The 288,358-nt window shown below is 42.8% G+C and overlaps 4 protein-coding genes and 1 non-coding gene across 11 annotated transcripts; 2 read left to right on the forward strand and 3 right to left on the reverse strand.

The window, feature by feature from the left end:
- Positions 1-1,073: 1,073 nt before the first annotated feature.
- On the reverse strand, positions 1,074-111,457 carry APLN (apelin). Of its 7 annotated transcripts, XR_008377552.1 has the most exons (6): positions 111,260-111,383; positions 111,036-111,162; positions 85,317-85,415; positions 63,109-63,209; positions 54,421-62,605; positions 48,466-50,139 (listed from the first exon to the last, which is right to left on the reverse strand). XR_008377552.1 is itself a non-coding variant. In XM_053579478.1 (3 exons), exons 1-2 carry the CDS (start codon positions 10,826-10,828, stop codon positions 4,321-4,323), a joined length of 234 nt encoding a protein of 77 aa, XP_053435453.1. In that variant the 5' UTR covers positions 10,829-11,157; the 3' UTR covers positions 1,074-3,677; positions 4,316-4,320. The 7 variants fall into 7 exon arrangements, 1 of the variants encoding a protein (XP_053435453.1); XR_008377550.1 differs by lacking the exons at positions 48,466-50,139; positions 54,421-62,605; positions 63,109-63,209; positions 111,260-111,383 and adding exons at positions 1,074-3,677; positions 4,316-4,487; positions 111,391-111,457; XR_008377548.1 differs by lacking the exons at positions 48,466-50,139; positions 54,421-62,605; positions 63,109-63,209 and adding exons at positions 1,074-3,677; positions 4,316-4,487.
- XPNPEP2 (X-prolyl aminopeptidase 2) lies at positions 99,384-127,868 on the forward strand. Its single transcript, XM_053579477.1, has 21 exons — positions 99,384-99,836; positions 102,383-102,456; positions 103,848-103,958; positions 105,151-105,214; positions 106,225-106,329; positions 106,589-106,675; positions 107,550-107,696; positions 111,063-111,164; positions 111,790-111,871; positions 112,178-112,373; positions 113,192-113,281; positions 114,951-115,060; positions 115,714-115,791; positions 117,235-117,306; positions 118,998-119,058; positions 120,967-121,036; positions 121,608-121,712; positions 122,126-122,185; positions 122,750-122,826; positions 125,295-125,384; positions 125,915-127,868. Exons 1-21 carry the CDS (start codon positions 99,788-99,790, stop codon positions 126,107-126,109), a joined length of 2,025 nt encoding a protein of 674 aa, XP_053435452.1. The 5' UTR covers positions 99,384-99,787; the 3' UTR covers positions 126,110-127,868.
- Positions 127,869-134,827: 6,959 nt separating this feature from the next.
- SASH3 (SAM and SH3 domain containing 3) lies at positions 134,828-149,232 on the forward strand. The gene is made up of 8 exons (XM_053579240.1): positions 134,828-135,104; positions 142,745-142,840; positions 143,201-143,347; positions 145,385-145,526; positions 146,398-146,516; positions 146,649-146,858; positions 147,013-147,163; positions 147,696-149,232. The coding sequence occupies exons 1-8, from the start codon at positions 135,048-135,050 to the stop codon at positions 147,884-147,886; spliced, it is 1,113 nt and encodes a 370-aa protein (XP_053435215.1). The 5' UTR covers positions 134,828-135,047; the 3' UTR covers positions 147,887-149,232.
- A 7,822-nt stretch (positions 149,233-157,054) lies between these two features.
- On the reverse strand, positions 157,055-194,388 carry ZDHHC9 (zinc finger DHHC-type palmitoyltransferase 9). The gene is made up of 9 exons (XM_053579241.1): positions 194,152-194,388; positions 182,551-182,711; positions 177,079-177,237; positions 166,483-166,620; positions 165,548-165,596; positions 164,540-164,642; positions 163,156-163,259; positions 162,659-162,755; positions 157,055-158,619 (listed from the first exon to the last, which is right to left on the reverse strand). The coding sequence occupies exons 1-9, from the start codon at positions 194,316-194,318 to the stop codon at positions 158,503-158,505; spliced, it is 1,095 nt and encodes a 364-aa protein (XP_053435216.1). The 5' UTR covers positions 194,319-194,388; the 3' UTR covers positions 157,055-158,502.
- A 10,502-nt stretch (positions 194,389-204,890) lies between these two features.
- Positions 204,891-205,006, reverse strand: LOC128578611 (U5 spliceosomal RNA). Its single transcript, XR_008377751.1, has one exon. It is a non-coding gene; the product is annotated as a U5 spliceosomal RNA (small nuclear RNA).
- Positions 205,007-288,358: the final 83,352 nt, after the last annotated feature.

A 288,358-nucleotide genomic window follows, 5' to 3' on the forward strand; every position in this document is an offset into this window, starting at 1 on the left:
CTACCCACTAGTATCCACTTGATGGCATTCTCCCTGTCCCCTGATGACTATTGTCCCACTATTCTCCTGCCACTTATCCAAAAGCTATTGGGCCTTCTAGGGCCAGTTTTACATGCTGAGCTTCCACTAGCCTTCCCTGATCCCACTAGTTCACACCATACCATCTTGTACTCCAAATTTTCATTGCACTTACTGAAAAACATCAAACGTATTTTGTACTTATTTAATAATTCTTTTCTTTGGTCAGGGAAGCCTCTGTAGTACTGCAGAGTTTGTATTCTAGAATTTGAAGACCAGATTCTAGAAGCACTACTAGCAAAGATTTGGGGCACATCACTTCACTTTTCTAAGCCTGTTATCTCATTTAAAATGGGAACAGTGGTCTGTGTGACCCACTTGTTATTAATAGAATGATAAACCGAGTTAATGTTTTTAGAGAGCCCTGTAAACAGTTAAAGGGCTGCTCATTTATGGGTATCAAGTTTTCCTGCCCCTCTCATGCACTTCTCCTTGGCTTTATCTGAAATTAGAACTTTGGGGGTGATCAGGGAGGTAACAGACCAAATCAGCATAAAGCCAGCTTGCCCCAAACCACTGCCTAAAACCAGTTCCTCTGATGACCAGCTTGCTAAAAGTCAAACTAGTAATTTTAAAATAAGGCATTTTGCACCAATTTTCCTAAGTTTCCAATGTAACATTGTGTTTTTAGATCACTATGTCCCAATTTACAGCATTTTGTCAATGATGAGATTGTTTTCTATGCTTGTGGATGACTTTTCCTATTTTATCTCCTGTGGAGCAGTTGACTTTTTAGCAAGTTTGTCTGAAAAACGCTTTGTTTAAAATGGCCTATTTCTGCACTAAATACATGTCAAACCTATAGAATTTCCCACAGGATTTGTCAAATTCATCCATTTTGATCACTCCTGTCTCTTTGCTGGCTTTTGCTCTGCATTGGGTATGCCTGTGTGCACCTAATGGGTTTATTAGCCAAATTAGCATGTAGCCAATGTTCTGTTCTGCAAGATATTGGCATTTTGACAACAAGCATTAAGTGAGACAGATGGGGCAGAATTGTACTCCTTCAGTTTTATTTTTCAGGTGATCTCATTTATCAAGCAACTCTACTTTGTGAAACATAAAATAATACATACAAAGTCATTACCAAATGTATTTATTGCTGAAAACATAACATTTCTTAGGAAAGGCAAACTGGCTAAAAAGTCCCAAAAGTATTCAAAAATAAAGTAGAAGAAGACACCCACCAAGGATACAAAACAATTTTTAGTAGAAATCCATTTAATCAGAGTGTTTTTAAATAAATTGCTTTTTAAAAAGTCCTTTAAATGACAAAAATTAGGACACCCAAACAGATGCCAGAAAACTTAAAAGCGGGCTGGATTTTATGTGAACAGGTCCTTAAACATAAGGATTCCTTTTGTGAGTTCATGGCAAATTGATTTGAAGCCAGTTGACTTACAACCGATTTGGGATGCAGGCACTTACCTCACTACATGTGCAATATGTGGGCATGGGGACAACTGTGGCCCTCAGGGAAAAGGAACACCCCTTCTGAGCTTGACCTCCAAGAGTAAGGGCAAATTGACAGCTTTTAACTGTTTATTAATAAAGACATATTTACACAGAACAATCTTTACAAACACAATGAACAATTATGGGAAAGAACAATTTCTTAATGAAAAAGGCCTTAATATATTTGTATAAATTAGTATAAGAATCATACACAACCACTTTAAATAAGACAGCCCCCCTGGCCCCACTACCCTCCTTTGCCCCATATCTTCCATTTTCTCAGCCACCCTATTTTCTCCTCCTCATGGGGTTGTGTTTGGCTGTAGTTCACAGCCACAGCAGGCTGATGAGAAAGGAGACACAGAAAGGAGGAGGAAGAAGGCCTGGTCCCTGGTAGGGGCATCAATGGCAGAAGACTTTCTGGACCCTGACCAGTCCTCACTCCAAGCCTGAGGGGTGTTGGAGAGTCTGGCGGGTGTCCAGCCCGGCTCCCCAAGGTGAGCCTTGAAGCAGCAGCAGCAGCAGCAACAGCAGCAGTGTTAGCAGCAGCAGAGGGAAAGGACTTGGGGAGAGGCAGACAGGCAAACATTAGGATTTCTGTGGGACTTGGGGGGCCTTGACTCCCCTTGTCCCCCCTTGATACATAGTGGGGGTATCAGGCTCTTTTACTCTTCTTTTCTCCCTCCTAGAAGGCCTCTAAGAAGGAAATCATCTCAGGCAAAATGTGAGAGAGCCCCTCACCCAGGGAAGGGCTGGTAAAGGCCCCTCATGGAAGCTGGGGGCTCCTAAGGGCTGCTATCCCACCTGCACTTCCTCCCATCTTTCCTTCCTTCCTTCCCTTCCCTCTTCTCCACACTCCACCCTCCCCCACAAGGAAAGGCCTGGGGAAGAAAGTTCCAGTCAATGCAAAGGGAAGGAAGGCTATTAGTTAAGGCTACCTCTGGCTCCTGAAAACCACTGTTGGGGTTTGAATGACAGTCTCAGTGCCTGAGCGCTCCTATTACAGTACCCCAGGCCTGGGAATGCTGCTGGAATGGGCACAGCCGGGCAGTTATGGCAACTTTTGGCCATCTGGGGAAGCAGGGAGGTGGGAGCAGCTCCATCCTCCCACAGGGCAGTTCATAGCCAGCTTGCCTCTCCCTCCCCTTCCCAGCTGCCCTGCAGCCCCAACCTCAGGAAAAGGCACTTCATTTGCTTTCAAAGGACATCATCCAGAGGGGAGAGGGTATCATAAAGTGGGAATCAGAGACCTGGTCCCCATCCTGGCTCTGCAGTAACCCTGAGCAGGTCACTTCCCTCAGCAGGCCTCTGTTTTTGCAGGTATTTCCATAAGGTGGCTGAGCAAAGTGATCTCTAAGGGTCTTTTCAGCTCTGATAGTCTGTAATTCTTGGCAAAAACAACTTTCCTGCTTAGCTTTTAGTCCTGTAGGGTATAGAGTCATTGTCAAGCCAGCACTCTCCCCTTCTGGACCTTGACCTAGCTGGGGAGGGCAGCATGGGGAGGAGGGAGTGTTGGGAGACACTGTAAGATGAGAGAAATGACAAAAGTACTTCGTGGGCCCATTTCCTTCACCTCCTCTGTAGCCAAGCCAAACACCAGGATGAGGAAGAGCCCAAGCTAAGTGGCACTTCAACCCTCCTCTCCAGAGTGCCACCCCCTTGCTTCAATTCCCCCAGGGCACCCTGCCTGGATCCCAACACCCAGCCCTTCTAGCTACAGCCCCTCTCCCTGTACATCTCTGTATTCTCTGGCAGCCAAGTGAGGGGTCCAACTGACAAGAAAACTGGGATCTGCTGGAGCCCACTGAAGAAGGGAGGATTTCCACTGGTCCCCAGGGCAGACATGAGGTTGGGACATTAGATGGGAAAGGCAGGGGCCAGAGGGCAGGTTGGGGAAAAAGAAAGCAGGCCTTCCAGGGCTGGGTCTTGCAAGTCGGTCCAGGGAGGAGCCAGGAAGATGGATCCCAGTGAAAGGGAATTGTGGGCACCATCTGGGGAGCTGGTGGGTGAGATGAGCCAGGACCGTCAGCAGCTAGGACAGGTGTGAGACAAAAGCTGAATGGATGTGAGGGCTCCAGAGAAGCAGGCCAAGGTATGGAGTACAGAGAACCGCAGGGTGTGGGTACTCTGGGGCCCCTTCAATCCTAAAGAGACAAAAAACAAGAGAGAAGTCATTGACGTGTCCTAGGTCGAAGGAACCCTCCAGGAAACGAGAGGATACAGTCTTCATCTCCCCACACCCATCCCTAAATCTAAAGCCTGAGTCCCTGGGTTGGTGCCGCCCTGTCCCTGCTGCAGTTGTAGAGACAGGCGGTCAGGCCTGCCTTCATTCTGCCCTCCTTCCATGGCTTTGGGCAACCTCAGCCACAACTCTCCTCCTGCCCTTCACCCCATACCCTCCAAGGCTCTCTGCCTTCTTACCCCCCTCTGGTGACAACTCACACTGGACACATGTAGGCTTGCCCTGGGTACACCTCCCTCATCAACAGGACCCTGCAGGACACCTAGAATTCTCCAAGCAGACCAGCCTGCCAAATCCCAGGTAGCAGGGTGGAGAGGAGCCAGCACTTAACTCTTGGGAAGTCAAGATATTGGTCCCAAGCATGAAGCCCCTCTCTGGGCCTCAGTCTCCTCCTCTGTAAAATGAAGGGCTAGACTGCACTCCAGAAGCTCCAGCCAGCTCTCAGCCCCTATGTGGGTATGGTGCTGGGATTGCTTGATAGATACAGGCTGTCCCTCCTCCTTCCCTTCTGCTCCGACACCTGACCAGAGGCTCAAGCACCTGCTTCAGAAAGGCATGGGGCCCTTATGGGAGAGGCGGGGTCGCTGGCGACGTAATTTCCTACGACCTCCCTGCCAGGGCCCTGGTCCATTCCTCGAGGCTCTGGGCTGCACCAGGTGGCGAACTTTGCATTCCTCCAGCCCCTTTCCCTCAGGAGGCTGCATCAGGGGCCCTGCAGGAAAGAGAAAACCTGTGAGTGAGGAAGGCAGGGAGGGAACAGGCAAGGGCTGCAGATCACAGGCCCCTGGGAGGGGGAATCTCGCCATGAGATGGCGCTCCTCATAGCTTTTCTTCCCTTTTTCTTATCCATCTGGAGGAAAAATTTGCAATTTGTACACTGTCCTGAACCAAACAGAACTCACTACTTACATCTTGCTATTGATGTAGCTGATTCTAAATCTTTTAGAAAGTTAAATCATGCTTCTAACAGGCACAAATGAGTTCTTTCTTTGGAATGTCACGGAGGGGTTGCACTTTGGGACATCATGCCTGCACTTGGCTGGGATGCAGGAAGCAGGAGCCCTCACGGCACCCCTGCAAATGGTACATTTCAAACATTTCCAACATATGACATTATAATGACCACCCCCCAATATACCCATCATCCAGATTCAACAGTTATCCAGATGGAGTCACATATGCTTTACTTATCTGTTCTTTTTTTCTTGGCTGCAGTATTTTAAAGCAAATGATGAACATCATGTCATTGTACTCCTCCATCCTTCAACATGAAGAGTGACCTACTTTTGAGTACTAGAGATCTCATGTCTCATCCCTGGACATCTCATAGGTGGTTAGTCATGATGGGTTAGGTTCCTGAGTTCTCCCCAGAGATGTTGCTAGGCAGGAGTGGGGGTGTTTCTCACTTAGTGTGCCTTATGCTGGGCTCTACTCAGCCTGTGACCAGATTTAGAAGCCAGAAAGTACTACATGAATGAATGAATAAACGAATGAATGGACGAATGAGAGAATGGTCACTGTGTACCAGGAGGTGGCTGGGCTGCTGTAGTTGCCACCTCCCCACCAATGCCCTACCTCTTGTCATTCCCACATCACAACCCCCATCCTGTGTCTTGTGTAAATTCATCCCATTCCAAACCTGACTAGCTTCAATTCTGCACTCTGGTGCTCCTTTCTGCATATGTCCATATCTGGATTTAGAGAAGAAGCCTCCTGATGCCAGACAGAGCCCTGACAATAAAATCCAAGTGGTTCTGGGTGGTTTAGGTGCAGTGAGGGGGAAGGCATGTGGGCTGGAATGCCTTGGTCCAGTCAGAGGCCAAGCTGGCACTCCTGAGATAAGCCTGGCCACTGGCGGCAGGCAGTGTGGGGAGAGGAGATGGTGCTGGGGAAGAGGTGGCCGGATGGGGTGCTTGTGCTAGCCTGCACGAATACGGTGTCTGAGGCCAGTTATAATGAATACCAGTCTCTCCCACACACACACCATCCAGTTGGCCTTCAGCATATCCCTGTCCCTTGAGCCCCATTGCCATCCATCCAGGAACCCCCACCACTAGCTCACAGTTTCCATATAGCCTCCTGTTGGCTGCTTGCCCCCCAGTCATACTCTTGGCAGCTCCTCCTCCTCCCACCCCCTGCTTCCAACATCACCATGCTCTGGTTCCCGACTCTGCTGAGTCCTCCTCCACTTGCACACAATTTCCAGGCATTTAGCCTCTTCTTGGGCCAAAGGTGGGTGGGGTTTGTCCTTAGGGCCCTCTTTACCCAGGCTCAGGGCCTGCAGTTCTCTCTACTCACACCCAGACACACACATCCACCCGGCACAGGCATCAATCCTCTCTAACCCTCCACCCTCCTTTTCTTCTCCAAGAAAAATCACCAGGCCCATGCAGGCACTGCTGTTAACTAGGGTCATTTGCTTCACTTGCCCCATTTCCATGCTAATAATGGTCAGGGTGGGTTAATATGTCCATTTATCCCTACACCCATAACCTATCAGAATTAAAAGACCAAGGCCGGGCACAGTAGCTCACACCTGTAATTCTAGCACTCTGGGAGGTTTGACCTTACAGGTTTGAGACCAGCCTGAGCCAGAGCAAGACCTTGTCTCTAAAAAATAGCAGGCGTCATGGTGGGAGCCTATAGTGCCAGCTACTTGGGAAGCTGAGGCAAGAGGATCGCTTGAGCCCAAGAGCTTGAGGTTGCTGTGAGCTATGATGCCATAGCACTCTACCGAGGGTGACAAAGTGAGACTATGTCTCAAAAAAAAAAAAAAGAAAAGAAAAGAATTAAAAGACCAATTAGGGTGGTGCCTGTGGCTCAGTGAGTAGGGTGCCAGCCCCATATACCAAGGGTGGCAGGTTTGAACCCAGCCCCAGCTGAACTGCAACAAAAAATAGCCAGGCGGTTGTGGTGGGTGCCTGTACTCCCAGCTACTTGGGAGGCTAAGGCAAGAGAATTGCCTAAGCCCAAGAGCTGGAGGTTGCTGTGAGCTGTGATGCCACAGCACTCTACCAAGGGCAACAAAGTGAGACTCTGTCTCCAAAAAAAAAACAAAGAAATAAAAAAATAAATAAAAGACCAATTGTTTTAGCACTTTGGAGCAGTAGGTATGGATGGAGCAAGGGGGCTGCTTTTTTTCTGACTGTCATAGAGTCAGACTGTCTTGGTGTCATCTGTGAGGGTGCTGGGACTGGGAGGGAAAGACTCTCGTTAAGCCCCCCACCTCAGCTGCTTCAGCTTTTACCCTGAGTCTCGGGATCCCCTCAAGGCTGACCCTTCCCACTGAGGGTAGATATGAATGAGGCTGAAGAGTCAGCACTGAGATACCCTGGGGGCAGTAAGGTCTGTGCTGAGGGTGTGGCCAGGCCAAGGGGCCTTGTAAAGTGAACCAAGTAAAGCCTGGCATTTCACTTCCATGCCTTCAACTACTGGGAGTGGGGAAGGGGAAGAACTGAACGCCACAGGCCATTGTGTCCCAGGGACTCAGATGGCATAGAGCAGAGAGGAACAGTGCCAGGAGGAGGAGGGTGTCACCTCCAAGTGCTCAGCACCTCAGGAAGGGAGGGCTGGAGTAAAGGGCCCTTAGGGGCAGGAAGCCTAGAGCTAGGGTGGGAAGCTGGGATGGTTGCTCTGACTCTGGCCAGGAAGATGTCTAGACCCTAGACCTGCAGAAAAGAACCACCCTGAGCTGAATGAGCATTCAGCCAGGCCCTGGAGAGCAACCTCCAAGCAGCCCCTGGTCTCTTGCATCCCTTCCATTGGGTGTGGGGCTCATTGTCCTCCATGTTGCCAGATATCTGCAGACTCCTCCCACACTCAGAGCCCATCACCCACCTGTTTCCTACTTTTGATACTGAGTCTGGCTCACCGTCAGATAAGCTGACACTTGAAACCTTGGCTTTATCCTGTCCAAAGGAACAAATTAGAGGCTATTGATTCTCATCACTGCAGAGGTCCTGACTAAACAAAAGAATTCCCATTTAGACATGGGGGCCACCCCCAATGCACTTCAATATCATCTTCCAACCCATTTGCTTCCTAAAGGGAAGCTGGAGCAATCCCCCAAAGAATCTCAAACCTATAGGGATTGGAGCCATTGCTCACTGAGTGCCTTCAGCAGTGAAGCTACAGTATCCCCACCCTGAGAACTGCAGTCAGGGGGAGAACAGAATTGGACTTTCATGCCACCTGAATGCCAACTCTGCCAATGCACAAAGAGGTACGTGTGACTCTTCAGGAATGTGCCAGCCTCACCAGGAATGAAACACCTGTTTTTCTTCTCATGGACTGGCTTGTCTTGTGATTGCTTCACAAGCCCATGCGTGTGGTCTGGTAGGGACCCTGCTGGCAGTGCCCTCCCACATGCTCTGTGGTCCTGCACGTATCTCTTTGCCCAGCCTCCCACTCCAGTAGGCTTGTCCAGTGTCCTGTGCTATCTCCCAGTGCCAGCTCTGTTGCCCTCAGACACATGCTCTGGCAGCCTGGCCCTCTGCTTCACTTGCACTAGTGAAGACCTGGATCAGGCTGCGTGGGTGCTTAGCACTTAGGATTGGGGATGGAGAGGAAATGCCCTCTCCCTGAGCAAGAAGGCTACAGTAAACTGTCCTCACACTAACACTGTCACTGCCCTGCTGCTTGGAGCTAGGGTTGAGGAGGAGGTGGAGGATGGAAGAAAAAGAGGTGCTTAGACAAAGACCAAGGGATACTTGGCCCTGGCCCAGCTCTCAGACCCAGAAGAGCAAAGTGTATCCCAGGTCAGGAAGCAGTGGAGGAATGTGTGTGGTGGCGGGGATGGGAGTACATTCCAAGTCAGGACAGAGTGTGGAGAGGAGGAAGCCTGTTTTTCAGCCCTGGAACTTTGGGGACTCTGGCTGGGAACAGCATGAAAGTCTGAGCCAAGGACAAGGTGGTTCTGGGATCCACGTTTCTAACCCAGGACAGAAAGCAAGAGGACCAGGACATGTGTACCTGGACGCTTGGCTGGTGGTACCTACAGGGAGGTGCCCCATCTTGACTCCAGGAGAGGTCAGGGGATGGAAGAGGCAATAGGGGGCTCAGAAATTTCCAGTACTAGGTTTAAGCAAAATATGAGAGCAATGAATTTACCCAAACCAGGTGTGCAGATGACCTAATGAAGAAGGGTGAATTAAAGCAGAAAGTGGCAGGCTCTGGCATACATCTTGTTCTAGCAGCCTGTCCAACTTCTCTTCCCTTGAAATTGGTTCTCTTCTTTACCAGTACTGCCCCCAAAAGCTGGACCCAGGAGGGTTCAAGTGGCCCAGGATCTCCCCATAGCTTCTGGGAGACAGATACAGAGCCCCACCTTCCCCTGGGACACTCTCTGCATCCACTCTTTCTTCCCTGAAGGCACCATCTTGGAATATTTTACCTGTAGTGGTCTCATGTGAATGTTGTGTCTTGCCAACTACACTGTTGTCTTTCATTCATATCTTTTTGCTCCCTTCCCTCCCTTGCCTGCCTGACAGGAGTTTCTGGAAGAGCCTGCTTCCTTCTCACCTAGGGAGTGTTGATGAGGGAGACCACTGGCCAGCTACCTAGAGGCAGGAGGTACCAGACCCAACCAATGTGCCTTCTGAGAAGCCAGGCAGTGTGCTCCCAAGGCCAGTTCAGGCCTTAAAGCAAAAAGGTGGCCTACAAAGAGGCAGGTAGAGCTGGGAAGGCCCCTTGGAGGCTCCTGCGCTATATGCCATCCTCCTGTGCTGGAGGGTTTGGAACCAACTAGGACCCTATGCCCTTCCTCTAGGATACATGCTGCTGTGCCCCCTCCTTCTCTCTGCTCTCACCTCCCTGTGACTCCAGCCCTGGCACTGGCATTAGTCCACCTGGTCTCAGCCTTCCCCTTCTATGGTGCCAGGCAGGCAGTAGTGACAGCCAGATCACAGGACTGTGGCAGCTGGAGGTGGGAGCTGGCAGTCCCAAGAGACACTGACCCATGGAGGACAGGCAGCCTGGGAGGGGGCCGCTGGGGTGTGGATGAGCACCAGACTTGGGAGAAGCAAGTGAGCAGTGGTGCCAAGCATAGCCAGGTGGGAAGTGTGGTGCAAGTGGGGCAAAAAGATTCCCCTTCCCTGAACTGCATGGAGAGCTCAAGTCAGGTGCTGTTTCTTCCTTTGGCGACTGAGGACAGGGGGAGTAAGGTGAAGCTGCCTGGGACAGAGGGGAAGCTGGAAACAGGACATGGGATGAACCAGGTCCCTAAGAAGGGATGGAGGCAATAGGGAGGGCATCCTGTGCAGGGAAGGAGACCAAGCCAGGACTTTGGGGTAAGGGGAGGAGAAGACCAGCCCAGCCCAGCCCAGCCCAGCCCAGCTTGGCCCAGCCAGCCCTGCCCAGGGAAGGCTGCCTCTGCTCTGCTCACACGCAAGCTGAAAGGAGCAACAGCTAGCTGGGTTGCACGCTGCTGCCTCTGTCTCCGCTGCGCACTCCTGCCTATGCAACAAGTGTCACGTCTGCATGTTGGCACATCATCCTGAGTGGCCTGCGCTCCGGTACTAGCCGGCAGTCCCTAACCTCCAGGGGCCAGAAGACCTTCAACGTGGGAGCCCAGCCCACCCTGCTCTGGTCAGTTCTCTCCATCGACCCACGAGCGGAGCAGGCTTGTCCCCCTCCACACACCCCACCACGTGGGATGCGGGATGCAAGACTCGGGATGCACGCTGTGTCTCGGAGCTCCACAGACTGCGCGGGAGGCAGTCGGGAGGGGCAAGGCCGGGAAAGTGATGCTAGAGGCGGTGCTGAGCACCCCAGAGGAAATGGTCCCAGCGACCAGCCGCCCACTGGCCCAGGGCGCCCTGTCAATCAGATGCATGGCGCGACGGCGCGTGGCTGCTGATGCGCCGCTCGCGCCGGGCCCCCGGGAGGCGGGCTGAGCGTGAGTGGGGCGGAGCGCTGGGAGTGCGCCGGCTGCAGCAGGGAGAGCCGCGAGGGAGCGCGGGCGAGCGGGAGGGAGAACGCGCACTCACCTCCACATACCGCGGTCAAGGAGAGCCAGAGCAGCAGTAGCGCCCGCATGCAGAGTCGCAGATTCATGCTGCTCCTGAGGCCACCGCGGCCACGGCGAGCCAGCGAGAGGGCGGAGTGGCCGGGCGCCCGGGGGCAAAGAAAGGCGCGAGCGCAGCCGGCGCGTGCGGGCGCAGAGCTCGCGTGGCTCCCAGACCGCGTGACTGTGCACGCCCGAGCCTTGCCGCAGGCTGTCGGCCGCCGCGCCCGCTCGCCGCCTCCGCTCTCCTGCAGCCTCCCTCTCCTGCCGCGGGGCAGTGCCGCGAAGCTAGCCTCGGAGACTCCGGGGGTGGCTGCGGCGAGCTCTTTCCCAGCGTTTGGCTGGCTACTCGGCCGCGGCTCCAACTGCCCGTGGCCCCGGCTGCCAGTGGGAATGCTCCCCGCTCACCCCAGGGGCTGCATTTTGTAGCTTGTGGTTTGGCCGCGAGCCCACTTGGTCATGTGGTCATCGGGAGGGCTGGGGGGGGGCAGGAAGAGGGAGAGGGAGAGAGCCTCCCGCACCGCCCACCTCCCGGCACGCACTCTGCAACCCAGGCCAGGGCGCGAGAGGGAACCCCGAGGTGGCCCCACAACAAAGGCTGCGCGGCCTCTTGGACAACCCACAACTGCTCCTCGGACAATGCCCGCCTGGCCAGGGGCCAGAGGGTTTGCAGAGACCTGGAGGATTTCAAACACAGGAAGCTTTTGGGGCGGTGGAGGGGCACACTTAACCCTTTTTCACCTCACTTCCTAAACAGCTATCAGGAAACCTGGGCGCTCAGGGAATGACCCAGTTCAGGATGCCCCCTTTCACTCCCTCCACCTCTGACCCTGACCCTGGTATTCCCCTTGCCGCTTCCCAAGCGCAAGGATTTGGTCAATACCCTGGCACACAGGCCCTCCTCTCTCCTCTGCATCTTCGGCTGGATGTGAGTTGGGGGTGACTACCTCGGCTTGTGCCCACCGCTTGATTAATAGCCCAGCATCCTCATTTCTCCTACCATCCCCCAGGAGGCACCACCTACCAGGAATGCCCCCACTCCACCCCACCCTTCCAAGGGCTGTTGACTTTGGAGCAGCATCTCAAATCCCATCCAGGATAACAGTAATTGAGGAGGAACCCCTAACCTCCACCTCCCTGTTGTGACATACCACAGGTCCTATGGTGTCTGTTCCTCTTCAAGTTCCCTAGCATTGGTTTACCTAACTTTACACTGTCTAGGCTAGATTCATTTTGCATGTACTTGGGATTCCCTTTTGCAAGCAGGTTCTGGAGCCTGCTTTACAAACTTGACAGTTAGCTCCGTCCTAGGAGCTTGCAAGGAATGCAACTGCCCCCTGCATCTAACTGGGAATCCCCTAAAATAATGGACACTGTCTTCTCAATCTGGTTCTCTCCAGAGTCCCCAATATCATGCTCTGCATATAGGTGGCACTCAACACATGTTGAAAGACTAAATCAAAAGGTGTTTCTACCTTTCAGCAAACCAGACAGTTTGCTTGAAGTGCAAGTCCAAATCTACACAAAAGATACATTGAACAGTGAGAGACAATGGAATATTTGAAATATCTTGAACTCTTATAAAAATTCAATATATATGCAATACATGTATTAGTCGCTCTCCACCACCATTGTCATCTCCACAAGAGAGGGATCTTTGCTTTGTTCAAGGCTGTGTCCTCAGACCTAGAACAGTGCCTAGGACATTACTGGAGCTCAATACAGAATTTTGAATAAATGAAAAAAAATTCAAAAGCATCCCTACTGCCTAGATCAAGGTAGCAGGAAGGAAAAAAATATAGGGTTCTCATTAATAGTTTATAGCCACATTAGCCACAGCCAAGCAGGAAAAGGCATATGAAGCAAAGCACCTCTCTTCATGCACAAGACCCAGACTGAGTGGCAGGCAAGGATAGCATGAGTTGAGTTTCCCTTGGCTGTTTCCCTAGAAAGAGTGTTTCAACCAAGAGGAGAAACACTTAGCCTCTAGATTCCACTATCACCTACCTTGCCATTGTCACCTAAATTTAGCGGATCTCATGGAGATGATAATCTCTGCTGTACCTTCTTTGAGGTTATCACGGGGTTAAATGAGATAATGTATCTGAAGGAACTGTGCAAATTGGGGATACGTTCTTGCAGGGTCATTTTTAGGAAGCTTGGTGCTCCAACCCCTGATTGGGCAAGCCCATGCACACCCATGTAAGTGTTCCCCTAGTTCCTTTCTGTTAACTAGGTTAACAGAAGCCTTCATATTTAATTGCACCTTTCTTAGGCTGTGTATGAACTCTTGCTAAGTGGTTATAGCTCTTAGTAGTTTTTGACTGCATTTCAAATGAAGTTTAAAATTCAGTTCTTCAGGGTGGCGCCTGTGGCTCAGTAAGTAGGGAGCTGGTCCCATATGCCGAGGGTGGTGGGTTCAAACCAGCCCTGGCCAAACTGCAACGAAAAAATAGCCGGGCGTTGTGGCGGGTGCCTGTAATCCCAGCTGCTCCGGAGGCTGAGGCAAGAGAATCGCGTAAGCCCAAAGAGGTTGCTGTGAGCCGTGTGACGCCACGGCACTCTACCCGAGGGCGGTACAGTGAGACTCTGTCTCTACAAAAAAAAAAAAAAAAAATTCAGTTCTTCAATCACACTGGCCACATTTCGATTGCCTAGTAGCCACATGTGGGTAGTGGCTACTGTATTGGGAAGAACAGAATAGAACCTTTCAATCACTGCAGAAAGTTCTGTTGGCTAGAGCACTCACTCATTCTTCCTTTTTCTATAACCGTTTTTTCCCACCTTACCAAGCCTTCAAAATGCGCAAGGTAGGAGAAAAAAACACCAAAGCAAACTAATTCAGATTTAAGCCAAGCAGCAAAAATAAATTGAAAGCATGCATTTAAGGCAAGATTTAAAAAACAGAACACTTTTTTTTTTTTGCAGTTTTTGGCAGGGGCTGGGTTTGAACCCGCCACCTCCAGCATATGGAGCTGGTGCCCTACTCCTTTGAGCCACAGGCACCACCTCCCAAAAACAGAACACTTTTTAAAATCTAGTCCTCCACTTAACCAAATTGCATCCACTTTTCTAGTCCCAGATCTAAGATTTCATCCTTCTTTCTCACACTGCTCTCCCCCGTGGTGACTTTGCCCTCTCCATAATAGCCATGGCTATACCATTTTGTTAAGCAGGCTAGGCCTGGGTTTGAACCCACTACCCCTGGTGCATGGGGCTGGCCCTCTAACCACTGAGCTATGGGCACCCAGCCTGGCTATACCTTTCATTGATAGTTACTCTCATGGTGCATTGAGAACACCTTTGCATTTGCACGCTGTGCTCTATGGGCCTGCTGTCATTCTGCAGAGAAGTCCACAACTGTATTCATTCTGGAATCAAGTCTCATAAGGCAAGGAATACAACTCTGGCTGCTCACTCTGAACCCTTTATAGGCTCCTATATATCTCAATATCATATGGAAATGACCTGTTTTCATATCTGTCTCCACCTGCTAGACTTTAAGGTCATAGGGACAATATATTCCATAACTGCTTGTCAAATAAATAACTGTTGGAAAAACTCTGTACTATATTTTGTTTAGAAAGATACTATTGAATTAATATCAGCAGAATAAATGCTTTAAGATATTTCTCTGGTGGTGGGGAGGTGATACATGAAAGCCTCCATACTCTCCTGCCCTGAGGCATCAAGCAGCTGTGAAGTTGCTTGAAGCATTGCTGCACTTGGGGCTCAGACCTGTTGTCAGGGGCAAAACTCAGTTTTCAGTCAAGGTAAAGGACAATCCTGGGGCCAGTGGTAAGACTCATTGTATTGTTGCTGACAGAAATGAGATAGCTGACTTACGTGATGGCAGTCTGTAACTTGTCTCCTTCATTAGTGCTATGCACAAGCTATTAAGTTCTGCTTAGTGTCCTATGTCATTATCACCAGCCACTGCTGTTCAATTGACTTGTTGACCTTTCTGTCCTATAGGTTTGTTTAAATGAGCAGTGTAGTATATTTAAAAAACTCAACTTCATGAGTTCCACATAACTGGATTCAAATCCTGCCCCTCAATCCCATTCATTAGCTGTGTGACCTTGGGAAAGTTACTTGGCTTCTCTGAGGTTTGGTTTCTTCATCTACTATTAATAAATGAAGATAACAATGGGACCTACCTTATTGTGTGCTAAGATTTGAATGTATATGTCCTTCCGAAATCCATAAGTTGGAATTAAAATCCCAAAGTGATATTAAGTGGTATTAAGAGGAAGGGAATTAAGTGGATATTAAGTGGTATTAAGAGGAAGGGCCTTTGGGAATTAATTAAGTCATGAATGGATTAGTGTTATTTTTTGTTTGTTTGTTTGAGACAGAATTTCACTATGTCACCCTCGGCAGAGTGCTATGGTCTCACAGCTCACAGCAACCTCAAACTCTTGGGCTTAAGTGATTCTCTTGCCTCAGCCTCCCAAGTAGCTGGGACTACAGGTGCCCACCACAATGCCTGGCTATTTTTTGGTTGCAGTTGTCATCGTTGTTTTTAGCAGGCCCAGGCTGGGCTCAAACCCGCCAGCCTTGGTGTATGTGGCTGGCGCCCTACTCAGAGCTATGGGCGCCAAGCCAAGGATTAGTGTTCTTATAAAAGAGATCGAAGGGAATGCCCTTGTGCCTTTTTGCCCTTCCATCCCTTCTGCCATGTGAGGACATAGTGTTTGTCACTCCAAAGGAAACAGCATTCAAGGTGCCACCTTGGAAGCAGAGAACAGTCCTTCACCAGATACAGAAACTGCCAGCACCTTGGTCTTGGACTTCTCTTTTTCCCCCAAGGACCAATCTCTGCTAGGGCTAATCTGATGAATGCACTTGATCCAGGAAGTGAATGCATGATAGTGGTTTGAGGTGATGCCTCTCAGGTATTGTATTCATTCAAAGGAGGCATTTGGGAGACAATGTCCTGCGCCAAGGAAATATCAAACTCCACCCTTCTATGCAAGGACTCACTTCAGTAACTTCCATTTGACTTGTCTACACAGAGCCCAGCTTGCTCCAAAATTGACTGCAAAAGAGATTATCTCTGTCAATTTACAACCCAACTTTCAAACTGCAGGTCCAGCTACTGAAACCTCAGAGTACAATCCTGTCGCACAGATGATGATGATGGTGGTGGTGATGATGATGATGAAGCACCTAAAATTTCTTGTGCACATGCTATGTGTCAAGCATTGTTCTCAATGCTTTAGATGTATTAACTCATTTAATTTTCACACCTATGAGGTAGGTTCTATTCCTTAGCATCCCTATTTTACAGATGAGGCAACTGAGGCTAACAGAGAATAAGTAATTTTTCTGGTCTGCCTAACCTCAAAGCCCACACTGTTCCCTCACTGAGCATCACAAAGTTGTTTCTCACTTTATGGACCTACATATCCCTTTATTTGAATTTCTAACAACTAACTCATACTGTCCTTGAATTACAAATCAGTGAAGTATAGTGGCTAAGAACATGGGTTCTAGAATAAAGCAGTTCTGTCACTTAATACTTGGATGACTTTGGGCGAATTATTGACACTCTTTTAGCTTTAGGTGCCTCATTTGAAAAAACAGACTAGTACCTAGCTTCCTGTGTTATTGGGAGGATTAAATGAATCAACACCTATAAAGTTCTTGACACAGTGTTTGGTTCTCACAGAGCACTATATAAATGTTATGTATTCTCATAGGTATTTGTGTATATGTCTTACCAACATGAAATAGTAAGACTATATCTTATTCATTTTCATATTCTCACCAGCAGTGCTACCACCCAAAGCAAATACTCAATGAATGTATATTGAATTTTTTTTTCTTTTTTTTTTGTAGAGACAGAGTCTCACTGTACCGCCCTCGGGTAGAGTGCCGTGGCGTCACACGGCTCACAACAACCTCTAACTCTTGGGCTTACGCGATTCTCTTGCCTCAGCCTCCTGAGTAGCTGGGACTACAGGCGCCCGCCACAACGCCCGGCTATTTTTTTTTGTTGCAGTTTGGCCGGGGCTGGGTTTGAACCCGCCACCCTCGGCATATGGGGCCGGCGCCCCACTCACTGAGCCACAGGCACCGCCCTGAATTTTTTTTTATTTTTTTACATGTACATATGTTTATTTGGTTTCCACTTTTTGCCTTCACAAAGTTAAAGAGGCTTAAAATTTAATAACAATAACAATGTTTAAGATAAGGACTAGAAAGAAAAACCTCGCAAAGAATGAATGAAGATAAATACATTCGGAAAAGAAATCAGATGATTGCTGCAACGAAATATTGAGCAGCAATAATAATAATAATAATAATGCAAAAAAAGTAACGCTCACATTGTCAGATAAAAGTATGTCTATCACAGAATGCTTTGACTCCAAGATTCAGTATGGACCTCAATGAATGTATGTTGAATTAAAGAAGGAATTGTATACTCACTAATAATCACTGTAGGTTTATGATACATATCGTGTCTTTATTTGGGCAAAATTATCACAACTTGTCCAAAAGGCTGTTTTATTGGGAGGATTAGAGCCGGGCACGGTGGCTCATACACGTAATCCTAGCACTCTGAGGGGCCCAGGTGGGTGGATTACCTGAGCTCACAAGTTTGAGACCAGCCTGAGCCGGATCGAGACCTCGTCTCTAAAATTAGCCAGGTGTTGTGGGCGCCTGTATTCCCAGCTACTCAGGAAGCTGAGGCAAGAGGACTGCTTGAGCCTGAGAGTTTGAGGTTGCTGTGAGCTATGATGCCATGGCACTCTACCGAGGGCAACAAAGTGAGACTGTCTCAAGAAAAATGGGGGGGGTTCTTAGATGGCTCAACACCAACAGTTAACAGAAACACACAAAGGTGTAACCTTCTCCCCACTCCCATTGTGCAGTGATTGTTTTTACTTGAGTAATGCAAAAACTGGAGTGGGGAGAGGACATCTGGAGAATTATCTAGATGGAGAGACTGAAGTCCAGAAAGGGAAAGTGACTTGCCTAAAATTCCACAGAAAAGTTGGTGGCCAAGTCAGGACTTGGATCCAGGTCTAACTCCCACCTTCTGTTCTTCCCTCTGTACCTTCCCAGCATAGAAGTAATGCTCACTGGCCCAAGCAGTTCCTCAGCTCGCTGCAAAGGCACTTGAAATGGCTGTGGTTAGGCACAGGGCCCTCATTCCACAGCCCCTCTGGAGCATCTCAGAATGAGTCTTTTCAATTTCACAATGTCAGTCATCCAATTTGTTCACTAAGACATAAACTAAATTAATAAGCCAAGTAGTTCAGTAGCAGCAACATTGGTTAAAAGTATTTAAGAAGACGGGCGGCGCCTGTGGCTCAAGAAGTAGGGCGCTGGCCCCATATACTAGAGGTGGTGGGTTCAAACCCGCCCCGGCCAAAAACTGCAAAGAAAGAAAAAAAGAGTATTTAAGAAGAGCCTCAAAGCTTGCCCTTATACCTGGAACTACTTAACAGGAACTTGAGGTGGCGGGGGGAGCATCTGAGCAAGAGGCCAGCTGCTAGTTGATGCCTCATTAATTAGATTCATGATAAACTATCTTTCCTCGGTTAAGCACCATCAGAGAACATGAATGTTCACTGTCTCGTTACTAAGTATTTGTAATTCTGAGTCTATTGGCTAGAGTTGAGCTTTCTAACTCATCTATGTCCACCAGAGCAGCCAAAACAATACTTTCCACAGAGCAGTAGATACTTAAGCCATATTCACAAATTAACTTTCCTATGTTGGGTATGAGAATATTTTAATCAGAGAATGTGATGTTAATTATGTGAAATCTAGCCTGGAACGTACTCTGTGAATCAAAAGACCCTAATGACCATTTGGAGAAAATAACCTTCATTGTGGGGATTTGTTGAACTTTGCTAGGGTTTCTTCTTCAACTAGCTATATGATTCTCCCCTTGCCTTGGTGTCCAGTGCCTCCTAATCCTGATCCTCAACCTGGGCCTAACCCTGACTACAGACTGAGATCTTGTCTTTTTACACTTGTCCTTTTCCCAAACATACAGAGTCAAATGCAGTAGTAACCATCATAGGGTATCAGGTTTGCAAAATTTAAAGTTGCCATTTTATAGCATAACCACACCACCTCTGTAGTTACTAAATTTCAGTTGCTGCTGTTACTAGATCTCAGTTGCTGCATGCTAAGTCCTTCCATGGAGCACCTTTCAGTCACCTCCAATGGGCTACATCTGCCCTGGAAATGGTTTTTGACTTCTGTTTCTTCTAACCTCTTTGAAAACTACATACCTCCTCAGGTTGTCTGATGTGTTTAAGAGGTGTCAGAGGTCCCCATGGATATGCCTCCCTCGACACAACTGTGTTCCTAAAACATGTCACATGGAATTCAGATAGTCAGCTATATTTTTGATGTCTTTGAAGGGTTCACTGTTCACTAGCTGGAAAGGTCCTAAGAGGGATCCTCCAAAAAGGTGAAGACCTACTCCTCCTCCTCTGCCCCAGCCCAGCCAAGCCCCACAGGGTTGCCCCTTTTTCTCTGCATCCTGTCTAATTCCTTCTGATCCTTTGGACCCTCCCAGAGCCACACAGGTCCCTGTTCCTCCCGTTTGTCTTTCAGAGCAGTTTCATTTCCTCTGCACATCCTCTATGACGTCTCCCAGGAGCCTCCATCCTTCCTCCGCCCTAGGATCTATAAATACCCTGGTCTCCCAGGGGAGGCATACAAATTCCTTCCTCAGGCAGCAAGGCCCTGTGAGTTAGGAGAGCCACTCCCAAAAGAGCAGGTTTGTCTCCAAGGTCCAGTGGACCATTGAACCTTTCTTCCTCTTGCTTTGCTGGCTGATAGTATCTGGGTTTACATTAAGTACGATATAATATAATCTCAAACCTGGCACCCTATGTGTGCTGAGCCAGAACAAAGACTATTGGTAACTAGAGGTTGAGTCTATGACCAATTTGGTTATAGGCTTAGAGCTCTGAGATAATGAGATCAGCATTGCTCTATCCCAAATCCAAGTTTGTACCCCTAAAGAAATAAGAGATTGGCACCAACCACCACTTTGATCCTAACCCTGGCCACAGAGTGAGATCTTCTGGGATTCTTATTTTTTCATCATTCATGTGTTTCCTGTACACATAGAGTCAAATATTGCACTAATCTTAAAAAGGTAAAACTTTAGGGGAAAGGAAATAAAAAGAAAAATAACCATTTTTACAACAAAAGCCCATGTATTAGTTTCCCAGAGCTATCATAACAAATTACCACAAACATGGTAGCTTAAAGCAACAGAAATTTATTCTTTCTCACTTCTGGAGGCCAGAAACTTAAAAAGAAGAAAGATCTAAGGTGGAAAAAGTATGATAAGTTAGTGAGATGATAAATATGTTAATTAGCTTGATTGAATCTTTGTACAATGTATACAATGCTCAACACCTCACATTGTGCCCCATGTATGTATATGTAATTATTATTTGTTAGAAATAAAGAAAATTAATTAATTAATTAATTAAATTTAATAAGAAACAAAAGAAAGTTCTAGGGAAAATCCTTCCTTGACTCTTACAGCTTCTGGGAGCTCCAGGCATTCTTTGGCTTAGGGCTACAGCACTCCAACCTCTGGCTTCATCTTCACATGAACTTCTCTTGTCTGTGTGACATCCTTCTGCCTCACTCTTAGGAAGACCTTCGTCATTGGATTTATAGCCCCTCCCCCATATAATACAGGATGATCTCATCTCAAGATCCTTAATTTAGTTACATCTGCAAAGACTATTTTCAAATAAGGGTGTCATTGTCACAGGTAAAGGGGTTAGAACATGGACATATCATTTGGGGCCCTATCATTCAAACCACCACACCTCACTACCTCCATTTACATCCGGCATGCTGGAATAAAAAAATCATGAATTTTCTGTCAATTTACCCTCCAAATAACTATAAAATCTACACATCTCTGCTGCCCTGTTCTGGTTCAAGCCCTGTTATTCTTCACATGTCATTCTCCATAGCAACTAGAATGGTCATGACAGTCCCACTTTGCTTGAAAACCTCTGTAGCTCTGCCTGTTTTTTAGGATCAAGAGCAACCTCTTGGCCATAGTTGTTGATCTCATGAAAAATCTAGCTCTCCCCCACCTCATCAGCCTTTCTTTTACCCTTTTTAAAGGGCAGAGTCTCACTGTGTCATCCAGGCTGGAGTGCAGTGACAAGATCATAGCTCGCTGCAGCCTCGAACTCCTGGGCCCAAGCAATCCTCCTGCCTCAGCCTCCTCAGTAACTGGGACTACAGGTGTATGCCAAATAGCCCAGCTAATTTTTTATGTTTTGTAAAGACAGGATCTATGTTACCCAGGCTGGTCTGGAACTCCTAGCCTCAAGTGATCCTCCTGCCTCAGCCTCCCAAAGTGCTGAGATTACAGACATGAGCCACATGCCTGGCCTCCTTGACTTGCCAGTCTTTTCTCTTGCCTCTCCATCCTTTCTGTCAGCAATGTTTCTCCTGTCACCATACCTTCTCAATATTCTTCCCTTCTACTGGAGAACTCTGTGGCCAACACCATTTTCTCCTGGCTAATACCTGTCATCCATTAGCTCCTCTCTAAGGTAAAATAACTCCTTCTCAAAAGGTGCTTTTCCTAACCCTCAGACTGGCTGAGATTCCCTGTAATGCCTTCTCTCATAGTTTGCACTTTGATTTGGGTTGAATTAGTGTCTGGCTCCTTACTCCCAACTAGACTGAACTATGAAAGGGCAGTGACTCTGGCTGTCTGCTTTCATGACTATGTCCTCAGCATCTAGCCAGTTTCTGACACATTGTAGGTGTTTAATCATTATCCAAAGGAATATATAAATGAATGAATGGATAGATATTAACATCTATATTCTGCTTCCAAAAACTGGGGGAATAAAAACCAATGCCTATCTTACAGGATTGAGTAAGAATCAAAATGAGAAAATGGAAGAGAAGGGGCTTTATAAACTGTAGAATACCTTACTAATTGAAGGACTCATCATAATACCAGTTGATGTAATCAGACTTTGGGGGGGTGCACTGCAGACAGCTTAGGGGCAGCAGAAGAAATGGAGGTGGAGTGGGGGAAGAATACTTGAGGTCTACATGCCTCTGGATAAGAAGAGTTTCTGTGCCCCTGCTATGAAGGATAAAATTACAGAAGCACTCAATTCCCTTGTTTCAAGCCTAAAGCTTATAACTTATCACCTTTTGGGATCAAGAAGAAAATGCCATTCTACTCAGGTGTAAATATTGCCTGGAGTCACCTCAGGTATTTCGGATTTTGATTGTCTTCCCTTAAAGCATCTGATCCAGGTACAGGCTGAGGATAGGATGACAGCCTCCTGGGCTGGGACAGCTGGGTCCCTCTCAGCCAATACTTCCCATTAAGTGATCCATCAGCGGCGGCACTGGCTTAAGGCACTGTCCAGCTGACAAATTACTTTGAAGCGTGTGTTTTGGCTTTACCCTCTTCCACTTCCTTGCCCTTTTGGCTTTCACTGTTAGCAGGTGGGGAGGGTATCACCTCCTTCCTCTTGTTCCTCTAGCACGTCCATCCAAAAGACATCCCAGGAGGCTTGACATTCCATGTCTTTAGTTTCTTACATTTGATTTCCCCAAACCCTATCAAGTCATAATCTCCTTTCCTGCAGGGAAGGGACACTTCCACCTCTTCCTCCATATCCTCTCAGTTCCTTGCATTTGGGTCAAGAGACCTAAAAAGGCCATTTCTCATTTCCATCTTGACTTCCATTGTTTTCTCCCCTGGGATGTCTATGCATTCATGGCCCTGAGATGCCTCACAAGTCTGGAATGTTCATGGCAAGCTGATCCTCTGAATCATAGACTTAAAGAAATTAGAAAAAGCAGAGCTCATTAGGCTGTCATTTTCCTAGTTTCCTCCTTTGACCTGGATGTCTTCCCACTAGCTGGATGGTGCACTTCTCTGCTCTGTCCCATTGGCTTTTGAGGCTCTGTCTACACGATCTCAGAGAGGTGAATAATATGTCACTGCATAATCCAAGCAAAATCCCCAGTTTTGTCCCAGTTATTTGGACATCCCAATACAAAGCACCATTTCAGTAGAAAGCTTTGGGCACCTCCGAACTGGAGCTAGAGAGAATCTTGCAGTTCATCTGTTCAAAAACCTCTTTTTTTTGTTTGTTTATAGCACTATGGAGATATAATTACATATAATAACTTACATGTTTTGCATTCAGTGTACAAAAAAGTGTACAGTTTACTGAGTTTGACATATATGTACTCTCATGAAACCATCACCATCACCGAGTTTCCATCACTGCCTGAAGTTTCCTCCCTCCTTTAGTATTCCCTCCTTCCAGCCGCTTCCCCCCTCCCCTATCCCCAGCAATCACTGATCATTTCTCTATTAATGTTTAGTTTTCATTTTTTAGAATTTTACATAAATGGAATAACACAAAATGTACTCTTTTTTGATGGCTTCTTTCAAGCAGAAAAGTTATTTTGAGATTCGTTTGTGTTATCATATTATTAACAGTGTTGTACATATCAGTATGTCATTACATCTTAATTGCTGAGTAATATTCCACTATATTTTGTTTATCCACTCACTGGTTGATGGACAGTCATGGGCTTTTTCCTAGTTATTGGCTATTACAAATAAAACTGCTATGAAAATTTGTGTGCAAGTTTCAGTGTAGACAAAGACTTTTATCTCCCTTGGGTGAATAGCTAGGAATGGAATGTTGAGTCATGTGGTAGATGTGTGTTTACCTTTTTAAGAACTACCAAACTATTTTTCAAAATGGTTTTATGTTACCATGAGTAGTGTATGAAAATTCCAGTTCCTCCATATCCTCACCAACATTTATATGATCAGTCATTTTAATTTTAGCCATTCTAATAGGTCTATAGTGCTATTATAGTGCTATTTCACTGTGGTTTCAATTTTTATTTCCCTAATGACTAATGAGTTTCAGTATCTTTATATGTAATTTATTTGTCACCCAAATATCTTCTTTGGTGAATTGTTTGTTTAAATATTTAGTCCATTTTTAATTGGTTGGTTTTCTTGTAATTGAGTTATTTTAACAACTTTATTGAAATATAATTCACATACCATATAATTCACCAATTTAAAGTGCAAACTTATTGGGTTTTTGTATATTTACAAAGTTGTGCAGCCATCATCATAATCTAATATTAGAATATTTTCATCATTCCAAAAATAAACTTCATATCCATTACTAGTTACTCCCCATTCCCCTATTCCCTCCATCTTCTGGTAACCACTAATCTATTCACCATCATTATAGATTTGCCTCTTCTGAACATTTCATATGAATAGAGCCATATAATATTATCCTTTTGTGTATGCCTTTTTCCACTAGCATAACATCCTCAAGGTCCATCCATGTTGTAGCATGTACTAGTAATTCATTCCCTTTTATTGACAAATAATACTCCATTGTTTGTTTATACCACATTTTATTTATCTATTCAGTTAATGAACATTTGGGTTGTTTTTATTTTTGGCTATTATGAACCATGCTACTATGAACATGTGTACAAATTTTTGTGTGGATGAATGTCTTTAATTCTTTCAGGAATATACCTACAACTATTTACCTAGGTTACCTGCTAATTCTATGTTTAACTTTTTTTTTAATTTGAGACAGAGTCTCAAGCTGTCACCCTGGGTAGAGTGCCGTGGCGTCATAGCAACCTCCAATTCAGGCTCGAGTGATCCTCTTGCCTCAGTTCTTCTATTTTTAGTAGAGACAGGGGTCTCGCTTTTTTGCTCAGGCTGGTCTCGAACTCGGGAGCTCAAACAATCCACCCATCTTGGCCTCCCAGAGTGCTAAAAAGGCGTGAGCCACCATGCCCAGCCACTATGTTTAACTTTTTGAGCAACTACCAAACTGTTTTCCACCGTAACTGCACCACTTTACATTTCCATCAGCAATTTGTGAGTGTTCCTATTTCTCCACATCCTACCCAAACACTTGTTATTTCTGTTTGTTTGGTTTTTTTTGATTATAGCAATCCTAGTGGTTATGAAGTGGTATCTCATTGTGGTTTTGATTTGCATTTCCCTAATGACTAATTGGCATTTCATATGTTTGTCTACTATTTGTTTCTCTTCTTTAGAGAAATGTCTATTCAAATCCTTTGTCCATTTTTTTTTTTGCAGTTTTTGGCTGGGGCTGGGTTTGAACCCGCCACCTCCGGCATATGGGGCTGGCACCTTACTCCTTTGAGACACAGGTATCACCCCCCTTTGTCCATTTATAAGTTGAGTTATTTGTCTTCTTATTGTTGAGTTGTAAGAGTTCTTTATATATATTCGGATACTAGACCCTTATCAGATATATGATATGCAAATATTTTCTCCTATTTCATGGACTGTGTTTTCACTTTCTCAATAGTTTCCTTTGATACACAAAGTTCTTCCTTTTGATGAAGTTGATTTTATCTTATTTTCTTTATCTGTATTGTTGCTTGTAGTTTTAGTGTCATTTCTAAGAAAAAGTTGCCTAATCCAAGGGCACACAGGTTTATAGCAATATTTTATTCTAAGAGTTTTATAGCTTTACCTCTTACATTTGGATCTATACTCTATTTTTGGCTGATTTTTACGTATGATATAAGGAAGGAGGCCAACTTAATTTTTTAAAAATACATTAGCAGTTTATTTGCAATGACATTCAATGAAGTATTGTTGTTTAGTATTAAAAACTGAAAATGACTAGCAAGAGCCTAATAACTGAGTGAATAACATTTTTTAAAAAACAGTCTCACTTTGTAACCAACTTCATTCTTTTGCATGTAGATGTCCATTTGTCCTAGCACTGTTTGTTGAACATAGTATTCTTTCCTCTATTGAAATATCATTTTAAAATTTCAGTTTCCAGGAAGGCTATGTTAACCATTGTGATGAAAATGTGTCAAACGGTCTATGAAGCTAGTGTATGATGCCCCATGATCATATCAATGTACACAGCTATGATTTAATAAAAAAATAAATAAAAATAAATAAATAAATAAAATTTCAGTTTCCAATTCTTTGTTGCTAGTATATAAAAATAAAATTGATCGATGTATCTTGTATGTATGATGTTGTATCCAAAAATCTTGCTAAAGTCAGTTATTATTTCTAGTAGATTTCTTATAGATTCTCTTGGATTTTCTACACACATGATCATGTTATCTGTAAATCGGTTGTTTTACTTCTTCCTTTCTTATCTATATGCCATATATATATATTATATATATATTTTTTTTTTTTTTTTTTTTTTTGAGACAGAGTCTCACTTTGTCGCCCTCTGTGAGCTATGGAGTCATAGCTCACAGCAACTTCAAACTCTTGGCCTCAAGATATTCTTTTTTTTTTTTTCTTTTTTTTTTTTTTATTAAATCATAACTGTATACAATGATATGATTATGGGGCATCATACACTCACTTCATAAACCATTTGACACATTTTTATCACAGTGGTTAACATAGCCTTTCCGGCGTTATCTCAGTTACTGTGCCAAAACATTTACATTCTACATTTACCAAGTTTCGCAAATACCCCTGTAAGATGCACCACAGGTGTGATCCCACCGATTCCCCTCCCTCTACCCACCCCCCCTCAAGATATTCTCTTGCTTCAGCCTCCCAAGTAGCTGGGACTACAGGCACCTGCCACAATGCCTGGCTAGTTATTTTAGACACAGGGTCTTATTCTTGCTCAGGCTTGTTTTGAACTTCTGAACTCAAGCTATCCACCCACCTTGCCCTCTCAGAGTGTTAGGATTACAGGTATGAGCCACCATGCCTGGCCTTTCTATATGTTTTTTATTTTTTCTCTCCTTACCCCTCTGCCTCCTCCCTCTCCTTCTCCTTCTCCTTCTTCTTTTCTTCTTCTTATTCCTTTTTTTTTTTTTTTTGCCTTATTGCTCTGGCTAAAATTTCTAGTAAAACATTGAATAAGAGCAGTCATTCTTGTCTAATTCCTGAGTACAGAATTAAGTAGTTGACCAGTAAGTGTTATGTTAACAACCCTCTTCAAGTTGAGGATGTTTCCTTCTTTTCCTGGATGTTTTCCTTTTACTAAGATAATCATATAACTTCTCCCTCTTTTTGTTTATTAATATGAATAAATTACATTGCTTCATTTTCAAATTTTAAGCTAACCTCACCTTGATGGGATAAATTCCACTTGATGATGATGTATTCTCCTTTTTATATATTGTTAGATTTAATTTGCTAAAATTTTTGCATCTCTATTTATAAAGGATATTAGTCTGTAGCTTTCTCACAACATGTTTTCCTGCTTTTAAAAATAATTAATGTGGTTAATAACAAATATAAACAGAATGAAAAGGGAAATATAACTTCATTTTCAATTTTCCGTAAGTCTTTGTACAGAATTGGTATTACTTCTTCAAATGTTTTGTAGAATTACCAATGAAGAGTTTTAACTACAAAGTTAATTATTTTCTTTTTTTTTCAAATTCAAGTTTTTGATAAAGGGATACTCATAGTACCTATTTCTTTCTGACTGAGTTTATATATTTTGTGTCTTTCAAAAAAAATTGTCCATATCATCTAATTTGTCAAATTATTTGACAAAAAGTTGTTCATAACATTCCCTTCGTATTCCTTTAATATTTGTAGAATCTGTAGTTATACCATTACTGTCATTCTTCATACCGATCGATAACTTATTTCTTCTTTCTCTTCTCAATTAGTCTGGTTAGAGATTTATCAATTTTATTAGTCTTCTCTAAGAACCAGATTTTGGCTTCATTTATTTTTTCTATTTTTTGTTTTCCATTTTCTTGATTTCTGCTTTGATCTTTATGATTACTTTTCTTCTGCTTTGGGTTTAATGTGTTCATCTTTTTCTAGTATCTTATGGTGGAAACTGGGATAATTTATTTAAAAACTGTGATGATTAATTTTATGTGTCAACTTGACTGGGCTAAGGGGTACCCAGATAGCTGGTAAAACATTATTTCTGGGTGTGTCTGTGAGGGCGTTTCCAGAAGAAATTGGCATTTGAATCAATAGACTGAGTAAGAAGATCGTCCTCACTACACAAGTAGTCATGATTAATCTATTAAGGATCTAAATAGAACAAAAAGATGGAGTAAGGGTGAGAGAGCTCAAGCTCTCTCTACTTGAGCTAGGACATTTACCTTCACCTGCCCTTGAACGTGTGTGCTTCTGGCTCTCAGACCTTTGAAATGGAACTTACACCACAGGCTCTTCTGGTTCTCAGACCTTTGGGTTTGGACTGGAACTACATCACTGGGCCTCTAGCTTGTAGATAGCAGATGATGGGATTTCTCAACCTCCATAATAATGTGAGCCAATCCCTCATAATAAATCCTTTTCTCTATCTCTATCTTTATATCTGTATCTATACCTATATCTATCCAGGTCTGATTCTCTGGAAAACCTTGACTAATTCAAGATTCTTCTTATTTTCCAGTATAGGCATTTAGTGGCATCCCACAATTCTGTTATCTTGTGCTTTCATTTTCATTCATTTAAAAATACTTTCTAATTTTCTTTTTGATTTCTTCTTTGACCTATGGATTATTTAAAAGTGTGTTATTACATTTCCAGATACTTAGGTATTTTCCAGAGATCTTTCTTGTTATTGATTTGTAATTTAAATTCAATATAGTCAGGTAATATTCTTTATATATAGGTTGTACATGTATAGCTTCCTTTAAATTTATTGAGACTTGTTTTATGGTCCATAAAATGGTTGATATTGGTAAATGTGCTCTATTTCTCTTGGGGAAAAGGTGTATTCTGCTTTTGTTGAGTGGATTGCTCTATACATGTCAATTAAGTAACACTGATTGATAATGTCATTCATATCTCCTATATTCTTGATTTTCTGCCTACTTGTTCTATCAATTATTGAGAAACGAGTGTTGAAATCTCCAATATAATTGTAGATTTTTCTTTTTCTACTTGAAGTTCTGTCAGTTTTTGAAGCTTTATTATTAGACGCATAAACATTCAGGAATGTTATGTCCTCTTAATGAATTGATCCTTTTATCACTATTAAATGATCTTCCTTACCTCTGATAACAAATTTTGCCTTGAAATCTACTTTATCTCCTATTAATATATACATTCCATATTTCTTTTAATTAGTGTTAGTATGGCATATCTTTCTTCCATACTTATACTTTTAACTTTGTAAAGTGGTTTTCTTATAGGCAGCATATAATTGGCTCTTGCTTTTATATGTGATTTGACAATCTTGGCCCTTTATTGGGGTATTTAAACCATTTGGATCAATGGATTATTGATATAGTTAGGTTTAAATCTGTCATTTTGTTATTTGTTTCTATTTGTCCCATCTATTTCTTATTTCCTTTTTTCTATCTTATTTGAGATTAGTTATTTTTTATGATTCCATTTTACCTCATTTGTTGGTTTATTAACTATGACTCTTTAGTGGTTACTTTTGGGTTTATCATAAGCATATTTTACTTATAACAGTCTACCTTCAAGTTATATATCCATCACATATGAGTATACTATAGAGACATATACCATAATATATGTCCATTTTTCCACTCTCAACCTCTACGCTGTTGTTGTTATGCATTTACATTTACATATGTTATAAACCCCACACTGCATTATTATATTTTTTTTTGCTTAGACAATCTGCCATCTTCTAAAAATATTTAAATACTTTTAAAAAATATTGGCCTAGGCACTGTGCCTCATGCCTGAAGTAGGAGGATTGCTTTTGAAGGCAGGAGTTCCAGACCAATCTGGGTAACAAAGCAAGACCTCACCTTCTACAAAAACAAATTCAAAACTAGCTGGCCATAGTGGTACATGTCTATGGTACCAGATACTTGGAAGGCTGAGGTGGAAGGATTGTTTAAGCCCAGGAGGTCAAGCTAAAGCGAGCTGTGATTGGGCCAGTGCACTCTAGCCTGAGAGACAAAGCAAGACCCTGTCTCAAAAATATTCTTATATGCAATTACTATTTCCCGTGCCTTTCCTTTCTTTATGTAGATACATATTTTCATATCTTATCTTTCTTCTTCCATTTCTTGTAATGTAGGTCTGGTAGTGATGAATTCTTTGAGCTTTTGTATAACTGAGAAGTCTTTATTTGGGCTCCATTTTTAAAAGATATTTGCCTGATACAGTGTCCCTGGTTGGTGTTTTTCTTTTTTCTTTCAGTGTTTTAAAAATTGTGCTCCATTGTCTTCTCACCTGAATTGATTATAATGAGAAATCTCAGCCTTGTCTCTTTGTGTATAATGTGTCTTTTTTCTCTGGCTATATTTAAGATATTCTGTTTATCACTGGTTTTAAGCAATTTGATTACAATGTGCCTCAATGTAATTTTCTTTGTGCTTGTAACTCACTGGGTTCCTTGGATCCATAGGTTTCTAACTTTCATCAAATTAAAAAAAAAAAAGTGTTGATTATTATTTCATCAACCATTTTTTTTTTGGTTCCCTTTCTTCTCTTTTTTAATCTTTCAGGGACTCCAATTACATGTATATTAGATCACTTGAATTTTTCCTACAACTTACTAATGCTCTATTCTTTTTTTTTTGCAGTTTTTGGTGGGGCTGTGTTTGAACCCGCCACCTCCGGCACATGGGGATAGCGCCCTACTCCTTTGAGCCACAGGCGCCACCCTTAATTCGCTTTTCTATATGGGTTTCATCTTGAATAAATTCTATTACTATGTATTCAAGTTCAATAATCTTTTCTTCTAACAAATCAGGAGGTATCACATTACCAGACTTCAGGCTATACTATAAATCTATAGTGATCAAAACAGCATGGTACTGGCACAAAAACAGAGCGGTAGATTTATGGAACAGAATAGAGAACAAAGAGATGAACTCAGCTAGTTATCATTTGATCTTCAACAAGCCTATCAAAAATATTCAGTGGGGGAAAGACTCCTTCTTTAACAAATGGTGCTGGGTGAACTGGCTTGTGACCTGTAGAAGACTGAAACTGGACCCCCACCTTTCACCATTAACAAAAATTGATTCACACTGGATAAAAGATTTAAACTTAAGACATGAAACTATAAAAATACTAGAAGAGCATGCAAGGAAAACACTTGAAGAAATTGGCCTGGGAGAATATTTTATGAGGAGGACCCCCTGGGCAATTGAAGCAACACCAAAAATACATTACTGGGAGCTGATCAAACTAAGAAGCTCTTACACAGCCAAGAGCATAGTAAGTAAAGCAAACAGACAGCCTTCAGAATGGGAGAAGATTTTTGCAGGTTATGCTTCCAACAAAGGTCTGATAACTAGAATCTACAGAGAACTCAAACTAATCAATAAGCAAATAATAAATAACCCCATTTCTATGTGGGCAAGAGACTTGAACAGAAACTTCTCTGATGAAGACAGGCTCATGGCCTACAAACACATGTAAAAATGCTCATCATCCTTAATCATCAGAGAAATGAAAATCAAAACCACTTTGAGATATCATCTAACTCCAGTAAGATTAGCCCACATCACAAAATCCCAAAACTACAGATGTTGGCATGGATGTGGAGAGAAGGGAATGCTTCTACACTGCTGGTGGGTATGCAAGCTACTATGACCTTTTTGGAAAGAAGTTTGGAGAACACTCAAGGAACTAAAAGTAGACCTACTGTTCGATCCTGCAATTCCTCTACTAGGTATATACCCAGATGATCAAAAATTGTTTTACAACAAAGACATTTGCACCAGAATGTTTATTGAAGCACAATTCATAATAGCCAAGACATGGAAACAGCCCAAGTGCCCAATGACCCATAAATGGATTAACAAATTGTGGTATATGTACACCATGGAATACTATGCAGCCATAAAAAGGATGGAGACTTCACATCTTTTATGTTTACCTGGATGGAGCTGGAACATATTCTTCTTAGTAAAGTATCTCAAGAATGGGGGAAAAAGCATCCAGTGTACTCCATACTACCATGAAATCAATATATAATCACCTACAAACTCACATGAATGGCAAAACATAACTATAGTCCGGAAAGTAGAAGGGAAGAGGAGAGAGGGGGAGGGGAGGGGGGGGGATATGGCAGGAGGGAGGGTATTTGGGGGGACCTCACCTAATGTGCATGATGCAATGGTACATTTCAAAACTGTTAAGAAATGAGTATAATTGTGATGGATGTGTTACTTAGTTCAGTGTAAGCATTTCACATTGTATATCAAAGCAGTACCCTGAATCCCATAAATGCATCAATGTACAAAGTTATGATTTAATAAAAAAATAAAATCTTTTCTTCTGCAATTTTTAATCTTCTATTAATCCCATCCAATGTAATTTTTAACATGTTGTAGTTTTCATCTCTATAAGTTTAAGTACTTTTCTTTTTTTTTTTTTTTTGAGACTGAGTCTCAGTCATCCTGGGGTTGAGTTCCATGACTCATAGCTCAAAGCAACCTCAAACTCTTGAGCTCAAGCGATCCTCTTGTCTCAGCCTCCCAAGTAGATAGTACTACAGGTGCCCACCACAATGTCTGGCTAGTTTTTCTATTTATAGAGATGGGGTCTCACTCTTGCTTGGGCAGGTATCAAACTCCTGAGCTCAGGCAATCCACCCACTTTGGCCTCCCAAAGTGCTAGGATTATAGGTGTGAGCCAGCACACCTGGCCTTATAAGTTTAAGTACTTAAAAAAAAATTTCCATGGGCGGCGCCTGTGGCTCAGTGAGTAGGGCGCCAGCCCCATATGCCGAGGGTGGCGGGTTCGGACCCAGCCCCGGCCAAACTGCAACAAAAAAATAGCCGGGTGTTGTGGCGGGCACCTGTAGTCCCAGCTACTCGGGAGGCTGAGGCAAGAGAATCGCGTAAGCCCAGGAGTTGGAGGTTGCTGTGAGCTGTGTGATGCCACGGCACTCTACCGAGGGCGGTACAGTGAGACTCTGTCTCTACAAAAAAAAAAAAAAAAAAACAATTCCATGTCTCTATTCAGCTTTTTTGAACATAGAGAATATAGTTATAACTTTTTTTTTTTTTGTAGAGACAGAGTTTCACTTTATTGCCCTCGGTAAAGTGCCGTGGCATCACACAGCTCACTCAACTTCCAACTCCAGGGCTTAGGCAATTCTCCTGCCTCAGCCTCCCGAGTAGCTGGGACTACAGGTGCCCGCCACAACGCCGGCCTATTTTTTTGTTGCAGTTTGGCCGGGGCTGGGTTTGAACCCGCCACCCTTGGCATATGGGGCCGGCGCCCTGCTCACTGAGCCACAGGCGCCGCCCAGTTATAACTTTTTAATAACCTTGTTGGATAATTCTAACAACTGTATAAGTTCTGGCTTGATTTCAATAAATTGATTTATTTCCTCTTTATTAGTCACAGTTTCCTGCTCTGTCCACATTATGTAATTTTTTACTGGATGCCAGACATTGTATACCTACCTTATTGGGTTCTTTATATGTCTGTATTTCTACAATCAGTGGTAGTTTCAACTGTCTGGAAACATTCCTGTTTGTTACAATTAGAGGGTGTTATTTGTATCCATTGGTAGAGGCCAGGTATGATGGTACATGTCCTGCAATGCACATGACAGGCCCTACAGTAAAGAATTACCAAGATTCAAATGTCAATTGTATTGAAGTTGAGAAACCCTCCTATAAATATTCTGAGACTCAGTTAAATTTGTTGGAAATTGTTTGATCCTTTTGGGTCTTGCTGGTAACTTTACTAAATGACACTAGAGCAGTGCTAAGTGTAGGGCTAATTATTCCACCATATGGAGGCAAGACCCTTCTGTGTACTCTGCTTGTCTTAGTCTGTTCAGGCTGCTATCAGAAAATGCCAAAACTGGGTAGTTCATAAGCAACAAAAATTTATCTTTCTCTCACAGTTCTGGAAGCTGGAGGCCCAGTGCCAGGGCATCATAATCGTTCAGTTCTTAGTGAGGGCTTACCTTTTGGTTTACAGATAGTCATCTTGTTGTACCCTCACATCGTGGGTGTGAGGAGAGAGAAAGAGAGATCTCCCATCTCTATTTCTAAAGATGCTAATCCCATTGTGAAGCCTCTACCCTCATGACCACCTTCCAAAGGCCCCACTTTCTAATACCATCCCTTGGGGGTTAGAATTTCACTATATGAACTCAGGGAATATTTCAACGTTCAGACCATAGCACTACCCAAGACCCCAATATTAGCTGGTTGGGAGAAGGCAGTATTTCCAGCCCTACCTAAGTTCTGAGCACTCTTTCCCCTCACCATTTGAGATAATTCTTTTTCTTTTATTTCTTTCTTTTTATTTATTTATTTATTTTTTTTTTTGAGACAGATTCTCAAGCTGTTGCCCTGGGTAGAATGCCGTGGCATCACAGCTCACAGCAACCTCCAACTCCTGGGCTCAAGTGATTCTCCTGCCTCTGCCTCCCAAGTAGCTGGGACTACAGGCACCCACCACAACGCCCAGCTATTTTTTGGTTGCAGCCGTCATTGTTGTTTGGCAGGCCCGGGCTGGATTCGAACCCACCAGCTCAGGTGTATGTGGCTGGCACCTTAGCTGCTTGAGCCACAGGCGCCAAGCCAAGATAATTATTTTGCAAACCTCAGATACTTTCCCCACTTGTGCTCATGGATCTACATTAAGTTTGTTTGAGTCCCACCTTACTTCCAGCACCCACCCTACCTCCTCAGGATGTCCTGAAAATACCACATATGCATTATTTCTACTCTCACTCCTACCCCACACTTATTCCTCCTCCTGTATCTCAGTGAATGGTGCCTAGCCCCTAAGTTAGAAATTCAGGAGTCACCCTCTACTCCTTCCTCCTCATCCCCTCACCATTCAATCATCACCAACTTTTGTCAATTTAGTCTTGCTAATGTCTTCTGCATCCTCTCCTTACTTCCCCCCCCCAATCCTTGCCTTAGCTTAGACCAGTGGTTCTCAACGTTTCTAACACCTCCTAATGCCGTGACCCTTTAATACAGTTCCTCATGTTGTGGTGACCCCCAACCATAAAATTATTTTTGTTGCTACTTCATAACTGTAACTTTGCTACTGTTATGAATCATAATGTAAATATCTGATTTGCAGGATGTATTTTCATTGTTACAAAGGGGTCGCGACCCACAGGTTGAGAACTACTGGCTTAGACCATCGTTTGTCATGTCCTGCTTGGACCCTTCATAGGATGACGCCAACTTGCATCTCCATCATCCCCTGCCCCTTCCCCTATACACCCTCACCTCCAATGAGAACTTTTAATTGCTTACCAAGCAGTCCATGCCCTCTTACAACTTTACACCCTTGCACACACTATTCCCTTTGCCTGAAATATATTAATAGTTCTTCTGTTTTATGTATTGCAAATTTCTTCTTATGCCTCACATGTCACTTCCTCTATCAAACCATCCTTGATTTTTTGAGGCACCTATTCACCCCTGCCCCTCCATATTCCTGTTACACAGATAGATATGAGCGGAGTAGATGACAGATATGATTAGTCTATTTTGGATTGGTTTGGGTCAAGCTGACCAAACAGGCTAACTATTACGGGAATGAGGCTGATTAAGATATTGCAGGTGGGTTGTTATCCAGATCTTGAAGGTGGGTTGCTTTTAGGACCTTCCAGGTGGGTTGTTTTGAGAACAGATTTAATCAAGGCCCTGGAAGACTTTCAAGAAGCAGCTAATACTACTCAAAGTTGTGTATAAAACTCAAAACTGCACTTTCCACGGAACCTGAAGTCACTAGAATGGTGCCTAGCTTGCAGTGCAAGTTGTTAATAAACTTTCTTTTTCTTGCGAAAACTTTACTTGCTCTTTTCAATTATTTTGGTGACAACCTTGAGCCATCACACTCCTCTAACACTCCTACTGTATTCTTTTCAGACTTTGTTAATAACACTGGTGACATCTATTTACCCCACTACTGTCCTCCTCACTACTATAGCTCCTAGGGATCTAGCAAATCTTGTAGGGGCTTGCTATGAACTGAATTGCATCCCATTCGCCCTCACTCCAGCAAAATAAATAAATAAATAAATAAATAAATAAATAAAATAAAAAAAAAATCCCTATACTGAAGCCCTAACCACCAATGTGACTATTTCTGGAGATAGGAGGAGCCCTCATCAGAACTTGGCCATGCTGGCACCCTGATCTTGAAATTCTAGCCTACAGAACTATAAGAAAACTAATTTTGGTTGTTGAAGCCACCCAGTCTATGATATTTTGATATGGCATTGAAGCTGACTACTTCAGCGTTTAATGCATGATGAATGGAGAGAGAGGATAAAGAAAGCTGAAGACGAGAGGAATAAGTGAAACTAAAGAAATGGAAGGAAGAAGGTAGAGGATGGGAGTGAGCTCACCAGGAAGCCAATATTTCAGTGGAGACCATGCCTATGTTAAGAAGGAGGTGGATGGGTACAAGCTTCAGGGCCAGTGCTGGGTATCCAAGTACAAGATATATGTATATTTTTTTCTTTACTCCCTAAAGGGGCCACCTCGTGCTTTCATCAGAACCTATGTGTCCTTCAATAAAGGACCCAATACCTGGGGCTTTTGGAAAGTGGCAGGTTGGCTCGTTGGCCAGACAACAGCTGGGTGCCCTTGTGTCCCAGGCCAAAGGCAGCCGCCATCCACACCCAGATGCCTGAGGGAGAAGGAGGGTGTTTACCCAATGGCCTGAGTGTCCTCAAAGGACTCTGCTCTCAGTTACACAGTCAACAGCTGGCTCCGAAGGAGCCTTGTCCTGAGCGCTGCAACTCAGCGGCTCCTGGGCGGGGGCAGGGAAGTTGGGGTGGGGACAGCAATTACGAGCTAAGACCTGACAGGTGACTTTTAAAAAAATACTCACTCTGAGAGAACAGTTCCCAAAACAAACACAAGGCTTTCTGTCGCCCAGAGTTTGTGCAAATTGGTTTCAGACACTGCCACCCGCTGTAGCAGACAGCGGCGGTCTTTCCAGTAAGACAACGTTTCCTGGCAGGGAACCAGGACAGACCGGCGGCGGCACAGGACTGTCAGTGCCAACGGGGCCCAGGAAGTGAAGGGGCTCTGTAGGCGAGGAGTGCGTCGCCCGCCCTGAAGGGGGCAGTGCAGCGCCCAACGCAGGCCTTCGCGGGTCCCTTGGCACTGCTGCCCTGCTCAGGGCCAAGAGAGGACATGGGCCGCAGACCCACAGCTGGTGGCACTGGAGACCCCAACCCTGACGTGGGTTCACGCACTTGCTGAGCCCCAGTGCCCTGGGACATGAGGGTCCCGGCTCCCCCCACCCAGCCCAGCCATATAGAGCAGGGCTCCTGGCCAAAACCAGGCCAACATTTGGAAACCAAACCAATAATAGAATTGGAACACTTTTGATCACTTTTTCTTTTTTTGGAGGAGGGATTTGGTGTGGGCCTGGGGAGGGAATTTGAGGGCTGCTTCCCTGAGCAAGCAGCAGTGCCTGCAGATAGAGCAGTCCAGGCTAGGCCCAGCCGGTGGTCAGTGGGTGCAGGGCCGTGACAGGACCGCAAAGGCTGGGTCTTTATTCTATTGTTCCCATTTGTCAGAAAGGGCTCCTAGCAAACATTCTTCTTGTCCTGGCTTTCCTGGTGGAATGGAGCCCCTTGCTTTGCTTTGCCCTAGCTATTCGGGCTGGGTTAACTCATTTGGGAAGCCTTTATTTACAGTATCTACACTGGGCTTCTGGCCCACCAGCCTGGCAAAATGCTGAGCCAGCCGTTAGGTTGGGACTTGTAGAGGAGAGGAGATTTGCTTCCACCCAAGCAGCCTCATGCTTCCCTGGAAGCTTAGACGAGCCCCCCTAAGTCCACATTCTCCTGCCTGGTTCCTTGGCAGCACTTCTCAAACACTATCACATGGACAAATCACCAAACTTCCTGGTTAAAACTCTGATTTAGAAGAGCTGGGCCTGAGACTCTGCATTTTTAACAAGCTCCGAGCTACTGCCATGTGCTGCACTTTGAAGAGCAAGGCCACATTGCTGTCAACTGCAGTTGCACATTAAAAATCACCTTGGGGAGATTTAAGGACAAATTAGGCCAGGCCCCACCCCCAGATACTCTGATTTAATTGGTCTAGGGTACAATCGAGTGTTTTCTTAATTAAGCTTTTCCGGTGATTATAATGGGAAGCAGGATTCAGAGTCACTGGGACAAGCAGCTGTGTGGAGTGATTCAGGCTGTAGCCAGGGGGATATTGATTTCATACTGGGCCCAACTGTAGGATTCAGTTTATGACCAAGATTAGGAATTCAGTTTGTGATCTAAGAAGATAATTAGTCCACATGGTTTCAAACACTCTATCTTACCTTATATTCATTCAGTCATCAAATATTTATTGATCCATTATATTGTGTTGGGCACTGTGCTAGCTGAGGATTCGGCAGCAAACAAGGCAGACATGAGAAGTCATTGACATGTTTAAGCAAGAGGTGACATGACCAGATTTGCATTTTAAAAAGATCAGTCTGAATACAGAGTGAACATATTGGAGGGGGGCCAAGAGGATGTGCAGATAAGCTCTTGCATTAGAACAGGTGAGAGATAAAGGTGGAGTGGGCTCAGGTGATGTCAGGGAGGAGTGGAGGAATTCATGAGCTACCGAGGAGGTGGAATCAATAGGACTTGATAATAGATTGGACATGGGAAATTTTGAGAGGGAACTGTCATGGATAATTTCTAAGTTTCTGACTTAGGCAACTGAATGAAAGAAGTACCGCAGAGATAGAGAAGCCTGGAAAAGGGCCACGTCTGGAGGGAAAGTCATATGTTGGGTCCAAGCAGACCTGTCAACTATGCAGTTAGATAGGCTGCCTGAAACTCAGAGGAGAGATCTGACCTAGAGATATAAATTTGGGAGCCAACAGGATAGATATTTAAATCTGAGTGTAAATTGACCACTTGGGTAAAGATTATATTCTAGAATGACAAGAGAAGAACTGAGATAGGCCTTTGAAGATCTCTAACATTTATTGGCTTGTTCTTCCAAGGTCCATACTACTGGATGATGCTAACCTTTCCCCTTCCTAATCACTCTCATCACCCTCTCTCATTCATTAAAGACTGTTGGTAAAATAGCTTGCAGTTTTCCCCTCTTCCAGAAGTCCCATCCCATTATCATGGCTAACTTTCACTTTGATACAGACATCCCTTCCGATGCCATGGCCTCTCTATTCCTGACTTCCTTGTCTTTATCTTCTGCACTCCTCATGCTACATTCTGGCACTGTCACATTTTGGACCTTGACATTGTTTTGAGCCATCCTACTTCAAAAATCACTCTTTCTATCCTTACCTCTCTGCTACCTCCTCATCTTCCAGTTTGCATGTGTAACTGTTCCCATGAGAAGAGTTATTCAACTTCATTGGGATGTACAGTCCACTGACCCTTCTACTTTCCCCCACTTCATTGGCCTTCTGCTTTCTTCAATTCATCATTATCCAGCTTGGAGTCTATAACCTGTCACTTCAATATCAAAGATTGTCAGTGGCAGCCGTGCTCCTAACAAACCCTGGATAAAGAGGGGCTAAGGCTGAGCTCTTTGGTGAGTGTGCAGAGGAAAGGTTTCTGTGCGGTCTATTAACATTCAGATCTGGATGCTCTGCATACCAGAAATGGTGATGCAGGTAAAGCACAACCATTTTGTCTTGAAAATGGACACGCCTGCCTTTCATTGTTGCCTGGACAGGTCACTGCCCCCCTCAAGTTTCTAAAATGCTTGGGGGCCAGGAGCAACATGTTCCTTAAAGAAACAGCTGTGGATCAGCTCCAGTGTTTGGGCAAGTATTCAGATGGAGTGCCAGAATATTGGGTCTTGGAGCATGAGAATATGAGGTTAGCCTAGACCATTGGAAGGGTAGGTATCCCTGGTCATTTACCTTTAGCAACCATCAATCTTATGTTTAAGTAGCATGTACTTGGGGCTAGAGCTAGAGTGGGGTCCACATTTCAGCCAGAGATAATGGAAGAGGCCAAGGTAAGGAAGTGCTATGTGTGTAGCACTCCTAGGAAAGAGTAAACAATCTAGTTTGTCTGGTATGGGCTGTCGGGGAAAGAGTTTACGATGCTGCTGGCTGTCCTAATCTCATATTAGTGTATGAATTAGTTCACCATTTGATGAACAAATTAATAGATAGTCAGAGTGATAGAGCGTGAAACTGGCAGGGGGAGGAGGCTCCCCACACAGGAATGATGAGAAAGGATCTGTGTTTGCCAAATTAGGCTGTGCTTGGAGGAAGTCACTATCTAGAAGGCCTGTGGCCAATTGCAATTAGATGCATAGGCTCTTGGCCTTTTTTATGTGCCATGGACCCCTTAGCAGTCTGTTGACACCTAGGGTTCGCTTTTCAGAATAACATTTTTAAATGCATAAAATAAAATACAGAGGATTATAATGGAAACCAATTATACTGAAATCAAGCCATCAACATAGTTTTAAAATTTGTGATATTGTGCCTCATTTTTAGCACATAAAGTAACAAAATCTAGCGGTAATTTTTATAACTATCACAATTCAAAGCAGTGATGAACATATTGCTATTTCAAGAGATCTGCTTCATTCTAATATGATATGAAAATGTGTGCAATTTATATTGGTGGCCAAATCACAGGTGCTCTAATACTACAATCGTTTGTCACCTGCATTCATTATTTGAAAGAAATGCTAAAATATAGAAATTAAGATGTAAGTTTCCCATCATGAACTTTCCCATAAAATTCATGAGCCCTCTGAATTCTAGTCACAGAACTCTTAGAGCAGTGGTTCTCAACTTTCCTAATACCATGACCCTTTAGTACAGTTCCTCATGTTGTGGTGACCCCCAACCATAAAATAGCAATGAAAATAATTTTATGGTTGGGGGTCACCACAAGGAAGGTTGAGAACCACTGCCTTAGAGGAATAGGGCCCAAGTTTTGTTTGTTTCTTTGTTTTGTTTTGTTTTGTTTGTTTTTTGAGACAGTGTCTCACTCTGTTGCCAGAGCTGCAGTGCAGTGGTATCATCATAGCTCACTGCATTTTCAAACTCCTGGGCTCATGTGATTCTTCTGCCTCAGTCTTCCGAGTAGCTGGGACCACAGGCATGGGCCACCACATCCAGCTAATTTATTTGTTTATTTTTAATTTTTTGTAGAGATGGGAGCTTGTATAGTTATTTAGGCTAGCTTCAAACTCCTGGCCTCAAGAAATCCTCCCACCTCGGCCTCCCAAAGTGCTAGAATTACATGTGTGAGCCACCAGATCCAACTTTAGGGGCCCCAGATTAAGCATCCACGTAGCCTTTCTGGTGTTCTTCTGTGGAAACTGTCCTTTTTGTAGTCCATATGGGCTGTGAAAACAAAATGCTATAAATTGGGTGGCTTGTAAACTAGAGAAATTTATTGCTCACAGTTCTAGAGGCTGAGAAGTCCACGATCAAGTTGCTAGCAGATTCAGTGTCCAGAGAGAACCCACTTCTTTCACAACTGGCACCTTCTTGCTGCATTCTTACATGGTAGAAAGAGCAAAGGTGATCTCTCAGACCTCTTTTATAAGGGCATAAATCTTATTCATGAGGGCTCCACTCCTATGACCTAATCACTTCCCAAAGACCCCACCTCCTGTTAAAATCAACTTGGGGATTAGAATTTCAACATATGAATTTGGGGGGGAATGTAATCATTCAGATGGTAGTACCCTTTGTTCCAAGCATCCTTACTAAGAGCAAGGGTAGGGATTTGGTTTTTAAAAACAGCATGAGGTCCTGCCTTCCTACCACTGCATTCTTAAAGCCTGTGTTATTTGGGTTTCTCTTGTGGCAGGTAGTACTTTCCACCTCAGGTGGGGGTGTTCCCTTTCAGCTCATGTCAGCTGAGCATCTGCTAAATGCAGGGCTCTATGCTCAGCTAGGCTTAGTAAGTGGGGCATAAGATAGTTCTCAGTAATAACTCCCATTTGCTAAACACTTTCTACATGCTAGAAATGCATTCATTCATCCATTCAACAAAGATTTACTGAGTGTCTACTATGTGCCAGGCACTGTTCTAAGACCTGTGGGTAGAGCAGTGAATAAGTCAGATAAACTCCCAGCTATTGAGGAGCTTACACTTTAGTAGGGAAGAAAACTGATATACAAGATAAATAATTGACATAGCATGCCAAGCTGGAATAAGTGCTAAGGAAAAAAAGCAAAGCAGGGAAGGGGAACAGGGAATGCCCAGAAAGATGGATGCAATGTAAGAGAGGTCTCCCTGAGAAAGTGGAGATTTGAGACTGGACCTGAAGGAAGTGAGACACTAAGGCTTTGCACATATTTGGAGGACGAGCATTGCCGGCAGAGAGAATAGCTAGGCACAGACCCTGAGGCCGGAATGTGCTTAGCTGTTTGAGGAATGTGGAGGAGGCCAGGAGGGCTTGAGAAGAGCAAGTGAGAGGAAGATTGGCAGATGAAGAGGGAAGAGAGGAAGTGGTAGGAGGGGGTGCAAGATCATGCAGGGCCTTGGAGGACATTGTAATGACTTTGGTTTTTACCCAGGGGGAGGTTAAAAGCTATTGGAGAGATTGAGCAGAGTCCCCAAAATCGCCCTACTAGGTGATAGTATATTATTCCCATTTTCAAATGAGGGAACTACAATTCACAAAGTGGAGTGACTTCATTAGTGAGTGGTGGAGCTGAAACATGATCAGAGGCCTCTCTGGAGGCCCCAGGCTCAAGAGGGGGTCAGCATATTCTTTACTCCCTTCTGCTACTTCCAGTCTGTTTTCCTTTGTCATTTCCCAAGGACCATATAGCACTCTCTGTCTACCATCCTTGCTATATCCACCAACCTTTGCAACTACACTGTGAACCTTTTACTTGCTGAGCACCTGCTTTGTGCCAGGTACTACGTTAGATACTGAGAATGAAATGATGGATGAGAGAAGTAGGCTCCTTGCTCTCCTGGAGCTTTTATTGTAGTAGACAGGGAAGACAAGTAGGTATAAAAATAAAAAAGAAAATATTCTTTGGTAATAATAGTCATGCAGAGAAAAGAGAGTGGCTACTTTATATCGCTTGGGTAGGGAAGGCCTCTCTAAGGAGGCCTTAGAGATCCAGATCAGATGAAGGAGCCATCCACAGGGAGCACTTTCCAGGCAGAGGAAGATACGTGACCAAAGTCTCAAAGGTGGGCACAAGCTTGGCCTGTTAAAGGAACAGAAGGCAGAAAGGGGTGGGAGACACGTAGGAAGAGAAAGGAAGGCAGCAGTAGGTTGAGGTGGAAACACAGGGGCCAGATCAGCCAGCGCCTTATAGGACATGAGCACATGAGAAGCTATTGGAATATTTCAAGCACAAGAAGGAAGTGATCTAATTGATTTTTTTTAAATCATGCTGATTTCCTATGTAGAATGGATTGGTGGGGAGTGTGGAGAAAAATGAAAAGATGTAAGATATGTTTGGAGATAAAGTCAACCAAACAGGCTGATTAGATATAGATTAGATGTAGAAGATGAAGGAAAGAGAAGAATCAAGGATGGCCTCTATGTGGTGGCTTGAGCAACTTCATGGATGGTGTCTTAGCAGCAACTCGGGCTACTATAACAAAAAACCCTAGACGGAGTGACTCATAAACAATAGCAATTTATTTCTTATAGTTCTAAAATCTGAATCCAAGATCAAGGGACCAGCAGAGTCAGTGTCTGATGAGGGCTCACCCTCTGCTTTATAGTTGATGCCTTCTCAATGCATCCACATGCAGCTGAAGGGGCAAACACGCTCCCCCAGGCCTCTTTTTTAAGGGCACTAATCCTATTGACAAAGGCTCCGCCCTACTGACTCAATCACCTCCTACGGGCCCCACCTCTTAACACTAGTGCCTTGGGAATTAGATTTCAACATATGATTTGGGGAGGGGACACCAATATTCAGGCCATAGCAAATGGGGTTGCCAATTACATAACTGAGGAAGGCATTAGTGTAGTGAATTTGAAGGAAATATTGAGTTGTTTTGAACATGGCAGTAATAGGCATTTGGATTTATGAGTCTGCAGTTCTAGAGAGTAGTCTAATCTGAAGAGATAGAGTTGGAAATATTGTCCTTGCCTTTACTTACCTGTGCTGAGCACAGTGCCTGGCATAAAGCAGACAGTTTATAAAATATTGTTTGGTTGGAGCTTCAGAATCGGATAGACTTAGGTTTAAATTATTAAATCTCCCAGATCTCTAGTTTCCTTGCCTGTAAAATCCAAAATGTGGAAACAGCCTAAATGCCCACCAACCCAGGAATGGATTAACAAGCTGTGGTATATGTACACCATGGAATACTATTCAGCCATTAAAAAAAATGGAGACTTTACATCCTTCGTATTAACCTGGATGGAAGTGGAAGACATTATTCTTAGTAAAGCATCACAAGAATGGAGAAGCATGAATCCTATGTACTCAATTTTGATATGAGGACAATTAATGACAATTAAGGTTATGGGGGAGAAGCAGAAAGAGGGACGGAGGGAGGGGGGTGGGGCCTTGGTGTGTGTCACACTTTATTGGGGCAAGACATGATTGCAAGAGGGACTTTACCTAACAATTGCAATCAGTGTAACCTGGCTTATTGTACCCTCAATGAATCCCCAACAATAAAAAAAAAAAAATTTGAGTAGTGGCAATACCTGTTCCATAGGGCCATTGTGAGGTTTAGACTAAATAAACCATATAAACCACGTAAAATGCTTAGCACACAATCCCTGGTGAATGGAAAGGACTCAGTAAATTGGTGGCCATTATAATATAATATTCAAAGCATGAGGTAGGCCCTATGAAAGCAAGACTTGGAGAACCACTGCAGAAGCAAGCCCCAGAGCATGAGAAAACATATGTAGCCGGGCTACATGTGAGAGGCAGTGCTGGCTAGTGGTTAGGTTTTGGCCTCTTAACCAAACTGTGCATTCATAATTCTGGCTCACAGCTTACTAGCTCACTTAACCTCTATGTGCCTCAGGGAGCTTTAACATTAGTGTTATTTAATCTCTAAAATAGGAATAATAATAGACCTACCTCATAGGGCTATTGTGAAGGATTAAATGAGATAATCTATGAAAAAGGCTGAGAGCAGTGCTTGGCTCATACTAAGGGCTCAATAAATGTTAGGAGCTATTATCACTGGGATGTAGGAAGGAGGGGGCTGCAAATAGGCCTCAGCTGTGCCCTTGACCTCCCTCCAGGGAAGACAGCATTCAGCCCTGCCAGGCAGCACAGCCAGTTTCAAGCTGCTCTTCTCTCCCAGCAGTCTCCTTCCTACTCCTCCCCAGCTGTGGCCTCTCAGGTTTTGCAACTCTCTGAATAGCTTGTGAGCCTTTGCCAGGATTGGTGTGGAAAAGGCCAACTCCTCCAGAAACTCAGCCTCCCTTCACACGGGGGAAGTGTTAGCCACAAGCTGTAGGCAGAGGGAATCCAATCCCTGAGCTGCCCAAGTTATCTAGGAGCAGAGAGAAATAACCAATTGAGCCAGTCCCAGAGGGACCCTGGCTTTTTTCCATTCAAATGCTCCCTTTGTTGCTAAGAAGCAAATCTACTTCATCCCCACTGGCACCAGCCTACCCATTGTTTTCCTAAGAGACCATCCCAAGCCAAGAGCTGGGGCTACCTCTCCCTTAAAACAATGGCAGCCTGGAGGTTCCTTTGCAATGGGGATGTTATGATTACTGATCTGAGGGCCCCTGACATGTAAGCAATGGGCATAAGCTAGAGTCTAATCTTAGCTACATTTGAGCACAATAGTGGGATTTATGGGTTTGTTCCTGACGTGAGAAAGCATAAAGCATCCCACTGGAAAGACAAAACAGAGAGATTGCATAAGGAGATTGTTCTTGAGGTGGGAGAAGATAAATGGGTGTGAGGTGAGAAAGGGTAAGTAGAGCCCTTTCTCCAAACAGGAGGGGCCTCTTTGGTACTTTTGCTGGTTTTGGCTCTGAATGTGGTAAGCAGACTGTCTGCCTCTGACAGTCCCAACCCTTCCCTCTCATTTGTATCTCCTTGGGGGTTGTTCAGCTCCTTGGTGCTTATTTTCCACTCGGCTGAGAAAGGGGAAAGAGGATTTGCCAACTCTATCTTCATCTATATGTTCTTATCTCTAGAACTCTTTCAGCACATCATCTTCTGCTCATTGATGAACTTCAAATTCCTCTGAGACATAACACTACAAAAGAATTTTTACAACTAGAAAGGCTTTCTAAATTATCTAATCCTCTTATTTTTACAAATAGTGCAATTGAAGCCCAAAGAGAATTGTCCTGCCCAAGTTCATATGGCAAGTTGCTGGGAGGGCTAGGTCAAAAACCCAGTTCTTTGACTTCCAAATCAGTGTTCTTTCCACAATACCATTTTGCTTTTACCAAGCTCATTCATTTATTTTGATGTACAAATCATCCCAAACCTTAGTGGCTTAAGACATCAGCAAGCAATCGTATTACCTTTCATGGTTTCTACAGGTCAAGAATTTGGGAAGGGCTCAGCTGGTTGGTTCTAGCTCAGGGTTCCTTGTAAGGTTGTAGTTAGTAACTGGAGATGAAACAGTATGGGATGAGGAAAATGGGGTTGGAGCAGCTGGGGACAGGCCAGGTACTTCTCTCATCATGTGTCTCAGAGGTCTTCATGTGAGTTAGTTTGGGCTTCCTCACAACATGGTGGCAAAGTAACCACAGGGTGGCCCATGGTTTCAAGTGTGAGTATTCCAGCAAGCAGGTGGAAATTGTATCTTCTTTTTGACCTCACCTGAAAAGTCACATAGCTTCACTTTTGCCATAGTCATAAACCTTCCCAGCTTTAGGGGAGAAAACAGAGGCCCTATATCTCAATGAAGGAGTGTCAATGTCATATTGTAATAGGGGCATATGGGACAGGAGATATTTTCACAGTCATCATGGGAAAATATTCCCTACCGCAGCAATATTATTTCTCGCTGTTCCCTCGCATGAACCTTCAGACAAGCCTGCTTTCTTGCTTTAGTAGTTTGGCTGCCATCCTTCCCCCTACTCTGGGTGCCCTTCTCTCTTCTCCAGTGCCTTCAGGCCCCAGTTGGAATGCTACCTTTTTCTTAAAGTTTACCTAAAGGATCTCATGAACACCAGAAGTAACAGTTGTCCCTCATTCAAAGTATGCAGACACTTGCACATGCAATGAGTCAAAGAGGTGTTCCACACTTGGTCAAGGCCAGTCTTAACACCTGGCCAGGTGAGTCATCTGGATCATGTAGGCTTAAATGCCCTCCTTATTCTACCAGGGTCACAGAATCTCAGGGTGATGTGGCTTCTGGCCATAAAGGGCAGGACAGAGCGGGGTTTGTAGTGTAGTGTCTCTTCCAAGGTGGGCACTTGAGCAGACAGGGCTCTGAACACAAGGCTCTGGCAGTCAGATGAAAGATGGAAGTAAAATGTGTTGGCAAGGGCCTTTGGCTGATAAACAGGAAGTCAGGGCCCCTGAACCAACTCTCTGACTTACCCAATCTCCCACTTCTTCCCTTTGGCTAATTTGATGCATGCAAGATCCAAGGCAAAATCATCACTTATTGGGCCTCAGTTTCCCTACCTCTCCAGTATAAAACCTAGAGCTTGCCCTTCCTACCTCTGTGCTAACTGGATTAGAAGAGATATGGGAAGAACTCCCTGAGAACAGAAAGTCCTTTTAAAGTGTTAATAATTCTTGCACTGTATTTGTTTCTTCTCTCAACTGCCATTTCCTTCCTCTACAAGTAGGCTCCAAGGTACTGGGTGAGCTGGCGGGTGCATGATTATGGAACTAGGATTGGCCAAAAGCCTTTCCTTATATACATATGGTAGGATTCAGGCAGACAGGCCTTGACAATGAGACCATTTCCGGGTAGATGAAGGGCTCACCCCAGGCAGGAGCTGAGGCTGAACAAATGGTTAGGTTCACAGGTAACCCTTCCCTGCTACAACACCACTTAGTTGGAAAGTTCTTTATTAGGCTATGAATTAGCTGTGTGTGGCCTTGGGTGAATTACTTCCCTTCTCTGGGCCTTAGTTTCCTTAGAAGAAAATAGACTTATTACTATTCCTGCGGCTGGAGAGGAGCTTGATTATTTCTTGGCCCTGTCATATCTGTTGTATAAGAGTGGCATGTGATCTCTCAAGGGTTGGGAAGCATTAAATCAGAACAGCCATCAGCCATCATCGAAACTATGCATGGCTTGCCCAAAGCAAAGGGGATTCCCTTAGGCATTTACATTTCTTGGAACCTAAGCAACTGAGGCAAAGCTTGGGCCTGGGACTTAGCAGATCAGAGAAGCAAATCTGGTTGTGTGAAGTGACCTTGGCTAGATAGGAGAATCCCAAACCCTCAGAGTGCGAAGACACTGCCAAAACCCCCAAAGGATATGGGGGGGGGAATCCTACGTCTCAATGGAGATGTCATCCTCCAGCATGAATATGTCCTAGATGGCATTCACATGGGGACTCACTGCCACGCCAGAATTTGAGACAATTCTCTCTCACCTAGACCTTCATTCCTCTTCCTCTCATTCTAAAAAGCATATCACTTTTCTTGACTTCTAAGAAATCTTGCATAAATGCACAAAGGCTGGCCATTATACATTGTTTGTAACAAGGAAAAACTCAAAACAATCTAAATGTCCCCCACCAGGGGAGTGATTAAATAAATTATGGAATAGCCATATTACAGAAAGCTATGCAGGAATTTTTTTAAATGTATTTGACATAAATGTGTGGATATAGAAAGTTATCCAAGTCATCCTTTCATTTTATTTTTAATTAACAAGTAATAGTTGTATACATTAGGTCATTAAATATTAAATGTCTGTTTTTTTTTTTTGTTTTGAGACAGTCTCACTTTGTCACCCTCAGTAGAGTGCTGTGATGTCACAGCTCACAGCAACTTCAAACTCTTCTTAAGAGATTCTCTTGCCTCAGCCTCCCAAGTAGCTGGGACTATAGGCACCCACCACAACGCCCAGCTATTTTGTTGTTGTTGTTGTTGTTGTTGTTATTGTTATTGTTGTTTGGCAGGCCCAGGCCATGTTTGAACCCACCAGCCCTGGTGTATGTGGCCAGTGCTCTAGTTACTGAGCTACAGGTGCCAAGCCGAAATGTCTGATTTTGAATCAAAATTTTAGTTAATTATATCTCAAACAAGAAACAAGACAATTAATTAATGTGCCTAAACTATCAATACAGTTTTGCCATCTTAATGGTAGCTTGTTATGCCAGCAAAGAAGAAGCCTAGAGAGTGAGTGGCAATGAAATTACAAAAGGCATTTCCATAGCTTGTTGAGAATTAAATATTTTTCCTTGCAAGAAATGGTACAAAGCCTGAAAGAAGTGGTAGTCAGTTGGTGCAAGATCTAGTGAACATGTTGGATGACAGAGAGTTTCCAAGCGCAGCTTCTGTAGTTTGAGCAGCATTGTTTGCGTGACATGTGGTCAACATGTTGTCTTGCAAGAGGACTGACCTGTATCTATTGACCAATCTCAGTTGCTTAATCACAAACATCCTCACCATGTCATCCATTTGGTTGCAGTAGACATCCACTGTGATTGACTAGGTTTCACAAAGCCATAGTGGATAATACCAGAGCTAGACCACCAAACAGACACCATTAGCTTTTTTTGATAAATATTCAGTTTTGGATTGTTTCAGCATTTCATCTTTATCCAATCATTGTGCTGAACACTTGCAATTCTCAAGAATCCATTTCTCATCAAACTTAACAATAAGGGGTAGAAAAGGCTTGCCTTTATGTCTTGAGAAAAGAAAGGCAAGCTTCCAGATGCTGTCTCTTCTGATGCTTGTTTAATTCATGCAGAACCCATCTATCCAGCTTCTTTATCTTGTGAATTTGTTTCAAATGGTCCAAGACTGTTGGAATAGTAACTTCAAACTATGCTGCTAATTCACATGTAGGTTAAGATAGATTCTCTTCCATTGCAGCTTTCAGTTCATCATTAGCCACCTTGGGCTCAGGTCACCCATGTGGCTCATTTTCAAGATTAAAATGACTAGAATTTAACTTCTCAAACCATTAACATACTGTACATTCACTAGCCACATCCTTCCCAAACATTTTGTTGATGTTTTTAGCTGTCTGTGCTGCATTGGTTCCACAGTGTAACTCATATTAACTTATCCATGGTTTCTCACAAATTGTTCTAAAAATTTTGGAAGATAATTGCAAGCCAAAATGTGTATTTGAAAGAATGAGAATGTACTTTCACACACACACACACACACACAAAAATGAAAAGTGTCAAAGTGAAAAGTCAGAGATATCCACTGTCAAACTTAGTGCATAAGGAAATCGGACATTTAATACTTAATAACCGAATATTTATGGAGTACAATGTGGTATCTTGATGCTGTCAGGCCTCCTTATCTGTGAGTTCTGTGTCTGTGAATTCAAGCAACCTAGGGTGAAAAATATTTGAGAAAACAGTGAATGGTTATGTCTGTAATGAACACATACAGATGTTTTTTTCTTGTCATTATTCCCTAAACAATACAGTAAAACAACTATTTACACAGCATTTACATTGTATTAGGTATATATATATATTTTTTTGAGACAGAGCCTCAAGCTGTCACCCTGGGTAGAGTGCTGTGGCATCACAGCTCACAGCAACCTCCAACTCCTGGGCTCAAGCGATTCTCCTGCCTTGGCCTCCCAAGTAGCTGGGACTACAGGAGCCCACCACAATGCCCAGCTATTTTTTGGTTGCAGCTGTCATTGTTGTTTGGCGAGTCCAGGCTGGATTTGAACCCGCCAGCTCAGGTGCATGTGGCTGGTGCCTTAGCTGCTTGAGCCACAGGCGCCGAGCCTGTATTAGGTATTATAAGTAATCTAGAGATAATTTCAAGTATGCAGGAGGATGTACATAGGTCATATGTGAATACTACATCATTTTTTGAATAAGAGATATGAGCATCCTTAGATTTTGGTACCTAAAGGTGGTTCTGGAACCAGTCCCCCATGGATACTGTGGAACCACTGAATGTATATATTATGTAATTATTAAATCAAGGTAATAAACATGTCTATTACCTCACCCACTTAGCAAATTTTTGTGATCAAAGGCATATTGGTAAGTGAAAGAAAACCAAGCTGCAGGAAAATATGTAACATTTATGATACCATATATGTTAAAAACATATACACAACTATATATTTCTGTAAGTATCATACATATGCATGTAATGCATATACTGTATGCAACTGTAAAGGCAAAGGTTAGTATACCCCAAACCCTAACAGTGATTACCTTCAGTAAAAGAACTGGAATGAGATAGGAGTCTCAAGGAGTTATCTCAAAGAATAGTTTAAAATTTTCCTCCAGTGTGAATTTATTCATCAATTTATTTTCTAATTAAAAGTGCACTCCTCAATAAAGCATGTGAAAAGGGGCACAGAAAGAGATTGGGGGTTGCCAAAGGTTAGGGATGGCTGGAGGGAGGAGGTGAGCGCAAGAAGGAAAGAGTAGTGGTAGGGAGTTTCTAGACAGTGGTGGTTATGCAAAAGTATACATGTGATGAAATTGCATGGAACTGTGCGCAAAAGCATGCACACATAAATGAATGCGTGGATAAATGTGCAAAATTTCGATCGGTCTGGAGTCCTGGTATTGTTCCAATCTCATGTCCCTGCTTTTGATATTTTCCCGTAGTTACGTAAGATGTTATCTGTGGGGAAAGCTGCATGAAGGGTACTGAGACCTCTCTATAATATTTTTGGAATTTCTTTTGAGTCTATAGTTATATGAAAATAAGTTTATATATTAGCCGGGTGTTGTGGCGGGCACCTGTAGTCCCAGCTGCTTGGGAGGCTGAGGCAAGAGAATCATGTAAGCCCAAGAGTTAGAGGTTGCTGTGAACCATGAGACGTCATGGCACTCTACCCGAGGGTGGTACAGTGAGACTCTGCCTCTACAAAAAAAAAAGAAAAGAATTTTATAAAAGAAGGGATGCAGAAAACTTTTTTTGAACTTTTATGATTAATGGAAATGTTTTGTATCTTGGACGTGGTGGTGGTTATAGGACTCTATACATTTGTTAAAACTTATTGAATGTGTACACATGAAAGGGTCAATTTTAGTATGTAAATTATGCCTTCATAGATCTGCCTTAAAAAATAAAAACTCAGACCAGAGGACAAATGAGAGCGATCCTACTGTAGGAAGAACTGCTCTGATTTATTAAGACAAGAGAATCATTCGCAAAATTTTTAGCTTTGTTGTTAATTAAAAATTACATGTGGGCTGGGGGCCGTGGCTCATGCCTATAATCTCAGCATTCTGGGAGGCCAAAGGAGGTGGATTGCTCAAGCTCAGGAGTTCGACACTAGCCTGAGCAAGAGCAAGACCTCATCTCTAAAAATAACTGGGTATTGTGGTGGGCACCTGTAGTCCCAGGTACTTGGGAGGCTGAGGCAAGAGGATCACTTGAGCCCAAGAGTTTGAGGTTGCTGTGAGTTATGAGGCCACGGCACTCTACCAAGGGTGAAAGTGAGACTCTGTCTCAAAAAATAAATAAAAATAAAATTTAAAATTACATGAAACACACCACAGTGGCTAGAAAGACCTGTACCCAGTGCAGAGTCCCCATTAGATGCTCAATCCTCTCCAGTGACAAGAAGCCCCTCACTTAATACCCCAGCCCATTCTATCATGGGGAGAACTGTAATAGAAAGTTCTTTATTAGGCTACTAATGACCTGTGTAGTCTTGGGTGGATTACTTTCTCTCTCTGGGCTGCAGTTTTCTTAGGAAAAAAGATGACCTCTGAGATCCCTTCTGACTCTAATACTGAGTCATGAAAACTCTGAATTTACCTTCTTGCAAGTTTTGATTTGGTTCTCCCTTCTGGAGCCACACAGAACTTAGCCCTGTGTGATGGTGACACCAGCCCCCTTTTGCACTAGAAGTCAGCTTGGCTCCCCAGGCCAAACATCCCCTGGCCTTTTCCATTGTCCTTGTAAGACATGAAGTTGCAAGATTGGGTAGTGGTTAAGACCACAACATCTAGAGTCAGGCAGCCTGGAGTCTGACTCTGTACTCTGTCACTTCCCGCTGTGTGATCTTAAGCAGATCACCTCTGTGAGCCTCAGTGTCCTATCTGGAAAGAGGGAATAATAGTACCAACCTCCTAGGGAGAGAGCATAGGGATCAAAGGTAATGTATGTAAACCAGGATGTGTGGTAGGCAGAATAATAGGCTCCCATAGATGCACACATCCTAATCCTCAGAACCTGAAAATATGTTACGTCGTGTGACAAACAGGAATTAAGGCTACTTATCACCTGACTTTAAAATAGGGAGATTAAGGAATGATCCAGGACTATCCAAATGGGCCCAATATAATCATGAGGGTCCTTATAAGTGAAAGACAGAGAGGCAGGAGAGTGAGATTCAGAGTGATGCAACCTGAGAATGTTTGCACTGGCCATTGCTGGCTTTGAAGATGCAAAGGCATCATGAGCCAAGGAATGTGGGCAGCTTCTAGAAGCTGGAAAACACAAGGAAACAGATTCTCCCCTAGTGCCTCCAGAAAGGAACACAGCCCTGCTGACGCCTTGATTTTAGCCTAGTGAGACCCATTTTAGATTTCTGACCTCCAGATCTGTAAGAAAATACATTTATGTTGTTCTAAGCCACAGATACGTGGTCATCTGTTGCAGCAACAATAAGAAACTAATGCAGGACTGCTGCACCCCCTCCTGTCTGATCTCCCCGCATCCACTCTTGCTACTCCCCAATCCACCCCTCACAACACAGCCTAAGCCATGTTTCCAGGACCCTAGTGTAACCAAGTCACATCCCTTAATACAACTCTTCTCCCCGTTCCTCAGAAGTGCACTGGGGCCTTTGAATCAGCTAGTCCCTTTGTTTAAAAGGTGCCATGGTCCCCTAAGTAAGACTTGGTCAGCCTTCATAAATTAGCTCCAAGATGAATACACTGCTTCCTCAAGGAAGCCTGCCTTAATCTCTAATCTGAGTCAGGTTCTCTCGGTAATAGCACCCTGTACCCCTGTGCAGCACTGGTAGGTTTTTAAATAAATACAATTTATCTGTTTGGGGGGTTATTGTCTGCCTTTTATAAACAGACTTATAAGCTTCCTTACAAGGGCAAGGATAGTGTCTGTCTTACTTCGCTTTAGCCCAGTCGCTGGCACACAGGAAGCACTCAATAAAATGATAGCTGTTATCATTGTTTGATTTCTGGGTCCTCACCATTCTGGTCATCCCCCCAAACACTCCCTAGTTCACAGTGTTCTCTTTGAAAAATGGTACCTCTACCTTGATGAAGTTCTCCAGTGGTGGCAGGAGCAGCACAAAGTAGAAGCTGAGAATGCTGTCCCCAATTATTAGAGGCATACCACTTTTTTAATGTCACTGAAGGTTATGTGCCTTTATCACCAACTGCATTGCACTCTCAGCTCCAGGCAGAGCTGGAGATCACTTAAATCTACGCACCCAGCTGCTCCAATTTTTTTTTTTTTCTCATCAAGACACCCGTCAAGCCCCATCCTGTTTCTGTGTGGCTATCTTTATAACCTAGGTGTTGAGTTGTACTCTCATCCCTGTTCAGTTCCATCATTTGGTTGGGTCATTGTTCTAACCTGTCCAAATCTTCTCAAGTCCAAGTTCAACCATCCATTATATTAGCCAACCCGCCCAGCCTCGTGTCATATACACACCTGACCAAAGTGTCCCTTTGTCTGCCTCCAAATCCTAGGCAGCAGTATGAAGCAGGACACGGCTAAGAATGGGGCTCTGGAAATGCTGCTGTAGAGTCCCTGAGGCCCTTCACGGGTGTTTCATCAGCAATAATAACAGTTCCGAGGCCAAGTCCTGGCTTTGTCACTTATGCATTGTGAAATTGAGAATTATAGTATGTTCGTTTCCTAGGGATGCCATAACAAAGTACCACAAACTGGGTGGCTTAAAACAACCAAAATGTGTTCTTCAGTTTTGGAGGCTAGAAGTCTGCAGTCAAGGTGTCAGCAAGGCCACACTCCCTCCAAAGGCTCTAGTGTAGGATTTTTCTTTGCCTCTTCTAGCTCCTGGTGGCCGGTGTTCTTTCCCTTCTGGCAGCACAGCTCCAATCTCTGTCGCATGGCCTTCTCTGTGTGTGTCCTGTCTTCGTCTTATAAGGACATTGGTCATTGAATTTAGGGCCCGACCTGCTCTTACTTTAACAAATTGCATCTGCAAAGACCCTATGTCTAAATAAGTTCATGTTGAAGTTTTGGCTGGACATGAATTTGGGGGAACACTACAAATACCTACAAATACCAATACCTTCTCATAGGGCCTCAGCAAGGGCCGGGTAGGTCATGTAGCTTCTCAACCTATAACACATGAAACACCCGGGGATTTTGTTAAAATGCAGATTTGGATCCAACCAGCCTGGGGTGGATCTGCGTTTCTCACAAGCTCCCAGGTGATGCCCTTGCTGCTTGTCCTGCTTTGAATAATAAGGACCTAGGTGAAAGAAAGTGCTTTGAAAACAGAAGTCAATGGGGTGATTACATTTCTTTTGTAAAGAGATTTTCTCAAGCTCCTCTTTCCCCACACCTGTATCTTGACTGAATTAGAAAAAAGAAAAAGTGTTTTCATTTGGGACACCCCCCCACTCCCACCCCTCACCCCTGCCAAAGCAGACCTAAAGACAAGGACTTGGGTTCAGGTAGTTTATTAGGGAGGTGACCCTGAGACTCACAGAAGGGGGAAGTAGAAAAAGTGAGAAAAGGGGGAGAAGCCAGTGAGTGGCCATATGTATTAAAGGGTGGGTCACCATAGTGTCCTCCCAGTTTCTCAGTGTCCCCCACCAACTAGGGCTCCATCCTGCTGGGAGATACTGAGAAACTATGGGGGCACTCTTCAGAATTGTCCTGCAGGAGGGCTAGGGCATTTGCTCACCAATTCCCATCCCCCATCACTTGCAGGTTACCCTGGAGGTATCAACTCCTCCACGGTTCTGGAATCTAGTGCTACAGAAAGCCCCTACTTCAGCAGAGAAAATGCAGGCTCTGGAGGTAGGGAGCAGTGGATAGGCTGGAAACAGCCTTCTCCTGCAGCTGTAGGTGACCTCAACTAGGCCCAGGAGATGGGGGAGGGAGGAAAACTGTCATCATCTGCTACAGAAAGCTTCTAGGATTTGCATGTCATCTGTGTCTCCACTGTTCTATTTTGAGTGCATGAGCTACCCAAACAAGCTCTTGCTTATAGTTATGATTATGACTGCCACCCAGCTCTGGTGGACACCTTGCCCATAGGGGTGTCATCGAAGAATCTGTCAATAGTCTGCTAAAATTCACATGCAGCTTGGTCCCCACTCTCAAGCCTACCTTCACATTAGTAAAATAGTTTACACTGTGGGTGGATGGTAGGAAAAAGTGCCCCCTAGACTAATGTAACTTGTGCTTTAGGGTTACCTCTGGAAGGAAATACTTCCCTCTCTAACTGTCACTACCTTCACCTAGTTCAGTCTATTTACACTCCTGACATTTAGTGTCACCTTTCAACCACATAATGATCTTATGAGGAAGTGGCTATGGTTATCCCCATTTTAGAACCAAAAAATACTGAGGGCAAGAAAAGCTGTGTCCCTTATCCCAGTTTCACACAGAAAGTGGCAGACATGGGTTTCAAGCAGTCTATCTGATTCACTAGGCTCTATTGATTCCATAGGAGAAACCACGTAGTAAGTCCCAATGAGATTTAAATGAAAGCCTTAACTATACTTCTGAACAATCTGTTAAATGAGAGCAGCGAGAACTGCTTTCATCTGTACACAGCTTCTCATCCTCTTATGACACAGTGGGTCCATTAGGGGATGAGATGATTCTTCACTTTAAAAAAGAATTTACTGCAAATAAAATACATGTATTCATTTTTAAAAGTCAGTGTATATTTACTCTGTGTGAGTATTTACGGCAATGGATGAATTTATTGAGATGAATGGATTTTTCCTGGATAATTGATAAATGAATAGATATCAACTCCAATAAGAAAAAGATGCCATGGGGAAATGAAATAAACAAAGTAAATGATTCAATATCCTTAGTTTTCAAAGTGTCACCGTAGGAGTTCCTTGACTAGTGATTTTTCCCAGCACATCAACTATAGGATTCCACTCCCACACACATTTCAAGAAGACACTTATACACAAAATAAGAAAGATCTATTCCTCTGCTATATTTTGAGTCATTTTTGTTTCTTTTCCAGGCAGTAAATTCCCCCAGGGGGAAGGAGTAGTGTAGATTCTTTACCACAGTGATTTTTCTGCAGAGGTGTGTACTCAGAGAGGGTTGGACTTACTAAATTCAAAAAAAGCCACACCTTAAAAAATGAATCCACAAGGCTACTAGAAAAGGAGGGAAAAGCAAGGTTTTTATGTGTTTTTAATTCTTGCTCTTTTTTTTTTTTGTGCACTCATTGCTCATTTAAAGAATATGGAAAAGAAGCAGCCCCAGTCTCTGCTTTGAAGAAGCTTATAGTCCAATTGGAAAGACAAGCAGAACACATTGGAAACAACCCGTGTGTAATACAAGAGAGCTAGGAAATAAGTGTGAGAGCAAGTGGCTCTGAATGTAAGTGCTGAAAAGGCTCCAGGGAGGGAGAGATCGATGTGGACTGAGAGGAGCCTAGGTAGAAGTGAAAAGAGCATTGGACTGCAAGTCAGGAGACCTGGGTTCTAGACCAGTTCTTTGCCTGACCCTCTGTGTCATCTGATGTACTCACTTCTCTCCCACAGACCCGCTCTTGACTATCATGCAATCTAGCAAGACAGCCAGATCTACAGATACACGTGAGCCCCTGGGAGCAAGGAGGTGCATTAGTTCACCCAGTGTCTCCTGGGTAGCAGCTGCGGAACAGGCCCCATGCTACACACTGGGAGGAAAAAGGCAAATAGCTATACTGAAAGAGTTAGGCTCCCACCTGGCCACTCTTACTTTCCCACTTTTGCTTGCATTGCTTCATTGCCCTGCATTGTCGACCTTATTTAGTCCTTCTGAGGAAACTATTAACCCTTCAAATCCCTGGCTAGGAATTACCTAGTTTGTGAGGCCTTCTGTCTTAACCTGTTCAGTCTAAACAGAATGCCATAGACTGGGTGGTTTTAAGCAAATATTTTATTTTTAAAAGTTCTGGGGGCTGAAAATCCAAGGTCAGGCATCATTATGGTCCAGTTCTTGGTGAGGGCCTGTTTCCTGGTTTAAAGATGGCTATCTTCTTGTCATATCTCCACACGGCAAAGGAGAGAAAGAGAGGTGGGAGAAATAGACACAGAGAGAAAAATCTCTTCCATCTCTTCTTATAAGAGCTCTAATACCACCTTGAGGGCTCCATCCTCATGACCTAATCATCCCCTAGAGCAGCAGTTCTCAACCTGTAGGTCGAGACCCCTTTTTTAACAATGAAAATACATTGCAGCATTAGGAAGGTTGAGAATGCCCTAGAGGCTCATGCCCTAGAATGCTCCACTGCCCTAGAGGCTCCACCTCCTAATACCATCACCCTGGTTAGGACTTCAACACATGAATTTTGGAGAGATACAAATATTCAGACCATAATAACTTCCCTGAACTGTCTTTCCACACACTCCAGCAAAGTTACTTTCTTTCGCTTCGGGGCTCCGGTCAGTGGGCTTCCATTAGTGCCCCTACTATGCAGGACTGAGATGGTCTCTGTATCTCGTACCTATCTCTCAAACTCAAATGTAAGCCCCCTGAGGACAGGAACCACGATGTATTTTCGTGCCTACTGCTGGCATAAGGTCTGGCCCACAGCAGTGTCTCCTTCAGTGAATGTTTGTTAAATCACACAGAACTAAATCAAATGAGAATGTGATCAGATTTCGATTCAATTTGCTTTACAGTCAGTTGCCTTTGGTAAGGAGGGAGTTTAGAAGCATGACCAGCTTGTGAGTTTTGCTTACTGTGATAGACAGGATGCTGAGAGAGGTGCTGGAAGACGTTTGGCCAAATAGAACATTAGAGAAGGGTCTATAATGGAGACCAGTGCTTTGCTGCCACCCCTACCTTGGGTCTGCTTGACAACCAGAGGGCCCCATTTCATGAAGTGGGACCAGGCAGGGTTAGTGTGGCAGCTGCAAAGACCCCCTGGGCTGGGGATGCCCACTGTGCTGCACATGGCTTTCCTCTTATCCCCCAGAGTTGTGCAATGCAGCAGTCTTGCACCACAGGGGAACAGAGGAGGAAGCTGATTGGCCCACGGTGGGATGACCCTTGGCCTCCACTGTCTGTCTCCCTTATACTCAGCAGAGGGTCAAGGTAGAGAAAAATAATACATAGAAAAGAAGGCAGAGTCTACATACTTGCAAAGGCTGCAATATATGTATGTGCCTGTGTGCATGCGTGTGTGTGTGTGTGTGTGTATACAGTAGAACCTCCATAGCTGACCATCTCCCTACAATGACCACCCCTTAAATTAACTTAATTTTCATAGACCAAACATGCACCATATGTATATATCAGTACAGTAGACATAGTTTCTTATGTTGACCACCTCTTTATGTTGACCAGTTTGTTACAGTCCCTTGGGTGATTAACTTATAGAGGTTCTACTGTGCATATATAAAACATCCCAGAACTCGGGGGCCCTTTGATTGGTTAAGGGAGAACTCTAGACTAATGAGGGCAGCAGTGTGGACCTAGCCCTCAGCCACCCAATGTGATTTCTACTGTTTTCCAGCTACAAGCTTCACCCTTAAAGTCCTTGTAAATTGTCACATAGGGCCCAGGGGAGAACATGTGACAGCTCAGTGTCAGCCAGTCATTTTAACCACTAGAACAGAGAGAACTGGGGCAATGTCCTGGGGCACAGAGAGCAACACAGTCCCCATGTTTTGGTCCCACTTTTCTGTGCTATCTTGGAAATGAGGCAAATGTGACCCTTTGCAACCAGAGCAGCCATAAATGCTACAGGTAGGCCATTGGTATTCTTTCTGGGGCCAGCCGGGGTCAGTTCTACTGGGAAAGAGGGAAGGAGCAGAGAAGAGAGCCCCAGTGGAGGCCTGGTGGCAAAGACCAAGTCCCTCCATGAAGACATCATAACACTGTAGCCAGAGACCAGAGGCCAGCAAAGGGGCAGAGAGAGGAGTCCATACAAGTACCCTACTGCACATGGTCACTATTCCATTTTTTCAACACGAGAAGTCCCAGGCGTTTGTTAAAAGCCTGGGATGAGGATGGCAGGGAGGTGAGTGAGGAGCAGACATCTGGGACAAACTTCTAAGCCAGAGTCGTTGTGAGAACTCAGCTCATTTACAAGTATGACATTCCATGCCCACTGTCACCCCACAATTAAGACCCCAGAGTAGACCTGTGGATTGATTCCTGTTAAATCTGAAAGGAAGCCCGGGCTCAGCCTCAGTCTGTGGCTGGTAGCCCAGCCCAGCTCACTGGGCCCCATGTGGCCTGGGATCAACATGCTTGGCTTCAATAGCACCACGCTCTGACCAACCCGAGAGACCAACCCAGGTTCAGTCTCCAGGAACGTCTTCATTTAAGGCTTTGTAAGGTGCCTGTAAACAGCACATAATGAAATCCACAGATAAGCTAAAACCAACTGTTCAGAATCAATCAGCCAAGACTGAGATGATTGATCTCAGGGGGCCCAGGAGGCAGAAATATGGTGAGGAAATAACCATGTGAAATTCTGCCTGGACAAGGACCAGCTAACTTCATGTGTGTTCTGCCTAATTCTACACTTAGCAGGAGACAGGAGGGCTTTGGGGAGCACCAGGGCTAAGGGAAACAGAGGGGTGGGATACAGCAGGGGATTGGGGGGTAGCCCCAGCCTAACCATTTGAAGATGAGTCAATAGAGACAACACACAGACCAAGGAGCAAGCTCCTGTCCATGTGGGCCCAAGGAAACTCCAAGGGGCCCATCAGGACCAAGGAATTGAGGAGGATCAGAGAGTTCAGTGCACTGGACAGAAAGGGTGTTATGGATGAGTCACACTTGGGATAGTTTTGCATCAGAGGCACCATGACCTCTGGTGTCTACCTGTCTCCTAGGAAATCCCCCCAGCAAGCCCAGGAAAAGCTAGTGTCAGCAAAACATGGCATTGATAAACTCTCTGGAGTCAGACACCTAGGTTCAACTCCTATCTCTGTTCTGAAGCTTTAAGTCAGTAATCTAACTCCCTTTAGCCTCAGTTTCTTCATCTGTCCATGTGGGCCCAAGGAAACTCCAAGGAGGCCCATCAGGACTAAGGAGTTGAGGGGAATCAGAGCATATCAAGATGACATATTAGTCTTTCCTCACAGGTTGTCCTGAGGACAAAATAAGATAATGTTTGTGAAGCAATAAGGAAGAGGAGGAGGAGGAAGCCAATACTGTGCTGCTGGAGCCCCCTCCCTGTCTTCCTCCCATCGCTCTACCTCACAGTCTGCCCTCTTTGGGGCTATGGACCAATCCATTCGCTCCTCAGCTGGCAAATAACTACCCACTCCAAACACTGCTGTCTGCTAAGCCTCAGTTGTTAAAAGAATAGGCATTGCTGAATTAATGGCCAATCATGGTTGAATCTTGTGCTCCATTCACAACTCCTGCATTAATGGATATGGCCACACCTATAGCTAGAGTTAAAATTTTTAACTTTGATCTTTTTCTCAAAGACTTAATAAGACAAATTTTAGTATGTCATTTGTGAGTAACAGATTATATCTAAATGTCTAGGCTGATTAACTTTGGTTGTTGTAGCCCAGTAGAGGCTAACACTGTGGGTTCCATCCTAGTATGGACCACTTTCTTTCATTCTAGCCTTCACCATGGCCTAAACCCTGATTGAACCCAGCCATCTCACTGTGGGGAGAACAACCTAAAGACACCTTCTTGGAATGCCACTGGTTTATTAGTTCCTTCTCTCTCAGTTATGAGCATTCACACTCAATTTGAAGCTGCACACAACAGTCTCCCCCAAGGAATGACAGACCCTTGGAATCTGCCCTCTTGGTAACTGCCCTCTCCAGCTAGGAATCCACGGGAAATTGAGGAATGGATAAGATGTTCTCTCCTGTTGAATCAAGACTAAAGGACCTGGAGGGGCATGATGCCATCCATGGTGGAGGAGCCTGTGGGGGTGCCCAGGCTGAGCTGACTGAAGAGAGTAGGCTGCTGGTCTCTCATAGGCCCAAGAAGTGTTTGAGCAGCAAGTCTTTATCCTTGGGCATAAAGGGTTGAACTAGCCCAACCTCTAGGAAGAAATCGACCCACTAGAAAGACCTATTATCTGGGAACTTAGCCCAGACCTCAGCAGAGAAACTGGCCTCCATCTGGACTGTTTCTTACCATGAGCAATTCCAGCCTGAGACTTGGAAGCATCCTGTCAGATTTTCTAGGCCAGCCCCACTTTCCCACATCTAGCGCCTTGGTCAGGCTTTGTGTCCTGAGTTCTGGTTCAGAACATATGTTCCTCATAACTAGGGAGCCTAGAAAGGAAATGTGTAGCCGGCTCTTGTCACCTCCATCATTCCAACGTCCTCCTCAATGCGGAGGCTTTCTCCAGCCAGCTGCAGCCAGCTATGTTTTTGCTCATAGCTTTCTTTTACAGGGGCCCCATGGCAAGCTACTTCACAGAGTAAGTCTTAGTCCCCCATCTGGGGCCTAAGGGGCTGTGTCTCCTCATCAGGCTGGGAGGTCTTGTGGGCAGGGCCTACCTTTTCCACCTTCTGTGTTCCTGTGAATAGGGCTCTTGCACCCAAAGGATGCTTATTCATTCATCCATCCAACAAATATTTGCTGAGAGCTACTATGTGCTAGGCTCTGGGTGAGGACATGGAAGTGAAGAGGATGTTGCATCCAGTCTTCGTGAACCTGAGATTTTAGTGGAAGGCAAAGGGGAACCCTAGGAGGGGAAACAAAGAGAAGGCACTTGTTCAACCATCAACTTCAACAAGTGGTATCAGACAGAGGCACAATACCAAAACAGAGCTAGTACTTTGCCAGGAGGAACCACCAGCAAGGCCAGTGTTGTGGTCATCCTTCCAGAGGAAATATTTACTCCCAGAATCCTGACAGGAAGTGGCTCTACTGGCCCTGGCCATCTGCCCACTATCCACCCCCATGTATTCCCCCTTTTCCCCACCACAAGCAGCCCAGGTTGGCTGAGAGTTTACAAAGAGGCACTTATCTATACGTCCACAAGGAACCACACTTATGTTTCTTTGAAGGGCCAAGGGAAAGAGGAGGTAGTTTCCAGATCAACCTCAGAGCAGAGGGAGCATACCAGGAAAAGAAGCAACAGCATCCTTCCTATGGAAGCTGTTGTTAACATCTTCACCGCCTGCACTAACCAACTGATCAGTGGGGGAATCAAAGCCCATAGCTCCTCCCAGCCTTCCCCCATACCTGCCTGCTCCAAGGGGACACTCTAGTAAGGCAGGTCTCTGGGATCCAGGGCCCTACTGCAGAGCTTGATGAGGCCCAGAGCTTGATGATGGTTGTCTTCCCTGTGGTTTAGCGGGAAGGGGAAAGAGAAATAATTGCCTTGAGAACCAAGCACCAGACCTGAGGACTGGCCCCAGGCAAAGAGGGAAGGTAAAGATCCCAGAGGGCTGCAGGGATGGTGAGGTGGGCATGGAGATACACTGCTCAGGTCTCCTTCAAGAGAACCTTTTGCAGGGAACAGAGTTAACTGACAGCCCCAGCTGCTACACTTCGGGATCTCTGGTTCCGTTCACATAAGGCTGCTGCCAGCCAATGACTAAGCCTGGCAGGGATGCTAGTCCCAGCCCATTCCTGCCTGACACGGGAGTCCTCAATAGAAAACCCTTGCCCAGGGATCTCCCGGGAGTCTGGCCAGACTTCCTCAGACCTGTGACGTGGCACAAGCCACTTCTTGTTCCAGCCTCCTCCTTGCCCCTCTCCTTTCTTAGGTGTCAGTCCAGCACCAGAACCTGAAGGCACTCCTGCTTCCACCTTTACAGCCTTCATGGGTTTCCCTGCATAAATTTCCTGCACATGTAGCCCCATCTTGATGTCTGCTTCTCAGAGGACTGAAGCGGACCTAAAAAGCGTGTGGGTCACGAGGAACAGCCTAATGGGTATGTATGCCCTCTGCAGCCCTGAGGGGCCACTACCCACAGGAAAGAGAGCATCGTTTTTTCCAGATCTGTGGGAGGGGCTGAGCACAGACTCCCTTCCAATAGCCTAGAAAAGGTCCCAGCTTCACACGGCTCCATTCCTGCTGAGGAGAACTTGCACAAACTCTCCCCTCAACTCAGGGGTCTCCATTTCCTTCAAGCACAAGTCTTGGAAAATTCTCCCTCAACATGTCCAAATATTTGTTCATTTTAATTCAAAAAAAGAAATCCAGATGTACCTCGCTTTACCCAAAACCGTGTCCTTGAGAAGCTAAGTGCAAATTAAATTACAATCAACTTCCTATTGACCCTGTTGAACATGCTCCAGGGGTCTCACAAGTAAAGGGAACTCTATACATCTGAGGTCAGTCGTATGCCACATATCTGAGCTGGTAGAAAAACTGACACCTATGGGTATACTGCAGCAAAGTCAAACAAACAGCAATTGTGGCAGGTTCCTGGCCTTGGGGATCTCCCAGCCAGCCCACTGGGAAGACAGACAGGATCCACTTGGAGGGCAATATGCCATAGGGAATGAATTTGAGTCTGACCTGTGTGATGACATCATTGCTAATTCACTAGTTCTGAGAAGCAGGAGAGTTCAGGCAAGAATGGTGAGGAGTTCCACCAAGGGCAGGTATCCCGGCCTGAGCCCCAGGCTTCCCTATCCACCACTAAACAACACTATCTCCTTCCTGCCTTTCCCTGTCTATCCCAGTTGCTCCAAGTTCCTCCTACACTGCTCCCTGGGCCTGGCCACATAGTTGGCTGCCTGAGGAGGACCTGGCTTGGTTCCCAGTACCAGACATGGGGGTGAAGATGTGTGGGCTGTTTGGAGTGTGGCCAGCCTTCAAGGCCCAGCTGCAGGGCACAGGGCCAAGCTGACAATGCCAGCCACTGGAGACAGGGTGGCAACTGCTGCTGTCGCCTCCAAAATACCAGTTGAGGTTTTCTTTTACTTTGGGGTTTAGGAACTATTTCCATTTCTATTATGCCTTTGTTTTTCCCTACTTTCCCTTTTCTTTTTAATAGTGTTGATGCTTGTGCCTGGAGGTGAGACAGGGAGGGCAAGGAAAGAAAACAGTGAAGTCAACAGAGGTGCCCTAGTGCCTTGTGGCTACTTTTCCAGCACCGCCCACTCCCACCCAAGAGCTTGAGCCTCCATGGTGGTCCCTCCCAGGGCCTACCCTCCATAGACAAAAACCAGCATAGCTCCTACTCTGCCCTATTTTTCCCCCATTGCAACTTCCCTATATGGATGCCATTTTTCAGTATCCACCTCTCTGCTGATAAGTGAGGACATTCACTCTGTCTTGAGCCACCTTCTCCTCTCATTAGACATCCTCTCTCTGGACAGTCTCACTCACACCCAGGGCTTCAGTTATTTATATGTCCAAAATTCCACATTCATTTCTTTGGTCCAACCTCTACTATGAACCCCATACTTACATATCCACCTGCCCTCTCTGTCCAAATGGATCACAGGCATCTCAAATTCCACATGTCCATAACCAATCTCATCATCTCTGCTCTACCCATCCACCAAATAAACACATCCCTCAAAAAAAAAAAAGAAGAAGAAGAAGAAGAAGAAAAAGTCTTCTCCTGCCCCAGTCTTCTCTGTCTCATTGAATTGCACTACCATCCCTTTAGTTGTTCAAGCTGGAAAACTGGGGGTCATCCTGAACTCTGCCCTTTATTTCACCTACCACCCAAATCCAATCTATTAGCAAATCTTTTCAATCTCATCTCTTATATAGCTCTCAAATGCTTTCACATCTCTCCAATCCCACTGCCTCTCCTTTAGTGAAGACTACAATCGATTCATTTATAAACAACTTAAATAACATCCTCATTTGTCCTTCACAGTATTTACCTCCTATCCATTTAAGAGATCATCAGGTGTCCACTAGCTTTTTCTTAAAAACAAATATGATCTGTCTTTCCCCTGTTTAAAAGCCCTTACTACAACTTCTGCCTTTAACCACATTGGAATAAGTTAGATCAAACTTTTTCTTCTGCCATGAAAAAAAAAAAAAAAAAAAAAAAAAAAAAACAGAAAACTGACCAAAATAAATGAAACAGCTATTTTTGGGCATCGGGCAACAGGTAGGACTGTGATTTCTGAGAGAAGAGGAACAAACGAGGTGAGGTCTATTAGGACCTTGGTTTCTACCTGGAGTCATATTCTGGAGCATGGTGTGGGAAGAGGAAACCCCAGAATCACATAGTGATCTCCTTGAGTTAGTGAGAAAGACATTGGAGTTTAGGGGACTGAGGTGGTTAAAATTTAAAGAGCAGAGTTCTGGAAAAGATGGAGCAACACACACACACATACACACACACACAAAAGAGTTACAGATATCAGCATAGGAATCCTCTTGATTGCACTGTTGAATAATAAGCTACACATCCATAAAATGAAACTGTAAGTCCAGGCAAGAACTATCGAAAAATCATAAGCTGAAATTCCCAAAGTCCTCACAAGTATGAGACACATGCAATTTCCCACCAGCCAGACTAGAGAAAACTTGTGTGAAATCCAGGGCATTCAATAGAGCCTCCAAGAAAGGTCACACCTCAGCAGCAGGAATAAACTAGCCCTAGAATAAATGGTACTCTAGACCTTCTCCAATGAACTTTAAAAACAAGCCTTGAAAGACATAGGTTGATGTGCAAGAAACATAACTGCCTTCCCAGAGTTCAAGACACCTTAAGGAAAGACATAAATCCAGACACTCAATGATGAAGCATCTGCAATGGCTAAGATCCAGTAAACAATTATTAGATATGTAAGGAAATAGGGAAAATGTGCTGCTTCCATAGCCAGGAAAAAGAAGGCAGTCAATAGAAACAGAGCTGGAAATGGCAAAGATGATATAATTAACAAACAATGAATCTTAAAACAGATATTATAAATATGCTCAAGGATTTATAGAAAAACATGAATAGAGTGAGGAAAGAAATTTTAAAAAAAGTTAATAGTCAAATAGAATCTTGAAAGTGAAAAAAGCAATATTTGAAATAAAAAAATCTACTAGATGGGCAGAACAGTAGATTAGACACTGCAGAAGAAAAGATCAACAAACTATAAGAAATAGCAAGAGGAACTATCCAAAATGAAGCAGACAGGGAAAATAAAAGCTGATAAAAAGAGCTGAGACAAGAGGATGATTGCTCAATCCCAAGAGTTTGAAGTTGCTGTGAGCTATGATGCCATGGCATTCTACCCAGGGTGACAGAATGCAGACAAAATGTGGTGTATTCATACAATGGAATACTATTTGTCCACAAAAAAGGAAAGCACTGATACATGCTAAGATTCATGTAGATGAACCTTAAAAATATGCTATGTGAGGGCGGCGCCTGTGGCTCAAAGGAGTGGGGCGCTGGCTCCATATGCCGGAGGTGGTGGGTTCAGACCCGGCCCTGGCCAAAAACTGCAAAAAAAAATAAATAAATAAAATGCTATGTGAAAGAAGCTGTCCACAAAAGACCTCAATTTCTATGAGGTCTTTTTATATGAAATGGTCAAAATAGACAAAACCATAAAGACAGAAACTAGATTAATGGTTCCTTAGGGATAGGGAATGAGAGGGATGAGGGATAGTTTAAGGGTATGGAGTTTCTTTGGAGGCAATGAAAGTGTTACAAAATTGACTGTGGTGGTGGTTGCACATATCTATAACTGTGTTACAAGCCAATGAACTGTACTCTTTAAATGGGTAAATTGTATGGTATGTGAATTATATATCAGTAAAGCTGTGATTTAAAAAATATTAACAGAGCCTCACTTGATTGTGTGATATTGAATCACACAATCTAACATATGTATAATAAGTGTTCCAGAAGGAGCTGGAGGCAGAAAAACATTTGAATAAATATTGGCTGAAAATTTGGCAAACCCAACGAAAACCATAAACTATAGATCTAAGAAGTTCAATAAAACCCAAGAAGGCTAAAAATAAGGAAAATCTAACAAAAACACATCATAAGCAAATTGCTGGAACCCATTAATAAAGAGAAAATGCTAAAAACAGCATTCATGTTATGTATACAGAAGTACCAAGTAAAGATAACTGCAGAGTTCTTAACCAAAATATTGCAAGCCAGAAGACAATGATATCTTTAAACTATCCAAAGACTTAAACTGTAAGAAATGTTAAAGGAAGTTCTTCAGATGGAAAGGAAATGAACCAGTTGCAAGCATAGATTTATAAAAAGTAATGATGAGTGCCAGAAATGGCAAATATATGGGTAAATATGAAAAGACTTGCTTTCTTCCATTTTTAAATTTTCCTTTACAAGATAATTGACTGCTACTGTCAATGAATTATTCACTTTAAAATGGTTAATTTTATGTCATATGAATTTCACTTAAATAAATTATTTTGAAATATATGAATGACTGTTTAATGCAATAATAACATAATATAGGGTTATATATAGAAGCAAAATGTATTACAACAATAGCACAACATATAGGAGGCATAAAAATATGCTGTTATAAGGTTCTTACTTGCACTAGAAGTTATATAATAGTATCTAAAGGTAAATTGTGATGAGTTTAAAATGCTTTTTATAACCCCCAAAACAACTGTAAAACAAAGCTATAGCTAATAAGCCAATGGTGCAGATATAAAATAGAAAATTAAAAGATTTAAAATATTCCTTGATATTCATTCCTCCAAGAGATGGAGCTTAATTCCCATGCCTGTTGAGTGTAAGCTGAATTTAGGGACTTGCATATAGTGAACAGAATGTCAAAAGGTAAAAGTACTAGATTTACAGTGGAGAAACTTGACAGACACCACACGACTTTAACCAAGTGATCAAGGTTAACATCACCAGTAAATAATGTTGACATCATGTACCCCCTGATATGATAGAATGGTGAAGGCACATCACCTGAATGATGTTCTTTCCCAAAATCCATAACCACAAACCAATCACAAGAAAACATCTGACAAACCCAAATTGAGAGACATTCTACAAAATACCTGATCCTGACTTCAATACTGTCCAGGTCATTAACAAAAAAAGAAAAAAGAAAGGAAAGGAGGGAGAGAGGGAGGGAGGGAGAGAGGGAGGGAGAGAGGGAGAGAGAGAAGGAAGGAAGGAAGGAAAGAAGGAAAGAAGGAAGAAAGGAAGAATTTGTGACAGATCTGAGAAACTGTCACAAATAGGAGGAAGCTCAAAAGATATGAGGACTAATTGAAATATAATATCCTTCATGGGGTCCTGAAACAGAAAATACATTAATGGGAAGACTAGGAAAATGCAAATGAAATCCATAGTATAGTTAATAGTATTGTAATAATGTTAATTTCTTAGAGTTGAGAAATATATCTTGTTTATGTAAAGTGTTAATATTAGAAAAGGTTGGGTGAAAGGTCTATGGGAATTCTCTGCACTGTTTGCATCCCTTCTGTAAATCTAAAATTATTTAAAATAGAAAGTTTTGAAGAAAATAATCCAAAAGAAAGCAGAAAAACAGGAAAAAGTTAACAAAGAATAGATGGGAAGAATGGAAAACAGGTACATGGATGACCTAAATTCAACTATATCAATAACTACATTAAATGTAAACAAACACTGCAAAGTACAAATAAAAGTTAGAGATTATCCTGCTGTATTAAAAAGAGAATTGGACTCAATTTTTTTGTTGTCTATAAGAAATATGTTTAAAGTATAAACTCACAGATAGATTAAAACTAAAAAGATTGATAAATACATACCGGGGTAGCTGTATTAATTTCCAAGTAAGTTTTATGACCATGGAACAATGGAGTCTAGGCATGATGGCTCACTCCTGTAATTCTAGCCCTCTTGGAGCCCAGCTGAGTCAGAAGGATTGCTTGAGGCCAAGAGTTGGAGATCAGCATGAGCAAGGATATCATATTTCAATCAGCACAAAAAAATAGAAAAATCAGCCAGGCATGGTGGCAAGCACCTATAGTCTCAGCTACTCAGAAGGCTGAGTCAGGAGAATCACTTAAGCCCAGGAGTTTGAGGTTGCAGTGAGCTATGATGACTCCACTGCACTCAGCCAAGGCAACAGAGTGATACTGTCTCAAAAAAAAAATATATATATATAAAGACACAGAATATTACCAAGAGTAAAGACACTTATAGTGATAAAAGGATCACTTCATCAGGACAATATAACAATCATAAATGTGTATATACATAATAATAAGTTTCAAAAGCCAAAACCGACAGAACTGAAATAAGAAACAGATAAATATATAATTATAGTTGGACAGTTCAACAGTACTTCTCAGTAACTGATAAATCAAGTAAACAGAAAACCAGTAGGGGTGTAGAAGACTTGAACAACACCATCAATCAACTTGACCTAATTGACATTAACAAATCACTACACCCAGTATCTGTAGAATGCACATTCTTCTCAAGTGCACATGGAACATTCCCCAGGATACCAAATAATGGGTCATCAAACAAGTCTCAATATATTTAAAAGGACTAAAATCATGCATAGTATTTTATCTTATCTCAACAGAATCAAATTAGAAATAATAACAATAAGATACATAGAAAATCCTTAAATATTTGGAAATTAAATGATAGACTTCTAAATTATCCATGGGTCAAACATAAGTCAAAAGGGAAATGGAATTTTTTTCTCTTTTTCTTTTATTATTTTTTAAAATTGAAAATATTAAGACAGTGCAAATAGTTTAGGTTACATGGATCACTTTTGTAGTGCTTGAGTCCCAGCTATAGGTGTGCCCATCACCCAAATAGTGTTCATTTCACCCTTTAGGTAAGTTTTTGCCCTTCCCCTCTTCCCTCCTCCCCCTGGTTGATTTCCACTGAGTTTTACTTCCCTTTGTGCTCCTGAGTGCTGATCAGTTAGTTCCAATTTAATAGTGAATACATGTGGTGTTTGTTTTTCCATTCTTGAGATATTTCACTTAGGACAGCAGTTCTCAACCTGTGGGTTGCAACCCACAGGAACTGTATTAAAGGGTCACGGCATTAGGAAGGTTGAGAACCACTGACTTAGGAGAATGGTCTCCAGTTCCATCCAGATTGTTGCAAAAGGTATTAATTCATCTTTTTGTATGGCTGAATAGTACTCTATGGTATACATATAACACATTTTAGAAAGGCTGGACATTTTTTTTGTTTGTTTTTTTGAGACAGAGTTTCACTATGTCTCCCTCAGTAGAGTGCCGTGGCCTTACAGCTCACAGCAACCTCAAACTCTTGGGCTTAAGCAATTCTCTTGCCTCAACCTCCCAAGTAGCTGGGACTGCAGGTACCCACCACAATGCCCGGCCATTTTTTTGTTGTTTAGCAGGCCTGGGCCAGGTTCAAACCTGCCAGCCCGGTGTATGTGGCTGGCACCCTAACCACTGAACTACAGGCGCCAAGCCAGCTGGACGTTTATAAAAATAACAATAGTAAGTGGAGATAAAGCAATGGGAACTCTTTTTTTTTTTTTTTTTTTTTGACACAGAGCCTCAAACTGTTGCCCTGGGTAGAGTGCTGTGGTATCACAGCTCACAGCAACCTCCAACTCCTGGGCTCAAGTGATTCTCCTGCCTTTGCCTCCCAGGTAGCTGGGACTACAGGTGCCTGCCACAATGCCTGGCTATTTTTTGGTTGCAGCCATCATTGTTATTTTGGCGGGCTCTGGCTGGATTTGAACCCGCCAGCTCAGGTATATGTGGCTGGTGCCTTAGCCGCTTGAGCCACAGGCACTGAGCAAGCAATGAGAATTCTTATATTGCTGGTTAAAGTATAAAATGGTACAATTGTTGTGGAAATCAGTCTGGCAGTTTCTCATAAAATTAAATATAAGTGAATGATTTGGTCCAGTAATTTCACTCCTAAGTATTTACCCAAAAGAAATAAAAACATGTGCCCAGAAGACAGGCACACGGCCTGCAGACACATAAAAAAATGCGCATCATCCTTAATCATCAGAGAAATGCAAATCAAAACTACTTTGAGATATCATCTACCTCCAGTAAGATTAGCCCATATCACAAAATCCCAAAACCAGAGATGTTGGCGTTGATGTGGAGAAAAAGGGAACACTTCTACATTGCTGGTGGGAATGCAAACTAATACGTTCCTTTTGGAAAGATGTTTGGAGAACACTTAGAGATCTAAAAATAGACCTGCCATTCGATCCTACAATTCCTCTACTAGGTATATATCCAGAAGACCAAAAATCACATTATAACAAAGATATTTGTACCAGAATGTTGATTGCAGCCCAATTCATAATTGCTAAGTCATGGAAGAAGCCCAAGTGCCCATCGACCCACGAATGGATTAATAAACTGTGGTATATGTACACCATGGAATATTATGCAGCCTTAAAACATATGGACACTGTACCTGACTTCCCCCCTCCCTTCCCCTCCCTTGGCCCTTTCCCCATATTCTTGTGCTATAGTTAGGTTATAGCCTTCATATGAAAGCTATAAATTAGCTTCATAGTAGGGCTGAATACCTTGGATAATTTTTATTCCATTCTTGAGATACTTTGCTAAGAAGAATATGTTCCAGCTCCATCCATATAAGCATGAAAGAGGTAAAGTCTCCATCTTTCTTTAAGGATGCATAATATTCCATGGTATGCATGTACCACAATTTGCTAGTCCATTTGTGGGTCAATGGGTACTTGGGCTTCTTCCATGACTTAGCAATTATGAATTGGGCTGCAATGAACATTCTGGTACAGATGTCTTTGTTATATTGTGATTTTTGGTCTTCTGGGTATATACCTAGCAAAGGAATTACAGGATTGGATGGCAGGTCTATTTTTAGATCTCTAAGTATTCTCCAAACATCCTTCCAAAAGGAACGTATTAGTGTGCATTCCCACCAGCAGTTAGAAGTGTACCCTTTTCTCCGCATCCACACCAACATCTCTGGATTTGGGATTTTTTGATGTGGGCTACTCTTACTGGGGTTAGGTGATATCTCAAAGCAGTTTTGATTTGCATGTCTCTGATGATTAAGGATGATGAGCTTTTTTTCATGTGTTTGTAGATCGTGCATCTATCTTCTTTAGAGAAGTTTCTCTTCAAGTCCTTTGCCCACCCTGAGATGGGATCGCTTGTTCTTTTCTTGCTAATACGTTTGAGTTCTCTGTGGATTCTGGTTATTAAACCTTTATCGGAGGTATAATCTGCAAATATTTTCTCCCATTCTGAGGGCTGTCTGCTTGCTTTACTTACTATGTTCTTGGCTGTGCAGAAGCTTTTTAGTTTGATCAGGTCCCAGTAATGTATTTTTGATACTGCTTCAATTGCCTGGGGAGTCCTCCTCATAAAATATTCACCCAGGCCGATTCCTTCAAGAGTTTTCCCTGCACTTTCTTCAAGTATTTTTATAGTTTCATGTCTTAAGTTTAAATCTTTTACCCAGTGAAAGTCTATCTTAGTTAATGGTGAAAGGTGTGGGTCCAGTTTCAGTCTTTTACAGATTGCCAGCCAGTTCACCCAGCACCATTTGTTAAATAGGGAATCTTTTCCCCACTGAATGTTTTTAATTGGCTTGCCAAAGATCAAATAATGGTAAGTAACTGGATTCATCTCTTGGTTCTCTATTCTGTTCTAGTCATCTACTTCTCTGTTTTTGTGCCAGTACCATGCTGTTTTGATCACTGTCGATTTATAGTACAGTCTCAAGTCTGGTAGTATGATTCCTCCTGCTTTGTTTTTATTTCTGAGTAATGTTTTGGCTATTCGAGGTTTTTTCTGATACCATATAAAACGAAGTATTATTTTTTCAAGATCTTTAAAATATGACAATGGAGCTTTGATAGGAATTGCATTAAATTATATATTCCTTTGGGTAGTATAGACATTTTAACGATGTTGATTCTTCCCAGCCATGACCATGGTATGTTTTTCCATTTGTTAATATCTTCAGCTATTTCTTTTCTTAAAGTTTCATAGTTCTCTTTATAGAAATCTTTCACGTCCTTTGTTAGATAAACTCCCAAATATTTCATCTTCTTTGGCACTACTGTGAAAGGAATAGAGTCCTTGACTGTTTTTTCAGCTTGGCTATTGTTGGTATATATAAAGGCTACAGATTTATGGGTGCTGATTTTGTAACCTGAGACATTGCTGTATTCTTTGATCACTTCTAAAAGTTTTGTAGTTGAATCCCTTGTGTTTTCCAGATATACGATCATGTCATCTGTGAAGAGTGAAAGTTTGATCTCTTCTGACCCTATGTGGATACCCTTGATTGCCTTTTCTTCCCTAATTGCAATGGCTAAAACTTCCATTACAATGTTAAAAAGCAATGGAGACAATGGGCACCCTTGCCTGGTTCCTGATCTGAGTGGAAATGATTTCAATTTAACTCCATTCAATACAAGATTGGCTGTGGGTTTGTTGTAGGTGGCTTCTATTAGTTTAAGAAATGTCCCTTCTATCCCAATTTTCTTAAGTGTTCTGATCATGAAGGGATGTTGGATATTATCAAAAGCTTTTTCTGCATGAATTGAGAGAATCATATGGTCTTTATTTTTTAGTTTGTTTATGTGCTAGATTTACGTATATTGAACCAGCCTTGAGACCCTTGGATAAATCCCACTTGGTCATGGTGTATAAGTTTTTTGATGTGTTGTTGGATTCTGTTTGTTAGGATCTTATTGAGTATTTTTGCATGAATATTCATTATTGATATTGGTCTATAATTTTCTTTCCTTGTTGGGTCTTTCCCTGGTTTAGGAATCAAGGTGATGTTTGCTTCGTAGAATGTGTTGGGTAGTATTCCTTCTTTTTCTATATTTTGGAAGAGGTTTAGTAATATAGGTACTAGTTCTTGTTTAAAGGTTTGGTAGAATTCTGACGTAAAGCCATCTGGTCCTGGGCTTTTCTTTTTAGGGAGATTTTGTATAGCTGATGCTATTTCAGAACTTGATATAGGCCTGTTCAACATTTCCACTTCGTTCTGGCTAAATCTTGGTAGGTGGCGTACTTCCAGGTATTGGTCGATTTCTTTCAGATTTTCATATTTCTGAGAGTAAAGTTTCTTGTAATATTCGTTAAGGATTTTTTGAATTTCTGAGAGGCCTGCTGTTATTTCATCTTTGTCGTTTCTGATTGATGAAATTAGAGATTTTACTTTTTTTCCTGGTTAGGTTGGCCAAAGGTTTATCTATTTTATTGACCTTTTCAAAAAACCAACTTTTGAATTTATTGATCTGTTGTATAATTCTTTTGTTTTCAATTTCATTTAATTCGGCTCTGATTTTGGTTATTTCTTTTCTTCTGCTGGGTTTGGGGTTGGAGTGTTCTTCCTTCTCCAGTTGCTTGAGATGTCCTATTAAGTTATTAACTTCCTCTCTTTCCGTTTTCTTGAGGAAGGCTTGCAGTGCTATAAATTTCCCTCTTAGGACTGCCTTTGCAGTATTCCAGAGGTTCTGGTAATTCGTGTCTTGATTGTTTTGTTCCCAAAATTTGGTGATTTCCTTCTTAATCTCATCTATAACCCATCTATCCTTCAGCATAAGGTTATTTAGCATCCATGTTCTTGTATGGGTATGCAGATTCATGTTGTTATTGAGTTCAACTTTTATCCCATGGTGGTCTGAGAAGATGCAAGGGATAATTTCTATTTTTTTAAATTTGCTGAGATTAGATTAGTGGCCCAGGATGTGGTCGATTTTGGAGTATGTTCCGTGGGCTGATGAGAAGAATGTATATTCAGTTTTGTTGGGATGAAATGTTCTGTAAATGTCTGTTAAGTCCAGATGTTGAATGGTTAAGTTTAAATCTAAGGTTTCTTTGCTTAGCTTCTTTTTGGAGGATCTATCCAGCACTGCTAAAGGGGTGTTAAAATCTCCAACTACCCTGTTTCCTTGAAAATAAGACAGTGTCTTATTTTAAGGTGTACTCCCAAAGACGCACTAGGTCTGATTTTCAGGGGATGTCTTATCTTTCCTGTAAGTAGGTCTTATTTTCAGAGGATGTCTTATTTTCGGGGAAACAGGGTACTATGGAACTGGAGGAAATCAAGTTCCTCATGTCTGAGAGTTTCTCTTATAAATTGAGGTGCCTTCTGGTTGGGTGCATATATATTAATAATTGAAATCTCATCATATTGAGTATTACCTTTAACAAATATGAAGTGTCCATCCTTATCCTTCCTTATTTAGGTTGGTTTAAAGCCTATCACGTCTGCAAATAGGATAGCAACGCCTGATTTTTTCTCCTTTCCATTTGCCTGGAGTATAGATGACTATCCCTTCACCTTGAGTCTATATTTGTCTTTTAATGTAAGATGAGATTCTTGTATGCAGCAGATATGTGGCTTGAGTTTTTGTATCCAGTCAGCCAACCTGTGCCTCTTTAGAGGACAATTTAAACCATTCACATTAGTTGAGAATATTGATAAGTCTTTTGAGAGTCCGGTGGACATTTTTAATCCTTTTGCGACTGTGGAAGTTAGAATTTCATCAAAATTTTCTGGGTGGGTTTAGTTTTGTGGTGGAGGATTATGCTTTTCTTTATGGAGGATAGGTCTGAGAATATCATGGAGAGCTGGTTTAGTTGTGGCAAATTTCTTCAACATGTGAATGTTGTTAAAGTATTTAATTTCTCCATCATAAATGAAACTCAGTTTAGCTGGGTACAGAATCCTGGGTTGAAAGTTATTTTGTTTTAGGAGATTAAAAGTCGATGACCATCCTCTTCTAGCTTGAAAGGTTTCAGCAGAGAGATCTGCAGTTATTCTAATATTCTTCCCCTTGTAGGTGATGGTTTTCTTTCATCTGGCAGCTTTCAGAATTTTCTCCTTCATATTAAATTTAGTGAAGTTAATTATGTTGTGTCTGGGGAATGTCTTATTTGGGTTGAGTTGTGCTGGAGTTCTCAAACTGTCTGCTATATGAATTTCAGAATCTCTTGGCATGTATGTAAAGTTCTCATTCATAATCTCACTTCATCACTTTTGGGGGTCCCTATAAGACAAATACTGGTTTTCTTCGAATTATCCCAGAGCTCTCTAAGAGAGTGATCTGTTTTTGCCTTCCGTTTCTCTTCCTCTCTGAGAGTCTGGGAGCATTCAAAAGCTTTGTCTTCAATGTCAGAAATCCTTTCTTCTGCTTGCTCCATTCTGTTACTGAGGGATTCTACTGTGTTTCTCAGATCTTTGAGGGCTGCAACTTCTTGTCTCAATGTGTCAAAATCTTGGTCATTTGGTCTTTGAATTCGTTGAATCTTGAGACATCTTTTGGGTTACTTCTTGGAATTTTAATTCAATCTTATTTGCTATCCAGATTCTGAATTCGATTTCTGACATCTCAGCTATTTGTTTGTGCATGGGATCTTGTGCTGTGTCTGCCCCATTGATCCTTGGGGGAGTTGATCTACTCTGATTATTCATATTGCCAGAGTATTTCCTTTGATTTCATCTCATGATTGTTTTTCACCGTTGCCTCTGGCCATCCCCAGAGTTGGGGTGGTGTCTCTCTGAGATTAGACCTGGGGAGATCACTCTATTGTTACTGGGTCTTTGTAGGGAGTGACCTTGTGTAGCTCTTCTGGGGCTGCCCCAGCCAGGGAGTTCTGGTCGTGGGAGCAGCTCCAGAGTGTGACACCCCCGGATCCAGTGACAGAGTAGGGGTTGGTGCACCCGGTTCTGGGAGTGCCTGGTGCCAGTGACTTTGGCACAGAGGGCCCAATGCTCCAGCAGTCTCTGGCCAGGAGAAGGGCTCTGCGCAGAGGCAGGGAGGGCTCCAGAGGGCACGTGGCTACCAGAGTCCCTGTCCAGATGAGCAGGTGGTGTGGATGCAGAGAGGGTACAGGAGGGAGGACGTGGGGTTGCCCAGCTCCCAGAGTTCCTGGTCAGGGCATGAGGAGGACTGGCGGGCGGGGTACCATGTACCTGTGCAGCTCTTGCTGGGGTCCGGGAGGGCACAGCTCTTACTGGGGTCCGAGAGTGTGCTGATCATGGGTCCCGGCGCAGCTCTTCCAGAGGTCTGGGAGGGTGCTGATTGCTGGTCCCTGAGCAGCTCTTCCGGAGGTGGGAGGGTGCCAATCACAGGTCCTTCTGAAACGTCACTTTTTCTGGGTAGCCTTCCCTGACCACTAAACAGAGTTATGAAGGAGAGAGAGGGTGGTAGGATGATCCTTCGTTGCTGACCCCACAAGTCTTAGGACACACTTTTTATGACCATGACACTTGTCAAACCTGGACTGTTGGTACCTGTCTGGGGATTTTCTACCATACCAAATTGCAAGTTCCTCCAAGATAGGGACTTCTTGCTTCTTCTTCTTGCTTCTTCTTGCTTCTTATGTTGCAGAACCAGCAACATAATAGGCTCTTGATACATTCATTCATTGAGTGAATGAATCAATGAATTTGTTTCCTTTTTGGGACTCTTAAATTGGAAGCTTTGTTGGTGGGTGGTTTCACCAGAGTGACCTATAAACAAAAAGTCTTAAGAGCTAAGACATACCAGAGAGGGGGGTATTTGATCAGGAGAACATTTTAACTCCTACCAAGTTATTTCAGCCTATTTGGGACATGTGTTTGTGAAATGGCCAGGGTCAGGGCTCATTCTGTGGCCTGCATTAGTGTTAGATACTGCATTATCATTACCATGATCATTGCTATCCTTTATTGGGCACTTATTATGTGTAAGGTGCTGATATAAAACATTTCTGTATATTATCTCGCTTAATCTGCACAATAAACCTGGGAGGAAGATGCTATTGGGTTGAATTATATGAAATTGGCAATATTTGCTCTTTTTTGACCTATAAAATAGCATTTTCATATGGTACAACCTAATATTGCTAAATCCTTTTTAGAGCTGAGGAAACTAAGGTTCAAGGAGGTAAATCCTTTGCCCAGATTTGAATGTTTATCCTCTCCAGAGATAAACTTTTGTTATTTCCAGAACCCTTTTGTTATTTCCCCAACACTGCCGGCTTCCATCAGCTGTGAAATTATTTCTATAAGCCAATCCATAGAGGCCAAGAGATTGGACAGAGGCAGGTTTGGCTGGGATTTCAAATGCTCTTTTGCAGGGGAGTTGAGCTGGGTTAGCCTGAAAATGTTATTTTTTCAGTGGTCATGTTTCCAATTTCTTTTTAGCCTCTCACTCATCCAGAATTCACATCCCTCACCACACACACACACACTCACAGAGAGGAAGAGCCAAGAAGCTGACTCACACACCACAGCACAGTTGCCTTGACTTTGTTCACGTAGGCCCAGCAGCTTAAGACTCCTGCCCCAGCATCAGTGGTGTCCTCAGTTGGCACCCATCGGAGCCACTGCATTCTTAGTCCACTGTGGAAATGGCTGGAGTCAGTGTTCTTGCCCTGGGGAAAGACAGCCATCAGAGGCTGGCAGAGGCTCAAGTCCAAAGTCAATGATTATGCCTGATATCTGAAAGGGCATAGGCAGCAGTGGGGAGTCCTGCCAACTAGATCTTTGAGCCTCAGACAGAACCAGCAGCAGGTAGAGCAGACCCTGACCCCAACGGCCTGTCCCCTCCCTGCCTACCAAACCCTGTGTGTGAGCTGCTTGCCAGGGTAAGAGGCCTGGCAGTATTGGAGGCTGGGAAGAGAGACATGGTATAGGATGCAATGACCCCTCAGGAGAGGCTCACAGTGATCATCATTCATACCATGAGGGCAATGACAAAGCACTGCCTGGATAGGGGGTAGGCAGAGGATAGAGGCCAGGGGACTGCAGATGGGTGTAAGGTGGGCCTGAGACACCTGGTTGAGAAATGGAGAGGTAGGCTGAAAGTTCAGACAGACCCCCCACCGGGTGTTCCACTTTTTGATGAGTGCGGTTGGAGGATGAGTCAGACTGGCTGTGAGGTTGGTCTGAGGCTACACGTTCTGGGCCACAGAAGAGAGGAACCGGAAAGGCTTCCTCCAAGAACCCCAGAAGCCCCTGGCATTTCCGGGCATAACTAGAAAGAAGCAGACAACTCCAGGATCTTACAAAAGACAGCTCAAAATCTTGTCTTCCTGTTTCCTCTCTCAGGAGGGGGCAGCCTGAGATACCACAAAGCACCCTGGGCTGAAAGTTAGGAAGACTGGGTGCTAGTCTCATCCCTGCCTGCTGGAGCCCTCATCTCCCTCTGGGTCTCAGTGTTCTCCATCTGCACCAATGATGATGCAGGATTGGTAGAGTGCAGAAGGCAAGCTGGTTAGAATCGTGGTTTTCAAACTTGTGTGGTGTGGAGCATTTTCTTTAAATAAAATTTAATGTAGCAGCTCAACATGAAAGTAGAGCTGCTTTTGGCTCCCCCCCACCAAGAGGTTCCCTCAGAACCTCTATTCCAGCCCAGAGCCCCTTTTAAAGATCACTGTGTGAGAACAGTGGCCCTCATACTTGTGTCCACGTTAGCGTCACCTGGAGGGTTTGTTAAAACACACTGTTAGGCCTGCCCCTTTAGTTTCTGATTAAGTGTATAAAGGATGGGATCAAGAATCTGCATTTCTGGGCAGAGCCTATGGCTCAACGGAGTAGGATGCCAGTCCCATATGCTGGAGGTGGTGAGTTCAAACCCAGCCCCTGCCAAAAAAATAAGAATCTGCATTTCTAACAAGTTTCCAGGTGATGCTGATGTTGCTGGTCCAGGGACCACACTTTGAGAACCACTGGCTTATATTACACCAGAGGGCCCTTCTAAGATTCATGTACAATCATATTTACATTAATCCACTGCAGATAGATTTTCTATAATATGGAAGCACAGGAAAGTATCCAGCATTTTTCCCGGTACATTTTAGGTACTTAGTCAAAGCTGGGAGGATCTAATTCTAAATGTTCTGCCTGTAAGTCTCTTTAAGGTGTAAAGTCATGCTAGCTACTGGTCAAGGGAGTGACAGAGGCAGAAACCTTTTCTTTAATGACTTTACAGTCTGCCACAGCCTTTCCACCCCCCTAGGAAATAACACCCCCGCTAATCCCACCATTAGAGGTTATTCCATGCTAAGCATTATCCTTTCCAGATGATTTCTTTTTTTCCAGGTAAACCCCCCGGGAAGGGGTAGCTGTTCAGTCCTTGACCCCTCAGCATATCTCAGATGTTTTCCCCATGTGTAGGGCACACGGCCCTGATCCTCTGGGGGTTGCTGCAGCACAAGGGCCTTACCTGTGTCATTTTTCCCAGAATGCCCATGGCTCCTAGCCCAGTGCCAGGCACAGAGTGGGCATTCCATACAGGTTTGCAGAATAGAATAAATGAAGCATCTGAGAGCCAGCTCAATCTTGTCCACATGGGCCACTAGCCCCCCATAATAATCAAGGCTGCTCACTTGGGAATTTTAGAAGGGTACGCAAGGAGGTCAGGTCTCCAGCCACATTCACCTGAGATTGCTGCCCGGGAGGTTTTGCAAACTGGCTCCAGAAATGTTCAGGGCCTCCCATTCCCCCACATCCTCCTTTTCAGCCTGGCCACTTTCTTAAACAAATTGGCACCGATCCTGGTGACAGACTTGATCATTTCCCTTTGCTTCGTGATGGTGTTAAGTGATTGCCAAAGGCCTGTTCCTGAAAAGTCAGCACATTCCTCAGGCCTGCGAGTGGGAGCCCATCTGCTCCCGGAGTGCTTCCTTTCTTTTATTGTGCTATTTTGGCTTTAATTTCCCATTTGGACAGAAGCATCTTCCAGCTGGTGAAGAAGGGGAGAAGCTGGAGAGGAACACCACAGCCTTCCTTCATTTCTCACTCATCTCCCTGATTTGTCTGGAATTAGCAAATGTTAAACTACGTGCCAGATACTGACTGCTCTTAGCTCTTTTCATGTGTCACATAGTTATTCCTTACAACACCAATGTGAAGATGACACAAATATGATCCCCATTTTCCAGATGACAAAACTGAGACTGAGAGAAGTGAAGTGACTTGCTCAAGGTCACACAGTATATGATAGGGCTGGTATTTGAACTCAGGCAGATCTGGCTCTGGAGATTGAGTTCTTAACCCATTGCCTCTACCACCTAGAAGGGCTTAAATTCTTCAGTCTAGATGTGAGCCCAGTGGTATCTGAGTCCGTGGTCCTTTCCCTCCTCACCATCTGTCACCAGGACTTAAGGTCACTTACATTAAAAAAGGGAGTTTTTTGGGCGGCCCTGTGGCTCAAAGGAGTAGGGCGCCAGTGCCATATGCTGGAGATGGTGGGTTCAAACCCTGCCCTGGCCAAAAACTGCAAAAAATTAAAAAAGGAGTTTTTCCAGGTGGTGCCTGTAGCTCAGTGGGTAGGGCGTTGGCCACATACACCACCGAGGCTGGCGGGTTTGAACCCAGCCTGGGCCAGCTAAACAACAATGACAACTGCAAGAAAAAAATAGCTGGGCGTTGTGGTGGGCACCTGTAGTCCCAGCTACTTGGGAGACCAAGGCAAGAGAATCGCTTAAGCCCAAGAGTTGGAAGTTGCTGTGAGCTGTGACACCACAGTACTTTACCAAGGGTGACATAGTGAGACTCTATCTCAAAAAAAAAAAAAAAAAGGATTTTTTCCACAAGAAAAGATTTTCTCCAACTCTTGCCACCAACCCGAACATTCAATGCAATATTTCAACTCACAGATCCTAGACCAATGTGGACTTTACCCTTGGGTTAGTTGTAAGGGGTTGATGTAATAATGTAAAACAGATGCTGGGAATCTAGTGTTCATTGCGTGTATTTTTCTTCATGCCTTGCCTCATGTATGTCTCACATTAACCCTAAAGTAGGTTGTAAGAGGAAGTGAGGCTCAAAGAGCTCCCAGCCAACCACAGACCCAGCTCTTGGGCACTTCACTGCTACACTCCATGTTAAACTGCAAGGTAGCCTTCACTACATGTCAGGTGCTATGCAAACACTCTCCTTTATTAATGCATTCAATCCTCCCACAAACTCCAGGAAGTTTTATCCTATTATTATCCTTCTAGCCCTACTTCACAGATGAGGAAGCTGAGGCATGGAGAGGTCAAAGAACTAGCTCAAGGTCACACAGCTAGAAAATGGGATCCCTGGCACTTGAACTTAAGCTGTTGGCTTAGACCAGCAGTTCTCAACCTATGGGTCATGACCCACAGAACTGTATTAAAGGGCCACGGCATTAGGAAGGTTGAGAACCACTGGCTTAGACTGGTGTATTACCGGGTTTAAACCAGTACAGACTCTTTTTTTTTGTGTGTGTGTGTGGTTTTGGGCCGGGGTTGGGTTTGAACCCACCACCTCTGGCATATGGGACCGGCGTCCTACTCACTGAGCCACAGGCGCCGCCCCCAGTACAGACTCTTAACCAGTACACTGTGTTGCCTCTTGGCAGTGAGGCCACCTCAGGGCACTTGTTTTCTCCTCCTTGTCTCCCTGCTATTCCAAATTGACTTGATCTTCACAATAACCATAATTCTTGGAGGCTATGGAGTTCAAATTACATCTCTGCAACTCATTAGTAGTGACCTCCACTTCTCTCTGTGCCTCGGCTTCCTAATCTGTAAAGTGAAGATGATACAGTAATGAGCTCATAGGGTGATTGTGAACATGAAGGCCAGGCGGGGTGGATTCCCCCATCACCACCACCACCTCGTGTTGCCTTTTCTCCAGCCCAGCCCTGACATCCTGTGGGAGGGGGAAGTGGTGCTTCACGCCCTTTCACTTATCAGTCTCACCCTCCGTGTTTGTCCCTTCCTGTCCCAAATGAAAAGCAGCCCTCAGTTACAGATTCTCTAGACTTTTTAAAACTTGGTGATTACAATTCCTCCCAGGAGATCAGAGAAACCCATTTCCCTAGCATTTTAAGCAGGAATTCTATTGTCATTTGGTAACTCAAACATGCCCAAGGTGGCCCAACCCATCTCCTTTCTTCTCCACCCTTAGTAGAGATAGAGAACAGACAGTTTGACTGGAACACACCCCGGCAGCACCACATGACCAGAGACACTGAGAGAAATTTTCACAGCAAGGAAAGGCACTCATTTCAAATACTTATTTGGATTCTAAGAATTCCTTGCTATACTAGTGACTATAGAAGTGACCTTCTTCTTGTCTTCTTTATATAAAGTGCTAAGGTATTGGGCAAGAAATATAAATTATCCAGTATCTTTCACATCTTCCTAAGTGTCTTTCTCCTATAATTCCAGTCTTCTCCAGTTGCTACTGGTATCTTGTGTCTTAAGTTCAGTGGGGTAGCACATAGGGCTACCTCTCAGCAGGCAGTCAGGATTAGGAAAGGAAGGCCTCTTCTCAATTCTTCATTTGCAGATCATGCTCTAACCCTGGCCACTGCCAGAGCCCTAACCCCAGTCTAGATTTTCCCTAACCCTGTTCACATACTGAGCCTAGAACCTGATAATTGGCTGCTCTTAATCTCATTCACAGGCTGAGCACATAATTACAGAATGAAGGCACTCTACCCTACAGAGGTAAAGCCACTTGGCCAGCATCACAAAGAACCAATCCTCCATCCCAGCTATATACTGACCCTGAACTTCAGCTAAAGTTTGTAGCCACTAAGGACAAGACTTCAAACATGTGGATGTATCAGTGTAAAAGGGTCCCTATTACAAAGGTTCCAACTCAAAGTCTGGGTGAGTGGACACCAAATCTTTGTCTCTGAGGGAGAGCCTACTGTTCCAGACTTCATGGAGTACTGGGGCTATTAAAAAGAATTCTTGCCTAGGGAGAGTGACTTCTACGATGAAAGAAATCAATAAATTGCTATTGAATACAGTCCAACCTCATTTACTCAAACTAATTGGAGGTAGCCTTTCAAATTAGTGAGCCATTTGTATTGTAGGTTACTTGTAAGGAAATGAAGCTTTATTGCTTTGAACAATTCACAGTTGTACTAAGCAGGCTAACAAATTGGAGACCTGATGGAGGTCTTAGGAGATTTGCCTTAACAAAATGAAAAGAATCTCCAGCATCAATCATTTGTATGCAAATGACCCTGCCAAAGAAATGACAAAGTTTGCTGCCTTAAAGTATGAAAACCCAGCATAGAGTCCATTTATTCAATTCATTTACTACTTTCGTGAGCGTAGACAAAGAAAGGCCAGTTTAGGCTGAAGCCATTCCAATTTGGTTCTCATGGAGTGTCTTCTAACAAGATTTTACTGTAAAAGGACGCAACTGGAGAGTGGCTTAGAAGTAGCAGGTGCAATCCATCCACTGATGGAATAAAAGATGGTTTTGGAATACTGTCACTTCCTTTAATTTTTTTTTTTCCTAAGAAGACATTAGGAAAAAAAAACGTTACCAACACAAGTGAAGTACCTCAGCGTTTTGTCAAAACCCGGAACAAACATTAAGGGGAAAAAAATGTGAAGGTCGAGGAAGGAAATAAACAAGAAGGGTAAGTAAAGCATGAATCATCCATTACCACCTGATGGCTCCTTAAAAAATAAAAATAAAACCATGGAAGGAAATAGAGTCTGTGCCACAGTTTGGCATCGTGATAGGGAACCCGGCACAGGCTCTGTGTCTTTTTATTTCACAAAAGGAACTGACCTTTGGCTTCTGATTTCGATTGCCTTTTCCTCAGAGCCTCACAGAGCACAAGGTTAGATGATGCTTCCCCAGCACCAGTGCCCCCTTCTGTCCTGGACACTGTGAGTGGAGACAGGAAAATCGCATTTTATTTGCATGTATTTAATTACCCCCACCTTGTTTACCAAAGACTTAGAGATGGTTTACAATAAAAAGTAATGGCAAAATAGAAACAGAGACTCATGGTGGCGCCTGTGGCTCAGTGAGCAGGGAGCCAGCCCCATATACCGAGGGTGGCGGGTTCGAACCCTGCCCCAGCCAAACTGCAAAAAACAGCCGGGCGTTGTGGTGGGCGCCTGTAGTCCCAGCTGCTTGGGAGGCTGAGACAAGAGAATCATGTAAGCCCAAGAGCTGGAGGTTGCTATGAGCTGTGACACCACAGCACTCTACCTAGGATGACAAGGTGAAACTCTGTCTCTAAAGAAAAAGAAAAAAAAAAAAAGAAAGAAACAGAGACTCAACACCAGACAAAATATCAATAGAAAAATTAAAAAATAAATAAATAAAAATTAAAAAATTTAAAAATTTAAAAAAATTTAAAAAAAGAAAAGAAAAAACTTAAAATCAAGTGTTGAATAGCACAAAGACCATATAGAGTTACACTACGGGTTGCTAAAAAGAGATGGAGTTGGGATTCAAACCAGCTCAGTCCAGTGGACTACCTCCTAAAGGAACACATACTATCCAGATGAACCTATCTGAAGAGATAAATGTGATCTTGGGTAAGATACTCAACTTCCCTGAGCCTGTTTCCTCATCTGAATGATGGGCCTAATAAATATTATCTATTTCATAGGCTATTATGAGGACTCAATGTGATGATATTTGTAAATCACTGAGCCCCACTATCTGACGGAGAACAATAAATGGTAGATGTGAGAACAGATAAAAAGGCAGCCTCCCATGATGCAATACAAAGCATTTGCCCATCATGGCACCTGGTTTGATCTTCACACCAGCCAGATCTTGGATCCAGGATCACAAAGAAGGGAGAGAAGAGGAAGGGGGAATCCTTGGGGAAGCTTCCTGCAAGAGGCGTTACTCCAGTTAGAGCTTTTGAAGAACATGTAAGATTTGGGAAGATTAAACTAAAGTTGAGGAATGATCTGGCAGTGTATGGGAACATTAAAAAGACCTGGAGCAGAGGGACAGGTAGGAAACAAGAATGGAGAGGGGAGGGTGAGGCAGGATTGGCTCATGAACTTGCTTGAATCTGGCCAGATGGTGAAGGAATGTGGATGCCATCTGACAGGAAATGGAGAGTCACTGAAGAATTCTGAGCAGGTTGAGTAGGGGAAGGACGTGACATGTTGAAAGGGATGTTTTCAAAGGCAGAGTCTGTCTGCTGTTGTCTGCTGTGTGCAGGCTGTTGGGGGGGGTGTTGGGAGGAGTGGAGACTGGCAGACCAGCTGCAGTGATCCAAGGAAAAGACACATGATGAAAGCTCAGGCTAAGGCAACAGGGATAGAGAAGACAGATGGTTCCCAATCCCAGTTAGGGGTATCTGAGAGGGATGATTTGACATACTTCCCTTCTAGACTCGAAATTTCATGAGGGCAGGGACTGTTCACTGCTTGATTCCTCACCATATCTCCAGGACCTAACATGGTACTTGGCACATAGTAGATGCTCAGCACGAGTTTTTTCTTTCTTTCTTTCTTTCAACAACACTCAGCTATTTGTTGTTGTTGTTGTTATTGTTTAGCAGGCCTGGGCCGGGTTTGAACCCTCCAGCCCCAGTGTACGTGGCTGGCACCCTAACCACTGAGCTATGGGTGGCTCATCAGCACAAGTTTTATTAATGAATGGATGAGTGAATGCCTTCATGCAGACAGACACTGCATAAGAAAAAGTTAATCAACAACAAGCAATAAGGCAAGGGAAAAAAATAGAGGATCATCAAAAAAAAAAAAAAATCCCATCACTTTAACTGATTTTCTTTCACTGTCACTGGACTAAGCTGACAATATGGTGTAGAAAGGCAGCCCTAAAGAAAGCTGGAGCTGGCTGGGAAAGAAGCCATCTAAAGCAGAACAAGTATCTGAAGCAATGCTCTGTAGGAAGCATACCAAGTATACATCCCCTGGACAGTTCACTCATTGTAGGAACATCACAAAGCAGGTAAATTACAGAGGGTAGAAGAATAAGAATGGCATTGTTTACCTCACAAAAGGATTAATTGAGGATCCATTTAAAATAGCAAAATGTCTTTCTGTTATACTTAGTTTGAGACTAGAACTTCACTTAGTAAAATCGGATTCCCATTTAGAGTAATGGTAAAAGCCTTGATTTGGGAGTCCAGAGAACTTAGCCTAGGCAAGTAGCACAGGCTCTCCAGCCTGGTCAACATAACAAGATCCCATCTCTGCAAAAACTTATTTAAATTAGCCGGGTGTTGTGGTGGGTGCCTATTGTCCCAGCTACTCAGGATCTGAGGCAGGAGGATCACCGGAGCCCAGGAGTTTGAAGTTGCAGTGAGCTATAATCACACCACTACACTCCAGCCTGGGTGACGGAGTGAGATTCCCTCTAAAAAACAAAAACAAAATTAAAAAAAAAAAAAAACATACAGGCTCTGCTAACCTGAATCTACATCCTGTATCCTGGATATAACACTGACTGGCTGTACAGCCTTGGGCAAATGGCTTAGCCTTTCTGACCTTCAGTTTCTTTATCAGTAAAATGTGATAATACAACACCTGATTCTGCCTCATGAGATTAAACAGGGAATGTACATCATGTGTTCAGCAGTATCTATAAGGTCTCAGTAGGTATTGGCTTTCACTCTTAATTTGAACTATATGACTTTAGGCAAGTCATTTTCTTTCTCTGGGCCTAGGTTTCTTCATGAACCTGAGGCTTCTTTTATCCATACCTTGTAGATGTAGATGTGGTCCCTTCCTGTCCTAAAAATTCATCATCTATCACACTTAAAACTGTCTCTGCTCTCTGGAGTCCCCAACTGAGAGCTCTGTCCTTAGAAGGACCACTGGGACTCCTAGAAGAGAGAAAAGGCCAAATAGACATAAAATGGATACGTGCATTTACCTTAATATGTTTTGTAAAAATCCCAAATCACCGGGTTTCTACCCCTAAATTTTAGCCTCTTCCTCCCTCCCCAAGCTGCCCTATTTTCTTTCCTTTTTTTCTAATCTTTTTTTTTTTTTTTTATTGTTGGGGATTCATTGAGGGTACAATAAGCCAGGTTACACTGATTGCAATAGTTAGGCAAAGTCCCTCTTGCAATCATGTCTTGCCCCCATAAACTGTGACACACACCAAGGCCCCACCCCCCTCCCTCCGTCCCTCCTTCTGCTTTTCCTCCTCCCCATAACCTTAATTGTCATTAATTGTCCTCATATCAAAATTGAGTACATAGGATTCATGCTTCTCCATTCTTGTGATGCTTTACTAAGAATGTCTTCCACTTCCATCCAGGTTAATACGAAGGATGTAAAGTCTCCATTTTTTTTAATAGCTGAATAGTATTCCATGGTATACATATACCACAGCTTGTTAATCCATTCCTGGGTTGGTGGGCATTTAGGCTGTTTCCACATTTTGGCAATTGTAAATTGAGCTACAATAAACAGTCTAGTACAAGTGTCCTTATGTTAAAAGGATTTTTTTCCTTCTGGGTAGATGCCCAGTAATGGGATTGCAGGATCAAATGGGAGGTCTAGCTTGAGTGCTTTGAGGTTTCTCCATACTTCCTCCCAGAAAGGTTGTACTAGTTTGCAGTCCCACCAGCAGTGTAAAAGTGCTCCCTTCTCTCCACATCCACGCCAGCATCTGCAGTTTTGAGATTTTGTGATGTGGGCCATTCTCACTGCGGTTAGATGATATCTCAGGGTTGTTTTGATTTGCATTTCTCTAATATATAGAGATGATGAACATTTTTTCATATGTTTGTTAGCCATTCATCTGTCATCTTTAGAGAAGGTTCTATTCATGTCTCTTGCCCATTGATATATGGGATTGTTGGCTTTTTTCATGTGGATTAATTTGAGTTCTCTATAGATCCTAGTTATCAAGCTTTTGTCTGATTGAAAATATGCAAATATCCTTTCCCATTGTGTAGGTTGTCTCTTTGCTTTGGTTGTTGTCTCCTTAGCTGTACAGAAGCTTTTCAGTTTAATGAAGTCCCATTTGTTTATTTTTGTTGTTGTTGCAATTGCCATGGCAGTCTTCTTCATGAAGTCTTTTCCCAGGCCAATATCTTCCAGTGTTTTTCCTATGCTTTCTTGGAGGATTTTTATTGTTTCATGCCTTAAATTTAAGTCCTTTGTCCATTTTGAATCAATTTTTGTGAATGGGGAAAGGTGTGGGTCCAGTTTCAGTCTTTTACATGTAGACATCCAGTTCTCCCAATACCATTTATTGAATAGGGGGTCTTTCCCCCAAGGTATGTTCTTGTTTGGTTTATTGAAGATTGCTGCCCTATTTTCTTAACCATCTTTATCCCAGGCCCTAAGAGAGGAAGAGCCGAAGAGCACGGCTATTCTCTGGACAGCACCCCTAGCCAATCCCCCACAGGGCATTTGGACTTCAAGTTCTTCCTTTAGATCCTTCCCACCCTCCTCCCTACAACCTGGGAAACTGTGAATCACATCAACCTTTGCTGCCCTCTGCTGTCTGGCTCCAGATGTGCTAGCTCCAGTTGGGCTGATTTAAGTCAGTTTCCAAGGACCTGTCAGTTTCCTAGGCCCTAGCTGCCCCTGATGCCAGGAATATAACTTGATGTCTTCCATAATATCCATGCTCCCCCTTAATCTACACAAATAAGCAGTTCTCCCTATTCATATCCAACATAGCCAAGCCACATCACAGTTGATGTGGTCCATGAGTTTGGAGCTGTTATCTTCAGCAAAGGTGAACTGCTAGAGCCATGCATAATTGCATCTAAACACCCTTCTCAAACATTCCACAATCATCTACTGAATGTTTTCTGTGTGTTGGGCACTGTGAAAAATGTTGCTCATGCATTATCTTATTAAATCCTGGCACCAACCTTGAAAGTAAGTAAAATTATTATTATCCTCATTTTACAGATGAAGAAATTGAGACTCTGAAAAGTGAATGTCTTATGCAAGGTCACAGAGCCAGTAAATGGCAAAGATGCGACATTCAAAAATTATCTATAGCCCAACACAGTGGCTCACGCCTGCAATCCTAGCATTCTGGGAGGCTGAGGCAGGTGGATCTCTTGAGCTCAGGAGTTCAAGACCAGCCTGAGCAAGAGCAAGACCCCATCTCTAAAAATAGCCAGGCATTGTAGTGGGTGCCTGTAGTCCCAGCTACTCGGGAGGCTGAGGCAAGAGAATATCCTAAGCCCAGGAGTTGGAGGTTGTTGTGAGCTGTGACACCATAGCACTTTACCAAGGGCAACATAGTGAGACTCTGTCTCAAAAAAAAAAAAAAAAAAAAAGAAGGGAATAGTTCTCCTAGGTCAACGACCACAAAGAGGTCAGTGCCCTTAAAACAGTTCTCTAGAATAGATTGTTCTAGTTATCTACTGCTATGTAATAAAAAAAAAAGCACCCTAAAATTTGGCAATTTACAAAAACAAAAATCATTGTATTAGTTCTTTTTGTGTTTGGCAGAATTCAGCAGTGAATCCATCAGGTCATGGGCTTTTCTTTGTTAAGAGACTTTTTATTATGTTATGGCTTTGATCTTGTTACTTGTTACCTGCTTATGAAGTTTTCTACTTCTTCATGGTTAAATCTTTGTAGGTTATATGTATCTAGGAATTTATTTATTTATTCTCGGTTTTTCAGTTTGTTGGCATATAGTTGTTCATAATTCATAATGCTCATAACAGTCATTAATAATATTTTGTATTTCTGTGCTCTCAGTTATGTCTTATTTTTAATTTCCGATGTTATTTATTTTGGTCTTCTCTCTTTTTTCTTAGTCCAAAGGTTTGTTGATTTTGTTTATCATTTTTAAAAAATCAACTTTTCATTTTATTGATCTCATGTATTTTTTGTCTCAATTTCATTCATTTCTTTTCTGATTTTTATTATTTCTTTCCTTCTACTAATTTTGGATTTGGTTTGTTCTTGCTCTTCTAGTTCTTTGAGGTGCATCGTTAGGTTGTTTATCTAAAGTCTTTCTTACTTTTTTTGATGGAGGCATTTATAGTTTTGGGTATGTTATGTTTCCATTTTCATTTGTTTAAAGAGATTTTTTAAATTTTCTTAGTTTCTTCATTGACCCATTGTTCCTTCAGGAGCATGTTATTTAATTTCCATGAGTTTGGGAAGTTTCCAAGGTTCCTCTTGTTATTGATTTTTAGTTTTATTCCTATTGTGGTCAGAAAAGATACTTGATACAATTTCTACGTTTTTAATTTATTCACACTTGTTTTGTGGCCTAAGACATTGTATATTCTGAAGAATGTTCCACACGCTAAAGAAAAGAATGTGTATTCTGTAGCAGTTGTGTGAAATGTCCTGAAAATGTCAGTTAGGTCTATTTGGTCTAGTATGTAATTTAACTATGATCTTTCTGTGTTGATTTTCTATCTGCATGATGGCTCATTAGTGAGAATGGGGTATTATAGTCCCCTACTATTACTGTATTGCATCTATCTCTTTCTTTAGATTTATTAATGTTTACTTTGCATACTTGGGAGCTCCAGTGTTAGGTGCATAGATATTTAGAATTGTTACATTCTCTTGCTGAATTGACCCTTTTATCATTATATGTATAATGACATCTTGTTTCTTCTTACAGTCTTTGATTTATAGTCTATTTTATTTGGTATAAGTAAAGCTATTCCTGTTCTTTTTGGTTTCCCGTCACATGTAAAAACTTTTTTCATCCCTCCACTTTCAGCATATGTGTATCTTTATAGGTGATGCGGGTTCCTTATAGGCAGCATATAGTTGGGTCTTATTTTTTTTTTTAATTCATTCAGCCACTCTGTTTTTAAATAGAGAATTTAATTCATTTATATTCAATGTTATTATTGACAGGTAAGGACTTACTGCTGCCATGTTGTTATTTGATTTCCGGATTTTTTTGTTGTTGTTATTGCTGTGGTCCTTTCTTCCTTCCCTTCTTTGTATAAAAGTGATTTTCTCTGTTAGTGTGTTTTAACTTCTTATTTTTCATTTTTTGTGTATCTATTGTAGTTTTTTTTTATTTAAACTTACTAGGAGGCTTGCAAAAAATTAAACAATTGTTTTAAACAGATCATAGTTTAACTCTGCTTACAAAAAACAAACAAATAAGCAAAGAGAAAGCTAAAAGAAACTCTACACTTTAACTCCATCCCTGTTCCACTTTTTGACTTTTTGTTTTTTCCATTAATATCTTTTTATACTATTTAGCTCTTAAAAAGTTGTTGTAGTTATTATTTTTGATCATATTTTATTTTAGTATTCTTATTCAAGTTATAAATGGTTTATACGCCACGATTACAGTGATAGGGTATTCCATATTTGTGTACTTGCTGTTACCAGTAAGTTTTATACATTCAGGTGATTTCTTATTGTTTCTCACTGTCCTTTTCTTTCAGATTGAAAGACTTGCTTTAGCATTTCTGGTCTGGGCAGAAAACCAGGGCAGGTCTGGTTTTGACAAAATCCCTAAGCTTTGTCTTGGAAAGTCTTTATTTCTCCTTCATGTTTGAAGGATATTTTTGTACGATATAACATTCTATGATTAAAATTTTTTCCTTTAGCACTTTGAATATGTCATGCCACTCTCTCCTGACCTGTAAGGTTTGCATACCCTGTTGGTAGGAGTGTGAAGTCTTATAGCTTTTCTTGGCAGGAGATTTGGAAAATCTATTGAAATGAAAAAAGTACACATTTCTACTTCTAGATATGGATCATCCGAAGAAATCCTTCAACATGTGCATGTATTTTCATTGCTCTTGTTTATAATAATGTAAATTCAGAAACAACCCATATGTCTACTGGTTATAAAATCCAAGCAGGATAGGGAATTGAGGACAAGCATAAAGGTTTGGAATCACCTACAAGAGCAATGGGAAAGCTGACTCAGAACAAGAAAAATGATGGCCAAGCAGCATAAAGAGGCCTTCTGAGGTTGGATATCATGCATTTGGAGTGACCTCAACCCATAGAATTGAGATATATTCTCCTATGGAGAAGGCAGATAGATCAAATGCCCCGGCTCACATTCGACAAATATTTATGAGTACTAAGCTCTAGGCAGTATTCTAAGCCCTAGGATACAGCAGTGGACAAAAATAAATAGATATATAATATAATGTTAAGTAGGCCAGGCGCAGTAGCTCACATATATAATCTTAGCACTCTGGGAGGCTGAGGTGGGTGGATTACTTGAGCTCAGGAGTTCAAGACTAGCCTGAGCAAAAGTACCTTGTCTGTACTAAAAATAGAAAAACTAGACAAGTGTAGTAGCGTGTGTCTGTAGTCCCAGCTACTTGGGAGTTCAAGACTAGCCTGAGCAAAAGTACCTTGTCTGTACTAAAAATAGAAAAACTAGAGAAGTGTAGTAGCGTGTGTCTGTAGTCCCAGCTACTTGGGAGGCTGCCGCAAGAGGATCACTTGAGCCTAAGAGATTGTGGTTGCAGTGAGCTATGATGACGCCACAGCACTGTACCTAAGGCAACAGAGTGAAACTCTGTCTCAAAAAAAAAAAATCAGGCAAATGTTCTGAAGGATAACTAAAACAGAATAAGGGCTAAAGAATGATGAGGGCTCTATTTATTTTATTTTATTTTATTTTATTTTATTTTTTTATTGTTGGGGATTCATTGAGGGTACAATAAGCCAGTTACACTGATTGCAATTGTTAGGTAAAGTCCCTCTTGCAATCATGTCTTGCCCCCATAAAGTGTGACACACACCAAGGATGAGGGCTCTATTTAAACAATGAGATCAGGGAAGGCCTCTCTGCAGAGGTAAAATTTGAACAGACATCTGAATGAAGTGCAGGAATGAACTATACTGACATCTGGGGGGGAAAGCACTTGGGAATGGTATGTGCAAAGGCCCTGGGGTGGGAGCATGCTTTCTTGGAGATGGAGATTGGCAGCATCGGTGGAATAGAAGGAAAAGGAAATGAGAGTGTTAAATGTGCTAGTAAAAGGGAGGTTGCCATGGTAGGTTATGTAGTTTGTACCAATAGGGAATATCAGGGGTTGATGATAAATGGAGAGAAAGAGCATAGGAACAGGAAGATTCAATAAAGTGGAAAGTCAAGTGCAGTAAGAGTGAGCAACAGAAAGATAAAAGGATGTAGTCAGAGAATGGAGGTTGGATCTCTGTGTCAGAGGACAGACATCCCCAGCAAGAACAAGGCCCAAGATGTTGCTTTGGGTGTGGGAGGCTGAGGAGGTGTGGAGGAGAAGGAACTTAGAACTGAGGAGCTTTGGATTTGAAAAACTAGAATGGACATTAGATGGGTCATTGACAAGAACCTTTATATCACCTGGGCTAATGGCAGCCATGAGGTAGGTCCTTTCCATGACTGAGGAAGAGGGTAGATCATGGGAACTGTGACAAAGGCAATAAGAGGACTAATATGGGGAGTCAGAAGATCAGGGAAACCTTCCAGACCAAGTGGCAGTCATGGCAAGACGGGAAGGAGGAGTTCACAGGGCAAAAAGAAGAAAGAAGGGTGGGCATTCCAGGCAGAAAAATATAGGCAAAGGCCATGTGCTAGAGGGGGACATGGAAAGAGGGACTAAAGAAAGGCAGTGTGGCTGGAGTGGAGATGGTGTGAAAGGGGCATAAGATGGCTGAGAAGTAATGAGATCAGTCTCCTGAAGAAGACGAATGGTTGGGAGAGTTCCCAAAGACCACCAAACAGAGGCTTAAGTAGAATCAACAGGAACCTTGGTGAGCCCCACTGGTGCCCTAGCCACACATCCACAGTGCAAGGTCCCTGAGGAAGCAGCACAGGTTTGTGACACACCTGGCTGGGCTTTGGATGTCACTCAGTCTGTGACCACAAAAGCGAACCAAGCTAACTGGCCCGTGTGGGGCTCCAGCCAATCCCAATGAGTCTTGCTAACGAAGTTCCTAGACCATAATTACCTATTGATTCCATGAGGAGAAAGAGAAGCTGTGGACAACTGGGAGCTTCTTGAAAGGAACTGGCCCCTAGATCCACCAACCATAGCAAAGGGGCACCCAATCCTCTCCCTGAGGGAAGACAGCCCCTTCCCTGATGCCTGGATGTCTGGGCAGAGAGGTCCTGGGACATCTAGCACCAAAGATCAGCTTCCATGCAACAAGCTCTTGCCCCTCCCCTGTGACCACCCACACAGGGCAACTTTCTATCAAAGCAGGGCAAGTGTGACAGAAGAGGCACCCAGCAGTACCACATCAGATTTCTCAGAGCTGGAAAATCTGCCCCCCATTCAGAGAATTCCCTTCAGGTTAAGGGTGGAGTGGCTGGGCCACACATTGCTGGGGTTTGACATCAACTCAACAAGCTTGTGTTGAGCCCACTTTCTGCTGGGCTGTGTCCTGGATGCTTCGATGGATACAAACACTTACAAAAGCAAGATTTTGCCCTTAGTGATTGGTATCCCAAGAAAGGAGTCAATAAAGCAAAAGGTCAATGTGAGACTTTGAAAACAGAAGCTCAAATAAAATGTTATAGGAGCCCTCAGGGATGGAAGGATGAATTGAGGTGTTCGGAACTTGGTGGATGAGGTGACTTTCAAGCTGGACTTTAATAGATGGGGAGAATGTGGACAAGAAGTATGAGTAATGGGATGTGTCCAGGGTGAAAGGCCTTGGCCATTGGGCTAATGAGATTGAATTCTATCCTGAAGACAGTGGGATCAGACAGGGGTGTGAGTGAGGCACAGTGGAAGGAGTACAGGTTTTGAAATTCCCCAGACACAGGTTTGAGTCTCAGCCAGGCCAGATTAACTTGGACCCGACAAAGTATGTTTCCTCTCCTGCCAGTGAGGATCTTACCTGACCCCCACCTGCATGGGATGGTGGAACCTGATGGGAGCGCGTGAAGGGCTTTGGAAGTGGTGGTCACATACTGTGCCCACAAGGCCAAGCAAGGGTCTGCAATCCCTCAGCCTCTGAGGTCATATCAACACCTAGATCTAAAATGTACTAGTCCACAAGTCTCCTCACCTGCAGAACTGAAAAATCTTAGGTGTCCTTTCACAGCTTCATCCTCAGTATCTTGGGACATTCTCAGGGGGTGCTTTGCAGTACTCACAGCCCCCTCAGGTCTCTGAAATTCTCATTGCCATGGACTATTCTAGGCCACGAGGCTGCTTGTTTGTGCTCCCTCAGGCTGCTCTTTATACCATCACCACGAATCTACCTCCCACCTACTGGCCTTCCCTGTGACTAGTGCCATCTCTATGCCTCTCCTGCCAAGGATCACCCCACTGCTTGCCCTCACCTCCCTTGTCCTGGCTTTTCTCCGAGTTCCACCCTTCTCAGAGGCTCTTACAGCAGAGCCACTTGTGGCCCTGGTGCTAGAGCTCCTTGCATTCTTGTAACTTTATATGTATTTTCTCATTCACACACATGAAATGGGTTGTTATTACGATCTGGGCTGTGATTCAGGGCTCCTGGCGGTTGTCATCTGACTGGAGAACATGCATGTTGGATAGGTACATTCTGACGGAAGCTAAGCAGGCACTGGTGCCCAAAGAGGGCAGATCCAGGGAGGGTTCAGAGTGTCAAGCCTGGGGTGGGATGAGAGTGCAAAAAAAGAGGCATGGACAGGAGGGATCCTGAAGAAGAACTCCAATTTCAGAATGTGGCCTTTATGCTTGCTTTGGACCAAAAACTCAAAGGAGCAGAAGTCAGCCACCCAAGCAGACCACAGTGAGACTCTGGTATCTCACGAGTCCTCCAAACAACTCTGATGCAAGGACTCTTGGCCATTCAACTCTCCCTGTCCTGAGTCATCTCTTTCCACTTCAGGTTTATTGCCAACAAGTTCCAGTCTCTCAACTGATGAGAATAAATATAGTGGTTTCAAGATAAGAAGGAATCTGAGGGCAAAGGCAGGTGAAGTCATCTTTGCCACCAAGGGCAAGGCAGGGACCTGGGGGATGAAACCAGAGGGCTGAATGCCACATGGGGACCATCCCAGGGCAGAGTCTAGAATATGGGGGAGGGATCCCATTCAGTTTGTTTGTTTCTGAGGCTGGCCCGTCAGCCTGGCTGATCTTTGCTATAACATTAACTGCCACTTCAGCAGTGTTGGGTGCCAGGGACAGAAAGAGACTGGCTTTAGTTCTAGTACATATTTGACTTAACTAATAGTTGTATAGCGTTTATTCTTTACTCTCTGTGAGGAATGTTCTGGGATCATCACAAACAATTAAACCCATTTAATCCTCATCATGCCCCTAAGAAGTTAGTATTATTATTACCTCTGTCACAGGCAGGGAAACTGATTGAAAGATGTGAAGTCACTTGCCCAGGCACATAGCTAGTGGGTGACAGAGCTGGGATTAAAACCCAGCCTGACTGGCTCCTGAGTTGATGTGTTCCTAGGTTTGCTGCTGAAGAGGCAAGACTGTGTCCTCAAAGGTTGTCTTCAGAGGCTCTCTCCTGCCTAATCCTACTTGACCTTCAGGACAGCTGATACAGTGTACAGAGGAGGCGAGGATCTTTGAGGGGGCACTTCCCAGGCCTCTGGTCTCAGGGAGTAACTTCATCACCAGTTCTGGAAAAGGGGAGAGCAAGAAGACAGAGAAAAAGAGAACAGGACCTTCAACAGTCATAGAATGACTCTTCACAGTCCTTGTCTCTGGCTGTCCTTTGAGGCTGTGGGATTCCACCCTCTGCTTTTATTCCTGACAATGGAGTTCACTGAGCCTCCTCACTCATTCTGACTCCACCTCTTCAGGAAGTCCCATGGAGGTCTTCTTTTCCTCTTCAAAACAACCTATTTTTTTTTCATTCTTGAATGGATTATTGAAATCTGCTCTTTCTTTTTATTTTTTTGAGACTGAGTCTCACTTTGTCACCCTCAGTAGAGTGCCATGTGTCATAGCTCACAGCAACTTCCAACCCTTGGGCTCAAGTAATTCTCTTGACTCAACCTCCCGAGTAGCTCCTGTAGGAGCCCACCACAACACCCAGCTAGTTTTTCTATCTTTAGTAGAGATGTGGTCTCGCTCTTGCTCAGACTGATCTCGCACCCTTTAGCTCAAGCAATGTACCCACCTCGGCCTCCCAGAGTGCTGGGATTACAGGCATAAGCCACTGCGCCCATGCAAAAGCTGCTATCTTTCACCTTGTGGACATAAACAGAATTTAAATGCATTAAAAATAAAATCCAAAGGAATGGACACTTTGCCTCTGAGATCCTCCAGGCTAAGTGAGAGGACCTATGTCCATGGGTTCCATTTGTCTTTTAAAGACATTCCTCTCTGGGACATTGCCTTCCTTAAACCCAAAGAGCTAGGGTTCTAAAGAGCATTTACTGGGAGCTGCCTTGGTGCTGGTGCCATATGCTGCCTCTGACGTGGTTAGGGGTGAAGGCAGGCTGGCTTCAGCTTCTTCGCTTCCCTCATAGGCGGTCATGCTGTTTAGGAGTGACCCAAACTTCAGTGTAAACAAATCTAGAAGCTGCAGCAGAAAGGGCATTTCCAGTTAACCAAATTCGTCTTCTCAGAGCACCCTAACTCCCCTTTCTGAGTCTTTTTCTCTCTTCAGTGACATCTCCTGACCCTTTCGAATAGGGGCATCTTTGAACCTTCCGTCCGTTCTGGGTGTGAATGGCCCTAATAACTCAGATTTCCCGGAGTGTAGAGTGTACAGCTCAATGAAACTCCCAGGATCCCAAGGGAAGAGCTGTTGGCATTTTTACAGTATGGACTCTCCCGAAGGGACTCACCCCAGCTCAAGAAAATAACTCTCCAGCTGCAACCAACTTCCCCAAGGGGTATGGTGGGGCTTCCCAGGCATACAGAGAAAGAGAGGATGCTGGCTTTGTCTGAGACAGGCTACCTCCAAGCAGGAGAGAAGGGGTGCAAGTAACCATCCAAAAGCAAAAGCAGAGCTATAGCCAGAGCCCAGGATTGGGGAGCTAATGGGAAACAGCTTGCTGGAGTGAGGGGGTCAGAATCTGTAAATGGCTAGGGCTGAACTGCTGAAGGGGAAGCTAGGAAAAACAGGCTGATTGAGACCAGCTGTTAAGCCTCTGTCTCAGAGATCTTTGGACTCTGCCCGGGGCGGGCTGACACCCTATTCTAGAAGACCAGGAGCCTGCACAGTCTTCCTGGGGCAGTTCAAGGCTCTGCCCACCCTGGCTCACAGAGCTCTCGGAAACAAAACACCAGAGGGGCCGGACATCTCCTTCTCATCACCAGCCCCCTCCCTCTGTCTGCTGCTACGCAGGAAAGGCCTAGAGGAAGAGGCGAGGGAAACAGCCTTCCCTCTCTCCCCAATCCCTTCATCCTCCCAGCACTGGCATCTGGAGACCCCATGGCCCGGACTCACTGGGGCTGCTGCCCCTGGCTGGTCCTCCTCTGTGGTATGTGCATCCAGGCCTGTCCTGGAGAGCCGCTCTGCCTCAACTTCTGGGCTCAGAAAGGGTTGGAGTAGGGCTGGGGCCTAGATGTCTTGTTTTCTTGGTCTCCCTGTCTGTCTTGGAAAAGATAAACCTCAGGGCCAGTCTTTGGGGCTTTTGCCACTTGGGTTGGGCCTGGTTTGACAGCTTTCCATTTCCTGCTGTTAAAGAAAAAAATTATTATAGCACTTGTTAAAATGATACAGAAAACTTTATTCACGATTACTCCAATAGGGCATTGCAATAGGGGAGGGGTGTGGGGTTCAATTCCCCAGGCAGCAAAGATCTCTGGGGATTTATACCCAATGAGTAGAGTGAATGGGTTAGTGAGTGGAAAATTACTAAGAGGAGACAACAAGGGCAAGGGGGAATTCTGGCTAAACCAACTTAATAGGATTCTTGCTGAAAGCAGGCCAGCATGACCAGATATCAAGGACAGAGTGTTCTCTAAACTAACTTAGCAAGATTCTGCCACTGCAGACCCAGCAAGGGCAGGACAGACCCAGAAGGCCAAGGTCAAGATGGAGAAGAGAGTTAGGGGAAATCTAATTAAAATTTGATCAGTGAAGGAGTCTTTCACCCCTACAGTGCCCCATTTGTCCTCAACTAGGTGCCCAGCTCAGTGCCTCCATCCCAGCCTCCCTTATTTGCTGTCAGCAGGACCCTGCTCAATCACTCAGTGCTCACTTCCTGAGCACCACCCCCATGCCAGGCCCTGTGCAGATCCTAGTGTCCAGAAGGACATGAGTTGGCTATGTCCTGCTTCTTATGTGGACATCTTAGTGCCACCATTTTGCCAGCGAGCCATTCCTACAGAAATGTATATTCCTTTTCTTAAATGAACAATATGGGTCACATCTGCTCCTTAAGTTTATGAGACCAAGACAAAGCCAAGCATTCATGGTGTTAGACCCCAGCCACCCTCCTTCCATCTGTGGTTCAACCCACTCAGAAAGTTAAAGTGTATTATCTTCCCTAGACTCAAGCCCCCATTTCACTCTAGGGAAATTCCCCCTAAAAGGCAGGGCTGTCGGAGGCCAGGACTATCAGAGACCACTGAACTGTCAAGGAAGGGACTTCATATATAATCTAATCTCTCTTATCCAGAGGCTTATAACCTGAGGGACCTAGCTCAGTACCTGACACATACTACATATGCACTTGGGAAATGTTTGCTCAGGCCGACGCAATGGCTCATGGCTGTAATCCTAGCATTCTAGGAAACCAAGGTGGGTGGATTGCTTAAGTTCAGGAGTTAGAGACCAGTCTGAGCAAGAGCAAGACCCTATCTCTATTAAAAATATAAAAACTAGCTGGGCATTGTGGTGGGCACCTGTAGTCCCAGCTTCTCAGGAGGCTGAGGCACAAGGACAGCGTAAGCCTGAGAGTTTGAGGTTGTTGTGAGTTATGTTGCCACAGCACTCTAGCCCAGGGCAACAGAGTAAGACTTTGTCTCAAAAAAAAAAAAAAAGGAAAAAAGAAAAGAATGGCAAAATAATAAAAATTTTAACAAAAAAGAAATGCTTGCTCAATAAATATTGGGTAGCTGTCCTTGAGTCACACCAGATTTCAGATTTGGGGCAGAGCCTAAATTGGAAACTAGATGTTTATTGGAAACTAGATGTTTATATACTCTGTTTCTTATACGGCCACCACCCTTTCCAGGCCCACCTCCCGTGCTAGGAAGGATGGGAGTACAGAAAGGACATCCCACTGTTTTGTATTAAAAAGGCCTGGATTCAAAACCCTCTTCTACTATTGACTTATGGTGGCAAAATTTGGGCAAGTTACCAAACCTGTCTGGGCCTTGGCTTCCCCCTCTGCAGGAAGTGAACAGTAATACTCGCCTCATAGGACTGTCGCAGTATCAAATGAGATTCTATAGATAAATTGCTGAGTTCAGTACCTGACACATAGTAAGAGCTCTTTAAATGCTAAGTAATCTACCTTTTTTCTACCAGGTGACGATGTCAGACTGAGAGTTTTGTCTTATATACTATTGAAAATGAGACTGGAATGATAGACAGAGATTTAGATTGTAAGAAATGGTACAAGTAGACTTTGAATTTAAGTAAACTTAAAGTTATATTTCTAGGAAACTAAAACAAAAGTGGGAGTGACTATTTAATGAGATCCTCTAGAGCATTTCAAAGAAAATTTGGTTACAAAAATTTAATTTACACACAACTTTTCCACTTCAGTAGACCCTGAAAGGACCCAATTAGATTAGACAAAAACTTGATTTAATGAGCACTAAAACCATCCAAAAGTGGCAATCATTTGTCTATGAAACTAATTTCTTTGATTGTGACCCGGGGTGACATCCAATTCAGCCTGATTTCCTATGAAATGTGATTATTTTTATCCTCAAGTGGAGTTGGCCAGCACTGAGTGTTTCAAAGGATGGAGGCCCTGCGGAGTGGAGGAGGAAAGCTGAGGGAAGATGTCCCTGGACTCTCTAAGAACTATCTGGTCTCTGAATGATCACAGACTTTTCTCCCGGCTTCTAGCTTGTGCCTGGGGCTACCCAAAGCCAGCAGACCTTGGAGAAGAGGATGTGAGAAACTGTTCCATCAGCCCCCCGGTGAGGTCCTGCTCCCGCCCTGCCTCGTCATCCTCCCCATCCCCCATTGACTAAGTTGCTGGCCTCTCCCTTCACCAGGCTTTCTCCTAATTTGTGGACTCAGCAGCTACTTTTTATTAACTTCTGTCAGGGTGGGCAACACCCTCTCAGGTGTCTAACACCTTCCCCCTTCCTGTCTCCTTCCCACGCCCCTCCCCCCTCAGTGCCCTCCCTTCCTGACCACTCATTCCCACAGCAGGTTATTTGCTTCTGCCCCTCCTGGGCCTGGACAGCAGGGAGGAGGGAGGAGGGAAGTGGGAAGAGGGAGGAGGGTCAGAGCCCCCTAGCTGGCTTTTGGTTGAGGCTAGGCAGAGGCAGGAGGAGGATGGGAGGAAAAAAAAGACAATGGTAACAGCAGAGAGAGCTATGCTAAAGAGAGGAGGGAAAAAGACAGGGCCAGAAAAGCACACGGAAGGGAAAGAGAGGGAGGCCTAGGGTGTGAAGACTGGTAAGTTGGAGCCAGAAGGAATCGGGTGACAAGCTCCTAGGTAGAGACCAGACTGGTTCTTTCCACAGCCAGAGCAGGGCCAAAGATCCTGTCCAGGCAGGGCCTGGCATGCCAGCAGTACCCTGAGCCACAGAGAAACACAGTTTCTGTTAGCAGGCAGGTGGGTGGGCAAAACACATGACTTTTACATTAAAACGAATGGATATGTCATTGAGTAGAAGGCAAAGCAAAACACACGAAAACATGCTTTTCATTTTAAACATAGAACAGGCTTTAAAGAAATGTCTGGCTTGGAGACGATCTTTCTGGGCAATGTCTCAAAATGCTGGGGGTATTCATTCCCTCTCTTTTGCCATCTGGGACCGTGGGTGGCAACCTAGAAAAGTCCCCAAGGTAGGTTGCCAGATCAAATACAGGATACTTGTTACATCTGAATTTCAGGTAATAAATAATATTTTAGTACAAGTATGCCCCAAATAGTGCATGAGATATACTTAAATTAGGACATTATTCATTGTTCATCTGAAATTCAAATGTAACTGGGTGGGCATTCTGTGTTTTTAGCCTCTAAATATGGCAACTCTACTATAATATATCTGAAGAGGGATCATCCCTGTGGCCTAGCCCAGGGCTAGAGCTCAGGCCCCATTACTGTCACAAAAGGTCCTCCTCCAAGCCCTTCAACACCTCTACCTCCACTCAGTTCAGGCATCTTAATCTAGATGAACCACTAACATCACTTGTTGCCCCATCCCTTCCCAGGCCAAGCCAGCCTAATTACCCGCAAACCCTGCCTCAGGAGAGGCTGGTGGCTCCTCTGGGGCTGGGGACCCAGGTGTCATTTTCTCTAAGAAATGTGTGTATCTGTCTGTGTGTGTCTTGGTGTCTTCCCGTCATTTGTCAGTACCTTCCAGTTACTGTGGTCAATACCACAGTGCGGCTCACAGCCCTCCGCCAGCAGTTGCAGACCCAGAATCTCTCTGCCTACATCATCCCAGACACAGATGCCCACATGGTAAGTAAGGGGTAGCCCACCTCTCCCTGACTTTGGGTGGGCCTGTGAACACAGACCACAGTTAGGAGCTGTTAAGACTCAGAAGATGAAGGCAGAAAGGGGAGTTTTGTTTTGTTTTGTTTTGTTTTTCAGAGAAAGGATTTAACAGGCAAAAGAAAGGAAGTGGAGAGCTTGGGTACAGTAGTTTGGGAGCAACTGAAAAAATGCATCCCTTTACATAGGAGGTGGGACATTGCCAAATGTCCTTGACCTCAAGGAATAAAACTATCAACAACCTTAGAATCAATTTTGATCAATTCCTAGATGGCAGCTCCAGAATGAATGTTTAGAACATCCCTGTCCTAGGAGGTTGGAAGAACTCCATGCTTCCTTCCAGCCCAGTCCTCCCCATAACTTGTAGAATAGAGCAGTGGAATGATCCAGTCTTGGACTATGCTAGCATGGGGTATAGGTTATGGGGGAGAGCAAACAGGAAATAAGATGGTCTGAACAAGAAGTGCTTTTCCCAAAGCAGCTCCCCTGTCTACCATCACATACTTTCCCATCATTGGCTCTACCTCCACCCACTCCCTCTCCCCATCCTCCTTTCCAACACCAGCCCAGTTGGAAGAGAAGGCATTTTCAGTATCAATGAGCTTGCTTGAATTTTCACATTCCTGCTGGTAAGGGCTAAGATCGTTAGGTAAGTATCTGAACTTCTCAGAGCTTTAGTCTTCTCTTCTGCAAAATGGGAATAATGAGATTTGTCTCTAAGAATTATAGGGATAAAAATACAATGGTGTGTAAAGCCCTCTGCAGAAGTTATGTACGATGTACCCAGCGTACTGTGCTAGATGGTGGAGGGGGAGTGTAAAGGAGAACCCAAAGGAACCAACAGACACAATCCTAGACTGCATGGAATTTGCATTCTGGTTGGGGTGACGTGACTGCTTTGCAAAAGAGTCCATTGTACCAGCTGAGTCTAGTGCTAGACAGTGGAGTTTAGACTCCAAGAAATATAGTTGTTCAAAGTAAGGGAAGACACTGAGGGCTGGGGTGGGAGAGTTACAGAGGGCTTCCTGGAAGAGGTGCCCGGTGGGGTTGGTCTTGTAGGACTGGCTGGAGCTGACAGAAAGAACTGGGATGTGGTTGGGGTTCTTTTATGCAAGGTCTGACTCCACAAAAAAGACTAATGATGGTGTTTATTTCCTAGAACGAGTACCTTGGCACACCTGACAAGAGACGTGAATGGATTACAGGCTTTACTGGGTCTGCAGGTGACAGCCATTAATTACCCAGCCTTATCGCTTCTGTTAGTAGACCCAGAGCTGGTCACAGAGGACATAGCATGGAGAGTTCCTCAGCAGCCAGGACCCCAGAACCTACAGTCCAAAGGCCCCTTCTACTCTCTCTCTCTGCTTCCCCTACACCATCTCAAAACCATCAGGGCAAACATCCTGTAGCCCACTGGCCACATTTCTGTGCAGAAACAAGACAAATGAGGCCCCTGGCTTCCTTCCCATGCTCACTGCCAATGCCACAGCCAGGCCCAGCCCAGCAATCCTTGGGCTCCATTTCTGAGATAGTTGCTACTTCCACATCTAGCCACTAAAGGGTCCTCTGATTCCCATCATGTGATGGCTCATTTGGGCACAAAGTTTTACTTTGATGGTCCTTTTATGAGCAACATCACTTGCATGACCAGGGAAATACAGACACAGAGGACCTTGATGATGTCACAGTTGCTGAGGACGCCTCCCATCCTGATCTTGACACCTTGAATAAAATCCATGCTTCTCTCACTGATCTTCAAACCTTCCTCCTTAGGCTTGAAACTGCCCTGTGTCGCCTATCACAGGCCCTTCTCCTTGTCAAAGTCGGTGGTTTCTTTGTCCCCACCAATCCTCAACTAAGCCTTTGACTTAGCATCCCTATCAGCCACCAAGTCTTGACACTGAGTCCCATCTTTCCTGAAAGCACATGCATGCAATATTAGCTCTTTTGGAATAATAAAAGCAGATCCCACTTCTGCTGAAAGTCCTCATAGCCCCCTCAAGAGGCCCTCTACACAAAGCGGAGCTGCCCGATTCAGGATGCTCTTTCTCCCAGCTTCCCCTCAAGGCTCTTTTAAACATCTCCTGACTTACTTCTTTCCCATGGAGGAGAGAAACGCTTTCCAGAGGCCCCTTGTGACACTGTCAAAACTAGCACCATATTGCCCATCCACCAGTTAAGGCTGTATTTCTAACTTTCACCCTCACCTCCGAGATTCTCTGTTCTGCCTCAGGAACTGCAGTGGTGACCATGGGGAAAGCAGCTCTCTGGACTGACAGTCGCTACTGGATTCAGGCTGAGCGGCAGATGGACTGCAATTGGGAACTCCATAAGGAAGGTAGAAGGGCCACATAGATTTGTTCTCCAAGCCCTGGAACCCAGACTAGATTCAGGAAGGTATAGGTGAGGGGGTGTATGCAAAGGCCCTGCTGGTCCCCTCTGGGAAGCTTGGGAAATTTGATGCCATCCCTGACCTTAGAGGCTGATATCAAGGAAAATACACATGGCAGGACTGTCATGATCAAAGCCCTGGCTGGAGAGCCTTAGGAGGCTGGCTCTAGAGGTGATCTCTGTGTTCTTTCCTATCTTTCTCTTAGTTGGCACCAGTCCCATTGTTACTTGGCTCCTCACTGAGATTTCTGCTGGAGGACGTGTGGGCTTTGACCCCTTCCTCTTGTCTATCGGTATGTTCTTCCCTCAGTCTCTGGATTTGTCCATGTAAAGAAATGGACCTTGGTAAAAGGGGTGGTAGGACTAGAAAGAGTGTCTAAAGTTGTGGTTGCAGAAGGTTTTGCAACAAGAATGTATTTATGGATTGTGTAATTAAAATATATTTCACCATAAAGTGAGACTCTGTCTCTACAAAAAAAAAGATAAAATATATTTCAAAGAACAAGTACAAATATTTCTAAATTTATGAGTGCAGAAACCTGACCTAGAAGACAGAGAATCATTAAAATCTAGTAAATGAATAACCCCGAACCCTCCCCTGTGCTCTGAAAGTCTACTAATTATGGTGCTAGAATCAGTTGGTAGCCCTCTTCTGGAAAGTAGCTTAGAAGAGTCAGAGGAGCTGCGAGGGCTTCTGAGTAAAAAAGCACCCCTGAGAATATAGCTCCCTGAGCTCCAGGGCCTCAAATAGTTGGCCAGCCCACACCCCCAAAGACAGAGTCCTCATGAATATATACTAAAAGAACTGGCTTCTTTGCCAGCCTGTCCAATGGCCTAAACATCACCATTTCTCTGGACTGTGATATTGAAGCCCTATTAAAATGGTTAATACTGGAAAGAAGGACCAATCACAGCCACTGGCATTGAAAAAGACAAGCTAAGCATATTAGTGGTGGCCAGCATTGGGGTGGGCTCAGGGCAGTTCTGAGGGGTACACCCCGGCATGGGGTATACTTTCCAGGAGGGCTGGGATGCTGGGCAGGCTCAGTGCAGCTGGGCTGCCAGGAAGAATGGGAGGCAGAGGGAACCAGCATTTCACTTAAATCTCAATTTTTTTCCTGAGGTGTAAATGGGCAGGGAACAAGTGACTCCTTCCTGTCTCTGCAGACTCCTGGGAAAGTTATGACCTGGCCCTCCGAGACTCTAACAGACAGCTGATGTCCATCACGGTCAACCTTGTGGACCTGGTGTGGGGGTCAGAGAGGCCCCTGTTTCCAAGCCAGCCCATTTATGCCCTGCAGGAGGTGTTCACAGGTGATTCCACCAGCCAGTTCTCTTTCCTAACTCACAGCAACACAGGTCTGGCTGTTGCTCTTTAGGCTGAAAAATTCATCATCAGCGGTATCAAAGCAATGGTTTGCACACCTAACCAAGGCACCATGGATGCTTGTTTAAAAGGCATGCCTATTTCTAGGCCCCCTCCCCTTAGGGAATCTGAGTCCAAAGGTCCTCAGACCATAATTAGAAAATGCTGGATTAAAGAGTGTTAGAGTTAGAAGCAAGATGGAACAGGAAAGGAAGAAACAAAGGAGCCAGAGAAAGATGGGGGGGGGGGGACATGTCTTGTCTAGTAGTGGAGACTGGTTTATACTGAAATCTCTTAAACTTCTGGGTACCCTGTAATGAGGAATTTGGATTAGTGAGATGGCTGGGGTCAGGTGGGCCTGGGATAAAGGAAATAACTAAGTTTGAGGTCAATCTATGGCACAGATTAGGGCTCAGGTTTTGTTTGTTTTAGAGACAGAGTCTCACTCCATTGCACAGGCTAGAATGCCATGGCATCAGCCTAGTTCACAGCAACATCAGACTCCTGGGTTCAAGAGATCCTCCTGCCTCAGCTTCCCAGATAATTTTTTCTATTTTTAATAGAGACAGGATCTTGCTTTGTTTGGCTCAGGCTGGTTTCAAACTCCTGACCTCAAGAAATCCTCCTGCCTAGCCTCTCAGAGTGGTAGGATTACAGGTGTGAGGCGCTACACCCAGCCTGGGGCTCGGGTTTTGCTAGACCACAAAGGAAAATTAACTGATCCAGAAAAATCTAACATCAATAATCTTAACCTTATTGACATCTTCTAAATATGTCATCAAAGGACAGTATGCCATACGATTTTTGTAAGTCACAACTGAAATCCTGATCAGGACTAGTCACTGATTATGAATCAGTGTCTTGGCCATTAACCACCTCATCTCCCCCAGAAATTCTGAATGAGCCAGTAGGCTGGATTCCTAGTGCTATTGGGCAACCAAGAAGTCCCTTTCCATATGCGAGTGCACACACGTTTCTTATTTGGAAAGGAATCAAAAAAACAGGAGGGAAATTTCAAAATAGCAGGTATGATGAAATAAGTGAAAATTGTGTTCAGTTGTCTTTATCTGTTCTGAAGTAACTTATAAAATCATTCTTTCTTCATCTTGAAACCATTTTTAAAGAAACTTGCTATCTAAGATTGTTAAATCATAAATAAAACTCATTCAGATAAAGAAGGTCATAGTTACACCAGGACAGGGAGACAATAAAAGGGAAAAACCTTCCTGGGACTGGGAGACAATGCATGGGTTTTGTCACTTCCCGTAAGTGAGAGGATACCAAGTCATCACAGGCTGCTAGTCTTCAAGAAAAAGCCATCTGGAGTTTGGACTTGGAAGTCCAAGAACAGAGTTCAGCTTCAGTAAGCTTGTAGAGATGAGGGAGATTTCCTCCCCAGCCACTTGTAGGTTTTAAAGGGGAAGGGAGAAGTGCAAAGGACAGAACATGAAAAGTTAGCTACTCAAAGATACCTGTATGCATCAGATCATCTACATTTGGTTTCATTTGTTTTCTCAAAAGTTTTTCATATTCATGAACCTTGAAAACATAATTCCAGGCTCAGTGCCCGTAGCACAATGGTTATGGCACCAGCCACAAACACCGAGGGTGGTGGTTCGAACCTGGCCTGGACCAGCTAAACAACAATGACAACAACAACAAAAAATAGCCAGGCGTTGTGGTGGGCACCTGTAGTCCCAGCTACTTGGGAGGCCGAGGCAAGAGAATCACTTAAGCCCAAGAGTTTGAGGTTGCTGTGAGCTGTGATGCCACTGCACTCTATCAAGGGCGACATAGTGAGCCTCTGTCTCAAAAAAAAAAAGAAAAGAAAGAAAGAAAAAACATAATACCAAGTAAAAGAAGCCAATGAGAGAAGTCCATATAGTGTACAATTCCATTTATATGAAATATCCAGCCTTGGCAAATCTATAGAGATTAGTGATTTCCTAGGGCTGGGGGGAGGGTGAAATGGGAGTGACTCCTTAATGAGTACAAGATTTCCTTTTGGATTGATGAAAATGTTCTAGAATTAGATAGTGGTGATGGTTGCACAACATTATGAATGTACTTAAAACCACTGAATTGTACACTCTAAAAAGGTTAAAGTGATATATTTTATCTTACGTGTATTTTACCACAATAAAATAAAGCTTAAAAATGTATCATACCCTAATTTTTGCTTCACATTGAATAGGTTCACTTGTTTATGTAAAGTTTTCTAATGCCATTATTTATACTCATATCTGGACCCAAGTAGGACCCTTAATGCTTATGGCCTTCTTCCAGCAAATTCCTAGTCTTGCCTAAGAGCAGGCTTTTAGGCACATCCCACATTTAGTGGCACTTTTGCTACAATGGATGGGCCAACATTGACACATTGCTGTGTTTATTTTCTGTGTTGAACAGTTTGATGGGAATGTTTCAGATTGTATATGAAACCAGCACATTGTACCCCTTGATTGCACTAATGTACACAGCTATGATTTAACAATAAAAAAATAAATAATTAATTAAAAAAAAAAGAAGATGAAAGCTAAAGTCCTGGAACCCAGATACAAGCATCCTTGAAATGACAGGTTTGGAGACTGACAATGGTAGCAAAACAGGGCAGTGCCTGTGTGAATTAACAGTGTGGGCTATGCAGTCAGACAGACCTGGTTTCAAATCCCAGCTCCACCCCTTATATCTATGAAACTCTAGACAAGTCACTTTACCTCTCTGAAGCCATAGATTCCTTATCTGTAGAATGGAGCAAGTAAGAATGAAAACAATGTTCACGAAGTGCTTAGCCTAGTACCCATGGCTTAGTAAGTACTGAGACTACTGCAGGAGAGAGGCTTGAACCTGGCCCCAACCCTATCCCTTTGCCCTTCAACTAGGACTGCTCTCCTGATCTCTGCTTTGCCTGCTTAGTTATCTATCAGAAAGTTACATAAAACTTAACAATTTACCAAGATACCACTCTGTGTGCTTTACAAATATTAAATATTTGTTTGATCCTCACAACAATCCTGTTGAGGTAGATACTATTATACTCCATCCCCATTTTACAGATGCACAAAGTGAGACACAGAGGGGTTAAGTAATTTACCCAAGGTCACCCAGCTAGTAATGTCAAAGTAAGGATTTGGGCCCCATCTGAGTCCAGAGCCCATGAAATTAATGACTACACAAGTAAGAGTTTGTTTAAAGAAGGGGTTCTACTGATTTCTTTTCCTAACGGAAAACTGTTACCCTAGGGGAGCCCTTCCAGGACCTAAGTACCAAAGGCAAGGTGTGTCACTTACGTTTTCTTTTGTCTCCTTCACTTTTAGGGAGCACTTGGCAGGACAAGGTATCCGACATCCGAAGCCAGATGCAGAAACATAGCAAGGCCCCGACTGCTGTCCTCCTGTCGGCGCTTGATGAGACAGCCTGTAAGTGTGGATTTGCAGACATGGGTGGGCCCCTGGGTCTCCCCAACCCCTCAAACCTCCTGGGCCCTGCAGCACAAAGCTCTCTCCCAAACTACCATGAACCTGCCAGTTCCTGAGAGCTCCATGGTCACGGCCTATAGGAAGGATAAGGGGACAGAAGCTCTTGTCTAAGGGAGCCATGAGCAATCTGGGGCCAGTCCACAGGCCACAGGAGGAATGGACTAACCATGCTGGCAAAGCATTCCTGTCTCGTTAAAGAGACGAGAACCAGCAAACACCTCCCAGCAACCTGGTCACTATCCGAGGGCACTCCCACACCCAGCTTTAGCAAATAGTGTGACCTTACTTTGTTCCAACATGGCTCAAGGCTTCTTGCATAATCCCTATGACGAGGCTAGATATTCTGGGAACCCAGGAAAGTGTGTGCATTTTTAGGGGGGAGTAGGGTCCATAGCTCTCACTGGCATCTCAAAGATCTGAGAAACATGCAGAGGTAGATGGTGCTCTACCCCTGCATGATTGCACTGCTCGTAATCTTTTGGGGTCAAATAGTGAGGCAAGGATGTCAGAAACGCTTGCTTCTTGCAGATCAGCCTCAGATAGTCCCCATCAATTCTTTTCCCAGGGCTCTTCAACCTTCGCAGCAATGACATCCCCTATAATCCCTTCTTCTATTCCTACACACTGCTCACAGACTCCTCCATCAGGTACAGCTCTTCCTTGGCTTGCTGTCATGAACTTCTACCAAATTACACCCTCTCACTGCCCCACCACCAACCCTGCCTTAACATACAGTCTTGAGGCTCCCCGTGGGCTTGGTGCCTGCCCTTGTAGGATGTGTTAGCTTTTCCTGACCCCTCAACCTCTGTTCCCATTGAATCCCAAATCTGTCTGTTTGGACGCCTGGTGCTGGCTTCCTTTCACCTCCAGGAGCAAAGAGACTGTCTGTCTCTACTCCTTTCTGTTGCTCTTAACAGATGCTTAGGCCCTCCTGCTCTTCCCTCCCCACCCAGGTTATTTGCAAACAAGAGTCGTTTTAGCTCTGAGACCCTGAGGTACCTGAACTCCAGTTGCACAGGCCCCATGTGTGTGCAACTTGAGGATTACAGCCAAGTTCGTGACAGCATCCAGGCCTATGCCTCAGGAGATGTGAGGATCTGGATTGGGACCAGCTATACCACATATGGGCTCTATGAAGTGATACCCAAGGTGGGTTTGCCGGGCCGCAGCCCATGCCAGACACAAAACCTTCTCCAGGCCAGATAAGTCTCAACCAAAACTGGGGTCTGAAGGCCCTCAGCCATTCAGTCACCTGATCAGTCAACAATTGTACAGTGACTTTCCTTCTAGGCCTCAATGGGAATAGATGAAAGAAGAGGAAACAGGTTTATCTGTCCATAGAGAGCTTATAAAATTGTTGAGGAGGCTAGAGAGAGTACAGGCCTGGTTTAACAGAGGCCTCAGAGTCAGCCGCCCTGACACTGAATCCTAGCTCTGCCCCTAAATGGCTGTGCAATGGCCTTGGACAAGTAACTTAGCCCGTCTAGACCCGTTTCCTCACCTGTAAAATAGCAATAAGTCCCAAACTTACTGGAGTTGCTCTGTAGATATTTAAAGGAGATAATGCACATAAATCCCAGTGACTGACACACAGCTGGCACTCAAAAAATGGTAGCTATTATGATGTCTATAGGTAACTTGCACTGTCAGACTGGCCCATCAATTAATGCAGGCCAGACTCTGATGGCTCCCAGAGCACTGGTGGCATCCAGAGGCAGGGAGTGAGCTGCCATGCAGAGCAGTATTAATTAAGGAGGCTTCCTGGAGGAAGGGAGGATTAAGTAGTACATGGAAGACTAGGAAAGACCTGCTAGCCAGAAAGCACACCAAGGAGAGGGCAGCACCACAATAGGGTGGTGAGTCTCACCTCAGCTGGGGCTTCCTGTCAGGCCTTTGAAAACACCACTGTGCCCTGGTGGGTGCTCCCAGACCCCTCTTTTCCTCCTCCTACTCCCTATCCCCAACAGGAGAAACTTGTGACAGACACCTACTCCCCAGTGATGACAACCAAGGCAGTGAAGAACAGCAAGGAGCAGGCCCTCCTCAAGGCCAGCCACGTAAGTCCATGTTCAGGCAGATGTGGCCTTGAGGGAACTCCTAATCTGATGAGTTAGAAAGGAAAAGCTTTCCAGAGAAGTCTGAAGAAGACCCTCAATAAAGCAAAGAAGCAGACACCTGCGCTTTACTCCTCTCTCCCAGTATACTACAGTGGTTTGGAGTGTGGGCCCTGAAGCTAAAGTGTCTTAAGTTCAAATCCCAGCTCCACCCACTTCCTAGCTAGGTGACCTTGAGCAAGTCACTTCATATCTCTCTCTTTTTTTCTTTTTTTTTGAGACAGAGTCTCACTTTATCGCCCTCTGTAGAGAGCTATGGCATTATAGCTCACAGCAACCTCAAACTCTTGGGCTCAAGCGATCCTCTTGCCTCAGCCTCCCAAGTAGCTGGGACTATGGGTGCCCAACAACCACTATTTTGTTGTTGGTGGTGATGGTGGTGGTTTGTCAGGCTCAGGCCAGGTTCAAACCCACCAGCCCTGGTGCAGGTGGCTGGCACCCTAACCACTGAGGTATGGATGCCAGGCCTCTTTTTTTTTTTTTTTTTGAGACAAAGTCTCAAGCTGTTGCCCTGGGTAGAGTGCTATGGCATCATAGCTCACAGCAACCTCCAACTCTTGGGCTTAAGCGATCCTCTTGCCTCAGTTTTTTCTATTTTTAGTAGAAAATTTACAATTTTCTGTAAATTCACTTTTGCTCAGGCTGGTCTCCAACTCACGAGCTCAAGCAGAGTGCTAGGATTACAGGCATGAGCCACCATGCCCAGCCTTCATCTCTCTTAACGTCAGTTACCTCATCTGTAAAATGAGGATCACACCAGTAATCCTACAGCCTAGGTTATAAGGATTTGTGAGTGTGCGTGTGTGTGTGTGTGTGTGTGTGTGTGTGTGTATTTCCAGCAATGCCTGGTACATTCTAAGTATCAAATAAGTGTTGGCTGTAATGATTTCCTCACACTGGCAAAAGGATGGTTCGCTTTTGGGGGTGGGAGATATTCTTGTTAAATGTGGGTTAAACTGTCTCATTTAAAAAAGAAAAACTTCTTTCTTGTGGAAAATTTTAAACATACACAAGGGTAGAGAAAATAGTATAACGACCTCCTGTGTCCCTGTCAACCATTTTCAATAGTCATCAACTCCTGGGCAATCTTACTTCATCTACAACCCCACATTCATACCTCTCCCGACCCTCTGTTGCTGGATTATTTTAAAGCAAATCCCAGGTAGCATATCATTTCTGCCATCAACTCTTCCATAAGTATCTCATGGCTGTTCTCAACCTGTGGGATATGACCCACAGGAACTGTATTAAAGGGTCACAGCATTAGGAAGGTTGAGAACCACTGTTCTATAAGATAAGAACTCTTTAAAAACAGGAGCATGCCATGATCACATATAGACACTAATGACTCCTTTGATATCAGATACCGAATGGGTCTTTTTCCCTCTTTTTTAAACTTTCAGAATATTACCAGGATACAAATGTTTCAGTTACATACATTGTTTTGTACCCATCAGCCAGATACTGTGCATTGTACCCATTAGGTGTGAATTTACCCATCCCACTGGAGTGCTTTTAAAGCTCTAGATTCCAGAGCCACTATCTGATCTTGATCCCAGAGACCGTGGCTATGACCATACGTCAGCCTACTTCTCTGCTTTCTCCACTCCAGGTGCGAGATGCTATAGCCGTGATCCGGTACTTGGTCTGGCTAGAGAAGAATGTGCCCAAAGGCACAGTGGACGAGTTCTCAGGGGCAGAGATGGTGAACAAGTTCCGAGGGTGAAGAACCATCCTTTTTGGCTGATTATCTTTTAGCAGGGAGGTTGAGGGCAGGCAGGGGAAATTGGTCTCCTTACTTAGGAAGAAGGAAAATCCTCCTTGTATGGGGGGAGCTTTCTGAAACAAAAAGTGACAGGTTCTTGGGTGGTCAGAGTGCTAGGCAGGGGATGTTGGATGACATTCCCCAGCCCAGCCGAAAGCAGGACAACTTGAAGGGTCACAAACCAACAGTACCCCCTAGTGTCTGCTTCAGGCATGGGCTCACTCTCCCAGGGGAACACTGGCTCAGGCCAAGTCTGCCCCTGGACCCCTTGAGAATATCATGGGGAGGAGGGTTCCTGAAGGCACACGAGGCCCAAGCCAGGGCCAGACTGTGGGTGTGAGGTACAGTTGTCAGGCACAGGAAGCTAGGTTTCTTCTATCCGCAAAATGAAGGTGGGTGGGAAATAACTGGTGTCTACATTCCGCCCTTCTCTGAACTTCAGTGCTTTATAAGTGACAGGACAGAGCTTGGGTAGATGGAACCAGGAGGTGTGGCTGGAAGAACCAAATGGAGTCTGTGGGGTCGAGTCCGGTGGATCTGGTTAGATATCCTGAGCCCAGCCTACCCCCTGGGCCCATTCATTGCCCATTTCTTGCCTTGTAATTTCTAGAGAAGAAGAGTTCTCCTCTGGACCCAGTTTTGAAACCATCTCTGCTAGTGGCCTGAATGCTGCCTTAGCCCACTACAGGTACTTCAGTGGAAAGAATTTTCTAGGATCTTATGGGGGGATTCCAGGGCCTTGCAAAGGGACAGGGTAGGGGGAAATACTCTGGGGCTTGAGTATTGAAGACTTGAGGCCCTTAGGACTGTGGAAGCTGGTGGAAGATCTCAGTCTGGGGTCAGGAGTCTCAAAATTCAAAGGCCTGAGAGAGGCTGGGTGCAGTGGCTCACACCTGTAATTCTAACACACTGGGAGGCCAAGTGGGTGGATCACTTGAGCTCAGGAGTTTGAGATCATCCTCAGCAAGAGCGAGACCCTGTCTCTACTAAAAATAGAAAAATTAGCCAGGCATGGTATGCACTGTAGTCCCAGCTACTTGGGAGGCTGAGACAGGAGGATCACTTGAGCCCAGGAGTTTGAGCTTGCTGTGAGCTACTCTGATGCCATTGCACTAAAGCCTGGGCAATAGAGTGAGACTCAGTCTCTAGATAGATGGATAGATAGATAGATAGATAGATAGACAGACAGACAGGTGGCATGAATGATTTTCCCCCCAAGGGTCTGGGACTTCGTGAGTGCTCAGAGCTGAGGGATTTGGAAGGGAAGTATTGATGCTGATGGACACATTTTCTTGGCTTCCTGTGAGTTATTTCTGTTAGGTAATTCTCAAAGCTCAGGAGCTCACATGGAGAAAGCCCTGTACACTCAGCACGAACCAGCGAAAGTGGGTCCAAGATGTAGACTAACCAGATGTTTGGCCCCATAGAAAACAAATCCCTGCAGGCCTGCCTAATGAAATTTAGGAGGCGGAGCTGACCAGATGCCCCAGCCCAGTCAGGCAGGGAGAGGTTGATGCCTTCCAAGGAAGAGCCTGGCAAATCCTAGAATTCACTCTGGTGTCCTCTGGTGTTTCTCATCCCCACCAGGCCAAGAATGTGGCAGAGTGGGTACTCCTCAGTTTTTCCACCTCTTGCTCTCCAGCCCCACCCTCAAGGTACCCTCCCTTCCTATGTTCTGGCTTCTGGGGCCCTCTACTCTCAGAGGCAACAGGAAGCTAGAGACAGAGCTGGATAGAGCATCAGCTCCTTAATGCTTTACTGTGTGGCTTCATGTAAGCCCCTTGCTCTCCGTAGACCTGTTTCTCCTTAAGTAAAAAGAAATGGCATGACCAGGTAGTCTCTGGGGCTCTCCCAGCTCCCACATTCTAGGCTCTTCCCTTTCTCCCCTCCCTGGGGACCAATGCCTGGCCTTGCCAGGTGCAGGATAAACAGATGTGTGCTTTGGACAGTAGCAGTGCAAGCTGAGTACCCTTCTAGGGCCCTTTAGGAGATAATGACTTTTGAAGAAGAATCAGCCTGAAAGCCCTGCCCCCAGGGGTGGGGGACGTTCCTTTGCTTTCATTCATGACCCTCACTAACTACCAAGTGCACATTAGGCTACTCCACTCTCAGCATTTTCTCCCCTTCTCAGCCCAACCAAGGAACTGAACCGCAAGCTGTCCTCAGATGAGATGTACCTGTTGGATTCTGGGGGTCAATACTGGTATGTACCCCCCACTTTGCCCTGGCCTGGTGGTCTCAGCTCAGACATCTTGAGCCAATCAAGAGCCTGTCAAAGCTTTCCCTTCCTGGGCCATGAATTCTTCATCTGAGAAAAGAGAGGCTTGGATTGAATGACCCCTGAGTATCCTTCCCATTTTCACATGTGGGGGTCCCTGCACACTGGGAAACATACAGAGGCTACAATAGTGGGGTGCCCAGGCAGCATCTCTGTAAGAAATAGCAAAAAAACTCCCCTTGCTGAAGTAAAACATTTTTTTAAGTCCATGTATCATTGCAGTCTGAACAGCTATAATCAGACTGTGCCTGGCCCCACAAACACACCCATATTCTCACCTACTCGTGCATACCCTGGACACAGTCCACATACCACCTAAACAACCCTTTAGATGTGTTAACCTTGCACAGTGCACAACCTGAACACTCGGGCATGACAGCCATGCAGAATAGGCTAAACCCAATCCTTCCATAATGTGTGACCGATCATTTACACTGGACCTGAACTAGGATGAGCTAACCTGAAAGATTTTCCCTTCTCATTTAGGAAGCAAGTAGACTGTGGGTAGCTTGGGATGGAGAAAAAAGGAGGGGTGTGATGAACTGATGGGGGAACAAGGACTGGTTTAGAATAGTTTCTCAGTCTCTATGCTGTGGAAATAGTGAACATGCTGACAACAGAGGCTTTTAGCTTGTTCTTAGCACAGCTCTCAGCCAGCATAGCAGGAGCTCAGCTTAGCAGCCTTTGCTAGTTGCCAGTTTGATGCTGCGAGTACTTGAGATGGCCAGTGTGCAAAGAGGAAGTGAATGTGTGGGGGTGTTACTGGATTGGGGTGTGTTCAGAGTAGGGTGAGGCCCGGGAAATGGTCACCTCACTTCCTTTTCTCTCCTTCTGAAGAAGGTCACCACACCCCATGATGTGCTCCCAAGGAGGATCCCTCAAGGCCTTAGGACCATTTCTCCCCTTTCATCCCCCCAGGGGTGACCTCAAGGTCCATCCTGAGGTGGTCAGAAGTCAGCTGCAGCTGGTGGTTAGAGGTTGGACCCCCTGGCTTTACCTCACTGGAACTCTGAGCAAATCCCTGGGTCTGATCCATGTTTACAATGGAGAGAACTGTGTGGAGAGTCAGTGTTTGCTCCCAGCCTGGCTTCAGTGAGGCTCAGAAAGAGAAACAGTCTCATGGCCTTATCTGTGAAATGGGGATAATGAGGCCTGCTCTGTCCAGGGAACACCAAACATGTCCTATAAATGGTAAATAACTATCTGAATGTAAGAGTGTTATGATAATGTAATCTCTCTGGACCTCAGTCTCCCCATCTGTAAAAAGGGAACAATCCCCTCCTGCCTTCCAGGAAGCCTGGAAGAAGCTTGCTTTTAGAACTAGGCTGACCCAAGGAATCCAAGATGTACAAAGTAGCCAAAACGGGGAGGGGAATCACAATTGTCAGAGAACATAATGACTTTTAGCTTGGTAGTTTTGCAAAGCCCCTTCCTGCACAGCTTCTGAGGATGGGATTTTGATGATGGTAGCTCTATTCTTCCTTGTATCTCCCACCTGCCCCTATCCAAGTCCTGCCACTTAAACCCCAGTAGAAAGTACACAGGACCATCATGGCCCTGGTCCCTGCCCCCAAGTGTTCAGCAGAGCTGGACATATTTGTTTCCTTTCTCCACAGGGATGGGACCACAGACATCACCAGAACAGTCCACTGGGGCATCCCCTCTGCTTTCCAAAAGGTAATCATGGGCCCAGATTTGCCCTCCTCACTCTCCCATCAAGGGCACCCAAGCAGTCAGCCCACCAAAAGCCAGCTCATTTTAGAGGCTCAAACTCAGGCCCATAGAGGTTAAGTAGTTTACCCAAAGGCACCCAAGTTAGTGCCAGAAAACCAGTGTTCCTTGCTGCTTTCCCAGAGATATTTCAGGCTACTAACTCGGCCTCAGCCCAAACTTACCCTCATCCTATGTCAGTAAATCAATGCACACACATTTTTTTTTGTTGTTGCTGATGCTCATGTGCCTGGCTCTGTGCTCAGCAGAGGAGGAATAGAGGCATTCTGAGTGGAAGAAACACAGCACAAGCCAAGTCTCAGCGGTGGAAAGGAACCAGAGTTGTTCAGGAACCAGTAAGGGCTGGTCATCTAAACAGCTATAATCAGTGGCCTAGCCTGGCCCCACAAATACACCCATATTCTCACCCACTCATGCACACCCTGGACACAGTCCATACACCACCTAAACAACCCTTTGTATGTGTTACCCTTGCACAGTGCACAACCTGAACACTTGGGGATGACAGCCATGCAGAGTAGGCTAAACCCATTCCTTCCAAAATGTGTGGCCAATCATTCACACTGGAACTGAACTAAGATGAGCTAACCTGAAAGATTTTCCCTTCTCATTTAGGAAGCAAGTGAACCGTAGGTAGCTTGGGATGGGGCAAAAGAAGGGGTGTGCTGGGACGCTGTCTCTGCATTATAGACCTCCTGGGCTGGAGCAGGGAGCTGCATGTATGCATTCAGCAAGCTGACTGTGGATCAGATATCATACCGGAAACAGAGAAGTGGGGACTGCTGTCCGGGCCTCCAGGAGCTCATAGTTCAGGGGGCAGAGTCTGCTGCCTCAGGCTTTCATGCACAAGATGACAAGCCTGTGTGCGTTTGCGGTGAAAGGGACTGACTACATCACCTCTGGGAGGGACCAGAACAGACCTCCATCAGCCCACCTACCTTCCCAGACAGAGGGAGGCTGATGTGGCAAATTATCAGACCCTGACCCAAACTTTAGGCCTTAAGAAAACTAAAGGATGGCTGGGCACGGTGGCTTACGCCTGTAATCCTAGCACTTTGGGAGGCCGAGGCAGGTGGATTGCCTGAGCTTACAGGTTCAAAACCAGCCTGAGCCAGAGCAAGACTTTGTCTCTAAAAATAGTCAGGCGTTGTTGCAGGCACCTGTAGTCCCAGCTATTTGGGAGGCTGAGGCAAGAGAATCGCTTGAGTCCAAGAGTTTGAGGTTGCTGTGAGCTATAACACCACAGTACTCTACTGGGGACAACAAAGTTAGACACTGTCTCAAAAAATAAATAAATAAATAAATGAAAGAAAGAAAAAAGAAAACTAAAGGATGATCATAATCACAGTAATGAGCACTACCCTTTACTGGAGCATTTAATCTACTTGCAGCACCTTAGTCTACCTATCCCTCCCAACAGCCTTAGGGGCCGAGTCCTAGCATCCTCCTATTACAGATGAGGAAACCAAGAAACAGAGCCATTAAAGCCACTTGCCCAAGGTTTCAGTGTGCGTAAGTGACCAAATCAGTATTCTATGCCAGGGAGTCCACCTGCCACCCCTACTGTCACAGCCACAGCTCATCACTATCTACAAGTGTCTTCCACACATTATAATGACCCCTATACACCAACTAAAGGGGACCACATGACTGAGCCCCAACTTTAAGAAGGGCCCCCTCAGACTCCTTTGGCCATTTTCTAGAACTCAGGTGACCACACATGAGAATGCAGTACTTGCCCACCAGCCACACCCAGACCTGGGCCCCCATACCGTGTACCCACAGGCCAAGTAGCCAGATATTCCCCCGGCTCCCCCTCTTGTCCTTTACGTCAGCATTTCCTCTCCCCATCAGGAGGCATATACCCGCGTGTTGATAGGAAATATTGACCTGTCCAGTCTCATCTTTCCTGCTGCTACATCAGGTGGGTTTCAGAGACCAGGCTGGATCCAGACCCTCAAACCTAATTTCATAGGACTCAAACTACCACCCTGAGAGGCCTACCCCTTGTATAGATAAGAAAATCTAGCCTAGAGAGAGAAGGTGACTTGCCTGCCCAAGGTCACACAGAGGATTAATGTCAGGAAAGTCAGGCCTTGAACCTAGGTCTCCTGCCTCCTAATCTAACACCGTCACTCAGAGGTGGGAGAGATCATTGTGGGCTGCAGCAGTCATGGGAAGATTCCTAAAAGAAGTAGGTGGCAAAATGCTAAGCCTCAGTAGATGAGCAGAAATTCTAGTAGTGTCATCAGTCCAGGTAATAGGTACTCTGTATAGTATCCCAGATATAGTGGGGGGCTGGTCTGGCCAGGGAGCCACTAAGTCCATCCATTAGCCCCTCTCCATCTCAACTCAACATCATTGTGTCATTGCATGCTTAGTGACCTCTCAAGGGCCCTCTCCTTAGATACCACCCTGGTAGTTGAGCAAGAAGGGGCAAGGTGGACAGCCTGGGTACAGTCAACTGACTAGAGGTGATCTCTCTTCACTTACAGGGCGGGTGATGGAGGCCTTTGCCCGCAGAGCCCTGTGGAAGGTTGGGCTCAATTATGGTCATGGGACAGGACATGGCATCGGCAACTTCCTGTGTGTACATGAGTGTATGTATTGTCTCAGCACTCTCCTGGGGTCTCCCCTTGTATGACATCCCGTATGAAGGAGGTAGAACACTTCACAGGTATGGAAATGACTGAGACCCAGAGAGGTACCCTGACCCACACAAGGTCACCCAGCTCCAGAGGGTAAGTGAGGAATGCTGGCAATTGGCCAATCCTGTTGGCCACCTGGCATCCAAAGAGGACCAACACCTGCTGACAGACTTATACAGACCCCAAAGAAATAAAGGCCCAAACCATTCTAGTGTGTACCAGCCCCAGGTGGATAATTATATGGTGAATAAGTGCTACCAGACATGACCAGGGAGCACCAGCTACCTGATCTTGCCTGGAGCCTGCTCATTTCCAAGCTGATGAGTACATGAGAGCTGACACCATGCCTATATCTTCTTTTCCAGGGCCAGTGGGATTCCAATCCAGTAACATTGCTATGGCCAAGGGCATGTTTACTTCCATTGGTATGCTTCTCAGGCCTCTGTACCCCCACCACCCCTTCCCAGAGCAGGGCCATCCCAAGACTGCAGTCTAGGGCACACCAGCCTTCAGGGAGCAAACCAGGTGTAGGTACAGCCCTGGGCTCTACCACTGCACTCACTTTTCTCCCCACTTCTACCCCCGTGCCCATCCCCAAATGGCTTGTCCTACCCCAACCCCAAACCCCACCAGCCCAGACCCTCTTTTTGCTCTTGGGAGTTGGTTCCCAGCTGTACATATAGACTCTAGACTTCCCAAACACTTGGGTAACAGGACAGCGGTACCCACAATCCAAGTGGGCTCTTAGGTCTTCCTTGCTGGGCTACAGGGGAGAGAGGGTCAGAGGCACAGCTGTGGGGGACCTGATGACCAACAGGGAGGAGTTGCCTTTGCTTAGCCAACAAGCATCTAACAAGTCATGGGGCTGCCACAGTCAACAGCCAGGGGGCAGCCAAGTAGCTGGGCCCTACAGCTACTCATCAGTTGGTATAGGAAGCCTGGGCTTGGGTTCTCCCCTTGCTTAATGCCACCATCTCTATATCTCCCAGAACCTGGTTACTATAAGGATGGAGAATTTGGGATCCGTCTTGAAGATATAGCCCTTGTAGTAGAAGCAAAAACCAAGGTAAAGTGCTACTGAGATGGGCTGCAGGTGTGGACAGAATGACAGTAATCTTGGGCTGCATGGTGAGTGTGGAAGGTCCAAGGAGAAGGGCATTTAATGCACAGGCAGGAATTTACTGGTAGTCTTCCTTAGCACTGTAGGAATTTCATAAACCAGAGATTCTCAAGCCTGTTTGCACATTACAATCATCTGGAGAACATGTTAGTTTTTTAAATGTCAATGCCCAGGCTCCCCTCCACACCAAGTGAATCAGTAACCTGCCCTAAATCATTGGTTCTCAATGCACATAATAATCGCTGGGGGAGCTTGTTAGAAATAAAAATTATGTATAATAGCAGCCAACAAGATAAAATACCTAGATATAAACTTAAAAAGACTTACATGGAGAAACTCTCTTCTAAGGGACATAAAAAAAGATTTAAGTAAATGGTGCTCTCTGGAGAGAAGTCTCAGTATTAAGATGTCATTTCTCCCTAAATTAAGCTATAAATTCAAGACAACCTGAATTTCAATGCTAACTTCAAAAATGATAGTAAAGTTCATTTGTAAAAATAAACATACAAAGATAGCTAGGTAGCTAGAAAAATTCTGAAAAGGAGAGCAATAAGGAAGATTAGCCCTATCAGATTTAAACAGAAACTGCCATAACTAAAGCATTATGACACTGGAGAGGAAATAGATACCAATAACAAGAAAATAGGCTAGTTAGTCCAGAAATAAACCCTCTAATTCCCATAAAAAACATGGGAACTTAGTTTACAAAAAAGATGATGTTTTGAAACACTAAGAAAGATTATTCTTGAGAGTGGTCAGGAGGAATAAATGGCTGGTCAGTTGTGAGAATTAAATTGAATAACCTCCAAAATAAAATTCCAGATGGACCAAAGTTTTAAGGCAATCAATGAAACCAGAAAAGATCTAGAGAAAAAAAAAAAAAAAACCTGTATAAATTCATGTATAATCCCAGGGTAGAAAGGGCCTTCCTATGCAAGACATAGAAGCCATGAAGGAGAAGATTAATACCTTTGACCACATTAAATAGAAGCATCTACAAGGAAACCATACCATAAACAAAGCCAAAAGATGTGTGACAAGTACAGCACGTATCACAGAGAAAGGATGAATGTCCTTATTTTGCCATGAGCTTTTACAAATCAGTAAGACATAAATAGACAAAACAGAAAAAAAAAACATACCAAAAAAATGAGCAGGCATTTCACTATAATGGTCTGCACACATGTGAAAAGATGCCTAACTTCATCCTTAGAGAAATACAAATCAAAACAAGGACCAAATGCCATGTTTCCTATCAGATTGACAAAAATTAGAGACTTTGATGATACCCAGTGCTGGTGAGTATGTAGAGAAATGGGCACTGTCATACACCACTGGGGGTATGGGTACCAGTGGTGCAACCTTTCTGAAGGGTAGTCTGACAGTATCTATCAAGATACTATTTAAAATGCCTATAACTTTTATTTTGGTAATCCCTGGACCAGTGATGTATCTTCTGGCTACCGTCCTAAAATTTACCAAGTTGTTTATACAAGGATATTGATCTGTAGCATTGATAAAAATAGTAAAAAAAAAAAAAAAAAGTGAAAACAACCTAAATATCCGCAGCTGGTTGAATAAATCACAGGATAGCCATGTACTAGACTCTTGCATAGCCCTTAAGAACAATGAGGTAGATCTTCTGGCACTACCATGGAGCACTCTCCTGGGTTAACTAGTAAGTAAGTGGGGAGGAGAGTGTGCAAAAATGTATAAGGTAGGATCCATTTGCATGAATTTTTAAAATATATATGTATATAGATACATATGCTTCATATACCTAAAATGTTTTCAGGAAGGAAACTGGGCAAGGGAGAAACCTTTTATCTGTATTGTGTATCTTTGTGTAGTTTGAGTCTCCTAACCACATAAGTGCAAGGGCTTTCTAGGAGATGAGAATTATAAGCGACTTTTTTCTTCTCTATACTTACATATATAGATAGATCAATAGATACATAGATATATGGATGATCTATCCATGATGAATAGATAGACAGGCAGACAGATAGATAGAAAAAACTAATAACTTATTTTAAAATTATTTAAATGTAGCTTCCTGGGCCCTGCCCTAGAAATTTTGCTTCCAAGAGGTTTGGGGAGGTGGGCCTGGGAAACTACAGATTTAACTTGCTCCCTAAGCATTGTTGAAGCACATACTTTGAAAAACACAGACCTAAGCTGAACGTTCAGGCATCAGGAAAAAAGCACCAAATACGGGCACTAAGTGGTAGACAAGAGGGCCGGATAAGAGAAGGGTCTCTGGAAGGCTTGTGCCTACCCAGAGTGTTCGTGGTTGACGAGGGCCAACTCCCTGTACCTGCAGCTTCTGCGTGGAGTGCTCTCCCCCTCCCTTCAGCCTGGCTCCTCCTCCCCCCTCACTGTCTTACTCATCTGCCTTCCCTGTGGGCTCTTAGTACCCAGGGACCTACCTGACCTTTGAAGTGGTGTCCTTGGTGCCCTATGACCGGAACCTCATCGATGTCAGTCTGCTGTCCCCTGAGCATGTAAGTGCCCCTCAGTACTGTTCCTCTGCCCCTGCCCCTCCCCCAGGAGGTTCCACACTGGTGGTACCTGTAGGCATGCCCTGGGGCATCCCTCTCCAGCTCACTAGAGACCCCAGAGCTTCTAGAACTTTCCAGTTAGACCAGCCTGCCCAACTTCAGGTAATGAACACCTGAAGAGTCCAGGACTGGGCCACTGAGCTCTGCCAGTACAAGGCCTAGAACTAGCAACCCCTTCCCCTCTCTAGGCCTCAGTCTCTGCTTTTGTAAAATGGGGGTAATAATGCCTGCCCTGCTGACTCTCATTCCTGGGCCTGGAAGGGCCTTAAAGTCACTATGACATTAAATAGCCACCATACACACAGCCTCTGGAAAGCCCCAGAGAATGCCTGAGGCCTGATAGTGGCGGCGACCTATGGGTACCTAAACCAAGGTGGATGGTTAGAATACCACAGCAGGAGGCTGGATGACACCAAGACCTCATCTCTTGGTAGCTTGGCTTGGGAGGCTCTCACCACTTTTACCCTTTGCAGCTCCAGTACCTGAATCGCTACTACCAGACCATCCGTGAGAAGGTGGGCCCGGAGCTGCAACGGCGCCAGCTGCTGGACGAGTATGCATGGCTACAGCAGCACACAGAGCCCCTGTCTGCCAGGGCCCCGGGCACCACCTCCTTGGCTTCTGTGTTGGCTGCCTCAGCTCTTGCTACCCTCGGCTGGAGTGTCTAGAGGCTCCAAACTCTCCTGCTGACCCTCCACTAGATGTGAGGCCCACCTGCTCAGTTCCCTTAACCCTGCACCATACATGCCCCCAAGGACCCCTGCCTGCACTTCGCCTGGAAACCATTGCTCTCAGCCTTCTTCCCCAGGACCAGGCCTCAAGGACTCAGGGCTTCTTGGCCCCAGGCAGCACCTCGCCCCCACGTCAGGCTATACCTCACCTTGGCTTCCAACCGCAGCCCCCCAGATAGGAGAGCTAACTAGTCCCTTCCATCAAAACAAAAGATCAATAGGACAGTGTCCCTAACCCCAGGGACACAACCTGACACAATCACCACCTGCTGGACATAGCCAGAGCTGTTCCCACCCACACTCGCTCTTGACTTTTTGGTTTTCCCATGCCCTTGAGACTGACCCTGACTGCCTCCACCTGCTAGCAGCACTGCAGTGGGGCTCCCTGCCTGCTGTGCCTACAGAGGGAAAGGAAGGGAGGCTTGCTGAGTCCTCTGCTTGCAGACTGTTGCCCCAAAGTCGACCAGACCAGCATAGTGGGGGCTGAATGAACCTGGAGCTGGAGACCAGCCAAGGGCACATACTAGCTTCCCACACACACGAGCCCATCTCTCCTTAACCCTGGGTGGATTCCAAGCCAAGTGACAGCAGAGGAGTTAAGCCACGGGAATCTGCCCATGGGGAAGGAAGGAAAGTGAAGAGGCACTCTGGAATATGCCGTGGAATATGACCCCACCAGAGGCTGGGCAACAACCGAGGCAGCTGCACTAAGTCACTATCCTGCTTCCCTGGCATTCTGGGAGCCCTTTGAACTTTCCAAAGTGCAGCCGCAGTGACAGTGCTATTAAATCCTCCCACATCCTTGGATGGCCCTTAACCTTGTGTGCACAGATCATAGTTTCACCATTTTACAGACAGGAAAAACAGCTCCAGACAGAGGGTGGCTCCTGCCCAAGGAGATGGTGGGGCCAGATAGGAGGACAGTGCATTTCTTTTGCCCTTCAGCACCATGCAGTCCCTCAGGCTACCTCCCAGCCCCCTCCTCATTCTCTGAGTCTTCTGTGGTGAGAAGAGTTTGCTCTGGCCAAACCGGCCGTTAGCCACCTGGGTTCACATCCTGCTAAGATGCTTAAAACAGCCTGGCAAAGACGCCTGCCTCTGGTTTTTGCATCGTGTCTGCTGTGTTGCCAATGAGTGCTGTTACCTGTGGCTTTTGTGGTGCCAGAGAAAAAAGAGAGGGTGAGGCGGGGGCGGGGATGTGAGGCTCCCAGAAGCTCGATGGGGGGTGCACATGGGCTTGAGACTGTGCGTGTGAGCATGCATGTGCATGTGCGAAGACACTCAAGCATGCCTGCCACGCCCAGCCAGCCACCTGCGGACTGTTCTAAAGTTGGTGTAACCTGTGGAGGGAAAAAAGGGAGCCCCATGCTGGGGAACCTGTCAATATGGTCCAGAAAAGTTGGAGCCAGAACCTTTGCCCGGCATAGCACAGTTGGCTAGAAGGACAGAACCAAGCGCTGGATGCAGGATGCTTGGGCAAAGGCACCAAGTGCCCCTGGTCTGGGACCATCGGCCTAATTCTGACAGTTACCGCCACCGATGCCTGCGTACAAAGGCCCCAGGCCTGACCCACTCTCACTAGAGAGCCTGTAGCACTCTAGTGGACCTTTTTGCTGAGTTACTTGCTTCTTCACCTGCTAGCCCCACAAAGCTATTAATAACAAAATTAAAGTCACCATCATGATTATTATCACTACCACTTCTGAATGGTATTATGTACCACTGTGCAAAAAGCTTGACATGCATTTTCTTATTTAGTCCTCACAACCTAGGAAAAGGTACTTTTATTATTCCCATTTTACAATTGAAGGAACTGAGTGAGGCCCATATAGATTAATCAACTGGGTCAAGGACATTTTTTAAATCAGGTAAATTTAAAAAACCAAGATTCAAGCCACTCAGATGACTCAAGAATCCATTGTTTCAGAAAATGGTAAGTGGTATGGCTCTTATCATTTAACAGATGAGAAAACTAAAACTTGAGCAGGATCACACAGCTGGTGAGAAGTAGAGTCCACACCATACTGCCTGCCCAAGGCCTGCCAGGCCTTTGCTTTTGTACCCTGACACTTGCTCCTGGGGTCCTGGTAGGTCATGGGCAATAAGAGGGCACTGGACACCTCTCCCACTTGGACTTTTCATCCCGAGACAGCTGACGTGCTCTGCTCTCATCTCCTCAGTCCAAGACCTAGAACTCCACCTCATGTCCTCCCTGTAATATATAATTGCCCTTCCAACACACCATTCTGGAATTAAGAACCTCAGCCCTGGAATGTGACTGCAGAGGGGTTACAGCCACCTCAGCCCCTCTGCTTCCTAGTGCCCAGACAGCTGGCACCGACTGATCCGGTTTTAAGGGGTTTGCTCTGGATCAGGCAGGGAGACATTCAGGACACACACAGCAGACTGATACATGCAGGGCTTTTGTGGCATTATTAGGAACAGAAGATAAATAACTGTCCTCTTGGACTCTGGCCCTTTGTTTTTATGCTGGAGGATGGGGCTTACCACCAAGTCTCTCCTCACCAGCTCATTGCTGCTATAGAGCAGGCCATGTGGAAAAACCATTTCCCCAGGAGTTAGGATTCTGAGGTTCTAGTCCCAATTGTGCCAACTGTGTGGCCTTGGGTAAGACCCTTCATCTCTCTGGTCCTCATTCTGCAAACTACCCATTCTGCCTTCCTGGTGAGGTTATGTTGAGAGGCCCATAAGACCCGGATGTGGCAGCACTTCTAAACCAGGAAGCCGCACAGACAAAAGAAGATAACATTGTTATTTGCCCAGCATGAGTTCAGCTCTTGCTTGGCCTTCAGAAGTAGGTAAGAAAAATGTTTGAGGACTCAAATTTTACATATAAATAGTCAAAACTAGAAAGGCTTTGGAGCAAGTATCTAATTTGTGTTTTTCTAACTATGCTCCCTGGAGCCTGAGGTCCCTCAGAAACACCACAGGGACTGTCACCAAAACAGAGCACCAACACAAAGCAGCCCTGATGGGCTTCCCATAAAATTGTACTTGAAGTAGTTGCAGGCCCAACTTCATGAGTGTAGTTGAAGGTCACACAGCTGTGATAACAATGATGATAGTGGTATTAAGCTACATTTCTTGACACTTAAAATCCTTTTTGGAATAGAAAAGGGCAAGAGTAAGATGGTAGGTAAAATACATATACAAATAGTCTAAATAGTTCATTTTTAAAATGATAACAAAGTCATTTCTCACTCATTTGCCAGCCAGCTGGCTCCAGCTGTTCATGAGTTGGAACCTCAGAAGGGGCTGGGCTGGCCACTCTTTGCCCAGCTAAACCACGTCAGCAATGAATTTTACCAACTCACTGGACACTTCCTCAAATCAGTGGTTGGGCACTGTTGGTACCAAAAAAAAAAAAAATAGAAATATGAAAGATTCAATAGCAACTGTTTCCTCACAGTTCATCCTACCACTCCCCTCAGCACATCACATGTGGGAGTGGGAGGTGCTTCTCAAAAGCCCTACCCAGCCAGCCTTTGCCCTGAGACCGGCTCATCTCTTCACTTCCTTGTTTCTTTGTGAAACAGGAACTGAGCAAGTGGCCCAAGTAGGGTAGGATGGGTGGTTGGTTGAGAAAGCCCCTGTGGTCCATGGCAAGGCCATGAAGCTGAAAAGCAATTTTCCCACCAGTGGGGCCCAAGGAGCTTCGAGCCCTATGGCTTGTCACACCTCTCCTGTGTTCTAGAATAGCGTGGGCGGGGGGATGTGCCCTTGACAAGTAGAGATATACCGGATATGGGCCACAGGATCACGTGGCAGAGATTCAGATGTGGTCCAGAAAGAGATGCAGAAGCAGGTGCCAAGAGGGTGCCAGAGAGAGACGGCAGCAGTCCCCAATGGTCACCAATGATTTCCTGGCTTCAGCAAGAGAAAAAACTCCCAATAGAGCCTGAAGAGAACTAATGTAGGTCACCCCCCAACCCCCGCCCAAGTACCTAACACTTTCCACTAGCAGGGCACTGAGCTGACAGCACTCCATCTATGCATGTTGTCCAGGTAGGCTAGGAACCCTAGTCTGCATCTCTCTCTCTCTCTCTCTCTCTCTCTCTCTCTCTCTCTCTCTCTCTCTCTCTCTCTCTCACACACACACACACACACACACACACACACACAAGCAAGGCCCACATCTTGCCCAGGGTCATGCTGCCCATAGGTGATCAGAGGACAATTTGAATCCAGTCAGACAACCTGACTCCATTTCTGGGAGGAATTCTCTTGCTCCTCATCTTCTCTAGAGCCTTAGACAACTCTCTCCATGTGGCCAAGGGCCCAATGCTCAAAGGCCTTTGTCCCTATAACCTTGCGACAGAGTTGTAGGCAGAGTAGCCCAGCCACCCCCATAGAAAGGCCCTCCAGTGAGTCATGAGTGTTTTGATCTTAGCATCAAAGTACAGCCTCCTCTTCGTATGATAATTGACACAGCTGCCTGCAGTTGTTTTTTGTTTTTAAACCAAGACCTTACCCTGAGTTCAGAGACCCAGGGGACACCCTTCTCTTTCCCTTCCCATCAGCCCTTGCTACCAATGTTCCCAAAGTTGCCCACTGTGTGCATGTTGTGTGTGTGCATGAGGAACGGGTGCAAGAACCCCTTGCCCCTTGTCTTGTTGCTCTCCTCTGCTCTCGTTCTCCCCCATTCAATTTTGCTCTTCCTTCCCTCCCTGCCTAAGATAACCCCCATTACATTTGTTAATGGCAGGGATACTGAGGTGAACTTCACCTTAGAAATGTATTTTCAGGGACTATGTGGTCTCTGCTTGGACATTTCTGCACATGGGGAGATAACTACTTACCAGGGCTGAACTAGTATCATCTGAATATCCAAATTTTTTCCTTGGAATGAACCCAGACCTTCCATTTATCTGTTCTCCATCATTCCTAGTTCTCTCACCCCAGTGCTCTGGGCTAAATGTGACAGGTGTTTAGGGCTTCACACATTGACAAGGGCTTGCCTACATATTTCATTTCCACTTGAATGGCCCACCTATTGCAACTATTACGCATAGGAAGTGACTTCCAGATTTCCCGCCCCACAACCCCACCTCCTTCCTGGTGGCCCTATGGCACCATTATCAAGTGCCAAGAGAGGGTTGTGAGCAGAGGGCCCCACAATTCTCTCACCTCCCCATTCAGGAACTCTGCATCAGACACACTTTAGCAAAGTGGTTAGTAGTGTGGGCCCTGAACAAAGACCAGACCTGTGTTTAATTAAGACTCCGTTTCACCACTTACTAGCTGTATGATCTTGGGAAATTCACTTAATCCCTGTGGACCTCAGGTTCCTCTCTGGAAAATGGATTAAAAACTGTGTCTGACTTATCAGGTTGTTGTAAAGCCCACCACCGGCCACACAGTATTACACTTTTCAGCTGGATGTGGGTGTTTGGGGGAGAAGGAAATGTAAATAGAATCTTTGGGGGCATTTTTACAAATATAGGTATCCCTCACTATCCAAATTCTTACTATCTTAAATCAAGAATTTATCTATTCAGAGAGTGGACATAATCTGGATCCCACTTGCCCCAAATATCCCACTCTTGATCATCTACCAAATGAGAGTGTCTTGGGGTGTGGAGCTGGGGGGCTGGTCTAGGCAAATACAGCCTGCAATGGCCTTTGTGTCTTTGGCAGTCCACCTCTGAGGGTTAAGATCAATCTATCAATAGAACCCCAAACAAACATACACATGCACACATGTATCCTGCAACATTGACACTAAGTCAAGGTCCTCCTGACCCTCATTTATATTTCTGGGCCAAGGTATTATCTTCAAGGTATTTATCTCAGTTTAAACTACCTGCCTTGGGGGCTTGTAATAGGATTAAATAACATTTGTGAAGTGCCTGATGTAGTGCTTGGCAAAGAACAGTGCCGGGCAAGTGTAAGCTTGCCACTCCACCACGGTTGTTGGCTCCCAGCTGCCAGGGACCTTGATGACTACTGATTTCATACCTCTGCCAAGTGCCTAGTGCAAGGCCGTGCCCACAGCAAGCTCCTAGCTAGGTCCTGCCTGCCAGCCCATTATCAAGTTTAAGATGGCCTTGTTCACTGAACTACTGACCCGGAACAATTCTTTAGCTGACGGCTCTGTGTACCTGGAACATGACGCAACCTATAAAATGCAAAACGTGTTGTTGGAAAGGGGAAACCTATCGAACAAGCATTTAGGGCCCATTGGCCAGCTGGGGCCTGACCTACTGGGATTCGTGCAGGGCAATCTGTCGGAATGGAAAAGCTGAGGGCAGGCAAGTCATAATGGGGAATTCTGGACAACCCCTTCCAGAGCGGGAGTTGACGGGGCACTGCACACATCAGAAAAGGAGAAAGAAGAGCGGGGCTAAAAGCGCAGGCTCCCTTCTGTGCAGAGGGCGGGGTGGGGCCCGGCTCTGTATTTCTGTCCGGACGCCCCCTCCCCCACCTTTTCCCAGGCCTCCGCGGCAGCCCAGCGCGCTCATTTGCTGGCGGCCTTTGAAGGCGCTGTGGTTGGTGTGTGAGCTCGGTCGTTGCTCAGCAAACAGGAAGCGGGCACTTCCTGCGCGCCCAGGGACGCCACCGCTGCGCAGGCCCAGAAGGTTCTTCAAGATGCTCTCTCAAGCGCTTGGCTCCACAGGCGTCCCGGGCACCTGCGGAGGCTGCCCTCCTGCCCTTGACGGTGCCAAGCCATAAAGGTCCAATGGGTTCCTACACCCGTGTCAAGCTCAAGCCTTAGCCAGTTACTCGACTTTCTCATGCCCCTGGGTGGCCTGGGAGGGACTTTCAGGATGGAAAGCACAGGCCAGTGGTGAAACCATCTTGGGCATGGAATCTTTTCACGGGTCTGTCCTGGCAGGCTGAGTGGCCTGGAACCAAAGAAAGTATAATTTCAGCTTGTGGGGAAGGACCTTGTTGCCCAGAGCTCACCCCAACAGGTGAATGGGCCAAGGGCATGCAGCACAGTCAGGGAAGGAAGCACGAGGACATCTTGGGAACAGGAGTGGACCAGCCCTGCATGTCACAAGTGCAACAGATTTGAAAGCCTTAAAAAGATCCTTACTTTTACCCCCTGGAGAAAATCTAAGTGTTCAGTATGAAAAGTAGACACCAACAACTTGTGAAATATGACCTTTTCTTTCTTTTTTTTTTTTTTTTGAGACAGCCTCAAGCTGTCGCCCTGGGTAGAGTGCTGTGGCATCACAGCTCACAGCAACCTCCAACTCCTGGGCTCAAGCGATTCTCCTGCCTCTGCCTCCCAAGTAGCTGGGACTACAGGCACCCGCCACAACACCTGGCCATTTTTTTTTTTTTTTTTTTTGGTTGTAGCCATCATTGTTGTGTGGCTGCCCAGGCTGGATTCGAACCTGCCAGCTCAGGTGTGTGTGGCTGGCACCTTAGCCGCTTGAGCCATAGATGCTGAGCCAAGCTGCACATTTTTAGAGTGTACAATCTGACACGTTTTGACATATGTAAACACCCATGAAACCATCACCACAATCAAGATGGTGAACACATCCATAGCCCCCAAAAGTTTGCTGGTGCCGTTCGTGATCTCTCTTCCTATCTCCTCAAACCAGTGATCTGCTTTCTGTGCAGTAGGACTTCCTGTAAAAAAAAAAAAAATGTGTATGGACAGAGAGTATAGATCTAAGCAGTATGGAAAACAATATGGAGAATTCTTGAAAATTCTTCTTTTTGTTTATCTTTATGTGTTCAATTGTGTAAGATGAAGTTAATAAAATTTGCTACAGATAATCCATGAAGTAAACATACTGCCTAGGCATTAGATAAATGCCTGTGGAATGGGACATTTGCTGGTGGAGTTGTGCCTGCAAGTGATTTTCAGCCGTGGTGAAGATAAATATAATGGCTGAGGGGTGTTGACTAGAGAAGTGACTGATCTAGTGACGATGACTGTAGGTGTGCAGATGGCAATGGGGTTCCCATAGGACTGATTTTCGCAGAGGTGATGACTACAGGATGTGATGATGGTTGTAAGGGCAACAACTATAAGGATGATGGTTGCAGGGGTGAGAAGGTCATAGGGATGGCTGACTGTAATGTCTAGGAGGGTGACAGCTGTAAAGATGATGGCTGGAAGGGTGATAGTACCAATTGTGATGCTGTAGAGCAGCAGTTTGCAACCCACAGGAACTGTATTAAAGGGTCATGGCATTAGGAAGGTTGAGAACCACTGCTGTAGAGGTAATAATGACTGAGGGATGTCAACTGTAGAGGTAATTACTGTAGTGATGATAGCTGTAGGTATGCTGATAGCAATGAGGATGGCTACAGGGCTGATGACTGTAGGGCTGATGGCCAAAGGTAATGATTGTGGTAGTGATGGCAGTGATGCCCTTGGAGATGCAAGTTGATCAGAATCATTGACCCAACAGAGTTGAAATAGAAGAGAGATGGTTGAAGTTTTGGTTTCTGTATTTTGGTCAGTGAGATAAAGGGCTCAGGGTAGGCCATATAATGTTGAGTTGATTGGCCACCTTTGGGGAGATGGAGCAGAAGAACTGGTGATGGCTGACATGAGATACCAAGGTAGGGACTTTTCTCTGACTATTCAACCCCAGAGCCGTCTACATCAGAATCTCTGGAGACTGAAGCTGGGACTTCCTTCCTCCCAAGGGGCCAGCAGGGGCTGCGATTGCTGTAAGAGCGAGTCACGTGGCGGGACTTCCTGTAAGCTGCTGCTGCCGGGTGTCCATGGCCTGCACCCCCAAGCTGCCACTGCAGCAGTCAGAGAGGTAGCGGGAGGTCCGGTCCATGCCGTGACCCCTGGACAGTGCTGGTGAGACTGAGCAAGTGGCCTCCACATCTTGACGCCTGGGAGAGCAGGGACAGAATCTCCCTGGGGTGGAGGACCATGCTGCGCCGCAAGCCCTCCAATGCCAGCGAGAAGGAGCCCACTCAAAAGAAAAAGGTGAGGAGCATCTTTGGGAACTCACATCTTCCTTCTCTCCTCTGCTCTCCAAGACTCTTAGAAGTGGGAAGACCTAAAGGCTACATATTGAGTCTGTAGGTGCAGGCCATTCACCCAGAGGGCAACAGGACAGGGATGCAGAGGTTACCAAAGTAACCGAGGTACAGCAAAGACCTTTAAAATTGTGGAGCAACAGAGTTGCGGAATAGACTCTTAGAAGTCTAGAGTTACAGAATTCAGCCATACAAGGATGGGCTGAATTATAAAAATCTAAATTTAGGGGTCAGAGTCCTAGACCAGAATTTGAGAATGACAAAATACAATGCTCAAGTTGAATCTTAAGACTGTACTTAATTCTCTCTCCCCTGTGCTGGTGCTGCCACCACTTTTGTCTGACTATGGCCTCTCAGGAGCCACCACCTCATTCAAAGGGCTCCATTGGCTGCCCAGCTTGGAGCCATGATGCTCCCAGGGCCCCCGCCCTTTGGCCATGGCCCAGGACCTGCCCACTTGAGTCAGGTCTATTGCGGCTCCTTAGGCCCACTGGAGATGGGGACAATCTGAGGATGAGGACAACCTGGAGATGGGACCTGAGAAGATTTTCAAAATTGGAGAAAGGGCTTCCACAAAAGGGTAGTAGGATGCAACAGTTTTCTTCCTAGGAAGGGAGACATTGTGAGGAGTAAGAAATGAAGCTGGTGAGATGGTAAGTAGGAATAAGAGGTGAAGAGGAAAAATTCATCAGATTCTAAAGTCCAGGAGGAAAAACATTTGTCATAGATGGCTGAGGTGTTCATCTTCTGAGAGGCAAAAGGGGGACTAGAAGAGTCTTCCACGCCTCTGCCAGATCTAAGTTTCTCTGATTGGATTGAGGATTTCTAGACTTAATTCTTTGATTTGGTTGTAGGCTTCTCCTAGATAATCTGAAGTTAACATCCTGCACATCCATTGAGATCCTAGGACCACCCCAAAGCAGGCTTGAGCCAGGTCTAAGGGGTTCAGGCTGTACCCTGCCAGTTTTCCCTGGAGCTCAGCCCAGGTTCCCTATGGTGGATTCCCCTTGTCATGGAAGTAGCTCCCAGGCAGAGGCCCAGGCACCTGAAAGACTGAGCCTTGGGGCGCTGGTGTGTGTATCCTGCCCCATCTCTCAGGTTCAGGGGTGGCCGCCACTTCCGGCTCTACTCTCCCCATCCCAGCTGTGTCTCTAAGGTTGCAGTGGTGGTGGGCGGGGGAGGGGGAGAGTCGTGAATCTTCACACCGGCTCTGTCACCCTCGTTTAAACCCTTCACAGCACGAGGCCCAGCTGGCCTGTTATTGGCTGCCACTCCTGGACAAGGGGGGCCACTTCCCCTTGTTCTCTGGCTGGTAGGGGTGGGAAGCAGAGACTGTTCTACAGATGCTACGAGGCCCCAAACCACAGGGGCACTGAGCTGGAGGAAAGAGTCTGAGAAAGAGCTGACACTTTGACACTGGGACTCTGTGCCGCTTCAGGTGGAGGTGTCCAGAAGTACACAGAAGCCAGGAGTCCCTTTCTTCTTTCCAAGCTTTAATTACCCAGATTTTTTTCTTGGCAAGCAGATGGGTCTCTGGGATTTTCCCCAGGCCTCTCCCAAAGGAAGCAAGGCTCATGTAGCACTCTGAGGTCCACAACCTTTAGTGGAGGGGAGTCCAGGCAAACCCCACTCACCCTTGCCAGAGCCTTGCCAGCCTCCAGGGCTGGGATGAGCTTGCCTTCACACACTCTTCCTAGCCCCAGAGCATGGATGTGCCTTAGAAAAGCCAAGCTTCTGGAATGTAAAGACAGCACCTTCCCCGGGCCCAGAGGCCACACCTGGCTCCATCACTGCTAGTCCCTTTCTCCCAGAGTCTGGGGTGATGTGGTGGAGGGAAAGCACAAAGGCAGGGAAGGCCTCTCTCTCCTGTCCCTGTTCCTCCTGCTGGGCCCTGCTGATAGAGGATGTACCAGGCAGGGGACAAGAAAACCGAGTTGGAATCCTCCGATGTTCTAGCTGTAGGACTTTAGACAGTTCTTTGATTTTCTTTGGGCCTATATCCTCATCTTGGAAAAGGGGGGTAACCCCTGATCTGACCCCCTCAGTAGGCTATACAGACGGATGGCCTGAAACTATAGATGTGATAGCACTCTGTCACTTGTGTGTACATACACATGGGGGTTGTGTACTGTAGGCACAGGCAGAGGTAGGGACATATTACAAAGAAGAATAAGCCATGGTCTCATCCCCAAAACAGGGAAAACAAGACTTAAATAGCACAAAGAGCCCCACAGCTCAGCAGAGGCCAGGCACTGTGCGATACATCTCAGCTCATGTTGACTACTCACGCAATCTTGTGAGCTAGGGACAGATACTGTTATTATCCCCATATGGTACTCGAGGCTCAGAGAGGTGAAGTGACTTACTGGAGGTCACACAACTAGTAAGCTATAGAACAGGATTCCAAGGCAAGATATATCTGACTCCAGAGTCTTTAACCTCTTCTCTCTCCACTTCCCTGTCTCAAAGGCAGTAGAAAAGTCTGAGGAGTGTAAAAGACTCAACCTGTCAGTAGGAGAGCTCTGTGGGGCAGACCCAATAGCTGCAGGGAGTGAGTGACCTTCTAGGCAATAGAGCAGAGGAGGGAGCAGAACTACAAGATGGTGGGGCCAGGACATGTCACATACTAGGAATCATCCCCAAAGACTGGAGAAGCCTGGAGGTTGGGGGACACATCTTTTAGATGCCCTCTGGAGACTTTCACCTCCTCCTTTTTTTTTTTTTTTTGAGAGAGAGAGTCTCACTTTGTCACCCTCAGTAGAGTGCTATAGTGTCATAGCTCGCAGCAACGTCCAACTCTTGGGCTCAAGTAATTCTTTTGCCTCAGCCTCCCAAGTAGCTGGGACTACAGGCACCTGCCACAATGCCTGGCTATTTTTTTTTTTAGAGACAAAGTCTCGCTCTTACTTAAGTTGGTCTTGAGCCTGTGAGCTCAGGGCAATCCACCCGCCTTGGCCTCCCGGAGTGCTAGGATTACAGGCATGAGCCACTGCGCCTGGCCTAACTTTCACCTTCTTTTAAGTTCTTGCTGTGCACTCCCATTCATCCCATTTCACCCAGAGGCCAATGTTGCAGTGTAGGAAGTGGGAAGGGGTTTGTGCTGGACTTGACTTCCCTAAGGGTGGTCTCACCTCACCATATCCCCACTTTCCACTATCCTTCAGATCTCCTACCAGAGACAATGGAGAGGAATATAGGCTCCTGTCCAAGAGCCCAATTTTCAGTCTCTTCCTGTCCCTGTCTGCCTGTCCTGACACACTGCTCTACCAATGGCTCCCTCCCTGCAGCATACCTCTAGCATGACCCCCTCACCAGCATGACCCCCTCACCAGCATGACCCCCTTACCAGCATGCACTCGATATTTTCAGTAGCTCCTCACCACCCACAGTACACTGCCCAAATTCCTTGGTATGACTGACAAGGCCTCCATGGCCTTTTCTAATGCACCTCCCACCACAGCCACTGGCATTCCCACCATCCCATCACCATACTCACAATATCCCTAAATTTCCCTCTTGTTCAAATCCTCCTGAGCTCTACCTGGAGAAATCTTGGCTTCCCTATGTGGCCCAGCTCAAATATGCCCCTTCCATAAAGCCCTCCTGAAACCTTCACTCTTCCACCTGCCCTCCTGGGAGCTATGTTCAAACACCACCCACATCAGCACTTCACTTGATCCACCTCTACATGGTGAGGGAACAGCATGAGCTCTGATGGCCACAAGCACAACATGCATGGGCTTTCAGAGTCACAGATCTGGGTTTTTTGATGCCTGGTTTTTTTACCACTAGCTATGTAACTCTGCCTAGAGAGTACTTCATTTTGCAGTGCCTCAAGCTTCCTCTGCTGTGAGGTGGAGCTGTGACGCAGGGCTAAAGTGAGGCTGGAGGGAGCTAGCACATCTGAAGCACTTGGCAGGTAGCCGGGCACATGGGAGGTGTTTAGCCTCTTCTTGGTGTATTCCCATGCATAGAGACCAGGGCTGGGGCTCACAAGGTGCTCAGTATATGCCAGGTACACTGAAGGAGCAGAGTGTGTGGTTCAGGAGACCCCTATGGAAAGCCAAGTTTGTTTAGGAATCAGGGGAAGAGGATGCCACCCGGGGCAGTGTGATGCTTTGAGGCAGCAATCAGAGGAGGTTTTCTGCAAGGGTGCTGCCTTTTATACTGGAGTTGGAAAACCTTTTTATCAAATATAAGATCCATAGAAAAGTGCATAAATCATAAATGCATAAATCGTAACATGAACATCCCCATGTAGGTAGTACCCAGATCAAGAAACAAATCAGTGCCAGAAGTCCAGAAGCTTCCTTGCCAGTCACTACATGCTCCCTTTCCCCAAGGGAAAGTATTGTCCTGACTTCCAGTTACCTAGATAAGCTCTGCCCAGCTTTGAACATTACACAGGTGGAAGTATATTGTATATACTCAGCGGTACATTTGTGAGGCTCATCCATATTGTTGGAGACAATAATATTATCTCCTTGCTGGATACTAGTCTTGATGACTCTGCCACAATTAATTTATCTGTTCCTACAGTTCATGGGCATTTGAGTAGTTTCCACTTAAACTGGAATTTGAGGGAGTGGAGAAGCTACAGTTGACAGAAGGACAGTATTCTGGGTGGGGAAATGTCCAGGGTAAGTGTCTGGAGGTGGGTCATCTGAAAGGCTAAGTGTGAACCAACATCTGCTGACAGACTGCTGTGTCCAATCCCATCTGCTGTTTCAATCCCTGTTCTCACTCATTTCATCCTCATGACAGTACAATAAGGTAGGTGCTTTTGTCTTCATTTTACTGATGAGGAAACAGAAGCCTAGAGAAGTTAAGTAACTGACCCAGCTTTACACAGCTGGTCAGAGGCAGAATCAAGGTATGAACCCTTGGCCCTCTGATGCCAAGTGAAGGTGCTCAGGTACAAAGAAGTAAAATAGGCCAGGTGCAATGGCTCACACCTATAATCCTAGCATTCTGGGAGGCCAAGGCAGATGGATTTCTTGAGCTCAAGAGTTCAACCTTGTCTCTACTAAAAATAGAAAAAAAGTAAAACTAGCCAGGCATTGTAGTGGACACCTATAGTCCTATTTACTTGGGAGGCTAAGGCAAGAGGATTTCTCAAGCCCAAGAATTTAAAGTTGCTGTTATCTATGATGACACTACAACACTCTACCCAGGGCAACAGAGTGAGACTCTGTCTCAAAAAAATTAAAAAAAAAAAAAAAAAACAAGAGGTGAAATAACTCACCTGTGGTCACACATCTCAGAGTTGAACTAAGCAATGTCTGAGTTCAAAGAGAAAAATGTAGCTCTTTCTGAGAGGCTCATACCATCCCTTAGACATAAAAAAGGGGCCAACTGTGTATGTTCCCACCTCCCTTGACAGGCATGACTCCCAGGAAATCCTCACCCCAAAGGAAGTCCAGGCAGAAACCTCAGCTGGGCTCAAGGATTTCAAGTCACCCGTATGTGGGGTTCACCTCTCACTCAAAGGCAGGATATATGGGGCTACCCTGAGGTTGGAGGTAGGGTTGGCAATAGGCTACCTTGGCCAGCTCTTATCCTTGGTCACACATAGAACATGTGTTAGTTCTTTCCATCTCTCTGGGCTGAGTGCAGCCAACTGGGCCCAAGCTCCATTGCCATCTCCGGGGTCCTTTGTGATTGTCTCTTCCCACTTTGGGCTAAAGCTGGGACAAGGGGCCTTCACACAAGGGCTTGGAGCCAAAGGCCCTTCCTTCCAGCCCCCAGACTGCAGATTAATGACAGGAAAAGGCTTTGGGAAAGAGCTGCGATTAGAGAGCAGCGGGAGGTGAGTTTACCCTTCCCCAACAAAGCCGACTTCCGGCCCCACGCCTGCCCTTCTTCTTGCTTTCCAGCCTTGCCAGTCCCTGGGGTTTTAGGGGCGACTCTCAGCCTCCTGATCTGCAGAGCAGGCTGAGGGTTGCTGGAGAGAAGGCTGTAATAGCCCCCATCAGCCTATAAATAGCAGACCAGTGCCCACCCTCTCTCTGTTCCCTCTTTTCCATGCATTAGGAGGAGGAAGTTATCCAGGCAGCTGCATCCTAGCCATACAAGAGGAGGAAATAAATGGAAGGTGGAGGAGAGCAGGGGAAAGAAAGGGAGAAAAAAGAGGAAACGATAGTGGGAAGGGAGATGGATGAAAAGCATGGGAACCAGAGTGGTCACCCCACGGTCATGCTTTCCCCTCCCTATGCCCACCTGTGATCCCCTTTTCCAGCTCTCCAGCACAGCACAGAGGCTTTCTGACTGAGGCTGCAGACACTCCACCCATGAGGCCCAGACACTGCTAGTGTCTGGTTGACCTGACCGCTGACCTAGTTTCTGGTCACTACCTTGCTGTGACCTTTAAGAGTGTGTGACCTCTGACCCACAATTGCTGAGTTGCCTTTTGCCAAGACCCACCAAGAGTGCTAAACTGCTCCACTACAGTCCTCAGGAGGTGGAGCCAATAATGTGTATGTTGGGGGGCAGGTGATATTGCCCCTGCCCTAGGAGTTTGTCACTGGACATACACACCCCCTTTAGTAGGAAAGAGGATATGAAACCTTCAGCTTTGTGTGGGTTTGGGGCTTCGGTTCCTCAAGCCTTTATCTCTGGTGTATGTAGTTTATCCCACTCTATCTGTCTGGCCATCTGTGAACCCTGGTTCCTGTGCGTATCTTCTGGTCTTGACTGTTTATCTTAATATGAACTCAGCCTCAACTTCTTGTGTCTACAGCCTTCCTCCCCTTACCTGCCTTGCCCTGGTTTCTGTCTGCTATCTTGGCATGTGCATGTGTATGCAGTTAAGAAAGCTCATTTCCTGAAACTAGTCTCATTAACACAAACAAATGTCATGCCTAAAAGTCCAAACACCAGCAAATGTCACAGTTGCCAGTTCATCATATTAGTGACTAAGGTTAAAAACCAAGATGAAAAAAAGAGAAACTGAGGTCTTTCTTTTGCTAAATTTGTCCCAATCGTTTGTGTCCCAAATCCATGGGCCCCCTTCTGTAAGCCTCTACAATGGTTTTCCAGAAAGTGTAATGCTGAGTCTTGCTAGCTTCTGACCAAATTGTCTTGCTTTTCTTGGGACACAAATCATCTGGCTGGAGGCGCTAATGTTTCCCCCTATCCCTATGACCAACTGGAGACCTTGTTCAGGGCCAGCATGAAGGTAGAGCCACAGGGTTTGAGACCGATTTTCTTTCAGTTATGTGGTGATGCTCTCATATATGCTGTATATATGTTTACTCTGAATCATTTAGTCTTTCACTCCAGGGTTCGGGGACCAAACTTGAGATACTGGTGGAAATTCAGGCTAAGTCTGAGTCCTGAGGTGTGAGGCTCCAGGCTCCTGAGGTTAGGAGGTTGGTCTGTGGCCAGGGTTAGGGTGAAGAACAGGGTGAAGCCAGCAGCTCCAAGGACATCTAGGTACTTCACCCCATTAGTTTGGGACCCTCAGGATGACTCCGCCCAGCCCTGACAGGTGTGCACGCACATGTGTGTAGCAGGGAGTGGGGGAAGCAGATCTGTCTTCGGGCAGCCATTTTAGCCCACTGATGGCAACATCCGTGCCTCTTCCAGCTTTCCCTTCAGCGCTCCAGCAGCTTCAAGGATTTTGCCAAATCCAAACCCAGCTCTCCAGTGGTGAGCGAGAAGGAATTTAATCTGGATGATAACGTGAGTTTCAGAGACTTCTGAGGGAACCTGACTGCAGGCCCTGGGCTGACGAGTTAGCATTGGGGTGGGGGGAAGAGGAGATGTTTGAATTGTTGGGGCAAAGCCTCCTTTACCATAGAGGGCCTTTCTCTCCCCTCACCAAGCATTCATCTGCATTCTTTTCAACTACAAAATAAATCGCAAATTATTTATAAAGTAATAGAGCTGAGGACAGTGTTGGGGTCAAGGGGGGAGGAAATTAGGGCCTCTCCATTCCACCCCTTCCAACCTCTACTGCGACCCAGAGGCCTCCTGGTGCTCCAAGTCCTGGACCTAAGCAGGGTCACCAGGGTCTCTAAACCTCCACTTTTGTTGTCCCAGATTCCAGAAGATGACTCAGGCACCCCCACTCCAGAGGATACTGGGAAAAGTGGCAAGAAGCTGGGGAAGAAGTGGAGGGCAGTGATTTCCCGAACTATGAACAGGAAGATGGGCAAGATGATGGTGAAGGCCCTGTCAGAGGAGATGGTGAGGCCTGGGGATCCAGGAAGTAGGGGCACCACTCTGTCAGGGTGTGAGCATGACTGCAGGACAGCCACTGCTCAGGCCTGAAGATCCTATTCAATGCAAGAAGAAAGGTCACGTGGGAGGGGGATCTCACCATCGACCAGGGACAGACACCCAGGCACAGTTCTGAGGGCACAGGAGGCCAGCTGGGAAAGGGATGGGATTTGAGAAAAGTGGAAGTCTGAGCAACAGAGGCTTCCTTGGAAGGCAGGCCTGTGGGGAGGGGCAGCTGTAAGGGAGATGAGATGACCTGAGGCAAATCCACCCACTTCAAAGCTTTGCTTGGAGCTAGCCCCTGGGTTTAGAAAGGCCTGTTTTCCCTCATGGGATCCCCAAGAGAGAAAATAGAGAAGACTGGCCTAGGGAAGCAGGGTGGCACAACAGCTATGAGGCATGCACAGCCAAAGTGTCTTGAATCACACGGAGTCTGGTGTGCTTGTGGCTCTTACAGGAGGCAGGGAGGCAGTGGATTACTGGAGTTGGTTCGTATTGGCTCATACTCATTCATATAAGCTCGTGAGAGCAGCTGGTCAAATTGTCAGAAATTTTGTGAGCCAGTGGTTAAACACAACCATTATTAAAAATCAAATTATTTAAACTGATAATCAAATAAATTCTATTAAAAACAAAGGTAAGTCAAGTGCAATGATCTGTAGACCCAGCTACTTGGGTGGTTTAAGTGGGTGAATTGCTTGAGACAAGGGACCCAAGGCCATCCCGAGCAACAGAGCAAGGCTCTGTCTTGGAAGAAGAAAAGGTAATATAATAAATCTTATTCACGCTTAATTCCTGAACGACATTTTACTTTTATCTGTGTTGTTGAGATTTGGGCCTATATTATCTGACTGGTGGAAATAGCATAGCTGTTTCCTCTGACAATGCACCCAACCACATCCCAATGGTAGCTTGACATTGGCCATGGTGGGGTGTCCTGAGAACACAGGAATTTGCCATTAATCAGGGACAGCTGTTAAACAGTTACCACTGCACTGAGGTGTGGTGAGGTGGTAAGAGCGCTGGAGTCTGGCCAACTTGGTTGTGGGTTCCCATGGGCCTTGGGAATGTTACTCTGCATCTGTAAACTCAGGCCAACCATACCACTACCTGTGTCACTGGGAGGATTAAATGAGATGGCAGGCAAGCTTGCCGCATACTAGGTCACTACAAAAGTTTTAAGACAGATTGTTAGGTTCCATTATTTCACTTCCAAGAAAAACTATCAACAGTGTCCTTTCTGATTCAACTTGCTGGGCTTATTGGTGTTTCTGGGAGGGCTTCATGCAGATTTTACATTTCTTGATTTTTGTGTATCTCGAAACTTTCATAATGACCAACATAGAAGCACAGGCAAAAGTAATTTCTTCCCCAGTGCCACTGCTTGTATTTTTTTTTGAGACAGAGTCTCACTTTGTCATCCTTGTTAGAGTGCTGTGGCATCATAGCTCACAGCAACCTCAAACTCTTGCGTTCAAGCGATTCTCTTGTCTCAAGACTCCCAAGTAGTTGGGACTACAGGTGCCCGTCACAATGCCCAGTTATTTTTAGAGACAGGGTCTCACTCTTGCTCAGGTTGGTCTTGAACCCATAAGCTCAGGCAATCCACTGGCCTCGGCCTCCCAGAGTACTAGGATTACAGGCATGAGCCACCATACCCGGCCTTACCACTGCCTTTTTGACTGCAACAAAGCAATGGCTGAGTCTGGGCTCTGCCACCGAAGCCTTTTCTGCATGTACATCAGCATTCAAAGCTGACAAAGGCACATTCACATGGCACTCCGTATGAGCCTCATTCTGTGAGGTAGGCAGAGCAAGGATGGTCATTTTCATTTTTACAAAAGAGGAAACTAGGGATCAGAGAATGTCTGTCATTCAGCCTGTAAGTGGCAGAGCTGGAGTTTGAGCCAGGCCTTGGCTCTTCACCAAGCCCAGGCCCATTTCCTCTGCACCATGTGTACCCCAGTGAGGCTGCTCAGGGCTTCCTGCCTACCCTCCCTGCAGGGAGACACTCTGGAGGAGGGCTCAGCCTCCCCAACATCTCCAGACTGCAGTCTGGACAGCCCTGGCCCTGAGAAGATGGCGCTGGCCTTTTCGGAGCAAGAGGAGCATGAACTTCCTGTACTTAGTCGCCAGGCATCGACAGGTGAGTAAAAGATGTGGGGGGACATCTGCTGAATCTGGAGGAAAAGACTGGGTCAGGGCTGTGCCAATGGGCTGTCTGGGAGGTGGGTAAGAGGAATGAATGTTTACTGTTTTCCTGCTGGGAACTTTCCCAGCCTTCTTCATGTTAAATCCTCACAGCCACCTCATGGGGCCAGTACTATTATCATCATTTTACTGAGGTGGAAACTGAGTCTTAAGGAGGTTAAGTGACTTGCCCAAGGTGACCCAGTATTCAACTCAGATCTATCCTGGGGGAGCTTCCACTTGCTGTCCCCAGGACCTGGAGAGGCTCAAGAGCAGAGCAAGAGCCTCATTGCCCTCTTGGACCAGCCCTTCTAAGGGGAGCTAGAGGCTTCATCTCCCTGGGCCTCTGATACCCCAGGCTGGGGAGGGAGTATAGAGTCTCCAGCTATGGAAAGTCAGCCTCTTGGGCCCCAGACCTTGGTTTTCTGGGCTTAAGGTGTCACTTGGCATCTTCTAGAAGTCCATGGGGCTAGACAAGAGGTTTCCTGCCTAGAGGAGGGGCTGTGGCCTCTGGGCTGCAGGCCCACTCAGCACGACCTTTATCACCCCTCAGGTACATTTTTGAGTTTTCTACTCTTTCTCTAGCTCCACAGACACCTCCCTTCCCTCCCACCCCACCACAGAAAGCCATTTAAAATGCCCATCCTTTCCTTCCCAGGGAGAAAGAGCCCATGTGAGTTTCCATGTGATATTATAATTAAACATTGAGTCTTATTAAGCAAGAACAGGGAAGAAATTCTAAACATGCCCTTTGGAAGGCAGTTGCTAGGCACTGCCTTAGCTGTCCTGGGACAATGGTGAGCCTCTTCCCTGCCCATCTCCTGCAGGCAGTGAGCTCTGCAGCTTTGGGGAGGAACCCCAGTACACAGGGCCTTTCTGTGGCCGGGCACGAGTCCACACCGACTTCACTCCCAGCCCCTATGACCATGACTCGCTGAAACTGCAGGTAAGGACAGCATCCGGACCTGGAAGGCTACACCCATAAAGGAGGCTGGACTGAGGTAGGAGAAAAGTATCAGTGGAGGCCAAGAGTCCATCCCTCATCTCTCCCCTGCACTCTTCTCCTCTCCCGACACAGAAAGGAGATGTGATCCAGATCATTGAAAAGCCACCTGTGGGTACATGGCTGGGCCTGCTCAATGGCAAACTGGGCTCTTTCAAATTTATCTATGTGGATGTGCTGCCTGAGGAGGCCACAGGGCCTGCCCGTCCCAGCCGCCGACAGAGCAAGGGCAAGAGGCCCAAGCCCAAGACTCTGCATGAGCTGCTGGAGCGCATCGGCCTGGAGGTTTGATCTGGGACCAGCTCTAGTATCTAGTCTCGGGTGGAGGCACACTTGCCCCAGGGATGGGGACATGGGGAAACAGCTATGTGTAGGGGGTTAGGGCTTAGGTAGGGGTGGCTTGTAAGCAGCTGTGCCAGTGGCTTTCCTCTGCCAACAGGAGCACACGTCCACCCTGCTGCTCAATGGCTACCAGACGCTGGAGGATTTCAAAGAGCTGAGAGAAACACACCTCAATGAGCTGAACATCATGGACCCACAGCACCGGGCCAAGCTGCTCACGGCCGCCGAGCTGCTGCTGGACTATGACAGTGAGTGGCTTTAGGAGCAGAGTGGAGGGGGTGTGCCCGCTGGCATCCCGCAGCAGGGAGGCTTGCCCTGGCCCTGCCCCCGACCACACTCTGCACTGGGGCCCCTCGGCAGTGGGAAGGCACTTTCCACATGAATTGGAATCTCAGGGAAAGTTTGCGGGAGAAAGCGGGTGTTGGTTGGGCCCAAACCCTCTTCAGATCAAAGGTCATACTTAAAGCCAAAGAAGGTAAGGCTTTGACTTACTCGAGGCCTCAAAGTGAGATAGTAACAGAGCTGGGATTCAAGATCAGGTTGCCTGGCTTCAGCTTAGTACTGAAGAAGTTTGAGCTCGTGGGCCATGGAACTGGCCTGGAAACAACTCCTACCTGCTTCCAAGCTAGAAGTAGGGTGAGTGGCAGGGTGATGGAAAGTGCTCAGAGGGAGAGACCGCCTATAGTGGAGTTCCCAAGGTCCCTACCCCCTCAAGGCTTCGGATGCCCCTAGCTAAGGACCAACCCCCCATATTCTGTCTCCCTCCCTCACCCTTGGAAGCCGGCAGTGAGGAGGCAGAAGAGGGTGCTGAAAGCAGCCAGGAGCCAGTGGCACACACAGTGTCAGAACCCAAGGTGGACATCCCGCGTGACTCTGGCTGCTTCGAGGGCTCAGAGAGCGGACGCGATGAGGCAGAGCTGGCAAGCACTGAGGAGCAGCTGCATGGCCTCTCACTAGCTGGGGCACCTTGAGGTAGAGGTGGCCCAGGCTAAGGCTGGGTCCAAACTGCAAAGGCCACAGGGACAAGCCCAGCCTCCTGCAGTGGCCTGGGCCCAGGAGACTGGCACTGAGCCTGGCCGTTTCCCCAGGGACGCTTAGGGCCACAGAAGCTTGAATAGGGCCCAACAAGCTCGGCTGGAATGAATGAGGAGCTGCCCTAGGGCACATCCTACCTGCCCAGTCCCATCCCTCCACCAGCGACTGATGGCACAGCTTCTTCTGGCACCACCTGCTCCCTGGCCACCACCACAACAAGCAGGGCACAGAGGGACCCTGCCCATGTCCTTTACCACCAAGGTCCCCAAACCCTCCTCAGCCCATATCACCTTCCCTTCTTGCACTGGTCCTAAAAAGGGGGCCAAATCAGTGTTTTAGGTCAGTCTTAAAACCCTAGGGAAGCTGGGTCTTCAAAAGGATCCCAACTGATCCTGGGTAAATCCAGATTTCCCTAAATAAGGTTTGAAGAAAGCCATGTGTACCAGTCTGCTTTCCTTCTCCTAAACTTTACTTAGAGGTTCAGCCACTAAATCCTATGAGACTTCAACCAAGTCCCTCCCCCTTTCTGGACTTAGGACTGCTTGGGGTTAAAATAGGTAATTACTGAAGGCCTTGTCAACTCTGACATTCCATGACATTAAATGTCTGCTCGCCTATTTGTTACATGTGGCCTGGGCATAGGTGCTAGAGAGGCCTCAGGCTTTCAAATGAACTGGCTCCTCTTGCTCATTCATTTTCTCCCTTCTCACATAACTCAGGACAAGCTGCAACTCCCCCCCCCCCACGGCCCCAGCTTACACCAATGCCTGTTACTCAATCTATGCCCTCCTTTTCCATTCCTGGCCTCCTCAAATTAGACTTCTGGCAAGGCTGATGGCAGGTGGTCATACCTGTCTTCCAGGGACAGAAATGTCCCCTTGGAAGCCAGATGCAGGTCTGAGTCTAGCCCTGGCCACCTGTACAGGTATTTACAAGCCAAAGAAAGCACTACGCTTGACACTGGGGAGTCCACTACCCTGACTTTGCTTTGCTAAAGTTTTGGTGTATGCTGAACTCCAGAAGGAGAGTATCTGTTGGTGGGGGCCTCCCTTGACCCCAGTACCAAGTCTGTGCCCTGATTCCCCAAAGTAGCCCTTCCCTGGTGCCAAACTGGCCTGGGGACAAACAGTGCCCACTACATGCAAGACTGCCTGCTTAGTGGACACAGTTCTTGACCTCCCACCAGGAACTTTGCTATAAGTTAGCTTTGGGGAAGGGGTTGGGTGTAAATATGAGGGGTGGAGGGAGATAAATGGTAGCAATAAACGTGGGTAGAATTGAATTATTGTCTCAAGTCATCTTTCCTGTGGAGAGGGTTGTGAGGAGAGACAGATGGATTTCCTTCAAAGCTGGCCTCAGCAAAATGTCCCTCTGTTGTCCTTTCAGGGCCATCTTTCCCTTCCCTGACATGTTCGGTGCCCTTAACTCTGCTGACATGAAGTTCCAGACCAAAGGCCAGGCTGGCTCTGGCTCAGAACAGGGCTCAGTCAGGCTCCTGTGGCCATAAGCCTTGCTGGGGTCTGGGGAAGGGGAGGTGGGGAGAGCTATTTCCCACTTCCTATAACTGTTCATTTTAACAGAAGGCTTGAAGGCCTTCACTCCTGTGAAGAAGAGCTCCCACTGGGGGGCTGTCCAGAGTCCAAGAGGGGGATATTTAAGGTCAGCATTGCCTTTTCTCTGAGGCCACCTCTTTCTGGGCTCAACCTTGTGCCTACTAAAGCTGCACCATCTCTTAGGAAATGGGATGGAAATGAAGACCCCTGCTTGCTTCTCTGTTTCTGCCAGCATGAACTGCACTTGAGAGAGAAAACTGGAAGGAGAGCTGCCAGCAGAGTGAGGACAGGCTGTTGGGTTTCTGGGCCTTGTTCTCAGCTGCACTCATCCCACTGCCCTTAGTGACTAGGGGCCTCAGGAAACCAAGCATTATCCTCACCAAAGAAACAAGAGACCTAACAGCCTCCAAGCCCTGAGGGTACTGAATAATTGCTGTCATTTAGGAGTGCCTGCATTTGTGCCAGCTGAGAGCTTTGCATATATTACCTCACATAACCCCGTGAGGTAGGGACCCTCATCATCCCAATTTACAGAGGGAGAAACTGAGGCTCAGAGGGGTTAAAGAAATTGACCAGAGGGCTCAAAGGAGTAGGGCGCCAGCCCCATATGCCAGAGGTGGCAGGTTCAAACCCAGCCCTGGCCAGAAACTGCAAAAAAAAAAAAAAAAAAAAAAAGAAAGAAATTGACCAGAAAGTGGCAGAGCAAGAAGTCTGCCTGACTTCAGAGCCCATGTTCTTAACTGTCATACCACACTGCTTCTCAAAAGGCCTTGTCCAACAAGCTTTCAGAGGCCTTGGACACTTCAGAGGGCAATATGACCCTCTGATCACTCCATTTCCCTTCTGGAATTTGACTTACAGAAAGAGCCACACAAGTGCACAAAGATCTATGGACAAAGATACTCACGATAGCTCTGTCTGTAACAGTAAAAAAGTGGGAACACCACAAATGGGGAATTAGTTAGATACATTATGGTTGGTTCATACAACACCATGTAACATTAAACATGATGCAGAAAAGTACTAAATGACATGGGGAAAATCTTTGTGCTTTTTATTCTTTTATTTTAAATTGTAAAATTAGACAAATAATTTACATCTTGGTTGTAAAAGGTCATACTATCACAAAGGGAAAAGCAAATACTAAAACATTATTTATAGGGTGAATCTGTTTTTATTTAAGAAAAAATAAAACACCCACCGAATAAAGACTAGAAAGATCTGTACCAAGTGGCTACCAATGGTGATCTTGGGAGGGGTCTGGGGTAAGACTGGGTAGAGAGGGGAAACGGCGTTCACCTCCTACAGCCTCATTTTCTTTGAATTTCAAAAGTTATCTATTACTTTTATGTCTAGGAAAAGGGGAATATAATTTTTGAAAAAAATAAAACTAAATTAACAAATAAATAGAGCCCCAGCCTCTGACCTCCAATATGGAGTAGCAGCAGCAAAGTCACTACCCTGCTGCCTTTTGGCATAGGTTTCTAGAAAGATGAGGGGTGAATAATGCCCAAAGTACTTAAAATCCATACATGCCAGGGGCCCCTATCAAAGGAGATCCCTAAACCTTTAAAACCCCTGGGCAAAGGCTACCTATTAGCTCTAAACTGAGGAAAAGAAAATACCAGGAAAAGGTGAATGCATAAGAACATGATGTTTTGAAATCCTCCCTTGCCTTGGAGAGGAATCTGAAGGGTGGGAGTACGTTTGGACCTCTCAGGCTCCAGTTTGGCCTACAGGATGATTACAGGCTGAAAGTAGGCAGCTGTGCAAGAGCTCCAATGGTCACAGGAGTCTGGGACAGACAGGTGAGGAGGGGCATCAGGGAAATATAGAACAGGCTAGGTTCTGAGGGGTGACACTGCATTAGGCAACTCTCTTGGACTTCCACGGTCCACTGGAAGGAAACGGATAAAGACCAGATTCAAGAAGAAAGACTTAAAGTCTAGCCAGCCCCTCAACAGTTCAGAGTCAGAGCTACTTTCTACCTCCTTTCCATCAAGGGAAGCAGCTCAAGGCACTGGCAAATCCCAGCCAAACTATCTATCTCTCCTCTCACTCACTGGCTCTACATCTCACAACGTTACCTTAGACTACCCCAGGCAGGTTCTAATCAGCTTCCCCAAAGGCCCCCGCAAATTCCCTCTCCTACTCTGCCAAATTCTATGGCTCCATGATCTGATACATGGCACAGAGTTGCCTTAGAGTTGGCTTCCAACTTCTCACTCATAGAGCTCCCTGTCCCGGCTCTTCACAGAAGCCAGGGCTACAATTGGACCATTAGAAACCCAGGGTATTAAAACAAAGGCTAAATAAGGTTTTTCTGAGGGAAAAAAGGGCACTGAGCACCATAGTCTCAACATGGCCCAACACCTTCCCCCCACCCAAGTCAGGAAATTCAGGATGAGGTATGAAGTTTCCCAGCTAGGGAAAAGAAGTGGCTCACCCACCTCTCCTTCACAATAGAGGCTACCTTAGCTTCTCACACAACGGGGGCCACATTACATATTATTCAGCCAACAACACAATCAAGTGGGAAGGAACTGCCTTCCCTCTAGACCCAGCCAAGACTCCTCCTCCAGGAAGGACCTAAATAAATGGAATTCTATAGCATTTGATATGTAAGCTTCACCTTTTCCTATAACATCAGAAAGAGACCAGGGCAACGGTCCTCACAAAGGGACAGCCAACTTGACTGTGGGAACTTACCAAGGCAACTTCCTGACTTTCTGTGCTAAGAAACCCCACCATCAGTTCAACCTAAGTGCAGGGGTCTGGAGAAAGATTTAAGAGAGTTAAGTTTAAAACAAAAACCCAACAACCACCTCAGACCAGCACTACTGTATGCCTAAAATGGAAAGCTCATCAGTAATATTAATCCAAAATGGCAAACAATCCTAAAAGCATTGCTGTTTCTCAACTTATAAGAGAATGGGGTTGGTGATGCAATTTATCTAAAGTTAGCCCTAGCACACACTATTCAACAAATATTTATTCAATATTAAATAATGAAAGGTTCATTTTATTCAAGTGACATCTGCAGTTATTCAAAATCTTATCTGTGTACACCTGCTTGACAGAGTAGCAGCGGGTTAAGCTAGAAAGCTCTCTGGACTAAGAGTCAGTACCTTTGGGTTCTGGTCTTGGCTCCATCAGTAACTCTCCATGTGACCTTGGGTAAGTCACAGTAAAAGGGAGAGAGGGAGCTAGAGAGGGATGGTTGGAGGGAAGCAGGGAGAGAAAGAGAGAGAGAAAATGGACTACATGATCAACATGTTCCTTTCAGCTATGTTGTTACACAAAGCCTGTATTTTATGACACATAATCATCATGTCTCTTATTTGGGCACAAAACTCCAACCCTTTTAGCAAAGTTGGAACAGCCAAATAGCTGAAGATGGGCAGTGGCTGGCAGAAAAGGCCATGAGAAGGGGGAGTGAAGAAAGTGAAGGGGCAGGGAATTCTACTCCATGCTCTAGAGTTGTAAAGTTACTTCTAAATCAAAGGGCTCCTCATTTCCTAGCCCATGGCGAAGTGTGAGCTCTAAGCTCTAATTTATTAATCAAAGAGAATACATCCTAATGCCAGATGAACAACAAAGGCCTTGGGCAGACAATTCACAGAAGAAATACAAATGTCAATAAACGTAAGGCAGAGGAGAGGTGCAGAACCTGTTTAACCTATCAATCAAAGAAATAAAAACTAAATTAACATTAACCCACAAGTTCACAAACTATCAAAATACCAAATGTTTAAATGAGATGGGTTGAAGCAGACTCTCTGTTACATTGCTGGCAAAACAAACTGGTACAGACTATCTGTAAAGCAATTGGGCCATCTTTACCAAGAGCCTTTAAAAGAGCATTCCCTTTGACTCAATAATTCCATTTCCAGGAATCTACCCTAAGGAAATAATCACAGATATGTCCATATATAAGTAAGTTCATCGTAGCATTATTTCCAATAATGAAAAATTAGAAACTCCTAAATGTCTGAGATTAGGGGAAGGTTATGTACATTTTTTTTATTGTTTTTTTTTGGGGGGGGGGGTTTGAGACAGAGTCTCACTCTGTCACCTGGGTAGAGTGCCATGGCATCACAGCTCACAGCAACCTCAAACTCTTGGGCTCAAATGGTCTTCTTGCCTCAGTCTCCCAAGTAGCTGGGACTATAGGTACCTCCACAACATCCATCTATTTTTTTCTAATTTTAGTAAAGACAGGGTCTCACTCTTGCTGAGGTTGGTCTCAAAATCCTGAGCTCAGGAGATCCACTGACCTTAGCCTCCCAGAGTGCTAGGATTATAGGTGTGAGCCACTGCACCCCATGTACATGTTATGGAATTATTCAAAAGTATTTCCAAATAATTTCTAATGATATGGAAAATACTAAGTTAAAAAGGCAGGTAGGTTTACAAAAGCATATTTGTACTTGAATTCCAGTTGTTATTTAGAAATACACATACACAGTAAAAAAAAAAAACTAGAATGAAATACACCAAAACAATCAGATCTTGGCTATGAATTTATGGGTGATTTTTAAAAATCTTACTTTCCTATACTTTCCCAATTTTCAATAATGAACAAATGCTACTTTTAAAATTATAAAAAGCACAGTAAAGGTGTGAGAGGAGGGAGATGTTTGTTTTTCTCTCTAAGCTTTCCAAATATTTAGAGTTAGAAAGGGACCTTTGAGATAATCTAGTCCAGTGGTTTTTAACCTTAGCAGCTCCAACCCTTCCTTGCATATATACCTTTTGCCACCCTGAAATGGACCTCATAGTTAATAGAACCCACTTACACATATAATTTCAAGAATAGCAATATAATATACTAAGTATACTATAAAGAAGAAATAAAGGAAACCATATGTAACTTAAAGTAATTGCATATATAGATAATATATAATTCAATATACAAATACCTGGTACAAGACTATACTAAAAATAAAGTAGTGAGCTACTTTCACCTATTGTAAAATCATCAACTACAATTGCTGCAAATGAAAACTCATCCAAGTATGTTGTAATTGGCAACTTAAACATCCCATGAATGGCACTGTTGCAAGTGACATGATTTTCAAAAATTGTGAGCAATTCTTAGTCAGGTTCTAAACTAAATAAAATGTCATCTTCCCCCAATTTACACAGTTGTTGGATTCATGGAAACTCAGTGTATGTATTAAAACTGTAAAAACATTTTGTGTTCAATTGTAAAATAATTAGGCCCTGCTCATTATACCAGGTTTTTCTACCTACATTAATGTTGGGTAGGACTTTCAAAGTTTTACCAATGCAGATTTTATAAGCTCCCATTCCCCTGCTATATTTATCCAAAACATGAAACCCACAATGATTTTTTGTGTGAGCTGAGCTTGTATCTTTTAAAACTAATGATATTCAGAGTTTTAGCCTTTGACACTATTTCTAAAACCTATCACCTAAGAACAGCAAGAGATTCCTATAACATGTTCTCAAACTGATACAGTGCTTTTTGAATTACTGGGAACATGACTCTTTTTTAGTAGCATCAAGGGATGAGAACAAATTATCATTTTTTGAAACCATTTACTGTGCTCCCTTGGTGATTTTCCCTAGCCCGGCCCCAGCCCCAGAAGTATAAAATGAACTGAGATGGAAGAAAAGGACTAACAGTACCAGGCCACAGAGAGAAGGAAGGGGGCTAGGTTGCTAGGTTACCACTTGAGCCAATCCAAGTGGTCCCAAGGGGTACCAGATACAGGACAGGTCCCTCTCTCTGCCCCACTAAGCTGAAGACCCTCTCAAAGGAAGGGAGACAAAAGGTGGGGGAAGGAGGCTGCTCACTCACACTCAGCACAAGAAATGAGGCAGAATCGCAAAGAAACAAACAGCCCTGTATTTCTAAAACCATTCAAGTCTCCTTCATTAATTGGCTTCCCCCCAAAAGAAAGATTTGTTTATTAAGAAATACCAGAGAGTGAAAAAACCCCAACACATACACATTTGTAGGCTCACACAAAAGTGCAGAGATTTACATATTAAATTGCATTTAAGTTAGAAAATAGATTTAAAAACAAAATACTTTTTTTTTTTCCAACAAGGTAAAGAAATTTGGTCAGTAGGAAAAGGGGCCTTAGAGGTAAAGGCAAAAGAGTCAGGACAGGAAGAATGGAATTTAGCTGCTACAGAATTAGAACTCACCTCTAACCCAACCCTACTCTTAGGGAAAAATGCAAAGGGGGGGATGATGATCTCAGCTAGGGCCCAGAAGGCTTTGGAGCCAAATGGACATGAAGAAATGGCCCAACAGAGCCAATTCCACCCACCCCCAGAGGTTTGGGATCAGTGCCAACCATCCTGGCCTGGGGAAATAGGGTACATAGAAGCTTGGGGAAGGAGACAGTTGGAGAGAATGTCAGCCACTGAAAAAATCAAATAATTTAAGGCTCTTTTCCCCTCTGGAAAGATCAATTTCTCAATCTCTCCTCTGATCAGAACTCAGACGAGGGATACTCCCAGCTAGTGCATGGTATGAATGGGACAGAGCTTCAGGCTAAGGTCTTAAATACAGAATATTTGTAAGGGAAAAGAAAGAGGACAGGGAACATGAAAAAGTAGACACCTTAAAAAGATCACTTCACACTATAGATAAAATATTTCCATTTTGGCCCTTCACATTAGAAAGATAAAGCTTCTCTGACCGACCTAAGGGTCAGCAGGAGACTGAGGTAAGTTGAGGGAGGAGAGAAATCCATCTTGGCCCAGGAGAGATAAGCTAAATACTGACTAAAAAGGGGTTCATATGAGTGTCGGGTTAACTGGAAAACCTAATAACTTCCAAACTCTCCAGGTTTGGCACTATTTTGAATTACCTAAATCTAACTGCAAAAATAAAAACAAACAAACAAACAAACAAAAAAAAAAAAAAAACAGAGAGTCAGAAAAAGAATGGGAAAGAAGAAACAAATAGAAGAGGAATCTAGGTCTCTCTCTCTCCCAATCTCTCTCTCTCTCTCAGGAATGCTCAACTCAATTCCTGCTATACAGAAAATAGGAAGACATAGAAAAAAATCTGGAAGCAGCCAAATTTCATTAATTCCAATTAACTGGGAAGTGTGACATAGGAATTGGTAAGGAATCTGTATTACACACCATTTTAAAAGAAATATATACTGTTACTTGTAAAAGACCATTAACCAAATATTTCCAAGGGGAGGCCCTGATGAGCCTTCTTTAATAACCAAGACTCATTTGGAATTAACAGCATCCATCTTCTTCAAAACAATATCCTAATATAGAGCTTGTTCCCTAAGTAAATATAATCCCTGTACCCTCTCAATCTTGTTCACACTGTATATTGCTTTGGAAGTCCTTTCTTCATAGTCCAGAATAAGACAAACTTCAGCCCAGAATATGGTATAGATTAATGGAGAGTTTGGGAGCGCTTTCCAACCCAAGGGTACCCTGGAAAATGGAAGTATGGGTAGTAACAAGCAACCCTTTCCAACCCCCACCCTCACCCTGTACACAAACACATTCTTGATATGGAAGGGGGAAGGAGGAGGCAGGCAGTTTGCATTAGACACAGTTTAATTGCCTTCAAATAGATTAAAATTTCTGGTTCACACTCCCCCCAATAAGTCATCCAGACAGGACCCTGGCTTAGAAAGAGAAAAACACAGGTGCTCTAGGAAATATAGCCACATATAATACATAAATCTTCTTCCCTGAAATAAAGCAGGTCCTGAGCAGAGCTGATGGGGGGGCCACAGCCCACCCCCAGGGTGAAGTGGCTCTGGGACTCTGCCGGTGGAAGTGCTGGAAGAGTGGGGCTTTGAGGAAGCCCCTGGTGTGGTTACCATAGCCCACGGTGGGCTGAGGCCTTGGAGTGGGTTACCCAGAAGGGCAGCAGTGCTGGGCCTTCACTTACTCAGCCAAGGCTTAATGGAAGTATTGGTTAGCCTTTTGTTGTTGTTGTTGTTGTTCTTGTTCTCGTTGGGACATTGGGGGAGGGGAGAGGAGAGGAGAGGAGAGCCTCTCTGTGCCTTGGTTTCTCCATTTGTGCATTCAGGGCCTCTGTAGGCCACACACAGGGAGTTTGAAGGGAGTAGTGTGTAAGTGAGCACTTGAGCTTCCTCTGAGGAAAAGAAACCACCAAAGTGCTGACTTTTATTACTGCCATTCCTGCTCCCAATGAGAGCAAGAGTAGAAAGGAAAACAAATTAAAAGGGGCTAATGAGAAAAAGAGGGAAATGAGACAGAGAGCATGAGGGGCTATGCTGTTGGCATCTCATAAATTCTTACCGAGAATGGCACAGGTATTAAAAAGTTTCTGGGTAGTCTACGAGAAATGTAAATTGCTATTTCTACTACAACTACTTACATATATCTAATGAGAAAAGAGTAGGCTTGAGTGTTAGAGAGTGGTCGGAGGACAAAGGAGAATCTACACGAATAAATACAAGTGGAAGTTACCTGCCCCATTCCTAAAGGATTAGCTGGCAATGCTGGCACTTGGTTGCCAGGAGAATCTTCTAACCCCACTTTCCATCCTCTTTAATTCTGAAAGCCCCAAGAACCCAGCTAGGATCCTCTGGCCAGAGGTCTCTGTGATTGCCTCTAGACTCCAGACAGGCAGCAGCTTGGGAGGATTTGAGCCAGTCTCAACCTTTAACTCCAGAATGAGACCAATGACCCCAAGCACGAGAGATAGGATTTAGAAGGAAGAGAGGGGAGTCTAAGGAGACCCTGTGGCCAAGGCCATAGAAAACACTGCCAGGGCTCAAGAGACCCATTTTTCCAGTTACCAGAGGTGACTGACATCTTCTGCTACTGCCTTGAGTCCAGAAGTTTTAACAAGCTTGCAGCAAGAAAATGCCAGTGTGCAATTGGGTGAATAAAGACCAAAGAAAAATAGTAAAAGGGACATTTTACTTGCTCTCTGTCTCAGGTTTATCATCTCATCTGAAATCTCTCATAGCCCTAATTAAACACAAACAAAAGTCTCTTCCATAGACAGGCTACTTCTCAGCTTCAGTTGCCTCCTGTGGTGGCTCTGGGGGCTCTGGTGGTGGCATCTCTTCTGGAGTGCTGGTGTCCTCTGGCATCTCATTTGAGTTTGAATGTTCTGTTGGGGCCTGAGAAGGAAAAAACAGCAGATTTAACACAAAGATATCCCTCAAAATCCAAATGCAGATAATCAACAGACACTGAACTCTTCCTCTGAACCCCTCAGCCACACATGCTACAGATAAGCAACCACTGACACCAAACTCAGAACCAAGACCAGGCTATCGTCTTCTCAGCAAAATGCAACTGAAGTTTATTTGAGTTCTGTCCTTACCTGTCTGCTGTGGACAGATTTTCCATTATTACTCATGATAATAACAGAGATCACAAATAAGTACGCAGGTCCTCCACCATCCATCAGAATAAGATGTCATATATACATGTCTAACAAGGCCTGATCCAATGGTTCTCAATCCTGTTTCTGCCCTAACATATACATCAATAGAATAGCGACTGTAAGCTAAAGAAGGTAAGACATCAAAATCTTTAGATATTCGTATGTGGATGGAAAATGACTCTAAGTGATTCTAAAATACCACCCTCCGCCACACTCAGCCGAGAATCACTAACCTAGATTGTTATGATTTAAGACCAGACTCATCACAAAAAGTTATATCCAAAATTATAACAATAATATATAAACATCGATTTCTGTACTTCAAAAAGAAAACTCAAAATCTAGGAAAGGCAAAGTAGAGAAAGAACAATTATCTACCTTACAAAAAGCAATCACTTAAACGTAGGATTCTAGGCCAGGTACAGTGGCTCAAGCCTGTAATCCTAGCACTCTAGGAGGCCAAGGTGTGGGAACATTTGAGGTCAAGAGTTTGAGACCAGCCTGAGCAAAACAAGATCTCCATCTCTACTAAAAATATAAAAATTAGCTGGGCATGGAGGCATTCACCTGTAGTCCCAGCTACTCAGGAGGCTGAGGCAGGAGGATTGCTTAGGCCCAGGAATTTGAGGTTGCAGTGAGCTACGACTGGGCCACAGCCTTGCAGTCTGGGTGATAAAGGGAGACCCTATCACAAAAAAATGTAGGATTCTATTTTAAAACAAAATTCCAATCTACTAAAACTCTACTAGTACTAATAAGTAAGTTTGGCAAGGTTTCAGAGTATAAGATCAATATATAAAAATCAATTGTATTTCTATAAATTCCCAATAAACAATCTAAAATGAAATTAAGAAAACAATTTCATTTATAATAGCATCAAAAGAATAAAATAGTTATGAATAAATATAACAAAAGACATATAAAACTTATACCCTGAAAACCATGAAATACCGTTAAAAGAAAATAAAGAAGAATTAGGTAAGTGAAAAGATAGCCCACATTAATGGCTCAGAAGACTTATTAGGATGGCAATATTCCCCAAACTGATCTATAGTTTCAATGTAATCCCCAGCAAATTTCCAGCTGGCTTCTTTGCAGAAATTAACAAGCTGATCCTAAGATTCATATGGAAATTCAAGGGACCCAGAATAGCCAAAACAATTGTGAAAAAAAAGTATAAAGTTGGAGTACTAAAACCTCTTAATTTCAAAACTTACTACAATGCTAAAGTCATAAAAACAGTGTGGTACTGGCATAAGAGCAGACAAACTGATCCAGAGAATAGAATTGAGAGTCCAGAAACAAACTCTCACATTTATAGTGAACTGATTTTCAATAAGGGTGCCAAGATAATTCTATGGAAAAAGAATAGTCTTTTCAACAAATGGTATAGCAACACCTACTGTACCAGGCAAAGAAAGAATGTAAACACCCCTTACCTCACACCATATATAAAAATTAACTCAAAATGTATGAAAGACCTAAGTGTAAAACTAGAACTATAAGACTCTTACAAGAAAACAGAGGCATAAATCTTTATGACTTTGGATTAGGCAATGATTTCTTAGATACATGTATGATACCAAAAGCACAAACAACAAAAGAAAAAAAAAATAGATGAAGTGGACCACATCAAAATTTAAAAATTTTTTGCTTTCAAAGGACATCATCAAGAAAGTGGGAGAAGTAGGCCAGGCACGGTGGCTCATGCCTGTAATCCCAGCACTTGGGAAGCTGAGGCAGGTGAATTGCCTGAGCTCATGAGTTTAAAGCCAGCCTGAGCCAGAGCAAGGCCTTGTCTCCAAAAATAGCCAGGTGCTGTGGCAGGCACCTGTAGTCCCAGCTACTTGGGAGGCTGAGGAAAGAGAATCACTTAAGCCCAAGAGTTTGAGGTTGCTGTGAGCTGTGACGCTATGGCACTCTACCAAGGGTGACAAAGTGAGACTCTGTCTCAAAAAAAAAAAAAAAAAAAGAAAAAGAAAAGGAAGTGGGAAATATTTGCAAATCATATCTGGTAAGGGCCTTATACAAATTACATGAATAATTATTACAACTCAATAATAAAAAGATAAATAACCCAATTAAGAAATGGACAAAGGCTTAGAATAGACACTTGTCCAAAGAAGACATATAAATAAATGCTCATTAAGCACACAAAAAGATGTCCAACATCACTAGTCATCAGGGAAATGCAAATCAAAACTACAATGAGATACCACATCACATCAAGATGGCTAGAATAAAAATGACAGACAGTAAGCATCGCCGAGGATGTAGAGAAACTGGAACCTTCATACACCGTTAGTGGGGTGTAAAATAGCTCAACAGTGCCTCAGAAAGTTAGACATAGAGTTTCCATATGACCCAGCAATTCCACTCCTAGGTACATAGCCAAGAGAAATGAAAACATATCTCCATGCAAAAACCTGTACATGAATGTATACAACTGCATCATTCATGAAAACCAAAATCAGGAAACAACCCAAAGGTCTATCAACTGATGAATGGATTAAATAAAATGTGGTATATCCATATAATAATATATTATTAGGCCATATGTGTATAAAGGAATCAAGTACTACTACATGCCACAAAATGAATGAACCTTGAAAATGTTAAGTGAAAGGAGCCAGTTGCAAAAGACCACATAGTGTATGATACCATTTATAAGAAATGTCCAGGGCGGCACCTGTGGCTCAAAGGGGTACGGCGCCAGCCCCATATGCCGGAGGTGGCGGGTTCAAACCCAGCCCGGGCCAAAAACTGAAAAAAAAAAAAAAAAAAAAGAAAGAAAGAAATGTCCAGAAGAGGCAAATCTATGACAAAAGAAAGCAGATTAGAGGTAGCTAGAGATGGGGCTGGGGGAGTTGAGGAAAAAGGTTAAAATTAATTGTTGCAATGATTATACAACTCTGAATGTACTACAAACCAGTGAATTATTTGTTTTAAATAGGGATCATATGGTATGTGAATTATATCACAATAAAGCTTATTTTTTTTTTAAAAAGTTCAAATAATAACTTTTTAGGAAAATACTTTATAAAGCATATCTTGAGCAGGACAGCTGAGAGAGTTTCAACATCTGCATATTCCAGTGAGGAAGCCCGCTTCTAAGGTTACTAAGGTAACCAAATCACTAACTTCAACACAATCCCCTGACTCTTCTATCTTTGCTCATGGAGCATTTTATGCTTCCCTCATCAAGGCACTTTTGACAGTGTTCAAAAATGGCCTGTTTTCTTAACTTTGATGTTCACTAGACAATGAGCTTCTTGAGAGCAGGGGCATCATTTGCCACGTTCATTTGTGTAAACCCCAGTACCTAGCACAGTGGCTGTTGGAGAGTAACTGTGAATATACGCCACAGATACAAATAAATCATAATCTACCTCAAGGTCACAAAGATCTGAAGACAATGTCAGGGCAGAAACCAAGACAGGGACGCTAGGGTGATTAGGATACAAAATTGCCTAATTATACAGTAGAACCTCTGTAAGTTGACCACCCAAAGGACTGTAAAAAACTGGTCACCCTACCAAGGTGGTCACCCTACCAAGGTAGTCACCATAAGGAATTGGGCCTACTGCACTGATACGTCCATATGTTACATGTCTAGTCCATGAAAATTAGGTAAATTTAAGAAGGTGATCAATGTAAGGAAGTAGTCAACTACAGAGCTGGTCAACTATGGAGCTTCTAATGTATTTCCAAGATAAAGTTAGCCTCCACCCTCTCTATCACCAACTCAACCTTAAGTCAGAAACGCTTACCGGGCTCTGTGGCAAGAGGCTGCTACTGGTCTCTTGAGTACTAGGAGGTCGACTTCCACTTTCCTCCAGTGGCAAAATACCCCTTCGATCCAGGACACTGAAGGAAAGACAAGAGAGTTAACAATGGACTTGGTATTCACTCCCATCCCACACATCCAGCCCCCTGAACTTTGCTGTGTAGCTTAGAAAACATAAACCTATTCTTTGGCAATCTAGCCTGATCCTAGCACACACCTCCTATCTTCCATTCACTTTTTCTTCCAGAATCCAGAGAATGTCACAATTACCAGGGAACAAACACATGAAATAAGAATGAAAGATCATCTCTTCCATACAACGATCCCATGGTCTATGTAGTCCATGTAGATATGGTACCAAATGACAAGCTGTGGGAAGACCTATCTGACACCATTCAGAAGAATGCATCAGACCAGGTAACAGGATAAAGTTGGGTTGCTCGTCCCAAGAGTTCCAGGACCTTTTAGTCCCCTGAGTACCTGGGAGGCAAAGGGCCACACAGCACTTCACAGCAGTTCTTCACGATATTGCCATGGCTGTAGGGATTCTGGACACGATTCTTCCCTGTCCATGATCCTTTGATCTACAAGATAAAAGCCAAGGCTTATATTAAAATATATGTTGAGAAGCTGATTGAATTCCCAGTTACTAGGAAATGTGAAGCAGGAAGATCGCCTGAGCCCAGGAGTTCAAGGCCACAGTGCATTATGATCATGCCACCCACTCCAGCCAAGGTGACCCAGAGAGAGATCCAATCACTAAAACATCATAATAATAAAATAAAATAATAAATTAAAACTCTTAAAACTTACATTGAAGAAATATATGCAGGATGAGATAATGAAAAAGTTCTTGATCATATCAATGTACACAGCTATGATTTAATAAAAGAAAAAAAAACTATACATGGGTATGCACAGCAAGGAATTTCAACAGATACATATCAAAGCTTAGATTACAATTACCTCTAAGATTATGGGTGTTTTAAATGTTTAATCTATTTGCTTATCTGTTTTTCCTCATTTTTTAAAATGAACATGTCTAGCTTATATCATAAAAATAAACAATAAATATTTTATACATTAAAAAAAAGAAAAAGTTCTTGAGATGGATGGTGGCAATGGTTGTACAATAATGTCAATGTACTGAACACTACTGAACTATATGTTTAGGATGTGAAGGAAATCTGGCCATGACTTCTTTTACCCCACTGATTACCAGGTTGAACAGCAGATTTAAAAATAGTTAAGATGGCACATTTTATATTGTGTATATTTTTCCACAATAAAAAATACATACTTGTGGGAAAATGTTCATGATACAGTAAAAAAAAGCAGATAACTATGTCATATGTATTATTTTAATTTAAAAACATATAATGTAAACATACAAACAAACATGGAAACAATCTAGACAAGTCCAGAAGAGACCATATATACCATAGCATTTAACAAAGGTGGTTTCTTGGAGGTAAAGTAAAAGGAACTTAATTTTTCTTTTTTGCTTATCTGTATTTTCTGATTTTCTACAATGAATGTGAATTGGTACTTTTTAAAAGCAAAGATTCATTCAGTGCACTGTCCCTCTCCATTCCAAATCCAGAGGTACCAGCTAGCCTTTAAGTACCTATAAATAGTTAAAGACTTTGCACCCACCTGAATTTACGAGTTCTTCTTCTTAATGTCCTATAGGCATGCAGCTATAAACAAAGCCCTCTGCTTTCTTTTCCACACATCTAATTTAATAATCTTATATACCAGGTTACTGCTTGCCTCAACCTCCCATGCCCTGGAGACTCAGGTAATAAGAGAACACACTTTTGGGAGAAGAATATACAGTGAGGAAAAAAGAAAGTTGACTCACATCTTCATTGGTTGTCTGGTTGAGAGCCACAAGGAAAGTGTGAAATCCAGTCAATCCCACGACGGACCAGAGAGTGAAGAAGCAAATGAGGACTTCTAGAACAGTGAGGTGAGGTTAAGGAACATTGAAGAAACCACACTGGAGGACTCAATGCCTCAGCCCATATTCATGGCACCAGTCATATCACCTGTATTTTTTGGAATATATATCATAAAAATCCAAGTATCTAGATATATCAACAGATGAATTCCGAACTCACAGGATAGATCCCTCATGAAAGGTAAAGGATTTCTATTTATTCACTGTGAGTAGATCTCTAGCATTTCTAGTGTATTTAGGTGTTTGCCTGTTTATTCATCATTGGTTCTTTAAAAAGGATGCTCAGGAGGGGCCCAAGCTAAACAATATTGGCCATCACTGTCAATGCAAATTCCTGAAGACAATTTTTTTTTTTTTTTTTTTGCAGTTTTTGGCCGGGACTGGGTTTGAACCCACCACCTCTGGCATATGAGGCCAGCGCCCTACTCCTTTGAGTGACAGGCACCGCCCTGTCAATGCAAATTCCATCAAAAAATAAACCAAATAAATGAAAAATTAGTGAGAAAAAAAGAGGATGTGATTTATAGAAATTTCATCTGAACCTCATTTATAGAAATAAAGCCACTGTCCAAAATAAGTTTTAGCTGTAACAGGAAGGCAGGGCTTCCAGTAAGTGACATAAGAGGTACATTGAGGCAAAGTACAGCCCACTAGAGAAGATCGAGCTGAGACTGGGATCACAAGGACTTAGGAGGGAGGCAGCTAAGAAGGGGGTGACAGAAAGACTTTCCTTTAAGCCCTGGCCTTCTTCCTTTCTTGTTGCTACCATTAAGACTACATTTTTTTCATTTTAGATCTTGGCACTCGCTGATGTCTGAAAAACTAGATGGCGGGAGAACTGTGGGGAGAAAGCATGCTGGAAAGTAGTTTAAGAAGGCTTCACAGGGACATACTGCCAGGGGAGGATATGTTCCAGGAGTTTCTTTCAACGTCTCTAGGAAGCCAATTTTCAAGGATTCTGTGAAATTGGGAGGAGGAGTAGAGAGAAAAATTAGTGACTTTATTCAAAACTACACACTATCCTAGTGCCTACTCACTTCCTTCCCTCTCTATCCCATGTTACACGCTAACAAGAGATAAGCTGTCCCACAGGCAAGGGTGAAGAATCTCACCTCAAAGCTGGTAGTCTCAAAGAGTTCCCATTTTCAGTGCAGGACCAGGCCCAAACTACAGTCAGGCAGAAGCCAAGCACCAGGCTTCTTTCCCTCTTCCCTAGCCCCCAACTGTGGACATGCAGAGGGATATTCACAGGTGAAAGAAATCAGAAATAGCCAAGAACAATCCTCTCTCCTCACCAATATATGCCCCCTCCGATGTTCAAAGTCCAGCTCAGAACTCCTTTATTCCCAGAAAGCTGTCTTGATTAAGACTACTCTCTTAACTGCACATCTGACTGTCATTTGTTGTGTATATGTGTGTGTACATGTGCACACATGTGAGTTCATATTTTCTATCTCCCAAAGTAGATAATGGGCTACTAAAAGACATTTCTCGGGCAAACAAGACAGAAGAAGAGAGGATGTGCAGAGCCAAAATATAACCCCAACCTTAGGGGTCACCTCATAAATGCCCAGTACTCTGGCTATAGATAAGTAATTATGGCTCCAGCTCCCAGCAGATGACCAGGGGAGGTCAACATACTCAGCAAATTCTTACTGATATAAGCTGAGGTTTGTAGCCCTACTCAAGAACAGATAGTAGTGCTCATTTCTAAGCAGTCCTAAGGTGCCTTCCCATTGGTAAAAGCCCCACAGGGAAACTCAATCACCAATCACCCACCCTAAGCTGTCCTAAAGTCTTCCCCCACCCCGACTCCAACAACAGACACTGCTCTCCATACTCACTGAGGGCCACATAGACGATGTTGAAGGCGAAGACATAGATTGTGAGGAGGGAGAGAGAGAGGATAAAGAGGTAGAAGTAGCGGTAGTTCCTCTTTCCAACACAATTCCCCACCCAGGGGCAGTGATGGTCGAAGCGCTCTGTGAAAAGAAAGAGAGAGTCCAGCCTAAGCCTCTAGAACAAAGAGCAACCCTGCCATCCCTTTAATACCTAATTCAAAGACCTCCAGAGGCATTGCCTATTTCAGTTGTAAAAAACATGGGTTTCTATTTTTTACCTTTTCAAAATGTTTTCATAACCTCTCATTTAATCCCTACAATTACTCTAGAAGTTGGGCAGGAGATATGCTTTTCCTCATTTTATAGATGAGGAAACTAAGGCACTGAGGGGTTAAATGATTGCCTCACTCTTCAAATGAATAGCATAGACATTACTTTTCCAAATAAAAATCTTTACCTCTTTTATGTTTACATGGATGGAGCTGGAAAATATTCTTCTTAGTAAAGTATCTCAGGAATGGGAAAAAAAGTATCCAATATACTCAGTAATACTGTGAAACCAATTTATAATCACTCACACTTGCATATGAAAAATGAAACACAACTTTAGCCTAGGATGAAGGAGGGAAGGGGAAGGAGAGGGGAGGGGATGGGGTGGGAAGGATAGTAGGAGATAGTAGGAGGACCACACCTATGGAGCACATTGCAAGTACAAGTTGGATCTATCATGTGTAGAACACAAATGTCCTAATGCTATAATTGGGTAAATGAAGTGAAAGCTATGTTGATTAGTATGATGTAAGCACTCCAATTTGTACAAAGAATCAACACATTGAAAATGGCATAAATTATTTATGATCTATGTACAAAAGACTTAATAAAAAGTAAAATAAAATAAGACTTTACCTAACAAAAATAATAATAATAAAAGAGGTGGAAAAAATTGGGGGAGATGATTGACATGTCTTTCCCCAAAGGCACCAAGTTGCATATATTAAATATGTACAGCTTTTTATATCTCAATGGTGGAAAAAATGTTGGGAGATGGTTGACATATCTTTCCCTAAAGGCATCAAGTTGCATATATTAAATATATACAGCTTTTTAAAAAAAAATCTTAGTAGGTGCGCCTACTAAGTTCAGGGAGAATAAATAGGTGAAATTAGCCAAGGAAATTTTTTTTGAGACAGAGTCTCACTATGTTGCCCTTGGTAGAGTGTGGTGGTGTCATAGCTCACAGCAACCTCCAACTCTTGGACTTAAGTGATTCTCTTGCCTCAGCCTTCCAGGTAGCTAGGACTACAGCCCACCACAACGCCCGACTATTTTTTGTTGCAGTTGTTACGGTTGTTTTTTAGCTGGCCTGGGCTGGGTTCAAACCCGCCAGCCTCAGTGTATGTGGCTGACACAGTAACCACTGTACTACAGGCACCAAGCCTAGCCAAGGAAATTTGGAAAATGAGTAGTGTAGTTTTTCTTAACCCCAAGCTATTAAAAATTTAAAACTACAATACTTTTAAAATGGTACAGCATAGTTCAATGGAACAGGAAAAGACAGAAACAGACTCTAGAATACATAAGAATTAACTGTCTGATAAAGTCAGCACTACAAATTCAGAGATGAAAGGAAAGGATTATTCTACAAACAATTATGAGACAATTGGCTATTTGGTAGAAAATAAACATTAGATTTTTTTTTATGCTCACATTATTTGTCAAAATTAATTCCAGATGAATTAAAGAGTTAAAGGCAAAAACAAAGTGAAACCATAAAATAACTAGAAAGAATAAACATACATTTATCATCTGTATGCAGAAGGGTTTTCGAGGCATAAAAGTAATGGAAGAAAACATAAATGACAAAGAAAAATAGATTTGACCCCATAAACTTTATAAAAATATTTTGAGCATATTAAAAATACCATAAAAATTAATTCACAACTAAGTAAGAAATAAATTAAAATACCACAAAAGGCCTGGCATGGTGGCTAACTCCTCTAATCCCAGCACCTTGGGAGACCAAGGTGAGAGGCTTACTTGAGGCCAGGATGAGACAGGGCAATATAGTGTGACCATGACTCTATAAAAAAAAAAAATGAAGGGCGGCGCCTGTGGCTCAGCGGGTAGGGCGCCGGTCCCATATGCCGGAGGTGGCGGGTTCAAACCCAGCCCCGGCCAAAAAAAAATGAAAACTTAGCAGGGTACCATGGTGTACACCTGTAGGCCTAGCTACTCAGGAGACTGAGGTAGGAGGATCATTTGAGCCCAGGAATTTGAAGTTATAAGCTATGATCGCAACACTACACTTCAGAATGGGTGACAGAGTGAGAACCTTTCTCTTAACAAAAAAAGGAAAAGAAAATACAGTATCCTTGGGATGTGAAACCTGCATATATGGAGGGGTGACTTTGGGCCCACAGATTCTAAAGGGCCAACTAGGGGACTTAAGTATAGGCAGATTTGGGTAGTCTAGAAATAATACCCTGTAGATACCCAGGGACGACTGTACTTTCTATATGCATTTGGTTGCATATGTGGAACTGCCAATAGGGAAAGCCACCTGCATTTATTGGGGAAAAACCCTACATATAAGTGAACCCCAGCAGGTCATACTCATGTTGTTCAAGGGTCAACGGTACATAAAACAAACCAAAAAGCAAACTAAAAAAATAGGGCAAAACAGTTAATGAATATCATATACATATATACATTTTTCCACACTTCCTAATAATTTAATACAATAGTAGTAAAACAATAACATACTCTGATATTTTTTGCCTATCAAAATATAATAATATCTAGTGCTAGTGAAAATAAGGTAAAACGGACACTCTAATATTCTGCTTATGGGAATAAAAATTGAGAAAGTAATTTCAGAAAGCAATTTGGCAGTATGTATCAACAGCCTTTAATGCCTATACCTGTATGGCAGAATTAAGTCCATTTTCAGTGTTTTCTCATAAGTAAAAAGAGATGTACGCAGGAATTTTAAGTTCTATATTTTAATTAATTTGTTATTGTGGAAATATATATATATATATATATATATCATATAATTTGCCATTTTAACCATACAACTCAGTGGCATTAATTACATTAACAATTTTGGAACCACCACCACTAACTATTTTCTAAAACTTTTTCATTACCCCAAACAGAATCTCTGTACCCATTAAGCAGTAATTTTCCATTTCCCTGTTCCCCCAGCCCTTGGCAACCTTTAATCATTTTTCTGTGTGGAGGTGCCTATCTTGGATATTTCACATAAGTAGAATCATACAGTATTTGTCTAGCTCTTTTCACACAGCATGTTTTCTTTTTCTTCTTCTTCTTCTTTTTTTTTTTTTTTTTGAGACAGAGTCCTACTCTGTCAGCCTGGGTAGAGTGCCATGGCATCACAGCAACCTCAAACTCTTGGGATTGAGCAATCAATCATCTTGCCTCAGCCTCCCAAGTAGCTTGGGACTACAGGTGCACATCACTACTTTCAGCTACTTTTTCTATTTTTAGCAGAGTCAGGGTCTTGCTCTTGCTCAGGCTGGTCTCAAACTCCTGAGCTCAAGCAATCCACCCACCTTGGCCTTCCAGCGTGCTAGGATGCAGGTGTAAGCCATTATGCCTGGCCATACAGTATATTTTCAAGGTTCATCCATGTTTTTGCATATACCAACATCTCTTCCTTTTTATGACTAAATAATATTTTATTATATGTATATACCACATTTTGTTTATCCATTCATCTGTTCATAGATACTTGGGTTGTTTCCACCTTTTAGCTATTGTGAATAATGATGCTATGAACATGGGTATACAAAGATGCTTCAAGTCTCTGTTTTCAATTCTTTGGGGTATTGGTTTTATTTTATTTTATTTTATTGTGAGACAGAGTCTCACTATGTCACCCTCAGTAGAGTGCTATGGCGTCATAGCTCAGAGCAACCTCAAACTCTTGGGCTTAGGCTCAGCACCTGTAGCACAGTGGTTACAACACCAGCCACATACACCGAGGCTGTTGGGTTTGAACCCGGCCAGGGCCAGCTAAACAACAATGACAACTGCAACAAAAAATAGCCAGGCATTGTGGTAGGCGCCTGTAGTCCCGGCTACTTGGGAGGCTGAGGCAAGAGAATTGCTTCAGCCCAAGAGTTTGAGATTGCTATGAGCTGTGATACCATGGCACTCTACTGAGGGCAACGTAATGAGACTCTATCTCAAAAAAAAAAAAAAAAAAACTCTTGGGCCTAAGCAATTCTCTTGTCTCAGCCTCCCAAGTAGCTGGGACTACAGGCACCCGCCACAATGCCTGGCTCTTTTTTTGTTGTAGTTGTCATTATTGTTTAGCAGGCTCAGTCCGGGTTTGAACCCCCCTGCCTCAGTGTTATGTGGCCAGCACCCTAACCACTGAGTACAGGTGCCAAGCCTATTTTTTTTTGACAGAGTCTCATTTTGTCACCCTTGGTAGAGTGCCATGGCATCACAGCTCACAGCAACCTCAAACACTTGGGCTCAAGGGATTCTCTTGCCTCAGCCTCCCAAATAGCTGGGACTCCAGGTCCCCACCACAACACCGGCTATTTTTAGAGATGGGATCTCATTCTTCCTCAGGCTGGTCTTGAACCCATAAGCTCAGCCGATCCACCCAACTTGGCCCCCCAGAGTACTAGGATTACAGGTGTAAGCCACCTCGCCCTGGTCTCACTTTGGGATATTGTTATGGATTGAATTGTCCTCCCCCATTCACACATTGAAGCCTTAATCCCCAATGTGTTTGTATTTGAAGACAGAACATTTAAGGAAGTAACTAAAGTTAGATGAGGTCATAAGGATGGGACCTTAATCAAATATGATACCAGAAGATGAGGTACCAGTAGTATGTAAACACAGAGAAAAGGCCATATAAAGACACAGTAAGAAAGCAGCCATCTGCAAGCCCAAGAGGCCCCACTAGAAACCAGCCCTGCTGGCACCTATATCTTGGACTTCCAGCCTCCAGAACTATGAGAAAATAAATTTCTGTTTATTCAGCTACCTGGTCTGTGGTATTTTGTTATGGTAGCCTGAGCAGACTGTGTGAGTTATATACCCAGGAGTGGAACTGCTGGGTCATGGTAATTCTATGTTTAACTCCTTGTTTAACTTCTTGAGGAACTGCCAAACTGTTTTCCACAGGAGTTCCATCATTTTACATTTTCACCAGACATGCATGAACCTTCCAATTTTTTCATATCCTTACATTTAATAATTTTGCTTTTAGCATTATAATAATGAATAAAATGGAAGAGTGAATGTCTAATGACAGGAGACTGCCTAAATAAATAAGAATATGACCATATAGTATATTATGAAGTCATTAAGAAATATATTCAAATAACATTTACTACATGTAGAAAAATGCACAGGATAGATTGGATGTTAAATGACAAACGCAGGATTAAAAATTCTATCATGTATGTCTAATTTCATGGAGAGACTGGAAGGAAACACAACAAAATGGAGAATGAGTTTAAGATGAAGTTTTATTTACACTTTCTGTACTTCCCATATTTTCTACACTGAAGATATATTATTTTAATGAATCAAAAAAAAATACCACCAAATAGACTAGGCCTGGTGGTGTGCAATTGTAATTTTTGCACTCTGGGAGGCTTAGGTGAACAGATCATTTGAGATCAAGAGTTTAAGACCAGCCTAAACAAAAGCAAGATCTCTGTCTCTACAAAAAACTAGAAAAACTAGCCAGGTGTGGTGGTATGTCCTTATAGTCTCAGCTACTCAGGATACTGAGGCAGGAGGATCACTTGAGCCCAGGAGTTTGAGCTTACAGTGAGCTATGATGATTCCACTGTACTTTAACCAGGGTGATAGAGTGAGACTGTGTCTCAAAAATGAAAAAAAAAAAAAAGCAAGAAAAGGAAAAATGATAAAATATACCTTTTTTTTTGGAGACAGAGTCTCATTATGTAATCCTCAGTAGAGTGCCGTGGCGCCACAGCTCACAGCAACCTCAAACTCTTGGGCTTAAGTGATTCTCTTGCCTCAGCCTCCCATGTAGCTGGGACTACAGGCACCCACCACAATGCCCTGCTATTTTGTTGTTGTTGTTATTGTCATTGTTATTTAGCTGGCCCGGGCCAGGTTCAAACCTGCCAGCCCCAGTGTATGTGGCCAGCGCCCAAAACACTGAGCTATGGGCGTCAAGCCAAAATACACCATTTTCAAAGAACAGTGAGTTGTGTACTGGTTAAAAAACAAGGCTGTAAAAATGGCATGTCTGGTTAAAGGCAAGGAAGGTGTAGAAAAGAACTGCTATACAAATATATCTTTTTTACGGTATTTTATTTATTTTTTATTTCAGATTAATATAAGGGTACATATGATTAGGTTATACTGTTCATGTTTGTTAGGTAAATAAAGTCCAAGTTGTAGCTGAATCTTTCACCCAGAAAGTGTGACATATTACCTCTACATAGTGCCCTTAGGTGAGAGCTTACCAAAGCCCTTGCCTCCTCCCTCCTCCTTCCTGAATTTAATTGTGTTTTTCTCTAGTGTGGATATGTAGTTGTTCATCTACCAGTTTCATTTTAGTTTTGAGTACTTGGATGCTTGCTTTTCCATTCTTGTGATACTTTGCTTAGGAGGATGTTTTCCAACTACATCCAAGAAAATACAGAAGATATAAAGTCCTTGAGATATCACCTAACCCCAGTGAGAACAGCCCACATCACAAAGTCCCAAAGCTGCAGATGCTGGCATGGATATGGAGGGAAAGGAACACTTATACACTGTTGGTGGGATTGCAAACTAATACGGCCTCTTTGGAAAGAAGTATGGAGAATCCCCAAAGAGCTAAAAGTAGACCTTCCATTTGATCCTACAATCCTATTAGTAGGCATCTACCCAGAAAAAAAAAATCATTTTATCATAAAGACATTTGCACTAGAATATTTATCACAGCTCAATTCACAATCACCAAGATAAGTGCCCATCAACTCATAAATGGATAAATAAAACTATGGTATATGCATACCATGGAATGTTATTCAGAAATAAAGAAAGATGGAGAATTTTTTACAGTATTTTAAAACACACCTTTTCTGACAATACAATATAATACATGGTCATTGTAGAAAACTTTAAAAAAAAAGAAAAATTAAGAAAACAAAATCACTCATAATCCTACAACCTATTGATAATAAACTATAAACATCCTGGTACATTTCCTTGCATATTTCTTTGTACACTCTTATATTTTTTGAATATGTAACTGTAAATGCAACCTACTTCCTGTTTTATGTCATTATATACATATATATATATATTTTTTTTTTTTTTTTGAGATAGAGTCTCATTTTCATGCCTCTGGTAGAGTGCCATAGTGTCATAGCTCACAGCAACATCTTGGGCTCAAGCAGTCCTCTTGCCTCAGCCTCCCAAGTAGCTGGGACTACAGGTGCCTGCCACAACACTTGGCTATTTTTTAGAGACAAGGTCTCTCTCTTGCTCAGACTGGTCTCGAATTCATGAGCTCAAGAAATCCACCCGCCATGGCTTCCCAGATTGTTGGGATTACAGGTGTGAGCCACCGTTTTATATCATTTAGCTTTCTGGTATGAGCTTTTTCAACAAGTCTATTACTGTAGGCTCGGTGCCTGTACCTCAGTGGCTATGGCGCCGGCCACGTACACCAGCACTGGTAGGTTCGAATCCTGCCCCGGGCCTGTCAAACAACAATGACAACTACAACAACAACAACAACAACAACAACAACAACAAAAATATATATATATATATATATCCCGGCATTGTGGTGGGTGCCTGTAGGCCTGTCAAACAACAATGACAACTACAACAAAATAAAAAAAAAAAAAAAAAAAAAATATATATATATATATATATATATATATACCCGGGCGTTGTGGTGGGTGCCTGTAGTTCCAGCTACTTGGAAGGCTGAGGCAAGAGAATCGCTTGAGCCCAGGAGTTTGAGGTTGCTGTGAACTGTGACACCACAACACTATACCAAGGGCAACATAGTAAGACTCTGCCCCCTGCCCTCCCCCCAAAAGTAAATCTATTTTATGAATGCCCATAATTTATTTGTCCACTTATCTACTGGTAGACTATTGGGTTCTTTCCAACTTTTCATTATCATAATAATATTTTGATTTTTTAAGATTTCCATCCCTAAATATTTTACCATATATCTGATTTCATGAAATAGATTCCCTAGAAAGTGAATCACTGGCATCAAAGAGTATAAATGTTTTAAAGCTTTTGATGAATCTTATTAGGTTGTCTTCCTAAGAGTTTGTTCCAATCTACACTCTACCAGTGTAGGACTATGCATTATTATGTTTTCCTTGCTAATTGTCTAGATTTTAAAAAGCATCATGTTTTAAAATTTATTTGATTATTAGTAGAGATAGACATTTTTCATGATAATGAGCCAATTATGTATTTCCTATTTTACAGACCCTCCAAATTTCTCCTGGAAAATTAGTGTTTTTTTTTTTTTTAATTTTAATTTATTTGAGTTCCTTGTCGAGGGTCATTGTGCCCAAACTCCAACCTGGTTTCAGAGCAGACTGGGAAATGACACTGATGAAAAATAACTCACAGCCAGTTTAGAACATAAAGTCTGAAAATGCCTGGAGAAGGCTTACATTATCTCAAGCTGAGCAGTAAGACCGAAAACACAGCAGACCCTCTCTGGCTTCTTCTGAGGCTTGTATTGATTTCTAACAAAGGTGCATACGCAAAATGGAAAAATGCAAAGACAGGTTTGAAAGAATCCCAAGTCCCCATGAAGATTGGATAGAGAGAGAGGCTAGGTAAAAGGTAGGGGGTTACTAACAGACTGCTGAAGGGCCTATTTAGAAAACGGGAGGGAATCTCCACAGGGGAAGTAAGTCAGGTTTCCTAATCTAACTACATATCAGAAGTCCAAAGAATTTAGCCCCTCCCACCTGTTGACTCTCCAGGCACAGGGGTAGTCTGTTCTGTCCAGGTGCCTCCGGGCTCCTTTCATCTTCTGTGGTTTTGATGAGCCCCCAAGGATCCTCCATCTGCCTGCTTTCCCCTGTATATAGCCCAGGATTGTAGCAGGGCACCCCACTGAGAAGTCAACCTATCCACCCCCACCACAGTTCTTTATAGTTAATATTAGTAAGGAGGGGGTATTCTTTATTTAAACTTCGTATTAGACTTTTTTAAAATATCAAGTTTCCTGGGTTAATTAAAAATAAGTTTTGCTTTATAAAAATCCTACCTACATATAGCTACCATATAAAGCAACATATCTCCCAAACTTTGCCTAAAGAATTGGCTAGTACAGGCCAGAGATGGTGGCTCATGCCTGTAATCCCAACAGTTTGGGAGGCTGAGGTCAGAGGACCACTTGAGGCCAGGACTTTGAGATTAGCCTGAGCAACATGGTGAGACCTACCCCCAAAATAGAAATATTAGTCAGGCATGGTAGCATGCAACTGTAGTCCCAGCTACTCAGGAGGCTGGGGCAGGAGGATCACTTGAGACCAAGAGTTTGAGGTTGCAGTGAGCCATGATGATGCCATGGCACCCTAGCCCAGGCATCGGAGCAAAACCCTTTCTCAAAAAAAAAAAAAAAGCATAAAAATAAAATACAAATAAAAATAAAGAAGAATTGGCTAGAAAGAGGAAAGCAATGTCTAAACATGGTATACATAAATAATGTTTAAAGTATGCCCAGTGATAACATAAGCAATTTCACATATATGCCTATCAAGAGGAATATTTACAGCCTGTTTCTGATGATAATATAAGCAATTTCACATATATGCCTATCAAGTGGAATATTTACAGCCTGTTTCTGATCTTTCCTGCAGTTCAGCACACAGTAGGCAGTGATTACAACTAAGCTATATATATGCAGATGGCAGCACAGACTCCTGTGTTATGCACACGTATACCTGACACATCTGTAGCATCAGCAAAGATCAAAGAAATGAGCAGTCAGGAATCAGACCTGTTCCAGCATCATCTCATACAAATTACATGAACTTACACAAAGGTATTACACCTGTTTGCTCATCTGTAAAATGGGGATAATACCAATATCACAGGGTTGTTACTTGTCTTAAATGAGAGAAAGGGAAATTAGCACAGTACCCAGTATGTAGTAGAAACTCAATAAATTCTGGCAACTTTCCTCTTCTTAGTAGCACCACTCCATAATTATACAGGCCTTCCTTCCTCAATACTGCCCTCCAGTGGACTAGGATTTTCCTCCCCCTGTATAAAGTAGGTCCCACGTGCAACTACAGATCCAGTAGAGGAAAATGTAGATTTCCAAAACAGGTAAAATTTATTCTCTCATTTACCAAAGAGTTTTTATTTCCATTTCAGACTAGAAGATATTGGAATTATTATGTGATCTACACAAGTACAGTTGATTTGCAGTTATTTAGGAGCTTGTTTCCTAAAATTCCTTTCTAAATCTAGTTTGTTTCCCATCTAAATCTATCTTCCCACCCCCAGTAATTTTTCCCAAGAATTGGTGACCACTCTGATTTTCTTATTTAACTCAGCCTTTCCCGCCAACATTCCCTTGATTTCACTCACCCACACAGTTGTCACAGATGCTGCAATGGGAGGCCCGGGGAGGCCGGAAGATCTTACAGGTATAACAATATTTCAGCTTCACAATCTGGTTGTTTATCTGGAAATTCTTGATACGAGGAGGTGGTCGCTGGCCCTGGGGCACCGCACCATTGGTAGCTTCTGTAAATCAATATAGGCAGTTAACATCACAGCTAGCCATTATATGAGCCCCAAAGTCTCACCATCTCTCCAAAAGCGATGGGGGAAAGGGGCAATCAAAGGTGCCCTAAGTCCACTGTCTTCTCCAGATGAGCATTTTCAGACTACACTTTCAACATCACAAGAGTTTTTCTCCAAAACATTCCACTGAGTGCCATATAGTTAGTTCTATTGTGTACATATAAAAACGTGTTTCTTTGTTTTTTTTCTAATAACAAAGAAAAACATTCATAAAAGAAAAAATGGCTAAAAAATACATGAAATGAAAACATTCAACTTCACTAATACTTAGAGAAATAAAAATTAAACCACAAAGATACCAATTCTACCAAATATATTAATAAATATTAAAAAGAATATAAGTACCCAGTTTTGACAAGAATGGACAAAGGGCATTTGTATAGCTTACCAGTGAGCAATATGACAGCAGCTACCAAAGATTTTTTTTTTTTCCAGACAGAGTCTTATTTTGTCGCCCTGGATGGAGTGACATGGCTTCATCACAGCTCACAGCAACCTCAAACTCTTCAGGTTGAGCAATCCTCTTGCCTCAGCCTCTCCAGTAGCTGGAGTCCCACCATGATACCTGGCAAGTTTTTCTATTTTCAGTAGAGACAGAGTCTTGATCTTACTCAGGCTGGTCTCAAACTCCTAAGCTCAAGCAATCCACTCGCCTCAGCCTTCCAGAGTGCAAGGATTAAAGGATTATAGGCGTGAGCCATCGTGCCCAGCCTAGCTACCAATTTTTTTTTTTTTTTTTAAGACAGTCTCGATCTCTCACTCTGGGTAGAGGGACAGTGGCTTCATCATAGCTCACAGCAACCTCAAACTCTTGGGCTTGAGCAATCCTCTTGCCTCAGCCTCCCAAGTAGCTGGGACTATAGGTACTCACCACAACACCTGGCTAATTTTTCTATTTTTAGTAGAGACAACACACTTTCGGCCTCCCAGAGTGCAAGGATTATAGGCATAAGCCACTATGCCCAGCCTAGCTACCAAAGATTTAAATGTGTAAGCAGAGTTGTACAATGGAAGCAGTCTGGGCCTATAAATGTATATATTCTTTGACTTAGAAATTCTACTTCTGGGAACTTAGCAAAATTATAAAGAGATATACAAAGGATATTTAAATAAGGGTATTAGTCACAGAGTCCTTTTTAATAGTGAAAAACTAAAAATAACCTCAATGTCACAATAGGATGTTGGTTAAGTAAACTATGATATATTCATAGAATGGAATATTATGCAGCCATTTAAAATTATATAGATGAACAAATGATGACACAGGAAAATACAGTATATCACAAAATGAAAATTCATGCTAAAAAAGCAATGTGTATAAAAGGATACTATCTTGTAAACAAAATGAATGCATGAAAAATGACTGGTAGTACTTAGGATTCAATAAATAATTATTGGAAAAAAATAGAAAATATAAATAAGGAAAGATAAAAATCGCTGACAGTCCTTCAAGAGATTGTCACATATTTTTGGTATATTTCCTACTAATCATCTCTTGACAGATAAACATTCACGATTTTTAAAAATTTGAGATCACATTATAAATGCAATTTTGTACCATGAATTATTTGCCTCATATTTTAACTATGAACATTTTCCCGTGGTTAATTTGTTTTCTAACATTATTGGCAGTATTCCATCACATACATGTACTACAATTTATGGAAACGTTCCATATTGTTAGGCATTTAAGTTGCATATGATTTTGTGCCTGATTTTCTTACTATTTAAATAATGTTGCTTGTAAAACCTTAAAACATTACAGATAAGCTCACGCCTGTAATCCTAACACTCTGGGAGGCCGAGGCAGGTGGATTGCTTTAGCTCACAAGTTCGAGACCAGCCCAGGCCAGAGCAAGACTCACATCTCTAAAAAATAGCTGGGTGTTGTGGCAGGCACCTGTAGTCCCAGCTACTCAGGAGGGTGAGGCAAGAGGATCACTTGTGCCCAAGAGTTTGAGGTTGCTGTGAGCTATAATGCTATAGTACTCTACCGAGGGTAACAAAGTGAGATTCTGTCTCAAAAAAAAAATACAGATAAAAGTTTAAATTTCCTTTGATTTCCACCCCAATCCCAGTCCCCTCCTTCTTTTCAAGAACATATTCATGTGTTAAAAATTAATTTCTAAAATAGAAAGAAAAGGCTGAGTACAGTGGCTCATGCCTATATTCCTAGTACTCTGGGAGACCAAAGCAGGTGGATTGCTTGAGCTCATGGGTTTGAGACCAGCCTGAGCCAGAGAAAGACCTTGTCTCTAAAAATAGCTGGGTGTTGTGGTGGGCACCTATAGTCCCAGCTACTTGGGAGGCTTGAGGCAAGAGAATCGCTTGAGCCCAAGAGTTTGAGGTTGCTGCGAGCTGTGATGCCACAGCACTCTACCAAGGCCAACAAAGTGAGACTCTGTCTCAAAAAAAAAAAAATCACAAAGAAAAAAGGAAAACATGTTGAAGTCTAAGCAGTAATATATGAAATTGTTGGCATTAAGATAGCTTTTCATATTAGAAGAAAAGAAAAAGGGGGACAGGGAATGATAGAATCCTAGCACATTGTGAAGTCAAGGCAGGAGGAGCACTTGAGGCAGGAATTTGAGACCAGCCTGAGCAACATAAGGAGTTATGTTATCTGACTATCTCTATAAAAAAGAAAAAAAAAAAAGAATTAGCTGGGCATGGTGGCATGCATGTGTAGTCCTAGCTACTTGGGAGGCTAAAGCAGGAGAATCACCTGAGCCCAGGATTTTGAGGTTGTAGTGAGCTATGATCATGCCATTACAGTCCAGCCTGGATGAAAAAAATGAGACTTGGTCTCATTAAAAAAAATAAATAAATAAAGGAAAAAGAATAAATGATGCACTAAAAATTCTTCTATAGTCATTTGTAAAAATCTCTGACTACTCCCTTTGGCTACATACCCTTAGAATAGTAGAATTACTAGGTCAAAGGGTATAAACTCTTAAAGTCCATATTCCTTAATACCAAACTGATTTCCAGACGGATTGTATAAATTTGCACGCCTGCCCGTCCATGGCATATGAGAGTGCCTATCTTGTTGCACCCTCACCATGCAGTATAATTCTAAAAACAGAAAATTTTTCAATTCACTTTGATTTTAAAAATATCTGCCATATGGAACATTTTTCCTTTTGTTTTTTTTTTGTGGAGTGGGGTAGATGCTGTGAAATCAAACAATAACAGTGTGTCACAAGTCTTAAAAGGATGGGGACAGCTATTAGACGATGATATAAGTACCAGCATGCCTCCTTAATATTCCTTTACACATGCCTTATGTGAGGGCACCCAGGAGACTGAGTTCATAGTTCACTGTCCCCAAGAGGTGTTGTGAGGCAAACAAATCATGTGACTTCTTTTGCCATCCCACACCCACACCACACTCAGTATATGGCTGAATATAAGCTTAAGAAAACTTGCTAACATAAACATACATATGAACTCAACAATGTACTCTTCTATCAAGATAAATATGCTAAATATAGAGGTCACAATATGACAGCTTGAGTCTGGACCCCAGGCCCAATGATCAGGGAGAAAAGAGCCAATCTTGTTAATACCCTGCTGTGATGTGCAAGAAAAAAGTCAAGGCACTATCTTGACCCCCAGTTTCTCCATATGTGAATAGAAAGAGGATCATAAAAGAATAACCCAGATGGAGAAAAATAGCACTCACAACTCTTCCTCACTATCTTGTCCCTATCTAACCCCAGTTCTACCAGGTCTCCCCAGAACTCCAGCTATGCCAACATACCTTGCTTCTGCTTTTGTCATCCTAGTCCCACCCACACCCCACCCCCAAGTAGTTTTAGCTCACATGAGTGTAAATTAATTTCTCCTTAGCTCAACTAAAACAGGCTGGAATTTTTTTGGGGGGGTGGGACAGAGTCTCACTATGTCACCCTCAGTAGAGTATCGTGGCATCACAGCTCACAGCAACCTTAAACTCTTGGGCTTAAGCGATTCTCTTGCCTCAACCTCCCAAGTAGCTGGGACTACAGGTGCCCACCATAACGCCTGGCTATTTTTTTGTTGTAGTTGTCACTGTTATTTGGCAGGCCTGGGCTGGATTGAACCCACCACTACAATATATGTGGCTGGCACCCTAGCCACTGAGCTACAGGCTCTGAGCCAGGCTGGAATTTTTTACAAAGACATCCACTAAGAAGCTAGAGGAAAATACTGCTAAAATAAACAAAAGACATACAAAAGCATGGAAGTGGAACCCTTCCAAGAGTCCCCAAAGAAATAAGCCACAGATTGGTGCTCTACTGGCATAACTGGGTCCCTTTCTCCAACTCTGTCTGGCTCGAATGCAGACTCTAGCTATTTGGCTACCTAACTTGAGAACAATTTAGGTAGACACTTCTTTGATATAGTGGGCTCCCACCCCCTTTGCACTTGTATCATACCCTTCTTTGCCATTGTAAGCTCTCAGGATATCACCCGTCTCTAGCCCTGGGATGTTATGCTTCAATTCATGAAGCCACCCTGGCTCCTGAATAGTGTAGCACATCATCTCTGCCCCAAAGATACTTCATTGCTTCTTTTACCCTTCCTGGAAGCCTGAGGACTCCCTAACTCCATAGGTGTACCCCTCTCACTGTGCATGTTCTCTTAAAGCAGGAATTCTTGATTGAGGGTAGGAGTATGAATGTGCTTCAGAAGATCCATGAATCTCTGAAATTACAGTCAAAATTGTAGATATATGCATATGTTTTTGAGGAGGTTTACAGTTTTCGTCAATAACCAGCCACTCACACTGCTTTCACTTGGCTAGCCTTAAAAAATAAATAAAATAAAATAAAAAACAGCCAGGTGTGGTAGCTCATGCTTGCAGTCCCAACTACTTGGGAGACTGAGGTGGAAGGATTGCTTGGGCCCAGGAGTGCAAGATAAGCCTGAGCAATATAGAAAGACAGAAGTGGAGGGGGGAGGAAGAGAAGAAAAAGGAAGGGAAGGGGAGGGAAGGGAAGGGAAGGGGCAGAATGGGATGGGACCATCCTCTAGGAACAATGCAGCAGGACCGTGGTAATAAATCCTTTCTGAAATGCAAACCAAAACAAGGAAGACTATACCATCTTACCAAATTTATAGGATGGTCATGATTTCAGTCAGATGCAAGATCTCAGAGGGAAAAGGCTAGAAATGATTGTTAATCTGCAACTACTATTATGGTTTCATTCCCTCATTGATTATGACCACCCACCACACAGCAGCTTGCCAGCTGCTTGGGAGACTCACCTATCTCCATTTCTATGAAAGCTGCTTCATCTGGTAGGGCCCGGGGAATCACTCCAGGGTCACTGAAGCTGGTTCTCAACAGTGTAGCCATGGAGAAAAGAAAGAGCATGGCAGCGAACACGGGGATGGCAGGAGACAGCTGAACAGCCAGGTAGCGGCACCTAAAGAAAGCAGCCAATCCAATATTTAATTATACCTACACTATACTGCTCTCAAATTGTTACTACTATTTTATCACCACAACAAAACTAGCAGCACCTCAAGGGCAGGAGACCATATTTCTCACCTCTCTTGAATTACCCAAAACTCCTAACATATGGTTCTACACACAATAGGAGCTTGACAAATAATTGATTGATTTCATCTATAATATATCAAAGACCGTCTCAAGGGACCTCCCCTACCCTGCAAGCCCAGTCTTATCAACCCACCAAAAGGCACATTTCTTCTGCCTGAGGAAAGGCTCACACTTGCAAGACAGGAAAACTACTGAGCCCAGATTTGGAAGCACCACTAGTTGATCTCACTCCGGAAATGTCCAGGGGTTTTCATACCCACTCATCTGACATTTGGGCTGAGCTCAGTAAGGAAGGAGAAAAGATGAGGACCAATCAGGATGCAGGCTCACAGGGTCAGGCAGAGGGGTCTTAGCATACCTCAAGATCCATGAAAAGCTTTAGGGCTGCTGACAGACTGCAACATCCATTACTCTTGTCTCCTTCATTAGCTCAGCTAGTAGGTGACTAACCATCATCAGCAAGAGAATAAGAAAATCATATCTCCTTAGTACCCTTTCCCAACATCACTTTTACTCCCCTCTTTCTCATAATGTACCATTCCTCTTCCTAACTAGATATCCCAACTCTACTCACCTTTCAGGAACCATCTTTGGCATCATCACAACTACAAGTTATTGAGTGTTCATCATACACCAGGCATTGCACTAAGCTCTTTGTACTCATATACAATTATCTTATTCAATTCTCACTCTAAACCTATTAAGCAGATTCCATTATGCCCATTTGATAGATGAAGAATCTGGGACTTAGAGAAGTCTTGCCTCCTCCAAAACCCTATGCTAAATTACATTAATCTCTCTACTCCCTGTAGTCCACCCTTCCAGAGCCTTGTATTATTTCCTAGTTATTTCTCAGCATGTTGAATGCCTCTGGACCTCATAAGAGCAAGAACCTGGTCTCTTTGGACCAAGAATGCTCAGGTTTGAATTCTGGCTCTACCAGCTCCTAATTGGGTAACTTAGTTAACTTCAGTCCTCTTATCTGTAAAATGAGAATAATGGCAGTACTTGTTGGGGTCATTGTATGGATCAAATACACTCATATAAATAAAGTGCTTAGAACTGCACTTGACACATAGCAAACGCTAAGTAAATGTTAGCTGCTAACATCATGATTCTGTATCTTTCAGAGCTTAATACAAGTAAGGGAACAAAGCTATCAATAAATACTTGTTCTGAACTGAATTTCAAATGAAATAAATGGGAGTATGTGATGAGAGTTATCACTGACCTATTTTTAATCTCCTCCTGAGGCATTCTCCTTGAAAATAGAGATTTCACTTGGAGGCAGACTATAAGTGGATGAGCAAGGAGCAGAGGGAGAGTAGAGAAAGTAAGCTCAAGGAAAAAGCTTACCTCATCAGCATGGGGAGTAAGCAAGCTGCTATCCATTCAAAGCAAATGTTTAATCCTGGATTCTATATCTGCTGCAGTTTTGGAACAACCCCCATGAGATCCTCCCCCGTCTCTCTGCCACACACACAAAAGTGCAGAGAGGGATGCAAACAAAGTGTTATATTAGGCCTAGCAGTTTGTGATGAAGGTGAACATAGGTATTAAACCTAGGAGATGATTTTAATGGCTTTTTTATTTGCTTGCTTATTTATTTTCAACAGAATCCTTGGTCTTAGCTTGCTTTTTAATGATTTACTTCCTTCTCCTAAAAGCCAAGGGTAGAAAGAAAAATTGGGGGAACTGAAGGATCTGGCAGCTAAGTTCTGGACAAGCAAGGTTCTTGTATATCACTAGCTGTGGATTACCCTCTTTTCCATTGCATCCCTTTGCTTGTACAGATAATCAAAAAGGGAATTCAGAAATGAGAATCACCGCCACTTATCAAGGACCCAAAGGACACAGAAGGAGCATGAGGCTTTATTTCATGAATAAGCCAAGTGAAATTGCCAAGCTAACAGCAAACAGCTATCTTCCTAGTCACTGCCTATCACTAAAATCACTCTTCAAAACAAAGAGGTAATATCTCCAGGATTCCAACTGCTCTGTGTGTACAGTCTCCAATCAAAAGCCTTAGAAAAATCAGACCTATCTAATTGGTCACCAAAGAGAGTTTATTTTATTAAAGAGAAAGAAAAGATATAGAGTGAGTAGATCACAAAAAAATTCAAAATTAATCCTGCCGCCTTACACAGAAGGACCCCAGCTTAACTAAGTCTACTTCCAACACCTGCTTATAGGCCAGACAAAGGACAACTTAGATTTGAATTACACTATGCTATCAAGATAAAGGTCTCTGTAATCTCCACACAGACTATCTTCTGCACCTGCTAAAACAATCCACTCTGTATGTCAACAAATACACAACAGGCCTATTGTATTGTTCTCCTCCAGAGATGAGGCTACTGGCAGTCAGTTGTCTCTAGTGAGTGGGTGTGGCTGGGAATGCAGTTGTCGGACCAGCAGGCCTTTCTACTTCGAGTAAGGGAAAACTTTGAGAGCCAGTGGCTAAGACTATTGGGAACTACAACTCACAGCATCCATCATCAAAAGTTATGATTTTAAAAAATATCCCAATAGGATAGAGGGATTGGGGAGATGTTGGTCAAAGGACACAAAATTTCAGTAAGGAAGAATAATTTCAAGAGATCTATTGGTCCACATGGGGACTATAGTTAACAATATACTATATACCCCAAAATTGGAAAGACAACAGATTTTTTAAGAGTTCTTTTTTTTGTTGTTGTTTGTTTTTTGTTTTTTTTGCAGTTTTTTGGCCAGGGCCGGGTTTGAACCCACCACCTCTGGTACATGGGGCTGGCGCCCTACTCCTCTGAGCCACAGGCGCCACCCATTTTTAAGAGTTCTTATAAAAAAAATAAGTATGTGAGATATAGCACATATTAATTAGGTTTATGTAGCCATTCTACAAATTATACATATATCAAAACATCATGTTACATACCATATATATATAATTTGTATTTGTCAATTTTAAAAATTTTAATACCTTCCTAAATTAGACCCATAATTGCAGTAATCTGGAGATATATCTCTGACTGAAATAAACTACAAGAAGATTTAGTAGTGATTCCCAATATTGACCTCAAAAGTCAGGGGTATCCACAAACATAACTGATTTATCATAGAGAAAGATTGGATCTGTCATCCACAAACATAAGCCACTTGTTTTTGAAACCCCCTAGTACTTTCTGTCTGTAACACTTTTTGGATTAATGATAACCATAACTTTTTGAAACAGAACTCTCCTTTGTCTTCAAAGTACCAAGAGTCTTTCTTCCACAGAGTTAGAAGTTACTTTTCTCCCTTGTGAGTTTTATAAATGCAACCATGTTTCAACTAATACTTCATTTCCGCCACCTGAAAATATATCACCAATTTAAGCCATCGTCTACCACAGTGATTTTCAACCTGGATGCTGTGAGAGGATCTTAGATGTGCCGCATATAAGACCAGCACATTGTACCTCATGATTGCATTATTGTACACAGCTATGATTTAATAATAAAAAAATTTTAAAGATCACTAATTAAATTATTTTTGGAAGAAGTTCAAAGCACAGTATGTATATTCTTTTTTTACACTTTTTTTTTTTTGATCAACATAATTCAATTGTGCTGAAGAAGTTTAACTACAGGTTCAAATGTGCCATGAGGTAAGAGGTTGAAAAACACTGCTGTACCAATTTCTTGACTGGCCTCAGGCATCCAGAGCTGGGTTAGACAACTGGACCCCCACATGTCCCCGCAGGCCACATGGTCACACTGATCAGCAGTAACCAGCAGTGCCAGGCTGGGCTGGTGTGTCATGGCCCATCCCCCATCCCTAGCATGCTAGTTCATTGGAGTGATGACTATCATGACACAGATTTCAATTCACATGAGAAAATTCAAAAGACATTTGTGAGTGGAACTAGTAAGAAACAATACAACAGATTCCATGGTAGGGCCACACCTCACAGACTGGCAATTTTAATTATTGTTCCATACAGTACTCTGTTTCTAAGTCTCCTTAACAGCTTTCTTGCTATGTTTTTTTGTATGGTTGCTTGTTTGTTTGTTCTTTTATCAGTGTAATGAATCAGCCAACAAGTATTTACTGGTCTAAGAAATGAAGAACAAGAGAAATAGGAGTTTAATTTTGTTGGGGAAAATATAACTAACATATAAAACAGCTAAAGAATAAGACCAACAATCAAGTGTTAGAATGGTGATTCAGGCTCTAAGGATTGTAAGTGGTCAGAGAAGAGCTCTCTTGGGGAAGCTGGTGGCTGCTTGAAACTGTTCCAATAGCAGCTGTTAGGGAAGAGCTGTGCTTGGAACAGCAGAAAGGGCCCAAGGATCAGAGCCCCATGATGCCCTTTGATCACACATGAGAGAAATAAGCCTTGCTAATAATACCTCCCTGATGTGGATGGCCATCTGTCCTCTTACCATCTTCTTGCTATAGACTAAATGTTTGTGTCTTCCCAAAATGCATATGTTGAAATCTTAACCCACAGAGTGATGGTACTTAGAGATGGAGCCTTTGGGAGGTGATTAGGTCACTTAAGGCTCCACCCTCATGAATGGGATTAGTTCCATTATAAAAGAAACCCTGGAGAGTTCCCTCACCCCTTCTGCCATGTGAGGAAACAGAGGGAATATAGCTATCTATGAACCAGGAAGCAGGTCCTCACCAGACACCAAATCTTTAGGTACCTTGATCTTGTACTTGCCAACCCCCAGAACTATGAGACATCAGTATCTGCTATTTACAAGCCACCCAATGATAGTTTGTTACAGCAGACTAAACACTATCTTCTAGAGCACAATAACCATGTAGAACCATCCATAAGATTGTGCCAGGGTTCTTCTAATGACACTCAGAGTCTGCTGAGAGGGAAAAAGTTTCTCTTAACCCTAAAAACATAATTTAAAATTAGTCTCCAAATTAAATGCTATATGGAGGTCAAAGAAAAATTCACAACCCTCTTTTGCTCCAACAGCAATGAAGAAAATTAACCAAATAAGGACATTTTTGATTCTGAAGGGATAAGCCATTCTCTCACAGAAGAGGATCAAAATCTCTATCCAGGCAAACCTGCTCAGTAGTTGCCAAATTTCAGTTATAACAACAAAGTTCAAGTTTCGATTATAACATATCCCAGCTCAAGAACTTAGAACTATCCCCTGCTGCCTATTATATTAAGCTCCAAACTCCACAGACAAGTATTCTGAAGCCCTCCATTAACTGGCCTTATCTAATCATCACAATAAGGCCTGTCTTCTCATTGCTCCATTCCAGAAACATCCCACTAATTACCCTGAATTACCTAGTTTCTTGCTATTGCAAGAGGCATAAGGTGCCTCCTTTGTTCTTAAACACAATACCAGCAGTGGCATCTCTGAGGAGGAATATTTAGGGGGCTCTTCTCTCCCTCAATAAACGACTCAATTGATGTCAGCATCGTGTGGGACATCCCTGTTCTTTGAGCTCACTTTACCCAAAACAAAGGATAACTATACTCAATTAAAACTCATTCTCAAAAGATGGGAGAGACATTCAGCAGAGACTGACACTGTGAAACTCATTACCACGAAAGGTAGTACAGGGTAAAAACATACAGGGGAATTCTGAATGACAGAATCTTAGAGAATTGTTAAAGCAAACTGTTCAGGAGACATAACCCAACCCTTCCTCGAGGAATATGCTTTATTGGGAAGTTAAGTTTAGCTTAGTACTTGTACCAAATTGATATCAAAGAGGCAACTATGCCTTTCTAAAACTGTTATTTGGTTGGGCAAGTCCAAGGCAGAATCCTAGGCTAGATGAAGTACAAGATTGACCTCCACAGAGTAATTCTCCAGAGAATTCTCTCTAGGTTAGAGATCACAATAAAGATACTTTTTTCCTCTTTCCAATCTCACCTAAGGATACTCAACAGGACTAGACCTGGTCATTATATAGGGGCTAACATTCTGCCATGTCAATGTTTGGCTTTGGTCTACATAGTCCTGTGTTTCTTCAAACTTGGTAACTTCATATTGTCAGATCTGATTTTCCTTCTCCATCTGTCTGCAAAGACATGATGTTCCCCCTTTTTTTGGAGACAGAGTCTCACTCAGTTGCTCTGGAGTTGAGTTCTATGGTGTTATAGCTCACAGCAACCTCCAACTCTTGGGCTCAGGCAATCCTCTTGCCTCAGCCTCTGAGTATCTGAGATTACAGGTTTACAGGCACCCACCACAATGCCCAGCTAGTTTTTACCCCCCTTATTTTTAGTAGAGATGGATCTCGCTCTAGTTCAGGCTGGTCTCAAACTTCTGAGCTCAAGCAATCCACCCACCTCAGCTTCCCAGAGTGCTAAGATTACAGGCATGAGCCACCACGCCTGGCTACGATGCCTCTTTTATCAGAATAACCCACAGAATAACAAGATAGGGAGCACACATTGCTCAATTTTTCTCCAAGCCATCCCCACCCTGTCAGCAGGGACTAGGAGTGGCCAAAGCAGTGATGATTCTTCATTAACTTATAAAGCTCCTTACATTCTAAGTTCACATTTAGAGACAGGCCTCCCTCTTCCTGCAAGGCTACCAGAATGTCATGCTGTAATGTTGTCAGTTCTCCACAAAGATGCCTTCATTTACGAGAAATGCAAGCTTGGGAAACCCAAATAACCTAGATGCCACCAGGTAACACACACTAGCTCACAAGAACCTGGAATATGCTGGGCTAGCATTTGGCACTATGCACAGCTTTACTAAAGCATGTACATTTGAATTTCTTCAGGATTTCATAGCCAAAAAGTAACAATGAGATTTAAAAAAAATTAATATTATACAGAGACAGTGGCTGGCCAACCAATATTGATGAAGTAACCTTACTTCTATATGCCTGATTTTCTCTCCCACAAAAGGATAAAGATAGTCCCCAAAGCCTCTTCTAGCTTAATGATTCTGTGAACCAAGATTGTAAGTACCTTCAGAATGTTTTAATTCAGCAACATTTATTGGCCACCTACTCTATATAAGGCCTGATATAGGGCACTTCAGGAGCTACACAGACATCTTTTTACTCTTGACCTTGAAAGAGCTCACATCTAGCTGAGGGGGACAACAAGGGGAAAGTGTAATCACCACAGGATTCCAAAATATAAGAAATGTCATGTAATTATTTGTTAAATGAAAGGTATGTATAACTAGCCTAATAAATGCAGAAATTACCAGAAAGTTTTCATGAATGAAGACTCAAGAAAAAAGTTTAAAGAGGGGTAGAATTTGGATAGGCTACAAGAATTGGAATGGTAATGATTGATTACTAAGCAGTATTACAAAGCTTTCTTTCAGTTCATCCAATTCAATGATTCTTCTGCCAATATGTACATGAAAAGCTCCCATGGGGACCAGTCCAACAGAAATTGGTCAGACAATGCTTTGACAAAATTCCTCCATATATGGCACAGAGAAAGCAGAAGCACTAACCATAGCAGCAAGCATCTTCTATTTCAGGCGTCCAGAGTCACAAAGTCATTCTTGCAACAAAAGAAATCTAAAGACTTGGACTCCTCTAGTGGTCTGTCAGAAAGTTAAAAGAGAAAGCTAGGAAGCCAATTCCAGAAGACAGTGCATTTGGTCCTTTCCCCAGGACCACACTTTATCAGAAAGTCAAGTTTGACTGAATACAATAGCCTTTCAGTAGTTGGACAGCTCACAGGTTGTCAGTGTCATTCTGCTATTGTGTCCTGACATTCCAAGCCAAGCTGGTAGCTATGTGCTCATCACATAAGCTGGACAGAGCTTGAGCAAAAAGCACTAAAATGGTTCATGTGCTCAAAGTAATATACTCACATTTCCTAAATGCCTCACCCTAATGATTAATTAGGAAATCCTTTTTTAAAAAACATTGTACAATTTTCACTCTGCTTTTAAATTTGAATATATTTACCATGAATGCAATTACATTTAAACACAGCTACCTACTGGTAATCTATACTTTCATTTTGTGTGCATTTGAATCTTACAATCAGACACAGAGTTATACAGAATTTCAGACTCTTAGAGTTGCAAGAGACTTAGTGAATATCTGGCCCAATTTCCATACTATGACAGCAGCCCTGAGAGAAGGCCATCTATTTTCTTCCAAAACACTTAGAACAATATGGAGTTAATTGGCTGCTGGATGAACAATTTTTTTTTCTTTTATGTATTCTGCCTACTGTCTGTCCACTGAAAATTACAGGTCCCTCCTTTAAAATGTCTTCTAGAAGATTTGTAAAGACAAATCCAAAAATAAAAGGACATCCACCAGCACTACTGACAATGCATGTTTTTCAATAAGGGGCACCCACAAGCCTGACCAGATTTCTTAAGCCATCTGGCTGGCCTAGAGCTGTGCCAGGGGCAGCTATAAATCAATTCACACTTGTTCCTAAGCACCTGCTGCAAGTGGGACCCTGTTACTAAAATGCATATCCAGATGTGCCTCAAGATTTAAACTAACAGCCAGGCGTGGTAGCTCATGCCTATAATACCACCACTTGGGAGGCCAAGATGGGTGGACTGTCTGAGCTCACAGGTTCAAGACCAGCCTGAGCCAGAGTGAAACCTCGTCTCTAAAAATAGCTGGGCATTGTGGCAGGCGCCTGTAGTCCCAGCTACTTGGGAGGCTGAGGGAAAAGAATCGCTTAAGTCCAGGAGTTTGAGGTTGCAGTGAGCTGTGACACTACAACGCTCTACCAAGGGTGACAAAGTGAGATGCTGTCTCAGGAAAAAAAAAAAAGATTTGAACTAACTTCACACAAGGCAAAACTGCAGCAGCCACATACAGTCTATGCTCCCAGACAATTAAATAATGAAAATAGACAGCTGTTAATAATAAAAAAAAAGGAAAGAAAATAGCTGTTTGTCTATTCAGATACCTTCACCTGCCTAAAGGCCCGGGAGGAGGGGGGGCAGATCAGCTGATTTCCTGAGGGCTCACTAAATTATAATACTAACAAAGGAGCCTATATTCTGAACCCAAGCCCTAACCCACAATATGTGGGTGGTAGTAAGTTATAGACACCAAAGAAAAAGATAAACCAGGAAGAGATGTCATTCCTCAGAAACATGCCAGTATATTTTGTACAACCTGTCGTTGGCTAGGCACAACACAGCCATTACCTGGAGTGTCTGAGTATCTGTACACACAGATTCCACCATTCTCAATAAAAGGACTCATCATCAGGGTCCTATCCTCTTTGGTCAGATTTATATTTTCCCACTTCAGTCCTCAGCGAACACATTTACTTCCTTCTCCCCTTCTTCCACTATTCTTAACGGTAAAAATATTTACCTTCAAAAATATTTACCCTTTCACACAGACAGCTGGAACTGAGAGTAGTTTTACAGACAACCTCACCCTTCATATCTGAGGGCAAAGCTAAGAAATAACTTAGGGAGAAAAGTTATCTTGGTAGGAAATTCAGCCTGCTTCTGTCAAATAGTATCTTGGCTAATTATAAGCTTCATCCCACTGTCAGTTTTCTTCAGGGGCTTTCAAGGGCCTAAATAGAAGAGATCCAAATAATATTCTCTCACTAGCTCCTAGATACAAAAAGGGCTAAATAGCAATACCTCTATATTTCAAGCACCCATAGCCAGTCAAACCAGAGGATTCCTGGGCCCTGAACTACCAACTCAACTCAGATCCTAGAAACAAGGCTCATCTCTGTTTTCAATGGCTCCAATCATAAAAATTTAATCATAGGTGTAGAAGGGGGGACAAAAAGTGTGAAAGAGAGAAAGAATGACAGAGAGCAAAGCAAAGTTTAGCTCTGCACTTCCAGAAAGAAACAAGGCAGGAACAAAGCAAAGAAAACTTGGATAAAAAGGTGAGGAGAAGGAAAAATTAGTTTAATGTTCTTCATATGCCTACCTTACTACACATGCTCACTGATAACATGCACAAGCACAAGCACACACTCAGCCATGAACTCAAATGGAAGGCAACTGAGAAGCTTTCTGTAACCTGCCTGACTTTGCCAAATACTTCACAAAGTCAGCACTAGCAACAGCAGCAAAGGGGCCTTTAACAAAGAGCTCCTCTGACCTTCCTTTACTCTGCTCTGTTATAAACTGGGTCCCTTCCTCCTCCTGCTGTTACTTAAGCCAGCTGCAACCATCAAAAAGTCTGGCAAAGCAGCTTGAAAACCATTCTGGATGCACTAGGAAAGTTTGAAGCCTTTACAGAAGGACAAAAATGAGCCCCAAGGGACTGGAGCTCATTTTAATTACCCAGAAAGGCTAGCCACAGAGCCCCCTCCTGCCTCTCATGGCCACACCCCTGCATGGGAGCTCCATTTCCAGGTCACCCAGGTACATACCCTATAGCAGGCTCACATCAGGTGTGGCTCACAGTGGACACACGCACCTCTTGGCTCCTCAAGGCCCTCCTCACAGTAATCCCAAAACAATTAGCACTGACCCCATCCCTAGAGTACAGACCATTCTCAGCACACCCAGTTATCATGTCACAGTGCCCTAGAATCCAACTGGCCACCTCCCTAGAACAGCAACCTACACAGACTTCAAACAGTGGCTATAGAACTAAGTATTACATCACAGAAAAAATAACTCCAAAGCTGGTATCAGGTATACACAGATTAGAGAGTTGTTTGTGTTGAGTGCTTTTGAGGGAAAGAAAGAGCAACTTGCTTTTAGTATGCACACATATGCCACATACACATCTAGTTTGTGGTATAGCTGAGACTGAAACCCATCAGCAGGTTCCCATTTCAGCTGGCTTTTCAGCTAGCTGAGAGCTAAGCCCTAGCAGGGGTCCTCAAACTTTTTAAACAGGGGGCCAGTTCACTGTCCCTCAGACCGTTGGAGGGCCAGACTATAGTTTAAAAAAAAAAACTATGCACACTGCACATATCTTATTTTGAAGTAAAAAAAACAAAACGGGAACAAAGACAATCACACCGCTGCATGTGGCCCGTGGGCCATAGTTTGAGGACCCCTGCTAGGGAAATAGGGCCCAGAATAACAGAATAGACTTGGGAGAAGTGGAGAAAAAGCAGTTTGTCACTAAGTTGAGACCTCTAAAAGGTAAGCAATTAGGATAAAGTCTCTTATTTCCCAAGTTGTCAGGAGTATCCCCAAATCAGTGCTATAAAATTAGTATCAAAGGTCTCATCCTTTTTAGGAAGCACAAACTCTGCTATAACTACAAAGCAATGAATTCAGTTGACAGGCTCTATGAACACTGCTCAAGAATAAAGTAAAAATCACCCAAGGACCCATCACAAACTCCCCAGAAAGGCTCTTCCCCATATCAGACAATTATACTCAATGGAAACTTACTCGAAGGCAAAGAATAGTGTACATGTTCCCAGGATAAGGAAAAGGGTCAAGTAGAAGATGCCTTTTTGTCGGGCCATCATGACACGGCCATCACAGCAAAAAGTATTCCTTCCTGGGAGCTTCTCCCATTTCCGTGTCACTTTCTTTCTCACCACCATCACAGACATGATTGGAATTCCTGGTCCAAAACGGGCTTTGTGATTACACGAGAGAAGAAACAGAGGCTGAGCCCAGGTTTGAAATCACGTTGCCTGCTATTGCTGTTGCTGAGTCAAACATCATCAAAAGTCCAATTTCTGGCCCTAAGAGAAGGTATAGAAGAAAAAAATGAGGCAGGAATAAGAAAATGCAGTTCAACGTTCCTTTTTCAGAGGCAGAAAGATGAACACTGTATGAGGGAGTAGGGATGGGGAAGTAAAAAAAGTTGATTTACAATATGTTTGTCTTCTAAAAGGAGAAATGGTTAAAGTTTCTTGACAAAAAGAAGGGGCTAGTATTTCTTCATAAATAAAGCTCTGTGCTTCCAATCTAATACTGACAATATGATAATCATAGAACCTTGGAACTAAAGAGGACTTTATAGGTGACTGCCCCAATTGCTTTGTTTTGTGAACAAGTAAACTGAGTACCAGAGAAAGAAAATAAGTTATCCAGGACCACACAGCAGCAAAAAACATAATGTTCTAACTTCTAGTCCAGGGCATGTTTCACTATGCCACAGTGTTCTTTAATCATCACCAAGAGAACTCTAAAAATAATAAGAGTTTCTGTCCTTACAGAGCCTCCCTCTCCTCCCCTCCTCCACTCCTTCACCTTCTTTCTTCAATTAGCTACTCAAATATGAATCATATCAGGGAACAAGTGACCCTCTGGCAGGGCTAGGAAGTTCTGGACATTCTGTACACATAGACACATTGTATTTACACAAAACAGATTTCTCCTAATCAAACCCTCTGTAACTTCCTCAGTCCAGGAAATGAAACAATCTTGCTAGTCTAGCCCAACATTTGTGGGAATCTTAATTAAACCACATCATAGACCTGTAGGTGAAAGGCTGACTTAAGCAGGAGAGATTCTGGAAGGATTGGTGACTGATGATGGGTGGTTGGAGGTGGGGTGGGGGATGGCAGCAGCTAAGAAAAGTCATAAGGACGCTTTCTGGGAAATTTCATAAGTACCATCTCCACTCAGCATCCTGAATTCCCAGGCCTAGCCTTTCTTTGCCACTGCCACCCGTTTCCTCCTCTCAGGTGTGGTGCTGTGGCCTCTACTGTTACCACATGCCCCACGCTGGCAAGACCGAGGCAGAAGCCAGTAGTCCGACTGACGAAGGGAGAAATAACCAACTGGAGATCATTCCCGGGATGGAGAGGGGCAAAGGTCCAAAAAGAGACTAGGAGACGAGCAGGGAAATGAGAAGGTATAAGAGTTTGGGAAGGGAAGGGGGACCCAGAGGTGCAGAGAACACTTCCTTTGTGTAAAACTAACCTGGAAAACAATCTCCCGATAAACCGGCCCAGCGGGGGAGAAGAGACCAGGAAGGGGAACCCGGCCTGGGAGAACAAAGATCAAAATCTGTCGGGAAGCAGGGACCGACCCACCAGCCGGGTGTCCGAGGCCCGAGTGCCGGGCCTGGCCGCGGGTGCGGCCTCAGGAGGCCCGTCCTGTCTCCGCCACGCAACGGACCACCGCCCCAGGCAGGTTGGGACGCGTGCCACATCCACACGCACACGCATTCACACGCTCGTACACACTCACACACGCCCCGCCACGTGTAGTCACCTCGAGCCAGAAGATCGGTGGCTGCCGAGTTGAGAAGGGCGGTGCCAACGTCCCCGAGTCCCAGCGCAGCTGAAGGGTAGGCAACCCACCCAGCAACCGAGCCCGAGAGACCCCCACCCCCACCCCTTGTTACCTGAACGAAGGAGACTGAACTCGGCCGGCAACTGAGAGCAGGAAGTGGACCGTCCCAGGGTACCGTGTCGGCTGCCAAAGGTGGCAGCGACTTCTCCTCCCCGGCTGTCTCCTGACAAGGGGCCCCAGTGGTCCGGGCCCTAAAACAGCTGTGGCAACCGCCCACCACTGTCCGAATGGAACGCTCCTCACGTCACTAGGTCGCTCCAGTAGTTGCTCGCCTTCCATTGGCCGATAGGACACGGCGCCTCCGCCCCTGCAGCCCCTGCTCCGAACTGCCATTGGCTACTACAAGCGCCACTCGACGCTGCCTCCGCCCACTCCCCACCCATCTCCCTGCTACATGCCCACCTGCCAAGCCACTGCCAGCTTCTCTTTGGGGTCCGCGCGCCGGTATGTGAAGAGTAGCCTTCTGTTAATATGTTAATATAGTTACGCAGAGACGGAGGTGAAGGGGAGTGCTGATGGGACGGGGAAGGACGGGGACCAGCCTCTCCTCACACATGTACATGGTGAGATGCTGAAGCAACACTAGCTCATGGATCTGGGTGCTCACTCCAAACTAGGTCTTCCCTGGGCCTCGCCAGCTCTGCTTGCATTAAAATCAGCTAAAACTCGAGATTTTATTCTTTGTCGGCACAAAGAGGAGTCCTCTGCCTCCCAAGTCTCATTCAGTAGCGGCTCCCCCCCCCACGCCCCACCCCACCCCCATCCCAGTAACCCTGGCCTGCATCTCTAAGGTTTCTCAGATAAAAACAAACAAATAAACAAATAAAAAGGACGTTAAAAGGAATAACTGTCCCCAAGAACATAGAATCATTTTGCAGCCCCAAAACCAAGTAACTTGGTTAATGGACCTGACTCCATATAGAGAAACTCCACTGAGAGGAAATAAATTCTTCCAGGTAGGTAATGAAGTAAAGATTATAAAGAAGGTTTTAAATTCCTATTACATTTGGAGAGTTTATGATAATTGGGAGGGGGGGTAATCCAAGGCAACATTCTCATCCACAAACCAAATATAGATTCTTTCCTTCTGCCACCTCCCTCTGTGGTTACTGCCACCATGAGCCACTGCTACTGATCCCACTGGAGTGAATTGCATTCAGAGGTCCTCAAACTTTTTAAACAGGGGGCCAGTCCCTCAGACTGTTGGAGGGCCTGGCTATAGTTTAAAAAAAAAAAAAACTATGAACAAATTTCTATGTACACTGCACATATTTTGAAGTAAAAAAAACAAAACGGGAACAAATACAATCACACCGCCTCATGTGGCCCGTGGGCCGCAGTTTGAGGACCCCTACTTGAGTTTAGAAGTTTGATGTTGAGGAAGTGAGGAAACGGTTGAGAACCAAAGTATTATCTTATAGGGTGACTTTAAAAAACACTGGATCTGTTTCCACTAGGATGGCTCTTGCGTTCCAAATTAAGACAAAATACTGAAGGTGGACCCTGTTTACCTGCCACATTGTTAGAAGAAAGTGCCTACATTATCAGCCTACATTTTCCTAAGTTTGACAAAAGTTTCTCTGGGGTGAGGGTATTTGGAATTAGTATAGAAGAGACTGTACTAAGACTGAGGCAGTTTTCTTTAGTTGAGGGACCATATACATGGTTAAGAACTATTTCTTCTTTGTAGTATTTGGATTCCACACAATGTGAAACAAAAACCTACATAAGAATAATTACATTTGATACTTTCATGGCACCCTTCTATCAAAAATTTAGAAGTATTAAAAAATTCGGTAGGTAATTATTTTATCAGAGAGATGTGTTATAATGAATTTGTAGAGGAAAATTTGTCTTTATAAAATTTCTGTTGTGCCTTAGCACTAATGCTGATTATAATCATCAATTTATTCCTTACGAAGCATATGATTCAGTATTATTGCCTTCCGTTCTCACCTTTGAATTCTGAAGGCTGCTGGTATTGCACACACTTGGTATGGATTGCCAAGCCTGTGTATACCAGATGCCCTTGAGCATAGTATGGTCACTCCAGCTGCCATCCTTCTGACTGTGGAGCAGTCAAGATTAAGCCTCCACAGTACCCAAACATACTTTGTCCATAGCTCAGGTGCAGATGAAGCCTGGAGAGTCCTGGAATGGATGTGTCACAGCAACACATTCCTCAGCTCTGCCCCTCCCTGTTCTGGGTCACATTCCCTCTGGGATTAATTGGCTTTGTAAGTCAGGCTTGTTTTATTACAATCCTGCTCACCACTAAGAGAAAAAATTTTTAAATTTATATGGACAAATACTGCATAGCACTTCCTTTTGTGTAATTTCATCATTTTATACAATTCTTAAAGTCTTAATACACACACATACAATTGTGACTATAGTGTGAGATGATTTTTTTCTTTTTCTTTTTCTCTTTTCTTTTTCAACAGACCTCCCACTTTATCCATCCAAATCAGCATTGGCTCTTTTGAAGGGGAGTTACAGTCACATGATACGTACTAGAATCACCACAAGAATCAAGGTACATTCCATTTTTATAAGACAGTTCATTGTGCTATACCATATATCAGGCGTCCTCAAACTTTTTAAACAGAGGGCCAGTTCACTGTCCCTCAGACCGTTGGAGGGCCGGACTATAGTTTAAAAAAAAACCTATGGGGTGGCACCTGTGGCTCAGTGAGTAGGGCGCCGGCCCCATATACCGAGTGTGGCAGGTTCAAACCCAGCCCCGGCTGAACTGCAACCAAAAAATAGCCGGGTGTTGCGGCGGGCACCTGTAGTCCCAGCTGCTCGGGAGGCTGAGGCAGGAGAATCGCGGAAGCCCAAGAGCTAGAGGTTGCCCGTAAGTCCTGTGACATCATGGCACTCTACTGAAGGCGGTAAAGCGAGACTCTGTCTCTACAAAAAAAAAAAAAACCTACGAACAAATTCCTATGCACACTGCACATATCTTATTTTGAAGTAAAAAACAAAACGGGAACAAATACCATCACACCGCCTCGTGTGGCTCGCGGGCCGCAGTTCCAGGACCCCTGCTTTCTAGCAGTTGCTTAAAAATATCTGTCTTTGGGTGGCACCTGTAGCTCAAGCAGCTAAGGCGCCAGCCACATACACAAGAGCTGGCGGGTTCAAATCCAGCCCTGGCCTGCCAACAATGACGACTACAACCCCCCCCCCCCAAAAAAAAAAAAAAAACAGCTGGGCATTGTGGCCGGTGCCTATAGTCCCAGCTACTTGGGAGACCAAGGAAAGAGAATCACTTACGCCCAGGAGTTGGAGGTTGCTGTGAGCTGTGACGTCACAGCACTCTACCCAGGGAGATAGCTTGAGGCTCTGTCTCCAAAAAAAAAAAAATCTGTCTCCATATTTATGCTTCCTGTGTGTGTGTTTAGGTGTAAAGTCTATTTGGAGGGCCTCAGATCCTGAGTGCCACTACTGGGTTGGAGCTTGACTATTAGTGTCATTCCAGAGGCTCCCTTCTGGAACCACCCAGAGACCCATTCAGTACTTCATCCAGGAATAGACACAAAAAAAATCAGCCCCCATCTTGCATTCAAGCTCATGACAGCTCCTATTTCTCTATTTTTCTCTAGCTTCAACCCTTCCATGTCCCCTTGCCCTCCTTCCCACACACATGTTCCTTTTCACCCTACCTTATATTTACACGCTTCTTCCTACTTTTGACTCTGTGTGTGTGTAGAATGAATTGATAAGCAAAACAAAGAACAACAGAATGCCATACCCACACATAATCAGCTAGTGTTCTTTTTTTTTTTTTTTTTTGTAGAGACAGAGTCTCACTGTACCGCCCTCAGGTAGAGTGCCGTGGCGTCACACGGCTCACAGCAACCTCTAACTCTTGGGCTTACGCGATTCTCTTGCCTCAGCCTCCCGAGCAGCTTGGACTACAGGCGCCCGCCACAACGCCCGGCTATTTTTTGGTTGCAGTTTGGCCGGGGCTGGGTTTGAACCCGCCACCCTCGGCATATGGGGCTGGCGCCCTACTCACTGAGCCACAGGCGCCGCCCTCAGCTAGTGTTTTTAAGGAACATGTTTCTCTGAGGCCTGGGCTGCTATATCTGACATAGAAGAGGCACATGGCATGTAGCATGGAAAGCACATAAGCCAGGCACACCTAGGTTCAAATTCTGGCTCTGGAGACTTAATAGCTTGTGTAACCTTTGGCAAGTAATTTATCCTTTATGAGCCCATTTCCTCATCTGTAAAATAAAGCTAAAACATACTTCATTGAGTTATGGAGGGGATTAGAGATAATTTGTGCTAAATTTCTGACATGGACAAGAAACACAATCAATGGTATGTTATGATGACATTTCCATAATTGCCCTTTGCCACCTTCCTCCTTTAGCCACACCGCTGATGGGGGTTAAAAGGTAGGAAGAATGAGACCCCTTCTTCACTTCGTAGAGCCCATGTGTTCCATGTGCCACCATGTTTTCATAGCCTCTAAATTCACCACTGAATGGAATCCTCATCTGACTAGCAACTTGGTTTTCCAGAGTCCTCCATCCCCAGCCCCTAACTGAGAAAGGCTTGGGTAGTGACCTTGTTCTAATCGAGTAGCTGATCTTTAGCACCATCTTCTCAAGTGAATCCTCAATATTGCTGCCACATTACCTTTTGCAACAGGTGAGAGAGAAATGGAATTGCTTTCATTGTGCTCCTCCTATGTTCCCAGCACTGTGCTGGGAGTGTTAGCTCCTCTCAGAAACTGAGCCGCACCTTAAAAGATGCCAGTGCAGGAAAGCCAAACATACCAAAAGCCCAATAAAAAACGGCCTGGAGTGGCAGGGAAAGTGTTCATCACAATGCAAACTGAACCGCTTGAAACTGACCCTCTGTTTCTGCCTCTGGTGCCTGCTTCTCCCACTGGTTCCCAGCTTCATCTCTAGACCATCAATTTCGAATTCCAACTGGAATGGCTTTAGATGCTATGCTTGAATTCTCAATACTGACCCTAAGACTATCCTCTCATTAAACAAGAATCATAATAACGGCAAAAGAGACCATTTGCTGAGGACCTCCTCTGAGCCAGAGAGTGTGCTAGGTGCTTTATACTGATTAGGTTCCCGGGTTATGGTCTAAACAATCTCCAAGTGAGAGCATCTGATACTAACCTGGCACAGCCCTGGTCTCTGACTCTGCCCAGCCCTCTCATTCTAGGAGCTGATTTCAAGAGATTATGTAGCCCAAAAGTATAAACTGGCTTACCAATCAATAATTAAGTATGTACTGAGCACTCACAGTTTGGCAGCTGGTACTATGAGAAATACCAAAGAACTGTATGACATAATCCCAGCCTGCAAGGAACTTAAACTATTCTAAGAAAGAAAAGACTAACACCTGTGAAGTCATTAAAGACAAATACAAAACAGATACAAAACAGTGCAGAGTTAAGTTCTCAACTATGCACAGCAGAGCCCCCAACTTCTTAAGGAGATCTTACCTCAGAAGGTTGTACCCTCTCCAGTACTGTTGGTAGAAGAGTAAGTTGACAAAAATAAAAAATAAAAAATCTTTCAGCAGGGCTATTTGGCATTATCTCCTAACAATTTCACATTACATAACCATTGACTGAACAATCCTACTCCCATCTAGAAATGTTCAAACATAGTATGTTCAAAGATGTTCATTATGGCATTGTTTTAACTGCAAAATTTAACAAACAAAAAGATTGCTAGCTACTGGACACTCATATAGTGGAGTACCATGCAGCCATTTAAAATGATGAGGTATAATACACGTTACAGAAAAGCACAGACCATTGCCTTCCTGTATATGTGTATATTTCAATGAAAATTTTACATAAAAAACTTTTTTTGAGACAAATTCTCAAGCTGTCACCCTGTCGCAAGTGCCATGGCGTCATAGCTCACAGCAACCTCAGACTCTTGGGCTTAAGCAATTCTCTTGCCTCAGCCTCCCAAGTAGCTGGGACTACAGGAGCCCACCACAACGCTCGGCTATTTTGTTGTTGTTGTTGTTACTGTTGCTGTCATTGTTTGGCAGGCCTGGGCTGGGTTCGAACCCACCACCCCGATGTGTGTAGCCGGGGCCCTAGCCACTGAGCTACAGGCACTGAGCCAAAATACTTTTAAAAAATTTTAGTAGGTGGGCAGCACCTGTGGCTCAGTGAGTAGGGCACCAGCCCCATATACCGAGGGTGGTGAGTTGGAACCCAGCCCCAGCCAAACTGCAACAAAAAATAGCCAGGCGTTATGGCAGGCGCCTGTAGTCCCAGCTATTTGGGAGACTGAGGCAAGAGAATTGCCTAAACCCAAGAGCTGGAGGTTGCTGTGAGCTGTGATGCCACAGCACTCTATGGAGGGCAACAAAGTGAGACTCTGTCTCTAAAAAAAAAAAAAATTACTAGGCACTAACATGTAAGTGCCCCCTATATATTAAGTTTAAAAAGCAAGTGTTTAAACATTTATAAAACCCAACTTTTCTAAAATAAGAAACAATTTTGCATGTGTATGATTTTATGTATGTATAAAAGTCTATATATGTATTGAAGTATTTACATAAAAAGTGGTTACCTCTGGAGAGGGGGATGGTGAGCAAACCTTTAAGCTTTACTTTTTACACTTCTTTAATGTCTGAATTAGTTAGGGGCATGTATTAATTTTAGTACTAAAGAAATTAATATTTTTAAAATTATTATAAGGCTTGTATGCCTCTTGTTCAATATGGCAGAATGACCACATGCATTTATCTCCTGTCCCTCCTCAGACAGTACAGGGATTTGAGAAGTATAAGCTGATAGAGCAATGAAGAGAAGAGGGATATGAGAGGGCAATACATTTCAAAAATTTATAGAAGATAGAAATTGGGGGGAAGTGGGTTGAATGAACACACAGAAACTATAGCCATTATGGAGCCAATCAGTCCAGAAAAATGCTGCAGAAAACATAAAGGGAGACCTCCAGGAAAAATGGAAGTAGGCGAAGGTAATGACATGATTAAGAGCAGGAGGACACAATAAAGGCAAAACAAAAGAGGAGGCAATAGAGAAATGCCATGGAAAACAAGAAGTTCAAGGATCAAATGTGAAGAACTGGTTTTAATTACACACACAGTGGGCTTCAAGAAGAATAGAATTTATTCTGAGCAATAGACAAAATGAAGAAGAAACTAGAAGATAGCAAAGATACGATTTAAAACAAGCATATAGTTCAGGCTACTCACAAGTTAAAAAAAAAAAGCAATTAGAAATTCAATGAATCTACAAAACTGTCCCAAAATGCCATTTTTATCAATTAGGAAGGCATCCAGTATAAACCAGTTGTTCTATACATGAAATGATATTGAACAATTGATGGAGGTTGTGACATTGGAACTATAAAAAAGAAAATCCAACCAAAGAACATCCTTTAGTTTTATTTATTTTTATTTTATTTATTTATTTATTTATTTATTTATTTATTTATTTTTTGCAGCTTTTGGCCGGGACTGGGTTTGAACCTGCCACCTCCAGTATATGGGGCCGGCACCCTACTCCTTTGAGCCACAGGTGCTGCCCTATTTATTTATTTATTTATTTGAGATGGAATCTCACTTTGTCACCCTTGGCAGAGTACCATGGCATCATAGCTCACGGCAACCTCAAACTCTTGGGTTCAAGTGATTCTCTTGCCTCAGCCTCCCAAGTAGCTGGGACTACAGGCGCCCACCACAACCCCCAGCTATTTTTTTAGAGACAAGGTCTCCGTCTTGCTCAAGCTGGTCTGGAACCTGTTGAGCTCAGAGCAGTCCACCCACCTCAGCCTCCCAGAGTGCTAGGATTTTTTTTTTTTCTTGTGTTTTTTTTTTGGCCGGGGCTAGGTTTGAACCCGCCACCTCCGGCATATGGGACCGGCGCCCTACTCCTTGAGCCACAGGCACCGCCCCCAGAGTGCTAGGATTACAGCCGTGAGCCACCATGTCCGGCCCACATCCTTTAGTGTTAAGTTGAAAAAATGTTTATATAATTATAATAATGCAAACACTATTGGTTTTCAATTGTTGGAATATAACCTGAAGACAAATGACAGCAAACTTAGTTATGATTATGAAGTATAAATCAGATGTCAACAAATTTAATGTAAAAACAAAACTTGCAGAAGTTGGAAAGTAGACAGAATTAGGGGAGGTGAGGATGTGTAGAGGCACTAAAAATCTAATTTTAGCATGTATACAATCAATCAAGAGATACTATCTATAGATGAACAAGAAATAGGAGTTTATGTGCCTTATATAAAAACACAAATATAAGCAAAAAGACATATGAATAAAAGATACACATTAGAATTGTAGTCTGTGGGGAAGGGAGCTAAACAGAGGAACTAAAAATAGTAATTTATTAGGAGGAAGAGAGGGGTGGTGCTACAGTGGAAGCGAGCTAAATCCCCATCTATCAGAGCAGGAAGTCAACAGATAATGATGTTTAGAGCTAGTAAACCAAGAAAGGATTTAGAGAAAATGGATTATTCCACCATCCCCTTACTGGTCTCCCAGCTTCTGCTCCTGTCTCCTTTCAGTCTATTATTAACACAGCAGCTAGAGAGATTCTTTCGAAATCTAAGTCAGACCCTCTCACCGGTGCCTTGTCCAATGGCTTCCAGTCTCACTCAGAACAAAAGCTAAAGTCATTGCAGTGGCTTACAAGTTACACCATCATCTGCCTTATCATCCTCAACCCCCACATCTCTTGCTACTCCTTGCTCATTCTACACCAGTCCCAGTGTCCTCCTTACTATGTTTGAACAAACTGGATATGTTCCTACCTCAAGACCTTGGCACCAGCTATTCTTTCTGGCTAGAATTATATATATATATATATATTTTTTTTTTTTTAATGTAGCCTCGCCAAAGCAAGGCCTCAAAAAATTAATTTATGACTCAGAATTGTTCTTCTCCACGGAAATCTTTAGTAAAAGGTGAAAGATTTGTGTGATCTGAAGAGAAATCTGAGTATGTGGCTAGAATTATCTTCCCCTAGATATTGCATGGTTTGTTCTATCGCCTCCTTGGAGTTCTTACTCAAATGTCCACTTCTCAGAGAGATTTTTTTTTCCTACCTATTCTATTTGAAATTGTTCTTTTTCCCCTTTTATCTTTAACTGGCATGTAATAACTGTACCTATTTTCTCCAAGTACAATTTTTTAATAAAGATAATTACAAAAGATGGGAAAATCAGCTCAGAAAGGCCAATTAGTTCTTTAATAGATCAGGTTTTTGTTAAGTAAGAAGATAAACCCAAAGATAACTGTGCTTATTTACAGGATATAAAGTGATATTTCGATACATGTGAACAATGTGTAATGATGAAATCAAGGTAATTAGCATATCAATCAAAATTTTTTAACTTTAAAATTTCCATAATAGTTGTATGCATTTTACATATTTATGGGGTACATGTGATATTTTGATACATGCACACAATGTGTAATGATCAAATCAAAGTGTTTAGGATATCTATCACCCCTCATACTTATCATTTTTGTGTGTTGGGAACATTCCAAGTCCTCTTTTGTAGCTATTTTGAAATATAAAATAAATTATTGCTAATTATAGTCACCCTACTGTGCTATTGAACAACAGAACTTATTCCTTCTAACTCTGTTTGTACCCCTTAACCTTTTTTTTTTTTTTTTTTTTGCAGTTTTTGGCCGGGGCTGGGTTTGAATCTGCCACCTCTGGCATATGGGGCTGGCGCCCTACTCCTTTGAGCCACAGGCGCCGCCCCCCCTTAACTTCTTTTCATCCCAGCCTCTAGTAATCACCATTCTACTCTCTACCTCCACAAGATCAACCTTTTTAGCTCCCACATATGAGTGAAAACATGTGGTATTTGTCTTTCTGTGCTTGGTTTATTTTGCTTAACATAATGACCTAGCACCTCCACCCTTCAAAATCCCTTTCTCCTTTCCCTGCTTTGTTTTTCTCCGTAGAATTTATTGTCCTTTAACTTACTACACATTTAAGTAATAAGTTGTAATAAGTAACAACTTATGTATTGTTGCTCTCTCTCACAAAAACATAAACAATAAGAATAGGGATTTTGTCTGTTTTGTTCACTGCTCTATTCCCAGTGCTTAGAACAGTGATTGGCACACAGGAGGTACTTGTTATGAGTTGAATTGTGTCCCCTAAAAATTGATATGTTGTTGAAATCCCAATCCCCACTACAGTTAGAATGTAACTGTATGTGGAGATAAAGTCTTTGCTGAGGTGATTAATTAAAAGGAGGCCATTGGGGTGGGGTCCTATATCAATATGGCTGGTGTCCTTATTAAAAGAGGAAGAGACACCAGAATACATGTGAAAAGGCAACAAGAAATGGCCATCTGTAAGCCAAGGATAAAGGCCTGGAACAGATCCTTTCCTGGTGGTTCTCAGATGAAACTAACCCTTCCAGCACCTCCAGCTTCCAGAACTGAGAGAAAATAAATTTCTGTTCTTTAAGGCACTCCATCTGTGGTACTTTGTCATGGTAGCCTTAGCAAACAAGAGTAATGCTAAATAAATCTTTTGTTTAAGTAAATAAACAGGTGAATGGATATGGCAGGAACCATTAGAAAAACACGAACCAGCATTAGCTCTTAAGACAGGGGATACAGGTAGGGAGGGGCTGGGCATAAGATGACTGCTTTTCATTATGAGTAAGTCCCCCGACACTATTTAATTTTTCTCTACATGAATCCATTATTTTGATAAGCATGTTTAACTGTTAATATTTTAAGAGATGAGTATCTTGCTATGTTTCAGTGGCAGTGTGATCATAGCATAATACAGCCTTGAACTCTTAGGCTCAAGCCATCCTCCCACCTCAGCCTCCTAAGTAGCTGGGCACACTGCACATAGCTAAAATGCTAATTTTTAAAAGAGGTTTAACAGAACAGAACAAAAAACATAAATTCATGAAGCTTTATATTAGTGATTCTCCATGAGGGTGATATCCTCCTTCCCCCCACCTACCGTTGGGGGATATTTGCCAAAGTCTAGAGACATTTTTGTTGATTGTTGTTGTCACAACTGAAGAACCCGGTTTTACATAAATGTGCAGATGATAGATCCATAATAAGTTATTAAGGAAACTTTTGGCTATTTAGTAAATAGAGCCAACCTGTGAGAAAAATATAACATAGGAAACCTATCATCCTACAGTCCAATCTTTAGTGCTTCTGTTAGGGAAAAATTCTGGACTGAATGATAATTCTGAGGACAACACTAGGAATATAGGAGGCATAGTAAATAGAGACTGGATGACTTTTGTCCACAGAGCGTTATGCAGGCCTTCACTAACCACAAATGCAAATAAGTCATTCATCCCATATTACCTCACCCTCACTTCACTGCCTCTTCCTCCCAATCTAATTTCACCTCTCTGCCCTTCAAGGATCAACACTCAACACTACCATCTTTCTTTTATTCCAAATACCAATTCCAAAATTTCTCCCATCCCTCAACTCATGCTGGAATGCCTTCTCTGCATCTTCCAGCCATGGTTTCTCTCTTCTGTTATTTACACAGCACCTCTTTGATGAAACCTTCTCCAACCTCTCAGAAAAGAGTGAACAATTTCTCCCTGGTTCCATCTTGCATAAAAATATAACCCCCTCCTTGTTCATCGACCTACTAAAATCATGTACTTTTTTCACATACACACTAAGTAAGTATTAAATGCCTGGATCTGTTAGGTGTTCGGGTTCTTGTATGTTCATGATAAATGTTTCTGTGTTAGGGTTATGTCCAGCTACAAGTGGTTTAGACAAATGTCTGATGACCTGCTCTGTGAATATGGTTTCCAAGGAGAGGTTTGAGAAGGAGCAAGGGTGGTCACTGTTCCATGCTGCTACTCAGAACATTAGTTTTCACCTTGAAGAACAACATTTTTGTGCTGTCAGGTACTGAGAACTTGTTAGGGAAGAGGAAATACTCTGTTCCATAATCAATGTGGTGTGAAATATCTGTAGAAGGAAACACAAAACACCAGTAATAGAGGTGGTTGCCTTCAGGGGGAGAAACGGGAGAACTTGGAAATAAGGAAAAAAGAGAGGCCTAATTTTGAGTGGATATCCTTTTATAACTTTGGAATTTTGCTCCATGTGCACATATTAGCTATATAAAAATATTCAATAATTTGGGCAGCGCCTGTGGCTCAAGGAGTAGGGTGCCGGTCCCATATGCCAGAGGTAGCGGGTTCAAACCCAGCCCTGGCCAAAAACCAAAAAAAAAAAAAATATATATTCAATAATTTGTATATCAATATATTATAATAAAACCACAGTATTTGAATCTTAAGTAAAACCTCTACCCAGCTACAATTAGATATAAAATTATCGTGTTTCTTATATTTAAAGCTGAGGTATTAAATATATATTCCAGCAATCTGTTAGACTCTGAATCTCACACTGACAAAAAAACTAAAAAGAAATGAATGTCTGTAATGGTATGTTCCTTGTCGATAAGATTTTCTTTAAATTGCATGTAATGTGTAGAGGAAAATTGACCTAAACTATAATGTCCACATATATCACTAAAGTATCAATTTTAAAGATAATTGGAGGTCTGAAAAAATGCAGCGACAGAGTTTTAATTACGTTTTAATGTATGACATATAATTGATTGATCAGAATTCTAAGTACTCTGTATTATAGATGGCAAGAAAAGCCCATCCTATCCAGGAATAAATAGTTCACTATCTTGTTTTAATTCGGATGTAATAATGATATAGATCAAGTCCTTTGAGGTGAAAGAATGCTTTACTGAGAACTATTTTTCCTCAAAAATTCTGCCTTTTGGGCGGTGCCTGTGGCTCAGGGAGTAGGGTGCCGGCCCCATATACTGAGGGTGGTGGGTTCAAACGTGGCCCCAGCCAAACTGCAACAAAAAAATAGCCGGGCGTCGTGGCAGGTGCCTGTAGTCCCAGCTACTTGGGAGGCTGAGGCAAGAGAATTGCCTAAGCCCAAGAGCTGGAGGTTGCTGTGAGCTGTGATGCCATAGCACTCTACCAAGGGTGACAAAGTGAGACTCTGTCTCTAAAAAAAAAAAAAAAAAATTCTGCCTTTTCCCAGTGTCTACTATACCAAATGTCACAATTTTTAAAAATACATCAAAATTTTCCTTTTTCAAACGGTGCCTCTGATATAAGGATACATTCCTTTTTCATATGACCTCTAAGGTTCTTTTGAACTTGAAGTTGTCTACCGGACCTCTGGCCCTCCAAGATAAATAGTCTTAATTATGTCGTACCTCCTCCCAGGCAACTCCAGGAAATTGACTTCCATTCCCTCTGATGAACCCATCCTACTGACACCTCCATCACATCTTGCTCCTATTCTCTGAATTCATTTGCACAGAGTCTAAACTGAAGACTAATTTTCAAAAAGTGATGTGAATGTGTTAAAAAAAAAAAAAGAAGAAGAAGAATGTGCTTCTTCACCCCTCTCTTCTAAATGGGGAAGGTATCAGGCTAAGCTGAATCCCAGTCATGCTATCCACCCACCTGGAGCTATTCAGCATATATATATCCCCTCTACTGTCTGTGTTTCTGTTCTGGGTTGAATAGATATCCCACTAGTTATTACGTTTATCTGTGGGGATTTAATCTCTGTTATTCTAAAATAAAAAGTCATCTTTTTAACCTTTACAAAGTCTGTTTCTATCTGACAATAGCTTAATTGGTTGTGTACATACATTGGTCTATACTGACTTTAGGCTGCCATTACAAAATACCATAGTTTCTTAACTCTTTTCTTTCTTTTTTTTTTTTTTTGGTAGAGACAGAGTCTCACTTTCTGGCCCTTGGTAGAGTGCTGTGGCCTCACACAGATCACAGCAACCTCCAACTCCTGGGCTTAAGCGATTCTCTTGCCTCAGCCTCCTGAGTAGCTGGGACTACAGGCAAAATACCATAGTTTCTTAAACAACAGAAATTTGTTTTCTCATAGTTCTGGAAGCTAAAAGTCCCAGCCAATTCAATTCCTGATAGGGGCTCTCTTCCTAGCTTGCAAACAGCCACCTTCTTGCTTCATCCTCATATAGCATTTCTACTGTGGCACTCAAGAGAAAGAGATCTCTAGGGTCTCTTTCTCTTCTTATAGTCCTATGCAGATTAGGACCCCATCTTTCTGACCTCATGTAAACTTTGTTACCTCCTCATAAGCCCTATCTCCAAATACAGTCACACTGGGGGTTAGGGCTTAAACATGTGAACAACTGTTTTGATGGTAAAACAGAATTTTTCTTATTTTAGTAAAATAGCAAGTTATCTAAAATATATGTGGGGAGCATATATCTACATACATAAACATTAATTCTCCAAAAGAACAACCAAATAAATTGTTTTGGAGTTGGTGGGGATGGTGCATAGAATGCATTTGGAGAAGGAGGAAGAAGGATGTTAAAAAGAAATAGCAAAAATCATGGGAGGGAATAGGAAAGAAGAAGCAGCAGCACACAGTCTTTAACCAAGGAAGGGTTGAGATGCAAGCTAAGTCATGCACCAAAGCAAACCAATTCCACAAGATTGAGTTGGCTTCTTTGAATATCCACTTGTTATTGTATCCACTGGGTCAAAGTTCTACATGGTAGACTGGAATAAACATTGGCCTATCTGTCTTGTCCTAATTGCAAGTTCACAAAAAATGGAAACTATATATTTAACTCATTCTCTACATATTGTCGGGCAGAGAAACATTTAAATACTTTTGATGGTGGTGATTATAGAGAAAAATGAAATATAAATGGCTACTGACAAGTTTAATTATAAGAAGTTCTATAACCCCATTATTAAACAGATGAATATCTTCATATTCCTAAACAAGAGGTAATCACATGTCTCAAGCCTTTTTACCCCTCATTTATTTTGCTAAAATGCTATTCTAATATAGTCTCTGTTTTTTCCCCTTGGCATGCATTAGTTACTATGGAAACATCAGGATACCATAGTGTTAGCATGTCAATATTCCAAAATTCTATTAGAGTATGAAGATAATTTATATCAATGTGTTGCAGGATGGAGTTGTTACTGCAGGTTACAAATTAATGCAAGAAAAAGTAAAATGCATGGCACCGCCAGACAAACACAGGCCTTATTCAAACTGTACCAGGAAAGGGTTAGAGTTCATCTTACCTGCCACTCTGGTCTACCAGAATCCTGACTGTAGTTTTCAATGAGGTCTTCCAAGTGAAGACATTTGTCTATAACAACACCAATATAAGTTCTTTCAACTCAGAACTTTATAAGGACAGTATTAAAAATTAGTCAAAAGTGCCTGCACCACACTATTTTTATATGCACATTACTGAACAATTGACTGCATTATAAATAAATACACACACACATATACCCCACATATATCAAATACAAAGTCTGCATTCCAACCACCTAATTAGCCAACCTACATGTATCTGTACTTATACTTTCTGCCTTTCTTCCCATTACAATACGTGATCATTCCAGAAGAGTTCAACCACTTTCATTATTTCAAATATCACCCAAATGCCAAAGATTCCCAAATACATATTTTGATCCCAGATCTTAACCCAGTCGTGTGTGGGTACCTAATATATATTGAATTTATCATGCACATTAGGCAAGGTTCTCCATATGGATAGAAAGATAAATAGAGGTTTATTATAAGGAATTGACTTTTGTAATTATGGAGGTTGAGAAGACCCATAATCTGCTGTTTGCAAGCTGGAGACTCAGTAGAGCTGGTGGTACAGTTCCACTCCAAGTCCACAGGACTGAAAACCAGGAGAACCAATGGTGTAAGTTCCACACTAAGTGCAGGATAAGAAACATGTCCCAGCTCAAAAACAGGCAGTGAAAACAAATTCTCTCCCTTATGCTGCTTTTTGTTCTATTTAAGGCTGCCAACAGATTGGAATAGACCTACCCACACTGGGGAGGGCAATCTGTTTTACTCAGTTTACCAATTCAAATGTGAATCTCATCCATAAACACCCTCACCAATACACCTTAAATAATGTTCAGCCAAATATCTGGGCACCATGTGTCCCAGTCAAGTTGACACAAAAAATTAATCATCACATCATCTTCCCTCTTGAACTATATACAACCTCATATTTTTTACCTCAGTTGTGTTATCACATTCACCCAATCACTCATGCTGGACTAAAAATCACCTTGCCTCCTCCTTCTCCCTATTCACTACATTAAATCAATCACCAAGCCCTGCAAGTTTTACCTCCTAAAAAACTCCTCTGCTTTATCCCCTCATCTATATTTCTTCTTTGACATTATCTATTAAATAATGCTATGAGAGATGAGGATTAAGCTCACTTCCATAGATAAATGTAATAACTAGTGGGATATTTATTCAACTCAGAACAGAAAAACAGATGGTAGAGGGGCAAAAAAAAAAAATTATATATATATACTGAATAGCTCCAGGTGAGTAGATAGTATGACTGGGATTAAGCTTAGCCTGATACCTTCCCCATTTAGAAGAGCGAGGTTAGGAAGAACATTCTTGTTTTCAACACACTCACATCACTTTTTGAAAATTAGTCTTCAGTTTAGACTCTGTGCAAATGAATTCAGAGAACAGGAACAAGATGTGATGGGAGATGCCAGTAGGATGAGGCTCATCACTGGAAATGAAAGTCAATTTCATGGAGTTGCATGGGGGATGTACATCCACCCCTTCTAGTAAAGTTGTAAAATTATTTTTATTTTCTCTAATGGTTATCTTTTTCATTTTAAATAATATTCATAAACTTATATTTTCTGTTTGATTAACCATAGATAGTATCTCCTAACTGACTAATTTGCAAGATGAAGACATCACTGTCCTATATTTTCCTCTACCTCTATTTATCCCTATATCCATTTCTCCATATTTCTGTTTTCACCCTGGTTTGTGCCATCATCCTAACAAGTCTCCTATCTGGTCTCTCTACTTCTAGTCTTTCTCCTTTTTAACTCTGCACACAACAGCAAGAGCGATCTTTTATGAGCATAAATCATTTCTGCTTCTGTCAATAACAAACAAACTTGTTTCAGACTAACTATGCCATGGAGACAACTATAAAACGATTACACTGGAGGGACACCAAGGTAGCAAGGAATCAAGGGGCCAAAATTCTGGAGAAAAGGGAAACATATATAGAGAGAGATGAACCAGACACCTGGTTGCATTTTTGCTTTTGAGGAATTTGACAATTTAAAATATGTGAATGAGAAGCTAAAAACCTAAGCATAAAATGCAGAAAATAGTAGGTTAATGTCTGAGAAGCTGAACAGATCTTTCAGAAGTCTCCATGGAACTGAGACAGGGGAAATAGAATTGACAGCCCATGAAAGAGGTGGAGCCCTAGTAGACACCACAGAATTTCAACTGAGTTCCCCAAAGGGCTATATTTCAGTGCTAAGAAAGAATGGGAAATAGATCAGCCCTCATAAAAACTAAAGCTCAGTCTCAAACTCTAATCAGATTAAGGTTATCTGTTCCTGCCTTGAGTTCTTGCCAGAGTAAAAAGCAAATCCCTTCTGAAGGAAGAAAGATAATATCAGCCAGCAGTTGAAATTATCTCTTCAAGTTTTTATATTATGTTCAACACTGAATCACTAATAATGAAGCATGCAAAACCAGTCATGCACTACCACTGACCAAAAATCAAGAGAAAAATAAACAATTGCTACAGACCCATAGAAGATTCAGATATTGGAGTTTTCAGACATAGTCTTTAATTATAATTAATATATTCATGACATAATGGAGAATTTCAGCAATGAAAGACTGGTTACATACAGGAGAATTATATTAAGGAAAATAGGAGCCAGATGTCTCACTGTTAATTCACCAAGAGAGCCTTGAAACAGCAACACCCGCATAACAATGAGCACACTTAGCACCCAGATCTTATAAAATATCATTCTCCACTACAAAAACCAGGGTTAAGCCTAGGAGTGGCTCATGGCTGCATTTCTATCACTCTAGGAAGGACTGTTTGAGTTCAGGAGTCCGAGACCAGCCTGAGCAAGAGTGAGACCCCATCTCTAAAAAAAATAGCTTGAGCATTGTGGCGGGCACCTGTAGCCCCAGATACTGGGGAGGCTGAGGCAAGAGGATCTCTTTGAGGTTGCTGTAAGCTATGACACTATAGAACTCAGCTCCAAAACAACTGAGTGAGAATCTGTCTCAAAAAAAAAAAAAAAATACAGGGCTACTTGGAGAAAAGGCTAACTCCAAGGACTGGGCCATGGAAAGTATAAGATGAGCTTGAAACTTCTTTCTGTCCCTAAAAATAAAGAAGTGCTCAAAGAACAATGGGGAAATGTCAAAAGGACACAGAAGCTGGCTTAAAAGGGATCCCACTGGCTAAATTTGAGCATCACAGTAAATAATGATAGGAACAGATTAAAACCCATTGAATAAAGTAGGAAGTCATAAGTCTATACTGATATGAATGAATGAATAAATCTGATGAGTCAAATGGAGATATATATATATAATATACACATATATACACAGGGTGGCCATAAAGTCCATGTGAAAATTTTAAATTGCACACTATTTTAAATTTTAAATGAACTTTATGGCCACTCTGTATATATACATTTCCTCTTCAGGCTATATATACTATAGTTGACCACCTTCCTACATTGACCACTTCCTTAAGTTGACCTAATTTTCATAGACTGGACATACACTGCATGTATTCAATGTAAGACTGACCTGTATATATTGACCAACTCTATAAATTGTATCTTGACCACTTGGACTATGACACATAATCTTAATTTACCCTCTAAAACTTGAGCAGTGGAGTCCACTCTATACCCAGAGGAAGAAGGTGCAGACTTTGCCCTTGAGTTGTGTTATCTTTTCTTTAGTATAACTTCTTTATTCATGTTTTATTATTGCCACATGTTGGAACATCCTGTTGTTTATCACATGTTGTGGAAGATTTTTTCAACATGAAGGACTGGTCTAAAATGTAAGTAAATCCTACAATTACTGAAAATTTTTACAGTTAATCAAGAAATTCTGGCCCCTAATGGGTGGGGCCACACCTACGGTGCATCTTAGAATGGGTACAGGCAAAACTTACTAAAGGCAGAATACAAATGTCTACATACAATAACTAAGAAAATGCCATGAAGGCTACGTTGAACAGTTTGATGAGAATATTTCAGATTGTATATGAAACCAGCACATTGTACCCCTTGACTGCACTAATGTACACAGCTATGATTTAACAATAAAAAAAAGTTATTGAACTAATAAAAAAAAGAATACTTAAGGATAAAAGGTAAATCTTGGGATTAAAGGGAATACATAACCAATGAAATTAACTTAAAGTCACCAAATTAAATGTGAAAAAAAAAGAAAAGAAATTCTGGCCCAAAGGAAAAAACTGAAAAAGCTGACATTGAAGGAAAAGGTTGATCTACACTTCTGGAAAGCAGCAGCCAAAGAAAGGCAGTAAAACATTTTGATGTCAGCAAGACTACAGTTAACATTTAAAAACATAAACATGAGTACTTGGAAAGATATGGTAAGGAAAGCAGAGACCTACAGCAAAAAAGGAGAACAAGTCCATTTGATGAAGTTAATAAAGCCACTTTAAGCTGGTTCAAACAGGTGAGGGCAGTTAATACCCAAATCAACAAGCCAGTGATCCAAGAAGTTGCCAAAAAATTCTCACAGGAATTCAGGGTGGCAGATTGCCAAGCATCAACTGGCTGGCTCAAGTCATTTAAACTATGACACATGATCTCCCAGAACACCTCATGTGATGAATCCAATGAAGTTCTAGTAGAAGTTGTGGAAGAGTTCATTAAAAAGTTCCTGGAGGCTTAAAGATGAGAACACCTTTAACACTGATGAGTGCAGATTCTTTTTCAAGGCAACACCTGATAGGAGCCTTGTCATGAAGAGTGATAAATGTAACAGCAGAACACTTTCCAAAGAACATTTCACAGTTCTGCTTTTCACTAGCTCACCTGGAGAAAAACTAAAGCCCTTGGTGATTGGTAAATAGGCAAAGACACACACATTCAAGAACCTGAAGCCTACGCATCACTTGGAAACCAAACAAATGTGCATGGATGACCAGTGCACTATTGAGGAGTAGGTAAGGAGTATCTAACAAGAAATGAAGAAGAAGAAATGGTCTATTCTACTGACAGTACACAACTTTCCTAGCCACCTGCAAGAGAATCATCTCACAAAGGTGACGATGAAATTTGAAATGTGAAGGAAATGGATCAGTATTTAGAATCACACCCTCTCCCTAGACTAAGCCAGGATCTCCTGAACAGATGAATTTCAAGGACTGAGATGAAAGAAACAATAAAATATCTCCCAACAGGCTTGGCGCCCATAGCACAATGGTTACATCACCAGCCATGTACACCGAGGTTGGCCAGTTCGAACCCGGCCCAGGCCAGCTAAACAATGACAACTGCAACAAAAAATTGCTGGGTGTTGTGGTGGGCACCTGTAATCCCAGCTACTTGGGAGACTGAGGCAAGAGAATAGCTTAAGCCCAAAAGTTGGAGGTTGCTGTGAGCTGTGACTCCACACACTCTACCAAGGGCAACATAGTGAGACTCTATCTAAAAAAAAAAAAAATCTCCCAACAAAAAAAAATGCCCTGGTTCAGATGGCTTCAGACCAGAATTCTATCAAACTTTCAAAGAGGGTGGCGCCTGTGGCTCAAGGAGTAGGGTGCCGGCCCCATATACTGGAAGTGGTGGGTTCAAACCTGGCCCTGCCCAAAAAACTGCAAAAAAAAAAAAAAAACCTTCAAAGAAGAGCTTATTCCAATACTGAAGAAATTATTCCAAAAAATTGAGGAGGAAGGAATCTTCCCCAACATGTTCTATGAAGCAAACATCACCCTGGTACCAAAACCGGAAAAGACCCAAGTGAAAAGGAGAACTTCAGACCAATTTCATTAATGAATATAGATGCAAAAAATCTCAACAAAATTCTAGCCAGTAGACTACAGCTTATCATCAAAAAAGTCATACATCATGATAAAGTACATTTAATCCCAGGGATGCAAGGCTGGTTTAACATACACAAGTCCAGGGGGTGGGGCAAGATGGCAGCTGAGTAACAGCTTCCCTGCAACTGGGCACAGTGAGTCTGGGGAGATAAGACTTCAGGCATCTTGGGCTGGTGGGATCTGCCAATAATCATCCCTTTGAGGATACAGGGAGTCAGCAAGAGACTTCTGGACCCCAAGAGGAGGACTAAAACAGTGGAAAACTGGCAAGTGGTTGCGTGTGTTCGATCAACCTAATCCCACCGGCAACTGTAAATACAAGCAGCAGTGAGACTGCAAACCAGAAAGGCCTTACCTGTGAACTGTTTTGGTGTTTTTGGACTTGGCACTCAGTTGAACTGCCTTGGGGAGAGCTTGAGCAGGAGTGCGAGAACTTTGGGCATTGTCTAGGGCCCCAGACTGAGCCACTGAGCCAGATGGAGCTAATAGTGTTTGGCTGTGGGCCACAGAGAGCCATTGTGAGAGAACTGCCCTGGCAAGCTCCACCCTCAGGGTCCCAGAGCAAGGATCGGGCAGGAGCTAGTAACCAAGTGACTGAGCAGCCTTAAGGCAGGGACTGAGCTGCCTTATAGCCTTAACCCTCAGGGGCAGAGTGAGACTGGTTTTGGCACACTGGAGCCTTGGGTTGTTGCCCTGGGTAGAGTGCCATGGCGTCACAGCTCATAGCAACCTCAAACTCCTGGGGTGGCACCACCCGGACCTCCATAAGAGCTGTGCCACAACCCCTGACCTGCAGCCCACACCCGCTGGGCCTCCGCATGCCCTGAGCAGGAACTGTGGGAGCCGCACAAAACTGCATCCTGCCTCCTGTACCCTCCCTGCCTCCACACCAGCCCCCTCATCTGGCCAGGGACTCTGGTAGCCGCATGCCCTCCGGAGCCCTCCCTGCCTCTGCGCGGAGCCCTTCCCCTGGCCACAGACTGCTGGAGCATTGGGCCCTCTGTGCCAAAGTCACTGGGCGCCAGGCACTCCCAGAACCATGCGCACCACCTCCCGCCCTGTTGCTGGATCCAGGTGTGTCACACTCTGGAGCTACTTCCAGACCAGAAATCCCTGGCTGGGACAGCCCCAGAGGAACTACACAGGGTCACTCGCTACAAAGATCCAGCAACAATAGAGTGATCCCGCTGGGGTCTAATCTTGGAGAGACACCTCCCCAACTCTGAGGATGGCCAGAGGAAATGGTGAAAAACAATCATGAGGCAAAATCAGCAGAAAAACTCTGGCAATATGAATAATCAGAGTAGATCAACTCCCCCAGTGATCAATGGGGCAGACACGGCACAAGATCCCATGCACGAACAAATAGCTGAGATGTCAGAAATCAAATTCAGAATCTGGATAGCAAATAAAATCGATTTAGAATTCCAAGCAGTAACCCAAAAGTTATCTCAAGAATTCAACGAATTCAAAGACCAAATGACCAAAGATTTTGACACATTGAGACAAGAAGTTGCAGCCCTCAAAGATCTGAGAAACACAGTGGAATCCCTCAGTAACAGAATGGAGCAAGCAGAAGAAAGGATTTCTGACATTGAAGACAAAGCTTTCGAATGTTCCCAAACTCTCAAAGAGGAAGAGAAATGGAGGGCAAAAACAGATCACTCTCTCAGAGAGCTCTGGGATAATTCAATAAAAACCAGTATTCGTCTTATAGGGATCTCCTAAAGTGACGAAGTGGCTTCCCAAGGCACAGAGTCTCTTCTCCATGAGATTATGAAGGAGAACTTTCCAGACATGCCAAGAGATTCTGAAATTCAGATAGCAGACAGTTTCAGAACTCCAGCACGACTCAACCCAAATAAGACATCCCCAGACACATCATAATCAATTTCACTAAAGTTAATATGAAGGAGAAAATTCTGAAAGCAGCCAGACGAAAGAAAACCATCACCTACAAGGGCAAGAATATTAGAATAACTGCAGATCTCTCTGCTGAAACCTTTCAAGCTAGAAGAGGATGGTCATCGACTTTTAATCTCCTAAAACAAAATAACTTTCAACCCAGGATCCTGTACCCAGCTAAACTGAGCTTCATTTATGATGGAGAAATTAAATACTTCAATGACATTCACATGTTGAAGAAATTTGCCATAACTAAACCAGCTCTTCAGGATATTCTCAGACCTATCCTCCATAAAGACCAGCGTAATCCTCCACCACAAAAGTAAACCCACACAGAAAATTTTGATCAAATTCCAACTTCCACAGTCGCAGAAGGATTAAAAATGTCCACCGGACTATTGAAAGACTTATCAATATTCTCAATTAATGTGAATGGTTTAAATTGTCCTCTAAAGAGGCACAGCTTGGCTGACTGGATACAAAAACTCAAGCCAGATATTTGCTGCATATAAGAATCACATCTTACATTAAAAGACAAATATAGACTCAACGTGAAGGGATGGTCATCTATACTCCAGGCAAATGGAAAGCAGAAAAAAGCAGGCATTGCAATCCTATTGAGACACAATAGGTTTTAAACCAACTGTAATAAGGAAGAATAAGGATGGACACTTCATATTTGTTAAAGGTAATACTCAATATGATGAGATTTCAATTATTAATATTTATGCACCCAACCAGAATGCACCTCAAATTATAAGAGAAACTTTAACAGACATGAGAAACTTGATTTCCTCCAGCTCCATAGTAGTTGGAGATTTTAACACCCCTTTAGCAGTGCTGGATAGATCCTCCAAAAAGAAGCTAAGCAAAGAAATCTTAGATTTAAACTTAACCATTCAACATCTGGACTTAACAGACATCTACACAACATTTCATCCCAACAAAACTGAATACACTTTCTTCTCATCAGCCCATGGAACATACTCCAAAATCGACCACATCCTAGACTAAAAATCTAACCTCAGCAAATTTTAAAAAATAGAAATTATTCCTTGCATCTTCTCAGGCCATCATGGAATAAAAGTTGAACTCAATAACAACAGGAACCTGCATACCCATACAAAAACATGGAAGCTAAAAACCTTATGCTGAAAGATAGATGGGTTATAGACGAGATTAAGAAGGAAATCACCAAATTTTTGGAACAAAACAACAATCAAGACACAAATTACCAGAACCTCTGGGATACTGCAAAGGCAGTCCTAAGAGGGAAATTTATAGCACTGCAAGCCTTCCTCAAGAAAACAGAAAGAGAGGAACTTAATAACTTAATGGGACATCTCAAGCAACTGGAGAAGGAAGAACACTCCAACCCCAAACCCAGCGGAAGAAAAGAAATAACCAAAATCAGAGTAGAATGAAATGAAATTGAAAACAAAAGAATTATACAACAGATCAATAAATCCAAAAGTTGGTTTTTTGAAAAGATCAATAAAATAGATAAACCTTTGGCCAACCTAACAAGGAAAAAAAGAGTAAAATCTCTAATTTCATCAATCAGAAATAGTAACAATGAAATAACAACAAACCCCACAGAAATTCAAAAAATCCTTAATGAGGGTGGCGCCTGTGGCTCAAAGGGGTAGGGTGCTGGCCATACATGCCAGAGGTGGTAGGTTCAAACCCACCCCCGGCCAAAAACTGCAAAAAAAAAAAAATCCTTAATGAATACTACAAGAAACTCTACTCTCAGAAATATGAAAATCTGAAAGAAATCGACCAATACCTGGAAGTACGCCACCTAAAAAGACTTAGCCAAAATGAAGTGGAAATGTTGAACAGGCCTATATCAAGTTCTGAAATAGCATCAACTATACAAAATCTCCCTAAAAAGAAAAGCCCAGGACCAGATGGCTTTACGTCAGAATTCTACCAAACCTTTAAACAAGAACTAGTACCTATATTACTAAACCTCTTCCAAAATATAGAAAAAGAAGGAATATTACCCAACACGTTCTACGAAGCAAACATCACATTGATCCCCAAACCATGGAAAGACCCAACAAGAAAAGAAAATTATAGACCAATATCACTAATGAATATTGATGCTAAAATACTCAATAAGATCCTAACAAACAGAATCCAACAACACATCAAAAAAATTATACACCACGACCAAGTCGGATTTATCCCAGGGTCTCAAGGCTGGTTCAATATATGTAAATCTATAAATGTAATTCAGCACATAAACAAACTAAAAAATAAGTATCATATGATTCTTTCAATTGATGCAGAAAAAGCTTTTGATAATATCCAGCATCCCTTCATGATCAGAATGCTTAAGAAAATTGGTATAGAAGGGACATTTCTTAAAGTAATAGAGGCCATCTACAGCAAACCCACAGCCAATATCGTATTGAATGGAGTTAAATTGAAATCATTTCCACTTAGATCAGGAACCAGGCAAGGGTGCCCATTGTCTCCATTGCTCTTTAACATTGTAATGGAAGTTTTAGCCATTGCAATTAGGGAAGAAAAGGCGATCAAGGGTATCCACATAGGGTCAGAAGAGATCAAACTTTCACTCTTCACAGATGACATGATCGTATATCTGGAAAACACTAGGGATTCTACTACAAAACTTTTAGAAGTGATCAAGGAATACAGCAATGTCTCAGGCTACAAAATCAGCACCCATAAATCTGTAGCCTTTATATATACCAACAATAACCAAGCTGAAAAAACAGTCAAGGACTCTATTCCTTTCACAGTAGTGCCAAAGAAGATGAAATATTTGGGAGTACACCTAACAAAGGATGTGAAAGATCTCTACAAAGAGAACTATGAAACTTTAAGAAAAGAAATAGCTGAAGATGTTAACAAATGGAAGAACATACCATGCTCATGTCTGGGAAGAATCAACATTTTTAAAATGTCTATACTATCCAAAGCAACATATAATTTTAATGTAATTCCTATTAAAGCTCCATTGTCATATTTTAAAGATCTTGAAAAAAATAATACTTCATTTTACATGGAAGCAGAAAAAAACCTCAAATAGCCAAAACATTACAGCAATAAAAACACAACAGGAGGAATCACGCTACCAGACCTGAGACTGTACTATAAATCGATAGTGATCAAAACAGCATGGTACTGGCACAAAAACAGAGAAGTAGATGTCTGAAACAGAACACAGAACCAAGAGATGAATCCAGTTACTTACCGTTATTTGATCTTTGACAAGCCAAATAAAAACATTCAGTGGGGAAAAGATTCCCTATTTAACAAATAGTGCTGGGTGAACTGGCTGGCAACCTGTAGAAGATTGAAACTGGACCCACACCTCTCACCATTAACTAAGATAGACTCTCACTGGATAAAAGATTTAAACTTAGGACATAAAACTATAAAAATACTTGAAGAAAGTGCATGGAAAACTCTCGAAGAAATCGGCCTGGGTGAATATTTTATGAGGAGGACTCCCCAAACAATTGAAGCAGCATCAAAAATACACTACTGGGACCTGATCAAACTAAAAAGCTTCTGGACAGCCAAGAACATAGTAAGTAAAGCAGACAGCCCTCAGAATGGGAGAAAATATTTGCAGGTTATACCTCCGATAAAGGTCTAATAACCAGAATCCACAGAGAACTCAAATGTATTAGCAAGAAAAGAACACGTGATCACATCTCAGGGTGGGCAAGGGACTTGAAGAGAAACTTCTCTAAGGAAGACAGATGCACGATCTACAAACACATGAAAAAAAGCTCATCATCCTTAATCATCAGAGAAATGCAAATCAAAACTACTTTGAGATATCACCTAACCCCAGTAAGAGTAGCCCACATAACAAAATCCCAAAACCAGAGATGTTGGCGTGGATATGGAGAAAATGGCACACTTCTACACTGCTGGTGGGAATGCACACTAATACGTTCCTTCTGGAAGGATGTTTGAAGAATACTTAGAGACCTAAAAATAGACCTGCCATTCAATCCTATAATTCCTTTACTAGGTTTATACCCAGAAGACCAAAAATCACAATATAACAAAGACATCTGTACCAGAATGTTTATTGCAGCCCAGTTCATAATCGCTAAGTCATGGAAGAAGCCCAAGTGCCCATCGACCCACGAATGGACTAGCAAATTGTGGTATATGTATACCATGGAATATTATGCAGCCTTAAAGAAAGACGGAGACTTTACCTCTTTCATGTTTACATGGATGGAGCTGGAACATTCTTCTTTGCAAAGTATCTCAGGAATGGAAGAAAAGGTATCCAGTGTACTCAGCCCTACTATGAAGCTAAATTATAGCTTTCACATGAAGGCTATAACCCAACTATAACACAAGACTATGAGGAAAGGGCCAAGGAAGGGAGGGGAGAGGTTAAGGTGGAGGGAGGGTAATGGGTGGAGCCACACCTACAGTGCATCTTAGAATGGGTACAGGCAAAACTTACTAAAGGCTGAATACAAATGTCTACGTACAATAACTAAGAAAATGCCATGAAGGCTATGTTGAACAGTTTGATGAGAATATTTCAGATTGTATATGAAACCAACACATTGTACCCCTTGATTGCACAATGTACATAGCTATGATTTAACAATAAAAAAATACACACATCCATAAACATAATTCACCGTATCAACAGAAGCAAAAACAAAGACCATATGATCCTCGATAAAATCCAGCGTCCTTTTCTAATTAGAACACTGAAGAGTATAGGCATAGGTGGCACATTTCTGAAACTGATTGAAGCCATCTATGACAAACTCACAGCTAATATTTTACTGAATGGAGTAAAACTGAAAGCTTTTCCACTTAGAACTAGAACCAGACAAGGTTGTTGAAGTTCTAGTCAATACAATCAGACAAGAGAAGGAAATAAAGGACATCCAAATGGGAGCAGAGAAAGTCAAACTCTCCCTCTTTGCTGACGATATGATCTCATACTTAGAGAACTCCAAAGACTCAACCACAAGATTCCTGGAAGTGATCAAAAATGAGACAGTAATGTCTCAGGATATAAAATCAATTTCCACAAATCAGTAGCTTTTGTATATACCAATAACAGTCAAGATGACAAGCTAATTAAGGACACAACCCCCTTCACCATAGCTTCAAAGAAAATGAAATACCTAGGAATACACCTAACAAAAGAGGTGAAGGACCTCTATAAAGAAAATTACCAAACCTTAAGAAAAGAAATAGCACAAGATATTAACAAATGGTACAGCATACCATGCTCACGGCTGGGAAGAATCAACATTGTTAAAATCTCTATATTTCCCAAAGTGATATATAGATTTAGTGCCATCCCTATTAAAATACCAACATCGTACTTTCAAGACTTGGAAAAAATAATTCTTCATTTTGTATGGAACCAGAAAAAGGCCTGTATAGCTAAGGCAGTTCTTAGAAATAAAAACAAATCCAGAGGCGTCAGCCTACCAGACTTTAGGCTGTACTACAAGGTCATAGTGGTCAAAACAGCATGGTACTGGCACAAAAACAGAGACATAGACATCTGAAATTGAATAGAAAGCCATGAAATGAAACTAACATCATACAGCCACCTAATCTTTGATAAACCAAACAAGAACTACACTGGGGGAAAGAATCCCTATTCAATAAATGGTGCTGGGAGAACTGGATATCCACATGTAAAAGACTGAAACTGGAGCCGCACGTTTTTATAAGAGGGACTTTATCTCAGTGAGTAGGGCGCCGGCCTCATATACCGAGGGTGGCGGGTTCAAACTCGGCTCCCCGCCAAACTGCAACAAAAAATAGCCCGGTGTTGTGGCGGGCGCCTGTAGTTCCAGCTACTCAGGAGGCTGAGGCAAGAGAATTGCTTAAGCCCAAGAGTTTGAGGTTGCTGTGAGCTGTGACACCACGGCACTCTACCAACCATGAGGTTGCTCTGAGCTGTGACATAGTGAGACTCTGTCTCAAAAAAAATAAAAATAAAAATAAGAAACAGACCAAGACTGACTCCTTTTTCAGAAAGAATGAGTAAACCATGAGAAAACAGTAAATATGTTGATTTTGTATGATGCCATATGTATGATTTTACTGTTTTGATTATGTTTAATTTTGTATGATATTCTCTAATAAAAGCTGTACATGTGTGTATCAGTATAGTAGGCCTATTTCCTTATGTTGACCACCTCTGTTTGTTGACCAGTTCATTACAGTCCCTTGGATGATCAGCTTATAGACATTCTACTGTATATATAGTTTCAAAGTACCTCTGTATACCCTGAGATATCATCTAACCCCAGTGAGAATGGCCCACATCACAAAATCTCAAAACTGCAGATGCTGGTGTGGATGTGGAGAGAAGGGAACACTTTTACACTGCTGGTGGGACTGCAAACTAGTACAACCTTTCTGGAAGGAAGTATGGAGAAACCTCAAAGCACTCAAGCTAGACCTCCCATTTGATCCTGCAATCCCATTACTGGGCATCTACCCAGGAAAAAAATCCTTTTATCATAAGGACACTTGTACTAGACTGTTTATTGCAACTCAATTTACAATCGCCAAAATGTGGAAACAGCCTAAATGCCCACCAACCCAGGAATGGATTAACAAACTGTGGTATATGTACACCATGGAATACTATTCAGCTATTAAAAAAAATGGAGACTTTACATCCTTTGTATTAACCTGGCTGGAAGTGGAAGACATTATTCTTAGTAAAGCACCACAAGAATGGAGAAGCATGAATCCTATGTACTCAATTTTGATATGAGGACAATTAATGACAATTAAGGTTATGGGGGGGAGGAAAAGCAGAAAGAGGGACGGAGGGAGGGGGATGGGGCCTTGGTGTGTGTCACACTTTATGGGGGCAAGACATGATTGCAAGAGGGACTTTACCTAACAATTGCAATCAGTGTAACCTGGCTTATTGTACCCTCAATGAATCCCCAACAATAAAAAAACAAAAACAAAGTACCTCTGTATAAGATACTTATTAATTGCAAAGAGAAAAAGAATGGCTCTGAAAGGCACCACCTTAATCAGATGAACAAAGAGAACATTAGTAATAGAACACATTGAAATCATGTGTCCCCGGCAAGATGCAATGAAAGACCAAAGCATCACTTCTGAGGTATTCCTCCCCAAAACTCATATCTAGAATATAATCATGAGGAAAAATCAAATAAAGCCAAGTTGTGGATCATTTATAAAATAACTGGACTATAATCTTTAAGTGTCAAGGTTATGAAAGTCAAGTAAAAATAGAAGAAATATTGCAGATTGAACAATACTAAATAGACAAGACAGTCTGGGCGTGGTGGCTCACACTTGTAATCCTAGCACTCTGGGAGGCCGAGACAAGAGGACTGCTTGAGCTCAGCACTAGCAAGAGTGAGGCCCTGTCTATACTAAAAACGGGGAAAAAACTAGCTGTGGCAGGTGCCTATAGTACCACCTACTTGGGAGACTGAGGCAGAAGAATTGCTTGAGCCCAGGAGTTTGAGATTGCTGTGAGCTGTGATGATGCTATGGCACTCAACCTAGGGCACAGACTGAGACTCTGTCTCAAAAAATATATCAATATATAAATGAAAAATACACATGACAACCAAATGCAATATTTGGTTCTGAAGTTGATTCTTTGGCTTTAAGAGCATTTTTTTTTGGGGGGTGGGAAATGACAAAACTTGAATGGGATCTGAAGATTGGATGTTAGTGATGTATCAATGTCAATTTTCTTTCTTTCTTTCTTTCTTTTTTTGAGACAGAGTCTCACTTTGTTGTCCCCAGTAGAGTGCCATGGCATCATAGCTCACCTCAAACTCTTAGGCTTAAGCAACCCTGTGATCCTCTTGCCTCAGCTTCCTAGTAGCTGACACTACAGGCACCTGCCACAACTCCTGGCTATTTTTAGTGATGGGATCTCACTCTTGCTTAGGCTGATCTTAACCTCCTGAGCTTAAGCAGTCCACCTGCCTCTGCCTTCCAGAGAGCTGGGATTACAGGCATGAGCCGCCACACCCAGCCTAATGTTAACTTTCTAATGATGGTTATATTATAGTTTTGTAAGAGAATGCCCTTTTTTTTTAGGAAATACATATGAAAATACTTGGAAATTAGAGGGCATTGTGTCATCAGCTTATTCATAAAAGGTTCACAGGAAAAATGTTCTTTATACTTTACTAAAAACCTTTCTATAGGTTTGAGATAATTTCAAGATTATTTTAAAATGTCATGGGATTTTAAACACATGATAAATTAATTCATGGCATTAAAAACACATGACAATAGCTCAGTTTACTAGGTAATAAAAAAATTGAGTTAAAGTGTTGACAGGTCCTTACATTAAGCAGTGGTAAAAGTACTAATTTAAGGTCAGTTTTTGTCAAAAATGGATGTGGTAATTTTAAGGTTAACAACTAAAAGAATAAAATAATTTATTAGTAATAAACTGAAAATAGAATAATAAAAGGACAAGTTATACTTAGTGACTCACTTCCAAAGTATCTATAGGGTGTTCCAATAGTCACCCATAAAATTACCATATGTAGGGAAAATGGAAAATTGTAGCCTTCGAGAGCCAGCATGAAGAGTAAACGTACCAAAGCAGGAATGGTGGGGGATAAAGAAATAAAACACACAAGAGACAAAGATCACATAAGAGATAAAGACAGGATCAGGGGTCTGACACAGCTGATGGCTGCAGCCAGCACAAAACTGTGTGAACAGCTTTATGTATATAGTACTTTAACTAGGTTGCTATACTAACAATGTTGCAAATTAACAAAGTGAGTGGGAATATTTTCATTTTACAAGGCTTGGGGGAAGTAATAGTACATAGGGTAAAGATTAACTTTAGGGAGAGAAGGCTATGTGCTTTTAGGCAAAAGATATACAGAAGCTACGTGACTTCTGGCAGAGGGAGCAAGGAGAAAGAACTATTGAGTTTTAGGAAGGAAGGAGAAGCAGTTTGGGGGTCCTTCCTTGAACACACCTCCCAGGCTGTGGGGGTCTTGCCACTTCACAATTCGCTTTCCACATCTCCTCCCAATTTATTTTTTACTTTCCAATTAGTGCTAATTAGTAAACAAATATTTTAATTGGAGGAGTTGCTTGACTTTGACTCTGCAGAAGAATGACAAGAAATAATAGCTATCATAGCTATGAAAAGCTTTTCAGGGGTGACTGGCTCACCACGACATTGCACAAGATAAGTTCCCTCATGGGTCAGCTTCTTTAGTTGGCCCCATGTCAGGACCTTTGTCTTCTGCCACATCGTGGCTTGGTGGTAGATTACTTGGGGTGTCAATCTCGGCTTCTTCATTGGTGGCACAGGAAGGTCTTTTGGGTCCATGTCTGACCAACCATTCAGGGAGCCAACGAGGGCTGTCAGCTTCTCTAGGAAAAACACAAACATATCCTCTCCCCCGTATTAGAACAGGGTCAGGCCCTTGCTAAATACCAGTCAGAGGGTCTTTCCATAGCACCACAGGATGTTTGGAATTGGGTGCATTCCAAAATCGCTCTGCTGCTGTGTGCCCCTGGATATTAACATTTTAAAAATTTAAAGTAAAAAGGGCATGAGAAAGAAGATTATGAGGTGTATTGGACTATACTTCTCCCTTCTTTAACTTATCAAGTTGAAGTTTAAGAGTGCAGTGAGCACATTCAAGAATTCCTTGGCCTTGAGGATTACACGGAATACTTGTTTTGAGAACAATAGAGAAGGTGGAATAGAAGGTAAGGAAAGTCTTACTAGTATAAATAGGGCCATTATTGGTTTTGATGAGATGTGGAATACACAAAACAGAAAAGGCAGTGAAACAATAGGCTAGGACATGTTTATCAGCTTCTGCTGTTCTAGCAGAAGCAATAATGAAACCTGAATGGTATCAGTGGTAACATGAACAAAGGAAAGCTTTCCAAAAGAAGGAGTCTCGGTTACATCCATTTGCTATAACTGACCAGGTAGAAGACCACGAGGGTTCACACCAAAATGACGGACAGGGAGAGTTTGAGGACAAGAAGGACAAGCTGTAACAATTTGTCGGGCAGCCTCACAGATAATGTGGAATTGTTGTCGAAGAGCAGCAGTATTTTTATGATGAAGGGCATCAGATAATTCTGCAGAAAAAAATGTGGTTAAAGAAAGAAAAGGTGAGTCTGTTTGTCAGCCAAAGTATTTCCATGGGTAAGCAGACCTGGAAGGGAAGAGTGAGGTCTAAGGTGCCCAAAAAAGCATTGTCCTGAATGTGCACGGACAAGCCTCTGTAAGAAATTGATTAAAGAAGAGACTCATCAGTAGTGTATCCAATGAGAGATGTGTCAATAGTGACCAATACTCCAAGTAAATATTTGCTGTCTGTGTAAAGATTAAAAGAAATTTGAGAAAAATGAATAAAAGCAATAATAACAGCATGTAACTCTACTCTCTGAGCTGAGGTATAAGATATCTTCTCAGTAAACACTTCATTATTAACAGCCATAGCGGCAATACCTATAGTAGCGCCATCAGCAAAAACTGTAGGAATGTGGGGAAGTGGCTGAGAAACAATAGTGGATGGAAATAGAAAGGAAGTGGTAGAAGCAAACTGAATAATCTTATGTGTAGGATAGTGGCAATCTGTCTGTCCAGTAAAATTAGCAAATGCAGTTTGCCACCATGAGGAAGTTTCCTAAAGCCATTGTTATTAGTCAGAAGAATATGGTAACAACAATGAACACAGGATCAGTGCCCAGGAGCTGCCAAAGATGCTTTTGGCCTTTTTGAACCAACGTGGCAATCATTTCATAATAGGGAGTTAACACCTGTTTTAGTATTGCGCTCAAATGCACCCATTCCAAAGGAACAAGAGGTTGCCATAGTAAAGCAGTAGGCGTATGAGAAGTAGAAAAAATTACTAGGTACACGGGTGGCGCCTGTGGCTCGACGGAGTAGGCGCGGGCCCCATATGCCGGAGGTGGTGGGTTCAAACCCAGCTCTGGCCAAAAACTGCAAAAAAAAAAAAAAAATTACTAGGTACACAGGAAAATGAGGGTTATACAAGTAATCTGTGCCCTTTGCAAAGCTTGGTCGACTTTGGTTAAAGCTTCTATTGCAGCAGGTGTTAAAAAATGAGAGGAGGGGGTGGCACCTGTGGCTCAAGGAGTAGGGCACCAGCAACAAAAATAATTTTATGGTTAAGGGTCACCACAACATGAGCAACTGTATTAAAGGGTCACAGCATTAGGAAGGTTGGGAACCACTGGGTTAGATGGTCCTTGAAGAATGTCAAAAAGGTAGAGAACCAAGAGATGAACCCAGCTACTTACCGTTATTTGACCTTTGACAAGCCAATTAAAAACATTCAGTGGGGAAAAGATTCCCTATTTAACAAATCATACTGGGTGAACTGGCTGGCAACCTGCAGAAGACTGAAACTGGACCCACATCTTTCACCATTAACTAAGATAGACTCTCACTGGATTAAAGATTTAAACTTAAGACCCAAAACTATAAAAATAATAGAAGATAGTGCAGGGAAAATTCTTGAAGAAATTGGTCTGGCCGAATATTTTATGAGGAGGACTCCTCAGGTAATTGAAGCAGCTTCAAAAATACACTACTGGGACCTGATCAAACTAAAAAGCTTCTGCACAGCCAAGAACACAATAAGTAAAGCAAGCAGACAGCCCTCAGAAGGGGAGAAGATATTTGCAGGTTATGTCTCCGACAAAGGTTTAATAACCAGAATCCACAGAGAACTCAAACGCATCAGCAAGAAAAGAACAAGTGATCCCATCGCAGGCTGGGCAAGGGACTTGAAGAGAAACTTCTATGAAGAAGACAGGCGCACAGCCTATAGACATATGAAAAAATGTTCATCATCCTTAATCATCAGAGAAATGCAAATCAAAACTACTTTGAGATATCATCTAACTCCAGTAAGATTAGCCCATATCACAAAATCCCAAGACCAGAGATGTTGGCGTGGATGTGGAGAAAAGAGAACACTTCTACACTGCTGGTGGGAATGCAAATGAATACATTCCTTTTGGAAAGATGTTTGGAGAACACTTAGAGATCTAAAAATAGATCTGCCATTCAATCCTATAATTTCTCTACTAGGTATATACCCAGAAGACCAAAAATCACATTACAACAAAGATATTTGTACCAGAATGTTTATTGCAGCCCAATTCATAATTGCTAAGTCATGGAAAAAGCCCAAGTGCCCATTGATCCACAAATGGATTAATAAACTGTGGTATATGTACGCCATATACCACAGTTTATGGTATAGTTTAAGGCTGCTGTATATTATGCAGCCTTAAAGAAAGATGGAGACTTTACCTCTTTCATGTTTACATGGATGGAGCTGGAACATAGTCTTCTTAGTAAAGTATCTCAAGAATGGAAGAAAAAGTATCCAATGTACTCAGCCCTACTATGAAACTAATTTATGGCTTTCATTTGAAAGCTATAACCCAGTTATAACCTAAGAATTTGGGGAAGGGGGAGAGGGAGGGGAGGGGAGGGGGAGGATGGGCAGAGGGAGGGTGATTGGTGGGATTACACCTGCAGTGCATCTTACAAAAGTACATGTGAAACTTAGTAAATGTAGAATATAAATGTCTTAACACAATAACTAAGAAAATGCCAGGAAAGCTATGTTAACCAGTGTGATGAAAATATGTCAAATGGTATATAAAACCAGTGTATGGTGCCCCATGATCGCATTAATGTACACAGCTATGATTTAATAATAATAACAAAAAGAATGTCAAAAAGGGGTTTTAAGACTCCTGTGATAAGTTTCAATGAGGGTCAGAGCCAATTAATATCTCCCAGTAACTGGCTCGGCACCTGTGGCTCAAGCGGCTAAAGTGCCAGTCACATACACCTGAGCTGGCGGGTTCGAATCCAGCCGGGGCCCGCCAAACAACAAGGACGGCTGCAACCAAAAAATAGCTGGGCATTGTGGTGGGTGCCTGTAGTCCCAGCTACTTGGGAGGCGGAGACAAGAGAATCGCTTGAGCCCAGGAGTTGGAGGTTGCTGTGAGCTGGATGCCACAGCACTCTACCCAGGGCAACAGCTTGAGGCTCTGTCTCAAAAAACAAACAAACAATATCTCCCAGTAACTGTTGAAAATCTTTTAAGGTAGTTAACTTATCAGTATGAATTTGGAGTTTCTGAAGGCATATTTGAGGATTCTCAATGAGGTGACCCAAATAGGAAAAGGGGGAATACTTTTATCTGGGGCTATACATAACCCAAAGGCAGTCAGAGAGTCCTGAAACTGGGTGAGAATAATGGTCAGCATAAAAGAATCAGGGTGGGCGAGCAAAATGTCATCCATATAATGAATAATATAAGCAGTAGGAAATTCTTTACAAACGGGTATGATTGTAGGAGCCACAAAGTTTTGACATAAAGTGGAGCTATTTGCCATTCCTTGAAGAAGAACTTTCCAATGATATTGAGCAGAAGGCTCTTTAAAGTTAACAGATGGTAGACTGAAAGCAAAGTGTTTACAGTCCACAGGATGGAGAGGAATAGTAAAAAAAAAAAAAGAAAGAAAAGAAAAGAAAATCTTTTAAATCTTATAACAATTAAAGAAAAATCCCAAGGGATAGCTGTACAAGAGATGGAATACCAGGTTGAAGGGGTCTCGTAAGTTCCACAGTTTTGTTAATAGCTCTTAGGTCTTGCAGGAGCCGCCATTTTCCTGATTTTTTCTTAATGACAAAAATAGGAGTATTCCCAGGGCTGGTGAAGGTTCTATATGTCCTAAAGACAATTGTTCAGCAACTTCAGCAACTAAATCTGTTGCAGCTTTTAACTTCTCCTCAGTTAGGGGGCACTGGTCCAGGTAGACTAGATCATTAAATAATCAAGTAATAGGATCTGCAGTCCTGGAGGTGATGGGAGTTACTGTGGCCCCTAGGAAAAAGAATAACCTAGGCCACTATGAGAGTGATAAGCCATAGGTTCTATGGGCGTAGTAATTCCTTATTGATCTTTACCTAAGCCCATGGAGGAGAGAAATCCTTGATTCAACGTTTGGTTAGTAACAGTTGTATTAGGACTGAATAAAAGGGCTCCCATGCTTGAAAGCACATCTCTGCCCCCATAAATTAACTGGAAGGCCTGGAAGGACATAGGGTTGAAATGTGCCAGAATGGCCTTCATTGTCTCACTATGATAAAAAGGCAGAGCTCTGGAGTGGGGAGCTGGTTTAGCCAATGCCACAAAGGTCAAACATGGCTTCCTGAGTTGGCCTTAACTTAGGCCAATATTGTTGAGCAATAACGGATGCATCAGCTCCAGTGTCTAAAAGTCCTGTAAATTTCTTTCCTTGAATAGATAACTGCACTTCAGATCAATCATGACCAATTTGTTGAAGCCAATTAGCATGATCTGAAGAACCAAAACCTGCAGCACCTCTAAGGCAAGGTGACAAAACAGAACCAGTGGGACAAAAAGGGAGAAGCAAAAGCTGAGCAATTTTCATATCAGGAGAAATGGTTACAATGTTCCAAGTAGTATGAGCCATTACTTTTAATATCTCCTGTATAGTCAGAGTTAATCACTCCTGGCCAAACAAAGAAACCTTTCATAGTAACACTGCTGCGTCCCCAAAGGAGGCCCATGTATTGTTTGGAAGAGATCCAAATGTGCTAGTAGGAATAGCTTGTAGACCCATTTCAGGTGTTAATACATATCTAGCAGAGGAACTGAGGTCCAGTCCTGCTCTGTACTTGGTTGCGCTAAACAGTTGGGAGATTGCAGAGGAGCCGCTTGAGCTTGTAGGGGTGGCAGAATTTGTTGTGGGTAAATGAACATTGCCCCTACTGTTTGCCAGGGCCGGAGCTGGCCCCATGGTTTGTTTCCCGAAATGGGATGTCCATTAGCATCAAATCTAGATTTGCATTTAGTAGCCCAATATTTGCCACGATGGCAATGGGGACACAAGCTCGAAGGGGCTCGAGCAGAGACATGGTGAAAATTAACTGAAGACTGGTTGGTAGCGGCAGCAGAAGCTGCTACTTAACAATTTTTAATAAAATGGGTAGACTGTCCACAATGGAAGCAGCCTCTCCTCTGATGGTGACTCGTGGGTGGTTTAAAATGGCAATATTTAGAGTGAGAGGTGCCAAAACCTGCATTTTTTAAAGCTGCGGCCATAGTCAGACATTGTATACAAGAAGGTCCTATGTCAGCACAAATTCTAATATAATCAGAAAGGTCTCCTTTCTTCCTACATGGACAGAGAGCATACTGACAAGCTGAATTAGCATTTTCATATGCTAGTTGTCTAACAAGAATCATTCCTCCCTCCCCACCAACAAGGCAACTAACTGCTTGTAAAAGGCAAGTGACAAGATCTTGATTAACTTCATCAGGCCCCTGTCTAATCTTACTCAATTCTTCAGTTTTAGCACTGGAGGTAGGTAACTTCCTCCAAACTTGTAATGCCAATTGATTAATTTGTTGGTAGGCTTCAGGAGGATAATTTAATTGAGCTGCCATAGAGGCCTAAGATCTTTCTCCCAAAAGAACATCTGTGTTGAAAGGGATATTTTGTTGCCGATTACGGTCTGCCTGTTCTACAGCACTGTCAGCCCAATCTGATTTCCACAGTAAGTAATCAGCACCAGAAAGACATGCTTTTGCAACAGACTTCCAATCATTAGGTGGGAGAGCATCATTAGACAAAGTATGGCAAGAGTGAATGGAGCAGTTGGACCATATTGTGCATAAGCCTGTTTCAGCTCTTTGAGCATTTTTTAAAAGAGAGAGGCTGATGCTGGTGAGTTCGATTGCCTTGTTGATCAACAGTTTCAATAATTGGAAAACAAGAAAAGCCATCTAAAGAATCTCCTTACACATGAGCTTGTTCCAAGGTCAATTGCAAAGGTGACTTGGAAGTCTGCCCTGACATAACTAAAGGAGGTGGTGGTGATAGAAATTTAGAAAGGGGGGCCAGGTTGCAGGCAAAGTGCCACAGGCTGGGATAGAGGGGAGACATGAAGTCCAGCTATAGCCAATAGCCCAGAAGGATCACGGTCTTTATCTGAAACAGAAGAGAAACACTCCTCATCATATTTTCATTGCTCATTTTGTAATTCTTGTTGAGACTCAGGGGGAAGGGTTTTATCATACTTAGGTCTTTCTGCTGGAGCAAAAGTATAAACATTTGTGGTCTGAAAAGGTGGATGCATCTGTTCTTGATTAGGATCTAAACAGTCCCTAACTAGTCCACAAAGAGTGAAAGCATCAATAGGAACATTAGAAGGTCTGTTGGCTGTATGATAAGAATGCAGTTTCTTCCCTACTCTGTCCCAGGTAGTGGCATTAACAATGCCTTCCTCAGAGAACCAAAGACTAATTTCTTGAATGAAGTGAAGAAACCCTCTAACTGGGTGACATGAATATGGCAGCCACAGGTTTTTACCATAGACTTAAGCATTAGAATAAAGAGTTCTCGCTTCTTTGAGCCTGACTGTCCCATAATTTATTACTCCTGACAACGAATTTATTTATGAACTGCACAGTTCCTCTATTTTTCTCACAAGGGATCCCCTCACCTGCATGCACCTACTATCCCATACTTCAGTCCCTGTTCAGGCATCACCTTTTGTGAGTCAGCCCAAAGAGTAAACGAACCAAAATGGGAATGGTGGGGGATAAAATAATAAAACACACAAGAGACAAAGATCACACAATAGATAAGGATGGGATCGGTGGTCTGACACAGCTGATGGCTGCAGCCAGCACAAAACCATATATAGTAGTTAAACTAGGTTGCGATACTAACAATGTTGCAAATTAACAAACAAAGTGAGTGGGAATATTTTTATCTTACAAGGCTTGGGGGAAGTAATAGTACATGGGATAAAGATTATCTTTAGGGAGAGAAGGCTATGTGCTTTTAGGCAAAAGATATACAGAAGCTACGTGACTTCTGGCAGAGGGAGCAAGGAGAAAGAACTATTGTCTTTAAGAAGGAAGGAGAAGCAGTTTGGGGATTCTTCCTTGAATGCACCTCCCAGACTGTGGGGGTCTTGCCACTTCACGATCCGCACTCCAAGTGTAGCTAAATGTACCTTTATTCTCTACATGTTTGCCATCTCGTTGTAAAATTTTATAATAAATATTTTGTAAAGAAAGGTACATTTAACTAAAAATTCATATTTTTCCTATGTATGGCAACTTTATGGATGACTTTTGGGACACTCTATAGTATAGAAAGGGAAAAATAGTAACTTTACAGTGGAGAAAGCTGGAAAACATTACCTTAATCAAGGTTAATATGACCAGTGATAAATCATATTAATAGCATATACCCTCTGATATAATATGATGAGGTCACTTCATCTCTGTGGTACTCTTTCTCAAAATGCCTAACCCTAATCTAATCATGAGAAAACCACTAAACAAATCCAAACTGAAGGATATTTTAACAAATATAAGAAAAATTCTGCTCAAACTACTAAAGCTACAAAAAAACAAACAAAAAAAAAAAAAAAAAACAAAGACTGAGGAGGGGCTTCAAGATTTCAGACTACAGATATCTCCTCACCAGCCACTCTTGAGCCTTCCTCTAAGGCCTGGGCTGGAGTACCTGGGCATTGGGTTGGCTCACAGAGGGCTCGAACCCCCTAGGCTAGGGCATCACCCTATTTTTGTGTCTCAAGAGACCACATTTGCAGGTCCTCACCTTAACATATGGATGATTTTTTTTTTCTATATTTGGTGGAAGTAGAGTCTTGCTCTTGCTCAGGATAGTAAGGAGCTCCTAACCTCAGGGTACCCTCCCACTCTGGTACCCCAGAGTCATGTGATTGCATGTATGGGTCACTGCACCCTGCCCAACACCATTATTATTAGTATTTTTCTCTTTCTGTCTTTCTTCTCTCCTTTTCAAAATTTTTATTCTTTTCTCCCTTTTTGCTCTCATCTCTTCTCTCCCATTTGTCCCTGTACCAAATGCCACTTCAACACCCAAGCATAGAGAAGAAGTCCAAGTTATAGTCGACCCCTTCACTCAGGAAGTGTGCTATATTCCCTTACATCGTGCCTGTTAGGTGAGAGCTTACCAATCTCCCTCTGTCCTCTCCTCTCTACCCTTCCTCCCCCCACTTGAATTTAATTGTGATTTTCTCTTGTGTGGACGTATAGTTGTTTGTCTACTGGTTTCATATTAGTATTGAGTGCATTGGATACTTACTTTTCCATTCTTGTGGTACTTTGCTAAGGAGAATGTTCTTCAACTCCATCCAGGTTAATACAAAAGATGTGAAGTCTCCATCTTTTTGTGGCTGAACAGTATTCCATGGTATACACATACCACAGTCTATTAATCCATTCCTGAGTTTATGGGCACTTGGGTTGATTCCACATCGTGTCAATTGTGATAAGTATTCTATTGCAAATGTCATTATGGTAAAATTAATTTTTTTAAATTTCTGGGTTGATACCTACTAATGGGATCGTGGGATCAAATGGAAGTTCTACTTTTAACACTTTGAGCATTCTGCATACTTCTTTCCAAAGAGGGTGTATTAGTTTGCAATCCTACCCACAGTTTAAAAATGTTCCCTTCTCTCTACAACCACACCAGCATCTGCAGATTTGAGATTTTGTGATGTGAGCTATTTTCACTAAAGTTAGGTTATGTCTCAAATTGGTTTTGATTTGCACTTCTTTGCTAATTTAGGACCAATGAGCATTTTTTCATGTCTTTGTTGGCCATTTATCTTCCTTAGAGAAGGTACTGTTCATATTTATTGCCCTGTGATAAATGGGACTATTTCCCCCTTTTTAGTCCCTTTTTTGTCAATTAATTTGAGTTTTCTGTAGATTCCAGTTATCAGCCCTTTGTCATTTATTGAATGATGATTCTTTTCCCAAGTGTATGCTTTTGTTTGGTTTATCAAAAATCAGATGGTGATATCAGGCTGGTTTCATTTATAGGTTTTCTGTTCTGTTTCGTATGTCTGTATCTCTATTTTTGTGTCAATACCATGCTGTTTGATCACTGTTGACTTGTAGTATAACCTGAAGTCTGGTAAAATGATGCCTCTGGCTTTGTTTTTATTACTAAGAATTGTGTTGACTATACAGGGTTTCTTGTGGTTCTATAAAAAACAAAGAACTATTTTTTTTTTTTTAGTTCTTCAGAGTATGATGTTGGTATTTTAATGGGGATTTCATTAAATCTGTAGATTGCTTTGGGAAGTATAGACATTTTAACAATGTTAATTCTTCCCAGCCAAGAGCATGGTATGTTCCTCCATCTGTTAATATCTTCTGTTATATTTTTCTCAGGGTTTCATAATTCTCTATCCTTCACCTCTTTCGTTAGGTATATTCCCAGGTATTTCATTTTCTTTGAAGCTACTATGAAGGGTATTGTGGCCTTGATTTGTCAGCCTGATTGTTATTGGCATACATGAACGCTACTGATTTATGGATATTGATGTTATATCCTGAGATGTTACTGTATTTCTTGATCATTTACAGGAATCTTGTGGTTGAGTCTTAGGGGTTTTCTAAATATAAGATTATATCATCAGGAAAGAAGAGAGTTGGACCTCCTCTGTCACCATTTGGATGCCCTTAATATTCTTCCCTTGCTTGATTGCATTGGCTAGAACTTCCAGCACTATGTTGAATAGTACTGGTGATAGTGGATATCCTTGTCCGGTTCCAGTTGTAAGTAGAAAGCTTTCTGTTTTACCCCATTCAGTATGATATTAGCTGTGGATTTGTCATAGATGGGTTCTATTGCTTTAAGAAATGTCCCATCTATGCCTGTTTTCTTGAGGGTCCTTGTCAGAATAGGATGCTGAATATTTTTTGTTTTTGAGACAGAGTATTACTCTGTCCTCCTGGGTAGAATGTTGTGGCATCATCATGCAACCACAATCTCTTAGGCCCAGGCAATCCTCATGGATTAGCCTCCCCAGTAGCTGGGAAGCTAGAACTACAAGCACCTACACCTGGCTAGTTTTTTTTTTTTGTTTGTTTGTTTTTTTTAGACAGAGCCTCACTCAGCGGAGTGTGATGGTATCGCAGCTCAAACTCTTGAGGTTGCTGTGAGATCAAGTGATTCTCTTGCCTCAGCCTCTTCCATAGCTGGGACTACAGGCGCCCACCACAATGCCTGGCTTTTTTTTTTTTTTTTTTTTTTTTTTTTGAGATGAAGTCTCACTCTTGCTCAGGCTGGTGTTGAACTCCCGAACTCAAGAAATCCACCTGCCTCAGCCTCCCAGAGTGCTAGGATTAGAGGCATGAGCCACCATGCCTGGCCCCAGCATATGGGGCCGGCGCCCTACTCCTTTGAGCCACAGGTGCCCCCCAGCTAGTTTTTTTTTTTTTTCTATTTTTAGTAGAGACCGGGTCTCACTCTTACTCAGGCTGGTCTTGAACTCCTGAGCTCAAGCAATCCACTTGCCTTGGCCTCCCAGAGTGCAAGGATTACAGGTGTGAGCCACCGGGCCCAGCAATGTGCTGAATTATGTCGAATGCTTTTTCTGCATCTTTTGAGAGGATCATGTTGTCTTTGTTTTTGCTACTATTTATGTGGTGAATTACATTCATAGAGTTGCATATGTTAAGCCAATCTTGTATTCCTGGGATAAAGCCTACTTGATCATGATGTATAATTTTTTAAATGTGTAGCTGTGTTTATATGCTAGGATTTATATGCTAGGATTTATACTGAATATATTGCATCAATATTCATTAGTGAGATTGCCCTGAATTGTTTCTTTTTTGTTGGGTCTTTTCCTGGTTTCGGTTTCAGGGTGATATTTGCTTTCTAGAATTGAGTTGAGGATAATTCCTTCCTTCTCAATGTTTGGGACTAGGTTCTGCATAAAGGTACAAGTTCTTCTTTGAAGATTTGTTAGCATTCTGGGGCGAAACTGTCTCATCCAGGACTTTTTTTGTTGGGAACTTTTTAATTATTGCAATTTTGGTGATACAGGTGTGATTAAGATATCTATCTCTCTTTTTTTTTTTTTTTTGTAAGACAGAGTCTCACTTTATGGTCCTCGGTAGAGTGCCATGGCCTCACACAGCTCACAGCAACCTCCAACTCCTGGGCTTAAGCGATTCTCTTGCCTCAGCCGCCCTAGTAGCTGGGACTACAGGCGCCCGCCACAACGCCCGGCTATTTTTTGTTGCAGTTTGGCCGGGGCCGGGTTTGAACCCGCCACCCTTGGTATATGGGGCCAGCACCCTACCAACTGAGCCACAGGCGCCGCCCAAGATATCTATCTCTTAAGATAGCAACCTCTTAGGGAGGTTGTATGATTCTGGGTATTGGTCCATTTCCTTCACATTGTCAAATTTCTGGGTATAGAGTTTTTTTATAGTAATCAGAGATGATCTTTGGCATTTCTGTAATATTGTTGTTATTTCCTCTTTATCTTTCTGATTGAGGTTATTATAGATCTTACTTTTCTCCTTCTGGTTAATCTGGCCAAAGGTTTATTAATTTATTTATCTTTGCAAAGAACCAAATTTTTGTGTCATTAATTTTCTGAATAATTCTTTTATTTTCAATTTCATTTATTTTTTGTCTAATTTGGGTTGTTTCTTTACTTCTGCTAGGTTTGGAATTGGATTGCCCTTCTTTATCCATTTCCTTGTGATGATTCATTAGGTTGTTGATGTGCATGCTTTCTGTTTTGTTTTTGTTTTTTTTTGATGTGGGTATTTAATGCAATAAATTGCCCTCTTAGTACTGCTTTTGAAGAATCTCACAGGTTTTAATAATTTGTGGCTTCATTGTCATTATGTTCGAGGCATCTAATGATTTCCTTCTTTTTTATTTTTTTATTTTTTTACATATACATGTGTTTATTAGGTTTCCACTTATTGCCTTCACAGAATTAAAAAGGCTTAAAATTTAATAACAATAACAATGTTTAAGATAAGGACTAGAAACAAAAACCTTGCAAAGAACAAACGAAGATAAATATATTCAGGAAAGAAATAAGACGATTGCTGCATCAAAATATTAAGCAATAATAATAATAATGCAAAGAAAGTAAGATTCTCATTGTCAGGTAAGAGTATGTCTATTATAGAATGCTCTGACTCTGAGGTTTAGTATGGAGTCATTGGTTAACTTCTTATTATTATTTTTTCCCAAAGTCTCAAAAAATAGACAACTAATATTTATAAATAAAAGTAAAAGATAATTTCAAAAAACAGATCATGCCAAATCTTATAGACAATAGAAAAAGAAGAAATACTTCAAAATCATTCTACTTATTCTGGATACACCTGATATTAAAATTGGAGAAAATATATTATTATAAAGGAGAAATTATAAGCATATTTCACTTATAAATGAATATGCAAAATCCTAAACAACATATTAACAAGTTGAATTAAAAATCAATGTTTAAGTAGTGTACTTTGGTCAAAATTAAATCCAATTTATGTGAGAATTAGTCACTATTTTCTTTTCTTTTCTTTTTTTTTCTTCTTTTCCTTTCCCTCACCTCCTCCCTCCTTCTCTGTCTGGTCTCCCCTTCCCCCATGCCCCATCATGTCATTAATTGTCATTAATTGTCCTCATATCAAAGTTGAATACATAGGATTCATACTTCTCCATTCTGTGATGCTTCACTAAGAATAATGTGTTCCACCTCCATACAGGTTAGTACAAATGCTGCAAAATCTCCAATTTTTGATGGCTGAATAATATTCCATTTAAACATATACCATAGCTTACCAATCCATTCCTGGGATGAAGGACATTTAGGCTGTTTCCACATTTTAGCAATTGTAAATAGGGCTGCAATAAACAGCTTAGTACAAGTGTCTTTATAATAAAAGGGTTTTTTTTTTTCCTTCTGGATAGATGCCCAGTAATGGGTTTGCAGGATCAAATGGGAGGTCTGGGTTGAGTTCTTTGAGGTTTCTCCATACTTCCTTCCAAAAAGGTTGTATTAGTTTGCAGTCCCACCAGCAGTGTAAAAGTGTTCCTTTCTCTCAATATCTACCCCAGCATATGCAATTTTGAGATTTTTATGATATAGGCCATTCTCTCTGGGGTTAGATGATATCTCAGCGTGATTTTCATTTGCATTTCTCTAATAATTAGGGATGATGAGCATTTTTTCATGTGTTTGCTAGCCATTCTTCTGTCGTCTTTAGAGAAGATTCTATTAATCTCTCTTCCCCATTGATGTATGGGAATGTTGGTTTTTTTCTTGTGGATTAATTGACGTTCTGTATAGATCCTGGTTATTAAGCTCTTATCTGATTCAAAATATGCAAATATCCTTTTCCATTGGGTAGGTTGTCTATTTGCTTAATGATTTCCTTCTTTATCTCCTCCTTAACCTAGCTGTTGTTCAGCATAAGGTTGTTTAGTTTCCATGACTTTGTATTGGAAGGAAGGTTTTTATTGGAGTTGAGTTCTACTTTTATTCCCTTGTGGTCTTAAAAGATACAAGGTATAATTTCTATTCTTTTAATTTTGTTGAGGTTTGATTTGTACAATCAAACATAGGACATAATCAATTTTGGAGACATAATCAATTTTCGAGTACAAGCCATGTGCTAATAAGAAGACCACATGCTCAATAGTTTTGCGGTGGCATGTTATGTATATGTCTATTCAGCCCAATTGTTCTAGGGTCACATTTAAGTCCCTTGTTTCTTCGTTTAGTTTTTTTTTTTTTTTTCCAATAAGAGAAAAATCAGGCTCGGCACCTGTAGTACAGTGATTACAGCGCCAGCCACATACACCGAAGTTGCAGGTTCAAACCCAGCCTGGGCCAGCTAACCAACAATGACAACTGTGACAAAAAATAGCCGACCATTGTGGCAGGCACCTGTAGTCCCAGCTACTTGGGAGGTTGAGGTAAGAGAATCACTTGAGCCCAAGAGTTTGAGTTTGCTGTGAGCTGTGACATCATCGCACTCTACCGAGGGTGGAGGGTGATATAGTGAGACTGTCTCAAAAAAAAAAAAAAAAAAGAGAGAGAGAAATGAAATATTTATTGAGCCATCTGTATAACTTACATTGCAAAGAGAATGCTTAGCTTTAACAATAATGTAACAAATTTATGGGATACAAGGCCAGGTGTGGTGGCTCATGCCTGTAATCATAGCACTCTGGTAGGGTGAGGTGGGTGGACTGCCTGAGCTCACAGGTTCCAGACCAGCCTTAGCCAGAGTGAGATCTCATCTCTAAAAATAGCCAAGCGTTATGGCAGATGCCTGTGGTCCCAGCTACTCGTGAGGCTGAGACAAGAGGATCCCTTGAACCCAAGAGTTTGAGGTTGCTGTGAGCTATATGGCACTCTACCAAGGGCAACAAAGTGAGACTCTGCCAAAAAAAAAAATGAATACAGAAGGAATAAAAAAAGGCCTAGGGCTTCTGGCTGAGGGGAAGACCCAAGTGTGAAGGCTTCCATGTGGGTCCTTTGACTAGGGGTATATCTTACATTTTGGACAGGACTTTGTAGATGGAAAAACACCTTTTGAAGTTAATGAGTGCAGTCCTTCCCCGGAGCAGGGTTATTCTTTGCAGTTTTTGTCTCAGAGGGGGATTAGGGTGTGTTCTCCCTACTCTAGGTGGAACCAAAAGGTTCCAGACTGCTTTGTTCATTATCTTGCTAGAGCCTAGAGGGTGTGGCCTGAAAAGGGGAGTTTATTTGTGCCTAGAGATGGGGGTCTGATTTCTGAGCTCACTTGGGCCTAGAGAATGGGGGTCCCTGTCTAGTCCTGAGTGGGGGAATCCTGTATCAGTCCTCCCTCTCTGAATAGAAGCTCTAATTGCTGTTAGGCAAAAGGGGTACTGACCACGCCAGACTGCTTCCTGCTGAAGAGGGATGGCAATAAAGGGGAGCAGTTAGAGGTTCCTCAGAGGAGGACGATCCAGGGTTCACAGTAAATGGAAATTCAGGTTGATCCCTTTAGCTTGGGGCAAAACATCAGGATATTCTCTTCATGAAATTGCCCAGGCCTAGGAAACTGGGGTCCCTTTTCCAGGCTTGAATGGGGGAACCCTGTATCAATAGAAGGGGAGAATTAGCGTTTCTCCAGATGAAGGGTGATCCAGGAGTCCACAAAAGAATCAGTCACTGTCTGTGGCCTGATAATGTCATCTACATTTCCCCTTTCACCACCCACAGTCTCAACCAAGGTTTACAAAGAAGGATACAGTTGCTTTCTGGGTGTCCCAACAAAACTAGAAGAAATGCCTGTAACACACTCCTTGGAGTTTTCTGAAAGCATGGAGGAAGGTGTAGGAGAAGTAGATGGTAGGCTTGAACTAGGTGGTGACAACATCTCTTTCAGGAATCTCTGGCCATTTGGGGAAGTTACTACAGCCAGGAGAACTGGATCTATCTGACAGGTTTTACATAGTTGGGGGTTGTCTCTGAGAAAAAGAAAGCTTTCACATAGGGCACTTCATACCACTAATCTTCTTGTTTACAAAAAAGATCTAACTGAAAAATGGTATAATTTAGAGTACCCTCTAGTGGCCATTGTTCATCCTTGGCAAGTCTATACTGAGGCCAGGCCTGGGTGCAGAAGATAACCATGCTTTCTTTCTTCAGTGTCCGGGGATCAAATATGTCCCAATGCTTCAGAATACAGCCCAGTGAGTTGTTCTCTTGGCAAGAGAGTATGTTACCCATCACAGATCTTCAATCCTGGATGATGGCCCTAAAATATGTTACTGGAATTTCTTTCTTCAGTAGGTCCTTGATCTCAGGGATTCCAAGAATGAACCCAGGGGCCACAGATCGGTGGTAAGATAGGATTTTACTAGACAGAAAGGAATAAAGAAGGAGCAAAAAAGCACCAGAGCTTCTGTCAAAGGGGAAGACCCAAGTAAAAAGTCTCCTACCTTTGTTCAGTTTCAGTTTAGAGGATTTATCTAGTTCTGTCAGTGGGCTATTCAAGTCCCCAGAAATAATGGTGTTGTTTGATATCACACTATTCAGACCACTTAGGGTTGATTTTATAAATTTAGGAGCATTTAAGTTGGCTTTATGTATATTTGGGATTGAAATGTTTTCTTGTTGTTTTGTTCTCTTGACCAGTATATGGTTTCCATTTTTGTCTTTTTTTACTTTTGTTGCTTGAATTCCATTTGTATCGGCAAATAAAATTGCGACTCCTCCTTTCTTCTGACTTCCATTTACCTGAAATACAGTTTTCCAACCCTTTGACCTGAGTCTTGTTTTGTCTTTATAGGTTAGATGTGTTTTCTGAAGACACCACCAGCCAGCCAGCCTATGTCTCTTCAGTGGGGAATTCAAGGCATTCAGATTTATTGAGAAAATTGATAAATATGGTGGAGTTCTGTTTGTCTTGTTTTGTGGAGGTCTGTTGCTTAGTTTTATCACTTGGACCATTGTGGAAGCTAGGCTTTCACCTTTCATTTCTGGGTGTCATTAATCTGCTGATAGTCCACTTGTGATGGTCTTTGTGTAGTAAGGGTCTGAGTAATTCCTGAAGAGCTGGTCTGCAGTGGCAAATTTCCTCAGTGACTGCTTATCTGTAAAATATTTGATTTCTCTATTGAATATGAAACTTATTCTTTGTAGCAGCAAAGACAGGGCCTGAGGTGCTGGTTCTGTGCATTCAACACAGCTTCTCTCCTGCAGGGGAATTTAGCCAGGACAAAAACAAATTCTGCAAAGTTGTTCTGTTCTATCAGTAACATCAATCAGGGGCAGGGATGGAACTGAGTGAACACCCCCAGCCTCCATCAAGCCCCCAAGGTTGTCAGGCCTCACCTTCCCCTGCCGGATAGAGGCAGAGAACAGTGGCCTGGCTGAGGAGGCATAGATTTCCTTGTGATTCAGGCAGATGCAAACCCCTGGAGTATCTGGGTCACAGCCCTGTGGGGTTATCAGTAAGTGGGTGTGACAGAAGTGCAAGGTGGGGAAGACGCATCAACCTTCCCAGACAAATCTATTTGCTGGGTGGGTCCTCCTGACCTCATGGAGCACTGGAGCAAGTCATGTTTGAGTTATCAGCATACCCCTGCGATCTAGTTGCCAGAAACTTTTTAAACTCTTCCACCTGAGACAGGTACTGACTGAGACAATTGATTTGGACCTTTTGAAGTGAGCCAATCATGCGAGGACTATCCAAGTGGTGCCTTGAGTATGTGGTTGTAGGAAGGTTTGATTTTCCTTTTACAATTGTTGCCTGTGTGGGGTGGGGTGACTTAACTGCTGGTATGTCTCCACAGCTGAGACTTCAACCCAGAGTAACTGTTTCACTAGGGTCAGACAGAGACTAGGTGAAAACAAGACAGAGCCACTTAGACCCACCACACCAAACAGGTCCCCAGTTTCTCAGGCCGTAACACTGTACAGGTCCTCAGCAAAGCTCCAGGGGAAAAGTCGAATGGTGTAAAATAATCATTGGGTGGAATCAGCGGAAAAACTCTGGTAACATGAATAACCAGAGTAGATCAACCCCCCCAAGGAAAGATGTGGGAGATGTAACTGAAGATCCCATTCATAAGCAGATAGTCGAGATATCAGACATTGAATACAGAATTTGGATTGCAAACAAAATTAATAGAATGGAGGTAAATTTGGAATTAGAAATTCGAGGAGAAATTCAAAAGTTGTCTCAATAATTCAACGAATTTAAAGACAAAACCACCAAAGATTTTGACACATTGAAGCAAGAATTTGCAGTCCTCAAAGATCTGAAAAATACAGTAGTATCCCTCAGTAACAGAGTGGAGCAAGCAGAAGAAAAGATTCTGACATTGAAGACAAAGCTTTTGAACGCTCCCAAACTCTCAAAGAGGAAGAGAAATGGAGAGCAAAAATGGATCATTCTCTCAGAAAGCTCTGGGATAATTCCAAGAAGGCTAATATCCGCCTTATTGGAATCCGTGAAAGTGATGAAGTAGCTTCGCAAGGCACAAAGGCCCTTCTCCATGAAATTATGAAAGAGAATTTTCCAGACATGCCAAGAGATTCTGAAATTCAGATAGCAGACAGTTTCAGAACCCCAGCACGACTCAACCCGAATAAGACATCCCCAGGCACATCACAATTAACTTCACTAAAGTTAATGTGAAGGAGAAAATTCTGAAAGCAGCCAGACATAAGACATCCATTACCTACAAAGGGAAGAATATTAGAATGACAAATCTCTCTGCTGAAACTTTTCAAGCCAGAAGAAGGTGGTCATCGACTTTTAATCTCCTAAAACAAAACAACTTTCAATCCCGGATCCTGTATCCAGCTAAACTGAGTCTCATATGTGATGGAGAAATTAAATACTTCAATGCCATTCACATATTGAAGAAATTTTCCATAACCAAACCAGCTCTTCAGGATATTCTCAGACCTATCCTCTATAATGACCAGCCCAATCCTCTACCACAAAAGTACACTTACTCAGAAACTTTTGATCAAACTCCAACTTCCACAGTGGTGAAAGGATTAAAAATGTCCACTGGACTTTTGAAAAATTCGATATCCAAAATTTTACCAGACTTATCTATATTCTCCATAAATGTGAACGGCTTAAACCATCCTCTGAAGAGGCACAGGTTGGCTGACTGGATACAAAAACTCAGGCCAGATATTTGCTGCATACAAGAATCACATCTTACCTTAAACGATAAATATAGACTCAGGGTAAAAGGATGGTCATCCGTATTTCAGGCAAATGGTAATCAGAAAAAAGCAGGTGCTGTGATTCTATTTGCAGATACAATAGGCTTTAAACCAACAAAAGTAAGGAAGGATAAGAATGGTCACTTCACAGTTGTTAAGAGTAATACTCAATATGATGAGATTCCACTTATTAATATTTATGCACCCAACCAGAATGCACCTCAATTTATAAGAGTAACTCTAACAGACATGAGCAACTTGATTTTCTCCAACTCCATAATAGTTGGAGATTTCAACACTCCTTTGGCAGTGTTGGATCAAACCTCCAATAAGAAGCTGAGCAAAGAAATTTTAGATTTAAACCTAACCATCCAACATTTGGATTTAGCAGACATCTACAAAACATTTCATCCTAACAAAACTGAATACACATACTTCTCATCAGCACACAGAACATACATTATAGGTCACAAGTCTAACCTCAGTCAATTTAAAGGAATAGAAATTATTCTTTGCATCTTCTCAGACCACCATGGATTAAAAGTTGAACTCAGTAACAACAGGAATCTGCATACTCATACAAAAACATGGAAGTTAAATAACCTTATGCTGAATGATAGCTCGGTCAGAGATGACATTAAGAAGGAAATTGCCAAATTTTTGGAACAAAATGACAATGAAGACACGAACTATCAGAACCTCTGGGATACCACAAAGGCAGTCCCGAGAGGGAAATTTATAGCACTGCAAGCCTTCCTCAAGAGAACGGAAAGAGAGGAAGTTAACAACTTAATGGGACATCTTAAGCAACTGGAAAAGGAAGAACATTCCAACCCCAAACCCAGTAGAAAAAAAGAAATAACCAAAATTAGAGCAGAATTAAATGAAATTGAAAACAAAAGAATTATACAATAGATCAATAAATCAAAAAGTTGGTTTTTTGAAAAGGTCAATAAAATAGATAAACCTTTGGCTAACCTAACCAGGAAAAAAATAGTAAAATCTCTAATCTCATCAATCAGAAACGACAAAGACGAAATAACAACAGACACCTCAGAAATTCAAAAAATCCTTAATGAATATTACAAGAAACTTTATTCTCAGAAATACGAAAATCTGAAGGAAATTGACCAATACTCGGAAGCATGTCACCTTCCAATACTTAGCCAGAATCAAGTGGAAATATTGAACAGGCCTATATCAAGTTCTGAAATAGCATCAACCATACAAAATCTCCCTAAAAATAAAAGCCCTGGACCAGATGGCTTCACGTCAGAATTCTACCTAACCTTTAAAGAGGAACTAGAACCTATATTACTCAACCTGTTTCAAAATATAGAAAAAGAAGGAAGACTACCCAACACATTCTATGAAGCAAACATCACCCTGATCCCCAAACCAGGAAAAGACCCAACAAGAAAAGAAAATTATGCACCAATATTACTAATGAATATAGATGCAAAAATATTCAACAAGTTCCTAACAAACAGAATCCAGCAACACATCAAACAAATTTTATATCACAACCAAGTTGGTTTTATCCCAGGGTCTCAAGGCTGGTTCAATGTACATAAATCTATAAATATAATTCAGCACATAAACAAATTAAAAAACAAAGACCATATGATTCTCTCAATTGATGCAGAAAAAGCTTTTGATAATATCTAGCATCCCTTCATGATCAGAACACTTAAGAAAATTGGTATAGAAGGAACATTTCTTAAACTGATAGAGGCTATCTACAGCAAACCCACAGCCAATATCATATTGAATGGAGTTAAATTGAAATCATTTTCATTCAGATCAGGAACCAGGCAAGGTTTCCCATTGTCTCCATTGCTCTTCAACATTGTAATGGAAGTTTTAGCCATCACAATTAGGGAAGAAAAGGCGATCAAGGGTATCCATATAGGGTCAGAAGAGATCAAACTTTTGCTCTTTGCAGATGATATGATTGTATTTATGGAAAACACCAAGGGTTCTACTACAAAACTCTTAAAAGTGATCAAGGAATATAGCAGCATCTCAGGTTACAAAATCAACATTCATAAATCGGTAGCCTTTATATATACCAACAATAGTCAAGCTAAAAAAACAGTTAAGGACTCTATTCCATTCACAGTAGTGCCAAAGAAGATGAAATATTTGGGAGTTTATCTAACAAAGTATGTGAAAGATCTCTATAAAGAGAACTATGAAACTCTAAGAAAAGAAATAGCTGAAAATGTTAACAAATGGAAAAACATACCATGCTCATGGCTGGGAAGAATCAACATTTTTAAAATGTCCATACTACCCAAAGCAATATACAATTTTAATACAATCTCTATTAAAGCTCTGCTGTCATACTTTACAGATCTTGAAAAAATAATACTTCCTTTTATATGGAATCAGAAAAAACCTCAAATAGCCAAGACATTACTCAGAAATAAAAACAAAGCAGGAGGAATCACGCTACCAGACCTCAGACTATACTATAAATCGACAGTGATCAAAACAACATGGTACTGGCACAAAAACAGAGAGGTAGATGTATGAAACAGAATAGAGAACTAAGAGATTAACCCAGCTACTAACCATTATTTGATCTTTGACAAGCCAATTAAAAACATTCAGTGGGGAAAAGATTCCCTATTTAACAAATGGTGCTGGGTGAACTGGCTGGTGACCTGTAGAAGACTGAAACTGGACCCACACCTTTCACCATTAACTAAGATAGACTTTCACTGGATTAAAGATTTAAACTTAAGACATGAAACTATAAAAATACTAGAAGAGAGTGCAGGGAAAACCCTTGAAGAAATCGGTCTGGGAGAGTATTTTATGAGGAGGACCCCCCCCCCGGCAATTGAAGCAGCTTCAAAAATACACTACTGATCAAACTAAAAAGCTTCTGCACAGCCAAGAACACAATAAGTAAAGCAAGCAGACAGCCCTCAGAAGGGGAGAAGATATTTGCAGGTTATGTCTCCGACAAAGGTTTAATAACCAGAATCCACAGAGAACTCAAATGTATTAGCAAGAAAAGAACAAGTGATCCCATTGCAGGCTGGGCAAGGGACTTGAAGAAAAACTTCTCTGAAGAAGACAGGCACACGGCCTGTCATATGAAAAATGCTCATCATCCTTAATTATCAGAGAAATGCAAATCAAAACTACTTTGAGATATCATCTATCTCCAGTAAGATTAGCTCATATCACAAAATCCCAAGACCAGAGATGTTGGCGTGGATGTGGAGAAAAGAGAACACTTATACACTGCTGGTGAGAATGCAAATTAATACATTCCTTTTGGAAAGATGTTTGGAGAACACTTAAGAGATCTAAAAATAGATCTGCCATTCAATCCTATAATTTCTCTACTAGGTATATACCCAGAAGACCAAAAATCACATTATAACAAAGATATTTGCACCAGAATGTTTGTTGCAACCCAATTCATAATTACTAAGTCATGGAAAAAGCCCAAGTGCCCATCGATCCACGAATGGATTAATAAACTGTGTTATATGTACACCATGGAATATTATGCAGCCTTAAAGAAAGATGGAGACTTTACCTCTTTCGTGTTTACATGGATGGAGCTGGAACATATTCTTCTTAGTAAAGTATCTCAAGAATGGAAGAAAAAGTATCCAATGTACTCAGCCCTATTATGAAACTAATTTATGGCTTTCATATGAAAGCTATAACCCAGTTATAACCTAAGAATATGGGGAAGGGGCAGAGGGAGGGGAGGGGAGAGGAGAGGATGGGCAGAGGGAGGGTGATTGGTGGGATTACACCTATGGTGCATCTTACAAGGGTACATGTGAAACTTAGTAAATGTAGAATATAATGTCTTAACACAATAACTAAGAAAATGCCAGGAAGGCTATGTTAAAAATATAAATAAATAAAAAATAAAAGGATAAATTGATAGAGAATAAAAAAAAATGCCAGGAAGACTATTTTAACCAGTGTGATGAAAATACGTCAAATGGTCTATAAAACCACTATATGGTGCCCCATGATCACATTAATGTACATAGTTATGATTTAATAATAAAATAAAATAATAAAAATAAAAATCCACGGGTCCTGGGCGGCACCTGTGGCTCAAAGGAGTAGTTCGCCGGCCCCATATGCCAGAGGGTTTTTTTTCAACCCCAGCCCCGGTCAAAAAAAATCCACGGGTCCTCATGAATGACAGTTGGAGGACCATGCCTTCAGAAGAATTCTCTGGACCTCTACTGAGTCACCAGCCACCTATTCCTAGCAGTAAGGATGGTTACTGGGAGAATGAAGGTAGCTAAGCGGACACGAAGAAGCTGGATGTAGGGTCTGTCATCTATTTACAGGCAGAAACCACCCTACCACCCATACCCCAGGATATAAGCTATTTATTCAAAGGCAAACTGGCCAATACTAATGTGACTCTCAGGCACTATTGGGCACCAAGGTGGTGATGAATCAGTGGAGCCCAGATGTACTGCCAACCCCTATGTCTGGTGCCAGCAGCATCTCTTGAGTTCCCAAGCAGATCTTGTGTCTAAAGCAGCAGATCAGCTCACCTAATGGATCCGCATTCAGGAGAACATGTGGGCCTTCTGTGCCCTCCACTCAGGTGTGGCAAGGGTCAATACCCTAAACCAGTGGTTCTCAACCTTTCTAATGCCATGGCCCTTTAATACAGTTCTTGTGGGTCTCAACCCACAGGTTGAGAACCACTGCCCTAAAGGCCTTGGGGAAACATATGTTCCAACAGTTTTTGCAGCTGTGCCCTTGCTCAGCCAGAAAGCTGAAAGTGCACTTGGGAGGCTGAGGCGGGTAAATTGCCTGAGCTCGCAGGTTCCAGACCAGCCTCAGCCAGGGTGAGATCTCATCTTTAAAAATAGCCGGGTGTGGGGCGGCGCCTGTGGCTCAGTGAGCAGGGCACCGGCCCCATATACCGAGGGTGGCAGGTTCATACCCAGCCCCAACCAAACTGCAACCAAAAAACAGCCGGGCATTGTGGCGGGTGCCTGTAGTCCCAGCTGCTCGGGAGGCTGAGGCAAGAGAATCACGTAAGCCCAAGAGTTAGAGGTTGCTGTGAGCCGTGTGACGCCACGGTACTCTACCCGAGGGCGGTACAGTGAGACTCTGTCTCTACAAAAAAAAAAAAAAAATAGCCGGGTGTTATGGCAGGAGCCTGTAGTCCCAGCTACTGGGAGGCTGAGGCAAGAGAATCCCTTGAGCCCAAGAGTTGGAGGTTTCTGTGAGCTATGACGCCATGGCACTCTACCAAGGGCAACAAAGTGAGATTCTGTCTCAAAAAAGAAAAAATAAAAGACAGAAAGCTGGCTTGGCACCTGTTGCACAGTGGTTAGGACGCCAGCCACATATACCAAGGCTGGTGGGTTCGAACCTGGCCCAGGCAAGCTAAACAACAATGACAACTGCAATTAAAAAAAAAATTAGCCAGGCATTAGGGGGAACGCCTGTAGTCCCAGCTACTCAGGAGGCTGAGCCCAGAGAATCGCTTAAGCCCAAGAGTTTGAGGTTGCTGTGATCTATGATGCCATGGCACTCTACCAGAGTGTGACACAGTGAGACTCTGTCTCAAAAAAAAAACAAGTGACAAAGTTATAATAATCAGAAAGCTGAAAGCCAAAGTCTGTCCCTGGATGCCTTAAAACAAGCTAAGCTACCTCATGCCAATACCCCTTCCACTGCCAGCTCTCTGTCCCCAGGACTGAAACCATTCACCCAGATGGGACATGGATGCTCCCAACCATCATGTCTCACCTCCCAAGTGCTCTGCTACCTCAGGCCATGGACTCTGTGCTCTTCCAGAGTCCTTTCTCTATTGTGGTATTAGAACTATCTAAGAAAGGAAAAGAGAAGCCAGTGAACATCTCCATGGTGAATCTAACCCAAAGACAAAGCCATCTTCCACAAGCACAAGTGTACATACTATAGCAACATTTTGGGGACTGATAGCTCCTTGAAGATCCACCTCTGTTCTCATACTGGAGAGAAACCCTTTGTGTGCTCTGTGGTCATGGCTTCACCACCAAGGATAACCTCAAGGTGCACTTTCATGGATATTTCCAGGAAAAGACAAACCCCTAGCTGATTTCCAAGTTGTAGGACAAAATGGTGGCAGGCAATGGCATCCCCTATGCATTCACCGTACCTGACTCCAGAGATAAATTTAGTCTTTCTTTAGATAGCAAACTCATCCTTGTAACAGAGGCCACCTCCATAAGGGTATGTGAAAATCTCTCTTTGAGCCAGGTGCAGTGGCTCACACCTGTAATCCTAGCACTCTGGGAGGCCAAGGTGGGAGGATCACTTGAGGCCAGGAGTTCCAGACCAGCTTGAGCAACATAGCAAGACCCCATGTCTACAAAATTAGAAAACATAGCTGGACATGGTGCCATGCACCTGTAATCCCAGCTATTCAAGAGGCTGAGGCAGGAGGATCGCTGAAACTGAAGCACGTGAGGCTTCAGTGAGCTATGATGACACCACTGCATGCTACCCTGGGCAATAAAGTGATACCCTGTCAAATAAATAAATAAATAAAACAAAAGCACAAAGGGCTGTTAAATTCCTTTAAGCCAGGTGGGATGGTGCACACCTATAGTCCCAGCTGCTTCAGAGCCTGAGCTAGAAGGATCACTTGAACCCAGGGCTGTGGTGCACCTGTGAATAGCCACTGCACTGTAGCCTGGGGGATAGAGCAAGACTCTGTCTCCAAAAAGAAAACAATGTAAAATTTCTTCCACCTTAGACCCTTAAGTAGGATGCTCTCAGATGGACTTACTTTGATACTTAGGAAGTCAATGTATGTGTTGCTACTTATTTAAATATAGTTCAGTTACAGCCCCAAGAGTGCCAATGTATTCCTCACACTGTGAAGGTGCCCTTAGCCTTCTTGAACACCAAAAGAGGAGGGTACTTGAGCAGGGAATCTCAGGTGAATTATTCAGTTCACCAGTGCCTACGCTATTGAACAACTTGGTTTTCATTCTAGAGAAGAAACTCATGGAAGGGCATGTTTCCTACCACAGGTTCAAATACTTATTTTTCTTTTTGTTGAGGCAATGTCTCACTCTGTCACCTGGGATAGAGTGCAATGGCACGATCATAGCTCACTACAACTTCAAACTCTTGGGCTCAAGAAAGCCTCCTGCCTCAGCCTCCCAAGTAGTGGGGACTAGAGACAGGCATGTGCCACCCTGCCTGACTAGTTTTTCTATTTTTCTTTTTAATTTTTTAAGACTTTTTAAAACTTGTTTAATTTTTTTTTACAGAGTCTCAGTAGAGTGCCATGGCATCACAGTTCACAGCAACCTAAAACTCCTGGGCTTAAGTGATTCTCTTGCCTCAGCCTCCCAAGCAGCTGGGATTACAGGCACCTGCTACAACACCTGGCTATTTTGTTGTTGTTGTTGTTGTAGTTGACATTGTTGTTTGGCAGGCCCAGGCCAGGCTCAAACCCGCCAGCTTTGGTGTATGTGGCCGGCGCCCTACAAGCCCTGAACCTACTTTTCATTTTAGAGATAGGGTCTCGCTATGTTGCTCATGCTGGTCTAAAATTCCTGATCTTAAGCAGTCCTCCCGCCTTGGCTCCCCAAAGTGTTAGGATTATAGAGGCTAGCCACTCCACACAGTTCCATTACTGATTTTAAAAAAAAAAAATCCCTGGTGCAACTTATGCCAAGTAATTATGAAGATTTTTTTCCTCTGAGTATTGCATGAAGGCTACATAGTGGGAACAGGCAAATCCCAGATGCAAAAACTTTAATTTATATACCTCATTTAATTTATTTTTCTAGCCTTAATCTCTATTTCCTCATTTTATGATCACTGAAGTATTCCCAGACCCTGTCTTAAACCTAAGAATTGACATGTTGGTGGGAACAAGTAGATGTTTAATACATTTTTGTGATTCCTTATTTAATCCCTTTTTTTGTTAGACCAAGTCTCACTCTGTTACCCAGGCTACAGTGCCATGGTGTCAGCCCAGCTCACACCAACCACAAACTCCTGGGTTCAAGCAATCCTCCTGCCTCAGCCTCCCAAGTACATGCCCTCTAAAATACTTGGCTAATATTTTTTTTCTATTTTTAGCAGAGACAGGAGTCTTGCTCTTACTTAGGCTAGTCTCAAACTCCTGAGCTCAAGCAATCCTTCCACCTTGGCCTCTCAGATTGCTAGAAGTATAGGCGTAAGCCACCACACCTGGCTTCCCTTTTTGTATGTAATAATATTGGGAAACAATGAAACATCCCTCAATGATTTAACAAAGAAAGAGAAAGAAAGATCCTAAACTCCTGCATGGAGAAGTCTTTCCCTTGTATATTAAAGGCTAAAGTTTTGTCTCTTAGTTATTGCACCTGACAAATAAACTTTTGAATCCAAAAAACTTTTTGCCAAGTTTTTCCTTTCCTTACAGAATTGTAAATGAATACTGTAATCGTGGTAACATTAGTAAGTTCTCAAATATGGAGGTGAAAATTCTCTCATTGGCTCCTTTTCAAAGCTAATTGGCTATTCTTAGTGCTTTGCATTTCTATATATTCTACATATTTTAGGAGCAGTTCGCCAATTTCTGTAAAAATAAAACTTGATGGAATTTTTAATAGGCATTTCATTTAATTGGTGAGAATTGTTATCTTAGCAATATTGAGCCTTTCAATTCATGAATGTGGAATTTTGCTTCATTTCTGTAGATCTATAATTCTCTTGAACAATGTTTTATGGGTTTTGTGTATAAATCTACATTTTCTACTAAATTGATTTCAAAATACTTTTTGATGTTATGCTAAGTAGAATCATTTTCCCAATTTAATTTTCACATTTTTCATTGCTGATATATAAACATATAATTTATTTTTAAATATTTCTCTTTTATCTCACATCCTTATTATACTAACGTATTAGCCTAGAAGCATTTTTGTAGATTCTCTGTGACTTTTTACATTGAAGATTGTCATCTATAAATAAAGCTGATTTTCCTCTTTCTTTCTTGCCTGATTGCATTGGTTTTGAATCTCCAGTAGTGGTTAGCCTTTAATACAAGCGGCAAGACTGGATGCCCCCCCACTTTTTTTGGAAACAAGAGTCTTACTCCATCTCCTAGGCTGAAGTGCAGTGGTGCAATCATATCTCACTGCAGCCTTCAACTGAACTCCTGGGTTCAAGGCATCCTCCTATCTCAGCCTCTTCAGTAGCTAAGTGCCTGGCACCACCATGCCTGGCTTAGAATGGACATCCTTAACTTGTTTCCAATGAGAGTGTTCATTCTTTCACTATTTATGTTATGATGTGAACTGTATATATATTTTTTTGAGAAAAAGTCTCACTATGTCGCCCTTGGTAGAGTGCCATGGTGTCACAGCTCACAGCAACCCCAAATTCTTGGGCTTGAGTGATTCTCTTGCCTCAGGCTCCCCCAGCTATTTTTTTGGTTATAGTTGTCATTGTTGTTTGGCAGGCCTGGGCTGGGTTCAAACTCACCAGCTCTGGTGTATGTGGCTGGTGCCCTAACTGCTGAGCTACAGGAGCCGAGCCTGAACTGTATAATTTTCTTGTGCCATTTTTCAGTTTGAGAAATTTACCTTCTATTTTAACTTTGTTGAGAATTTACTTGAGAATTTTATGTTTATTTTATGTAAAATATATAAAACTCAAAGTTTACCATTTTAACTATTTTTAAATGTACAGTCCAGTGACATTACATACACTTACATTGTTCCACTACCATCCATCTCCAGAAGATTTTCATCTTCCCAAACTGAAGCTCTGTCTGTCCCCATTAAACAATAACTCTGCCCTGGCCAAAAACTGCAAATAAATAAATGAAATAAAATGTGAGGTAATTCCTTAGTTTTGTTATATACATGTGTGCATTGGGGTAACAAATCAAATCCAATTTTTTCTTATTATAACATTGCTTTTCCACGTGTTCCAGGACATGGATATACCCACTACATCTTATATATAAAATCCTTTACTGTTGAATATTTAAGGGTTTTCACTTCTCTCTTGCATAAATGCTGGGGTGATATTAATATCTTTGCATTATTTAGAATAGTTGCGCTGTATTCTGTTGCATCGATAGGTCTTAATTTACTCAGCCATTTAATCCTTTCATATTTGAATTTTTAATTATTCTTTCTTTGAATAATTAAATAATAATTAAATAATTTGTTATTGAAGCTATTTTAATAAACATCCTTATACATAAAAAAAACAATAACTCTGCATTCCCCCTGCTTCCAGCTCCTAGCAACCTCCATTCTCCTTTTTGTTTCTATTAATCTGATTATTTTAGGTACCTCATATAAATGGAATTCTTTGTATGTTTTGTGATTCTATTGTATCTTTATTAAAAATCTATTTTTTTTTGAGACAGTCTCATTATGTCGCCCTCGGTAGAGTGTCCTGGGGTCACAGCTCACAGCAATCTCAAACTTTTGGGCTTAAGCGATTCTCTTGCCTCAGCCTTCCATGTAGCTGGGACTACAGGTGCCCCAACAATGCCTGGTTATTTTTTTGTTGCAGTTCTCATTGTTGTTTCAGCTGGCCCAGGTGGGTTTGAACCCGCCATCCTAGGTGTATGTGGCCAGCACCTTACCCACTGAGCTACGGGAGCTGCCGGAAAAAAATCTATTTTTTTTTTTTTACAGTTGGGGTCTTACTCAGTCACCCAGTCTGGAGTGCAGTGATGCAATTCTAACTCATTACAACCCAAATTCCCTGACTTAAACAATCCTCCTGCCTCAGCATCCCCAGTAGCTGAAACTATAGGTATGTGCCAACACACCCAGCAAACATCTATTTTATCTAAATAGAATCATACTAACTATACAATACATAAGAAGACAAGAAAAGAGAAAATAAAGGGAATAAAACAAAAGGAAAAAATAGAAAATAATTACAAAATCATAGATTTAAATTTAATTGCATAAACAATCACATTAAATGAAAATGGTCTAAATACTCCAATCAAAAGCAAAGATTATCAGGTTGGATAAAAAAACTATATACTTTCTATAACAAACACACTTTAAATGTGAAGCCACAAAGAGATTGAAAAGTAAAGTAAAGGGAGGAGACAAGATGGCTGACTGAAGCCAGCTTTCCACAGAGGCTCCCGTCCAGTAGGAGAGTTAAAGGACAAAAATTCAGCAAGTAACCTGGTGGATTTGAGCTGCACTAAGAGAGAAGGTTGAAGAATGCACGTCAACCCCGCTGAGGTGAGTTGCGACCACAAGGATACAAACAAAAGGGTAGAACAGAAACCAGCTAAAAACAAGACAGAACCACTTAGCCCCACCACACCAGACAGGGCCCCAGTTTCTCAGGCCACAACACTGTACAGGCCCTCGACAAAGCCCCAGGGGAAAAAATCAGAGGGAGTAAAACAACCATGCGGCAGAATCAGCGGAAAAACTCTGGTAACGTGAATAACCAGAATAGATCAACCCCCACCCAAGGAAAGATATGGCACATGCAATTGAAGATCCCATTCATAAACAACTGGCTGAGATGTCAGAAATCGAATTCAGAATTTGGACTGCAGACAAGATTAACAAAGTGGAATTAGGAATTCGAGGATAAATTCAAAAGTTGTCTCAAAAATTTAATGAATTTAAAGACAAAACCACCAAAGACTTAGACACACTGAAGCAAGAATTTGCAGCCCTCAAAGATATGAAAAATACAGTAGAATCCCTCAGCAACAGAATGGAGCAAGCAGAAGAAAGGATTTCTGACATCGAAGATAAAGCCTTTGAATGCTCCCAAACTCTCAAAGAGGAAGAGAAATGGAGAGCAAAAACGGATCACTCTCTCAGAGAGCTCTGGGATAATTCGAAGAAGGTGAATATCCAAATCATAGGAGTTCCAGAAACAGATGAAGTGGCCTCGCTGGGCACAGAGGCCCTTCTGCATGAAATTTTGAAAGAGAATTTTCCAGACATGCCTAGAGAACCTGAAATTCAGATAGCAGACAGCTTCAGAAACCCAGCATGACTCAACCCCAATAAGACATCCCCCCAGCATATCATAATTAACTTCACTAAAGTGAATATGAAGGAGAAAATCCTCAAAGCTGCCAGGAGAAAGAAAACCATTACCTTCAAAGGGAAGAATATTAGAATGACTGCAGATCTCTCTGTTGAAACTTTTCAAGCCAGAAGAGGGTGGTCACTGACTTTTAATCTCCTAAAGCAAAATAACTTTCAACCCCAGATCTTGTATCCAGCTAAACTGAGTTTCATTTATGATGGAGAAATTAAATACTTTAATGACATTCATATGTTGAAGAAATTTGCCATAACCAAACCAGCTCTTCAGGATATTCTCAGACCTATCCTCCATAATAACCAACCCAATCCTATACCACAAAAGTAAACTCACTCAGAAACTTCGGATCAAACTCCAATTTCCACACTGGTGAAAGGATTAAAAATGCCCACTGGACTTTTGAAAAACTCTATACCCAAAACTTCACCACACTTATCAATATTCTCCATTAATGTGAACGGCTTAAACTGTCCTCTAAAGAGGCATAGGTTAGCTGACTGGATACAAAAACTCAGGCCAGATATCTGTTGCATACAAGAGTCACATCTTAACTTAAAAGACAAATACAGACTCAGGGTGAAAGGATGGTCATCCATATTTCAGACAAATGGTAATCAGAAAAAAGCAGGTGTTGCAATTTTATTTGCAGATACAATAGGCTTTAAACCAACAAAAGTAAGGAAGGACAAGAATGGTCACTTCATATTTGTTAAGGGTAATACTCAATATGATGAGATCTCAATTATTAATATCTATGCACCCAAGCAGAATGCACCTCAATTTATAAGAGAAACTCTAACAGACATGAGCAACTTGATTTCCTCCAGCTCCATAATCATCAGAGATTGCAACACTCCTTTGGCAGTGTTGGATCAACCCTCCAACAAGAAGCTGAGCAAAGAAATCTTAGATTTAAACCTAACCATCCAACATTTGGATTTAGCAGACATCTACAGAACATTTCATCCCAACAAAACTGAATACGCATACTTCTCATCAGCCCATGGAACTTACTCCAAAATCAATCACATCTTAGGTCACAAGTCTAACCTCAGTAAATTTAAAGGAATAGAAATTATTCCATGCATCTTCTCAGACCACCCTGGAATAAAACGTGAGCTGAGTAACAACAGGAATCTGCATACTCATACAAAAACATGGAAGTTAAATAACCTTATGCTGAATGATAGCTGGGTCAGAGATGAGATTAAGAAAGAAATCGCCAACTTTTTGGAACAAAACAACAATCAAGACATGAACTATCAGAACCTCTGGGACACCGCAAAGGCAGTTCTAAGAGGGAAATTTATAGCACTGCAAGCCTTCCTCAAGAGAACGGAAAAAGAGGAAGTTAACAACTTAATGGGACATCTCAAGCAACTGGAAAAGGAAGAACATTCCAACCCCAAACCCAGTAGAAGAAAAGAAAAAAACAAAATTAGAGCAGAATTAAATGAAATTGAAAACAAAAGAATAATACAACAGATCAATAAATCAAAAAGCTGGTTTTTCGTAAAGGTCAATAAAATAGATAAAGCTTTGGCCAACCTAATCAGGAAAAAAAAGAGTAAAATCTCTAATCTCATCAATCAGAAACAACAAAGATGAAATAACAACAGATTCCTCAGAAATCCAAAAATCCTTAATGAATATTACAAGAAACTGTATTCTCAGAAATATGAAAATCTAAAGGAAATTGACTGATACTTGGAAGCACGTCACATTCCAAGACTTAGCCAGAATCAAGTGGAAATGTTGAACAGGCCCATATCAAGTTCAGAAATAGCATCAACCATACAAAACCTCCCTAAAAAGAAAAGCCCAGGACCAGATGGTTTTACGTCAGAATTCTACCAAACCTTTAAAGAGGAATTAGTACCTATATTACTCAACCTGTTCCAAAAGGTAGAAAAAGAAGGAAGACTACCTAACACTTTCTATGAAGCAAACATCACCCTGATCCCCAAACCAGGAAAAGACCCAACAAGAAAAGAAAATTATAGACCAATATCACTAATGAATATAGATGCAAAAATATTCAACAAGATCCTAACAAACAGAATCCAGCAACACATCAAACAAATTATTCACTATGACGAAGTGGGTTTTATCCCAGGATCTCAAGGCTGGTTCAATATATGTAAATCTATAAATGTAATCCAGCACATAAACAAATTAAAAAACAAAGACCATATGATTCTCTCAATCGATGCAGAAAAAGCTTTTGATAATATCCAGCATCCCTTCATGATCAGAACACTTAAGAAAATTGGTATAGAAGGGACATTTCTTAAACTGATAGAGACCATCTACAGCAAACCCACAGCCAATATCATACTGAATGGAGTTAAATTGGAATCATTTCCACTCAGATCTGGAACCAGACAAGGCTGCCCATTGTCTCCATTGCTCTTTAACATTGTAATGGAAGTTTTAGCCACCGCAATTAGGGAAGAAAAGGCGATCAAGGGTATCCATATAGGGTCAGAAGAGATCAAACTTTCGCTCTTCGAGATGATATGATTGTATATCTGGAAAACACTAGGGACTCTACTACAAAACTCTTAGAAGTGATCAAGGAATTCAGCAGCGTCTCAGGTTACAAAATCAACATTCATAAATCGGTAGCCTTTATATATACCAACAATAGTCAAGTTGAAAAAACAGTTAAGGACTCTATCCCATTCACAGTAGTGCCAAAGATGAAATATTTGGGAATTTATCTAACAAAGGACGTGAAAGATCTCTATAAAGAGAACTATGAAACTCTAAGAAAAGAAATAGCTGAAAATATTAACAAATGGAAAAACATACCATGCTCATGGCTGGGAAGAATCAACATTGTTAAAATGTCCATACTACCCAAAGCAATATATAATTTCAATGCAATCCCTATTAAAGCTCCACTGTCATACTTTAAAGATCTTGAAAAAACAATACTTTGTTTTATATGGAATCAGAAAAAAACCTCGAATAGCCAAGACATTACTCAGAAATAAAAACAAAGCAGGAGGAATTACGCTACCAGACCTCAGACTATACTACAAATCAATAGTGATCAAAACAGTATGGTATTGGCACAAAAACAGAGAAGTAGATGTCTGGAACAGAATAGAGAACCAAGAGATGAACCCAGCTACTTACCGTTATTTAATCTTTGACACGCCAATTAAAAACATTCAGTGGGGAGAAGATTCCCTATTTAACAAATGGTGCTCGGTGAACTGGCTGGCAATCTGTAGAAGACTGAAACTGGACCCACACCTTTCACCATTAACTAAGATAGACCCTCACTGGATCAAAGATTTAAACTTAAGACATGAAACTATAAAGATACTAGAGGAGAGTGCAGGGAAAACCCTTGAAGAAATCCGTCTGGGCGAGTATTTTATGAGGAGGACCCCACAGGCAATTGAAGCAGCTTCAAAAATACACTACTGGGACTTGATCAAACTAAAAAGCTTTGCACAGCCAAGAACACAGTAAGTAAAGCAAGCAAACAGCCCTCAGAATTGGAGAAGATATTTGCAGGTTATGTCCCCAACAAAGGTTTAATAACCAGAATCCACAGAGAACTCAAACGCATTAGCAAGAATAGAACAAGGGATCCCATCGCAGGCTGGGCAAGGGATTTGAAGAGAAACTTCTCTGAAGAAGACAGTCGTGCGTCCTTCAGACATATGAAAAAATGCTCATCATCTTTAATCATTAGAGAAATGCAAATCAAAACTACTTTGAGATACCATCTAACTCCAGTGAGACTTGCCTATATCACAAAATCCCAAGACCAGAAATGTTGGCACGGATGTGGAGAAAAGGGAACACTTTTGCATTGCTGGTGGGAATGCAAATTAATACATTCCTTTTGGAAAGAGATATGGAGAACACTTAGAGATCTAAAAATAGATCTGCCATTCAATCCTGTAATCCCTCTACTGGGCGTATACCCAGAAGACCAAAAATCACATCATAGCAAAGATATTTGTACCAGAATGTTTATTGCAGCTTAATTCATAATTGCTAAGTCAAGGAAGAAGCCCAAGTGCCCATCAATCCACGAATAGATTAATAAATTGTGGTATATGTACACCATGGAGTATTATGCAGCCTTAAAGAAAGATGGAGACTTTACCTCTTTCATGTTTACATGGATGGAGCTGGAACATATTCTTCTTAGTAAAGTATCTCAAGAATGGAAGAAAAAGTACCCAATGTACTCAACCCTACTATGAAACTAATTTAGGGTTTTTACATGAAAGCTATAACCCAGTTACAACCTAGGAATAGGGGGAAGGGGGAAAGGGAGGGGAGAGGGGGGGAGGTAGTTAGAGGGAAGGGGATTGGTGGGATTACACCAGCGGTGCATCTTACAAGGGTATATGTGAAACTTGGTAAACTGTCTGTGAAGCTAATGAATGATGCCCCATGAATATATCAATGTACACAGATATGATTTAATAAAAAAAAAAGTAAAGTAAAAAGGATGAAAATGGGTATATCATACTAACACCTAAGAAAAGAAGGCTCTAGGGGCTGTATTAATATTGAAGCAGACTTCAGAAGAAGGAATATTTCCAAGGATAAAAATGATCATTTTGTATTGATAAAGTGGTAGATTCATCAAGAAAACCTAATAATTTTAAATGTTATACACTTGTAATAGTTTTCTGTTGTTACATAATAAATTGCCACAAACTTATCAATTTATTTTTTTTTCCATTTTCTCAGTCCCATTTACCTTGACTTAACACATTTATCAACTTAAACAGAAGATATTATCTTTCAGTTTACGTGTGTCAGAAGTCTGGGCACAACTTAGCTAATTCCTCTGCTCAGAATCAAATAAGGCTGTAATCAAGGTATGAACTGAGCTTTATTCTCCTATAGAAGCCCAACTAGGGAAAACTACATTTCCAGGCTCATTCATGGGGTTGGCAGTTTTATTTTCTTGTGACTGTATGACTGTTGGCCATATCAACTTGACCTATTGACCAACTTAATCTAATTGACATTATAGAACACTCTAATCAATGACAGCAGAATATACATATTTTTCCAAATATCATACAACATTTGCCAATATATACCATATTTGAGCCATAAAAAGTCTCAATATATTGAAAGAAGTCAAATCATACAAAGTATTTTCTCTGGTGGCACCCATAGCTCAGTGGGTAGGGCACTGGCCACATATACCAGGGCTGGCGGGTTCGAACCCGGCCTGAGCCTACTAAAACAACAATGACAACTGCAACAAAAAAGTAGCTGGGCGTTGTGGCGGGTGCCTATAGTCCCAGCTACTTGGGAGGCTGAGGCAAGAGAATCGCTTAAGCCCAAGGGTCTGAGGTTGCTGTGAGCTTTGACACTATGACACTCGCAACAGGGCCATACCTTGAGACTCAGTCTCAAAAAAATATTTTTTTCTAGCCACCAGTAAATTAAGATAAAAGTCAATAACAGAAAGACTTCAGAAAAATCTTGGAATAAGTAGAAACTAAATAATGCATCATTAAACAACCCTTAGGTCAAAGAAAAAATCAAATGAAAATTAAAAATAATTTGAACTGAAAGAAAATTAAAACACGGTATATGAAAACATGTTGGATGCTGCAACAGTGGGAATTTGGAACACAGAATTTATAGCATGCCAATATTAGGAAAAAGAAAGATCTTTAGGGCATCGCTTGTGGCTCAGTGGGTAGCGTACCAGCCCCATATACTAAGGGTGGCAGGTTCGAACACGGTCCCTGCCAAACTGCAACAAAAAATAGCCGGGCATTGTGGCGTGCACTTGTAGTCCCAGCTACTCAGGAGGCTGAGGCAAGAGAATGGCCTAAGTCCTAAAGTGAAACTCTGTCTCTAAAAAAAAAAAAAAAAGGGCAGCGCCTGTGACTCAAAGGAGTAGGGCGCTGGCCCCATATACTGGAGGTGGTGGGTTCAAACTCAACCCTGGCCAAAAACTGCAAAAAAATAAAATTAATAAAATTAAAATTAAAAAAAGAAAGAAAAATCTCTAATCAATGACCTCAGATTCAACTTTAAGAAGCCAGAAAAATAAGAGTAAATTAAACTGGAAATAAACAAAGAAAGGAAATAAATTAAAAATCAACAAAAATTATAAAACTCTAGCAAGTCTTATCAGGAAAAAAAGAGAAGACACAAATAACAATATCAGCAAATCAGAGAGGAGACATCACTAAAGATTCCACAGATATTAAAAGAATAAGGAAATTTTATTAATAACTTTATGACAATAAACATGAAAATTTATATAAAATGGATAAGTTCCTTAAAATCACAAACTACCAAAGCTCACTTGAGAAAAATAAAGGGATAACTGGGATAGTCCTATGTCTATTAAAGAAATTGAATTTGTTGTTTAAAAATAAACTGGCTTCACTGGTGAGCTCTAATAAACATTTAATGAAGAAATAGCTCATATCCACCAGAATGGCTATAATCAAAAAGACAGCTCGCACTCTGGGAAGTCAAGGCAGGTATATTGCTTGAGGACCACAAGTTCAACTAACCCGGCATTGTCGTGGATGCCTGTAGTTACAGCTACTTGAGAGGCTGAGGCAAGAGGATCATTTGAGCCCAAGAGTTTGAGATTACTGTGAGCTATGATGCCATGGCACTCTGCCAAGGGCAACAAAATGAGACTCTGTCCCCCAAAAATTTAAAAAACAGACAAAAACAGTTTGGGCAAGGATGTGAAGAAATTAAAACCCTCATATGTTGCTGATGGGAATGTAAAGTGGTACAGACACATTGGAAAATAGTTTGGCAGTTCATTGCCATATAACCCAAAAATTTCACTCTTAGATGTGTACCCAAGAGAAACGAAAACTTAAGTTCACACAAAAAATTTGTATACAAATGTTCATCATGTGTATAATACCAAACATAATACCATCATAATACCTCACAATAGTAAAAAGGTAGAAACAATCCAAGGGCAGGTGTAGTGGCGCATGCCTATAATCCTAGCACTCTGCAAGGCCCAGGCAGATGGATTGCTTGAGCTCAGGAGTTCAAGACCAGCCTGCGTAAAGCAAGACCTCCACCCATCTCTACAAGTAGAAAATCTAGCCAGGCATTCTGGTGGGCACCTGCAGTCCCAGCTACTTGGGAGGCTAAGACAAGAGTATTGCTTGAGCTCAAGAGTTGAGATCGCTGTGAACTATGACACTATGGTACTCAACCCTAGGGTGACAGAATGAGACTCTGTCTCAGAAAAAAAAATTAAAACAATCCAAATATCCACTAACTGATCAATAGATAAATAAAATGTGGTACAAAGAAATATTCTAAAATGAAAAGATATGAACTACTAATACAGGCTACGACATAGGTAAATTGTTAAAACATTATGCTAACTTAGAGAAGCCGCTCACAAATACCACTTATTATGATTCCATTTATATGAAATGTCTGTAACAGGCAAATCCACAGATTTGTGGCTGGTGGTGGAGAGATGGAGAGTGACAGCTAATGGGCATAGGGCTTCTTTTAAGAGAGACACCATGTTCTAAAATTGATTGTGGTAATGGTTGCACAACCATGTGAATATATTTTAAAAACATCATAATGTGCACTGTAAATGAATGAATTGTATGGTATGTGAATTATCTCTCAATAAAGCTGTTAAAACATTCTAAACCAAAAAAATCTAAATAAAAGTTGAGCAGCAGGGCATGGTGGCTCACACCTGTAATCTTAGCACTCTGCAAGGCCAAGGTGGGTGGATTGCTTGTGTTCACGAGTTTGAGACCAGTCTGAGCAACAGTGAGACCCCATCTCTACTAAAAATAGAAAAAAACTGAGGCAAGAGGATCACTTGAGCCCAAGAGTTGGAGGTTGCTGTGAGCTATGATGATGCCATGGCACTCTACCCAGAGCGACAGCTTGAGACTTTGTCGCAAAAAAAAAAAAAAAAAAGCAAATTAAATTCAACAATATACAAAAAGGATAATATATTATTACCAAGTGGAGTTTATCTCATGAATGAAAACATAGTTTAACATTTAGAAACCAAATCGAGTCATTCACTGTGTTAACAAACTAAAAAAAGAAAAAAAAATGTGATCATCTCCATAGATATTTTAAAAAGCATTTAATAATACAAATGTATTCCTAACAATAACTCTCAGCAAGCTAGGAATAGAAAATAATTTTCCCAATCTGATAAAGTACATCTACAAAAAAAAACTATAGCTAAATTATACTTAATAGTGAAAGACTGGCTGGGCAAGGTGGTAAAAGCCTATAATCCCAGCACTCTGGGAGGCCGAGGAGGATCACTTGAACTCAAGAGTATGGGATTGCAGTAAATTGTGAAGACACCACTGCACTCTAGCCTGGGTAACAAAAAAAAAAAAATAGTAAAAGACTGAATGTTTTCTCTAAGATCAGGAGCAAGGCAAGGATGTTTACTCCTACCTCTTTATCCAACATTGTACTGTAAGTTGTAGCCAATGCAATAAGTTGGGAGGGAATGAATGCCATGAAGATTGGAAAGGAAGAAATAAAGCTTTGGGGGGTTTTCAGATTACATAATTGATTATGTAGAAAAATTAGATGGGGCCTGGTATGGTGGCTCACACCTATAACCCTAGCATTCTAGGAAGCTGAGACAGGTAGATTGCTTGATCTTAGGAGGTCAAGGCTAGCCTAAGCAAAAACAAGACCCAAAAAATAGCTGGGGGTTGTAGTGGGTGCCTGTAAGTCTCAGCTACTTGAGAGGCTGAGGCAAGAGGACCACTTGAGCCCAAGAGTTTGAGGTTCTTATGAGCTATGATGCCACGGCACTCTACCACAGGGTGACAGTGAGACTGTCTAAAAAAAAAAGAAAGGAAAATTAGATGGAATTTACAAACAAAAAAGCTACTGGCTGATAAGTGACCTCAGAAAGACTATAGGATAAGAGATCAATTTACAAATATCAATTTCGGGGGAATTCTGGGAAGGTGGCTGACTGGAAGCAACCCTCGGCAAAGGCTCCTGAACAGAGGAAGAAAAATTGGATGGAATCAGACTCTATGAAATCAAAGATGGGGAGCTGAGCCAAGAAAGAAGTTCGGCAAGCTGTAACTCCAAGAAAGCATTCAATAAAACAAATTACAGGTACAAAGCCTATCAACTATAAGACGGGAGACCGAGTAGGAAACAAAAGACCTCTTATTTTACCTCACTGGAGAGAGCTGCTAAACTCCAGGTCTCTTTCTCCAGGGAGGTCTCACTTATGAACCTAGACACCACCCCACCAGATATAAAATTGAACACATATTTTCCCCCACAAGTCCAAACTCCCAGCCCACCCTTTCCCTCTCACATGGCAGTCTGAAGTTCTGCCCCCTCCAGAGCACAAAGTGTTTGGTCTTGTCCTGAGATAACTGGGCATAGTGTGGATCACCAACCATCAGGATGGAATCCGCACCTAATGGGGAAGAAAGAGGGTGTGGGAAGAAAGGGACACTTGGCGGGAGGAGGAGCAGTCCCTGGTTATGACTATGCCTGGCCAGTGGTAGTGTTGACCCTCGGTTCTGGCTGTGTCTGGTGGGACAGGGTACAGAACCCCCGGCTCTGATGGCACCCACAGCGAGAGACTGGTTGCCCCATGTGGACTGAGTTCAGCAGACAGGGCCTCTGAGCACAGGTTTGATAGGCGTGGACTGTGACCTGGGAGCAAGGGCGTGGTCCCCTGATTCTTTTTTTTTCTTTATTTATTTTTTTTATTAAATCATAGCTGTGTACATTAGTATGATCATGGGCACCATACACTTGGTTCATAGACCGTTTGACACATTTTCATCACACTAGTTAACATAGCTTTCATGACATTTTCTTAGTTATTTTGCTAAGACCTTTACATTCCACTTTTACTAGGATTCACATATTCCCTTGTAAAATGCACTGCAGGTGTAATCCCATTAATCCCCCTCCCTCGACCTCCCCCCACTCCCCTCTCTTTCCCCGTTCTCCCTATTCTTAGGTTGTAACTGGATTATAGCTTTCATGTGAAGGTCCTACATTAGTTTCATAATAAGGTTGAGGACATTGGGTACTTTTTCTTCCATTCTTGAGACACTTTACTAAGAAGAATATGTTCCAGCTCCATCCATGTAAACATGAAAGAGGTAAAGTCTCCATCTTCTTTTAAGGTTGCATAATATTCCATGGTGTACATATACCACAATTTATTAATCCATTCGTGGATCGATGGGCACTTGGGCTTTTTCCATGACTTAGCAATTATGAATAGGGCTGCAATAAATATTCTAATACAAATATCTTTGTTATGATGTGATTTTTGGTCTTCTGGGTATATGCCCAGTAGAGGGATTACAGGATTGAATGGCAGATCTATTTTTAGATCTCTAAGTGTTCTCCATATCTCTTTCCAAAAGGAATGTATTAATTTGCATTCCCACCAGCAGTGCAAAAATGTTCCCTTTTCCCCACATCCACGCCAACATCTCTGGTCTTGGGATTTTGTGATATAGGCTAGTCTCACTGGAGTTAGATGATATCTCAAAGTAGTTTTGATTTGCATTCCTCTGATGATTAAAGATGATGAGCATTTTTTCATATGTCTGAAGGCCGTGTGCCTGTCTTCTTCAGAGAAGTTTCTCTTCAAGTCCTTTGCCCAGCCTGCGATGGTATCCCTTGTTCTTTTCTTGCTAATGCATTTGAGTTCTCTGTGGATTCTGGTTATTAAACCTTTGTTTGAGACATAACCTGCAAATATCTTCTCCCATTCTGAGGGATGTTTGCTTGCTTTACTTACTGTGTTCTTGGCTGTGCAGAAGCTTTTTAGTTTGATCAAGTCCCAATAGTGTATTTTTAAAGCAGCTTCAATTGCCTGGGGGGGTCCTTCTCATGAAAAACTCACCCAACCCAATTTCTTCAAGGGTTTTCCCTGCACTCTCTTCTAGTATTTTTATAGTTTCATGTCTTAGGTTTAAATCTTTAATCCAGTGAGAGTCTATCTTGGTTAATGGTGAGAGGTGTGGGTCCAGTTTCAGTCTTCTACAGGTTGCCAGCCAGTTCACCGAGCACCATTTGTTAAATAGGGAATCTTGGGGAGGCGGAGCAAGATGGCAGCTGAGTAACAGCTTCCTTGCATCTGAGCACCATGAGTCTGGGGATATAGGACTCCAGGCATCTCTGGCTGGTGGGATCTGCCTATCATCACCCCTGAGAGGATACAGGGAGTCAGTGAGAGACTTCTGGACCCCAAGAGGAGGACTAAAACAGTGGAAAACCGGTAAGTGGTTGCGTGTGTTCAATCCGTCTAAACCCGCCCGCAACTGTAAGTTCAGTAGCAGTGAGACTGCAAACCAGAAAGGCCTTACCTGTGAACTGTTTTGGTGTCTTTGGACTTGGCACTCAGCTGAACTGCCTTGGGGAGAGCCTGAGCGGGAGTGCGGAGAACTTTGGCATTTGCCTAGGGCCCCAGTCTGAGCCGCTGAGCCAGACGGAGCTAATAGTTTTTGGCTCTGGGTCACAGGCAGACATTGTGAGCGATCTTCCCCGGCAAGCTCCGCCCTCAGGGTCGCAGAGCTGGAATTGGGTGGGAGCTGGTAACCCAGCGACCAAGTAGCCTAAGGGCGGGGTCTGAGCCGCCTTGCAGCCCTAACCCTCGGAGGCAGAGGGAGACCAGTTTTGACACACAGGGTAAGTGGATAGCCACTTCAGCAGTGATTCCAGCGACAAGCACTTCCCTGAGAAAGCTTCTGCTCAGTAAGTGAACAAGTTCAAAGTGCCTTTTAAGTGGGCTGAAGAGAGATTTAGGGTGTCTACCTGCTGGGGTTTGAGAAACTAGCAGCCTCCAGTGTATCAGAACTGTGATAACATCTCATACCCCAGAAGACCACATGTTGCCCAGACAATATTCAATAACATATACATACTGCTTTGTTTTTGGTTGTGTTTTTTTTTTTTTTTTTGGTTTGGTTGGTTTTTTTGTTTATTTTGATGTTGTGGATTGTTGTTTTGTTTTTTAAGTTCAACCTTTTCCATACAGATCCTTTTTCTTTCTCAATTTTTCTAGTTTAATTATAATTTCCTATTGCTGCCTATTTCAATAATTAGAACTTCATTTTTGTTAGGGTTTCTACCGCTATTATTTGGTTTTTCCAGCCAATTTTATCCCGTAAAGTTTTCTGTTTGCTTGTTTTGGTTTGATTTATAGCATTTTTGTCTTTCCTCTCTACTTGGTGGAGGTGGGGTACTGTGTCTGATCAGGTTAGCAAAGAGCTGCTGACCTCAAGGGAACCACCCGACTGGGCACCCCCAGAAAGTGGTTTTTTTTTTTAAGGTTGTATCAAAGTACCCTACTGTACACCTATATTGCTCTGTCTCCCTCTTTCTGTGCCTCTCTTCTTTTTGTCAATATTCCTTTTACCCACCCCCTCTCCTTTCTCCATTTTTCTTTTTTTTTTCTTTTTTCTTATCACTCGGTCCTCCTTTCTTTCATCCCGTTTTTGCTCTTAAACCTTCTCACCCTTCTGGTCCTGTAACCCTTGGTCCACAGGCACGAAAACTTAAAGAGCAAGAGAAAGTGAAAGGAAAATTAGGGCAAGGAAACAGATAAAAGAAATCACCCATGAGGAAGAATCAGCAGAAAACTCCAGGCAACATGAAGAACCAGTCCAGAACAACCCCGCCAAGGGACCATGACGTAGCTACTGCAGAGGATTCCACCTATACAGAAATGTTAGGAATGACAGAAAGGGAATTTAGAATACACATGTTGAAAACGATGAAAGAAATGATGGAAACAATGAAGGAAACTGCTAATAAAGTGGAAAATAACCAAAAGGAAATCCAAAAACAGAATCAAATCAGAGATGAACGATATGAAGAATATAAAAAGGATATAGCAGAGCTGAAGGAAATGAAACAGTCAATCAGGGAACTTAAAGATGCAATGGAAAGTATCAGCAACAGGTTAGACCATGCAGAAGAAAGAATTTCAGAGGTAGAAGACAAAGTTTTTGAGATAACTCAGATAGTAAAAGAGGCAGAAAAGAAGAGAGAGAAAGCAGAACGTTCACTGTCAGAATTATGGGACTTTATGAAGTGTTCCAACATACGAGTTATAGGAATTCCAGAAGGGGAAGAAGAATGCCCCAGAGGAATGGAAGCCATACTAGAGAATATTATAAAAGAAAATTTCCCAAACATCACCAAAGATTCTGACACACTGCTTTCAGAGGGCTATCGGACCCCAGGTCGCCTCAACTCTAACTCAGCTTCTCCAAGACACATTGTGATGAACCTGTCCAAAGTCAAGACAAAAGAAAAGATTCTGCAAGCTGCCAGGAGTAAGCGCCAGTTGACCTACAGGGGCAAATCCATCAGATTGACCACAGACTTCTCTAATGAAACTTTCCAAGCAAGAAGACAATGGTCATCTACCTTTAATCTACTTAAACAGAACAATTTCCAGCCCAGAATTCTGTACCCTGCTAAGCTAAGCTTCAAAATTGACGGAGAAATCAAATCATTTATGGATATACAAACATTGAGGAAATTCACCACAACAAGACCAGCTCTACAGGAAATACTTCAACCTGTTCTGCACACTGACCACCACAATGGATCAGCCTCAAAGTAAGAACTCAGAAATTAAAGGACAGAACCAAACCTCCACACTGATGCAAAAGATAAAACTAAGCAATGGACTCTCACAAAATAAGACGAATAGAATACTACCACACTTATCAATTATCACAATAAATGTTAATGGCTTGAATTCCCCACTGAAGAGACATAGATTGGCTGACTGGATTAAAAAACACAAGCCATCCATTTGCTGTCTGCAAGAAACACACCTTGCTTCAAAAGACAAATTAAAGCTCCGAGTCAAGGGTTGGAAGACAATTTTTCAGGCAAAGGGAATTCAGAAGAAAAGAGGAGTTGCAATCTTATTTTCAGATACATGTGGATTTAAAGCAACTAAAGTCAAAAAAGACAAAGATGGTCACTTTATATTGGTCAAGGGAAAAATACAACAAGAAGACATTTCAATTCTAAATATCTATGCACCCAATTTAAATGCTCCCAGATTCTTGAAACAGACCTTACTCAGTCTGAGCAATATGATATCTGATAATACCATCATAACAGGGGACCTTAACACTCCTCTTACAGAGCTGGACAGATCCTCTAAACAGAAATTAAACAAGGATATAAGAGACTTAAATGAGACCCTAGAACAACTGTGCTTGATAGACGCATATAGAACACTCCATCCCAAAGATAAAGAATATACATTCTTCTCATCACCCCATGGAACATTCTCCAAAATTGATCATATCCTGGGACACAAAACAAATATCAACAGAATCAAAAGAATTGAAATTTTACCTTGTATCTTCTCAGACCATAAGGCACTAAAGGTGGAACTCAACTCTAACAAAAATGCTCGACCCCACCCAAAGGCATGGAAACTAAACAATCTTCTGTTGAATAACAGATGGGTGAAGGAAGAAATAAAACAGGAAATCATTAACTTCCTTGAGCATAACAACAATGAAGACACAAGCTACCAAAACCTCTGGGATACTGCAAAAGCAGTTTTGAGAGGAAAATTCATCGCTTTAGATGCCTACATTCAAAAAACAGAAAGAGAGCACATCAACAATCTCACAAGCGATCTTATGGAATTGGAAAAAGAAGAACAATCTAAGCCTAAACTCAGTAGAAGAAAAGAAATATCCAAAATCAAATCAGAGATCAATGAAATTGAAAACAAAAGAATCATTCAGAAAATTAATGAAACAAGGAGTTGGTTTTTTGAAAAAATAAATAAAATAGATAAACCATTGGCCAGACTAACGAGGAATAGAAAAGTAAAATCTCTAGTAACCTCAATCAGAAATGATAAAGGGGAAATAACAACTGATCCCACAGAGATACAAGAGATCATCTCTGAATACTACCAGAAACTCTATGCCCAGAAATTTGACAATGTGAAAGAAATGGATCAATATTTGGAATCACACCCTCTCCCTAGACTCAGCCAGGAAGAAATAGAGCTCCTGAACAGACCAATTTCAAGCACTGAGATCAAAGAAACAATAAAAAATCTTCCAACCAAAAAATGCCCTGGTCCAGATGGCTTCACTCCAGAATTCTATCAAACCTTCAAGGAAGAGCTTATTCCTGTACTGCAGAAATTATTCCAAAAAATTGAGGAAAAAGGAATCTTCCCCAAAACATTCTATGAAGCAAACATCACCCTGATACCAAAACCAGGAAAAGACCCAAACAAAAAGGAGAATTTCAGACCAATCTCACTCATGAACATAGACGCAAAAATTCTCAACAAAATCCTAGCCAATAGATTATAGCTTATCATCAAAAAAGTCATTCATCATGATCAAGTAGGCTTCATCCCAGGGATGCAAGTCTGGTTTAACATACGCAAGTCTATAAACGTTATCCACCATATTAACAGAGGCAAAAATAAAGATCACATGATCCTCTCAATAGATGCAGAAAAAGCATTTGATAAAATCCAGCATCCTTTCCTAATTAGAACACTGAAGAGTATAGGCATAGGTGGCACATTTCTAAAACTGATTGAAGCTATCTATGACAAACCCACAGCCAATATCTTACTGAATGGAGTAAAACTGAAAGCTTTTCCTCTTAGAACTGGAACCAGACAAGGTTGTCCTCTGTCACCTTTACTATTCAACGTAGTGCTGGAAGTTCTAGCCAATACAATTAGGCAAGACAAGGAAATAAAGGGAATCCAAATGGGAGCAGAGGAGGTCAAACTCTCCCTCTTTGCTGATGACATGATCTTATACTTAGAGAACCCCAAAGACTCAACCACAAGACTCCTAGAAGTCATCAAAAAATACAGTAATGTTTCAAGATATAAAATCAATGTCCACAAGTCAGTAGCCTTTGTGTACACCAATAACAGTCAAGATGAGAAGCTAATTAAGGACACAACTCCCTTCACCATAGTCTCAAAGAAAATGAAATACCTAGGAATATACCTAACGAAGGAGGTGAAGGACCTCTATAAAGAAAACTATGAAATCCTCAGAAAGGAAATAGCAGAGGATATTAACAAATGGAAGAACATACCATGCTCATGGATGGGAAGAATCAACATCGTTAAAATGTCTATACTTCCCAAAGCAATCTACCTATTCAATGCCATTCCTATCAAAATACCAAATCGTACTTTCAAGATTTGGAAAAAATGATTCTGCGTTTTGTATGGAACCGGAAAATACCCCGTATAGCTAAGGCAGTTCTCTGTAACAAAAATAAAGCTGGGGGCATCAGCATACCAGATTTTAGTCTGTACTACAAAGCCATAGTGCTCAAGACAGCATGGTACTGGCACAAAAACAGAGACATAGACACTTGGAATCGAATTGAAAACCAAGAAATGAAACTAACATTTTACAACCACCTAATCTTTGATAAACCAAACAAGAACATACCTTGGGGGAAAGACTCCCTATTCAATAAATGGTGTTGGGAGAACTGGATGTCTACATGTAAAAGACTGAAACTGGACCCACACCTTTCCCCACTCACAAAAATTGATTCAAGATGGATAAAGGACTTAAACTTAAGGCATGAAACAATAAAAATCCTCCAAGAAAGCATAGCAAAAACACTGGAAGATATTGGCCTGGGGAAAGACTTCATGAAGAAGACTGCCATGGCAATTGCAACAACAACAAAAATAAACAAATGGGACTTCATTAGACTGAAAAGCTTCTGTACAGCCAAGGAGACAATAACCAAAGCAAAGAGACAACCTACACAATGGGAAAGGATATTTGCATATTTTCAATCAGACAAAAGCTTGTTAACTAGGATCTATAGAGAACTCAAATTAATCCACATGAAAAAAGCCAACAATCCCTTATATCAATGGGCAAGAGACATGAATAGAACTTTCTCTAAAGACGACAGACGAATGGCTAACAAACACATGAAAAAATGTTCATCATCTCTATATATTAGAGAAATGCAAATCAAAACAACCCTGAGGTATCATCTAACCCCAGTGAGAATGGCCCACATCACAAAATCTCAAAACTGCAGATGCTGGCGTGGATGTGGAGAGAAGGGAACACTTTTACACTGCTGGTGGGACTGCAAACTAGTACAACCTTTCTGGAAGGAAGTATGGAGAAACCTCAAAGCACTCAAGCTAGACCTCCCATTTGATCTTGCAATCCCATTACTGGGCATCTACCCAGAAGGAAAGAAATCCTTTTATCATAAGGACACTTGTACTAGACTGTTTATTGCAGCTCAATTTACAATCGCCAAAATGTGGAAACAGCCTAAATGCCCACCAACCCAGGAATGGATTAACAAGCTGTGGTATATGTATATCATGGAATACTATTCAGCCATTAATAAAAATGGAGACTTTACATCCTTCGTATTAACCTGGATGGAAGTGGAAGACATTATTCTTAGTAAAGCATCACAAGAATGGAGAAGCATGAATCCAATGTACTCAATTTTGATATGAGGACAATTAATGACAATTATGGTTATGGGGGGGAAACAGAAAGAGGGAAGGAGGGAGGTGGGTGGGGCCTTGGTGTGTGTCACACTTTATGGGGGCAAGACATGATTGCAAGAGGGACTTTACCAAACAATTGCAATCAGTGTAACCTGGCATATTGTACCCTCAATGAATCCCCAACAATAAAAAAAAAATAAATAAATAAATAGGGAATCTTTTCCCCACTGAATGTTTTTAATTGGCTTGTCAAAGATTAAATAACGGTAATTAGCTGGATTCATCTCTTGGTTCTCTATTCTGTTCCAGACGTCTACTTCTCTGTTTTTGTGCCAGTACCATGCTGTTTTGATCACTATCAATTTGTAGTATAGTCTGAGGTCTGGTAGCGTGATTCCTCCTGCTTTGTTTTTATTTTTGAGTAATGTCTTGGCTATTCGAGTTTTTTTTCTGATTCCATATAAAACAAAGTATTGTTTTTTCAAGATCTTTAAAGTCTGACAGTGGAGCTTTAATGGGGATTGCGTTGAAATTATATATTGCTTTGGGTAGTATGGACATTTTAACTATGTTGATTCTTCCCAACCATGAGCATGGTATATTTTTCCATTTGTTAACATTCTCAGCTATCTCTTTTCTTAGAGTTTCACAGTTCTCTTTATATAGCTCTTTCACATCCTTGGTTAGATAAACTCCCAAGTATTTCATCTTCTTTGGCACTACTGTGAATGGGATAGAGTCCTTAATTGTTTTTTCAACTTGACTATTGTTGGTATATATAAAGGCTACCGATTTATGAATGTTGATTTTGTAACCTGAGACGCTGCTGTATTCCTTGATCACTTCTAAGAGTTTTGTAGTAGAGTCCCTAGTGTTTTCCAGATATACAATCGTATCATCTGCGAAGAGCGAAAGTTTGATCTCTTCTGACCATATGTGGATACCCTTGATTGCCTTTTCTTCCCTAATTGCGGTGGCTAAAACTTCCATTACAATGTTAAAGAGCAATGGAGACAATGGGCAGCCTTGTCTGGTTCCAGATCTGAGTGGAAATTATTCCAATTTAACTCCATTCAGTATGATATTGGCTGTGGGTTTGCTGTAGATGGCCTCTATCAGTTTAAGAAATGTCCCTTATATACCAATTTTCTTAAGTGTTCTGATCATGAAGGGATGTTGGATGTTATCAAAAGCTTTTTCTGCATCGATTGAGAGAATCATATGGTCTTTGTTTTTTAATTTGTTTATATGCTGCATTACATTTATAGATTTACGTATATTGAACCAGCCTTGAGACCCTGAGATAAAACTGACTTGGTCATGATGTATGATTTGTTTGATATGTTGCTGGATTCTGTTTGTTAGAATCTTGTTGAATATTTTTGCATCTATATTCATTAGTGATATTGGTCTATAATTTTCTTTTCTTGTTGGGTCTTTTCCTGGTTTGGGGATCAGGGTGATGTTTGCTTCGTAGAACGTGTTGGGTAGTCTTTCTTCTTTTTATACCTTTTGGAACAGGTTGAGTAATATAGGTACTAATTCCTCTTTAAAGGTTTGGTAGAATTCTGACATAAATCCATCTGGTCCCGGGCTTTTCTTTTGGGGGAGATTTTGTATGGTTGATGCTATTTCTGAACTTGATATGGGCCTGTTCAATATTTCCACTTGATTTTGGTTAAGTCTTGGAAGGTGACATGCTTCCAAGTAACGGTCAATTTCCTTTAGATTTTTGTATTTCTGAGAATAAATTTTCTTATGATAGTCATTAAGGATTTTTTGGATTTCTGAGGAGTCTGTTGTTATTTCGTCTTTGTTATTTCTGATTGATGAGATTAGAGATTTTAGTCTTTTTTTCCTGATTAGGTTGGCCAAAGGTTTATCTATTTTGTTGACCTTTTCAAAAAACCAACTTTTTGATTTATTGATCTGTTGTATTATTCTTTTGTTTTCAATTTCATTTAGTTGTGCTCTAATTTTGGTTATTTCTTTTCTTCTACTGGATTTAGGGTTGGAGTGTTCTTCCATTTCCAGTCTCTTGAAGTGTCCCATTAAGTTGCTTACTTCCTCTCTTTCCATTCTCCTGAGGAAGGCTTGCAGTGCTATAAATTTCCCTCTTAGAACTGCCTTTGCGGTGTCCCAGAGGTTCTGATAGTTCGTGTCTTCATTGTCATTTTGTTCCAGAAATTTGGCAATTTCCTTCTTGATCTCATCTCTGACCCAGCTATCATTCAGCATAAGGTTATTTAACTTCCATGTTTTTGTATGAGTATGCAGATTCCTGTTGTTACTCATCTCAAGTTTTATTCCATGATGGTCCGAGAAGATGCATGGAATAATTTCTATTCCTTTAAATTTACTGAGGTTAGACTTGTGACCTAAGATATTATCGATTTTGGAGTAAGTTCCGTGGGCTGATGAGAAGTATGTGTATTCAGTTTTGTTGGGATGAAATGTTTTGTAGATGTCTGCTATATCTAAATACTGGATGGTTAGATTTAAATCTAGAATTTCTTTACTCAGCTTTTTGTTGGAGGATCGATCCATCACTGCCAAAGGAGTGTTAAAATCTCTGACTATTATAGATTTGGAGGATATCAAGTTGCTCATGTCTGTTAGAGTTTCTCTTATAAATTGAGGTGCATTCTGCTTGGGTGCATAGATATTAATAATTGAAATCTCATCATATTGAGTATTACCCTTAACAAATATGAAGTGACCATTTTTGTCCTTCCTGACTTTTGTTGGTTTAAAGCCTATTGTATCTGCAATTAAAATTGCAACACCTACTTTTTTCTGGTTACCATTTGCCTGAAATATGGATGACCATCCTTTCACTCTGAGTCTGTATTTGCCTTTTAAGTTAAGATGTGACTCTTGTATGCAACAAATGTCTGGCCTGAGTTTTTGTATCCAGTCAGCTAACCTATGTCTCTTTAGAGGTCAATTTAAGCCATTCACATTAATGGAGAGTATTGATAAGTTTGGTGAAATTTTGGGTATTGACTTTTTCGAAAGTCCAGTGGGCATTTTTAGTCCTTTTGCCATTGTGGAAGTTGGAGTTTGATCAGAAGTTTCTGAGTGAGTTTACTTTTGTAGTAGAGGATTGGGTTGGTTATTATGGAGGATAGGTCTTAGAATATCCTGAAGAGCTGGTTTGGTTATGGCAAATTTCTTTAGCATATGAATGTCATTAAAGTATTTAGTTTCTCCATCATAAATGAAACTCAGTTTAGCTGGGTACAAGATCCGGGGTTGAAAGTTATTTTGCTTTAGGAGATTAAAAGTCGGTGACCACCCTCTTCTGGCTTGAAAAGTTTCAGCAGAGAGATCTGCAGTCATTCTAATGTTCTTCCCTTTGAAGGTAATAGTTTTCTTTCGCCTGGCCGCTTTGAGAATTTTCTCCTTCATATTAACTTTAGTGAAGTTAATTATGATATGCCTGGGGGATGTCTTATTGGGGTTGAGTTGTGCTGGGGTTCTGAAGCTATCTGCTATCTGAATTTCAGGTTCTCTAGGCATGTCTGGAAAATTCTCTTTCATAATTTCATGCAGAAGGGCCTCTGCACCCAGTGAGGCCACTTCATCTGTTTCAGGAATTCCTATGAGTCAGATATTTGCCTTTTTTGAGTTATCCCAGAGCTCTCTGAGAAAGTGATCTGTTTTTGCTCTCCATTTCTCTTCCTCTTTGAGAGTTTGGGAGCATTCAAAGGCTTTATCGTCAATGTCGGAGATCCTTTCTTCTGCTTGGTCCATTCTGTTGCTAAGGGATTCTACTGTATTTTTCATATCTTTGAGGGCTGCAAATTCTTGCTTCAGTGTGTCTAAGTCTTTGGTGGTTTTGTCTTTAAATTCGTTAAATTCTTGAGACAGCTTTTGAATTTCTCCACGAATTCCTAGTTCCATTTTGGTAATCTTGTTTGCCATCCAAATTCTGAATTCGATTTCTGACATCTCAGCCAGTTGTTTGTGAATGGGATCTTCAATTACATCTGCCGTATCTTTCCTTGGGTGGGTTGATCTATTCTGGTTATTCATGTTACCAGAGTTTTTCTGCTGATTCCGCCCCAGGATTGTTTTACTCCCTTTGATTTCTCCCCTGGTGTTTTGTTGAGGACCCGTACAGTGATGTGGCCTGATAAACTGGGGCCCTGTTTGGTGTAGAGGGGCTAAGTGGTTCTTTCTTGTTTTCAGCTGGTTTCTATTTGACCCTAGTGAAACAGTTACTCTGGGTTGAAGTCTCAGCTGTGGAGAAATACCAGCAATTAAGTCACCCCACCCACCACAGGCAACAAATGGAAAAGGAAAATCAAACCTTCCTACAACCACACACCCAGGGCACCACCTGGATAGTCCCCAGGTGAGTGGCTCAGTTCAAAAAGTCCAAATCAATTGTCTCAGTCAGCAGCTGCCTCGGGTGGGAGAGTTCAAGGGGTCCCTGGGAACTGGATCACAGGGGTCTGGTGACTGCTCTAATATGGCTTGCTCCAGTGCTGCGTGGAGTCAGGAAGAGCCACCCAGTAAATAGATCCGTCTGGGAAGATTGATGCCTCCTTCCCCACCTTGCACCTCTGTCACACCCAGTCACTGCTAGTCCCACAGGGCTGTGACCCAGTCAGTTGTCTGCAGTAAGCAGATACTCCAGGGGTTTGCACCTGCCTAAGTCACAGGGTAGTCTGTGTCTGCTCGTCTAGGCCACTAATCTGTGTCTTTATCCAGCAGGGGGTGGTGTGGCCTGTCAACCTCGGGCACTTGATGGAGGCTGGAGGTGTTCACTCAGTTCCAGCCCCACCCTTAGTTTATGTTACTGGGTGAACAGAACAACCTGTGGGAGTTTGTTTCTGACCCTGCTAGATTCTTCTGCAGAGGAGAGGCTGATTTGAGTTCCCAGAACCTGTGCCTCAGGCCCTGTCTTTAGTCCTGTGGGTTTGTATTCACAGCACAATCAGTTGTCGGCTGCAGCTTCTTGGCCTCCTTTGTCTATAGGCTGGTGATCCCCTGAGGGCCAGGTGTGTCTTAGGCTCAATCAAGCGGTCCTCTGGATCAGCCCCACCTTGGGAGTTTCCCGGCTCTTCGGGTGTGTTTTCTAGTCCCCGTGTTCCACCCAGGTCAGTGCCGCCTCCGGCAAACCCTTTACTCACAGGGCCTGTGTTTCAGTCCCAGGTCTGTTCCATGGTGGTTGCCATCTGAGAAGATGCTTGGCCTCATCTGGTTGCCCAGGAAGATAGGAGGAGAGGCTATGGGATATCTGGGGGTGGGCCTTGTTATTGCTGAAGACGGCTGTTGCTCTGCACCTCGGGGCACCACCGCTCCAGTGTAATTCCCTCTTAGCCGACCGTCATCTTCTCACTCCTTTGCTACAGAGTCAGCACTGGCCAGCTCAGTCCAGGTCCTGTCTGCACCTCTCGAGAGTTCACCCAAGAATCTGGACTCCTGGGGGGGGCAGGTCTCCAGATCATGGAGTGAGAGTGGAGGGGAGTGTTAGGAGCTCAGAGTTGCAGGTCATAACACCAAGCTCATTGAGACCAAATGAACAAATAAACAGATACAAAGGTTACCAGGCACACGGGCCCATAGATACAGAGACAGATGGAAACGCATAGTCATACAGGTAACAGCCACGAAACAGCAATATAAGAACAACTGCAATAAAAATAGTGATAATCGTAAAATAATTGAAAAAAAGGAAAAAAAGAGAGAAAAAAGTGGTGTTATTAGGAATGTTAAATGAGAAGAAGAAATTAAAATCAGAAGACATAGAAATAAAAAATATATTTATATAAAAAGTAATAATAAAAAATTATCGAAATCTCCTCTAAGAAGATGGTGAGGAAAAAACAGACAAAAACAAAACAAACAAAGCACGAAAACCAAAAAAAAAGAAAAAAAAAGGCACCAACTTGAAAAATATTCTTGCATGTAGAAATATACCTATATTTGTCTATATGTCTGCTGTAGGGATCAACTTTCGTAGGAATATATTCATACTGCAATATACTTTCTGAACACCAGGTGGCGCTGTGAGTGGTTCCGAGGCTTATACCTAATTTACACTTTATACTGTTACCATGGTAACCACCTTCCATGGCCGATCGCCATTTTGGAATTTCTGCAAAAGTTTGTCGCCTAAGAATTGTGTAACCTCGGCTTTTCTTTTCCAGACAGCACTTGCGACCAACCTTCCCACTCAGTGCAGGTGTCCACACTTCTCAAGTCTTTCCACTCTGTTCCCAGGTTCTCCTGCAAACTTGCGACTGCAATCGGCTCTAGGGGGAGTGGTGCTGAGTTCGCGCGGTTGTTGGCAGGCTTGCGGTTTTATCTGTTGTAGCTGGCTCCCGGGGCTGAAGCCAAGTTCGTGGCCTCAGTAGCTAAAGCCGGGTCTGCGGCTTCAGTAGCTTCCCGGCTTCAGCAGCCAAAGCCAGGTCCGCGGCTTCAAGCCAGGTCCCGGTGTTGGAGCGTTCGGGGGACTTATTCTGGGTTTTATGGTTCAGAGTTTCTCTTTTGGATTGGCGCCCGCCAGTTTGCCACCCAGCCTAAACTGCCAGCCCCCACCAATACCTGGGGGAAAGGTGCCCACCCTTTTGGGTAGTTCAAAATGTCTGTTTCCTGGGCAGGATCCCTTCCCTTCAATTGTCCAACAGTTTGCCCAGCTCCCCGTGGTTTTGAGTGGCTCTCCTTTCGGATGCCTCCCTCAGTTCAGGAATAATTATTTGTCAATTGGGTTTTGTCAGCATTTACAAGCTGCTGACCTCCATAGGGGAGGGGCCTGCTGGCTGGCATGGCCAAGCAGGGAAGAATCTCTACAACAGAGTCTGTGATTTTAAATTACCCCTCATATATAGCAATCCGCCATTTGGCTGGGCGTCTCCAGCTGTCTGTCCACTCCAATAATCCACAAACAGGGAAGGTCAAGACTGCCTTTCCTCTCACCTGATGGCTTGGGGGAGGTGGGCTACATGTCCGTCCTGTCCGCCATCATGCTCTGCCCCCCTGGTCCCCTGATTCTAACAGAACCCTCAAGCAGTGGCTTTCTGGGTGTGAACCAAGATCTGAGGGCTAGGGCATGGTCCACTGTCTCCAGTGGGGCTGGTGAGCAGAGGCTTACCAGGTGAGGACTGAGACTTGTGGGCAGAGTCCAGTGCCCTGACTCTAACAGAGCCTGTGAACAGAGGCTTGCCAGGCAGCGGACTGAGACTGGCAGGTGGGGGCATGGTCCCCTGACTCCAACCGGTCTACTAAGCAGAGGCTAGCCGTGTGTGGACTGAGACCGGAGGGTGGGGCCCAGTGCCTTGACTCCAACAGAGCCTGCAAACAGAGGCTTGCCAGGTAGTAGACTGAGACTGGCAGGTGGGGGTGTGGTCCCTTGACTCCAACTGGTCTGACAAGCAGAGGCTAAGCTGTCTGTGGACTGAGACCAGTGGGTGGGGGCATGGCCTCTGGCTCCAGCTGGTCCTGTGAGCGGAGAAGAGGAAAACAGTGTGGACTGAGTCTGGTGGGTGGGAGTGTGGATCCCTGGCTCCAATTGTGCTATTGGAGACCCTTGAATCCCTCTCTGTTAGGCATCGTTTGCACTGCCTCAGACAATTTGGTTGGAACCTGTGTCTGGGGCTATGCACTAGGGGACATTCTGAGGTTGACCTTCGAAGTTCTGTAGTGGAAGAGAACTAAAGGGTGGGGGCTGGGTGCTGCAGCAATTTGTATCTCTTCACAGTCGAGACTCAGACCTAATACTGTGGTTTCTTAGGATAAGGCAGATGTTGGCTAATATCAAAACAGAGCTAGCTTGTGCTATCTCACCAAGCAGGTCCTCAGAGTCTCCAGCTAAAACTCTGAAAGAGGCCTTTGTAAGGCTGTAGGAAATAAGCCACAATTACAAAGCCCAGCACTTTGGTAAGGGGCTATCTCTACTACCTGGGAACCCCCAATTCACTCTCACCCTACCAGTTCTAATAACCAAGCAGTGGAAAATAAACATGGTGTGGACCCAACAGAAGAACTCTGGCAACATGAATAACCAGAGTAGATCAACACCCCCCCCCCAAGAAATGACAAAGGAGATACAACTGAAGATGCCATGTATAGACAAATGGCAGCGAGGTCAGAAATCGAATTCAGAACATGGATCACAAGTAAGATAAATGGAATGGAAGAAAAGATAGAAATGGAATTCCAAAGAGTAGTTCTAAAGTTGTCTCAAGAAATTAATGAATTCAAAGCCCAAGTAACCAAAGATATGGATATAATGAGAAAAGAGATAGCAGAGCTCAATGAAATGAAAATGTTACTTGAGGAGCTCCAAAATACAGTATAATCCCTCAGTAATGGAGTTGAACAGGCAAAAGAAAGGATCTCTGAAACTGAAGACAAAGCTTTTGAACTTTCCCAAACACTCAAAGAGGCAGACAAATAGAGAGCAAAAACTTATCATTCCCTGAGAGAGTTGTGGGATCACTCCAAAAGATCAAACATTCGTCTTATAGGAATTCCTGAAGAAGAGGATGGTCCTAAATGTACAGATGCTCTACTCCAAGAGATTTTGTTTATATATATATATATATTTTTTTTTTTTTTTTTTTTTTTTTTTTAGAGACAGAGTTTCACTTTATGGCCCTCGGTAGAGTGCCATGGCATCACACAGCTCACAGCAACCTCCAACTCCTGGGCCTAAGCGATTCTCTTGCCTCAGCCTCCCGAGTAGCTGGGATTACAGGCACCCACCACAACACCCAGCTATTTTTTTGTTGCAGTTCAGCCGGGGCCAGGTTTGAACCCGCCACCCTCAGTATATGGGGCCGGCGCCCTACCGACTGAGCCACAGGTGCCACCCTACTCCAAGAGATTTTGGAAGAGAATTTCCCAAGCATTGCAATAGATACAGAACTTCAGATAGCAGACAGCTTCAGAACCCCAGCAAGACTCAATCCAAATAAAGCATCTCCTAGACACATCATGATTAACTTTGCCAAAGTTAAGACAAAGGAGAAAATTCTGCAAGCAGCCAGACAAAAGAAAAGCATCACCTACAAAGGTAGAAATATCAGAATGACTGCAGATCTCTCAGCCGAAACATTTCAAGCCAGAAGAAGATGTTCATTGACCTTCACTCTCCTAAAATAAAACAACTTCCAGCCCAGGATCCTCTATCCAGCTAAACTGACTTTCATTTGTGATGGAGAAATCAAATACTTTAATGACATAGACATGTTGAAGAAATTTGCCATAATTAAACCAGCTCTCCAGGATATTCTTAGACTCATCCTCCACAACAACCAATGCAACGCTCTACCTCCAAGACTCACCCAGAAATTTTTGAACAAAACCCAACTTCCACAGTGGTGAAAGGATTAAAAATGTCCACTAGACATCTGAAAATCATGACACCCAAAATACAATCAGGCTTATCAATTCTTTCAATTAATGTGAATGGTTTAAATTGTCCTCTTAAGAGGAGCAGTCTGGCTGACTGGATACATAAACTCAGACCGGATATCTGCTGTATACAAGAATCTCGCCTTACCTTAAAGGATAAAAAAAGACACAGGGTGAAGGGATGAACTTGTATAATACAGGCAAACGGAAACCAGAAAAAAGCAGGGGTTGCAATTTTAGTAGCACATACAATTAGCTTTAAACCAACAAAGATAAAGAAAGATAAGGAAGGTAACTACATATTTGTCGAGGGAAACACCCAACATGAAGAGATTTCAATCATTTATGCACCCTACCAGAATGCTCCTCTATTCATAAAGCAGACCCTAGTGGATATGAACAAGTTGAAATCTTCCTGCACTATAATAGTTGGAGATTTTAACACCTCTTTGATAGTTTTGGATAGATCCTCCAAGAAGAAACTAAACAAAGAAATATAAGACTTAAATTTGACGCTGGCACAAATGGACTTTACAGACATCTACAGAACATTTTACCCTAATAAAACCGAATATACATTCTTCTCATCAACCCATAGGTGATCCTCCAAAATCGATCATATTCTAGGACAAAAGTCTAACCTCAACAAATTTAAAAGTGTAGAAATTATTCCTTGTCTCTTCTCGGAACACCATGGAATAAAAGTTGAACTCAACAGTAATGGGAATCTTCATACTCAAACAAAGTCATGGAATCTAAATAATCTTAGGCTAAATTATAGCTGGGTCAAAGATGAGACTAAGAAGGAAATCATCAAATTTTTGGAACAAAATGATAATGAAAACACAAATTGTCAAAACCTGTGGGGCAGTGCCTATGGCTCAAAGGAGTAGGGTGCCAGCCCCATAGGCCAGAGGTAGCAGGTTCAAACCAGCCCTGGCCAAAAACTGCAAAAAAAAAAAAAAAAAAAAAAAAAAAACTATGGGATATTGCAAAGGCATTCTTAAAAGGGAAATTTATAGCACTGGAAGCTTTCATCAAGAAAACAGAAAGAGGCTCAGCACCTGTGGCTCAAGCGGCTAAGGCGCCAGCCACATACACTGAGCTGGCGGGTTCGAATCCAGCCCAGGCCTGCCAAACAATAATGATGGCTGCAACCAAAAGTATAGCTGGGCATTGTGGCGGGTGCCTGTAGTCCCAGCTACTTGGGAGGCTGAGGCAAGAGAATCACTTGAGCGCAGGAGTAGGAGGTTACTGTGAGCTGTGATGCCAGGGGCACTATACCCAGGGTGACAGCTTGAGGCTCTGTCTCAAAAAAAAAAAAAAAGAAAGAAAGAAAAGAAAACAGAAATAGAGGAAGCCAATAACTTAATGGATAATCTCAAGCAACTGGAAAAGGAAGAACATTGCAACCCCAAGCCCAGCAGAAGAAAGGAAATAAACAAAATTAGGGCAGAATTAAATGAAATTGAAAACAAAATCATTCAGAAGATCAATGAAACAAAAAGTTGGTCTTTTGACATGAGACTATAAAAATACTAGAAGAGAGTGCAGGGAAAACCCTTGAAGAAATCGGTCTGGGCAAGTATTTTATGAAGAGGACCCCCCCGGGCAATTGAAGCAGCTTCAAAAATATACTACTGGGACCTGATCAAACTAAAAAGCTTCTGCATAGCCAAGAACACAGTAAGTAAAGCAAGCAGACAGCCCCCAGAATGGGAGAAGATATTTGCAGGTTATGTCTCCGACAAAGGTTTAATAACAGAATCCACAGAGAACTCAAACGTATAAGCAAGAGAAGAACGAGTGATCCCATCACAGACTGGGCAAGGGACTTGAAGAGAAA

Source organism: Nycticebus coucang, chromosome X (assembly GCF_027406575.1).
Source record: "Nycticebus coucang isolate mNycCou1 chromosome X, mNycCou1.pri, whole genome shotgun sequence".
In the NCBI taxonomy this organism is placed as follows: Eukaryota; Metazoa; Chordata; class Mammalia; order Primates; family Lorisidae; genus Nycticebus; species Nycticebus coucang.

What these genes read in the sequence shown, in the direction of transcription:
- APLN (XM_053579478.1), bottom strand. Translation starts at nt 10,828, where the DNA reads ATGAATCTGCGACTCTGCATGCGGGCGCTACTGCTGCTCTGGCTCTCC. An exon ending in CTTGACCGCGGTATGTGGAG is followed by an intron (nt 4,488 to 10,761) that starts GTGAGTGCGCGT and finishes TCTTTCCTGCAG; the next exon opens with GGCCCCTGATGCAGCCTCCT.
- XPNPEP2 (XM_053579477.1), top strand. Translation starts at nt 99,788, where the DNA reads ATGGCCCGGACTCACTGGGGCTGCTGCCCCTGGCTGGTCCTCCTCTGT. An exon ending in TTGGGAACTCCATAAGGAAG is followed by an intron (nt 106,330 to 106,588) that starts GTAGAAGGGCCA and finishes TCTTTCTCTTAG; the next exon opens with TTGGCACCAGTCCCATTGTT. An exon ending in CCTGCAGGAGGTGTTCACAG is followed by an intron (nt 107,697 to 111,062) that starts GTGATTCCACCA and finishes CTTCACTTTTAG; the next exon opens with GGAGCACTTGGCAGGACAAG.
- SASH3 (XM_053579240.1), top strand. Translation starts at nt 135,048, where the DNA reads ATGCTGCGCCGCAAGCCCTCCAATGCCAGCGAGAAGGAGCCCACTCAA. An exon ending in AGCCCACTCAAAAGAAAAAG is followed by an intron (nt 135,105 to 142,744) that starts GTGAGGAGCATC and finishes TGCCTCTTCCAG; the next exon opens with CTTTCCCTTCAGCGCTCCAG. An exon ending in AATTTAATCTGGATGATAAC is followed by an intron (nt 142,841 to 143,200) that starts GTGAGTTTCAGA and finishes TTGTTGTCCCAG; the next exon opens with ATTCCAGAAGATGACTCAGG.
- ZDHHC9 (XM_053579241.1), bottom strand. Translation starts at nt 194,318, where the DNA reads ATGTCTGTGATGGTGGTGAGAAAGAAAGTGACACGGAAATGGGAGAAG. An exon ending in CATCTGTGACAACTGTGTGG is followed by an intron (nt 166,621 to 177,078) that starts GTGAGTGAAATC and finishes TTCTTTTCACAG; the next exon opens with AGCGCTTCGACCATCACTGC. An exon ending in TGTGGCCCTTTGCCTCCCAG is followed by an intron (nt 162,756 to 163,155) that starts GTACTCAGGGGA and finishes TCTTTCCTTCAG; the next exon opens with TGTCCTGGATCGAAGGGGTA.